The sequence below is a fragment of the Aphelocoma coerulescens genome, chromosome 27 (assembly GCF_041296385.1).
Source record: "Aphelocoma coerulescens isolate FSJ_1873_10779 chromosome 27, UR_Acoe_1.0, whole genome shotgun sequence".
In the NCBI taxonomy this organism is placed as follows: domain Eukaryota; kingdom Metazoa; phylum Chordata; class Aves; order Passeriformes; family Corvidae; genus Aphelocoma; species Aphelocoma coerulescens.
The window spans coordinates 6,500,001-6,776,400 of record NC_091040.1 but is presented as its reverse complement, the minus strand read 5'-3'; the positions used below and the strand labels follow the sequence as shown (position 1 = coordinate 6,776,400).

Here is a 276,400-nt window from a genome sequence, read left to right as displayed (position 1 = left end):
TTTCTCTCTTTCTCTCTTTCTCTCTTTCTCTCTCTCTCTCTTTCTTTCTCTCTTTCTCTCTTTCTCTCTTTCTTTCTCTCTTTCTCTCTTTCTCTCTCTCTTTCTCTCTTTCTCTCTTCTTTCTCTCTCTCTTTCTCTCTCTCTTTCTTTCTTTCTTTCTCTTTCTCTTTCTCTCTTTTTTTCTCTCTCTCTTTTCTCTCTTTCTCTCTTTCTTTGTCTCGTTCTCTCTTTCTCTCTTTCTTTCTCTCTCTCTTTCTCTCTTTCTTCTTTCCTTCTTTGCTTTCCTGCTTTCTTGCTTTCATTTTTATATCTTTTGCTTTCTGTTTCTATTTCTTGTTGCTTGCTTTTTCTTCCTTTTCTTTTTTCTTGTCCTTTTCCTTTTTCTTGTTGGTTTCACATTAATCTGTTAACTTCCCAATCATTTTGCTACCAAAAAGGAAACCACTCAGTCCATCCCTTAAACACAGCATAGGAATCGGTGTAGATACAGACAGGAGAAGTATTCTGTGCCTCACGTTGGAAAACACTCCAAACAGCTCTCAGCTCGCCAGCTTGGGCGCTGCCTTCCCCTCTGTGATAATTCCTTCACCTGAGGAGGTGTGCAGGGCTACAGCCTTGTATTTCCACACCTTTCCTTCTCGCTTGGCAGAAGCATCTGTAAACCAAGAATTTGCTGACTGTTCAGGGGGAAAAAGGAGGGGCTACTTTAATGGCTGAGGCAGGTTTGTCTTGGCTGCTACCCAAGTTTTCAGTCTGTTGGATTGCCAGATCTTTTACAGCTCCTTCAGTTACGGAGAAGACGCTACAATAATGTTCAATCTGAGCATACCACTCCCTTCCTGAGGCCCTCTGGGCCACCCCGTCAGGTGGGGGGGTCCCAGTAGAGACTGCCTTAATAACTTTGAAAGGGCCTCTCAAAACAATTGGTTGTTGTTGTGCAATCTTCTCCACTTCTAGGAGAGCTAAGCTAACCACAAGCAATCCTTTCTCCCCGTAGTGTCTCTTTTTTCAGCATCTTTGAAGCCACAGGAGTAAAAACCTACAGGCCTCGTCGGACCCTCAGGACCCCGCTGCCATATGTGTACTGACAGCCCTGAGGAGGCAAATCCCCATTCCACCTGGAAAGGATCTGTAGGGTGAATAGGGCCCAGGCCTTGGTGAGCTGTTGCTTCAAAAGCCAACAATTGCAATGCTTCTTCTTGAGAAGCACTCCATTCCCATTTTACCCTTTTCTCAACAAGTTATAAAGAGGTCTGGCAATTATGGAAAAATCTGGGATGTGTTTTCTCCAGAACACTAATAATCCTAAAGCGTGTTGGAGATCTTTTTTGGATTCAGGCATTTTAATCTGATCTAAAGAGGTTAGGGTATCGGGTGGGATACATGTCATACCTCCTTTCCACCAAATTCCCAAAAATTTCACTTCATGTGAAGGCTTTTAGATTTTTTCGGAGGGAATTTGCAAATCAAGGCTTTCTAAGTGGGAGATTATTTTCTGTTTGGTATCTCTCACTCCTTCTATTTCATCTCCCACAAGGATATCATCAATGTATTGATAAACAGCCACATTGTCAGCTTTGGGTATTTTTTCTGACTCTTGGGCTGAAGCGTGATGAGCCAGGGTGGGGGAATGTTTGTACCCTTGGGGAAGCCTAGTGAAAGTGTATTGCTGTCCTTCCCATGTGGAAGCAGAACGGTCCATATCTTCTGGCTGTAAAGGTATCATAAAAAACATGTCTTGGACATCTGTAGGTGCCATGATTGAATGAGCCTTTTCTTGAATCAATGTTATGATTTCTGCCAGATTTGGGATGGCTGCTGTAAGAGGGTCTGTGTTGGCATTTAGCCTGCGAAAATCTATTGTCAGCCTCCACTTCCCATTAGGCTTTCGTACTGGCCACACCGGAGAATTGAAAGGAGAATGAGTATGAACTATTCCTCCTTGTTCTCGCAGCTCCTGTATCACTGGCTTGATGCCCTCTTTGGCACCCAGGGGAGGGGGTATTGTTTCACATCAGTTACTTTGCTGAATGGTAGGGAGGGTGCGGCTTGGAGAAGTCTGACGTTAAAACGTGGTGTGCCAAAAGACCACAGGAGACCCTCTGAGTCCTCCCACTGCCTCCCAGCAAGGGCATTCATCCCTAATAAATTGGTTGGAATATCTCCAATCACCATATGAATAGAGAGTTGGTTTTCCTCTCCAGGCAAAGTGAGCTTGACTAAGGCCACATCCATAGATTCTGTCATTCCCAAGGCATTTAAAACACAATATGGGTTCTTTGTTGGGACAATTGCACACCTCTGGGCATCTTTCTTTGTCAGCGCAGAAATTTGTGCCCCAGTGTCAATCAGAAAAGTTACAGGTGCCCGTTTAGGGCCTGTAATAGCTGTGACCATTATATCACCTGTTTTATTTCTAGTCAGCATTCTCAGGTATACCCATGCTCTGTCTCTTCGCCCACTGACAGGAGATGGAGGGTCTGGTTTCCCTGGTTTTGATCACTGGTTAGAATCACTTTGTTGCTTTTGTACTTGAAGACAGAGGAACGCACTGCCTGAGGAGAAAAGGGCAGACAGCCCCGTTTCTTTAGATGTGAAATCACATCGTACATGAAATCATGAAATGTTCTCGGGTTTGGTTTTTTAACAAAGTGTCTTGTTTTAAAAGTCACCTGTCTGCTAAGGAAGGCGGGAACCTTCCTGGAATGGCAAGAAGACTGCTCTCTCCAAATCATGATAACTTCGAAAATTATGGGGCTGAAAAAATGCAGGCAAGGAGTAGCAGTTCTTTAGTACAGAACATGCCCGGAACAAAGCCCAGCACAAACCCAGGAGGTTCCCCCGCCGAGGGTCGTGGTTGCCCTTTGCTGTAGTTCCGGCCACGCCCGGCAGGGGCCGCTGGCGGCTGCGGCGGGCGCGGGGCGGGGCCGGGATCCCGCGCGGCCGGCGGGGGGCGGGGCTAAGGCCGCTGCGGCCGGCGGGGGGCGGGGCCAGGGGCACGCGCGGCCGGCAGGGGGCGCTCCGCTGCACGCTCGGACCCTCAGCGGGGCGGGGGCAGCGGCGGCTCGGACACAACGGAGCCGAGGGAGCGATTCCCCGGGCACCCAGGGGACGGCGGGCACAGCCCGGCTCCAGGCGGAACACCGTGCACCGTCTGTGCATTCCCGAGCGGCAGGGAGGCAGGGAAAGCAGGCACATTCGTTCACATTGCCGAATTGCAGCCTAGCAAAGTCCCGAAGCCGAATGCACAAAAGCTCCCGCAGCAACCACGCAAGCGACTGCCCCGATCGGCCGGCGGAAGGGAAGCAGGCAGTTTTACACCGCAGTCACTGAATTCCAGGATTGCCGTAAGTCTCACCCAGAGTGTACACCTTTTGCACGATGTGCGGCTGCCTGGGCAGCCTTTAAAAACACGTGCCCTAAAGCAAAGCCCTCCATCCTCCCCAAGGTTTCCCGGCTGCCAAACCTAAAGATACAGCGACAATCTTTTTGGTGCAAAAGATCATGGGATAGATACCTTATGGTTAGGAACCCCCCCAAGCCGGTGTCCTTCCAGGGAGTTGGAGAGAGAGGGAAGGCCCTCCCCGAGCCTCCTTTTCTCCAGGCTGAGCCCCCCCATCTCCCTCAGCCGCTTCTCCTCAGACTTGTGCTCCAGAGCCTGCCCCAGCTCAGTTCCCTTGTCTGGACACGCTCCAGCACCTCAAAGTCTTTCTTGCAGTGAGGGACCCAAAACTGACCCCACGATTCGAGTGGGGCCTCAGCGGTGCCCAAAACAGCGGGACAGTCACTGCCCTGGTCCTGCTGGCCCCACTGTTGCTGACCAAGGCCAGGATGCCAATGATAGAAGCGAAATGGCCAATCAAAATTTATAAAGAAATGACATTTATTATGCGACTGAAATATCGGTTTCAAAAGCCACGATCGAGAAAAGCAGCTCCGAGCCCGGCATCGGAGCTGGGTGAACACGCATAGATCTGATCTCTATCGCACCAGACATCCCAAGTTCACGCCTGCTGCTTTGGCTGGTCCCTTCTTATACAGTTTTTGGGTGAAGTCCGAATTAATTCTATTCTTCTCGTATTCATGAAGTTTTCCTGTCCTGGAGTTGGGCTGCACAAAGCCTTTCCTGGGTCTGATGAATCGTCCATCCTGGGTGATGAGTGGGTCATTTTTGCTGATGGATGGGCCATCTCTGGTTCCTGGAACAGTTATTTTTAGTTCCTGGAATGTCCAATTCCTTATCAGATGAGATGTAGATACCAGAAGGTGTTGATCAAATCGTCATAGTGCAAATGTCCCGGTGATAAGATCCAACCCCACCTAGGTCGAATCCTCACTTATTGTGAGAGAACTTCTTTTGGTGTTGTGAAATTTTTCTCTCAGCCAAGCTGGTGGGGGGGGGTTTGAAACTTTGTCTCTACATGGTCTGATTGCATTCTAGTTTTATATATAACAGCACGAATTACATACTTTATTTATAACACCAATGTCCTTCTTGGCCACCTGGGCACACCTGGGCTCGTGTTCAGCAGCTCTTGGCCAGCACCCCCAGGTCTTTTTCTGCGGGGCCATTGGAAATTGCACAGAACGGTCAGTGCAATGTGGGGAGTTTAGTAACAACTGCAGGCAGCCCAATTGGATTTAGGGACTCTGTGGCCGCTTTGCTAACAAGTCAAGGCGGCCCAGTTCCCCTGAAGGGCTCTGTGGCCGCCTAAAGTAACCAGCCCGTAGCGCTGCAGGGGGATGTTGTGAGCCAAGTGCAGGTGTAAAGGATGTCCTTGGACACCGATTCCCGCTCTTGCAGAACGTTTGGGTTTCTGCAGCGATCCCTCCTGCCCGGCCGTGCTGGCGGCGCAGCCCCGGAGGAGCGGCCGCTCCGCGCGGGCCCCGCGGCCGCCGCTCCCCAGGGCCCGGCCGAGCGCTCGGCGCGCGCAGAGGGACAGGGGGCGGAGCCTGCGCCGCTCGCGCCGCTCGGGCCGCGGGCGCAGCGCGCGCCACCAATGGGGAGCCGCGGGACGGGCGGGGCTCGGCGGGGATTGAGCGGGGCCGCGGGGCGGGGGCGGGGCCCGGAGGGGCCGGGGCCGCTGAGGGGCCGCGGGTGCGGCAGAGCGGGAGCGGCGGCGGCGGGGCGGGCGCGGGCAGCGGGCTGCGGTGGGGGAGTGACCCCCGGCGAGGGAGTGACCGAGCCCCGGCGGGGGACTGACAGAGCCCCGGTGAGGGAGTGACCGGCCCCCGGCGGGGGACTGACAGAGCCCCGGGGAGGAGCGGCCCCGGGCGTGTGGGTGGGTGCGTTCCTTCCTTGCCGGGGGTGGGATCGGGCCTGGAAGGAAGCCAGCCGCGTGGGCAAAGGGGAGCGGCGAGCCGCCTTCCCGTCACATGGCTTCTGCAAAGAAGCCTAGGGACTACTAGAGGGAGTGGCCTTCAAATGAGACAGTGGGGATTGGGATGACAGATTCAGGTTGTTTTTTCGCTGTTGGGGTGGTCAGGCGTTGGCACAGGTTGCCCAGGGAGGTGGTGGTTGCAGAGGGTACGGTCAGGCTCAGTCAATGTGCAGAGAATGGATCAGGGTGGCGGCCATGAGGGAAGTCAGTGCGTAGTTCAGACTATAGGATGGTGATCTTTACCGTAAGAAGTGTTTGATCAGAGCGAAAGAAAGCTGTAGTGCATGTTGCACAGAGAGAATCAGGTGTTGCCGAGTAAGTCACTCTCCATTCCCACTGATTTTTGCTGGGATGGGATTCTATCTTGTTTTCTGTGGTGTAAATGACATCTATGGAGCAAGGAGTCTGGGCAAAAGCATCCAATTGACAAGGTGCAGTAGAGGTGATGTTATAGCAGTAGTAATTTGTCAAATTAAGAAAGGCAGTTAAGTTTACAGGATTTTATTTCCAGAGGTTTATGAGAATGTGGTGAAACTTGTTTTTTCCTTTTGCCTGTATGTGTAAGTAATGAGCTGTATATTATCTATGCATCTTAAAAGAAATTTCCAGTTAGCAGGAAGTTTAAGGGATTATTTTGATATCATTGCAGTGCTCCAAGCAGTGTCCCACTAATGTCACCCTTGAAAACTGGAATGTGAAGGACCAACAGCTTGCTCATCTTCATGCCTGGGTCCCTTTGTTGCATGCATGGCAGTGCTGTTAAATTTGTTTCTTCCAGAATTAAAAAAAAAAAAAAAAATTGGAGGATTGTTGGGGGTGTGTATTGGATTAACTTTTGTCCTGATATTTCCTATTTATTGCTACTCTGTGGTCAATGTCACCTCTCAAGTTTGAAGATCCCCTCTCAAATCTCTGTAGTATGCTGGGAATTTCAAATATAGAAGTGTCAATATTTGCAAAAGATTGGGTTAACTAAAATCGAATGGGAAAACACAGCCAAAGCTTCCGGTAATTACTTGGAGCAGTAACCAAGTTGTTTGGTTGGATGATTGTAGGAAGAAAAGTTACAAATGCTCCCTTGAGGAGGGCACAAGAGGCTGAGCAACTCCCAGACTGCCTTAGATCTGCCTAAGGAAAAGAATCCATGCCAGTGCTGTGGTGTATAACCATTGTGGATTGTCAGCATTCCATTTCCGGATGGAATGGAGTGGGGAGAGGGGAACTTGCAATACCTCTGGGAAGGGAGGATGCCTTCCCACCTGGGAAAGCTCTGTCACAAATGGCATTTCTGAGCTCAGGGCTCCATCTCTGCAGCATAAGGGTGGTTGCAAAGGAATGGGATTGCTCGGTTCCAGTTTCACTCTGACCGTGAGAATGTCAACAGGAGAACGTGCTGTTGCCTTGTGGTGGCAGCCAAACTATTTGCTGCTCTTCCTTAGCAGTCTGAGGTTCTGATCATGTGTTAACCGAGAGCTGCACTGCCTCAATTGGTTCTATTCAATAATGCAGAGCCTTCACTCAAGGTTAGAAGTGATGTGCAGTTGAAGATCAAACTGTAAGAGCATCTTTTTTCTGCTTTATTTCCTACAGGATAAAGTCTCAATGTGTGTATCAAATCAAAAGCTGGCTTTACTTTTAGATGATGGATACAGATCTATGTTATGGCTAGTGGGCAGGTAATGAAACTATTTATTTTAAATGATGCTATCCAAACTTGAAAAATATATTTTTCCATTAAAAATGCAAAAAATTTTTGCCGTCCAAGGAAATGTAAAACGTGTGTTTTATCATCTTCCTGTAGTATCAATCAAACCAACAAAAACTATCTAGTGTCTGTTGCACCAGCTACATCTCTATAAAGTAGCCTGGAAAGATTGGAGAATCGGTACAAGAATAAACCAAAGGAAAGTTCTTCTGAGAAGACAGGAAACAGATGAGTTCCGAAGGGAAAAGTATAAAAGAGAGAAACAATTGCCAATGTTTTTGCAAAAATAAAAAAAGCACAAAGACGTGTGGTTACATCTTGTAGCTAGAGGATCTGGAGAATTGTATTGTATATTTTAAAATTCTAATCTGGACAGAGACAATGTGTAATCCAGGTTATGAACTAATAAGAGTTGTAAGAGTTATGAGGCATAGTCACGATAAAAGTTGTGAGAATGAGCTGAAACAAACTCTGTGTCCACTGTAAAAGAGTTCCAGAAGAGATGATGAACTCATGGCTGGCACAGAGCAGTCGAGTTACGAAGCCTTTCTTGTTTCAGCAGGATAGAGAAAAGAGGAGGCCTCCAGTAAGGCGCTCCCAGAAGCCAGAGGCAGAGCAGCGATTGTCCTGGAGCTGCCAGTTCCCTGACCAAGGTTCCAAGAAGGATGGGGCGGTACCAGAGGAGAAGACTTTGGGTGTGGTGCTGGACAAAAGCCTCCAGCAGCAAAGGCAGATGTACCCATCTGCAGGGCACTTAGAGCCATCAGCAATGGAGAAGAAGGATGAGGATGAATTGCACAGGTCGGATCCTCCTGGCAGGAGATTTGACCATAGCCAGTACCCTGTGGGAGCTGCAGGACTGGAGACAGAGGAAGCCCTTTGGACAGGACTGGCTGCTCCCTCAGAGCTGCAGCTCTCAGCAGAAGCGGCTCATTGCTGAGGATGCACCTGGCCAGGAAGAGGCTTGCAGAGGAGTAGGAGTCCAGCTCATTGCAGTCAGGGAATGGCTGAGGGATGTTTGCCAGCAGCAACTTTGCTGGAGGTGCCAGTTCCAGTCCGTGACTCGCAGGATGCTGTGGCGCTGCCATAGGAGAAGGCCTTTGGCCAACTCCATGGTGCTAGAGATGGTCCTGGCGCAGCAAAGGCAGGTGTTTGCAGCTGCAGGGAATTCCCTGATGTCAGCAGTGGAGGAGCAGAATGAGGAGGATCTCCACACTTAGGATACTTGTGGCAGGAGCCTCCATCCCTGCCAGAGGCCCGGTGAGAGCTGCCGGAGCACAGACGGAGGAAGGCCTTTGGACAGGTGCAAGGTAAGAATGATGCATGGTCCCCAGTTGTGGTGTGAGCAGGAACATTTCTTCCAAGCATCTCTGGCTTTTAGAATAGTTTCACTCTCAGGTTTGAATAGTGTGAGCCTGGAAAGCCAATAGTCTAAATGTTCAGATGTCTGCTACCCAATAGTAGACATGAACTCAAGTCTCTCCTAGCAACATCAGGCTTTTTCCCTAAGCCAAGTGCTGGGAGGGGAATTTCTTCTGCAAAACTCCTGTGCTTCTGCTGCTTGTTCCATTTTAGAAAGTTTCCTCCATCGGCCCTGCCTTGATTGAATAGTCCTTTCTCTTCTAACTAGAAGCTGCAGGTTCTCTTCTTACAAGTTGTCTTTGTTTTGTTTGCCCAGAGACAGGAGTCCCTGCTCCCCCAGAGGCACGGCGATGTAAAGAAGCGGCTCGTGGCTGAGGATGCAGATGGGCAGGAAAGGGCTGGAAGTAAAAATTGGAGCCAGGCCGTGTCCAAGAAGATTTCCCCAGAGAAAAGCATCCCAGCAGCAAGTGACCTGGAGCTGCCAGTTGCCAGTCCATGACTCCAAGGATGCTGTGGCGCTGCCAAAGGTGAAGAGCCTGAGAGAGCTGCCAGACAAGATCCTGCAGCAGGAAAGGCAGGTGTTGGCAGCTGCAGGGAATTCCCTGACATCAGCAGTGGAGGAGCAGGATGAGGAAGATCTCCACCCTTAACCCTCCTTCTCCTCGTCCTCCAGCACCTCGTCCACCGCCTCCTCCTCCTCATCCTGCTCCTCCTTGTCCTCCTCCTTGTCCTCCTCCTTGTCCTCCTCCTAATCCTCATCCACCTCCTCGTCCTCCTCCTCCTCCTCCACCTCCTCCTCCTCTGCAGAGGACGAGGGAAGATGCAGACAATCAATATGATTGGTAGGCAAGCTTCGTTTATTAGTGATTCTGCGGTTACATTTATAGCCGGCTTTATTAGCTAATCATAGTTGTCTTTAGTTGATTGGATAATTCTTAAAGGTTAAATTTTTGTAGCTCTGCCCAGCTGTGGTTAGGGCTGTAACTCACATCTGCGTTTTGCTAACTTCAAGAGCCTATCATTGTCTAGCAGGCAGGCTCATGGTCCTGCAGACCATGCTCATTCTTGTGGTTAGCTGCTGAGCTTGCAGCAGCTCTCGGCAGTTCTTAGGTTTCATGTCCTCTTTATTGCAGCCATCCTTCCACACGCTGTGTCACAATGGCCGCTGGCTTCCACGAGCCCCCGCAGTGTCCCAGTGGGCCCGTGGCTTTAGGAGTGGGTGGCTGGGAGTTGGTGCCAGCGGCTGGGGGAGAAGCAGCAGGGACTGTGTGCGGACAGTGCCATGGCCACTTGTGTGGCCACTGGTGTCTCTGTGCCAGGCACAGCCATGGTGTGTAACACCGGCTCCGGGTCCTTTGGCTGTGCAGGTGGCAGTCACGGCCTGGAGCAGGGCTGCTCCCGGGGGACAGCCTGGGGCAGGAGGCTGCTGGAGATTCATTCCCCACGCTGCAGCTCCTTGTCATGAGGTGCTCGGAGTGATTGGAAAGGCTGTTGGCAGCAGGCAGTTCTCTGGGTTTGAGCTGTGGAGCTGTCAGCGGGAATGCAAAGGCCAAGCTGGTGAGCCTTTTGTCCTGGTGCCTTTAGTGTGTGAGCAATCCCTGGTGCTGTTGTCTTTGGATCCTGAGTGTGGGAGAGGCAAGGCTTAGGATGGTGCGTAGAGCTGAGAAGGAAAGTGCCGAGAGCAGCGTGTGTGCTGCTGCTTTGAGGGGTGCAGTTGAAGTTGTAGGCAGCAAGAGCTTTCTCAGCTGGCCCTTTTGTGAGCTCTGCTTTTGCCAGATGACTTCCATCTTACCCTCTTACCATCTTACCCTCTCATTTTTGCATATCCCAAACCCCCTTCCAAACATCCAGCAGCTGCTTGTAAAGAAGAAGTCCTAGAACAAAAAGCCAGTGCTGCCTTTCATAGCCCCTTTGCTGTCTATGAAGTAGAGGAAAGAAGCTAGTGAGACGCACTTTCTTTCTCAACTCCATAGAGCGCATCCTTCTCTCAAGGTGGCAGAGTCCTTGGCGGAAGTGAAGCATCTGCAGCTGCAGTTCAGACTGAGAGATGTGCCAGGACAGGAAACATTTGCTGACCTTCCCTGTTCCCTGTGCAACATGATTCTCTCATCCCAGTCACTTTCACACACCTTCGGTATCCCTGAGTCCAAGCAGCTAAAGCTCACAGAGACAGAAGTGTCAGGAAGGAAAACGTTCCAAAAGCACCCCCTTCTCTTATCAGCATATAAATTGTGCACAACAGGCTGCGGCACCGAACCTTCCTTCTCAGATAGACATGCCATCACACTTTTCACTCTTGCAGCTCGGTTGAAAAGCTCCAGCAGCTGCTCCCGCAATAGCAAAAGGTTCTAGAAGTGAAAGCCAGTTTGGGGCTGCACCTTCTCCTTGCCGCATGTAAGCCACACCAAACTCCCTGATGCACTCTGTCCTCCCCTTCTCAAAGGAGTAGACGGTGGCATCAGGACACACCTGTGTCCCAGCAGCTGGGTGCCCAGCCGGGAGCAGGAGCAGGGCTGGGGCTGCTCCCAAAGTTGCCCCGCCCCAATGCCAGAGCCAGACATGGGCTGAGGGTGGGCTGGATCAGGCTTTATTGTCCAGCTGCATGCCAGGAGTGAGCACAAAATCTTCCTGCATTCTCTGTAGCATGCCATCCTGGAGCAGAGCCATTGCCAAAGGAAGCCGTGAGCCCGTGACAAGCCAGTGCCGGAGTGGGATCCTAGCAGCACCTGTGGAAGCCGGGAGAGAGGAGCCCACCTGGAGGAGGTTCATGCAGGATTAATCATCCCGTGGCTTCCCACCAGGGTCCTGTTGCTTCCAAAAGGCCCCACAGTGTCACTGTGGCCCCTCGGTTCCACCAGGTTCCATAGCGTCACTGTGGTGCCCAGGGTTCCGTCAGCTTCGCCAGCATCCCCACGGTCTCCAGGGCTCCCAGAGGTTCTGTGGTGTCACAGTGGAGGCAGGGTTGCATCAGGTTCCATAGCATCACCACGGTCTCCAGGGCTCCCCGAGCTTCTGTGGTGTCACAGTGGAGGCAGGGTTGCATCAGGTTCCATAGCATCAGCACGGTCTCCAGGGCTCCCAGAGGTTCTGTGGTGTCACAGTGGAGGCAGGGTTGCATCAGGCTCCATAGCATCAGCACGGTCTCCAGGGGTCCCCTGAGCTTCTGTGGTGGTGTCACAGAGGAGCCAGGCTTCCTTGTAGTTCCCCAGCATCACAAAGGCTCTCCTGGGAGCCACGGGTCACAAAGCACCGTGGGCTCTGTGCAGCCCCGCTGTGTCACAATGGCCGCTGGCTTCCACGAGCCCCCGCAGTGTCCCAGTGGGCCCGTGGCTTTAGGAGTGGGTGGCTGGGAGTTGGTGCCAGCGGCTGGGGGAGAAGCAGCAGGGACTGTGTGCGGACAGTGCCATGGCCACTTGTGTGGCCACTGGTGTCTCTGTGCCAGGCACAGCCATGGTGTGTAACACCGGCTCCGGGTCCTTTGGCTGTGCAGGTGGCAGTCACAGCCTGGAGCAGGGCTGCTCCCGGGGGACAGCCTGGGGCAGGAGGCTGCTGGAGATTCATTCCCCACACGCTGCAGCTCCTTGTCATGAGGTGCTCAGAGTGATTGGAAAGGCTGTTGGCAGCAGGCAGTTCTCTGGGTTCAAGCTGTGGAGCTGTCAGCGGGAATGCAAAGGCCAAGCTGGTGAGCCTTTTGTCCTGGTGCCTTTAGTGTGTGAGCAGTCCCTGGTGCCGTTGTCTTTGGATCCTGAGTGTGGGAGAGGCAAGGCTTAGGATGGTGCGTAGAGCTGAGAAGGAAAGTGCCGAGAGCAGCGTGTGTGCTGCTGCTTTGAGGGGTGCAGTTGAAGTTGTAGGCAGCAAGAGCTTTCTCAGCTGGCCCTTTGGTGAGCTCTGCTTTTGCCAGATGACTTCCATCTTACCCTCTTACCATCTTAGCCTCTCATTTTTGCATATCCCAAACCCCCTTCCAAACATCCAGCAGCTGCTTGTAAAGAAGAAGTCCTAGAACAAAAAGCCAGTGCTGCCTCTCATAGCCCCTTTGCTGTCTATGAAGTAGAGGAAAGAAGCTAGTGAGACGCACTTTCTTTCTCAACTCCATAGAGCGCATCCTTCTCCCAAGGTGGCAGAGTCCTTGGCGGAAGTGAAGCATCTGCAGCTGCAGTTCAGACTGAGAGATGTGCCAGGACAGGAAACATTTGCTGACCTTCCCTGTTCCCTGTGCAACATGATTCTCTCATCCCAGTCACTTTCACACACCTTCGGTATCCCTGAGTCCAAGCAGCTAAAGCTCACAGAGACAGAAGTGTCAGGAAGGAAAACGTTCCAAAAGCACCCCCTTCTCTTATCAGCATATAAATTGTGCACAACAGGCTGCGGCACCGAACCTTCCTTCTCAGATAGACATGCCATCACACTTTTCACTCTTGCAGCTCGGTTGAAAAGCTCCAGCAGCTGCTCCCGCAATAGCAAAAGGTTCTAGAAGTGAAAGCCAGTTTGGGGCTGCACCTTCTCCTTGCCGCATGTAAGCCACACCAAACTCCCTGATGCACTCTGTCCTCCCCTTCTCAAAGGAGTAGACGGTGGCATCAGGACACACCTGTGTCCCAGCAGCTGCGTTCCCAGCCGGGAGCAGGAGCAGGGCTGGGGCTGCTCCCAAAGTTGCCCCGCCCCAATGCCAGAGCCAGACATGGGCTGAGGGTGGGCTGGATCAGGCTTTATTGTCCAGCTGCATGCCAGGAGTGAGCACAAAATCTTCCTGCATTCTCTGTAGCATGCCATCCTGGAGCAGAGCCATTGCCAAAGGAAGCCGTGAGCCCGTGACAAGCCAGTGCCGGAGTGGGATCCTAGCAGCACCTGTGGAAGCCGGGAGAGAGGAGCCCACCTGGAGGAGGTTCATGCAGGATTAATCATCCCGTGGCTTCCCACCAGGGTCCTGTTGCTTCCAAAAGGCCCCACAGTGTAACTGTGGCCCCTCGGTTCCACCAGGTTCCATAGCGTCACTGTGGTGCCCAGGGTTCCGTCAGCTTCGCCAGCATCCCCACGGTCTGCAGAGCTCCCCGAGCTTCTGTGGTGTCACAGTGGAGGCAGGGTTGCATCAGGTTCCATAGCATCAGCACGGTCTCCAGGGCTCCCAGAGGTTCTGTGGTGTCACAGTGGAGGCAGGGTTGCATCAGGCTCCATAGCATCACCACGGTCTCCAGGGCTCCCCTGAGCTTCTGTGGTGGTGTCACAGAGGAGCCAGGCTTCCTTGTAGTTCCCCAGCATCACAAAGGCTCTCCTGGGAGCCACGGGTCACAAAGCACCGTGGGCTCTGTGCAGCCCCGCTGTGTCACAATGGCCGCTGGCTTCCACGAGCCCCCGCAGTGTCCCAGTGGGCCCGTGGCTTTAGGAGTGGGTGGCTGGGAGTTGGTGCCAGCGGCTGGGGGAGAAGCAGCAGGGACTGTGTGCGGACAGTGCCATGGCCACTTGTGTGGCCACTGGTGTCTCTGTGCCAGGCACAGCCATGGTGTGTAACACCGGCTCTGGGTCCTTTGGCTGTGCAGGTGGCAGTCACAGCCTGGAGCAGGGCTGCTCCCGGGGGACAGCCTGGGGCAGGAGGCTGCTGGAGATTCATTCCCCACGCTGCAGCTCCTTGTCATGAGGTGCTCGGAGTGATTGGAAAGGCTGTTGGCAGCAGGCAGTTCTCTGGGTTCAAGCTGTGGAGCTGTCAGCGGGAATGCAAAGGCCAAGCTGGTGAGCCTTTTGTCCTGGTGCCTTTAGTGTGTGAGCAATCCCTGGTGCTGTTGTCTTTGGATCCTGAGTGTGGGAGAGGCAAGGCTTAGGATGGTGCGTAGAGCTGAGAAGGAAAGTGCCGAGAGCAGCGTGTGTGCTGCTGCTTTGAGGGGTGCAGTTGAAGTTGTAGGCAGCAAGAGCTTTCTCAGCTGGCCCTTTGGTGAGCTCTGCTTTTGCCAGATGACTTCCATCTTACCCTCTTACCATCTTACCCTCTCACTTTTGCATATCCCAAACCCCCTTCCAAACATCCAGCAGCTGCTTGTAAAGAAGAAGTCCTAGAACAAAAAGCCAGTGCTGCCTTTCATAGCCCCTTTGCTGTCTATGAAGTAGAGGAAAGAAGCTAGTGAGACGCACTTTCTTTCTCAACTCCATAGAGCGCATCCTTCTCTCAAGGTGGCAGAGTCCTTGGCGGAAGTGAAGCATCTGCAGCTGCAGTTCAGACTGAGAGATGTGCCAGGACAGGAAACATTTGCTGACCTTCCCTGTTCCCTGTGCAACATGATTCTCTCATCCCAGTCACTTTCACACACCTTCGGTACCCCTGAGTCCAAGCAGCTAAAGCTCACAGAGACAGAAGTGTCAGGAAGGAAAACGTTCCAAAAGCACCCCCTTCTCTTATCAGCATATAAATTGTGCACAACAGGCTGCAGCACCGAACCTTCCTTCTCAGATAGACATGCCATCACACTTTTCACTCTTGCAGCTCGGTTGAAAAGCTCCAGCAGCTGCTCCCGCAATAGCAAAAGGTTCTAGAAGTGAAAGCCAGTTTGGGGCTGCACCTTCTCCTTGCCGCATGTAAGCCACACCAAACTCCCTGATGCACTCTGTCCTCCCCTTCTCAAAGGAGTAGACGGTGGCATCAGGACACACCTGTGTCCCAGCAGCTGGGTGCCCAGCCGGGAGCAGGAGCAGGGCTGGGGCTGCTCCCAAATTTTCCCCTCCACATATGTGGCTTGCTACATTTAGAAACACTTCAGCAAAGACCTTGGGAAAAGCAAAGGTGATGTATGATTACCTGGGGCCCCAGGAAACTGAGGTGAAGGTGGAGAACAAGCAGACAGTGAACAGCTTCCACTGCTTCTTGCTCCAGCCACTACTGCAAGTGCAGCTTCCCTGGAATTTCATGCCCAGTGTGTCTCTTCCTAGCTCAAGACGTGAACAAACAGGTACTCCAGGATTTATTGCTTTTGTACTTTGGGCACCACAGACCCACCATGAGGAACTGGAACCTAGGGTCAAATCTAAAAATGGTCCTTCCTGCTTCCTCCCACTTGCTGCTCTTATCTTTCGATTGTTCCTGGCTTTCCCAGTGCTATGCTTGCAATGATCCTTCGGACACCCTAAGTACACATCCAATTCAGGGAACACCAAGTTAGCCCTGGGCTGGGAAACAAAAGACAAGAAGTATTTAAAAATCATCCCTTTCCTTGAGGGTGTCCAGGCCTGGGAGTAAGCCCTTCCCACCATCCTCCTGGCCTTTTCCCAATCTGAGTAACTCTGAAAATGTGCATCCAAACCCATGTTAGACAGATTGGAGTGTGTTCTGCACACCAAACACCACAGCCCCAAGCATCCTGAGTCTGAAGATGCTCTGGATTGCAATTCACAACCTCAGTGTACTCTGCCTCCTCTGAGAGAAGAAAACCTTCACCACCTCCTCTGGTGAAGCCTCCTCTGAGAGAAGAAAACATGACAGCAAGAGCTGTCCTAGGTCCTAGCTGACCCAGCCCTTGTGGCAGCAGTGTCACTGAACGGGGTCTCTCTGCTATCGTAAGATACTACAAACCAAATAGTATTAGATGAGCTCCAAATAAAGGGGTTTAAAAGTTACTTTTAAGTCAGCAAAAAGGTCTCTGTCTGGTACAATTCACTGAATTCACTGCTAGATCCCAAAATCCGTTTCCAAGTGCATAAAAACCTACATGAAAAGAAAAACACAAAGCTTCCCACGTGTATTTTATACTCCATATTGTATTTCCAGCACACATTTCAAGACAGCTCACATCAGAATGAGGTCACTAAGTGCCAGCACAGTGTTAGAACAAGCACATCAGGAGACTCATTTGACAATATTCACTACAGACTCCCCTTTCCCGTCCCTTCATCTGCAGCATCCTCATTTCTCACAGACACTGAATTGACTCCCATTAGGAAATGGATTGCTGTTCCCAGAAGCAAATCTCCAGGGTGCTTTTTTACTCCCTGCAAACAGCAGGAATGATTGAGGACAGCTGCTGTCACAGGAAAAAAAATAGAAGATTGTGGTCAGACATCTTTAGCTGTGAGGGCTTTAGTTTCTACCTGCCATTCCTAAACAGCTCTGCCTTGGTACTGTCCATCTGCTTCGAAATGCCTCCATGGTGTTCAACTCCCTCTCTTTGCATCTGCCACCCCCCTGCTCTGACAGGAAGCATTGACACCACAGCAGATGAGCACCTGAACAGGTGCAGGCAGGAACACATGAAGGCCACCAGGGTTTGCAGCACAGCTTATTGTGATCCATGGCTTCAGGTTTTTGGTACAGATTCGCTGCAATTTAACCTAATCAAAAACATCTGGCAAGACTAAATAATAACCCAGAGAATCCAGTGAATCACCTGCGTGTTTTCTCAGTCAGTTCAGTTGAGTTTTGTGGGAGAAAAACTGTATGTTTGAACCCTTATACAACCCTGTTCCAGTGATTTTTGCTTTTGTTTTTGTCCATGACAATGTGGGGGCTTTTGGTTTCTGGCTGCATAAATCCCAGGTGATATCTGAAAGAAACTTCACAGTTTGGGGCTTCTGGGAAAGACAAATCTGCCTGGATTTATGTGGCCAGAAACCAAAACCTTTCCCCAAAACACTTAAATATATTCATATAATTATTTTATATAAATATAAACATGTAAATAAATGTAACATAAACAAGATCTTAAAAATAAATTAAATAATATACTATTTTTAAAATATACTATATACAAAATATATAAATGCATATATAATTCATGTATACACATCTATTTAGACTATGTCTATGTGCACTTACTATATAGAATGCCTATTTATACTGAAGAGATCTATTGGCATGTATCTGTTTAACTTATATTAACACTCATACAAAACATGTATTTAGACTGTTTAGACCTGTGTATTTTGACACTTCAATATCAGACTTCTCTATTCTGACTTAGGTATCTACTTACATCGCCCTGCTGACACTATGAAATGGATGATCTCCTCCAAGAACTCCCACAGCAGCTGGGACCTGCGCCTGGTGCTCCCAAGCTGCTCCTGGGCAGTGCACATGTGCCAGGGCCGTTGGGAGGCAGCGGCAGCCACGGAAAGCGCCACTGCAGTGCTCTGCCTCTCAGTACCAGATGTTTCCTACTGCGTGGCAGCACGAAGTTTAAAAAGCCATGGCAAATGCGTAGCCACTGCCAAGTCACTGCGCATCCACGCATTTCTTAGTTGCAGTACCGCTTTTAGTCTGCAGGTGACACTACTGAGTCATTAACAATAGCGTACATGCCTAATTCCTCGTGCTTATCACCAGGTGGCAGCAGCGATTTAAGTCCCAGGCAAGATCGCAGACGGTGTTTCAGTGACACAAAAAGGCTTTGAATACTCAGAGCTATTTCTATTGCCTTCACAGAGATCATATTATCTCCCATTTTCAAGCCCTTTATTATTTAATTTAGATATACAAAAGTTACATTTGCACTTTCAAACCCTATATATCTGTATTTAGAATGTATTATTCTCTAACATCCTGCATAGAAAGCAGTAGATATGGGGTTGCATTTGGAAATCAATTTTTATAAGTTTTTTCTCTATATATAAAAAGATAAGAAAAGTTACCATTTTAAACTGCCCTTACCACTACTGCTAATCATTACCCCTAGCCACTGACCTAACCACCGACCTTAGAACTACCCTAACCACCACTCTTAACCACTACCCCTGACCACTACCCTAGCCACCACCCTAACCATTACTCCCTACAACTACAGCCAACCCAGCAACCCAGTGTCTTGTGGGCAGTTCAGGTAGCACCCAGGAGTCGGAGGTCAGCCAGAGCCATAGCTCCTGGCAGCTTTCATCTGGGAGAAATCCTCATTCTTTCACAGTTCTAGGAGGCAGAATCCCACTTCCAGCCACAGGCACCTGGCCATTCAGTGCAGCTCTTTTCCCCAGCAAGGAAAGCCCGATGCCCGAGTGTCTTTGGGGCAGCTGAGATACAGCCCCTTAGAGGCCAAGACCAGTGAGACCTGTCAGTCCTGTCAGCTTCTATGGCGCCCATGACTGAAAGTGGGGTTCCATCTCCTAAAGCTGCAAACTTCTGGAGATTGCTTCCTGGAGGAAGCTCCACAACTGAAAAAGGACTCCTCGGTAAGATTGCAAAACACTATTCTTTAATTTTAATGCACAAATTCTGCTCTTTCGTTGTTACTTTCAAGTTTCCCTGACTCAAGGGAGTTCAAGTCATGGACAGGACTTCACTCTGCAAGCTAAACTAAGTAAGTTGTTAAAACTAGGCTTTTTAGCAACCTGCAAATAGGAATTGCCTTCTCCAGAGTACTTCCAATGTCTTGGCTTTTCTCTGAATGCCTGGTAGGAGTCTGAATCCCCACTTCTACACATTTCAGTTTTCTGGTACTGGCAGCCAAGTAACAAGGTTTGCATGTGAATCCCCTGCAGAGAGTTTGGTTTTGAAGCTTTGAATTTGAACTGATACCTGTATTCAAGTCTCATTTTGTAACTCACAGCATCCTGCTTACACATTCCACACAAGGAGAAGTTGCAAGGCTCCTTCCCTCCCCCACAACACTTTAAAAACAGGATGAATTCCAAGTGTGAATAATTGCTAGATTATTTAGAGTAATTAAGATTGTGTTTCTTTCTTGAGGTGTTTTATATCATATTATACTGCTGTAATTTTAGGGTATTATTTGTGATGCATTCCTAGTGATGCTAAAACATATGGTTAGGTGCCCTTTTCAGCATTTCTACTAATCTAAAGAAATAATTCAAGGTGCCAGAGTCCTTCCTATCAACTGGAGAAGATGCACAATCTTTCAGAAGTGACTTTCTCAAATTATTTGCAGTAAACAGTGTATATTCTGTATCTGGATGCCTTCTAGCCTTACTTATAAAAGAAAATTATTTCCCAGAATCCCCAACAGAAGCATTCAGCAGCAAACTATTTTCTAGATGGTTGATTTGCCACTATGTTGAAAAATACAGGTGAACAGAAAGCCTTTTACTTAGGCTGAGATTGGCCGACACTCACTGAAAGCCTGAAGAACATCATCATGGCTTGAGAAGAAAAGAATACAGAAATCTGGGGGGAAAGGGTGGAGAAAGAGACAACAGTTAAAAGAACAATTTGAGGATGTCCTGGGTTGCAGTGTATTCTATTACCATCCTCATGAGCTGTTGAAACCAGGTGGAGCAGTGTTTCCTTGCCTCCTCCCTCCGGACTATCTTCTGTTAATGAGCCTAATCAACACTTGGCCTCATGACTCGTTAATGAGCCTAATCAACACTTGGCCTCATGACTCGTCATCCCATTGTGAGATGCTCCACCCAGAGGGACGAACCAAGCATCCCATCGTGGATATAATCTGAGATTCCCAACACCACAGACCCCCTTTCCACTGGATTTCTAGAGGACAGGAGCTACACAGCCACCACTGGACCTTCTGAGGAAGAGCAGTCCCTTCTACAGGATCACTGCTTCAACAGAGCCACATCCAGCACTTCAGGAGGACTGCAGCCACCATCTTATCGGCCTGCTACCACCACCCTGACTAACAGGGTGTCAGGTTGTATCCTGACTCTGTCACTTTGAACCAGTGTTTTTTGCCTTTTTTTTAATTATTATTTCCCTATGAAGTTGTTATTCTGGCTTGGTGCCTCCCACTGGTTTGTGAAAAAAAATCAGAGGTGTTTTTCTCAAATTCCTGTGTCAGATAAATTCACAGTTAAAGGTGACACTGCTACCATTCACAGGCTGGCTGGTCCTGCCTCTTCCTAATTACAATTTTCAAAAGGAGTATGGTAGTTCTTAGAAACACCATTAGTAGTCTTAAAGTAGCTTTTATCAAGCTTGACTTTACATTCAACATCCAGCATGTGCATTCTGTAAGTGCACATTTACAAAAATCTCTCCAGTCAGCTGTTCTCCTTCTGCCCAACCCGTCCCCCCCTACCCCCCAATGTACACAGCATTTTTTGTCCCTAATCAGTGGAATAGAACCATCTCTGTCTTGGAATAAGGGCTACTCTTCCGTGACAGAAATACTGTACAGTGTATTTTCAGGGGAAAGAATTATTAATTTCTATAGATCATTTCACTATTGGCAGCTGGGACTTTAATTACAGAGGCAAATGCAAACAAAACACTTGTTTGTCAAGAGTGAGAAAAAATAAATGTTTTGCCCTGAGGGCTGATTAGATTCACTATTTTAAGAAGAAGTATTCAATTAGAACTGTAGAGTGGAAAATTGGGGAGGCAAAATCAATTACCCCTCATGGAACATTTCCAGGGTACTGCCTTTTATTTTGTGACAGTTAAAAGTACCATGAAATCTTCAGTACCTATAGGTGGTCAAGATCTCTTGCTGTATCATCCTGAGAACTGACACTTAAAGAAGCAGCTCACCCCTCTTTCATGATCTGTTTCAGGAAAGCTTAATACCATCTGATTCTGCGCCTGGCTTCCCACTGTGCCGGGATTTTCCTTAGAGATCTTCCATCTAGGAATGCAGGAAATTTAATTCCTTGTTTTTCATATTAGTGATTATTATCTACATTATAGTTGAATTAGATTTAAAAAGGAAGCAGCCACCTCCTTCCAAAAACCATACATGTACACCTCCTCCCAGTTCTAGATTGTACATCTGTGGTTTCAATTGCACCATCACTTTCCTTTTAATTGATGCTTGGTAGTTGCCATTGCTCTTGTCTGATCAGTATTTGCCATTTGCTTTCTTCCTGATCGTCACAAATATTCACTGGGCCAGACCCATTTCTTTGCTGCCTTTTAGTCATTTAATGTAAGAGAGGTCAATGCAATGCAGGGTTAAATAACTAAATAGCTTCAAGACAGGTTATCATTACTGCAGCATGGCCTGAGTGTAGTCAGTTCTACCATCCTCATGTAGGTCAGCGCAAAGCAATCACCAAGAAGGAAAACACAGATTTGGGATCTGTAAGTTTGTGGCACAGCACAAACTTACAGATTCAGGCCTCCCTCCTGGACTGCATCACCTTTATTTCTAAAGACTTACAGAGTTCTGAGACTGAGCTACATGCTGATTATCAGAAAAAGGGTAAGAAAAGTAGTAAAAATACAGAATTTCCAGTTACCTTGTAGTTAAAGGGTTACAGGGTTACATCCTCACTGCTTCCTTCTGGGTGTTACAGCACTTTAGCAGTTCTCTTTTGTTGTTGAGCTCTTTTCACCAGGAATGACTAAGGAAGGAAATCTATAGGGGCTTTTTTGACAGTGCTGATTTACACGAGTAGAGATACATCCCTTTCAGCTTCTCTGGCCAACTGGCTAACAAGTCACCAACTCTCTTCAGTAGTTTCGGCAGCAATGAATTAGGGAATCTTAATTAACTAAGGGTGAAAATGAGGGTTTTGATGAGGTCTTTTTCCAGCACTTGTTCTTATGATAGGCATCCCAAACCACGTGAAAGCTTTTCTGGGCTTGGTGAATACAATTTCCATCTTGAGAGATCCTTCATGATTCCACTCATTTCAGGCATGCACACAGGAAGAGTTAGGATCCATTTGTGGTGCTGTCATTTGTGACCAAGTCAGTGTGTCAACACCACAGACATGTCAAATTAAAACCCATTTCCCCTCTCTTCGCTTGTTACAAGCTGCAAAACAGTGGATGAAACTTTACAGTTAATTGGCAAACTCTGCATGGAACTGTATTGTAACCTTGCAGAGCTCTCTGGAATGATATTTTTGATGTTTTTAAATTCATAGAATATCTTTGCACTGGAGCATTAGGGCTGTAGTTGAGCTGCTCTAAAAAACGATCACATCAACTGATCCAGTGGCTGCTTGTGGTTTGTCTGAAGTCTTTAATCAGTCATCCTGAAACTACAGGGATAGTGACTTCCTGTCCTGACTGTCTTGAGGTTGGGAGGGATTTTAATTAGAATCCAGGCTATGAGATGTTGGATTTTTGTGATTCTTTTCTAATCTTGCCATTTTGAAATGTCCAGTTTAAAATAACACTGTGATAAGAATAATTATTTTCTTTTATTGTTATTGTTGTTATATGTGTACCCTTAAATTTAGTAGATATTTTGGGCTTAGTTATGGCTGAACATCATTAAAAACAAGACAAAACCTCTCAAAAAACCCCAAAGAATCAAGCAACCTCACAGTTTTCTCCTGAGAAACCATTGGCTCATATAAAAGTAAAGTAATACTTTGAGGTGAAGCACATAAGCCACCTCTCTGTGGTGTATTAGGACTTGGCAGTTCCACAAATTCTCACTTGAAATCTCATTTTGACTGTCTATTATAATAACCTTAAAACCCTTCCATTTGCCTTTCAGAAAGCTGAATGCAGTGCCAGTGCCAGCTGAACTCAGCAAAGAATTTAATGCTCCCAAAAATTGGGCAAAAGAAGGAAGATTAATTTGAGACATCCCCAGTACAAAGTCAATATCAGTTGGCCACAGTTTTTTTAAGGTCTGTGTAGAGAAAAAGATATAGAAATATTCTATTCTAGATGTGGTTCACCTTGCAAAAGATACCTTAAACTGGTCGCAGGAGCTTCACTGTGGAAATCTCATCTTTTTAACAGCATAACCAGGTAATCTAGAAATACCTTCTGAAATGCTGGGTTCAGCTGCAAGATACCAAGTAACAGGTGAGATGACTGGGTGTAGAACCTGCTCCAGTGGGTAGGACTCATACAGCAGCAGGACAGAATTACATCCAGAATGAGTCTGGTTTCTGAGCAACCTCAATTACGAGTTAATGACCCAGCATTACATGGTCAAATGTGCTCTAAATTAGTCCAACTCCCTCTCCTGTAACACAAGCCCAGTTCATACATGTGGTACATTTACTGTAAGCAGGAGAAATAGTACAAAATGCTAAACATTTTGATTTGTCATAATTTTCCTAAAAGAATCAGAAATTGAAGTGACAGTTTTAGTGTCAAATGATGCAGTGCTGCAGCCAGAGGTTACAGATGGCCTGGTTGAAAACTCTCCTGAGGAGGCTGTCGGCAACAGGCAGAATGGAAGAGAAACCACTTTCAAACAAGCACTTCAGAGATAATACTGAATTAAAACACAGAGCCATGGCAGGGGTTCAGAATGGCTTTTCACAATCTTTTATCAGTTAGTCATTCAAATATTTTGATACAGAATCATGTACATTCAGTTTTGAAGTACATGTGCTTGTTGATACCTGAGTCAGTCTGCTCCAAATAAATAGATCATCGCAGGAAAAATAAAGGAGCAGTGTCCCAAAGGTAGCACAGTGGTGGAACTGCTGTGTCCATGATGGACAATTAATGAGGGTTTGATCACATTTTAATAAAAGTTTACCATCAGTACTCTTCTGCTGCTGAGCTGTTTGCATCATTTCACCTTTCACTCATTCAGGTCCATGTTTCTACAGCTTGGATGGGGAACAGGGAGTGAAAACAGGAGCTTTCAGTTCTAGGAGACCTTTGAGTATTGAAAAAATCCCTGTCCACTCACTTCCCATCACTCAAAGCCCAAAGGGAGGATAGAGATTTCCTTGTGCTCCAGGTACCATCCTGTGAGGAAGAGGCAAAAGACGTTGAGCTGAAACAACCCCACAGGCTGTATCAGCAAATGCCATGTTCATGCATCTCTCTTCTTTCAGTCTCGGTTCAAATTGGACTTGGAAATGACAAATACCAAGTGCAGATGCCACAGTCTCTCCCACATGAATCTCAGAAGAACGTGTTCCATTCCATTCTTTACTCCTAGTTTAAGTTCAGTTGTACTCCAAAGTTTGAGTGTTATTAGCCCATTATTAAGTCATTATTAAATCCATAAAAATCTTTGAGGGTCTGGTAGTCTTTCCCCATGTATAAAGTTAATTCCAAAAGCCAACAACTTAAAAAAAAATAATAAAAATTTACAACCTTGGATCTGTCTTAATACCAGCTGCTTAAATGAAACAAGTCTTTTAAGTATAAAGTAATAGATGGGTACAATTTAATGGCAAACTACTCATGTCTGTTTACAAGTAATTTTGATATTGAAAGTAATCTAAAACTTTACTGTATCTTAAGTATTTCTGCACTTGTCCTGTTTTTTAAACATTCCCATACTTCATTTTCTTACAAATCATTCTCTTTGCTTTTTCTAGCTGTATTAAATTGTATGTCTAATCAGTATTAAAATGGGAAACCTTTATTAATCCTGGCTGCCTTTCTCTGAGTGCTCAAGACAGCCTAAAGCAGAGGAAAATGAAAGTCAGCTTTGGAGCTTAGAACGCCAAAAGACCTTAAATTTTTACAAAATTCTTGTTTAATTGTTCTCATTAAATATGAATAATCTCATGAATTGTCAAGAGGGTTGTTAGATATGAATGAAACAAATTAGACATCAAAAAGAAGGAGGAAAAAACTCAGGAAATGCAAGTTTCAAAAATTAGGAAGATTTACATGATATCAAGTGTGCAGTAAAGATACATAATTGAAGTTCTCCACAAAACCAATAAACAATGACAAGAAAAGAGATACAACATACAAGTTCTGGCTGTTAAGCTTTAGTCCTTTAATTCTTTAAAAGTTTGTTGCAGTAAAACTCAATTGGTTATGCATTTTGTGTGCTGGCCATCCCCTGATTATTCATTGCAGTAAGATGTGAAATTGCCTGCACCAGCACTTAGGAGTTTTTTGGGGACATCTAGAAAGAGGGCTGGCATCTCCTTAAAGGCTTTTTTCTCATCTAATTCTGACAAAGTCTCCGTGTTTCCTTTGAGCTGATCAGGAAATTCTACATACCCGTCCTGTTTACCAGAGCACTGCTAACAGTGAGGCATTGACATATGCAAACCGGGGCAAGGAGCTGGATTACTTTTTAAGGTGCAATGACAAACTGTAAGAAAATGCTCTGCTTTTATGTGCAAGATGATTTTGGATTCTGTGGGTTAGAGCATTGAGTGTTTACTCATACAGCTGTGATGTCGAAGAGCAGGGCTACATCAAACAGAGGAGGAGCCCCAAGCTGTTTTCCACACCAGGTTCAGTGTCTGAATAAAGACCAGCTGAAGCCTCCTCCTCTGAGGAAACTTCCTGGGTTGTTTCTTCTCTCAGGGTTCAAGACCTACAACCACATGAAGCCATTGGATTTTTAGGTGGCCACCCCTGCTGAGTTCAGAAGGATGTTGAGACTCCTACTAAACATAAACTCCTGCTAAAACATATCCACAATTTAAGGTTTTTTTTACCTTGCATTCCAGACAGGAATTTTAAAGAGGTGCTGGTATTACTGATTTAAAAAATACATTTTCAGCAGCCTGTAACAGTCTTTGTTGTTCAACAAACTATTTCAGTCTGTGCCCCTTTTCCCTTCAAACTCTGTTTTGCCTCACAGCTTTTCCTGAATGTGACCATTACTCAGGTAAAATAAAATCGTCTTCAATCCTGGAATACATCTAAGCCTCAGCAATACCTACCCTGGAACATCTTCTGTGAACAATGGGGTTTTTAATTGAATTAGTGAGAAGTAAATAAAAAAAATTTAAATGTAGATATGAAACTTGCTCAAACATTTTTTTATTGATACTTCTATCACCTGGTGAGTCAGGGATCACTCACTTCCCATGTCTGAGTGTAAGACAGTTTATGTTTGCTCTTTGCCTTATAATTGTAAATCTGCCACCTCCAAAGTTCTTACCCAAAACCTTCACTTTGATCTTGGAGTTAAACTATCAATTGCACAGGTATTTAATCTGTTTTCCATTACAGTGATATTTTTCTTTGTCCCAATTCTGATTTTTAATGGCTATTTAGGCAAAGTAAACTTCGTATTTAACTAAGTTTTCTAGACAATGATTATCGGATAAAAAGAGATTAACTCCCTGTTCCTGATGAATTGTGTTACGGAACACAATTCATTGCTGAATTGTATTACAGAACAGGGACTCCTGTTCCTCAACTGATGGAAGGGGTTGTATTTCTTTAAAAGGCTGAAATAAAATGCAAATACAAGGGTAAGAAAACTTTCTCTATAGTAAATCATTTATTAACCATAGCGTAATAATATTCTCCAGAGTGTGAATGTGCCTTCTTCGCCCAAACCAGATGCTTTTCCTTCGCCTTCCAGGTCCTATTACAATCCATTGTCCATGTCATGAAGAGAAAAATGAGAATGTGTATTTTAAATAGATATTTTCCCAGTGACTGACAGGTATTTGTTATCTTGCAGATCCATTTACTGAGGAGCTGATGATGAAGTTGCTGATTGTGATGCTGTTGTTGAAGTAAGGTTTCTCTTTCAAATGTGCCAGTTACAGACACATGTAAATAGGATTTAAAAGGCATGCAATGACTGGGAGCAATGGGAAATGCCAAGAGAGTGGAGCAAGGCTTCTCCTGTGTCTGTAACACAACTCGTGTTCTCAGCAAAGCCCGTTCAGCTGGAGCGAGTCTCGTTCCTTTGTTGGGTGTGCTTCCCCTTCCATGGGTTTTGGCCAAAGGAGAGCTCCTCCGGTTCTGTCGGCTGGGGCTGCAGTGACATCTAGTAACTGCCTGGCTAATTGCAGCCAAGACTTTCACAGGCACTATCCCATTAGCTCCAGCAGTGAGGAATTCCTACAGCAGGACTTGCCTTTTCCACTTCCAGATATTGCCTCCCATCAGAGCACGGGGAAGAATGTTCTCGAACACCAAGAGACAAAAAGTGACTTGCCCAAGCTCACACGCTCCTTAGAATATAAAATCATGCTTTGAATTAAATTTTAATTAATTAATAAACATGTCTCTTCTAAATAGACCTTCCTGCTTTTTTTAAACACCGTCCCCCATCTAGCTACTCTGCCAAAAGAACTACATCGAGTACTTACTGAATAGACTAAATTTACTTCTTATTTAATATTGAAGAGTTAACAATGCTATAGATTTGACAAACCCATCAAAAAGAAAACTGCTTTTTCATCTGGATTGTAAATAATAACTAATCTAAGCAAGCAGGACTCTGCAGGTTTTGCATGATTTGCTACCAGTGACTTGTAAAGGTTTTCCACGTCTTAAAACTTACCAACAGTACTGTAAGGATTACAAAATTCTCATTTTAAGCAAAAAGACACTGAGGCACTGGAGTTCTTAGAAGTTTATGTGTAATGAGAAAACCATACTTACACCTTGTATTCTCTCACAGTAATTCAAACTGTATAAATGAAGGCTACATCAATAAGTAAACAGTCTTTAAATGCCGAGGAAGCTGCTGTACCCTCAGATGGGCAGCAGAACCAAGTTCGGAAGGGGTTGTGCAGGTACCTTGGAGAGCAGAACAGCAGGATAACAGTGCAGATAATTGTCAATCAAAATAATTATTCAGTGATTTTTCTCTATCTCCAAGCTTAAGAGAAAGCAATGGCTTTTCATCTTGTTAACTCCGCTAGTTTTTTTTTTTCTTTTTGATGAAGAAAGGAATTCTGAACCACCCTTTGTTCTTCATTTACAGATCCTGACTCTGAGAAAAACAATTATAACTCTCATGACCTTGGAATTCCACCAAGAAGCCTTTGTATCAAGTACCCTTTTCACTGTTTTTTACTACTTCTACTTTTCTCCTACTTTAACTAAAGCCAAACCAAGTGTGTTTTATGTCACACAGTCCTTTTTGAACTTCTACTGTTGTCTTTTAAAGTCCAAACACTGATAGCTAATTACTTTCAAAGAGCATAGGTCAAAGTAACTAGTAGTGAAGTCAACGTGGCATTTCTGTTGATTATGTCTCAAAACTGCCTCACCTAATTGGAAACAGTTGGCTAGTAAGTTGGGTTTTTAACTAACCTTCTTTAACCTTTAAAATCACAAGTTGTGGAGAGGCCTGTGGTCCCCTGATGTGCGTCTGGAGTCACATTTAACACTGACATTCTTTGCTTCTGAGGTTTTTTCTGATTAGAGTTTGAGCTTATAAAGTGACGTGATCCTGTCCACAGCTTCCAGCCAAGGGGACCAGAGCACACTTTTACATCTGTGAACAACACATAGAGTGCTTTCCCTCAGCTGGCGTGGGATGAACTTTCAGGGAAGTTCTTGTATTTAACATTCTCTAACAACTACCATGGCCTCAACAAAGTAGGGTTTTTCCTTTGTTTTAAAAGGGAGAACGTCGGCAGAAGGAAAACAGTGCTCAGATCTTGACTTGAATGCTGACACACAGAGATGAATCCATGGAAAGCAACTAGAAAATACTGCTGTTGTTTGGAAGTAAAGCTAGGAAAGAGCCTGAAGGCTTCACTGCACTGTACAGTAAGAAACCTGGAACATTTGCATCTCAGCAAAATGTTGCCCACCGACCACAAACACAAACCAACAGAGAGTCAGTTTATGCGGTGCTTTATTCAGGGCCCGGGGACCTGGGGACTGGTGTCCCAAATCAGGCTTCCCCAAGGCCTATCGTTTCACTCAGCTCTTTATACAGTTTCAAACATTGGCACACATACAAAACATTAACAATTGATAATCATACCCCAAGCCGTATATCTTCATGGTTGTCTAGTCTTAGATAATGCTCAATCGAACTCCCACCACTGAAATCCCCCTTGCATGCAACATATATCGACCCAGAACTATTTACTTTTAGACATGTTCTCCATGCCCAGCTAATTCACTACTCCTAACTTCCCCACCCAGCACATTCCATTCCTGTTTCCCAAGAGAACTATTTCTACACCTGAGGCCTTACAGCCTAGCAGAGCCTTAGCCTTACTACTTCTAAAATCCAATATCCTATCCTTTTTGTAACAAAAAGATCAGTACAAATTTGCTGTATAAATTCTTTCAAGCTTCTTTTTAAGGCTCAGATTTGTACATGAACTTTTTGAATTCTTGCCTGATTTACAAGTTTCCTAACTTCTCAATTACATGAACTTGAAACATATTGCTTAATACATTATAATTCTTTTTATTCTGTGACAAGACAGTATAATTTATGAATTTTAAGGGACTTGATATCCCCTATGCTGCTGGTTAACACCGTACGGGTTATTGTCCATCACTGGAAACCTGATCCAGATGTGGCACTGCGCTCACTGGTGTTCACATTGGGCCTTACAAACTTACTGCATGAATTAGAAGGTAACTATTAAGCATGAACTCTACATGATAATTTGACTGATAACCATGTCAGATGAGGAGCACCCAGCATATTTGATTATTCCTGAACAAAATTACTTACTAAGCAGACACCGCATTCACAGAGCATTGGATTCTTCCTTCATCCCACACAGATTAATACCTTCTGGGTAAGGCTTATGCCTGGCTTCTGGGAATCAGGAAACAAAGATTTTGTGGTGACTTGTTTTGCACAAACTGTTTGTTTTCAGAGTAGCAGTTTTTACCATGGGGTGAAATGAAAACAGCTGCCAAGTGCAATTTGGTTCAAAGAGGCAGCGGCCACTGGTCGCAGCCCAGACACGTCCGTGGCTCTGCGAAGCCCTGACCTCTGTTGTGCTGCAGCCCCTCAGCATATTTGTGTTCCTGAACATTTAACACTGAATTGTCACCTTCACAAACACCAGTGTGTTGGATCTGAGTGGCAAAGAGCAGCTCAGCCCAGCAGGCTCCTCAGTCTCTCTACACCCTGCTAGCTACAGCTTGTAGACAAACCCGCCACATGCCTTTAGTAGAGCTGAGCGGGGCACGCTGGATTCTGCACTGTGCTTTAGGGTTCCCAAATATATTAGAGTGCTTCCCACACACTGTGGATATTGGGGCTATCTCCGTGCATGGCTACAGGTATTCAATGCAGATGAGTAAGTCCCAAGCAGCTTAGGTCTGTTTTTACCTATCAAATCGAGGGAATTAGCCTCTGAGGGCGGGATTCTGTTCACCTGCCATGAGGTGCGATGTAGACACTGCAGCTCATCAAGCTGTCCCAGTCTCCTGTTTTTATTCAGAACAGGGAACTTTAGGTCACTGTTCAGCTGACCCAGTTTAGATCTGCCAGTGCCCAGTGAATGCATCAGAGCTGACTCAATGGGAGCCTCGGGCTTCACCAACAGCCCGGGCTGACTCAGGTTTATCAGATGAAGCCCAGCCTGGGGTCTGGATGTGGTGTGCTGCACTTACATGTACTATAAACTGCTTCTGAAAATAAAAGGGACACTTCCCTTCCATACCCTCACACTAGCCCATGATCCAGGGCTGATCCGTGGGCTGACGGGCAGCTCACCTGCCAGGGACTAATTTTAGAATGTCCTAGTTGCCTGCCTTGGAGGTGCTGCCTTCCCTCTGTCTGATACCTTGGTATTCAGCAGGGAAATTAAAGGGGATTAAAATAACGAGGCCGTTTTGTATCCTTCTCCAGCTGATGCCTTTTCCTGGTCTTAAAATCAAGAGTCATACACGGTTAGAAGGGGAAAAGGGATTTTACCTTGGTATTTATTTTAAGGATCCTTAGGTGTACACGTCCAGGTCATATGCATTGAGATGCACCCCGCTGAGTCTCTGTCTGTCCCCTCCCCTCCCCAACATTGGGTATAACATTATAGGTTTTACTAATTAGTATATCTATCAAAGATTCCCCAATGAGAGACTCAAGTGAGCCCCCCTTCCCCAGGGAACCTTCCCCTGGATGGTTCTATCTTGGTTTACAGAATGTGTTCTGGAGAGGACCCTGGGGTCTGGGGCACACTGATCCCTAGCTACGAAGCTTCTAAAATGTTCAGTCTCTTAGCTTGACAAACAAGTCCAAGAATGTAGGCAAAAAGCACTAGGAATACAGAAGTTGTAAAAAGGTATAACAGGGGTATAAAAGAAAAGGCAAAAATCTTCATGGCATCACAGTTGAACCCATTCTGAACCCATTCTGATGTCGTGGAATTTTCTAATGAGTCTCTTAAAATGAGTGTGCTCAGTTCAAGTTTAGAGGAGTTGATAAAAGGCAGACATTCCTCATGCCTGTGGAGAAAACGCCTCTGGTTACTACAAACTGTGCTTTTTCCCAAAGGCCACATTTCTTTTGGATTAAAATATAAATAAATAAAGCACATTCTAATCTTCACTGTTTCACATCAGTAGTACAAGCTTTGATAGGCTTCATTTGAAGAGAAAACACACACCTGAATTCAGGTCAGGTCATCCTGAGAGGGTTTAAGCTCCAGAAGGAAGAGGACTCCAGTCTCATTTTCCCTGCTGCAGTGCAGTGTCGCTCCACGTTATTTCTGTTGCTGTTTGCAATTAAATGGAGCAGCCCTCCCTGAGATCCTCTCACCTCTTGGGTGAAAAACAAAAGAAGAGAAAAATAATTTCTTCCTTCAAAGCATCCTGAGAGTTTCTGCTCCAGGTGCCTGCCCTGTGCTCTTCACCCAGTCAAAGACAAACCTAAGCGAAACCTCATTGAAATTTAAAAGCCATGTGGATGAGGCAACTGGGGACATGGCTTAGTGGTGGGCTTGACAGTGCTGTGGGAATGGTTGAACTCAATGAGCTTAGAGGACTTTCCTAACCTAAACAATTCCATGATTATGTGATTCTATGATTATGAAATCTCATCTCTCCCCAGCACGGTGGGAGAGCGGGGACAGTGCTGGTTCTGACCCCAGGGAAGGGAGCAGTGGGTGTGGACAGCTCCAGGCTACTGAAGGGATGGGGAAACCCCAAAGAAGGGGGAGGTGAGGAAACAGCACGAGTGACCGAGTGACCGGTGCAAACAGGGGAAGCCTGATGTGTGGGAGCGCTGCCAGGCTCACTGCTCTTGTGCAGCAGTGCTGGTCCAGGTCAGCCCTGCAGCTTCCCTGCAGCCTGGCCAGTGTCTGTGGTTGTGTCCAGTGTTCACTGCTCTGATATGAGCCATGGGATGAAGCAGGCGCAGCTGGATTGCAGCCCCATCTCCCAACTCTTGGTGAGAAATTTCTTGAGGAGGAAATTCTTTCCTACAAGGGTGGTGAGGCCCTGGCACAGGTTGCCCAGAGAAGCTGTGTCTGCCCCATCCCTGGAAGTGTTCAAGGCCAGGCTGGATGGGGCTTGGACCACCCTGGGAAAGTGGAAGGTGTCTCTGTCCGTGGCAGGGGGATGGAACTTGATGAGCTTTAAGGTCCCTTTGAACCCAAACCATTCTAGGACTTTGTGAAATGGAATGCCCCGAATGCCTGTGCTTGCCTTCTCCCAAAGGGAAGGGGTCTTGGAACCTGTTCATGCCATTGGAAATCTCCTGAAGTGCTTTTCCAAGGACTCTGCTCCACCTGACATCTTCACTGAACTCTGGAGTCGTCCACAAATAAATGAATGTTGCCCATTCTCCTTCATCTTCTCCCTCCAGCCAACACTTCCGAACAACCAGTGGAGCAGAGACATCATATCCATGGGACACACAACCAAAAACCACAAGGAATCAATACAACATCCCCCTCACCTGGGCACCTTGGAACCTCCTCTGCTACAGGCACGTAGGTGTCGTTTCAGGCAGGTAAGTGTCATTTCATCTTTATATTCATTACTTGTTGGGGACATAGGGAAAGACAAGTTTTGCTTTTCCCAATTAAAAGGAAGGGAAAAAAAATAAAAGGAAGAAAATAAGTGGGAAAGGAAATTTTATTTCCAAGCTTCTAAAAGGATCTTACAAAACACAGAGAGTAATAAAAGCGCAAATATATATATATATATATATATGTATGTATATATATATATATAATTGACAGGGTCCTGTTAAGCAATTCTTCACATTATCTAATGGTGATAGGAGATACCACGTAACCATATATGCATTTCCCCGTAATCCTGATCACTGCTGACAGCTCAGAAAACTCTTCTCAGACATTTCTCCTAGACTGTACAGATTTATTTTCTCAAAAGCAAAGGAGGAGGACAAAAACCAAAGTAATCAAGAAGAAAGAAAAAAACTCTCTTAAGCAAGATCTTCCAGGTTGGGCTGGGTGAGAGCCAAGCTTAACACCTCCTGCATGGCTGTGGGACCTCCTTCCCAGGCTCTTCATGGCACAGAATTTCCTCCAGCACCTATTACTCCCCACCATCCCAGCCATATGCCCCGTGTTACCCTGCTCCCACCCTGCCCAGGGTCTCATCACTTCAAAGGAGCCCCAACCCTGTCCAGCTGCGTCCTCAGCGCTGCTCCTCCCTCACACCTGCCCATCAATCCTAACCTCAATCTTTATTTTTTAGGACTTCCTAACACATCTGCCCATCCAGAAGGAGTTAATCCCAGACCTCCATCCCCACCAGCAGCACAGGTTCCAGCTCAGCATGCCTGCTGCTATTTCAAGCACCCCTCTGCAGCAGGAATTCCAGCTGCTGGGGATGGGAAGGGACTCATGCTTGGCTTTTCAGGATCTAGCTCCCACACCAGGAAGGCACGGACCAGTGGACAGAACCAACTGCTCCAAATCAGAAAGGACCTCAGGAAATAAAGGCAGGGGAAGCTGAGAGAGAAAAATGGAGCTGGGACAGGTCCATGTGCTCCAGATTCTTCCTCACCCTGAAATGTCATGGCAGCTTTTGGAGGTTGCCAAAAAGTAAACCGAAACCCAGTGGTATCTGGTTCCCCCATCCCACCCCCCAACAGTTTCTTAAAACACTTAATGTCCAGCTTAAGTGAAATCAACAGATTTTAAAATCCACACAGGTGTTAAAAACGAGTTACAAAAATTTGCTTGTTCCCGTTCTTGCAGCAAAACCAACCCCAACTCGAGCCTCAGAGGAAGAGGGCTGAAGGCAACATGTCTTGTGTCACCCCCCTTCAGAGGTCCAAGGGGCTCTTTGGATCCCATTCCTAGCAGGGAACCTCCACTGAGGACCTAACAACTCTCACTCTCTCCAGGCATCCTTCATCCTAGGGATGCTGCTGCGCACAGCTGATGGAGGAGAGCTCAGCCCCAGGCACCCCCACTCCTTCCTGCACAGCTCAAAAGCCAGGCAGGGGATTAGTTACACACTGCCTTCCTCCTTCTCCTCCACTACACCCTACACAGGAAAACAGGCAACCACACACACCCCAGCCAGCTGTGTGAAAAAATGTATATATTCAGCACGCACTCAGTACAGTATAGCAACAAAAGCTACCATTGTTTCCTTAAAAACCAACAAACCACCAACTTCAAAAACAACAAAGATTCCAAATCCTCCCCAACCTACAGCACTGATCCTTGGCCTTCTGGCCCCAACAAGCCACCAGTGACAAGTGACTCCAGCTCCACACCATCCCTTCCTGGCAAGGCACAGAGGGTGGCCTTGGTTCTCTGGGAGCATCTCCTGCCTCGGCACCCAACTCCTGTGGGTCTGGGGTGCTGAGGGTGGTCCCACCAGAGGGGCTGGGCCAGCAGTTTGCTCTGGTGCTATCCCATGCAGTTATCTGGAGGACACACACACCAAAGAAAATGGGACAAGCTCTGTCTGCCAGAACAGGGAAGCCACCACAGCCTCACTGGGGCTCAACACACCCCTAGGAATGTGCCAGGGAGGAGAGGGGGATTCCGTCGCTGATCCTAGAGGCTCCATGCTTGGACAGTGTCTTTGCTGCTTTCTGCTGGAGGTGGGGGATGAGGCTGAAGAGAGGGAAGGAGCTGCACAGTGGTGGGGCTGGGAGCTGGCAGGGCCTGCGCTGCTGCACACAGAAGGGAGGTAGATCGGCTTTAGAGACCTCTTGCCTGGGATGATGTCTTCTCGGACACCAGCTCCGTTTCTGGGGGGGAAGAGCCTGTTGCAGGGCCCTGAATGCCTGCGCTTGCCTTCTCCCAAGGCAAAGGTGTCTTGGAGCCTGTTCATGCTGCTGGAAAGCTCTCAAACTTGTGCAGCAGTTTCCCTCAAAACTTTTTAGCCCTGAAACTGCCTCCACGGCTGCTGCAGGCAAATGCCCAGCAGCTGGGGAAAAGCCCAGAGGTGACGGCAGTGACATGCAGGGCAGGAGGGATCCGGCTCCCTCCTCTTGCCCACCTGGCTGGACCCCAACCCTGACCCAAGCCCCTCTCCCTGCCCTGCCACACCGGTCCCACTGCCACCCCTGCCCCACACGCTGTGGGGATAGCGTGTGTGATGCTCTCCATCCTCCCCCCTCCCCAGGTCCCCATCCCCAGCGTCCCCTCTGCCGTTAGTCTTGCTGCTCGTTCATCTCCATGTCCGACACCAGGATGTTCTTCTCGGCAGATTCACTGGGGTTGGAGGTGGTGCGACTGTAGCGAGCGCTCTCGAAGGCGCCGCGCTCCGCGCTCTGTCGGCGCTTGTACAGGAAGATGACAACTCCCAGCACGGCGCACAGCGCCAGTGTCGACAGCACGACCACTGCGATGGCTGTCGTGTTCTCCGGCAGAGCTGCAGGGAGGAAGGGCTGCTGAGAGGCAGACAGATGGCTCCTGTTCCTTCCTCAGCCTGCAGGAGAGGCTGGGGCTGGTGGGGCTCTAGCCAGACCCGGGTTTTTGGGCAGGATCATTTAATCATAGAATGTCCTGAGTTGGAAGGAACCCACAAAGACCACCGAGTCCAACTCCTGGACCTGCACAGGACACCCCAAGAATCCCACCCTGTGCCTGAGAGTGCTGACCAAACACTTCTCGAGCTCTGGCAGTCTTGGGGCCGTGACCACTGCCCTGGGGAGCCTGTTTCCGTGCTGTTTCCCCCGTGGTGGGTCAGAACAGGACAGGATGGAATGAGATTGGCTCAGCTGGTTGAGCATTATGCTAATAACACCAAGGTGGTGGATTTGATTCCCGTATGGTCATTCACTTAAGAGTTGGACTCAATGATCCCTGTGGGTCCCTTCCAACTCAGCGTATTCTGTGACTCTGTGAATCTGCTTTGGTGTTTTGGGCACATCCTGTGCCCTTGGCAGAGCTCCTGGGACTGGGTAGACTCCCTGGGTCTTTCCCATGTGTATGAATATTCATCAGCTGCCTGGGATGGATCTTTGGGATCCTACCAGCAAACATGGTGGCCATCCCCCAGACTGACCAAGAAGTGTGGGCACAGGAAGGACAGTGGCAAGCGGCTGGGAAGACACACACCTCCATGGAAGGATGGCTCCTGCTCCTGAGGAGTTCTAACTCAAGGCCAAAGTCACTTGGGAATGGCATTCCCCACCCGCATAACCCACTCCTTTGGTTATTTACACAAGCCGGGCTACGGCTACGGCACAGTCCTGGTTTCCAGTCCCAGTACTGTGCCCAAGCTGATGGTACCACTCACCTGCCCTGGAAAAGCTGCTTTCCTCCACTGCAAAGGTAACACAGACAGGTGAGTGCACGGCCACAACACCCTCCCATCTTCCCACCACCAGCACCACTGGACCCATACACTGCACTGCTCCCAGTGCTGCACCACATAGGCAATGGGCGATGCACAGCTAGGACAGTCCTCTGGCTCTGCTCCACCACTGCCCCGCTGGCCTCATCCTGCCCCAAGGAGCTGACCCAGCCATTGCGACATGCACAGCCCATCATGGAGCCCAATGGGGACCTGCAGACCCCAACACTAACCCATACCATCCCCTGCACTGGGATTACCCGAAACATGTGGTTGGTGCTGCCACTGTGACAGCTCTGCCGTGCAGCACCCTGCCCAGACCCCCAGCTCACCCTGCATCAGCCCAGGAGCCTTGGGCAGCAGAGGGAGCCCTACCTCGGGGGATCTTGCAAATGACCCCCATGGTTACGTTTGTGCAGGAGCCTAGGCGCCACACGCCGTTGCTGCTCTGGATCCAATAGCAGCTGTTCTGGCTAAGCATGCTGGGCCCCGTGTCGTGCTGGCCCCAGTTGGAGTAGTTCACGGCAGTGTTGTCATGCCAAACCAAGGTGCCACCTGGGAAATGGGAAAATTAGGCTTGAGGAGGCTGAAGGGGACACCCCACCTTTGTCCCAGTTCAGAAAGTACGAGGAGGTGTGATGAGGCTCTGGACAACCTGGTCTAGTGGAAGGTGGCCCTGCCCATGGCAGGGGGTGGGACAGGATGGCTTTAAGATCTTTTCCAACCCAAATGATCCCGTCGTTCTGTGATTCTATGGTGGGGAGGTGTGACGGGGAGGACCAGGGGCTACAGCACACCTTCCTGAATCAGAAGGCTCCAGTGTCTTGGAGAAGGCTTTGGGTTTCATACCCCACCAAGCCAGAGGAGGTCACAAATGGCATGTCCAGCATGGCCTGAGACACTAGTGAGCCTGGTCACACTATGGCATGAGCCCCCCTCACTGGTGCCACCACCAAGGGTTTCCTCTGCTCACTGCAGACTTGGTGGGAATTCATGGAGGTGCCTGGGGATGTATCTCAAACCTCATTCCTTCCTTTGTACCTTTGGGGTTGAAGGTCATGCCCAGCCAGGCCCCCTTGGAAAGGCCCTCGTATGCCTGGAGATGCTCCCACACAAAGACATTCTCCATTTCATCCTGGATGGACAACACTGTGCCGCCAACTGCAGAGGGAAGACTGTCATGGAGGAGCCCAGAACTGAGAGGACTGAGCTAGGGAGCAGCAGTGCCCAAGAGGACAGAGTTGAGGACCTACCTGTGAACCACATGATGATTGGGGAACCCTAACATGGAACAGCAAGGAGATGATGGCTGACCAAGGCTGGACACAGACACAGGGACAAAGGGATCTGCTGCACCCACAAACATCCTGGGGATCCCACTCTCTTCCATTTCCAAGAATGCATCTCCCTCCTTTACCACCCCAGGCCCCCCATACCTTTCTGGCACCTCCTCATGGCGTCCTTCTGCCTGAGGGTGATCTCCATGTGGAAGGTGTAGCAGTGGTCCCGGAAGGGAATCCAGGAGGAGTCCTCCAGCGATTTGGGACAGCTGCCACTGTAGCTCCACTTGTGCATGCGGGGATGACCTGAGGAGTACATGGTACATTAAAGGTGTGGTGGGGCACAGTATGTCAGGGTCCCACAGCACACTGGGGCACCCAGACCCACAGGAACATGCTCCAGAAGGTCCCTAGTGGGATGCTCCATCTCCAACCCTTGGTCACACCCCACCTGGACCACTGCAGGCCCCCTGACCAGCACCTGTTTGGAGCTGGCAGATGGCCCCCTGAAGCTTGGTGTCACAGCCAGCTGTGCGCCAGCTCCCGTCCGTGTCCATGTAGGAGCAGCCGGTGGCCTGCTGGGGCTCCCCGTCCTGCCAGTTGGTGTAAATGAGGTTCTCCTCCGTCAGCCACGAGTAGCTCCGGCCTCCCTGGAAGACCACAGCGAGGAGATTCTTGGGGACTGCTGTGATCCCCCTGGGGACCTGTGCCCCAGGTGCCTGCCCCCTTCCCTCACCTCATCATTGGCCAACCCAATCCAGAGCGGAGCCCGCAGGCTGCTGATAGCCTGCGTGAGGAAGGCCTGGCTGTAGGGGTTGGGAATGGTGGCCAGGGTGGCATTGAGGGTCTCGCAGAGCAGCAGTGCCTCATGCCACCTGAGGGGTTTCTGCAGGATGCGGTAAGTGCTGTTGTGGTAAAAGAGGGTGCCGGTAGGAGAAGGGGGGAATGGTGTCTGCGCAGGGCTCAGGGATGGGTCTGGAGGAGCAAAGAGACACAGTCAGAGGGCACAGAGGACACTCCTGCATCTACTCCTGCAGGTAGGTCACCCCCTTGTCCATCCCTACCCAGGCCAGGCTGTCCCTGGCAGTGTTGTGCTGATTGCACCTGGGGACATCCTGGTGCAACTGGGGAGGGAAGAGGGACATCCTCAGGGATGACAAGCAGTGATACCCTACAACCATCCCCACCTGGGAGCTGTCCACCAGGATGCATGTCCCTGCAGGACACACTGAGCCAGGCCGGTGTGCACAGGTTTGGGGCTGTCCCATAAATGGCTGAGATCAGGGACCCACCCACCCAAGTTAAGCCTATCTTCCCAGCTCTCCCCAAGCTAAACCCATCGCCCCAAGCTCCCCAGTCCCACCACAGCATGGGGCACAAGGGTGGCAGATCCCCAGCCAAAAGAGCAGGGGCTGTCCCCTCCTCCTCCTCCTACCTATGCTCCGCTGGCAGACAAAGCCATGCTTCTCCTCCAGGCAGCTCCGGTCATCCCAGCGTCCCGTGAAGACGGGGGGTGAGCCGTGCCACACCACGACACAGTTGGTCTGCACAGCCAAGCCACAATGTCAGCACTGCCCTTAGCACTGTCATCTTACACCATGGAGATCCCCATGCCAGGAACCCCCACCCTACAGCGCTTTATCCTGCACTGCCCTTGGAGAACCACCCCAGTCCGCTAAATCCTTCCTTTCCCAAGGCTGGGCCTGGGGCTGAGACCTTCCCAGGGGATGGGGGTGCTATGGGGAATCTCCCTTACCGGCTTGTCACGGGGGCTAGAGGAGCTGCAGCCCGAGGGCTCTCCGGGTGCCCAGCTCACGTGCCGCAGCGGCTCCCCCTCCACCCACTGGAACTCCCTCTGAGCATCGTGCAGGCCAATCCAAAGGTCAAAGGAGATGTTGGGCAGCATGGATGTGATGAAGGCTGCAAGCAACAGGTGAGGCACGGAGGACCACCCCTGGCAGGTAGAACTCGGGTGGGGTGGTTGGGCAGAGGAGACCTACCCTGCTCCAGGGGGCTGGCAATGGTGGCCAGGACGGCACCCTGACTCTCGCACACCTGCTTCGCCTCTGGCCACTTCACTATTTCGCCTTTGTTGTGGCCATTGAAGCTAAAACACTGCACAGCCAGGGGCACAGGATGGTCCAGGAGGTGCAGCTGCCCCCAACCCTGAGCCCTGCACCCTCCCCACCCAGGCACCCTCTGCATCCCCATTCTGCCCAATGGTCCTTTTTGCCTTCACACCCTCATGTCTGCCACTCCCCAACCCCTCTGGTCCTCCCACATCTCTCCTGGCAAACCTATGGACACACCTCACCTTCCCCACCCCACGCCACATCTCTCCCAGCATCCCTGTAAATGCATCCCCCAGCACTCCCCACAGAACATGTGCAGGCATCCCTCTCCATCCTGCCACTTTGCAGCCACCCCCTCAGTGCCTCCGCAGGGCTGGTGGAACACCAGGAAGTAGCCATCATCCTGCTGTCCCCTCTCCCTCCAGCGGTACCTTGCTGAGGAAGGGCAGCCAGCCTTGGGGACAGCCCCCACTCGTGGCAGCAGGTACTGGAGGGAGGGAAGGCTTCACAGCAGTCCCGTTGCTCCGCTTGCAGATGTAAGGCAGCGCCGTCACACACTTCTGGTCTCCCCAGTCCTCTATGGGGAGAGACAGGCTGGGCATGATGCCGCTCTGCACCGGTACCAGCGCCCCAGCCCCTCAGAGCCTCATGTGGAGTCCTGCCCTGCCCTGCCCTCACCTCGGCTGGCTGTCATGTACACACACTTCCTGTCCTTGCTGATGGGCCGAGGCTTGCCCGGTGCCCAAAAGACAAAATTGAGGAGGGACCCATCAGACCACCTGGAACGGCATCACGAGGAGCACAAAGCTGAGCAGTGACTTGGTGAATGGGACCACTTGAATGCCCTAACTGGGAGCGTGTCCCACCATGACCCTCTTGGGTGAGAAACCTCCAGCCCAGCAGCCCAGGATGAGACCCCCGAGATGCAGCTGCTGAGCCACAGGCACTCTGAGAGGTGGGGATGGTGGTGTAAGGACATGCAGGGACATAGTGGTGTGGGGATGTGATGGGGACGGTAGTGGGGGGACATCCAGGGACACGGTGGCTGTCTGTGACTTACTTGAACCTCCCGTCATTCTCGTAGGTGTGCAGCCCAATCCACCAGTGCTGCTCCTGGCCCCTGGAGAACTGCGTGCCCAGAGAGGACATATCAGTACCCTTCAGGGACTGGGGGGTCTTTGGGGGCAACTGAGGCTGCCATGGGGAACAGACACCCTTCCCCAGCTTGCAAAAGCAAGGCAAAAAGCATCACTTTGCTGAGCCCCAAACCCACCCCCAGGCATCAGGACCAGCCACCATACAAGCCCATCATGACCCCAAGCAAAGCCCAGCATCCCCAAATATTGTCCCTTCAGAAAAGGGTGAAAGAAGGAAGAGCAGCCCATAAGGCAGCAGAGCCCACTGGTGCCCTGGGAAGTTCCTGTCCCCTTGGTACCTTCTTCAGGTTCTGGCCCAGGAAGCGCAGCTCGGCCTCGCTGTGCACTGACGTCAGCTCGGCCTGGAACCAGCTGCAGATGCGCTGCGCCTGCAGCCACGTTGAGTGGTGCTCAAAGAACTTGTACTCAGCCTCCTGGTACTTCACCCACTCTTTGCTGCCTGTAGGCAGGGACTGGTGTCATGCTGAGGCTGTGACACTCCTGACATGGTCACCCTGACCCTTGGTCCCTGCCTCTTGGGCTGCTTTGCTTTTGTCCCTGTCCTGCAGTGGAGTGGCAGCAGGATACCTGGGTTCCCCTCCCTTCCACAACCCTGCCCAGGATCCATCCTCTGGATAAATTGTGGCAGATATCCATTGAGGACATCAAGCAGTCTATGCACAACCTGACATTGAGTCAGGAGAGGTTAAGGTTGGGTATCAGGAAAACGTTCTTCCCCCAGAGGGTGATCAGGCTCCCCAGCGCAGTAACTACAGGTCCAAGGCTGCCAGAGCTCACGGAGCAGTTGGACAACACTCTCAAGTGCAGGGTGGGATTTTTGGGGTGCAGGGCCAGGAGCTGGACTCAATGGTCCTTGTGGGTCCTGTCCAACTCAGAATATTCTGTGACTGTGACAAAAGGCTGTGGCCAATGCACCTTGGATTGCGATCTCCGGCTCCTTCACATCAGCACCTGGAGAAAGGGCAAGGAGAAGCTGTCAGAGCAGGCTGGGATGCTCCCATGGATGCTTCTCCGCAAACCCTCCGTGGGCTACAACGGCAGGATGCCTCTCCTGAATTCCCCCAGAAGGGACAGCACCTCTCCCAGTCCCTGAATTGGGAATCACTCTCCCTCCTCCCAGGGATTCCACCACCCCACAGCCCATGCTCCTCCAGGTCAGTCAAAGCTGATGGGTTTGGGGACCCCTTTCCCAGTACCTTTGGGCAGTTTGCAGATCCAGTCCAGCTGGGCTTCGCACTGCATTGGCATCCACTGCAGGGAGGCCAGATCCAGCACCGCGCAGCTCCGGATGTCATCGTCATCATAGTTACTGCGGTCAAAGTTGTGGTAGAAAAACTGGGGGTTGAGAGAGATGGGCAGTGTTGGGCATTTCCACCAGCACCAGATTTGTCCCTCCCACAACCCAAATACCCCCTGGACTCACCCCCAGCCCGTCGCTCCATCTCCAGCTCCGGTCCCCAGCGGGGTCCCGCCGGTTCAGGCCGATCCAGAACCAGTGCTGCTCATGGAGCTCTGGCTCCGACTCCCTGTGGAGAGCCAGGGGGACAGGTGAGTACACAACCCCCTTCAAACCAGAGGGGTTCATATTTATATACAAATATATATACAGGGCTTTTTCTGTTTGTTTTCAAAGCCTGCCATCCCCACACACCTGACATCAGGAACTGGGATAACAGGCATGCCATCTCAGGGCTGGAGCTGCTTTAAATCCAAGCTCCATCCCCAAATTACACTGAACTTCCTGCACATCTCCCACATCAGCCACACCAACTGATGCACCTTCTGTACATCAGTCTGTGCTCAGAGAGATTCATCAATCCATCCGTCCATCCATCCATCCATCCATCCATTCAAATGTGCCAGAGCACCAAGAGGGCTGTGTGCTCATGGCAAGTACACTCTGGCAGTGGGACACACATTGATGCCACCAGCCTCTCACCCAAAAATCTTGTTGAGGGTGTTGGCGACAAAGTGCTCCTCCTCGTAGCTGCCTAGGCTGAGCAGCTGGGCCCCCAGCTCCCGGCAGAATTCCTGTGCAGCAATCCACATCTTCTTCTCTTGCAGCTTTTCAAAGCTGAACACCTGGGAAAGGAAGAACCCACAGCATGGGGGGGCTCAGCAGCAGAACAGGAGCAGAGCACTGTTCCCACCCACAGACAGCCACATCCCAGGGCACAGTGCTGCCATCCAGCCCCAGCCAGGCTTGTGGGGTGCCTCTTGCAAGCATCAAAATGTGCCCCTTCACCCTGCTGCACTGGGGAGGCATGTGCATCCCCACACCGACCTGTCCAACCCCCCTTCACCTTGTAGCAGTGACGGAGTTTGGGGTCGGAGCTCCATCCTGGCGGGCAGGTGGCAGTGAGGCTGGGTGTGGGGAAAGGACCGGGCAGTTCAGGATTGACTGGGGTGCCCAGGTTCTGGCGACAGATGTACTTGGCCTTGAAGGTGCTGCAGTTCTTCACCTCCCACAGCCCCATGGAGCTGCCGGTGGCCAGGGCCACACAGCCACCCTTGTTGTAACCTGGAGCGCTCACGAGAGCAGGGAAGATGCCAGCCTTAGGGTTGGACCGTGCTGGGGGGCAGTGCCAGTCCTGCCTTGCATGAAGGGGGAGTCCCCATCCCACCCCCATCCCTTACCGGGCTGGTTGCGGTTCCAGTGAGTGTACATCACCTCATCACCGCTCAGCCAGCGGAATGCGCCTGTCTCATTGATGTCCTGCAGAGCTGTCCAAAAATACTCCCCATCCCAGCCATAGATGAGGCTGCTCACATATGCCTGTTCGAACCTGGAGGGACAGTGAGCGTGGGCAATGCAGCAAGCCGAGACACCAAGCCCTTGGAAAACACTCCCCACCTTGCAGGACTTGTTATGGGGTAAACCCACCACCACTGGCATGGCACTGACCTGTTGGTGATGGTGACCAGTGTGGAACTGTAGTCGGAGCACGTCTTGCGGGCGTCACTGTAGGGGACACGGTCCTCGCCCAGCCAGAAGCAGGAGGGGCTGTGCCACTTCCAGCCCTGCAGATGGGTGACAGGGAACATCCACCACCATCCACCTGGACCTCCCCAGAAGGATGGGAGCAATCCCAGGGCACGAGAGCAACATCCCAAGTTCCCCACCACCTCTGCCTTCTCCTGGGAGGTCTCCTGCCCCCAGCTGCCCCAGCTTGACCCCGCTCAGCTTCAATTTCTAACAAGCCCCTGGTCCCAGAGGACATGGCTTCAGGGAAAACAAACACACAGGCAGCTTCAAAGCTGGGGAAACGGCTCTCCCTGCCAGCGTCTGGCCCTGGCTGGGATGCAGGGAGGGGAACACAATCCTCCTCTTTACGCCGCAGGGCTGAGTCCAAAGTGAGTACCACTGCAGCCAGCTTTAATCCCCCGCCTTGTTGACATTGGAGTCTCTCAGGAGTTGGAGACACAATAGTGCCTGTTTTCTGCCAGAGCAGGGAGCAGGGTGGCCCTGGGGCTGGCAGCGGTGGTGGCAGAGTGGGAAGGGACATGGGGGCTCATCCGTGAGAGGGGACACACACCCTTCACAAGGGTGAAGTGGCTCAGCCAAGGAGCCAAGTGGCCCCAGGCTCAGGGACCCCCTGGAAGGGGAAGCATCACTACAGTTCTACTCCCGGGTCCCCCGAGCATCGGAAGGACACTGGGGGCACGTGCCATACACAGTGTCATCAGCACAGTGGGGAGGGAAGCAGGAGAGCAGCCTCAGGAAATGAAAACAACCAAATCCCAGTTTTCTCCCCAAGTTCCTGCTCCTACAGCCTTTCTCTGAAGCTGGCAAATCCAGGTACAGACCCATCAGCTGGGTCCCTCTGGAGCAGCATGGTTGCCGCTGAGCAGCCAAGAAAGGGGCCTGTCCTGGGACAGTGCAATGTCCCCAGACGGGTCCCCAGCCAGCCCCGGCCTCAGCACCCCTAACACCCCGAGGATGCACTCCCACACACTGAGCACCAGAGCAAGTCCCTGTGATCCGAAAGAGGGCCAGGAGAGGATCCCCACCCCCAACTGTTGCCCCCAGCTCCCAGTCCCAGTGCGCCCACACATCCCTCTCCTGCTCTGCCTTTTCCATTGCCCAAACCTCTATCCTTAATTGCTTCCTTTAAGGCTGTTCCTGAAATGAAGGAGACTTTTAAAGGGGGGGAAAAGCAGCAAAGCCACCATGAAAAACCAGTGGAGTGGCTGGAGTGGATAGGACCAAACCCCTGAGCAAGATGTGCCTCCTCTCCACCAGCTTCTGCCTCCGGGTGGCAAAAGTCCTCATTGAGAATGAGTAAAGTAGAGGAAGGATGCTTCTTGGTTCATTTGTCCCTTGCATTGGTGCATTGGTTCATTTGTCCCTCACAGTTTGTTTCCCAGTGCATCTCTGTTGGGCACCCAGGGTCAGGATAAGACTGGCTGGAGAGCCAGGAGGGAGTTAAATCAGCATAGGGAGTCCTCAGGACCGCTTTGGGGACACACAGATGCGTGGTAGCAGAACTTTGCCACCGAGTGTCTCATCCCCAGCACCTGCTGACACTGGGGCTCCTCCAGCTTCGCCTGGCAGCCTTCAAATCTGGCTCTGCATGGCAGCTCTCCTGCATGGCTCTCCTGCATTGGCTGCTGTGCTCCCCCGAGCTCTGGCAGAGCCAAGCAGCTGCTGGAAAAGGGGCAAGGACATGGGAAGAGTCCGGCAGCACCTCTGGGAGTTGGCCCAAAGCGGCTGCTTGCTAGTCAGGGCGCAAGCGCACTGGCCAGCTCTGAAAGGCTGGGAGAGGTTCAAGAGCCACAGTGCTGCCAGATTCAGTGCTTGGAGGCTTTGCAGAGAACCACAAAAACCGCTTCCCAGGAAGCGTGGGAACGGGGCAGCTTCAGCCCTATGCGACAGCTGGGGAAACTGAGGTAGAGCATGGACTGAGTGAGAATCTTCTGGTTTGGTGTCCCCAAAATGCCCACGCCCTGCCCGGAGGAGGCAACCCGCCATCCTGTCGAGGCATAGGGATGGAAGCCACCTCCATCCTGCCAGGCTCCCACATGCTCCTGTGTTCTGGCACAAAGAGAGGCAACGGAAGAAAAAGAACATCCCTGCTGCTGCCAGGCCACCTGATGGGTGCCTGGAGCGAGGAGCTCAGCAGCGCCAGAGTGCTCCAGCTCAGCAGCTCTCAGGCACAGACCAGCTGCTCCAGGTGCTGCTCATAGGGGTTCCCCAAAATGGTTTTAGGGAAAGGTCCCCCTGAAGCCTTGAGCACCAGGCAGAGCTGTAGAGCAGCCAGAGGCTCTGCCACTCCAGGTGCCCCTCACCTTTCGGCACCCATGGTCATCCTCCTCCTTCTCCTGGCTCACCCGACCGGGCTTTTTGCAGATGGATGGCAGGGTCTGGTTGCAGGGGCTGTCATTCCATCTCCCTTCCTGCAGGGCGGGAAGAGGAGTGGCAGTGAGCCTGTCTGACAGCCTGGGGGATGTCCCAGCCCCTTCACTTCCGTTCCTTACACCAAATCCCCACGGATGATGAGATGGATCCCTCCCATCCCAACAGCTCAGATGAGCCCAGTTGAACCCAGATGGAGACATTCCCTGAGGAATGCCTTCCTCAGCAATGAGGATGCTGCAGTGCTCCCTGCAGAGGTGCAGGATAACCCCCCATCCCCTTCAGGTTCTCACCGGTCCCCAGATGGTTACACAGTCCTCCAGGCTGTCACGGAAGTTGTTGGGCTCAAAGGGGTGCCAGTATGTGAACCTCACGGGCGTCCCGTCCGACCACTCAAAGTTCATCTGCAGCTTGAGGTCATTTAGGCCAATCCAGAGCTCCTCCACATCTGCCAGGACAGGAAGGGAGGGAGTGAAATTCCCTCCTCCTGGCTGACCCTGTGCAGAACCCCCTGGTGACCTCAGCCCCCACGATGGGACCGGTCTCTGCACAGCACCTGCTGAAACCCACTCAGGGCTCAGCTCTAACCCCCCAGTCCCAGTGAGCAGGAGAGGGCAGGGCAGGGTTGGGCAGCTCCTGCCTGCAAGGATGGACCCCCAGAGTGGGAAACACAGGGACATCTGCCTGCAGCTTTCAGAAAGGGGCTAGCAGTATGGGAGTAAAAGTCCAGATCTGCAGGCTCAGGTCCAGTGAGCTACTGGTTTTCAACCATTCCCTTCCAACACACCCCGGTCTGCTCCCAGCCTGGGTGCAGCAGTATTTCCTCTCCTTCCTCCACTCTCCTATGGCTCCTTGCTGGCCTCCTCCAGCAAGTCCAGCAGGAATTGTTTTCCCATCTTTTCCTACACTAACCAGCTGGGACTAGCACCATTCCCAGCTGCAGCTGTGTAGTTTTGACTCAGCACTGCAGGCTCTGGGAACAGCTTTTACATTTGCTGGATGGAGGATGCACCCGGATTATGGACTCCTCCAAGGAACACATCACCTCCCAGCCTGGGACCTCTGCTCCCTGCACAGCCACAAAGTCAACTCTGCAGCCTCCAGCACATCCAGAGACTTTTCCATGGACCCCACAAGACAGGAAAGGGGCTGCTGGCACAGCAAGGTCCTCCTTACCTTGCTTGATCTCCTTGGTGACAAATTCCAGTTCAGAGAGGGTGTGGATGCTGACCAGGTCACCCCCGCTCCGCAGGCAGGTCTTCTTCGCCTCCTGCCAGCTCTTCTTCTCTCCGACCAGCCGGTAGCAGTTGGACTGGAAGGGCTGCCAGCTGGGCTCACAGTCCACCCTCACCTCCGACCACGAGTCTGGCAGGACACAAGGCAGCCTGAGTGCTCCTGCCCAGCTTTCCAGCCCTCTCCTTGGCAGGGAATGGACTGCAGTCCCGTGGGTGCTCATCAGACCAAGCCAAAGCCGCAGTGGGAAACACGGCCAAAATATAACAGGCGGTGCAAGGTGTGGGAATGGCAGCTTCAGAGCTCCAGGGACAAAACAAAATCCCTTCTATCTGCAGAGGAGTGAGGGCAGAGCAGAGCAGAGAGCATCCCCTCCCCTGGGGACCACAGGGACCTGCTGCTCTCCATCCCTCCCTTACCACCTAGGGAGCTCAAGTCCTGCTCCGCACAGCTAGGACAGCAGCAAGCTGGGGACACCATGGGCACCTACATGGGCAGCATCCCCTGACCATGCTGGGGTAGGAGCACACCCCCATGGGATACAGAGCTGCGCATGCCTGATGCTGGTCCTCCCCTGATCACCTGTAAGGAAGGGATCAGCTGTGGCATTGGGCTTCTTCTTGCAGACGTAGGGGAGGGCGATGCCACAGTCACGGTTCTGCCATCCCCCGGATGACTCAGTGCGGATCACCCCGCAGTTCTCCTCGCTGGGGTTGTCAGGCTGGTCTGGGGAGTGGGATGAGAAGGGGACAGGCTACTGAAGAGCCAGGACAGAGCCACCAATGCAGCTCTCCCTGCTCCCAACACCAGTAAAACCTCTTTTATTTTGTTATTTTGCATGATGAAGATGTGACCCCAACATGCCCAGGATTCTTTATAGTACCTCAATGCACAAGAACCCAAAGGGTCACTGTTTTACCTGGAAAGGTCGACAGCAGTCAGGGGGTCAAAGTGCCACACCTGAACTGCTCCCACCTGTCCTCAAACCTCCTCCGAGGGTATCACTGTATTCCTCCAAGTGCCTTTGGGGGATGGCACCAGGCATGACCAATGGGCCCTCTTCCCTCTGAGCACCCCAGGGTTAGGGATGGGTGTCTGCAGCTGGGGACCACTTCTCAGCCACACTCCAGCACTAAGCAGGGATGCAGCAACCCGCCAAACAAGGAATGTCAGCCGAGGTTATCCACAGGTCAGTAAGTGCTTTCAGAGGGCTCATTCCCTCTCAGTACCCTGTGTCCCCGCTCCAGCTCCACAGATGTCCCAGGCTGTTACACAGGCCCCTGGGGCTCTCTGTCCTCATGCAGCAAGGGGATATCCTACAGCAGCCTGGGCCACCTCCCTTGCCATGGGGCCATCTCCGGTGGTCACAGGGTGTTCCTCAGGCCCCATCACCACCACAACCTCCCCTGTCTCACCACTCTCCCAGTTGAGGTACTTGAGGGGTGAGTTGTCTGACCACTGCCAGCCTCCATTGATGTCCAGGTCATTCAGTCCAATCCAGAGTGTGGAGCTGTACCCAGTCAGCAGCCCTGGAGGGGCAGAATCAGTCCCCCAAGCCCAGCTCAGTCCCCAGCTTGTCACCCTCCCAAACTTGGGACAGGCAGAGCAAACTGGCAGTGGCAATGCCCACAGTGCAGCCAGCTCTGCCCCAGATGAGGAGTGCACAGCCAGGCTGCCAGAATCTCACCATTGATGTAGGTCTGCTCATGGATCTCTGTGATGCTCAGCAGGTTGGCCCCTTGCTGCTCACAGCTATTCCAGGCCTCCCGCCACGACAGCGTTGACTGGAAGTTGAACTGGTAGCAGCTGTTGGTGAGGTGGTCCTTGTCCCAAAAGGTCTCACAGTCATTGCCTGTGGGGATGAGCAGGGTGAGCACCCAACACAGACACAAAGAAACCCCCAGTAACCCAGTAAACCCCAATAACTTGCTGCTCTGGCACTGCAGACTGCTCACAGGGGGAGAGGAGAAGCCCAAAAGTCCCCAAGAGGGATTGACATTGGGTTTTTGCTTTTCCCCACGAGATGTGTGCCCCTACTTACTCTTTATGGGGCAGAAGCCCCACCGCTCGTCCTTGCCATAGTCCTGGGTGGTGGCACACCAGAGGTGCCCGTCCTCTCGCCCTGTGCTGGTGCACTCGTGAAACCACTGGTTGTCATACTTGAAGGGGATGGTGCAGGGCTTCCCATGGGAGTTGCCCTGGATGGTGTAAATCTCTGAGGGAAAAGAGGAGCCCTTGCTTGAGGATGTGTCTATGGGAGCCAGAGGGAGATGTGGGGTGAGGGGTGTGGGTTGGCCCAGTGTGGGGGGTTATGGGGTGCCCAGAGGCTGCCCACGCCCCATCGCTCTGATCCTGCCTGGTTCTATAGCCCCAGCAAGCTGGGACTGAGCTTCCCAGGCAGGACCCGACTGCTGCAGCACCACAGCCTCAGCTCACGTTTTGGGGATGGTTTGGGTTACACTAATGCCCAAGGAGGTGTTACCAGAGTAGGGCATGGAACACAGATCCTCCTCAGTGCCATACGTCCTCCACTGTGAGCCATGCGCCTGGTCCCCCCTGTCCAGGGAGGAATTGCCCAGGCGGGCACCTAGATGCTGTGACAGCTGCTCCCCGAGCCCACGGCAGCTCCAGCGCATGTTGACTGACTCGCGGTCGCACTCGTAGGTGGCCAAGAGGTGCAGCCCCGCCGTGGCGTTGGCCCCATGCCATGACACCCCCAGGCACTGCATGGCCCCCACATTGAAGAGGCGATTTCGGGAGACCCATTTCCACTGCTGGGCTGGGGCACTGGCGTTGCAGCCCTTGGCCAGTCGCACCAATGAGTCCTTGGTCTCCAAGCAGCCCTGCGTGCCCGTATTGTAGATGAGGAAGACTTTGGAGTCTGGGGAGAGAAAAAAAGGAAAGGGTGAAAGCATTGCCGGGAATTCAGTATGTGCCATGCATGGCCCGGAGCCCTGACAGAACATCCTGGCTCTGTGCAAAGCAAGTTTTGGGATGCATCCCTGGGCACAGCACCCAGGATGCTGGGGACCACCACTTCCCTTCAGCATTGACTCAGGGTTTGCCCCAGTGCCCATCCCCCCAGTGATGGGCTCTGGGCAGAGTGACACCAGTGGGTGTCTGTATCCAGCATGGCATCACCAAGGGTGGCTGTTGGGCATCGGAGCCAGAGCAAAGTGCTCGCCCACTCTAATCACATCATTAGAACCGTTCAAAACTGAGCTCCCATGGGCAGCTCTTGGCTGCAGCATTTCCAGGTATTGCAACGATGCCAGTGCTGGAGAAGCCAATGGCTTTGGCACTGGCCATCTGCTCCGAGCGGAGAAAAACAGAGCAGGGAGATAGCGCATCCGTCACTGCTATGTGTGTTTGGGGACCTGCTAAAACTGTAGAGCAAAGAGGAACTGCTGAGGAAGGTCTCCCCTTGTGTGAAGGAAAATGCCTGCACAGCCCCAGCCTCAGCAAACACAAAATATCACGTCAGGACCCTTTGGAATCCCAGCCCAGGCATTGGGAGGTGGAAGCCAAGTGAGCAGAATTGCTGCCAGCAGATAGAAGTGCAGCCGACGAGGGAAGACAGGCCGAGCTCAACCCCAATTCCACACGTGTCCCACAGTCCTGCCTGCTGCCACAGGCCAACCATGCATCCCCAAGGAAATTCCCTAACCCCCAGCATCACTGGGGGCCACGCCACCATGTGACTGTATCCCAAAACCTGTACAAACCAGTAAATCCCAGACATTATGCTGGGACATGCTGCTCCTGCTGATGTGTCGTGTTTAAAAGACACTTTATTTCTTCAAATTAATGTTTCTAAGCTAAAAAGCCACCTCAGGGCTTCTGACTGCCTCTTCTTGCCCCAAGACCCCAGCAAGAAGCTTCCCAAAGCACCACATCAACACCACCACTTTTGTTGTTCTTTTTTTTTAATAAAACATCCCATTTTTTTCCACCACAAACATTCACCAGAAGTCTAAGCGAACTCATAGGCCCCACTATATTTAGCTTTGGTTTGCTTTGGTTTTTTGCCATTGTATGAACTTTTTGGGCTGAATAGGTTTTCATTTCCTATTTCCCCGCAACTTCAACCTGCCCCAGCTCTGTTGTTACAGGCGGCTCCAGCACATTCAAGCAACAAACATCTTGGCTCACAGAACTTCCCTGCCCTGTGTACGAAAGGGAAAAAGAAATGGAGGAAGACAGACATCCCCATTTTTTGGGGGAGTTCCAGCATCGACCCAGCTCCAAGACAGAAATTATGTCAGAGGCCCCTTCCCCAGACCATATGGCATCAGTGATAATGTCAAATAAACAAGAGTGAAGCTTGTTTGCAGGGCTTTACTTAATTTAAGGGAAACATTTAATTTCACTGAAAATACTGTAAAAATCATGGCAAGTGAGGAAATAAGCAAAAATTCAGACAGGGCTGATTCTGGCTAACTGAAGCTCAGATTCCTTAAGCTGCTGCCAGTGTTTCTCCAGCTGGAACTGGCCTGATCCCAACCTGGACAGTGGGAGACCAGCTCATCCCCCACCAAGCACCTTCTCCCCATGCCAGCACCACCCATGCCACACCCAGCCCATCGCTCTCCCCTTCCCACCTACAGTGAGGGCAGTGCAGCCCCTCCAGCACCCGGGACACAGTGGTCTTCAAGCAGTTTTGGATGATGCAGCATCAGTGTTGTGACCCACTGGAGCAGGATGAGGCCTCCCTGGGGCACAGCCTCATGCCACAGTGGCTCCTCTGCAAGGAGCCAAATACCAGTGCTTGCTTTGCTCCTTAGAACAGAAAAAGCTGCTCTACCATGAGCATCACCACAGGGAGCATCAGCAACAGGACACCCTCCTCTGTTACCTGTGAGCCCTGCCTTGCAAGAAAAAATTAGTATCGGGTTGGAATAGCCATGGAGCAGCTCAGGAATGGGTGTCAGGGTGCTCAGTGCCACGTTGAAGCTGGCAACACCATGCAAGGGCCACACTCACCAGTGGCCCTGCAGTGGCACCACGTTCAAGGAAGCCATCCAGACTGGAAGGGACAGGCCCGAGGCCAGAGAAGCACAAGATACCATTTTACTCTAAAAAGAGAAGAGACAGAGGTAGGAAATTATAGGCTACGGGATTTGGGCAGCCCCAGCACGCTGCAAGCAGCTCAGCCCCTTGGCTCAAAGAAGGCAGGAGAGGCCACGCAGTGTGTCCCCAGTGTCTGCTGGGCCATGGAGGAATGGGAAAGCTCCAGCAGCAGCAGCTCAGCCTTGGCAGCCCCTGAGCTCTTGCAGCTTCTCCCTGTGCAAAACCACTTGCTGTGCGCTGCTGGAGAGGAGCTGGGGGGACGATCCGCATGAGTTCAACACAAGGCAGCAAAGCTGTGCTTCACCAAAAATACACCTTTCTTTCCCTTATTTTTATGGAATTTGGGGTTGACTGGGTCCATGGTGTCTATGACATAGTGGTGCTTGGATAGGCTCCTGGGCACTGAAAGGAGCATTCAGCGTTCCTGACCCCAGGATAGATGTAGAGTTGGGTGAGAAAAGGCAAGTTTGGATCAATGAATCCCTTTTCCCAAGCTGGTATTCTGCAGAGCAAACCAATCCTTGCAGGAGGTGGCTCCAGAGGGACTGGGAATGTCCCCATCCCTTCCAGGGCCCGCTCTCCTGCACTGCCCTCAGTAGCCATGGCACAGCTATGGCTGACTCCTTTTAGAGATGTTCCTCAGGTTTTGGTACCCACCTGTGGACCTGAAATCACACAGGCAGAGCTTTCGAACTGCCCTCCAGTTATGGAAACATGGCAAAACCAGAAGACCCTTCTTAAAGAGGAGCTGCCCTCTGGTACAGGACAAAGAGCACTGGAAAATGCAATCCTGCTGGATGCTCTGCCTGGAATCACCAAAATCAAACCAGAGCTGGGATTGGCATGCTCTGTCTTTCCCTCCTGCATCCTCCCTCTATTGAGCAGGGCAGCATCTCTGATCCATCACATTGTGCTCCTCCTCTGAGGAGGAGCAGTTGTGAAAGCAAAGCAAAATTCCACACACTTCCATCAAGGATGGTGCCTTCCCCAGCCATGCAGCCACTGGGATGCTGCCTTCAGCGTACTGGTGGGACCATGGAAAGCAGCTGGTGCTACAAGGCAGTGTGATGGTGGGGATGGGGGGAGCTGGTACTGAAAGCAGGACACTGGCTCTGCCTGCAGAAACACTCTCCTCTCCCATGTGGGAAATACAGGGATGCTCGTGCCCCAGCACAGTGGGAGAAACTGGCCTTGGCACTGGTGGCTGAACACTGCAGGGATGGAGAAGCTGCCATCCTTTGGGGCAGCCCTTAAGGGAGCTTTTACATCCTGTGCTGGCTCCAGGTTCTTTTTCTTAATCAAAAAAGCAAGTTCTTGGCCAGCAGGAAGCCTGAACTGAAGGAACTCAGCTCAACCCTTCCCACAACAGCTTTACCACCCCCAAGCAAATATGGAAAGCTTCACAAACCAGCAATTTTGGGGACTGTGGGCAGCACCGGATGAGAGTCTCCAAGGACAGTAGACAGAGAAAGCCCTGCAGCACGACATGGATGGGCATCCTTGGCACTACCCAGCTCCAAACACATCCCAGCTCAGCCACCCACAACAGGACACCCAGAGCATCCCTGCTCCATAGCATATCACCCTCCCATCACCAGCAACAAATGCAGGGAGCAAATTCAATGAAGGACTGAAGCTACAGCTGAACCCTGGTCCCAGTTACCCTGGACTGGAGCAGCTCCAGGACTCTGGCTGCAATTACAACTGACAACAAATGATGTCCCCAACATGTCAGCGCTGTGAGGCTCGGTTATCACATCCCTGCCAGCCCCTGCCACCTCTTTGGCTCCACTGTGAGGGTGACCATGGCACCATGTGATGCCAGAACCCCTCATGAACCTCTGGAACTCAGCTCTGTCCTGTAGCCACCCTGGCAAAGGTGCTCCCTGCCCTTGTTCTCACTCAAGGTTCCCCTTTACGTGGGATGTCCCAAAAAACACAGCTCCAAGTCGCTTGTGCAGGAGGCTGAGCACACCTGGAGCCACAGGGACAATCCCTCTCAGAGGTTCCTGTGCTGCAGACACTCCGTGGATATGGTTTGCTCCAAACCACCCAGTAAAGGTGGTAAAGCCTTGAAGCCCACAAGGTGCCCCAGCCATGCCAGGCAACAGGGCTCCATTGGTGCTCTGAGACTCATGAGCTCCCTCAGGGGCTGCAGCCCCCTGTGCTAACACCGTCATTTGGATTTGGGAGCCCAGGAAAAAGTTTTACCTGTAACATCCTGCAGCAAGAAACCCACCCTTCCCTTACACGGTGCAGAAAGGAACCCCTGTTCAGCCTGAACCTCCTCATGACATGTGTCTCACCCACCAGCAAACAGGGCACAGCAGCCCCAAGCCACCTACTCCAAACTGCCACCTTTTCAGCCCATTTTTGCAGCCCAAGGGTGAGCAGTGGCTCCGAAACCCACACGGCACCGATGGGTGAAAAACTGTGGGAAGTGGGAACTCGTTCATGATAAACATGGTGGGGATGCACCAAGTATGGGGGAAAGATCAACAACAGAGAAGAAGAATTCCCCTGGAATAAAAAAAATACCCAGAAAAAGATGACGAGAAAGATGCAGTCAGGCTGGGAGAGCTGGGGATATTCAGCCTGGAGAAGAGAAGACTCCAGGGAGACCTTAGAGCCCCTTCCAGTGCCTAAAGGGCCTCCAAGAGAGCTGGAGAGGGACTTTGGACAAGGGACCGGAGTGACAGGACAGTGACTTTAAGCTGGAGCAGGGTTAAATGGCATATTGGGAAGAAATTCTTCCCTGTGAGGGTGGGGTGGCCCTGGCACAGGTTGTCCAGGGAAGCTGTGACTATCCCATCCCTGGAAGTTTCCAGGGCCAGGTTGGATGGCGCTTGGAGCAACCTGGGATAGTGGAAGGGGTCCCTGCCCATGGCAGGGTCTTTAAGGACCCTTCCAACCCAAGCCATTTTGGGACTCTACAAAGAACCAAAAATCGTTGCTCATGAACACAGGAGAGTTTCACCCGACAGAGCCTCAGCTGGGCCCAGCTTGCACAGCCCTGAGGAGGAGAGGGAACTGCTGGAATGGGGGGAGACCAGCCCAACGATTCACCTTCCAGTGACATTTGGGAGGGCAGGACCCCAGGACTGCACCCCTGACCAGGCCCAGCCAGCTCTGCTGAGGGATAGAGCAGGGTCACAGAAAAGCCCCAACTCCATCTTGAATTTCATATTACTGGACAAATTATTCCTCTGGAGGAAAATCCCCTTCATGGAGAGAAGTTCCCAGCAAAGCCCAGCTCAAGCAGTCAGTCCAGGCATGGCTCATGCCATCCTTACGGTCTTGGTGTGGAGAAGAGCAAAAAACAAAATCATTGCCATGAAGAGCATCAATTTTTGGCCCAAGGAAGGAGCCTGTACATCCTTCTGTGAGCTAGGAATGGGAAACAGTGCTAAAAGCATCAGCTGTGTCTATGGGAGCTCCCAACAGCAGAGTTAGAGCATCCCTGCTGCCAGTGATCACAGGACACGAGAGCATTCCCAGCCTGCGGGACAGACATCACGGCTCTACCTCCCCCACAGCTGCTTTTGGCATCGGTAACTGCGATGCAACTCCTTAGAGAGGAACTTCAGACTAAAAAAATAAAAGGGAAGGAAATGCAGCCATACTGGCAGCCCCAGGACACATCTGGCTCAGGAAGGGCACTGGTCCCGTCTGCTCCAGAGCTGAGAGGAGACACAACTCCCACCCCTGATGCTCCTAAATTAGAAGTTTGAAGCAAATGAGCAATGATGCCCAACATCCCAAAGACTCACCCAGCCCAGCACAACCCTGGGGCTCAGCTGGGGCCAGACTTGCCAGAAGCAGCTCTGGATGTTCCAAGCCAAGCTCCAGAATAAAAGAGGGTGGTTGTTGTTTTGTTTTTTAAAAACAGACCTCAGGGAGTTAAGGACCTCTTGCTACAAAGAAAGTGAAGCTTCGGATGGTCCGGTTGGGGGTATGGAGCAGCAGGATGTGCACTTGGAGCTGAGAAACTCCTCTTGGCTGGCACAGCAGCCAGAGAGAAGCTGCTGTTTATATGGTGGGAGCTGTATGAGATAAGCTCCTTACTTGGCTGTGAAGATGACGGCTACCTACCACCCTGCTCACTCCTGTTGCCTCACAAAGGTTTTGGAAAGGGGCCACATACTTCACTTCAGCCTCTCTGCAGACATTAAGAAGCCCATTCTCCCAGCATCCTGCTTGGGACATAGATGAATGAATGCATTCCAGAAGGGATGCTTGTCCCTGGGCAGCCCAAGGGACTCACCACAGCAGTGGCCACAAGGGAGATGAGAGTCCCAGAATCTGCCCTCTGGTACTCAGCAAAGGATAGAAGGATGGAAATTTTCCCCAATTTCCCCCCAGACTTGGCCCAGGCTCCAGCCCTGCAGCAGCTGCATTCACCCAAGAGGTTCTAACTCCCCAGGAATGTAGGGAGATGAAGGCAGCACCATCCATTGAACGGGCTCCATCCAGGATGGAGGAGTGCAATGGACCCACCAAGAGGCGAAGGCTCCCCCCCAGGACACACAGTGGCCAAACACTCACCCCTGAGCACTGCTCTGGCCCCAGCTCCTCTGATCGTCCCCACTCCCTCACCCACCAGCACCCCAGACTCCCTGGCCAGCAAACTGGCCAGTGGTGTGATGTGATGTGCAGGGCAGCCCTGACACATCCTTGTAGACAGGGTACTTCCAGCACAGTTGGCTGAAGACTTATCAAATTTTTCAAAACTACTAAAGAAACTCCCCCCAAAATGATGAAAGATCCATAGATTTCTCCTCCTTTGTTTCTCCAGCACCACTCCTAATGTTACTTCCCTGAGCAGTGGTATCACTGTCTCTGGACAGGGACCCACCCCCCTGTTCACCAAACCCAAGCACATTCGCAACACCAGGGGCAACTTCTGGTGTCCCACATTTTTTTCTCAATTAAAATGATATTTACCATGAAACTTCCCACTGGGTGCCCTTCGCCTTCCTCATGCCCAGCACTCCCAGGCCAGACATTACTGCATGGCATGGCCATTACAAATGGGGCCATTACTGCAGAGCCCCAAGATGCCGTGTCTGGATTCTGGTGGAGGAATGGGAAAAGCTCCATCTGTCCATTCCACCTCTGCACCATCCTGCAAACAAGGCTGTTTTACATGGAAAATCCCACATAAGTCCCTATTGCGACAGCACGAGGTGCAGTGCAGGACTGAGCAAAGGGATGGAGATGATACTGGAAAATACCCTGTGCCCTGTGCAACAGCCAAACCTTCGCTCCTACACCAAAGAGTGATCCCAGGAATTTGCAAGTCAATCCACTAATCACTTTCTAGTCCTTAGGAAATTAAAGATGGGTTCTTTAAAAACAACAGCATCTGTGTGGGTCTCTTTTGGGCTCCAAGCAATCTTAGGAATGAGAAAAATGTCGATGCTCTGCGAGCTGTGCACAGTTCAGATTAATTAAAATCCTGCTCCTCACTGCACGTGAAGAACCAAATTTTACAAATTGCTTAAAAAACCCTTCAGGAAATGCTGGCTTGGGATGGGCTGGAGTGGGGGGGAGGGCTGCCCCCACACCCACTCCCACCCAAGATCCAGCTGCATTCATGGACCTGAGCAGGGCATCATGATCCAGCGAGTAACACTGGGACCTCTGGCAGAACTGGACTAAAGCCTTCCCTTCCCTGCTCTGAGCACCCACCGAGGCCATGGGACCAGAGCCTCTTGTGATGGATTTATCATCTGGAAAAGATGATTTAGTACAGAGGGATTACACACCCTCAGCACACATTTGCTTTGATTTTGGGGCAAAATGTTTCTTTGGAAAATACTTAAAGAAGTAATACTTAAGGACAGTGCCTCTGCCTGCAGGGAAAGGTGCAAAATCCAGCCAGAGAGAAAATAAAGCCAGGGATAAAAATCTGCAACGTGGCTTTAACCATCACCAGGACCTCACGCCTGAAAACGCCTTCGCACGTGCCGGCAAGGAGCACCTCCCCATGGGAAACCTCCTGGGGTCCCCACACCAGCTGGGTAGCTTTAGGGGAAGGGGACAGTTTTGCAGGTTAAATGAAATCTCTTTTCACTCTTGTCATTCTTGCGCAAGCACCATCCCCAGCCCTGCTGCCACGTCCCAGCGGCTGCTGTGGCTGCAGACGCTGTGGAGGTGAGGTCTTCACTGTCTCTTGTGCCCTGCCCAGCTCCAGCAGGAAAGCTAACACTTCTGACCCCTTTTCCTGCTCCCAAACAGTCTGAAGAAGATCGAGATATAATTTTTGGGGCTGCATTTGCCATGCAACAAGTTACTTCCATTGGAAAGAGGAAAATGGGGGGGAAATTCATGCAAAGGCTGCTCTCTGTTTGCTCTACAGGCTGTAAATTCTTTCCAGGTCCCTTCTGCGTTCTCTCTTTCCCCACAGCTGACATGGCAGGACCTACACTGAGCACTGGAGAGATGGGAAGTTGATCCAGCACCAAGTCCCAGTACTGACACAAGGACCTTGTCCCGCCTGCAGCTGTGGCAGGATGGGAGCTGCTGCCTCAGTTTCCCTGGGAAGGCACGTGGGTGCCCACACGCTGCGCAGATGGGTCAGCTGGAGGAGATATCACAGCAAGGAGCCCCAAACCTCCTGCCAAGAGCTCTGCTCCATCTTTCTGACTGCCCCAGAGGTGAGGGTTTGGCACAAACCTCTCAAGGAAGCAAAAGCTCCCCAGGGGAAGAAATGCTGTCTGCTGGGCCAGCCCCCACTGAAAGTGTCCTTGCAAACAAGGGACTCTGGGACTACTCCATCCTGATCCCAAACTCCCAGCGAGGATCCTGTCTGAGCTGCAAACCAGCCTGGTGCTGGGGGATCCTGGATGTGGCACCTCCATTGGCACCATCCTCTGTCCCCTTCATCCATCAGGTCCGAACCAGGACTGATGCAGGGCAGGAGCAGCCGAAAGTGGGGATGGGGAGGAGAAAGAGCTGAGGGTGCTCAGCACCAGCGAGGCACGAGTGACACGGCCCTGCGGGCTGGCGGCCACTGAAAGCTGCCTTGTTCCTCACCCAGGCCCGGCATGGGGTCGGCTTCCACTGCACTCCCGCCTCACAGCCGGGACAGAGGCGCCTCTGTCCTCAGGACTGCCAGACCTGGATCCCACTGACATTTTTTGGGATGAAACAGCCAGAATCAGCCTGTAAAGGTAGCAAAACCTTGCTGAAATTAAATAACCCCCTTAAAACCCACAGAAGGAGGAATTCATGGCCCTCAAGTAAATTATGGGGAGGTCTAGCAGGAATTCAGCTGTGGAAAGTCCAGCTGAGATGTCTACAAACAGCAGCAAACCCTGACCACTCTTCCAAATGCCCCAGGCTACAGGGGTCTCCTTTTCCATCGCTTCCTACTTTCTCCATCTCCCAGCCAAGCAGTTTCTCCTCTCATCCCAGAACTGATCCCTTGCTTGGCATGGAATTGCTGCCCACTGTCATCGTGTCCACGACTCCATGTTTGCCACTTGAGCAAGGCGGCTCAGCCCCAGGCACTGCGAGACTGGGGGGAGAGGGGAAAGGAGGGGGCAAGGGGAGGTGGGGGCAGGGGATCAGGGTGTTCCTATGCTGCCACTTCCAAATCTGCTTTGGATTTGCTAAATGTGCTCTAATAAAATAGGCCAAGGGCTTACAGTTGTTATTTTCAGGGAAAAGTAGCCAATTCTGCTTTTCTTTAAATTTTTAAAGTTTTATCAATATGGCCAAAATAATTCAAGGAAGCCCGAAAAGCAGCTCCTTAGCTCTAGGCTAGACTATTCTGGGATAAAAAAGGTCTCAAACGGCAGTTTCAGGGGCCGTCCAGAGGAGCCTCCAGTGTCTGGCTCATGGTGCCTTCAGAAGGTTAGAAAAAGATAAAAAACAACCCGTTGACTTTATCGTGAGAAGTTACAAAAAAAAAAAAAAAAAAGTTTGCAAATACCCACTCGGGCCCCGATCCAGGGGGCCACTTCTTCATAAGATTAACACGTCGGGAGAGGGGAGGAGGGGTCAGGATGGGAGAGGGAGGAAAGCTCCAACAAACCCCTTCGGCCCCTTCCCGACCTCCGGCTCCACGAGCTGCCCACCCCGGAGAGACAAAGGGCCGGAGCGGGGCTGCGGAGCGCAGCAGGCTGGCGGCCGCCCCCCGGCCCAGGAGCCCCCCTGGCCCCCCGCGGCCGCGGAAGCGTTTCCGCCGGCCTCGGCCGGCGCTGCGTGGCCGCTCGGCGCGGGGGGTTAAACTCAAGAGTGATAAAAGGGAGTGAAAACGCGGCGGAACGGGAAGAAAACACGGCGCGACCAAACTGGACAAAACAAAACGCGGCGGAATGCACCGCGACCGGAGAGGGATGAAGTAAAACGAACCGTAGTAAAAGCAAATAAAACATTCCGCGATGAAATAAGCCACAGCGATGTGATCGGCGTTAGAACGAGACGCTCCCCCCTCCCCGCCCTGCGCGCCGCCGCCGGGGTCCCGCCGCCCCCTCCCCCGGGGGAGCCCGGCCGGGGGGCTCCTCGACGTGGTTTGGCTCCTCGCCCCCCCCCTTTTCCCTCCGACAATAAAAGTCGGGAAAGTGGAGGGAGGGAGAACGCGGTCCCACCTGGGTGCGCAGCGCCGAGCACCAGCTGGAGCCCGAGCAGGCAGCAGAGGGGGCCGCGGAGGGGGGGGCACAGCGGGGAGCAGTCGGGCCGCGGTCCCGCCGAGCCGCGCCCCATCCCCGGCGCTGCACGCTCCGCTCCGCTCCGCTCGGGCCGCTCCTGCCGCTCCTGCCGGGCCGGGGACGGGGAGGGCGGCGGGGGGAGGGGGAGGAGGAGGAGGAGGAGGAGGAGGGACGCGAGCGGGAGAGGGAGGGAAAGAAGGGGGAAAATAAAATGTTACAAAATAAAATAAGAAAAAAAACGAAGCGTGCGCGCCGGGCTCAGACACTGCGTCAGCGGACCGGGGCCCGGCCCAGCGGCGGCGAGAAAGCGGGGCGCGGCCCGAGCCCGGGGGGGCTCCGCCCGCTGCAGCGCATCGCTAGGGCGGGGGGTCCGGGGGTGAAGCGGGGGAGTGGTAGAAGCGAAGCCCAGCCCGGCCAGGGCATCCCTGCAGACGCCCGGGGATGGCTGGCTGCCCCAGCAGAGTGCCCCTGCCGCCGTCTCCGCACCCCGGGTGGTCCCGATGCTCCGGTGCGGGGCGCAGGGTGTAGGGGAGATGCCCACGGTGCCGCCAGCCCCGCGTCGTGTCCCGCTGCGGGTCCTCAGCGTGGGACCCCACCTCGCCGGGGAGAGCAGCCGAGGGCTGCCATGAGCTCCCACCACACATCGTTGCTTGCACCTCTGGGTGCCCGGTAGAGTTACCTCATCCCAAGCACAGCCAGGCCAGCTGGATCCTCCTCCATCCATCCCTGCGGCACAGAGCTGGGCAGCTCCCAGCCCAGCTGTGGATGCTGAAGTTGGACACAGCTCACGCACCTTCCATCACAAGCCCAGTCCCTCCCGCCATGCTTCTGGTGCTCTGCTGAGGGCATGGGACAAAGAACATCCACCATATCTGATGTAGGTATATCCCACATCCAGGAGGTGAATATAAAAGGCTTTCTAAAACTTTTAAAGAACTTTTAAACTTTTTTTTTCACACCTCCACTCCAGCAGGGCTGCCCATGGCCCCAAAAGCCACCCAAAGAAGTCAGCATACATGGAATACACTGGAAGTTGGCATATTCCTGGCTTTCTACATCAATTTGGTGCATTTGGGTGATGCTCATGGTGCCTGCCCATTCTTGTGGGAGCATCCCTGAGGGTGTGGAAGCCTCACCCCCTTGAGCTCTCCTGGGATTTGAGCAGTGCAGAGAGGGTCAGTCAGTCCTTCACACACGGACTCTGCCATACAAATTCAGGGGAGATGATACTTTTGATGAGACCAAGCTGATGGCAGAGCTTCCTGGAGCAGGGAGCAGGATCTGGCCCTGAGTTGGCACAAACCCCTGAGGGGATGAGGAATGGGTGTGAGCCAGCCACGATTTTGCTGTTCTTTGGAAAATAAAGGAATCCGTTGTTTCCCAGCGGGGCAGGAAGGACCTGCAGGTCGGTGCCACGATGGGCTTTGGGGATGCAAACCCTCTGGGGGGGGGGGGGGGGCTAATTAAGCACATCAGCATCTGGGCTGTTGGTTTTCTAAGGCAGGGATTATTTTTTAATTGCAGCAACACTGAGAGAAAGACCTCGCTGGCTTCCATGGCTGCCACAGGAAACAAGCATGACAGCCCAGAGGAGAGGAAGAAATCATCCAGATCCTCGCTCCTATCCCAAAAACTTGGAGACCATTCCAGGGGGATGCCACCCACTGAGACACCAGTGGCTGGACATGATGGGGCTGTGAAGTCCCATGAGTGGGACCCTCCACCCATCCCAGACAAACTTGACATCCCTTTCAAGGAAATTGAACCCATTCAAAGGAAGGGACACTGCAGAGTCAAAAGGCTTTGGATCCCACGGAGCATTGCCACTTCCTGGCCTTGTACGTCCTGTGTCTTGAAGGCCCCTAAGCTGTGTGTGATTAGCAGATAATTAGCACTTCTTAATTAATTTCTTCAACACAGGCCAACAGCTCTTTGCCTGCTCTCCTCCTGATCTGGTTTAGTACCAGTTGAGTCGCTACTCGACAGAGTGGATCGGGAGGAAACGTGTTTTCCCTTGGGACGTTTCCAGTTCTGTCTGACCCCTCTGGCCCTAATGAGTTTCTGCCAGATGAGGACAAGGGGACAATGCTGCATGCAAGGGACAGTCAACTGCGCCGCTGGCCACAATCTCAGGAGAGCTCCTTGCCTGGGGAGACTGATTCGGAGCAATGGGCTCATCCCAGGATTACCCAGAACATGGGATATTCAGTGTCAGTAGCCGATTCCCACAGTCAGAGCACCTGTATCTGTCATTTAACTGGAAAAAGAAATTCTGGTTTTTGGCCAAAGCAACATGCCATGTAGGGAGTGGTCACAGTGGAGGGGCTGCAGTGGGATGGCATGAAACAGCATTGGCTCCAGTGAAAGTCATCCTGCAGGAGCGTTTGGAAAACATTTCTGGAGACAGATCCAAGCCACTTGCCCGCCTTTGGCTGGAGGTCTGACCTGGTCAGCAGCACTTGGGAGAAAACAGGTCAGTCAGGATTGCTCAGCAAGTTGCAAAATGTGCTGTCAATGTGCAGTAGGACCCAACCACAGGGGTGGGGGAGAAACCCCAGATTTAGACCTGGGGCACTCATTTGCAGTGAGGCACCCCATGACTTACTGAGTTTGGGGCTATCATGGGGCACATTTGGTGTTTGCTTGTGCTAGAGGCATTAGAGGAAAGGATTCAAGGACCTGTGAACCATGAGAACAGCATCTGTAGCCTTCAGATTTTCTGGAGGAAGGGTCTGACCACCCCATCAGCCACCTCTGAGGACTGGCAGGTTCTAAGGGTCTATTTATTGTATGACCAGGGAGGCAGCATGTCCTGCTCTGTTGTGCTCTTCCAAGGGTGCTCCCCCCCAGCCCACGGCTCTCTGCGGGACTGAGGGCTCCAGGAGAGCAAAGCCCTACCTGTGGGCAGCAGCTGTTGGGGGACCCTGGTGTCAGGGACTTTGCTTTGCTGGGGACCAGCAGCACCTGCCAGGCTCTGCCAGGAGCTCAGCGCTGCCTTGGCCTCATCCTGGCCCCAAATAGGACTGGCTGGGCCAAGATCAACACCCACCTGGCAGGCGCTGTGCATTGAGGTCACTGCTTGGGGAAGAGGCCGTCTTGGCGTCTGCTGGCCCCTTCTCCCTCGCGCTGGCAGCAGCAGCAGCAGGGAATGGCCACGTCACTCTCTCTGTTTGAGACAGGCAGGAACAGCCAGACCAGCTCCCTCTCTAAGCTCCAGGCTTTGCATTGCAGGCAGCAAGGGTGACTGGTATCTCCTCGCTGGGATGTGGGGTTTGGTAGAGAACCCCATGAGGGTACAGCAAGGGACTCATCCCCAAACTTTGCATTTGCACCCTTCCCTTTGGAGACAAGCCTGGGGACACCACGTGGGGGCTCAGCTCCTCCACAGCCCCTGGGATGTTGGTTGTCATCGGGGCCCCATGCTCATGCTCCTGAGGGTTTGGTTTTCTCATTAGCGTTCAACACTGTGAGAGGGGTCTCCGTGCTCGTGGCTGAGGCTCCACCGAGCAGGGAGTGTCAGGGAGGCACCTCCTGTTTGCTTCCTGTGCTCCTCCCCCAGGAGCTGAAACATGATGTTTAGAATCAGCCCGGGCTCTGCTTGGTACTCAGCTGTGGGTAGAGGGATCCTGGCCAAAATGAAGGGCCTTTTCCCTGCCTCCAACCCAACCTTGCAACCATCTTGCAAGGAGCAGATGGAGCTTTGCCAGGGTCCCTTAATGTGCTTGGTCAGCCCCATTCCCCCTGACCTCCTTCCCAACTTTGCTGTCTCCCAGCACTGCAAAGGGGGTCCCTTTGTGGGTGCCCCACACGACAGCTTTCAGAGCTCTTTGCTGCTCTCTCTCCTGCAGTCCTGAAAAGTCAGGCAAGTTCAAGCTGCAAATATATTAAAACCAGATGTGCTCACTTGGAGCTGCCATGAGGAATTTCAGGGCGCTCCAGCCCTGTGAGGGCCAGTGCTGAGATCCTGGCCTTCCGCAGCGGGGGCGGGACAAGGCTGCGGGCTGCCCAGAGAGAAGTGCTGCCCTCTGAGCCTGTTGCCTCTCCTTCCTGCCTGGCTTCCCCTGGAGGGCTCCTGGAAAGGGGCAGAGAGAAATTCCAGGCATTTACAAGAAATTTGCCTTTTAGAAAAACACTTTTTCTGCATGAGTCAAGAGCAAATTGGCAGAACTGGGCTGCAGAGCGGGGAGGGAAAGCAGCTGGAGAGTAGTAGAGGACAGCACATCCTGAATGGCATCTTCCTCCTGCCAGAAGTGGGTATGGGACCACAGAGCAGAGATCTCACCCTGTTCCCTGGCCCTTTCCAGCAAGAGCAGCATGGTCCAGTTGGCCCCAGGTGCTTCATTCCACCTCTGCCACTGCCTTACCTCATTGGCATGGGCATGTCCCCTTCCACCTCCATCCCTCACCAGTTCCTTTAGCCTGGAGGGGTTTTGGCATCAATCCCAGCCACTCTCCTGGGTTTGGGTGTGAGTTCGTGGATTTTCAGGATTAATGGGAGCTGGGATGAGCCAATGCTGAACAAAGCAGGTTTGGAGTCCTGATCCCGATGTGGAGCTGAGCCAGGAGCAAGGCAGTTGCCGACACAGCAGCGCGTGCTCGTGGCTCCCACGCAGCTGGCGCCTTCGGTCGGGAGAGGACAGGGCTGAGCAGAGCTCTGGATTTTTTCTTCCTCTGAATGCAAAGCAGAGCCAATCACCTTATAACTCTGCTGCTGGTGCTCCCCAGGGCAGCACAGGTGGGAATGGGAGATCTGGCCTGAACATGAGGCTGAATCTCCCTGTCTTCATCCTGCTGCTGCCCACAGTATCCCTGCATTTTTAACTTAATTCCTGTGTTTTTATCTCCATCCCTGTGTTTTACCTCCATTTGGACCATGGCACTGCTCTGCACCATCCCTGCAGCCCAAGCAACAGAGGATGGGAAAGCAGCTCCTGGCCAGGGCTGCCTGGGGGCTGGTGGGGGTCATCCCACACTGGTGGGCAGATGGTGGATAACCTCTGTTTTCAGGCTTTCCTGAATCAGCTCGAAGCACTTGAGCCTCCCCTTCGCTGGTGCGTTTGGAAATGAATAGCACCAGAGTGAAACACAGTCTGCAGCTGAAGGATGGAGGGAGAAGAAGAAAGACTGCAGTAACCCATCCCAGGAGGAGATGCAGGCTGGGAGCACAGAGGAGCAGGGAAGCGCACACAGAGCTGGTGGAGGAGCACAGGCCAGCAGCTTCTCCTAGCCTTCAGACCCCCGCACAGCTAAAGCATGGAATGGGAGCGTGTCTCAGGCCCGCTCCCAGAACAGACAATAGTGTCCTTGTGGCCAAGAGCCTATTCCTGGGTGTGAATGTAGTGATGGGAGGCTGAGCTGCTCTGTGTTTGTTTGGCCTTTTGCCCCCACCCAGGGTGATGGCTGGGGGGGCACCCAGCTGCCCCCAAGGGCAGCGCTGGGGCCAGGGAGAAGCAGAGACCACAGGCAGAGCCATGTGCAGCCATGGAAAATCAGTCTCAGTGCAAAGATGCATCAGCATTTGGTAGCAAAGGTAGGTCCAGGCTGGGTGGGAGTCAGGGCTGTGCCCAATTCTGCTCCTGCACACTCCAAAGTTTCCTCTTCTCCTCCATACTGGGAGTGGGAAGGTTTAGGTTGAAGTTGCTTGAGCCAAACATGCGTAGCACCCAGAAAGCAACGTCCTCCAGCAGCAGACCCCAGGCAGACACTGGCAGCAGTTGCAAAGCTCACACTGAGGGTTTGCCAGGTCACAAAATAAACTGGGACTGGCCCATTTAGCAGAGGGAAGCTCATTTATAGCATAACTCCCAACTGCGAATGTAGGAGGCAAAGCATCCAGCAAGGCAGCCCCTTGGTGAATCTTGATCCTGCAGGTGTCACAGTGTGTCCCGCACATGCCCCTGCATGGGTGATGCAGGACAGTGATGATTCTGCTGATGCTACTGAAGCACCACTGCTGCCTCTCCTGGCCCAAATCTGTGTCACATCATCTGAACCGGACCAGGGGGCTGAAAAATGATAGACTGCAGCAGCAGGGAGGGAGCTGAGCTCACTCAGTGTTTGGTTTCACTTGCACTCACTGAGTTTGACTTTGGGCACAGTGAAGGTCGGGTCAGGTTTGCAGAATAACCTGGGGCCTGGTGACTGCTCACCTGAGGAAGCAGCGCTGGGGGCAGGTACGGCCCTGGCTCCTGGGGGATGCCCAGCACAGCAGCCCCGGCGTGCCTGTAGAGGAGCTTGATGCACCACGGGCCCCAGCACTCCCCAGTGATCAGTCCAGATATAAACAGACTCAACATCTTCAGCCACCAAGGTCCTTTTTCATTTTCTGTTGTGTATTTTTGTAAAGCTGACAAGGCCCAGCCCCAAGAAACTAAAGGAGCTGCGTTTCATCACTGCTCAGTGTGGCTGGTTATTGTGGGTGACTGAGAGGGGAGACTCGGGTGTCCATGGGCTGGGGAACGGAGGGGGGGTTGTGACCCACAGATTTGCATCAACAGAAAAGGTGGGGTTTTTTATGTCCTCAATATACAGGGATTCTAAAGGCAGCTGCTACTCTACAGGAAATGAGGGACAAACCCACCTCAGCTTTCTAATTTATGTTTCAGGACAAGATCAACACCAGTAATTAAGTGACTTGGTAATTTTCAGCAATTCCCCCTCTGATGCAGAGAGCTCACTGCTCTGAGCTATGGAATGCACCCTTCCTCCATCCTTCCTGATCCTGTCCTGTGCCATCTCTGTGCAGCCACTGCAAGAGAGCTTGTGCCAATGCCAAGAGCAGAAAAACAGTAAAAGCCAAGCAAATCAGTTTCTTAAAACTTATTTTAATATCCATGTCTCATCTGTTGGGTAGAGCCAAAACAGTCTGGCCTGGTTTAAGTTACAAATTCTTCATACACTTTAAGTAAATGAACAGTGTGGCAATAGGGTCTGTTACTGGAAGTGAAACCCATCTTAACAAGGGAAGTGTTGCAGCCAGAATTCTACCAGGGTTCTTCCCTGCTTTCAGCCCCAAAAGGCTGTCACTGTCCCCTGGCCCTGGATGGGTGTCGCACAGCAGGAATAAATGCTTCTGACACAAAACTAATCACACCCACAGAGATACACACACTGGATGGCCAAGAAACAATGGGAGCAGGATAGAAAAAACCCTTTTAGAATTCTCCCCGATGTGGACAGATACCAAATCACCAGTTTCGGCAAAGCGGATGAAGCACCAACCCTGATTTCTCCTGACAAAGGCTGAATAAACGTTGAAGCTGCTTGCTGGACAACTAACTTCTGGCTTAGAGCAAGAGGCATGGAAAGGGCTAAGAGAGGATGGCTGAGGATTTAAAGATGCAGTATTTCTATTCTTTGTCTAAAACACTGCAGGTTTAGACATCACCTTAAATGCAGCTGCAAGGGAGTAAATCCAAATAAAAGCCCAAGAGTCACTACAAAAATAGTAAGAAAAATCAAAGCAGCAGAGTTGTCCACTTCCCTGGCCTGTTGCTTAATTCCAACAGACTGCTCCATTTCTCAATTAACAAGTTCCTGATCAGGTTTAAGCACAGTGTTTGCAGATGATGGCGTACAATAAGGCAGACAAGTGGCAGTTCTGAGTGCATGATGGAGAACAGCACTTGCCAGGAGATGCCACTGGGGTAACAAAGCCACCCAAACAGCCCACAGGCTGCCACAGCTGTGGGTACAATCCTGGAGTTAACCCATGAAGGATCCCCCAGCCCACAGTGGTCCAGGGGTTGGGTTGGGAAGTGTGCACAGGGTAGTTTGGTTTTTAACCACCACCCTGAGTTGCAGTAGTGTAGCACTCATCTCCCTCCTGGAACAAACCCTGCTCCTAAACACTGCACTTTTAAATATCCTGGCTAAGAACTCCTGCCACGTTAGGAGCAGTCCAACCTGGCTGCCACATGTTCAAGGGCTGCATTTTTTGTTTTCAGTTTTCCTTCAATGTGGGAAGAAAAAGGAGTGGGAGGCTCCCATTTCACAGCAGGCAGATCCCACTGAAGGTACAAGACCCCACGAGGCAGATTATAGGAGGGAGACAATAATTCGGGTGTTTGCTCCTCTCAAGAACACTATCTCATTCCTTCCCATCTGAAATCGGATGCAGTGATGGCAGCAAGTTTCATGAGTCAGCAAGTTTGAAAAGTGTTAAGGGAGAGAGGAAGTTTTGCTGCCAAGTCACCCAAACAGAGAGGAGCAGACAAGCCTTCAGCTTTGGAAAGCTCTAACATGAACCGGGGTTAGTAGAGAGCTGTGTGGGCACAGAAGACACCTGTGACACCTGAGCTGTGCTCCAATCCCCGCCTGCTCTCTGCCTGCCAGCCACGATCAGGCTCACAAGTGTGGAGAGCTCGGTGTGAGCATGTTGGGCTGGGTCTGCAAAAACAACAGCACTTCAACACATTAAAAAGGTGCAACTGTTGTGAGAGTGATGATCAGCAGCTAAGACCTTATGGCAGCCTGAGCTGTGACCCACTCTGACCACAGAGTGATGCAGGCCTGTTCTCCCAGGGCTTCACTGCCCTCCTGAGAAGGTGAATCATTCCTAAAAGGCCACCCCAAAGGAGCAGAAAGCTGCACCAGCTGCAGAATGGACACTGCCACAAACCTGCTAATACGGGTTTCACTGAGACCAGAAAACTGTTTTCTTCCAAAAAATTGTTATTTTTAAAAAATTGAAATTAATTAGGGGTAAAACACTAACTCTAGTGCCATGAACAGGCAGGATCAACTTTTTTCCCCTCCAAAGGGCAAAGAGTCATAAACCATCCCCAGCTGAACCTTGGTGCTTCGAGCTTTTCAGGAGATGTTACCTAAACTTTATTAAAAGAAAAAGAACAATGTTTAAATATCAACACTGGACTAGCCCAGTCTTTTTTCCAAAGTCCACATTCTTCATATGAAGCACACACGGCGTCCTGGATTCCCCAAGGCTGCATGTTCAGAAGTTCACAGTACATGGAACCATGTCTTTCTGTATTTTTTCTTCAGTTTCCCCTCCTTGCTCAGAGCAGCCACCCTTTTGTGGTCACTGACTGGATAAACCTCAAGCCATCTCCTATCCACATGGCTTGGGCTAGATGCCGAAGGCTTTCTTGATGAGAGTTGATGTTGTCATGCTCTATGGATGGAAAAAAGCAAGAGAAAAAAGCACCTGGTACAGGTTTCTTGAGACCCTTGTGGATTCCTCTGTTCCAAAGGTGTTTCTGAAAGTCTTTTTGCCGGTTTCTCAAGCAGTTTTTGGCCTATTACTCTGTCTCAGTTTGAAGAGCTGTTATTGGATGATCCAGAGGTTGATGCAATTGCAGCTCCAGCTGGGCTGCTTGTGGATACAGATTTGCGGATGTGAGGCAGCAAGTAGGGGTCACAGGCCAGCTGCTGGACATCTATCCTGTCCTCCTTTCGATAGGCCAGACACCGCCTGATGAATGCCTGCAGTACCCCAAAGCCAAAGTAAGCATTAGTTTTTTATGACAGAAACAGGAAGCTTTTGACTCTTTGGGAGTGAGGCCAACGTGACAACAACCCCAGTGCTGTAATTCCTTCCCTAGACACAGCCCAGCTCTTGCACCAAAGCTCATCTTGCACCAGGAGAAGCACGGGCAGAGGCACCTGGTGTTCAGTGCTCAGCCTGACAGCTGCAGTAATCATGGAATCACAGAATGGTTTGGAAGGACCAATGGGTTGGAAGGACCTTAAAGCTCATGTCATTCCAACCTTCCTGCCATGAGCAAGGGACACCTTTCCCAGATCAGGCTGCTCAGAGCTCCATCCAGCCTGGCCTTGAACACCTCCAAGGATGGGACATGCAAAGCCACTGATCACTGTGTGATAGGTGAGCATCAAACACAGGATTCCTGCTGGTTTTATGGAAATTAGGAGGCTGGAACTGCCTGTGCTCACTGACCCTCAAGCAGATTTACCTTTGCTTCCGGTGTGACTACCGGCTTTGGAGGGAACTGCACCTCAGTAGCTTTCAGGATTGTGTTCTCCTGCAAAATATCCTGTTGTGACTGGTTATGACCGAAGGGCTACCAAAAGAAAGAAAAAAGTTGTTAAAGGTTGGTGACAGGCATAAAGAACCCGTAGCTCTACTGTTTATCATCACCTGACATCAGCATTTTTCCAGGCAAGCAGCCCACAACTGCTGGGACGGTACTGTGGATACCAGAAGACCAGGACGCATTGCTCCCACACTCAACTGAACAAAAGGGATCAAGCTGGAACACGTCTGGCTTGGCCAGCAGGGATCTCCAGCTGCTTCCAGACCTCATGGGTCTGTTACAGCATTTGTCATCCATCTGAGCCCGCAGAGATTCACCCACTCATCTCTGCTGGGCTGGTTCCACGTGTCTGACCGACAGCACTGAGCAGCACGTGTGTGTCAGCCCCAGCTTCCACAACACTTGGGTACCAGAGACTACTGAAAACAAGAGCCCATGGAATCCTTTCCCTTCTCCACCCTCTCTCTCCTGTTGTCATAAAAAAATCTACCTTTTCTCGTGACAAATCACCTTTTCCTGATCCACGCTCTTCCCTTTCAAAAGCCACCCTAAAAACTTCTAAAGTGGGTCTTTGTACCTACTTTTTTTTCGCCCTGAACACTTGCAGCCATCAAGAGCAACAAAGACTCAGAGCACTGAAAGTATCACAGCCAAGACCAGACCAAAAACCTCAGACTGTAAATGACACACCTGTCCTGCCCAAAAGGGCCTCAGTGGGAACATGCCCAGTGGAAAGAGATGTTCTACAGAATGTCTTTCCTGAAGGAAATGCCAAAAGTAAAGCACAACACAGCCTAGTCTATGCTCCCCACTTCCATTAGCATGGGCTCTGCCCTGGAACTGATGGCAAGGAGACAAGGGAGCACATTCTAAGTCTGTGGAGAAGGAAGCAGAAGCCTGGGCTGCCTCCAAAAAGGTTTGGAAAACACCACTAAGAAAAGGAATTAAGCACCTTCTTACCTTTCTGCCATAGAGACACTGATAGAAGATGACTCCCACCGACCAGACATCAACTTTATTTGAAATCTTTGGAGGCTCTTTCCCAACCACAAAACATTCTGGTGGCAAATACCTGATTAGAAGGAAACGATAAGAAGTTATGAACAGCAGTTTCAAGTATTTTCCATGATTTCCTTTAGAATAGAAGATTCTATGATGAAATACTGGCCTGGGACTCAAGGGTCCCATTTCACTCCTGTACATCTCTGGGCCAAGATCACCAATGGCTGGCTACTCCTTCTGGGAACAGTGATCCCAAGGACTCTCCAGACACTCATGTTCTGAGCTAGTCAGCACAGTCAGTTTCTTTTTACCAGAGTACGTAAAACAAGCCCATTCTCTTTTATCTTCAGAACTGCTATTTGCTGTTGAAAGGGCTTGGCCAACAATTTCACAATGAAAGCACACAGCCAAAATACATATTTTTAGAAATACAACCCCATATGCCATGTCCCAGTTAAAGACACTCAGCTTCACTCAGGGTACAGCTAGTTTCATTTTTAGGAACAGAACAAAGCTGTACAACACAGAATGCCCCAACAAATGTTCTGTTGCCCATGGTGACAGTCTGCAGCTTGGGTGACATCTGAGTCACACTTGGTGGCACTCACCAAGGGTCTGCTCTCAGCCAAGGGTGATACAGTGACACTTGGCACAGAAGATAAAAGAATTGCTGAAAACACGGCACTCAAGTGAAGCTCTGGCTATAGACAACACTGTGAAATTTACATCTTTTTTGAGAGCTAACTATGGATGTTCACCTCCTCATTTCAGAGGAATACTCTTTTCATCTCCCTGATGCACCTGAATTTCCAAATAGGCACAGTATTCCCCTTCTTCTTGTTTAAGATGCGAGACAGAGCCACTCTGGACTGTGAAAGAGCAGCCAAGCCCCACTCTGGAGCTCACTATCTCAGCAGCATATGCAGCTTTTCACCAACCCTTTGAATATGAGTGGGTTTTCAAACACTGACCTACTGAACAGTGAAATGCTTCCAGCCTCAAAAGGAGCTGTGTGACAACAAGAGCAGTTTCCAGGGTCTCAAACCTCCAGTGTGTCAAGCTGTCACAGACAATGGCAGCACACACAGAGCTGACACACATCCAAAGCTGTTTATAAACTGTTCTTGATCTTAACTTGCAAGTGTCCCAGGCATCGCTTACCAGTAAGTACCAGCCCCCTGCGATGTCAGCTCCATGCCATCAACTGAGTTGTAGCTGTCATCGTCCATGATTTTGGAAAGTCCAAAATCTGTGATTTTTATCTCTCCACATGCAGTACCATTGACTAGAAGAATGTTACCTAGACAAAGGAAGGAAACAGCCCTTAGGATACAATTTAGCAAGAATAAAATTGCATTGAGCCCTGCACTGCACAAGGACAAGGGACCTACAGTGAGGTGCACCAGATGTTTTAACTCTCAAACCCCTGAACTTCAGAGACAGCTGGAGATCGCCAAGTGCTAGAGCTGATCTGCTCATCTTGAATGACCCAGTGACCTCATATTGCTTGGAGCCTCCAGATCCTGAGCCCTGTTAGCCAAATGAGCTTCAAGCCCAGGCTGTTTTGACCCCTCCCAAAGGTCCCGTTGGACGGGCAGGTCAAAAAGGAGGATTAAGGAGAGAAGTACACATACACAGTTATGACTCATTCTGCCCAGAAGTTCTGACTTGCCCTGTCCTCTCAACATTCCAGAAACCCTCCTTCCTGGCAGTGCTCCCCAGTGACTTTCTAAGCTCAAAAAGGACAATTACTGCTTAGGCAAGAGACTTTCATAAACCCATCAAGAAGTCAGATCATCACTGTTTTTGTCCAAGCCTACAATAAAGTAGCAGAACCGTGTGTGATGGCAGTGGATGAATCACAGCTCTGGGCAGCTGCAGGCAGAGCTCAGACAACTTGGGAACAGCCAGGGAGGAAATGGGGTCACTACAACCAGTGCAACAGCACCATCTCCTGTACACATTCCTTGTGCTGATGCAACAAACCACATCACAAACCAGTTACACAATGATGATGAGGTGCCACCAGTACAGGGAGACAAGCCAGGGATAACTGCCCAAAGAGACGGATGAATTTACTGGACTAGAAAAAAAGCTATGTAGCCAATATGCATCATCCCGAAACAGAGCATTTCCATTTTCCCCCTTGTGGCTCTGCCCCAATGGTAGAAGGAAAATATACAACACCATTTGGGGAGGATCTTCTTCACAGCAGATGTAACTGAATTAACTCAAAGGCAGACCTGAGCAGTCTGACTGTGTGTCCTCAGCTTTGGGAGCTGTCACACAATATGAAAAAAAGAACATTTCAAAATTAGCATCTGCCATCAAATTTTCAGTCAGATGATTACAGAAAGAATAAGCCAGAAGAATGGGAACATGAAGCACACCAGTAATGGTAGGAACCTTTATGAAGCAATAACAGAAGCTTGCAACAGCAGAATACAAGCAAGACATTAAGAAAACGAACACAGCCACTTCAGGGTTCAAGGGCTCATTCTTAACAATGTTACACCTCCTTGTTTTATGTTGCAATTCCGGGAGACAACACCCTTTCCACATTTTCCAAATGTTCTGTGCATTTTGTGTTTTTTTCTTGTTGCAAGTTAGCTTTCCCAGGCAACCCTGTCTTCTTTTTGCTGTCTGACCAAAGGAAACTTCCTCATATTACTTGTAACCCATTACATTTCCTTAGCATCCTTAAGCATGTCAGCACAGCATACCTGGTTTAAGGTCATAGTGTATGATGGGAGGTTTGATTTCATTTAAGTATTTTAAAGCATTCACAATCTGCATGATAATGGATCGTGCCTCTTTCTCTGACATTAGCTTGTGCTGTTTCAGGTAGAAGTCCAGATCATTCCCCTCACAGTATTCTAACACTGTACAAAACCTGAAAGAAAAACATGAGTTATTGCAATTAAGGCACCTGATAGAAACCAGAACACTTTGTTACTGCTTGTCTGTAACTCACCTATTGGGCCAATATTTAAATTAAAAGTCCCTCAGCCTCTTAATCCCTTTCTAGAATTAAGCTACCAGGAGCACAGGCCTCAATGCTCAACAGTACAAAGGTCAGAGATCCCCCATTAAAGACCCAGAGGCAGAAAGCTGTATCAGCTGTGGCATTTGCCCAGGGCCAAGAGCAGGATTTACCAGTAAAGCACCACATCTGACAGAATACACCACACTGGTTTGTGAGCTAAAGGCTCTAGAAAACCAGCGTTTGCTGGAAGTACACCTCGGTTATCTCTGCAGTAAAGTCTAACATTGGTGTGGACACTTTCTGGACTCTCCTGGAAAGTTTTAAATACTTTGCCTTTAGTGAATAGGTCAAACCATGGGAAAGGACAGAGCAACACAACTTACGAGTCAGTATCCAGTGAGAAGTAGTCGTATAGTTTAACTATTCGAGGGTGATCCAGTTCTTTGTGAATTCTGTACTCTCTACACGCATGTCTGAAAACAGTGAAGTCTGAGCATTAGTCATACAAGTGACTTAAGTCTAATTTCTCCAGATACTGAATCCAGACATACCACACAGCATCCAGCTTCAATCAAGCCCATGCATGTTCCTCAGACAGCTTCAGAAAAAGCAAGTGAAGGAGGAACTGCACAGAACAGATCTTGCAAACCACAGAACCAGAGTGCAGCTCCAACCCTGGCAATGCTACAAAATAACTCATCTTGATTAATAGTACTGCTTGCCAAAATAGAATAATCGCATAAATCCTTACGAGATCCAAGATAGCTGAATGCAAAAATCAGCAAGTTCTAGAAGAATTCCATTATGCTTAGCAGCCTAATTTCCAGACTTCAAATTCAGCTTGGTTTGTCCCAGTGACTTGTTGAGGAATTAAGAACACAGCTTTATCTTGGAAGTTCTATGGAGAACGCTCGGCTGTCACTCTGCAGAGTTAGCTAACCCATGGCATTAGGGAGCAAGAGTTACCAACAGCAAAAGGCTTCCAGTAAAGAATTTCTTCCTAAAATTTAATTTAACCCTGCTTCTCTGTCAGGTTGAAGACATTCCCCCTTGTCCTGTCACTCCAGGCCCTTGTAAACAGTCTCTTTCCAGCTTTCTTGCAGGCTCCCTTCAGGTACTGGAAAGACACAATTAGGATCACTTATTCTAGGAAACAGGGAAGGGGATGACTTCCAGGGAGCACAATGCAGGTGTGTACCTGAAAGATGGGCAGGAAAAACCATTTCCCATGAAACTGCTTGAACATTTCAGAGGGAAGCCACTTCAGCACTTTCCCCACAGAGCACTGGTGCTTTAAAATGCAGAGCCACATGGCTTATACAAAACTCTCTGTGTGTATGCACACATTTAGAACATATCTAATCTGACCAAAACTTCTGCAAGTAGCTACTGGGACAGAAAGTAGCTTTTGAAATGTGGCAAACACAGGAAAAAATTGGCAGCCTGTTCACAGGCACTGGATAACCAAATGCAGGAGGAACTGGAAAACATGTCTGGCTGCTTTACAAACTCACTTACTTGTGATAGTTTTCTTTCTTCTCATCCCTCCAGTTTTTATTTAACTGGTGTATTTTCACAGCTACATATCTCTGTTCTGTTAAATCAAATGCCTGCAGAGAGAAGAGCTGAAAATCAGTAGGAATCATAGGCTCAAGTTAACACTGCAAAAGCAGACAAGCTCTAATAAACCAATATCCCCACCCAGGAAATCAGCATTACAACATAGGGAGGGAAAAGCAAACCCACATTTTGATGTAGTAAGTTTCACTAACGAATTTAAGCAACTCTGGAAACAACTGAATATTCTGTGCTTTGATCTGACTTCCCCACAGAATCTAACTCACGCTGCATTGATTTTGACATTTTACTACCAGAGCTACAAAGGGACCAGGAAGACCAAATGACCAAAATATAGACAGTTTTTATACTGGGAAAGACCCTGCCATTATTTCCCCAAGTCCAAAGTTCATTTTCTACACTTGTGTTAATAAAAAACAACAACCAAAATGCAGAAGATTTTTCAATGCTTTGTTTCACACATGTAGCTCAGCTTTCCAACTTGGAGCATAATGTTTCAGCACATAGAAAAGCTGGAGAATTAAATGGCAGAGCTGTGTGATCCTGTGCTTTATTCTTACCTCCACTTTTTTATTATTTAAACAGTCTTTAAAGAATGGACCTCTGAAATTGTACTCAAGGAGCAATGCAGAAATCTTCTACCTTGCCTGAGAGCAGCAATAGCTCATAATTTCCAGGACAGGACAAAATGCTGCGGTAAGCAAACAGGCATAATGTGTGTTCATCTCAAAAGTTGTCTACTTAATTCTTAATGCTTAATAGATTGGCCAAGACCCTGGAGAAGAAGGGCTAAGCATTTCTTTGTTTTAGTAACAGTTATAACTCTTAAGAGCAGGCAGGTAGGAAACATTCATACCCTCTTGCTTTCATCTGTGGAGCCAAAACTTTCTGCTTAGTCAGCAAAGGAGCTCAAAGTACTTGCACACAGCTCACACTCCTTTTTTCCCCCCCCATCTGAACAGTCTAGTCCCCTTAGTTTAGGTCCCCACCGTTGTGCTGCATCAAAATAATAAAGCACCACGAAGTTTCCAATATTTGCATTGGCACAATTATTTCCATTCTAGCCAAATTCAACATGAATTCAAAACTTCTGAGTACAGATAGGGAATATTGAGAACTGGAATGGCTCTAAGTGTTATAGTCAAACAGCAAGCACCAAAGCATCCCAGGTCTTGGCTGTCAAAAGTGCTGACATACCAGGAATCCTCAGCTCTAAGGAATTCCCAAAAGTACACACACACACTGCCCCCCCCCCCCCCCAGTCTGCTATTTCAGAGGGTAAAATGAAGACACAAGAAACAAAGCTTTACACCCCCAGGAAGTACAGGCTTTGCTCTTATTATTGGAGCTATTTTCTCTTGTTTACAGAGATGTTCAGACTTGCTGTGCCATCTCAGTAAGGCTTAGCCACTGCAGGTATTTGTACGTAGCATTTGAAGAAACAAGTGGTTTGCTTCTCTGTCCTAACAAAAATTGAAGACTTGGTGCAACATTTTTTGACACACATTTGAAGGAAATTTGACCTCTGAGGACAAGCCCAGCACCTGAAAATCTCAACTCTGATGTCTAATGCAAGCCAGATGCACCATGAGCTTTGTCCTCCCTTTTTCCCTCAATAACCCACACAGCACTGAGAAAACAAGTGTAAAAATTCTGCTTCCCACAGATCCAGATTATGCCAGATTGCCACTTCCAAGTTACCTTATATACTTCACTGAAGCCACCTCTACCCAGAAGATGTAGCAACAAATATCTATCATTTAGCGTTGGATGGTCTTTAAATCTGGTGAGAAAGACAGTTGAAGAAGACAGAAATAATGAAATCCTCTGCACATAGATCACAGCTACTTCACAGCTAAGAAACAATGCTTTCACTTTCAGACAGAGAAATATTACAATCATGTTAATGACCAACACATTTGATGCTATTTGATCACTCTGCATCAATGAAAGAGTATTTAATGGTACCTTGATGCACTTGGAAGCCTTTGTCTTACAGAACTTCAAACTATAACTGTACCACCCCACAATCAAGTGACTATTGAGTTTTAACATCAATTTTAAAAGGATTAAGTGTTTCCCATTATGAAAAGATTGTTTCTCATTACGAAGAGAACAAATAAAAAATAACTTTAAGTTCTCATCCCTGAATCCCATGTACTTACTGTGAATTATCTTCATTGTGTATCCTTTTCAATTCCCTGATGTGCAGATTTCTAACCCTCTCTAGCCGTTCCAGCTCTGCCTGGATCTCTGCTTCTTCCTGCACAAGGAAAAACCAAAAGGAAAACACAACACTCTGTAAGGTACTGCAGGTAGTGTTTCCACCTGATTTATGGAAACACAAATGCAAATCCACTTCTGAAGAGGTTATTGGAATAAAACTTGTCTGGGAGATCAGAGAGATGGTCAGGGTCAATTCGCAGTCAGGTGGCAAGTAACAGGAATGAAAACTGACTGGGTAATTCCGTTCACACCTACACAGACAGGAGGAGACACATCTTTACACCTCCTTGTTTCTAATGCTTTCTGTAATTAAGAAGCCTTGTTGCTGTGGTCTTGCTCCTTCCCTGAGTAAGTGGTACTGCAGTTGTTTTTTGAAGGAATTTCACTTTTGTGGGACAAGAGAAAGAAGACAGCCTCAGCAGTAAGAGCAGGGATGTCATGATGCCAATGTGAGATGGGGCAGCATCTGGACAGGATGGGAAGTGTGAGAGAATGACATTATGTTCTACTAGTGGTAACTGCTCAAACATGTCAGAGTGTTCCTCAATGCCATGTGGAAGTTCTGACATAGTGTTTGTCTAGCTGGAAGTTCTGGTGCCCTCAAAAACAACATGAGAATGAATTCATGTCACTGTGGCCAGGGCTGCAAACCTCAATTCAAACGTGCTCCCTGAGCAGTATAATTTGTGTATGTGACTCAGGGGACACCATTACCCATCTGTCTTGTGACTCTGCTCCTTCCCTTTCCAACTGGTTCTATTTTTAGACATAAAGAATGAGCCAGTTTCCAAAAGTGGAGAAGGATAAGCGCAGCTTCAGACAATGCCACGATCCCAACACATTACTTCATTTTCCATTAAGGTCCATTTCCAACTGGATTCCTCCATTCCAGGGTGGCAACGTTACATGCCAGCATACATGGACCTGCAGTTAATCCCCTACAGCCATGTGAGAGCTGTGCAGCCAGCACGCCTGCAGCATTCCCCTGCCCATATCACTTCCCTTTGTTCACAGGTCAATAAAGCATAATGGGCAGACTGCCAGCAGATTCCAGGTGTGCAGTAACTTTCCCTTCCACAGAAAATAACAAGGAGTATGGAGGCATTAATGAGGCCTTGCATTCTGCTTGCGTGTCAAGATTACAGGAGAAAAACTAAATGTAGAGCTGGAGCACCACCTGAGAAAAGAAGCAGCACTCCAGCAAGACATTTGCTTCCTCTTTGGTTCACTGCCAAAAAAAACCTCCTTGGCCTTAGCAGAGATCACACCTAACCAGGAAATGGCAAAAGATATCTACTTTTTGTCCCAGTATTTCATATGTTGAAGTGTCCCAGAAAACTTATTTATAGGTCACTGCAATCACTTGCAAGGTAACCAACAGCTTATCTAAATATAACCTCACTTGCAGGTACAGTTCCTACTGAGGCCAAGGTATTTGAGAACAAATGTGCATTGCAGCTGCCTGAACAGGACTGGCTTGCAACAGCCCGAGAGATTTTATTGGACTGATAATGTTGGTTACTCAATACTGCAAAGAACCGCAAGAGTCTTTTGACTGTTGCATTTTTTTGTTGTGTTCTTATAATTTTCTCCCCTTGGTCCATTCCTTGCTGTTCCCCCATGTTATGCACATTCAGAGTCCAGCACCAGGCAGGTCACAGTGACAGAAGATATATCAAAAGAGCAGAACTCTGCATGAAATCCTAACTGTAAGGACACAGAAATCTATTTATTGAAGCAAAGAACATCTTTCGTGAATATCACCACCCTGAAAAAATTATTACAAAATCCAGGCTATCCCTTCCAAGCACAAAACCCTCTTGATTATCAAACAAGTAGTGACCTCTACAGAGAAATGCTCTCATTCACAGAATACTGCACAAAAGGCCTTTGCTGCAACTAGTTCTTACCTTTTTAAGATGACCTAGTCGGAGTTTGAAGATTTCCTCCTGTTCATGGTATTCTGCTAATGTTAACCTGCATAAAAAAGAGAGACTCAACACATTAGGTTTCAAGATGTGATAAAGTGAACAATCTGCAAATACACATTGTCAGTGGAAGTAACAACTCCACAGAGTAAATCAACAGCATGAAATTTTTAGATAAACTCTGCAATCTATATTTTTTAATAATCAGTCTAAAGGAGAACAAAACCTTAAACCTCAACAACATACATTAATTTCAAATCCAAGTCCCTAATAACACCTATCTAGGCTACTGATTGACTTTTAACTATGACAGCTAAACCATAATCTAAATATAGAAAAGTGAACCCCAAATATTCCACATCTTATTTTTCAACGTAAAGTTTGCTTTACTGACTCATTTTCAAATTTTTCTATGTAATAAAAGCTGGATAATTTCAACACATATATTCACTCTGAGACTAGAAGCACACCTGGCCACACAGCCACTGAAAACAGAGCAATGACCTGGGATTCAGAACTTCTTCCTGTTTCAGGTTCTGCCAAGTGGCTTCCAGGGAAACCTTGGGAAATTTACTTTATTGTATTTTTGACTTCACATGTACTTAGAAGCAGCAATGGGATAAGGGGAATAATCCCTATTTTATTGATAGTAAATGATGTGCAAAGTCTCTGCTCTAGGTGGTTGGTCAAAAGAAGTTTCATAACATTTTCAATGTCTTTTCCACACCAAGCGTGCCATGTAGGACAGAGGCAAAGCACAGCCTTACACTAAAACAGTGACAGAGCCAATCACCTGTGAAATACAATGACACGCTGAGATCTTTAGGATTAGAAAAATGAATCACTATATTAATTGTCTCATTACTAACAACAAGGAATTTGGTAAAAGCATCGCATGTGAACATAAAACTATGAAGCCCTTATCAACTGCATCTGTTCACTCTGTAAACAAAATCTGCACATGACAGCATACAAATATCTTTTTTTAAACCTAAACTGAGTTCAAAGCATATCCCAGGAGGATTCCTGTAAGAGCAGTTATGTTCTTCACAGTACTTCACACAGGGTTAGTGCAGGAGGCCTCCAGAGCATCAACACCTCAACTTCTTTCAAGGGGGGACTGAGTCCTACATCCGTGCAGGGAGACCTTACTCAGTACATGGAGATGAAGGAGCATTCATCTCATCAAGTGCTCCCCTTGAAATGCCCCAGCTTCCCTCTGTTGATAATGCAGAGTCCATGTACTTGAAACAAGGCCTAAAGAAGTTGCCACCCGATAAATTTAACGGAAAACTCGTAAGCCAAGTTCCCTATGAAAGAATCTTGAGCAGAAGGAACTACTTATTACAAATTAAAGATACATATAAAACAAAGCCAGTACCAAAAATGGTCACATGTTGTCTCATTTCAAATAAAACTGCTGAGGGCCCTGAGCTGGACTTGATGGTCCTTGGGAGTCCCCTCCAACTCAGGATATTCTGTGATTCTATGACTCTAATTCACACCCGCAGCCTGAATTTTAATTAGATTCAGATAATCTAAAAGACCGTCCCAAGAGTTTAGGTCTTTGTGATTCTGTGATTCTTTGGTTGCTGTTGCTGTGTAAGGAATTAAGAGACAATTGAATAAACCAGTAACAAGGTTTGCACATATACTCGTGCACAAATAACAAACACCATCAATCAGTCCATTCATTAGGGCAGAGATGTAATGAGCACCACCAGGCTAACACTGCCCAAAACAGCCTGTCACAGCAACCGCCACAAAAATCAAGGGGGCTCTGAGACAAACACCATCCTGTTTCACAGAAACATGCTGGAAACCCCCTACCTACCCCTAGTGCTGCCCAAGCTGCCCTAATGAATCTCAACCAGCCCCAGCACATTAATCTTCCTGAATGAAAATTCTTTTCTCATTCACAGGCTAGAAACTCATTTTGGGAGAGCTTGTGTTTAAATTTGCATCACAGGACCTTCTTCTCCTTTTTAAGACACAGCAACAACCATGAACCAAAGAGGAACCAAAAATCAAAAAGGAATTTGGCTGTCTGCTTCTCATTCAACTTTTAGAAACGTTTATATTCAAATTGCCTAAAAGTCAGCCTCTGGAAGAGTTCCACAATGAAAAGCCTCCCTCCAGAAGTCAGAAAATTTTGTTCCTGATACACAATGGTCCAACAAATGCACTTACTGGATAACTAATGATTAAGCAAGTAGTCAGTCCAGTTGCTACAGCTGACTTGCAAAAACCCCAGTGTTTTCACATAAGCTACAACACTCCACATGAACCATATCCACACCCTGGCAAGCAGTTTTTATCAAGCACATGACAAGAAGCTTTTCTAAACCACAAAGATATCACCCTGAAATATATCAGTGAAGAATGATAAACCAGCAAGAAACAGAGAAATAGACCCGGGAGCCCAAGAGGTTTCCTAGCAGAGCATGGTAAAGCTGGATTATGCCAAGGAAGGCTCACAGCACAAGCAGAAGCATCACAGACATGACAAGGACTCCCAGGGCACATCAGGACCTGTGCTGCCATGTCTCCAGAATAAGCAACACTACAGCTGCACCAGACTGCTGGAGAGAAAGAATTCCACAAAAATGGGGAAAGCTCATCCTGCCTTTTGGAAGTGAAAGGTTACCACAACGAATAGCAACAATTCTAAATATCCATGTACAGACATTCCATTTGCTTCTCCCAGCTCAAACCTGGCAATACAAAAAGAGGACTTTAAAGTTTTATTTAGTTCTTTTCAGGTTCCTTTGGCCAGAAGGAGGGGGGAAAATATCTCCAACCAACTTAGTTATTTGCAGGAAGCACCCAGTGCTCTCCACCACAACTCACCTGATCTGCAGGTACCTGTATCCCATTTGGGGGCACAGCCCTGGAGCTGAGGGCACCCTGAATATCAGGATTCACCCAGACTTCTGCCATCTTTGCTGAGACTGTGAAGGCAGTGGGAGCTTTTGCTTCACATGCCCTTTTAAAGATCAAGACCAAGAATTCAAAGGGCTTCCAGAATTCTGAGGTCAAGTCAAGCCCAGGAGATTTAATAATGAAAAATGAAAAATGTCAATGAGAGTTATGGTATTAACCTTCAGCAATAAAATGAAGTCTATAAAGGGAACCAGGAGAAGGCACGGCTAAATCTACAACTAAATGTATTTCCAACCCAGAGAAACTCCTGAAAAAAAAATGTTCTAAATTTCTTTTGAGACCCAGCTTTACTCTAGAAGAATATCAAGTCTCTTAGAGCATCAGTAATTTCAAAAGAGGCAGGGGAAAAAAAATAAAATCCATGAGAAGAGTAGCACTTCCACCATTTCCCTGAGTCGTGTATGTGTGAAGAACCGTTTTGGAGAACAGGCCAATGCTCAATGCACTATCTCTATAACATAGAGAGCATCTTATTCCTTTAGCATCCCAAATGAATTATTTCAAAACTCTTAACTCTGAATTCTCCACAGTAAACACACAGATATCAAGGCTTCTAAATGTGTACAATTTTGTTTTCCTTAAAAAAAAGCACCATAGATACCCTGCTACCAATATAAATTCTGAACTTGCAACACTTAAGTCAGACCCTACTTTTCAAACCTGACACAACAGGAATACTAAAAACATTACTGGACTCATAAAAAAAATAAAGCTAATCTCATACAAAGTCTGGACTCAGCAATGATCCTTCTTTTACTTCAATGAAAACTATTTAGAACTGGAGCCAGATGTTGCTGAATGCCAGCCTAATTCCACAACATTCATTTGTGCATGGAGTGAAGCCTGGAGGCAAGGGCAAGATTCCATTTCCCAGGAGAGATTTTGTGCTCTAATCAAAGCATGTGGCTTTGCCATGCACCAAGAAGGCCACAGAACCTACGTTTCATTTTCTGCTCCGTTGGTCTTGTTCTTGCGCTGCTTCTGCTCGGTGCTTGCTGGAGGGGTCTGGCCCATCGCCGGGGGCTTCCGCTTTGCTAACATTTTTCGTTGTCTTTCTATTTCTTCCCGCTGTGAATTTATCCTTTCCTGTTGCCTGAAAAGCAGAGAGGAAAAAAAAAAACAACACGACACAGATAACTAAGGGTGTGCACTTGGTTGTCTTCAACATCTGTTCTTACCAGATTGGAGCCATGAATTTCAAATCAGTTGTACTTGTAAGATTTGTAACAAAATATTTTTGTACAGAAAAGTGGGATGTGCCAAACATGATGAGTCAGAATTTTAAAGGTATTTTTACACAAAATGGGATTTTTTTCTGGCTCACAGAAACCCTTTGGTAAGTAAAAGGTTTAATCCATGCAGAGGACATCCAAAGGAGTTAACCCCACAGAATCCCAGGATCCATGGCAAGTCACTAACTTTCCACACACTTTTTCCTAGAAGCCTCTGTTCTAAATCTCAGATTTTCCTGGTAAAACTATTCCTGAAGTCTGGCACTGTTTGAGAAAGTATCCTTACACTTCAAAAGTACAGTTAAGCTATCCTAAATTCTCTGGAATATAACCAGCACCATTCCTGATTTCACTAAGAAACTGTCTCTCTCCCAAGACAAAAAGACTATCTTGAAACATTTTACAGTGATAAAAGCACTCTTGAAATTTCAAGTCTGAATGACCTAAACATTTGCAGACCTAATTCCCCCTTAAAAAGGGACTGAGACTGCAGGTAAGTATTCCAGAAGTATTTTTTCCATGTCTTACAGCACAAACTAAGGAAGAATTATAAAGTCCTTAATCTGTACCTAACAAGAGCTGCACCTCCCTATCACTACAGAAAAGTGTTGTGATTTTAAAGGATCACACATAGCTCTCTAGTGCAATTAATTTGCCAAGTCCTACTTAAAGGTCTAGGCCAGGTGGGAATTGGCTGGGTATTTCCATTAACATCCTGCATAAAGGGTCTCTGATCTTCATTTCCAGGTTTCTGCAGCCCCTTTGATCACTGTTACCAGAAGGCAAAACAAGTTAAATAGTATGGATTTTCTCTTTCAAGCTTCTCCACTTTCTACTCTCAAAAAAAAAAAAAAAAAAAAAAAAAAAAGGCAAGCTAATTAGCCTTCTTTGACTAATATATGCAAGGATGCAAATCAAATTGATTCATTCAGGATGTATGTGAGATTTTGGTCCACCCCTCCACCCCAAGCACTACACAGCCAGGTGGGTGCACTGAGGATTCCCAACACGTAACAACAGTTGGCCCAAAGGCCAACTCAAACCATTTCATTCCAGTTCAAGTCTCTGGAAGTTTCAGTGGAAATGCATTTCTCACTTCAGTGTGAAAAAGTTCCCCATTGTCAGGAGCTCCTATCTGATCCTTCCATGCATCAGTCACACCATTCTCACATTCTGACGTGCAAGACATCACACACAACTGTTGGGGTTTTTTTCCATTTCTTCCTCTGAAGTTAAAGACAATCCTGTTTGTCCTCACTTGATGAGGTTCTGGAAGGCATAGCCATCTGTCCACTGCTCCGTGAAGGATGCGCCGTGCCGCACCGTGGTGAAGTGCCCCAGCCTCAATCGATCCTGCATGCTCTTATCTCGGCATGCCATCTTCTCCTGCTTTGACTGAAAGCAAAATAAAGCCACATAAAAATACAAGCCATAAATTACTAGCTAAGGGCTGTGCTGCGTTTTAAATCACCACCAATTCTTACCACTTTCTATTATTTCAGTTCTGCTTATCTGAAACCCAGCTGAATACCATTGATCAAGTTATTGCTGGTGCTTTGCACTGGTCTAACAGGCATTTGTTCACCTCTATCCTGACATTTCAGCCTCACTCTTCCCTCCTGATGACTGCCTGGGCAGCTCACCCATCCTATGATCAGCTGAAATCAGCCTGGCAGTAGGATTAGAACTATCCCTTTGTATCAGTAACTTAGCTAGACTGCAGGCCCAGCTCTGATCAGACCCTTATTCAGGAGATGAAGAAAGAAAACGCACCTTGGATCACTATTAAGACTAAGATACAGTGATCAGCCAGCTCAGTCCTAGCCTTGTACCATGTCCTGAAGTGACACGATCTCAGTTAGGTCACCACTCTGAAGAAGGCAGCCCTGCTCACCCAAGAACAATCAGCTCTGTGACAAAAATCAACTCAGACTGCATGTCTGCTACCAGCCAGCACCTGGGTAGCTTTGCCCATCCAGTACCCACAAACAATAGGTGTAACTGGCCAACAGGTGAAAGAGCAATCAAACCCCCACACTGTTTAACCATCAGGAAAGCTGGACATCTTTCAATACCAAAGCAGGCTGGATGCTGGTGAACAACAGCCTGGCACTGTCCCCAGTGTGTTGTTTTCAGTGTTACACAAAGCAACGATCTCCGACTTTGCTGTTTGAAAGAACAGAGCATATCTGCAATTTCACTGCACAATGGGACACTGCTCCTGCATCCCCAGAGCTGCAAGGAGTTGCTTTTCAGGTGTATGGGTTTCCAAATCAAGCAATGCCTGCTGCATTTAGAGCTCTTTCACTTAGGCAAGAGATCACTCTGCCACTGTGCAAAGTGACCAAATCTGAACCACTTCAGTCTTTGGATTACTTTCCTTTTTGCAGAGAAATAATTCAGGACAGAATTCCAGTTATCTTTTATCACTAAAGCAACAGGAACAGGTTTTTACTGTTAAGAAGATAGAGATGCTTTCAAGGACATGAACTGCAGAGATGTCCCCTACTCACCTTTTCTATAAGAAGCTTCTTGCTCATCGTTACACATCGATTCAACCGCTCCTTGTACTTCTCCAGCATCTTTTGCTGCTCATCTATCTGCCGTCTCAAATCACAGTTGGCCTAAAAGTGAACAGAGGACAAAGCCTGTGACTTTAAACCACTCAGAAGAGCCAAACTAAGCATCACTTAGGGAGAAGTTTCTCCAGCTAGCTGTGGGGATCAGATTAAAGTCAGCAAACCAGCAGGATAAAAGAACAGGTTTTGTTTAGCAAAACATCCAAGACAAACTCTTAAATTTTTAACTCACATCTTAACACCCCTCTAGAACAGGGAAGTTCTGTCATCCTGGTTTACGTGTAAGGAACTAAGGTACAAAGAGAATAAAGACAAGCAAAAGTATTTTAATTTTTTTTTGTTGTTATTAAACATTTAAGACCTTGCCACAGCTACCAAGCCTCAAAATAGCTTAGTCATTGCTGGACTATCCTCCGTCTTTAGCCACAATACTGGCAGAGGAAAAGGATGGGGGAGCTCCCTTTGTACTTTCAGACAAATTCTTGTTCGAGTCACTTTCCATCAGCCCCTCTACACAGACTGCTCCCAGTGGCAGCTGCTGCTTCACACCACCACAGCATGCAGCAGGACTGTATGTGCAGCCACTTTCATTAACAGAGTCAAATTTAACCACTTCCCTTCCAACTAGTAGTCTGGTAAAAACAAAATAATAATTAAAAAAAAAAACAACTATTTCCTGCTTCGTGGATTGTTTCCACAAACTCACATGTGCCCCGTGTCTCCGTAAGCTTGACTGAGCTCTTTCAGGTGCTGAGACCACACACACAAAGCCTTCCCTCTACTCCCTTTAATGTCCTTTCTAATGCTTTTCAACACTTCACAAGAGCTGCCTCTCCAGCTGATGAAAGCTAAGTCAATTAGAACTCTTCCATTAAGACAAGATCCTTGATTAGAAGGTATTTATCTTTTATTGACGAATACTAATGGGTTAAGAGCTTCATCCTTTTGGTTTGGCCAAAGCATGTTCTCATCTCTATACAGGTCTCTGACTCTCCTGAATGAGCATTTCAGAACATTACTTCCCAGGCTACTGAGAGGCTGCTGGGCATGCTACCAAACAAAAGGCAGAGTCAGCTCCTCAGAACTTAGAAGAGGGGAGAACTGGGTGGAGGGAAAAGTGGTGGAGTCACCATCCCTGAAGTGTTCAAAAAACGGATGTGGCACTTGAGGACATGGTTTAGTGAGAACGTGCTGATGGTGCTACACTGATGGTTGGACTTGGTGATCTTCAAGGTCTTTTCCAACCTTAAATGATTCCATGATTCTGTGAATTCTGCAGAGAAACCTGTTAGGTTAGCCAGCAAAATACACAAGTGTGCAACAGAGCAAAGGGAGGCCAGCACTGCTGAGGACACAAACAACTGAGCTACAACTCTGCGCTGTATATCCCCAGACACTGCCTAGATTCAAGCAGGCCCACAGTGTCTACAAGCCAGACAATTACCCTGCAAGCAAGGGACGACCAGAGTTACCACACTATCCACAGGCCAGACAATTATCCTCCTGGTAAGGGATCACTGGATTTGTTTTACCTTGCAATTGTTGGTTCTACAGCTGGTGTACAAGCCCCTGCTCTGCAGCCTGGCTGGCACAAGCATTTTAAGTACATTTAAATAGCAGCTTTTAGAAGAGTTGTCCCACTTTAAATACTTACTCTTAATAAGTCATCTATCCTCCCCTCCTTCTTCTCCAAGTCAGAGTTCTTACTGTTTTCTAGTGCAGATATTTTTTCCATTGTGAGGTCAGACTGTAGGGAAAAATCACCATAAACCACATTTAAGACAAATGGATAATGTTTCAAATAACCAGCACTAATGTCCCAGTGTAACCCGCTCTGATCTGAACTGCTGGGTCTTTTGAGAACTGATCCCCTGCATCCTGGCAGTCAGGGGAAGAATGTTCTCCATTATTCATTTTGTTGTTGCATGGTGGGCTCCTCCAGCACAGAAGGTGCACTCAGCCAGCACAGAGCTCTGAAGAGCATAAACTGGTAACTCTCAACAGCGTAAAATATCCTCTGTGTCCTGCGAATTTTACATTTATAGTTGAGTTTTGCACACTCTTTGGTGGTCTCTATGCAGGAGAGCTTGTAAAGAAAAAAGGCTTACAAAAAAAAACCCCACTACATCAAATCCCAGCCCTCAGCTGGAATATCAAATTTATGATCTTTCATGAGCACAGACAACTACCTGCAGACAAAGACAACACCTGTGGGGCTCTAAAGTGGTCCTGTGACAGATAACACAGGTCTTCATTTAAAAATATTATAACATAGTGACAGCAAGAGTATTGGGCACAAGCTTTTGTTTCTGATAAACTGATGTATTAGTACCCACTGGGGACAGGAGCTTTGTAGTTCTTGAGTGAAAACTATCTGGAAAGTTTTATGGGGTGTAGCACATCTCAAATACCTTCAGTGAAGCAGTGAATTGAAAGTTATACCCAGGAACAGAAGACACACACTATATTCTTCAAACATTTCAGATTCAGCACTCCAATTAAAGGGTGGGGAAGAAAAGGCGAAGGAGTCAGTATGTACATGAACACAGCATCTAAACCAGCCAAGTCAACACAGAGGAAACTCTCCAGAACTGCACACATAGATTTCACACTTGTGGCTAGCAGGCACCTATTCTGTTTCTGAGAAGAGATTGCAGAGACTTACCTGTGGAGTTAAGTAACTGTTCTCCAAATTTCAAGCTTGCCTGGAAGCCAACACCATGGAGTAAGAGACAAACTTGGCTGACTGTTGCTTCCCGACATATGCCCAGTATGGAAAAGCTCAAACAGAGCACCTGCCAGCATGGCACATCATGCAAGATGGGCCTAAATCCCAAGAGACAAAGAGGAGGCCTGGGCAGGTCTCCTCACCTCTGCCTCAACTTGGTTCATGCTTCCTGCCTGCAGGAAAAGCTTTGCCATGGGAGGCACCATGCAGGATGTCTGTGCAGAACCTGGTGCAGCTGGTGGCCAAACAGCAGAAAATGTCTTTAGTAAGTGACTGTTATTTCACTTAGACAAGTGCACAGACATGCTTGCCCTGTGTCAGAAAAAGTCAGGATACGTGCTCTTACATGTGACTTCACCCCAAGTCACCTCAGAGCACTCAGGCCCTAGCACTGACTGAAAACACTGAGGAAGTAACATCATGCTGACTTGCTCTTGGCACTGCCACAAGTGATTCAAGCTGGGGATCACTGAAGTTTATCTATTTTTTAACTCTATCAACTCCAGACAGGCTTGGAAGGGAAAAACCAAGAATGTGTACATATCATCATCATGCAACCAAACATATTCCTAGATTCTTTCCTGCACATGTATGCTCCACCTAGACCTCTGGGGAGTATCATGAAGCTGAACACTGGCAGATAGCTTGCTCAGATAACATCTTGCTAAGAATATGGACCTTGTGGGCATGTTAAGCACAGAAGAAAATAAAAACACCTTGTTCCCTCCAGGCAGGACCACTGTTTTAAGCACGGGTGTTGGGACAGCCAAGACTGACATAATCTCTGGCAGGTCCTTGAGTTGTGGCATCATTCTCACACACATACCTCTCCATGCACTGTCAGGAAACAGGCATCTTCCCAGACCAGCATTTTAACAACACAGACAACAAATGCAACCCTAGTGACACAACAGAGGCCAGACTTGAGCAAGTGAATACCCCCAGAGGGGGATTGCTGTTCTTGGTGAACAGAGAACTTGTACCACCTGCAGGGTTAATGGAGAATGGACCTTCCCAGCAACAAAATCACCTCTGACAGAGACTGGTGAGGAAATGATTGTTTAAAAATTGCTCAAGGGAAGACACAAGGAGATCTGAGATGAAAATCCAAAGAAGATTAAAAGCAGGCTTGGAGAAGAAATAAACCAGGTGCACTGCAGATAAAGCTGGCCACCCTGGTAAGCAACAGAAGATGACACAGCTAAAAGAATCTCAATAATTTAAAAGGTACCAAAAAGATAGCAGTACAGTCAGAAGAGCGACTCCTCTTCTTGACTCCAGGTCAGTGAAGTTGCTGGGAAGCACTTTCAGGAACACATCATGTTCCACCTTGACAGGACAAACTATTCCATGAGTGGACACTACAGAGGTCAAAGAGCTGCCAGCCAGACTGTGGCTATTGGTACTGTAAGCAATGTGATGCACCATGGCCCAGCGCTTGAACAGAGACACTCACAACTATCACTCAGGTTTCCTTCACACCTTCACTTCCAGAGAGAGGAAGAACACTGAGGATACAACAGAGCAGAAACAGAGCTGAGGTGTTCCTCTCCCAAGCACAGTCACACACAGCTGATGAACTGCCCACAGCACTGACACAGAAAAGCTTCAGTAGCAGATTGGACAAAGTCCAGCAGCAGCAATTGAAAACATTCTTTACAGGATGAGGAACAAAGCTCAGAGCAATTCACTTCACTCAGTAGTTACAGATGGAGCTGGGAATACTGGCTCTTCTCACTGGAAACATCATGTCCACTAGCAGTGGCACCCTCTAGCACAGCGGACAAGCTGCATTGAGCTTCAACCTCACATCCAAGAGCTATATTGTCTAGTGAGCTATACCTGTGACTGTTTGTGCTGGATGGAAATCTGTTTTTGGGAGGTGCAGGAATGCTCAGTGTTCCCTGATCCGGTAGAAGATGGGCTGCCTTGCTGGGCCTGTAAAAGAAAGTTGTGTATTGTTACATGTCCCCCAGCACGACCACCAGTGCTCGTGCAGATACATTCATCTCCACACCGGAGCTGCAGCCTGGCCTGCACCACACTTTCATGTTCAGGTTTAAGGATGCTCTAGAGATTCAGTTCAGGAAAACTAGAGCCAGTTTCTTCCAAGAAGACTGGCCCAACCTGCTGAAGACAAAGCTTTTAAAAGCCTGATATAATTCACGGCAGCTGAGATTAAGCAAGGCCAAACCAAACACTTCTCACAACAAGACTATACTTCTATCTTTTGCTTTTCTCCATCTATCAGATTATCCTCTCAGATGACATAATTTTGATCTATGTAAGATTTTGAGCTGCTAACTTAAAACTCACACCCATTTTATTAAACAAGCAAAGCCTGGGACCTAGAACTCTTCACAAGGAAGATGAACTTACCAGAAGGTGATAGACTGAGGTCAGCAAAAATGAGGCTGCACTTGGGCAGAAAACCTTCAAATTCCCCATCCCTTAACTAGACACATGCCTTAGGATTCAAATCTTTTCGGAGCTGCTCACCGAGACAAAAGTAAAACAGAGGCCACCTCCCCTCTGTGCCAGCTGCTCATTCTCTAGCCGCTGCTTCGCCAGCATCACCGACATCAGCGTTGGCAGAGCAGAGTGTTCCTCCTGCGGCTCCTTGGCTGCGCTGCCGTCTACCCCATACAGCGGCTGCTCCACTCGCCGCTGCAACACAGTCAAAAAACAGACAATGAACTACTTTTTTTTTTTTTTAATTAAAGAAAAAAGTGATTCTCTGACTCTGCCAAAACTGTTGTCAGTGAAGCAGCAGCTCAGGAATGAGCAGGCAGCATGGTGAGGATCTGATAACTCAAACAGGACTCCTGCAGTGATTATTCCAATGGCAGACAGCAACAAGGAAATGAAGCTAACAATTAAGAAAAACCCTAACAAATGAACACCCAGGACAGAATTCCTTGTCAGTTAACACATCCTCTTCCTTTGCAAATACATGTGCTTCAGAGTCAGTGGAGCAAAACAGATTGCAGGTCCAAAAATCTACGTTGGGATTTTGGTCAATGCATTCACAATTATATTTTTTTTATGCTTCTTAAGGACTCAAACAGCCAATTCCATGATACACTGCTATTCTGGTGAAGTAAACTGAGTCAGCACTGCTAAATGGCAGCAACCTAACCATGTCTAGGACCCAGACATCAGGATAAGCTCACTTCTGTCATTACAGCTGGGGCCCACCTCCTGCAATGTAAGCAAAGTACTACTTCATTCCCAAAATCCTTTAAAGGTCCATTACATCTCTTAAGGGCCAGCTCCTTTCTCCTGCAGTAGGTTAGTTTTCCAGCTGTGGTGGAGGAACTGGGTTTAGCAACAAGAATCATCTGAGCTACACTGATTACGGCACACAGCATCTCAATGCCTTGGCTTCCAAAGCCACACCATCACTGCTAAAACTTGGCAGTCTGGGTAATAATCAACCAAGTCCTTCCAAGCTCTAACTCTGGGCCAGGCAAATGCCTCAGAGAAAGCAAACAGTCACGTCAGGCTTCAGTTTTTCTCAAAAACCTTAATTGCAACCTGTTTTCTGGCTAACATTACCAATTTCAAGAGTATGCTTCCTTCCCCAAAAGAATGCTTGTGCCTGAGAGTGGCCTCGCAAGAGTCTCAAGACCTGCAGATCATTCTGATCAAATGAGGAGTGAGACAATTCAAATCAGCCAAGAGAATTGAAGAGAGGTAGTAACATCCTGAAGCTATTACAATTCCTCTGCAAGTTCTGATTGCAGAAATTTTCCAGTACAGTAGAGATTAATTCAGGTCTGGAGGAGGTTTGTATCACGTGAAAGACATTTTAACACTCTGCTTCCTTCCAAGATCACACTGACACCTGCAATGGCTAGGACACTCAGCGTTAATCTCCCCATTTTTTTGGGGGAATAGATCAAACCATTGACATTCAGTTTGTAAGAAGAGGAGGGATCTTGCAAGGGCCCAGAATAGTTTGTTATGAATAAGCAAATATCACAGGTTTAGCTGCAAGAGTAAAGAACAGAAGATAAACACAAGCACCTGTGTAAGGAGAGAGAGACAAACTGGCCTGGCTGAAACTAACTGTGACATCAATATTCACCAGAAATACTCTGTTCAACTCCTACCTACTCAACACATAGTGTAGAAGAAGAAAACCAAAGGAAGAATCCACTTGTCCCATTGTGGGTTATCTAATAGGCTGGAATAAAGAATTGTCCCTAATCCCTCATACATCTGCAACATTCAGAGATGATATTTCTTCATTAACTTCTCTTATAAGAGATGTATTAGTGAATTAATACATGATAGGATGAAAGTCCATTCAATTAATAGGATATATTTCAGTTTTTAGAAACATTAAAAAGTATCTAGAAGCATATGTGAAGTTCTCCCTTCAAGCAGCATTACAAAGCTTCTGAAATCCAGCAACACATGGAATTCTGAGCAGAGTGTTCAGTGTTGGGGTTTAGTTCAGTATATTCAGGAACTGTGCAAAGGTCTCTGCAGAATAACAGAATTACTGAAGACTTTGCATTTGGCTTTGGGAATACCAACCTTTCCCACAATGTCTCCAGACTTTTGTGACACTCAACAAATGCTGAAAATTTTTAAAGAGGCCCAGCCAAAGGTCAAAACTAAAGCTCAGGCAACCGAGCCTCTGAATACTGCTTTGTTAGTTGCAACAAATTTTTTTAGCTGCTCTGTCCTAAAATGGTTTAAAAATACTGGTCACTTCTTCACATACAGACCTCACAGAAATGCTGCAAGTGAAGTGGAATTACATGCCAAAAAACAGCACCAGCTGTGCACGTACACACATTTCTCTGCAAACTTTTGCTAATGTCTCTTGCAAGTCATGTGCACACGAACAGAAGTAAAATGCCTTCCCAAAATAACTGCGGTGTGAACACTGTTCAGGATACCCAAGGGGTCCAATCAAGATCAGAATATCCCTGACTAGTGCTGCACAAACACACAACATACTCCCAACTCCATGGAGAAGTTCATGTTCTACAGTAGAACACAGGGTAACTAATGGGTCAGATCTACCTTCATTAAGGACCATAATCCCTCTGTACCCACACAGTTTGTTAAAAACATTCATCCTGTACAATTTAAGCTCAGATATTCATGTCAGCTACAGCTGGACTAGCGACTGTCCCAGGGTCCTAGACATGGCTTTGCTTTTAGAATCCAGTTTCAGATTTAAAATGGAGAACAAGCCAAATCACTCACCAAGAGACACTTCCCTATCCAGAACCTTGTATTACCTGTCTGAAGCACGGCCACCAAGTTAATCAATGCGAGGCCACCAGCTGTGTCCCCAAGAACACTCACCGGCAAGGGGTTGGACAGGGAATGCTGCGGAGAGGATCTGGCGACGGGCGGCACGCTTCTGCCGGGACTGGTTCCTGGGCCACTGCCCCCAGCAAACTGGGCACACAAACAGATTTGATCATCATGAATTCCACAGAGATACTACTTTTAACCAAATTTAACACAGACAGAAGAAACACGTTTATCTTAAAAATGAAGCCTTATAGGCTTCAGGGAATCATTTAAATAAACTGAAAGTAAATTTTAAGAGGAAAACCTTAACAGTTCATGGAGTTTTCAAAATAACAGAAGTATGTCAGACAAACACTTGTATTTGCACCAAGTACATTTTCCTTTGTAACACAAAAATATATAAACCTGCACACTTGGCCATAGATCAGTTATTTACTCTATGGAATTAGGAAGCCTATTCCCTGTGAGGAGACATGTCTGATGTGCACCACAGGAGTGGTAAGGAACGTTCACCTCCACTGCAGCTGCGCCAGTCACTGTCAAAGAGGCAGGACAGGTAAGGAGCTGGGGAACTGCTCCAGCTGGTACAGAAACCCCTACAGTGTACTGCTCATAAAAAAATTTACCCAGCAAAGAAGTAAGCACTAATAAGCACGTAATTTCCGACTCCAAGTTACTCCATAAAATAAAGAACAAACTTAAGAGAAAAGCTACAGCTCTGGATTGTGCAGACCTAGAAAAACTTTAGATATTATGCAGTGCAAAAAGAATACTGATTTTTAGAATGTCCATCACTGTTTTGGGAAAGGGTTCCCATGCCCTCTATGGTGCCAGCCTCCCATGGGAAGTTTTTCTTAGGAGAGAACCCTATAAGCAACTTCCCACTCCAATCAGCAGGACTGTGCAGGTGGGCTCTTTTGCAACACTGGACCCCTAACAAAACTGTCTGCAAACCTAGAGATATCCTCAACTGAGACAGAGGTTCCAATGGAAATCAATCTCAAACCTATACTTAAGTGAAAAAAATGCCTTATCGACTGCTCAACTAAATGTTAATTAAAAATCAACTTCCTCATATCCTCTGCCTAATCAGGTATGAGCGTATCAGGTTGACATCATCAGTCCACGATCCCAATGAAAGATCAGTAACACGTCACATCACAAACTTCTATCTACAGATTTTGCAAAATGTGAATTCAGGCAGATTTGCCAATGAAAAGATTCTTACCTCAAAATAATCACTAATTTTATGTCCTCTAGGAGTGCCTTTCCCTAAAAAGGAAAGCAAAGGATTAAAACCAGAGTTGTACTTTTAAGAACAGAAGTTATCATGCCATTCTAAAAACCTCCTCCTACATTTTGACACTCCTTTTCCTGTTCAGTGCAACACCTATCACAACAAAGCTTCTGCACAACAAAAGCCCGCCCCAGGGTTACAGCCCTTGTGCTGTTTTTGGGAGGCTTTACAGTTGACAATTCAATTAACTCTCAATTCCAAACATGTCAGATCCAATCAAACAGCATTTGCACTTGCTGAAGTACTTAGAAAACACTAAAGGTCTTGACTGTTGCATAGGTTCTCCAAAATTTCCTTCAACATAAGGAGAGAGCAAAGGGTACTTTTACTCCTCCGCCTTCAGATAAATTACTGCATATTAGATATCTCACAAGCATTCCTGTAAGAGTTTGAGAGATAATTAGCAGTGGCTTAACATCAGCTCATTAAAACTTAGCCCTTTTCTTTTATTATCGTATTATCAAAGCAGTTCTGTCAACACAATTCTCATTACTTTCTTGTTGAAGAATGAAAGAAATCAAAATCTGCCCCTCAGCCCATTTGCTAGAAAATCTGAACTTGGATTTAACATGCCAGGTTTTCCACAGCACTCAGGACAGCAGTGCCTGCTTGGGCACAGCTTGTTCCTGATTTGTCATGGCGAGAACTTGCTCTAACAAGGCAGGCACACATCTTGGAAAGCAAGGAAGAGATTACAGGCTGGATTCTGAAGTCTGGCTGCCGTGTATGTAGCAACACAGGACCAAAACACCACTTCAGAGCAGCACACAAAGCCTCTGGGCAGCCTGTCCCATAAAAATGCAACAATTTGTGTGAATAAGCCAAGTATTTTCCTGCCAATAAGGATAACAAGGCTCCCAGAAGAGAATACACCATCATGGACTAGTTTATAACAAGCTGCCGAGAAGAGCCATTAGTTTCCTAGGACACTGCGTGTGCAAAACGTGCCCGAGTTACCAAGCATGTGGCAATCCTGAGGCAGTGTTGGAGCGTGGATTACCTTGACTGGTCTCATAGGTTTCTGCTTTCCTCTTCCTATTCCGCTGGTCATTCTGCTTTTTCTCAGGAGTCTGTTAAACAATACTTCAAAATTAACATTACTGCAGTTATTCCAAGATTTAAAAAAATGCCCAAACACAATGATCTGCTCCATATCCCCAGTGGCCATTTCTTTTCTCTGGTGCATTTGTTTCTATTGTTGGTACTTAAAGAAACAACTGCTCTCAAAGAGCTCCTACCTTCTCATAGATGTGCTGCAGGAGGGAGAGAATGTGGTTAACAAGGTAAATTTATTTTTTCTGTTTCAGCTACTGCAAGCCAGCCTCTACGTCCAGTCACCTCGCGGGGTTAGCAGAGCAAGCTCAAACACTTATAAAAACCTGTGTAAACTGCTTCAAGATGATCATAGTACTGGTACAAGGGGAATAATGATGAGAGGTTTAAGTACTGACATCCAAATCTGCAGTCCAATCACAGTCTCTTAAGCCAATTCACTTTGCCTGCAGGTAATGCTTCTTCTCAAAGCCCACTGCAGATGGCTAGAACTATCCCAGGACAGCATCCAGGACAAAGCTGTTACAGATTCTGTTTGCTCCTCACCTGCTCTCATTAAAGTCAAGGGTCAGTTGCATGTGCCATTTCTGTGAGCGCCCAAAGACCTGACAGGCAGCTGATCAAGTGGATTTATGCACAATCAATTTATTTATGCACAGGCACAATATAGAGCACACTTGACAGGCCTGAGGGCTCCAGAAGTGTCATGCCTATCTGTCTGTACAAGGCTAGCAAGCCTAAACATGTGAAAATGGAGGAGACCCTGGCATGATGCCTTCCCTATCACCAGGGTCACATCTGTGGCCAAACTTGCTGAAGACACTGGGAAGCAGACTGCTGGAAGCAGCTCACTGAGGTTGCTGAAAAGAGATGTCTTGTCATTCCCATCACCACTGTTATTTTACAAACATCTCTTAACCCAAATCATCCCAAATAACTCCCAAGCTGTATGTTCTCCAATCACTGCAGCCACCATTAAACTATAGCCTGGGGGCAGGGAGAAAAACACTGTGCAAAAAATAGGTCTGGGGGAAGAAAAGCCATGGCCAGAGAGTCTGTGGTAAACTTAAGTTTCATACTCTTTGGAAACCCAAATATCGAGTACCCTCTTTAAAGATCTCTACCAAAAGACTTACACATGCTAAGTGCAGAAATCAATCTCCCCCCTTTAGTAGGATAAAAAGGATAAAATTGAATCTAAACCTGGCTGTGTCCCCAGTGGGTGCTGGACATCTACAGACCCATGTTACCAGCTGGGCACTCGCAGACACAGTGTTGTTTTGGTAAGAGGATGGAGGAGATGTTAAGACAAAGGTGATTATTGTGTCCGCAAGGTACTTTTTTAGAATGAGGGGACTGAAAACTCCAAAACTACCTAGACTTGCTGCTCCAGCCCCTGTATGTGTAAAAGTCCGTGACATTGCCTCCTCACTGTGTAGTGAAGAGCAGCTCCTGAACAGCGTTGGCGTGACTGTAACACCACAGGCTCCATTACAGCCTCCATGGAGCTGTGAGCATATTAATGAGATTCAGTTTAAGTTGTTTTTCCATTCAAGTACTTACATAACAAAAATGACACACAACATTATCTGCTACAGACTGAAAAAGCAAGGAATGGGAGATTCAAGTATGTCAGCTTGGTCAATTTATATCTCTCCACAAAAGTTCATTAAAAAAGAACAATTAAAAGAATGAATACTCAAATTTTCACTATTAACTACACTTACTTTATGGAGTTTAAGATACTGCATTCTCAAAAGTCCCTCATACCAGTATGCCATATAAGAGAGGGAAATATGATCCAAAACGTACCTGGTAACTATGGGGGAAGTTCATAAAACATTCGTAAGAAAATGCACTTAAATTTGAGATTTTGGTTTACTAACATGAAATTTTAGAGTAAAAATCCATCTAGAATTCATTTTGCTGCTTTAGTGAGCATTTTGAAATAGTTAATCCTAAAGAAGTGAGATTAACCAGGGACAAAGCATCAATTTTCACCTCCTCACACTTCCACAGAGCAATCCACAAAATGCTCTGCCTTGTATTAGGCTCAGGCAAACTCACATATTTGATAGATATGGCAAACTTTTCCATTAACGCTCTCTGGCTTTTTATGCGTATCCAAAAACGTATCCCACAAATCCCAATGAACTGAAAACAGTTTCCTAAGATGAGCTTTATGAAGACTGTGTTTGGGATTGGGTAAAACCTACCTGGAATGGTGGGAAGCTCCGAGGAGGAGCTTCACAGAGAGGTCGAAAGCCTGCAGGGTCAAGCTAAATACTTCCCTGGTCCCTTTCACTCTCCAAACTAAGACAACCACCACTGACTCTCACACAATTTCTTCCATGTTTTAAGTTTGATCACGTTCACCTTAAACCCAACTACCCCGAGGAGTTGTGCCTGCTTACCTCCAACTCTTTATCGCTCAGAGAGCCCACGCTGCACAAGCTCTGGTTGGAAGACTCACTATTTAATGGACCCTAGTGAAAAGCAAGCAAAGACTGTTAGAAACAACTTCCCTACAAAGCAGACCCATCCTAACAAAGACTCAGTCTCTGGGCTAACTACAGTTACAGCACCATCACGGGTCAAACTCCCAGACACAGGATGGGGCATTAAGAGGCTTCAGAAGCCATTTGCAGCAGGACAGTTGGATTGTTCAACAATTTTTTCTCAGGATAGTGATCCAGCCTTTGGAATATTTCTGCATCAGTTCATATCCTAACTGGTCTGTTTACCCACATCCACGAAACAGCCAAGGTGGTATTTATAGAAGCCTAAGGTTTGAGGAAGCAAACCTGATTTGTTGAGTAGTAGGGGTTGCAAGCTCAGATCTCCTGGCAAGCATCTGCTTGACCCTGAGCTAAGCATTCAGACACATCTTCCATCTGGCAAGCCAGCTACTACTGTATCAGATGCTTATCTGATTTAAATGTGTAATTTTATGCTTTTTTCAACACTAAGAACGTGAACAAGTGAAAGTTGTGTTAAGAGCAGTACAACTGGTACCCATAATACAACCTTTCCCACTTGGCTATTTTATGGACCCATGTGTGACCTACCCACAGAGCAGCTGCTCCCACCAGGCCAAAGCAGAAACTCAAGAGGCTGGAATAGATTTACCAAAACAGTAACTGGGTACCTCAGGAGTCTGCTGCATCTTTGCAGGCTCTGCTGGATACACATCTGCATTTTTACATATCCAAGCAGTTTGAAAATTATTTAAGATCTCAAACAAAACTGGTTTTAAAAGGAAAAAGTGAATCATGCAAAGTCATTGTGTTTTATCCTGACACAAAAGTATCCTCCTACAGATCTAACTTAAGAAACAAAGACAAATTTGACAAAGATGTAAAAACAAGATTCACAATTAATGATGGAATGTATTAACAGGAAGAATGACATGATAAAGCCAGCTCTCCATTAATAACTTGTGAGCATCTTTTCCCCAAGATGCATTCTATTTTAACATTTTTAACTTTGCAGTAACCACTTCCCACCAATCAATCTTTCCTCAAAGCAAAGCCACTTCTCATTATACACTTGAGCAGAAGACTCAAGTGGTGGAGTGGGGGAGAAGCATTAACACCACAGAGAAACCCCACAGTAGGTAATTTCTGAACAGACCAGTTCTCCCTCTCCTGTTTAAGGGACAAACAACACCATCAATTTGTGACATAACCTAGCTATTACTAACCCCAATTCCCAAGCAGGCATGTGCTGAAAGTAAAAGTTCTGTTTACCTTCTGTGTTCACTGTGAGCGTTAAATATCAAATTTGTTTCTCCTAAAACTACATGCTCAGTTGGTTCAACCAAAAAAAAAAAAAAGAAAACCCAACACCTGAATAGCTCAAGAAGCTAAACATTCAGGATTCCCTTAGAGAAAAACTGCAGGTTTACATTCTTTACGCCATACCATTAACCCTTCAAGGGATCACACAAATAGCTCAGGACCAGAAAAATGATTCACCTCATCTCTTCAGCAATAGTTGCTTTTAAGCAAAGCAACAAGCTCCCAACCACCCAACAAGATGGCTCACAAATGTTATAGGTACAACTCTTGGTCATTCCAGGAATTTACTCCTTGGCCAACAGGATTTAAAAGAAGTGCCAGCACTAACATTAGCTACATCCACATGAAAGTCTCAGTGCTAAAAAAATTGTAAAATCTTATGGCAAGCGGCAACAGAAAGTGAATCCTTTCACCCATGAAAAAAGCTTGTTTATAAACTGCACAAATGCTGCCATCCAAAATATTTCCATTCTCTCAGAAACTCCAACCCCAACAGCACATCTGAGGCACCAACCAACCTCCTGTGCCAGGTGAGAACTTTGTAAGATACAGGAGCATCTCTCCAAATGAGCATTTGCTGGTCTCACACTGGGGTTCTGACATGATGAAGATGAAAGTGAAAGTTGTTTCCACGTTTGCTTAAATCTGCTGCCTCCATTTTGCAGATGGATAGCAAATGACAGGAGCAGCTGTCCAAAAAACACCATGTTTGAACTTTCCACAAACATTATGATTGAAGGGGAATGTCAGGGGCTTACACAAGACAATTCTTCTGCAAGGTCCCTGTATTCTGGCATCACGTGGAGATTAACTGATGGGGCCACGTATACCTAGAAATGATACTAAGATTCAAGTTTATCCTGTCCAATACAAGAAATCCACTCAGTTTGAACCTGAATGTAAAGTTCTGGGATGCAAGCAGCTGGAAATATGCCTAATACAAAATCCACAATGTTTTTCGTACTTCCAGTACTACAACCACCTGTACTGACTACCCTGTGTGGGAATTTTTTAGCTCTACCAGCCGGAATCAAAGCCATTTCTTGCATCACTAAAAGAGTAGTTTGATGCTGATCAGATTCTTGAACAGAAAAAAACCCTTTTTTTTCTTCATTTTAAACCTTCCCCTAGAACCTACGCTGATGATGTGGTAAAATTCAACTCAGTGCAGTAGTAGAAAGGGTGAGAAGGAACCAACTTCTTCATTATGGAACTGGAACAGAACAGCTTGTCATCGTCTACAGATATCCAGCAATTTCACTGTCATGTGTACTGATTTGTGAACAAATGCATAATTAAGTCTTTGTAGACATGTTTTGACCTGATGCAGTGGGTCAAATTCATGACCTTCCCTTACCCCTGATCACCTTTGAGAGGACCTTCCATTGACACTTTTCTTACTCTAAAGGATTAGACCTTTACAGACAAGAGCTGAACTTGGCAAAGTTGGCAAAAAGTCTTGTTGTGATGCATTCTGGCTATGGAAACTCAAATTGTTCACTAGAACATGCTGTACTCGAAGCAACAAAGATACAATACCTAGGACATTTCAGGAACGTGACCTGGTGCTCAGCTGCACCTCTTCTCATGTAGTGAGTCAAGAGAAAGGAAAAGCAAGTTTTCCTGATTATCCAGATAACATGAGGTTATGTGTGAAATTAGGTATCAACTGCTTATAGCAACAAGTTTAGGCATGGATGTGAGAAACCATATATCTGAGTATCTCCCCTCCGCTAACAGTCAGTGAGTGTGTATATAAAAAATGCTTCAAATCTGTATTTTATCATTCCTGACTGTTTATACTTAACTCAGCAACTGACTTGGGATAAATGTTCAGTACTTAATTTAGCATACCATTTTTAAGTGGACATGACACAAAAGGAATTAAAGGAATGAACCTGAATTTTGGAAAAAAACCCCAACTAAGCAAAGGCAAAGAACATTAACATGAGAATACTGCCAGGGAAGTAGCAGTGGGGAATAATAAACATGCAATAGTTTACACAGGAAGAGCTTATGAATTTTGTTCTAGAAGTTATCTGGCTTTTCTAGACCACTTTGGGATAATACTGCACTTCTCTGCTCTCACTTCCAGCCCACTCATCCACTGTGCCCTGTCAAGGCAATCGGTGATGGCGCTCAGCAAAAATTCAAAATACGTGGGTCATCTGAAACAAGCTAATAGTTCCTATAGTGTTTACCCAAATGACAAGCACAAGAACAGCACACACTTCCTCCTCCACAAGGAATTTCTTTCCAAGATAAGCCGGCATGCTCTTTTCCCTTGTGATTCACCTATCAACTGCTGCTTCAGTCTGTGACCTACCTATGCACAACAAAGCCTCCATGTTGAGAACTGGATGCAATAGCAGCAGGCACTTTCAAGACTCCTACTCAAGAGGCAAGAATTTAAAATCTGGCCACTCACAGGAGCTGGTTAGTCATTTCTCCCTTTGCCAGAGCCCCTGGAAAGCCCACAGTAAGGCTTCAATCGCTGAGACTTCAAAAGAGACAACTTATCCTGCTAATAGGTCCCACCAAATCATCTAGAACAACACCAAGCTGACTCAGCTCCCCTTACCATCTCCTGCCTCCCATGACTTGTGCATTTCCACAGCCTCTCCAAGTTCCCAGAAATGATCCATCACTCCACAACTCAAGTTGGGCAGTCTCCATTTTGTGCTCTCCAATTCCTTGTACTGAAAGGGAGCTCTAGGAATTCCAGCTGCCTAGCCAGAGTCTCCAACATAGGCTTACATCAACGTGCACTGCAAAATTCTCTTGCTGTCTAAAAGTGGAGGAGACATGGAGATAGACATGCTTCATTACCTCAAGCCAGGATAACCCGAGTTCCTCTGAATTCTGCAGCAAATCAAGAGATTTCAAAGGCAAAGAGTCAATCCTTAGTTCCACTAAAGGTTAGTGCTGAGTCCACACAGGTTTACACCAAAGTGAAATGGTCGAATGGTTTTAGTTACTCTGGTCCAGTGCTACTGTGTCAGGTTTAATTAACATATTCTTATCTTAATTCAAGCATCACATAAGTATGAGAACTACAACCTGCTTCTTAAATGAACTTTTAGAAAAGCTCAGTAATACTGCTGGATAATGAAATCCCTGAATCACTGAGGTCTTTTTGCCATGAGAAGTTAATCTACTCTCAGATGTTCACAGGTAACCCCCACTCTATCAGATGGGTAAGCAGATTTGCAGCAGGATTTGCTTGCCTTCCATTATGCCTCAAGAGTTCTCTCTGGTTGGAAATACTGTATTTTTATTTTACTGATGGCAAACTGGACAGAAAGGTAACACAACTCACTCTAACCCTCAGCTCAGGAGCAGAAATAGGACTGAGATCTGACAACTATTTCTGGGCTCTAGCAGCCAGACAACACATTTGAAGTAATGTTGCACACAGAAGCATCTGAACAATTTTCAAGTATCTGGCATAAAGTCCTGGCACATTCTGTGGCAGCTACTAAATTCAATTCTAAGTTTTAAAACTCTTATTAACTGGTTCTTCTCATGGCCTATGACACCTGTTAGGGACCACCACTGTGCAGCACCATATCCCTCCAAGGAAGATGTGATCATCCTCAAACACGAATTCTCAATGTGGTAACTTTGCTGCTAAAACTTCTTGTTGAGTACATCACAGAACTGGAGTTGCTGAAGTGATCAGGACTTCAAAAGTTACAGAGGAAGAATAAAAACTAAACTAATACAAGCAAACACTGTTCTTTATGAACAATTTTTGGTGGCATATATTCTACAGCATTACCTCAAAGCAGGAGGAAAAGGAGCACTAGCTACCACCAAGACCAACACTTTTTCAGTTCTGGCACAGTCAGATGGATCTACAAGATTCCTACAGCCCAGTTACCCTCCCTATAAGTACTTCAGCCTTTTTAGTTTAACTATAAAAGTGGCACACAGAGCTTGGTTTGGAGAACTTTTGAAGACCAAACTTGTAGAAGATACATGTGCTGCTGTGAGGACACACCCTGGTTAAGCCTGAGACAGGCTGTGTGCAAATACAGATTCACGTATCACAATTATTCAAATTCTTACCCAGGTAAAGTCTGTGGAAATGACACAAATCCCTTGGAGTTAACCCACCTGGTATCTTAAAGACAGCACCCAAACAGGGGGAAGGGAGGCAGAAGATGAGAACAGACTAAATTAAACAATATTATCCAGAGAAACAACTCCTGGGCCTCCTGACCCAAGGAAGATGTCTAGTCAGGATAACACCTCATGGGAAAACACTTAGGTTTTCCCAGTAAGTAAATATGAACAGGAGCTAAACAAGCAGGAACAGTCGGTGTCAGGGTGTCAGGTGTTAATTCAGGGACTTGCTCTGGGAATTTGGGGAAGAATGGCACTTCACCATATAGCAAGAATAGACATCTAAAGCATCACCAGCTTTTTCAAGCTATCTAGTGACCTGGATGAAACACAGGAGTATAACAGTTGCCTAGAAACATTTCTTGCTCATAAATTTGATTCAATGAATTAACTCCAAGCTTCTAGTGAAATACATTCTTCAGCTACCAAGTAAGAAACTTCATCACAGGCTTGCAACAGAATTTTGAGGCTTTTGGGGCTACAAATGACCTCAGTCATTGGGTTGTGCCTTCAGCTACCACAGGAGGTGACAAGCACACAGTTGTTTCCAAAACAGTTTAGTATTTCTGTCCTCTAATACTGTTACTGGAAAGCTCTTCCAGAATCCCATGACTCTGATGGCTAGAAGCTTTTTTCTAGTTTCCAGACTGAAAACTTATTCTAGATCAGCTTGCTCTCTTCGTATCTCAAAATACCTATAGTTGGTTCTTTAATAACACAAAGGAACTGTGGGCTTGAAGTTGTATTAAGGTATAAACTAACGCTTTCATTTTATATGAGTCCAAAATACACCCTGTGTTTTTAAACATTAAAGAAAGAAGCCATACACAGCGAGATACACCCAGTGGGAGGAAGGCAGGAAGCGCAGTACAACTGCCTGCTGCCTTCACCCAATCACATCTGAGCATCTGAGATGACATTTCTTCCTTTTATGCAATAAACAGCACCAGATACCTTCCATCCCAGGAGGATGGGCCAGGCCCTGTCCCACAAGATGGCACTCACTTACTCCATAATTCTTTCCTTAAACATTTCATTGGAGACAGCTAAAAATCTTAGCTGAATCACACAAAATTGTATCACAGCTTTCCCAATATATTCCCTTTAAGACAGTGACCTACCAATGCCAGTGCGGAGCATGACGGACGGAGGCTTGGGGGGGTAGGGAGGGAATTTGAAGCACCAACCTGGGAGGGAATGTAGTAGCTGAAATTAATACTGCAACCAAGATTTGCTGCAACATAGTAGAGTCATGCTAATTTATATCAACGGTTGGCTCATCTACTGCAAATTAGCAAGAATGCAAGTAAATAAATAAATATATTGTTTGCAATAAGTGTAATGCACTTTAACAGTTTACTGACTAATAAAAGGTAAAACTGCATAACAACAGGTAAAAATAAAACTCAGCAACAAAACAGCTTTGCTCAAAGTGAGGCCTCCAAGGAATGAGGCTTTTTTACTTGGATTGCTTTAGAAATGAGATTTCAATATTCACCCCTACAGAAAAGGGCATGTACTTTCTGCTCCAAACATATTGGAAACATAATTAAGATTTGCTTTCCTGTATCTCTTAAAGGTTATTCCTTTAAAAGGAAGAGTTCCTAACATTCTTTGTGAACACTGAGTACATTCGCACTGTTTAAAGGTATAACAATGTCTATGCTTTTAGCTGTTCTAGTAAGATGTTTGGGTTTATCTGTACTGGTACAGCTAAAGATTCTAAAGTGACAAAATGTGGGAAAAGAGGCTAGAAACAGGTGATAAAGTACATGAAAAGTTGTAATGTTGTATGAAACAAGATCACAGTACAGTAAATGCTATCAACTTTTATGCCAGAAAAAGAACTTAATATGTTAAAAGTCTTAAGAGTAGGGGAAGAGATTAAAAAAATCCCCACACTCTTACTTCAGAAACCCAAATTGTTAACCCTTAACATCTAGTGTTAATCTTCCTTACTACACTTTCTTACAGCTGAGCATTTGGCCTCCTCGTGCTCTCTTCCCAGACTCAACCTTGTCTGAGAGGCAGAGCAGAAAGAAAAGCGAAAACTCAAACAAAACTCTTTCAAGTTTTGAATCATTTTGCATTTTTCTGAGAAATGCAGCCTCTACAACGTTTCTTCTCAAAATAATTCTAAGTGGCTTCAGAAAATCATCTAACAATGTGTTGCTTTACCAATAAGGTAGACCTTGATGTTGTTCAAAACTCAGTATCTCCCTCAAAAATTAACTCACTATCTCTGCCCTAGTTTAAAATGAGTTCTGCCACCACTTCATTGCTCAGAAAGACTGACATTAACAGCACCAATGCCTGGAGAACTCACAGCTTAATGCCAGGACACCAAGCAACCACACAATGTTGTTACTCAGGTGCCTTGCTTTAGACAGCTCCTGATCAAGTGGAAGCTGTACATGAGGACAAAGATGGGATTTTATTGGCAGGTTCTGGATTAGACACAGGAGAGCTGCCCTGCAAACACTTTTTGTGTGTGTTCCATGTGATGAGGTAGACAGCTCCTGCACCCCGGAGAACAACTCAATGTTTCAGTCCGGTTATGTGTTGTATCCAACATGTTACACTTGAAACTGTATCTCACCACCAGCCAAATTCAGCTCTCAAAGGTATTCTTGGCGAAAGGAAGAGCCAGATGAGATTCCCACTTCTACAAAGTTGTCATGGAGTTTTTTGGGCGTACAAGCTGCCTTAAGATGGAACAACTCCTAAGAACTTAATTAGAGCCCAAAATCTTCTGTTTAGAAAAACATCTGCTCAGAGAGATCCCATTTTCATTCCTCTTGAACATACTTCACACAAATTAGAGGTCAAAACACAACAAGGGATACAGAATCTGTTTGCAAAGCAAAATTATTCATGTAGAAATTTAAAAACCGAACCGAAGTGCAAGGCAGGATGGCTAAGCAGTCATACCTGTCACCACAGGTATTCACACTCACCTTGGCAACCCCAACCCCAGTGAACCTGGCCTCCAGGAGCTCCTGCCTGCGTGGGTCCAGGCTATGCAATTCTTCCATCATTTCTGCTGCTATGGGAGAACAACACTCAGATTATGCAATGCAAGGAAAGGAAAGAGACATTTAATATTCCGTGCCACTGACGAGACTTAAAAGTGCCTGTTCTGCAGCACAACCGCGTAGAGAGCGTTTTCTTGCAAGAGAAATGCAAGATTACCATGTAGTAACAACATGACTTTGCCACCATATTATAGTATTTAAACCATAACCCTGCTGGAGTTTCCTCTCCTCTCCTCTGTTGTACCAGCCATTTCAAGATCTCTAAATCCAAGAAACCAATTATGTCACATTCTCCCACTGGATGCTTTATTAAAAGGAAAACATAGGACCAGAGTGTTATGACTAAAAGCTTCAGAGCTTTTCATCTGTGCTGCATGACTAGGAGAAAAAAAAGCAACATTCTTTACCCCATAATTTATTTTTGGCCAATCCTGGAAATACTCGATCTCCACGAACTCCAGATTTCACTGACAACAGCTTTGGTTCTTCCAAGCACAGAGTGGGATTATAAGAAGAAAATAATGCACGATTAAACCTTTTAATTAACAAGGTAAAGCATCAGATACTTCAAAAATAACAGCAGCTTCTATATCCTGGATGTACCTGGGGTACCGCTTGGCAATCCAACACTATGGATGCCTTATTTCAAGGGTTAAAAACCTACCTAGCATAACTGTGTAAACAGGTTAAAAATCAGGGAATACATAATTCAAAGCCTGAACTGAGAAAAAATGGGACAAAATTCACTGTTCATTATAACTGTGAATCACATCTTTCCAACTGCACCAATCAAGTTCATTTCCAGAAATGTCTGTTCCAGTTTCATTTTCTGGACTAAGGTAGAAAAAAAAAAGGCCAGAAACAGAAGATAAAGATTTGCTGTATAAAGAGCATATGCGATGAGGAAAGTTCTTGAAGGGCAGCAAGTGCCCTCTAGAACAGGCAGTGCACAATTGTTTCTTTTATGAACTGTCCATTTTGTCCCTGCCGCTTCCTCCAAATGCTGTGGCTCCAAGTCACAGGGGCAAAGTGAATCCATCCGGGGGCATTCTCAGCTGCTCTCCTAAATCAGTCCCAAGCCTCAAAAACTAATGGGATCCTAAATGTGGTTATTAAACAACCGTATTTCTGCCACGGGCTCTAAACGCCCAACAAAGCTCTCAGCCCAGTTTTCAAAACAGGAAATCTGAGCAGCGAGGAAAATGACAGACAAGCCGCAAACGCCAAAATGTTCAAGTGCTCCCAGGGCTCTCGCCCATCATGGGGCGACCATCTACGGGGAATCGCATCCCCACACCGGGATGCTGCTCTGGAGAAGGGGCTGACACAAGTTCCCCCCGCCGGGGGCTGCCCTGGGACCCGCTGCACCCCTCCAGGCAGGGCTGGCATTCCCTCCTGTTCTCCCGGGAGGGGATTACCAGCACCCCTCTCCTACCCACTCGGGACGCAGAGGCACCGGCCGCCGAGTGAGCAGCCTTGCCCCGCTGCCAGCTGCTGCACCGCCTCGGCCTCTTCCTCCTCCCCTCCAGCACCGCCTCAACCCACAGCCCGAGGCTCCGCAGGCCGTGCCCACCCTCCGCCGCCCCCGCGCTGCCCCCGCGCTTCCCCCGGCTCTCACCCCCGCCAGGCCGGGCCGGGCCGTGGGGCCTGCGCTGCTCCGTGCCCGGCGAGGGGCCCAGGCCGCGCTGCCGCCGCCCTGGGGCTCAGGCCGCGGCCCTCTCGCCGTGACCCGGCCCGGCCCGCGGTACCAGCCCCCGCCACCGCCTCCCCCGTGGCCGCCCCCACCCACTCTCGGGCCGGGCGGGGACGAGGCGAGAGGTGTCCCCGCGCTGCCCCCGCCGCCCCTGGGGGTCTCACCTGGCGCTGCCGCTCCTGCCGCCGCCGCCCGGCCCAGCGCTCCCCGGGCACCGCGCGGATCCCGCCGCCGCCGGGGGCAGGAGCAGCAGCAGCAGGAGGAGGAGGAGGAGGAGGGAGGGAGGGAACCTGCTGCGGCGGCGGCGGCGGCACGGGCGGGAGGAGGAGGCCGGGGGCGGCTCCGCGGCCTCCGCTGCGGGCACCGGGGCTGAGAAGGGCGGAGGGGAAGGGTGGCGGGGGGTAGAAAGGGAGGGCTCCGGGCTGAGGGTAGGCCGTGGATCCCCGGCCTCGCGTGAGGGGCCTGGCCGGGCCGGAGCGCGCGCGGGCCAGCGGCGGCAGGACAAAGGCCTCACGGGAGGACCCGGCGGCCAGGTGGGGTGGGTGGGGCGGGGGGTGCACGGGGCTGGCGGGCGCGGCGGGGCCGGGGCAGGTGCGGCCCCTCGTCCCTCCCGCCCCGCGGCGCTGGGCCCGGCCCGGCCGATGGGGGCACACGCGCTGGGGAAACCGCGCCGCGTCTCGCGAGACTTGCACGGCGGGGAGGGGGGGTCAGAGGGGGCGGGGCCTGGAGGGGGCGGGGCCGAAGGGGCGGAGGGAGGGGCGGAGGGAGGGGCGGGTGCCGGGGTCAGGGGGGCTCGGGGGTCAGGGCGGGTCGGAGCGAGCGGGGGGAATGGGGGGTCACACAGGGCGGGGGGGCAGCAGGAGGTCAGAGGCCTATGGGATCGGGGGGGGCGGCCTTGGCCGTCATTAGGACCTGGGGCTCAGGGCAAGACTGAGGGGCAGGGGACATGGTGGATGTCACACAGGTATGGGGGAGCAGCGAGGGCTCAGGATGGACCATGGGGTCATGGCAGTCGGGGGGGCTGAGGGGGCAGCAGGCTTAAGGGCAGGTCAGATCCGGCTCTGGGATGGGGACAGGTCTGGGGGGCATTGCAAGATCACACACGTGTGGGGAAGCAGCAGAGGGGCAGGGTCCTGTGGGGTCAGGGGGGCTGGGGGTGGTAGGCACAAGGCAGGGTCAGAAGGGCCTGCAGGTCAGGGCAGGTCTGGGGGGTGCAGGAGGTATAGAGGGTGGTCACACAGAGCTGGGTGGCAACAGAATGTCAAATTGGACTATGGGGTCATGGAGAGAATGAGGGGGCAAGCACGAGGGGGGTTCAGATCCAGCCTTGGGGTGAGGTCAGGGCTGAAGGTCAGCATAGGGGGGGCAGGGGGCAATCACACAGGTGGAAGGGCAGCAAGGGTCAGGGTCCTAAGGGGGCCAGAGGGTGCTGGGGAGTGACAGGCACAAGGAAGGGGTCAGATCCAGCCAGGGCTGGGGGGGCAGGGCAGGCCTAGGGACATGTCACCCCCAGGGGAGCAGAGGCTGACCTACCCCCTGCCCCAGGATGCCCCAGAGAGGGGGTGCAGCTATGACATCCATGCACCCCCCAGTTCTTCCCCTCCCCTCCAGTCTCCATCTTGCACACCCATGAGCAATCTCACTCCCCAAACCACCCCCATTCCCCCGAGAGAGGGTGCAAGGGCATCGCAGCACCCCCAGCTAATCCCCGCTCCATGCCTGCCCCCTGGGAACACCACCCGGAGCGGGCCGTGCCCCTGGTTCGGGGCTGATCCAACAGGGATATTGTGTGTGAGACACAACCCAGGCGCCCCAGCAGCCCCCACGACACACAGTCCACTCTCGCCTTTCCGAGGCCAAGCTGCTGCCACACTCAGGTAAACAGTCCCAAAATTCAAAATAATAAAGATAGGGCTTGTCCTGGCTGGAATGGAGCGATTCCATCGCAGTTCATTTGGCTCATTGCAGGCGGCGGGGCAGGACCCAGAGCGAGCGGCTGAATCAGCTTTCCGAAAAGCAAACAAGCAGGAGAGGATTGTTGGGAAAGGAAGTGGCCAGGCCTGTCCAAGGGGAGGCAGGCGCGGATTAGCAATGGGAGCGGAGGTTCCTGGAGCTCGATAAAGGATTCGCCAGGGCTGGGAACGCCGAGGGACGCCCGTCACCTCCGCTTCACTGCGTGACATCGATCGATTTATGACCGAACTGGAACTGACTAGTTTGGCAAAAGGGATGTGGAGAGGAGCCGGCAGCGCATCGAGGAAAAACTGCTCCTGCAAGGCGACGGGGGAAGTTGTGTTATTTTAAAATTGCTAATTTATCGTACTTTGTTAACTCGGCGCAGCAAATGGCTCTGGGAGCGCTGCCTGCTTGTACAAGCTGCTTTTCCTGTGCTTTAATATGTTTTTTTTTTTTTTCAGTATGAGAGTCACTCCAGTTTCAGCTCCTGCTCCGTAAGTCACATTTTCAGCATGACCGGTGGCAGGAATTTGTAAAATAAATAATTAAATAAATAGTGTTTTGTGTCTGCATTGTGTTGTGGTTGTTTTTTTTTTTTTTTTAAGAAAAAATCCTGGAGTAAATATTCCATCAGCTGGTAGCTAATCACAGCCACTTAGGGAATGTTAACAGGACCACTTGCAGTGAACATTGTTCAAGGAGGTATAAATTTCATTTGTGCATTTCAGTTTGATTTTGGGTGGAGAGAGGAGAAGTTGTGGGAGCTGTTACACCCAATACAGGGACTGACCTACTGAACCCCCCAGCTCTTCTGGCTTCCCCTTCACTGCCCTTAGAAAACCCTCCAACTCCAAAGGGAGCACCCCCTCAGAGTGCCAGGCAGGAACTGGACACCAGTAACACCCAGTCTATGGCACTGTCCCCCACCTTTGTGTTTTAGGGGTGATGGGGGTCACTTTGGTCTAATTTTTCCTGTGCTTTTTGGACAGCGCTTGATGGGGCACTTCTTCCTCCTTCTCCATGCATTGCCAAGGACTGCATTGCCAGGGATCACAATGCCATCAGTATTTCCATGTAGGCCACCGGAAGAACCTTTCGCTGTCACAGAATCACAGAATGGTTTGTGTTGGAAGGGACCCCAAAGCACATCCTGTCCCACCCTCTGCCATGGGCAGGGACATCTTCCACTAGACCAGGTTGCTCTAAGCCCCATCCAACTCGGCCTTGGACACTTCCAGTGATGGGGCAGCCACAACCTCTGTCATTTCCTGAGAGTTGTTTGCTCACTGTCATTTTCACTGAAATCACAGACCGACCAATGCCCCTCTTCTCCCTTCCTCTGGCAGGAGCAAATTCCCATGGAGAGCCTCCTGGAGAATCCACTGCAGCCAGGAGTATTTTCCAAGACATCCGTTGATGCACCGCTGAGTTCCAGGCCTGACAGAGGACCCGTGGCCACAGCCACGGTGATGATGTTTGATAAGGAACAGATAAACTGAGGTTGCACCATCCTCCTCCTGTGACTCCCCCTCTCCTGCCCTGCATTCCTCTGAAATGACTGGGGTTTCTTTTCTCACTTTCAAATTCAGGACTGGGGCACATGCCCTTCAGTACATTCTGGAAAGGCAGCCCTTGTGCTTTGTAGTCCAAGGGCTCTGCTAGCTCAGCTCTGCTCCTGGATGTCCAGCAGCTCCTCAGCTGTAGTCACATCCTTCCCTACTCTCCCCTGCTACACACTCAATTATGGTCCTCTCCACCTTCATCCTCCAAAGAGCAGCTCAGAGCAACACTTCCAGCTGCAATTTCCTTTCCAAGATGCCAAAATTGCACCTCACACCAGACATGGCAGCTGGTCCCTTTGTGGCACAAAGAGGGAAGGAATCAACAAATTATAACTGTATTTCTGGCTGTAAGCAAGAATTTCAGAGCAGCCTTTAAGGATTCCACTTGCTGTCAGGAGGGTACAGGTAGGTACAAGGGATTTTAGACAAGTTTGTCAGGTAACAGTAGGAAGGAAGTTACTGGATAAATTTCCCAGTGATCAGTGATCTCAGAACTATTTCCTCCTACACTCCATCAGGACACAGCTCTGAACAGGGATGCACCGCACCAGCCCAGCCTGGTGCAACGCTTCCAACTGTGCTGAGCCAGCACATCTGAGATTTGGCTCCCTGGAACAGCAAAGGTCTCTCAGGTAAAAATACCATTATCAGTGTTGACACATCACACTTGGACTACTTTGTATGACGTCTTCTCTCCTGGGACCTGATCCCCCAGGTTTGGACTCAGCAGAGAATTGGTGGACTGTTTGCTTTTTAGTTGTTTGGGTTTTTTTTGGTTTTTTTTTTAATAAGAAAAGGCAACTTATTGGAATGTGCTTCTGGCCAGAAAAGATCAGTTTGTTCCTGTTCTTACAGGGAAAGGTTTGCTGCTTCAAAGTGGCTAGAATACGTAAATAGTTCATCATTTTGTACAGGAAATTTTTTGATTCAATTAGAAATTCTAATTTAAGATACTACTTCTAAAATCTTATAAAGCCTCAAAACTAAACCAATGTAAGGTTAGAAATCAAGATTCTGTTGACCTCAACTTGATTTTCCCCATTGTATTACAGTTTGGGAGCAGTTTCTGTGTGTTTCATGTTCTGGCCCAGCAAGACAAGAGACTATGAGAAGAGACTATTTGGACCTCCAAGAAGTCTCACGCAGGAAAACTCACACCTGAGTGACACAGGAAACTCTTCTGTTTTCCCTTTTTTCATTAACTTTTTAAGAGCCCCTGAGCTCTGGTCCTTTCAGAGGAGCTGGTTATGAGCAACACAGTATGTACATGGCTGACTAAATATTATCTCATCCATGGGGACAAGCCAGCCCTCCTCCACCATCAGCTCTGCCAGATCATTCCTGTGCACATCCCGCTCTCCAGGTCTTGCCATCAACCAGTGTTAATGCCTCTGATTACATTCCTGTGGTAGCTTTCCTCTTCTTGTCTCAGCCTCCTTGGATGTCAGTGATATTCCTAGTACACAGCACTTGTATCATGTTTTGAAGAACGACTCAGCTGCTGCAGCCATTTTCTTTGTCACTGGATTCGACCGGAGCTTGGAGCTCCCCTCCACAGGCACAGCATGCTCAGCAAAACAGCAGCAAGCCCTGCCTTCCCACCACAGCCTCTCTGCTAACCCAGGTTAGATTAGACCAGAATTGGGTAAGATTTTATAGAGATTTTAACAGAGCACATAACAAGTTCCTTCTGCCTTGAATTTTGAAAAGATAAAATGACAGAAGTCAAGATTCTCATCTTTTTAATCATGTTTTTGGTGACTTTTCCTTGCCTCTGCTTTCCAGGCTTGTGGAATATTCTAACTGCATTTTCCTAAGCATTTCTGTACTGCCACAAGGTCTGGAAATCTACTGATATAAGACACACAAAAGAAGAGCTGAGATTCCTCAGTGATACCAGGACATGGGCAGCTGAGGACTAGAAAAAAAAACAACAAACAGCCTGAACCTTTAAAATGTAAAAGCTGGCATCAGTGATCTCAAATCCAAACATTTTATAGTACTGGGGGAAAAAAAAACCCCAACCAAAACCCACGAGAGTACAGACTTTTAAAGATTTTAGCACCAGGGGATGATGTCACCTCCAGGCATCATATCCTGAAGAGGCCAACCCTTGTCTGCACAGCAGAGTCTGTTAGACCTAATGAGGTATGAGCTGCCAGTGAAGATTTTTCTAGGCTTGGGGCATTCAAACCATGTCACCCTTGTGTGGATTCTTGTCTATTAAGGGTAGGGCTTCTGCCACACTAGGAACATTAAAAGTGTCTTTCCTCATTTTCCTTAGGGAGAAAACCGGTATTTGAGCTCCTCAAAGATAACATGCCATTGCCTGACTCCTTCCTGAGGCCATTCCGAGAGCCTCCACCCTCCCACACGATGAAGTTTATCTCTGAAGTTGTTCCTGCCCCTCCTCTGTCTACACCTTCAGGTATCCCATTAGGGAGGCTTTGATCCCAAACTCAGTAGGAAAGCATCCACACCACTCAGTCTCCACACAAGCAGCCAGCCATGTGCAGCCTCAGAGCCCCGATCCAAGGCAATGTGTGTCCTGCTGCTGGAGGAGGAAGGCAGCTGTGTGCAGGCACCTGGAACTGTGCAGCCGCCATGGCCCAGCCGAGGGGAGCCAGACCTCGCAGGTAGGAAAGGAACACTCTGTGATCCCAAAGCACACCTGAAACAATGGGATTCTCCTGAATGCCAGCAAGTCCTTCCCTGTCCTCACTCACTCTCGGCTTCCCAGAATACAAGAGGACTTTATTCTCAACAGGGTTTGCCCCTTGCTTCTCTTTCTCCTGCATAAAATGGGCATAACAACACCCTACTTTACACAGCTTTGGAAAGCCTTAATTAGACAAACTGCTCTGAGATTTGTGTAAGAGGAAAATTAAATCAACCTCCTATTGTAAAGCCGGAGTTACTGCACACACATTTCTCTAAGCATATTCAGCCTCTTTGTGAATGTCTGTAAATACATTTCAACCTTCCTAACGAGGCTCATCTCAGTTGGGAAGAAGTCACTTGAAGTTGTGGAAAAGCCAGAGTCAGTTTTCTGTGCAACCTCTTCACATCCACCAATGGCACTGAATGTGGAAAAAGCCGTGTGGCTGTGTAATTACAGACTGCAGTGAGGTGGCCCTGCCCAGGTACTGCTCCCCAGGTGAGGGGGATATGCAGCATGCCTTGAGCCTGGTCCCAGGGATGAAGAAAGAGTCTGAGGGGAGATCAGGCAATTTAATCTCCAAATGAGGAATTTGGAGCCACATCCAGTGACCCTGGGGAAGTGTGGTACCTCTCTCCTTACACCTGAGCAGATCCTCTTGTGTTCCACACACAGCACAGAGGTGTGACCCAGCCCCTGCGACCAGGGACTGCCAACAGTAGCTTCCCACTTCACAGGAGCTGAAAGTAAGTTTCATATTCCAAAGATCTGGCAACCTCCCGGAACTCCCTAACTTCCATATAACATGAAATTGCAAGAGCTACAAGGGTCCTTTGGACAGCAAAGACAACCTGAATACAGCAGCCACACTCCACCCCAAAATCAAGCTGCTGTTCCCACGCTATGCTGGTGCTTGCAGTGAGGGCTCTGGGGTTAACACCAGAGAGCAGAATTTAGAACAGCAGGGTCCAAACCTCACCAGGATTTTCTTCTTTCCTGGAAACCAAGCCATGGACCAACAGGCTGGGAGCTGCTGGCAGGTGCTGACATGTAAGACTTGCCAGTGAGCTCTGCCATCACTGCTTTCCAACTGCTGCCATTTCCTGCTCATCCCACTGTAGGTCAAAAACCAAGAATAAAAACCTTCACTGGCATGACAACTGCCATGCCATACAACCCCTGGGCAGGAGGGAAAAGCAGAGGCACACATGGCTCAGGTTGGCTTGCCTTTCCCTGCCTGTGTCCAGGCCTGGCTTGTGCTCTTCTGGCTCATGCTGTATCCTATTTAGTTCAGATTAGCACTCAGGGCTGCCTACAAAGGTAATTTCCTGCAATGTGTCCCACTTTTCAATCAACACAAGCTCCCATTCAGCTGGGCAGTTACATGCAGGAACTTACTGCCTTCAGCGAGACCTAAAAGCACAAACTCCAGAGCTCTGCTGATTAAGCACAGAGCTGACAACTCCTTTTCCTCCAGAGCACCTCACTTTGCAGGAAGGTCCTCCAAAAAATTTCTCCTGATACTTGTTTTTCTGGTAATTTCTGTCTTGCCCTGAAACACAAGTTAAAATCAGAGTTTCTGTTGAAGTCAGTGTCTAGGGACACTGTACACGAGGATGTGTGCCAGGCACCCCCGTCAAGGAAGAGGAACAGTTACAATAGCAAAAATTGTCCTGATTGTGGCATTCTCCCTCATGGATTTATATTCCCCAATATGGCACCAAACCAAAAATGGTGGCGCTTCTCTGACTGACAAATCAGATTCTGCTGACTGATCAGAACAAAGACTGCATGACTCAGTTTCACTCCATCTGTGTTTACAGAATGGAAGGATGGTCCCCAAATCCCATAATAATGTGATCCCTGCAGTCCCATCCTCACTTCTAGGCAGTAAAACCTGTGCATCTTTCAGTAGTGCTTAGGAAAAACAGTTCAGTTCAGTTTGGGTCTTCAATTCCTGTAAAGAATCCAGTGGGGACAAGCCAGGGCTCATCCCAATGCCAATGACAGAAAGCAGCTCTTCCAGCTTTCGTTATAATGCAGTGCCAAAAGCTGCTGGTGTGTGCACAAGGAGGTTCCCTCTGCTCATACCTCTCTTCTATTGAAAATAATCAGGTCTCATTTATCCCAGAGCTTGAGAACTCACTGCAGATTAGAAATGGTGGTGGCATACCCAGAGAAGGCAGAGCTGAATTATTTGGGAGAGAAGACAATTGTGTCTGATCTCACACACGCCCCTGGTCAGAAGAATTCGATGACCACTGTTGTAACAATCCAAATCACTGCTGTCCTCACTTTGCTGTGCTGTCAGGAAGATGCTGTGAAAATTTACTTATTTTTGAAGCGACAGCATCAGAAATATCCCCCCAGCCTCTTGTTCACATCACCTCCCCTGTTCCCTCCTGCCTCCCAATTCACAGCTTGTCTGTGAAACCACAATGCTCCGAGAAGAATGATGTACCTGGGGAGGCAAAAGCTTCTTTGTCCTTCACTGGAGCCCTCAGCACCATGGCTGGATCAAAACCCTTTCTGAAGGGCTAGTTCCAAGTCCAAATCCAAGTCACAGGCTTGCTGGCATTATCCCTACATGAAAGGATTATGTGAGGGGTCACAATAGGTGATGATAAAGTTCCCTTCCAGCCAAAACAATCAATGAATCTCCAAGGAAATCCACCACCTTCTGGCAAGAGCCAGGACCAGATTTTCCGAAGTGTAACAATGCCTGGCTCCAAGATCGCCGGGGCAATGCATGTGAAGAGCTATGAAATCATCTCTTCTGCTTGGGAGGTTCATCAGGCCACGCTGGCATTGCCTGTAAGCCACAGACCACAAGACTTGGAATGCTGGGAACAAAATCAGAGCAGAAACGCTCAAAAAGGCTTTAAAGGTAACATTACTCTGCTAAGAAGGAAGAGGGGAAAAAAACCCCCAAAACACTAATGGCACTTAACCTGGCTTTTCAGCATGGTAAAAGTCAATTTGGAGATTTCCTTTGAACATGCTGGAAAGCTTGAGCAACCCAGCCTGCCCAGCAGGCCAAGGTGGGAATGGCAGGAGCTGCTGCAAGTCAGGACTGAGGTACCTGAGCAGAGCTGTGTGGGAGGCAAGGCCTGGAGTGGCAGGAGAGGAGCACCTTCTGAGAGAACAGGAGGTGGCAGGGATTAGTGAAGGAAGCTCAAACAGTATCTGTCTGTAGGAGGCCTGGCTCAATTCAAGGCCATTAACTTGTTGCTTTCTGAACACTACCAAGAGAACTGGAAACAAAAGCACGTCTGCCCAGCATGGGCCCTGCTGAGTGACTGCTTAAATACTGCAGCAGAACTAAGAGCATTAAGAAAGGCAAAGAGCCACTTCACTGGCTCTAGGTTCACAGGGCTGCAGGTTTTTGCATGAAGCCCAAGTTAAAACCAGGCAACTGGGATACAGCCTTGAAAGCACAAACAAACAAATAAATAGCCTTCATTTTCTCCGTTCAGGAGTTTGAATTTAAAGGGGAGTCCATCAACTTTACATAAATCATGTTTATAATTAAAAACATATTTTCCTGCACTGCTTTCAAGCCTTTGGATGATTAAGAAGGCATTTTTCAAATTACTTTAATTCACACTAATTATGCTGATTGTTTACCCCAGTCAATAATTTTTCTTGCAGGGAGATAAAGCTGTCCCGGGAAGAGGCCTTCCTCCAGGGACCAAGAGGGAAAGGACCCCAAGGAACTGCCTGAGGCCCTGGTAACACACAGGAGGTCTGTCACTGAGGCGGTTACACGAGTCATGTCAGGTCCAACGCTCACAGGGCTCTTGCTAAGCCTGACTCTGTGCCTGGATAAGCTGAGGAGACTTCAGCTTGCTCACCTGCTGCCAGAGGCCTTGAGCTGTGTTTTGCCTAGACCTTGCCTGAGGCCTCAGCCTTGCCAGGGAACCAGACGTTGTAGGTTTAGCATGAAAACACAGCAGTGACTGTAGAGCTTCTGGGGTGGGTCAGGCTTGTGCTCAGCAGAAGCCAAATGTGCTTCAGAAGACAGAAGCTTTATCTCCTCCTGTTTCATTTGCAGATGATGGAAAGGTTCTTGGCCCTTTAGAAAACACACTACAACAAACTGAACAAGAATTCTCTTCGCAGATATTTGACTCCCATTCCCCTCCAAAAAAATAATTTGATTTCATTCAACATTATTTAAAAGAGACAGATATACAAAAAAGCAATGGTACATTTCCATTGTCCCAGCACTGCAGCCTGTGTGCTGTGAATGGATTCCCTGGGTAACCTTTCCCAGGGAGGGCTGAAATGTCCTGACCCAGAAGCCTTCAGGTAGCAGACAAAGCAATACCTGCAGGATGACACAGTGACGTGGAAGTTAGGAACTCATCATGCTGACACATGCCCAGCAGGAAGTATTGCCCAGTCCCTTCCCACACTTCCCAAATCAGGGTGTTCCTGGTCCATCTCTCCAGGGCTCCTGCAGGCTCTCCAAAAACAGCAATGACATTTCCTCAGCTTTTTACCCCCTGTCTTGGGTTACAGTGCAGCATGTAACCGGGGGTATGTACTCTATCACCATCTTCATAAGCTGTTAAAACCAGGTAGGGCAGTGTTCTTTATCTCTTCCATGACACATCCCTGATAACTCCCTCTGGAGGAGCATCTTTCTGTTAATGGGCCATCAAGGCCTCACTGCATGACTCATAAATTTACATCAGCCCATTCTGAGATGCTCCACCCAGAGGCAGAAACCAAGCATTCCTACCTGGATATAATCTGAGGTTTGGAACACCACAGTCAGCCCTTACCTATCGGATTTCCAGAGGACAGGAGCTACATAACCATCACTGGACCTTCAGAGGAAGAGCAGACCCTTCTACAGGATCACCGCTTCAATGGAACTGTATCTATCACTTCAAAGAGGACTGCAGCCACCACTTAATCAGTCTGCTACCACCACCCTGACCAACAGGGTGTCAGGTCGTATTCTTACTCTGTCAGGTTAAGACAGTGTTTCCTGCCTTTATTTTAATTTTCCTATCAAATTGTAGTTCTGACTTGGGATCTCCCATTGGTTTGTTTTCAAACTAGCACACCCCCTCTCCTCTGGTTCAAGATGGCAGTTATTTCATAACCTGTGTGGCTCTAGAGGTGACACTCTTGGGCAATGTCAAGCTCCAAACATGAGTGTCTGGCTAACAAAATACAGGGGAACTGCTCTTCAGCCAGCAGGACACACACAACACATCTTGATGCTTCATGAACTAAAACAAGGCAAGAGATACCAGCCAAAGCTTTCTCATCTTCAACTAAAGGGCAGGTACTAGCGCGACTTGTAACAGAAGAAAACTGTAGTTCCCTAATGGGGGCCCAGGCTCACACAAGCACATGAGGTTCTTGCAAGCCTGATTTATATGAATCGAACCACCATTGAAAAGCACGAGACTTATTCTAATACCTGTTGTACCACACCCTAAAAATAACAGAAGAAAACAAGCTGAGATAAATGGTGTCAAAGGTGGGGAAATACCTTCTGAAAGCCACAGTGTTGGCTTCCTCTAAGAAATTAAACAAGAATGCAAAAATTAGATATCCTGCAGATTTCAGATCAAAGAAAGCGTCTCATCAGCTTGGATTTAGCACATCACCATGACAGGGCAGATTGTGACCTGGGAGCTGCAGCCAGTAGAAAAAGCTGGTAATTATTTATAAACCTTGGTCCTGTTAGCTGCTTCTCATCTGCTGCACCCTGGAGGTGCCCCAAAACTGGCACCAAACATCAGCACCAAACTTTCGAAACCTGAACCCTGCCTGTGAGGAATTTATAGCACCTGAGCTATTGCGTGCTGGTTCCCTGGGTGGACATCCCTGTGGACAGTGAGGGCAGAGCAGCATCATTTGCTTTCTCCACAGGTTATTACCACACCTTGAGGCATCCAGGGAACGCTGGTACAGAGAGACTCACATGGTCTCAGTTCCTGCCCTCAGATCAATGTATTTAACTCATGGATTGGCACACACCTGAATGACTGGGAAATAGCTGTACAAGAGAAGCTGGCCAAGAGATTCATATCAGTGAGCAGTCGCTGAGAAGAGCGGATTCATCCTTTGTATGTTTGTTCCCAAGACAAGAGTACACAAGACAGAGATACGGTCAGATCTCTCCTGTTTCATGTAGAAATTCTGAGTATGAGCAAGTTGCTACTCAACTTGCTCAGCTGCTGTTAGACACCATGACCATTTCTTAAGTTAAAACCATAAATAATTTTTAAAACTCAGACCAGTAGCATGACATTTACAGGGCTCCCTTCTCAAACCTGTGCTCTTCAACATCCACATTAATGACCTGGATATAGGGCTTGAAGGAATACTAAGTAAGTTTGCTGTCTGCACTAAATTGGGAGGAATTGTTGAGTCTCTCAGGGGCAGAGAGGGCCTGCAGAGAGACCTTCAAAAATCAGAGAAATGGGCAATCACCAATCCTGTGAAGTTCAACAACGGAAAGTGCCAGATTCTGCACCTTCATGTGTGGATGGACTGGGTGGTCCATTGCAAGTTGAACATGAGTCAGCAGTGCCCTGGCAGCCAGGAGGGACATCCATGCTCTGGGAGCATTAGGTAAAGCATCCTTGGTCAGGGAGGGGATTGTCCTGCTCTGCTCTGGGGCAGCCTCACCTCAAGTGCTGGGAGCAGTTTTGGGCACCACAATGTGGATACAAATATCGCTGCTAGCAAGAATTTCTCTTGCTCTTTCCAGTCCCATGGGATACTTTTCTCTCTCACGGAAGATATCAGCAGAGTTCTATAAACCATGAACACCTGCAACCTTGCTGAGCTTTGTTTCTGGTACAGTAGGAAAATATTTTGACAATGGATGTTTTAGGATTTTAGCCAATCACCCCAGGGGGGCTGATCCTTTGACCAATTAGACTATGAAGAAAAAAGTCTATAAAAGAGTTGTAAAATAATTAAATAAATCAATCTTGCTGCACAATTCCTGCCTGCTGGATCTCTCTTCTCCTCCCTACCACTGCGGGACTCCGTGATACCACAATATAAAAAAGACATTAAGCCACTAGAGACCATCCAGAGAAGGGCCATGAGAATGGTGAAGGGCCTTGAGGGGAAGCTGTATGAGGAGTGGCTGAGGGCACGTGGTCTGTTCAGCTGGAGGAGACTGAGGTCAGACCTCACTGGGATCTTCAACATCCTCCTGAGGGACAGCAGAGGGGCAGGAACCAATCTCTTCACTCTCCTGAAGGGAGAGGAAATGGCTGGAGCTCTGTCTGGGGAGGGGTAGGCTGGATATCAGGAAAAGGTTCTTCCCACAAAGGATGGTTGGGCACTGAACAGGTTCCTCAGGGAATGGTAACGGCCCCGAGGCTTCCAGAACTCAAGGAGTGTTTGGACAATGCTCTCAGGCACGGGGTGGAATTGTTGGGGTGTCCTGTGCAGGGCCAGGAGTTGGACTTGATGATCCTGATGGGTCCTTCCCAACTTGGTATATTCTGTGATTCTATGACATCTAAAATACTGCCTGCTCTACTCTCAGGGCATTTGTCCCTAGCAAAACTCACTTGAAGTGATGCCAGGCATGGTACAAGGCACTGAGGTCCTGGCTGTGCAGAACTCCACCACACACATGTCACCAGGAGGAGATGAAGAGGCTCCAGCCCAAAGCCCACACGCCTCATGGCTGAAGGACGGTGGGTTTGCAGTACTTGCACTGGATCCACACCCGATACATCGTCATCTGTTTCCCACGGTTCACTTGCAATCGCCGATCAACCAGATTCTGGATTTTCTTCAGCCCAGCTGTGGTGAAGAGATGATCTAATTCATCTGGAAGCAGAGAGAAGGAGACTGAGGAGGCCATAGCTTTTCTTTAACTGATACCCTCTCACACTGAGGCTAAACTAAGCTGAAAGGTGGGCCAGAGGAAACCCATGGCCTCACCCTGGCAGTGAAATAATCAAACACGACTTAATTACTTTACTAGGGAAGTTTAATATCACAGTTTCTCAAGTTTCCCTTCTAGCAAAGAAGGAAAGAATTATTTGGAGTACATCTAGAACTACAGAGACTTGACAAAGAAAACAGCAGCAGTTTCAGATATGGGTACTACCTCTAGTAACCAATTAAGGAGCATCTTCTGGCGAGTTGGGACAGCCATTCCTTCTCCCCGCCCAGAGGAATTTCAGAGTCCACAAGAGCAAAGAACAGGATTAGACCTATGCTTTGAAATGGTGGCAGTAAGATCTGTGCTGCCTAGGCTGGAGGGGGAATGGGATTCATTAAGGTTAAATTTGGTAAAAAAAAAAAAAAATCCTTAAAATCCACACCCTGTTGAGGCCCAATTAATGCACTAAGAGCCCTCAAGGCTTCAACACTTCCATTCACAGGTATTTCTGACCAAGCAAATAAATCTCACAGTGCCCCAGTCCTGCTGAGCAGCAGAGCTTACTCCCAGAGCACGTGGTTTGTCTGGAGTTTCTGTAGGAAAAGCCTGACAGGCCCCAGCTTGTGCTCCTTTATCAGGTGCTTTCCATTGTGAGGTGTTTGCCAAACATGCATTAAACATTAATTTTGCTGTGCCAAACAAGACTCGTGCAGTGGGGAATAGTTCAGTTGTGCCACTGCTCTACAACTGGCTGTGCACATGGGCCTGCAGTGGAGGGACTGGAGGTGCAACTGGTGATAAACTGGGAGAATAACAACTGCTGCTAACACCAAGCAGCAGCAGAACTGGGGGGGCTGCCTAAGCTCCACGATGAACCACACCCTTCTGATTTCCTTATAGGAGCGCAAGAAAATTAAGGGAAGTTTCGCTAAGTGGTGTCCATTTCCCTCCATCATCTGCAGGCAAGATACAAGGAGAGCTCCTCCAATCCCATTCCTCCCAGGGTAGCAAACACACCAGTCTTCCTCTTAAAGGATTTTCCACTAAGGAATTCACCATGCCATGCTTGCACAAGAAGCTGACAAGCCTGGGTCACTGTTTAATCGGGAGCCATTTAACATTTCGCAGTGCTCCAAGAAAGAGGCTGGAAAGATCTAGTGGCCAAATGGGAGGGCACAGGGACAAGAAGCGGTGAGGAGAGTCAGAGGCATGTTTTTGGATGGTCAGAAACATGTTTCTGGCCTCCTACCTTGTGTGAAGAAGTAGACTCTGGTGCCATCACCTCTCACATAGAAGTTACCAGACAGACATTGACCTAAAGGCAAGACAGATATAAAGTTACCAGCGAGCATTTAAAAAAATCAACAACAGACCCTCCTCCAGCACACACGGTGCTTTGGGGAATTAATGAGCTGCCTCTAAACAGGGCAGACACAGCTCCAGAGAAGCAGAATCTACTAGTGATGGGGCAAGAGTTCCCAGGGGGAAAGGAAATACCTTTCTTAAACCGAAGCTGGGCAAGATCATAGCGGCCGTAATCTCGTAACAAGATCATTCCCCCCGGTTTCAGAAGGCGGCTCAGTCTGGTCACGATGCACTGCATCCTGAGGGAAGAACAAACCAGGAGTGCTCAACACGCTGCAAAATCATGCTTGTTTCCTTCCAAAAAGATGGAATAAAGTTCTACATGTTTCAACTTCATATAAAGAGCTACCCAAAGTCAGCAGCATTCTGAGCTCTCCCAGAGTCAGGTGGGTTGATTTTATTTGGCCTCTATTTTTTGACATTCCCTGATTTTGCTTTTTTTTCCTACAGGGATAACATCCTACCACAGCAGGGATTAACTGCTCTCTCTTACTGATTACAAAAGGATTTCCACTGGTTTCTGTAAAAAAGTAGTAAGTGAACTTGAAGAGAAGTGTTGTGAAGTAAAACTAAAGGATACAAAAAAAAAAAGAGACTAGTGTAGGTTGTAACAACTATCACACTAAGACCACAGCACTTTCCTTACCTTTTTTCTGAACCTGAACCCTCCCTTCTTCCCACCTCCTATGTGAGAAATTCATCTACCCTCTGAGCCTGAAAATCCAGCAGAATACTTTCCAAACCAAGTGCTCACTGTGGCTGGGGCTCAGAACAGTGACCCCAGCAATGATCACCTGCAGCCACTTAGCACTCCAAAATCATCCTGTTCTCTGCAAGAATTGGCTGCAACAGCAAAAACCTGCAAATTTCATTTTTGAAGCCTTCATGAAAAACTGGACCACAAACAGAACAAACTTTAATTTTCCTTGATAGGAGATTATTAAAGAACTCTGATTGTAGAAGAACTATCTTCTGCAATCAGAAGGAATTATTAAAACTTACTTCTCCGGGAGAATTGCTGAGAGGACAAAGATAAGAATAACAATGTCGAGACTCTCCTCTGGCATTGGGAAGGGACTTTGGTCATTGCACAGGTCATGGACAAATGCAAAGCAGCGAGAAGTATCATATTCTGCATTGTTCTGTGTTTGAGGGAGAGAAATTAAGAACATTAGTAGCAGATCCTAATCTCAGTATTAGCTGGACTATATGGATTATTAGTATTATACGGAGTATTTTAACTTCCACATAATCAAGTGGTGTGTCCAGAGATCTGTTTCAGCCTCATTGGACTTCTGTGTCAGGTATGTTCCTTGGTCAGGCAAGGAACTGGTGTGAAATGTGAAAAAATATTTACACACAGGAGATGTACCCATCTTGCTTTGGTCTTGTTACAATCAGACAATCAGCGCTGAAAAAAACCCCCAAACTGGACTCAGGGTTTATCCCAATTTTAAGGTCAGAGTTTCCACTAACAGCAGTAAGAAGTGAGAGATTTATACTGATAAATTGGAAACCTTTACGTAAGTGAGAGTGTCAGGGCACCTCTCTGCATCATTGATATCAGTATTCATTTCACCTTCAAGCAGATATTCCCTATACCCCAAAAATCAAACTTGGTTGCCTAAAGCTACACTCTTAAAAATCAGATTTAGACTTCTTTTAGAAGTTGTGTATTTTTCTAAAGCTGCTGCTACAGATTGCAGAAGCCTCTACAAACAGTGCTTGTGTCATATCCAGAGGAGGAAATGGATGCTGACTCTGGTGCTGTGCTCCCCTCTCAGGAAGTGACTGATTGCATTTGATACTTCATATATTCTCAGTTCTGCCTTGACCTGAAATTTATTAGTGGTATTTGTCTTTTGACTAAATCCCAGCCTCCTGCTCCACAGCATGATCCCTCCTCAGCTGCCTATGCAGAAGTAATCAGACCATGTTCCCAGAACTGTGGTGACAGCAACACACACACAAGCCAAAGCCAGGTTCAGTTCCTGTTAAAAAATAGCCTGAATGTTTGCAAGGCTCAAGTTTGTTTTCAAGTCACTCAGCTAAAAGAACACTGTATTAAGAAAAGTACTGACAACCACAGGGGAAGAAAACCTGGCTGACTTGTTTGCTGCCCATGTGACATTTTGAGAACTTTTACTTCTCTCATTTCTACAATCTTTGATGGCTCATTTTCCACAATTCCCAGTGTAAGGGTCAGCACCAGGGCTGGCTAAAACCAGAAAGCTGCCAGCACAGCCAGAGAGTCACCGGCAGCCAGGATAAATTTGTGTTAATAGGCAACTGGCCCCAGATACTTCCCACATTTTCCTAAGTCACCATTGAGATTACCTGGACAAGATCCACAGCTGTTGTAGAAAAGTCACAGCAATAAACAAACAGGCCTGGGTCACTGCAATAAATCAAAGAAACTCATCATTTATATCAAGGAATTAAGGAGTGTTTCAAGTGCACAAAGCCCAGAAATCCTGGGCTTTAGTTTCTGTGCAAAATCTGGTTGATTCCATTGCTCCTTTATGCCCATTATTCTCATATGGAACTGACTGCTTCCTTTTGCTTCTGGATCTAAAACCAAGGGCTTCCAAGCTCAAAACACAGTAACCTGAAGCTGCAGATGGCAAAGATACCATCTGCATTTGGTCTTTCTCTGAGATTATCTAAACTAGGAACACATGGAACATTCTTCCAATTGTTTTTCAGAGGCTGGTATCTCATGCAGGTAAAAGCCTACTGAGAATTACTTCACAGAACCCCAGGATGGTTTGGGTTGGGAGGAACATTAAAGATCATCCAGTCACACCCCTGCCATGGGCAGGGACACCTTCCACTGTCCCAGGCTGCTCCAAGCCCTGTCTAACCCAGCCTTGGACATTTCCAGGGATGGGGCAGCCACAGCTTCTCTGGGCATCCTGTGCCAGGGCCTCACCACCCTCACAGGGAACAATTCCTTCCCAATATCCCATTTATCCCTGCCCTCTGGCAGTGGGAAGCCATTTCCTCTTGTCTTGTCACTACTTACTTGTTAGTTTGCAAAATTGGGAAAACTGTATTCCCAGCCCCACAGCCAACCTGTATGAACAGAGTAGATGTACATAGTGAAAATAATTCCTTCAGCACATCCATGCAGATAATTTCCAATCATTTCTCTACAGCCATGGAACAAAGAGCAACTCACAAGTAAAGCTGAGCATGGCAGTGACCATTCTAAAGTGTCCCTGCAAGCTCTGAGCGTGTTAAGGTCTGAGGAAGAGGATTACATGTGTGGGAAACCACCAAGCAAGTTCTTATGGAAATCTTAATAATGAGCTATATATTGCTACTCTTTTGAAAGCTGTTTTTGCTGGAATCCCAAGCATAACAACCGGTATGAGTCACTGAAGCACTGGCAAAGGCCATGGATGAGTTACGTTCACTTCCACAGAAAATCAGAGCAACAGAGAAGTTAAGTTTGCTTTACTCTAATTGCCCCTTCTGCTTGTTCCCATTTGAAGAGATCATGGCTCACAAACTGGGTTTGGGGAATTTGCCTCTGAATGTTTAAGGAATCAGTAAAACTGAAACAGACTGAGCAGAAAACACCACAGAGGGTTTGCAGTGACAGATGTTACCAAAAGTGCTCAGGTGAGACAGGAAAGGCACATTGAGAACACCAAAGTCTGAGGAAATCTTAAAAGTGATTAAAGACTAAATTAAAAAATCAGGACAGTTCATACTAACTCTCCCTGGAAGGGCAGGACCTTCATAAAATACTAAGTATTTAAAAAATCCAGTAATTCCACAGTGAACAACTAGAGGTGGCAGAGCAAAAGGTTACAACCAGCTGTCAGGAGTCCAATATTTATAATTGCCACAGACTTCTCTGAGACAAAGCCTGTATCAGTCTGGGATTCCCTGTTATCACAAGGGCCCTAAGGAACAAACCCAAGAGCATCTTTACATTCTTGGCTTCATTACTTTGTTTTGCACCTCTCAAGGCAAACAGGAGTCAGCACAAACATGCAAAAGATAAATGACAAGGGAAAGCTTTATACAGAATAGAAGAATCAGCTTCTTCAAAAGATGATGTTTAAATGCTTGTTTGAACATCTGATAGCAATAGTTTAGCTTTTAAACTTGTAAACTTCTTACGGTCCATGTGCTCTGCCAATTCAGAGTCTGAACCAAAAGAATCCCAACAGATGTAGTTCAGTTCTAAACTGCCCTCTTATTTTTGCATTTTACTGACTGAAGGCAATCGTCTGGTCCCTTGCTGTTTGGCAGTGATACATATTTTTATGTCCCAGTCACACTGACACAAGAGAGGCTTTGATGTGTGACTTTGATGTACAGCTCTTACCTCTAGTATACGGTAAGATGCAGCTGATCCAGGGTAATCCCCATCACTCTGACTCAGCTCACTGTCCTTCTGTGCAGCCAACTCCTCTGTGCAGCCCCCAGCTGGGCTTTTTATCAGGTTTAACTGACTCTTTGTCCTGGTTTCCAATGAGCAATGGCCATTTTCACAGCTTCCCAGCCCTTCATTGTTGGATTCTTCTGTGTTACTAAATTCATGCACAGAATCTCCATTTTGGCTTGAGTTCCTGTTAGGTGCCAGCTCAGGAAATTCAGTGAACAGCCAGTGCCTGTCCTTGAAGAAGCCATTTTCGTGGATTTTATAGAAGTCATCCCAATATTTCTTAGCGTTCACCTCATATTCCTCTGTGAACAAAAGCAAAAACATCACCAGACACAAACCAGAAGGTCTCAGGGTTTAATCAGTTCAGAGAGTGAGGGATCACTGCAGATATCTATGCACCAACCTGCTTTACTAGGAGAGGCCACAACTTAAAAAGGGAAAAGAGAGAGAAGAGGAAACTCTGTCTCTTGGTAGGATTTAAAGGAAGCTGGCAACAGAAAAAGTCTCTTTGAAGGAGACTGGAATGAAGAAATCCAGGTTTTACTTCCATCTCTAACTTGCTCAGTTTGCTGAACAATTAATTTGGAGCCTGGTGACAATAAGTGTCAAGCACAACTCCAAAGGGATTTTGTGAGTGCTGCCTGGAGCTGAAAGCTCCTGTCCAACACACTGCTCTTATTTTCAGGTGGAGAAACAGAAAAATTAGTCAACTCTCCAGGCCTGGCAGGAAGCTCAGTTGGAATTTATGCAATCCTCCAGATTACAGGACAGCATGTTTTCCACGTTTTGCTGCAGTCCAGTCCAGACAACTTTGCTTTCTGTAGTTCTATGTGTGTCAGAGCATTTATGAACTAAAACAAAAGAGGGGAGTCAACAGTGACCACTGCATTAAAGTACCAACGGAGAGCTACAGTGGACAGGCTAAAGATGAACAGAATTAATATGAGCAGCAGCACTTTCACAAACGGCTCATTCCAGGAGCAAGGTGAGTATTACAGGGAGCTGGAATAGCTCTTACAAAGCCATGACCAAGTGAAATTCGAGTCATCTGCAAACTTATTTCCACACACTTTCACAAATTTCAGATCAAGTACAGTCTAGGGGAACTATTTCTTCCACGTGAAGCTACAAATCCAAGCGACTTTCTGTGACTTCATCAATGTGATGAGTTCTCTGTCCTGGGAATTCACACCTAATTATAGCATCCTATGCTTGGAATCACCTAGAGACATTAACAACCATGACCAGAAATCCCAATTGCATTCCAATAACAAGTAATTCCTCAACCATCTTTGCATGGCAACAAGTGCATTACTGAATAAAAACGATTGGAGGCCATTATTAGCTGAACTGCTCTTTATTTATTAGTCTTCCTGAAGAACATAAAACTGTTTCAAAGTGAGACAGTAAAGTGAACCCAGAACACCTGGAAAAATATGTAGCCTCAGCCAAATATAGACAAAAATGGCTTTAACAAAGAACCACTAATCAGTCATATGTCTATTTTTAGTAGGACCTGCAGCACAGGGAGCTATATATAAAAATAATCTCTTTACTTCAACTACAAGGATTTTCTCCTTTTAAGAAGCCTTGTCCTTAAACCCCAAGCTGAAGGAAACTTTAATGTCTGATATTAGACACGAGCAGTAACTTTGTACCATGATCTCGCTGTAGGTCACAGTGACCAGGGCCAGGTCAACTCACGGTTTGCATGGAAGAACTCAATGACTGCTGATGCTGGAAGAAGTGCTATTGATCCAAACCCTGGCATGCTCTGTCCTGAACTGACATTCTCCCGTGTCCTAGCAGGAATATGCAAGGCTTCTGGGGCTGAAACGCTCTTTCATCCAACAAAAATACCAAATCCTGATTCCCCCTCATCTCCAACAATCCCATGGCAGCCTGACTGCAGTGGAATGCTTACCTGAGATGCTGGGACAAAATTCCAGCTCAGCCATTTCGGATCACCCACATTTTTGCCACATTACACTGGTGAACAAGACATTGTGCTCTTCCTTTGTTAAATTAGTGTGAAATTCTGTTGGATGCTAATGAAGAGCTGTTATACTCCAAACCACATGCAGGGAAACTTTATTCAAAGCTAATTTACCTCAGAGCCTGGTGTTTTCAAAGCCCTGAATAAAGGATCAGTAACAATATAGATGCAAAAAATCAAGGACCAGCTGACAAAGATCATACAAGAAACACATTTAAAGTGAAAATATGACCATGTTGATTTTTCAGTACGACTTCCAGCCAGTAAAGTTCACATCATACTTGTTCCAGTCCCTTTTTGGGGTAGTAGCTCACAGTGCCATCGGTGCGCAAGCCAGATTCCTCCAGAGGCTTTCCTGATAAGGACTCCTGACTTTCTGCTCGCCTTTGTAAGCACACCCCCAAAGCCAAGCCCATACTCACCCCTTCACTCTGCAAAAGATGAGCAAACAAAAGGAACTATTCACAAAGACCGGAAGAGAAGCAGGGAAGAGCATTCAGACCTCCCGAATTGCAAGGAGGCTAATTACAGAGCCTCAAAAGGAAACCAAGAAACTTGGACTTCTTTCTCTTTCTTTCCCCAGCCATGAGACACATCCTCCACATACCCAGACAGCTTCCCTCCTTCTCCAGAACAAATCCTGACATCCCCAAGAAGTCCACAAAATAATACAGCTATAATGACCAATACTCTGCCTTTGTTCTCCTCCTTGGACATTCTGATTCTCAAACTACCAGACCCTTCAGGCACATTTGCCTGGGCTGCCTTCCCTACTTTTCAGCCATCCCATTGTCTCCACACGATTTCCAGTGAATAGCAACCATCAACATTTGACTGGCCTCCATTGTTCAGTCTGGGAAATACATCATGGAGCCCTGACAAACTGCTCCAACAGCAAATTGCTCCACAATTTCCTAGTTGTATATAGGTTCTCAAAGCATGACAGACAGCACCCTTTAATGCTAACCAGATTTTAAAATGAACTCAACACAATGGGCATCACAATGGAAAACTGCTGGATACTGCTAGAATTCCAAGAAATTAGGAGGGTTACTCTTTGGTGTAATTAATTTGCTATTGTGAACACAACTGGGAGCTATATGGAAGTGTCTCAATAGTTCCAGTAGTACTCAGCATCATCTTACGGGTGACACACTCAATTTAATTTGAACAAAAGGAGCAGATCCACCCTTGAGCTCGGCAGGGTATCAAGATATCATCATCAAACAAGTTTCTTATCACACCAAAGAAGCATTCCACCACCATTTGAGGGACTGGATGATCTTTACCAGGTGCAGAGGAAATGCATTATTGACCATCCAGAATGGCTTCAACCATGACTTAACCACAGAGCTGGGCACCTTGAGCTTGATTCAGAGACAGCTAAGCTCTGCACTTTGGATTGATAAATATCCTTTAAGCCAAATGAAATAAAAACTTTGGAATCCCTTTGCTGTCTATCTGAGGAGAAACAATCAAGATTATCATTTTTCTTTCTCTGATGAAATTCTTCTCATGAAATTTGTTCACTCTGTAGAGACAGATATGGACACCACTTTATCAGACTCTTCAAAGAGAAGATCAGCTTGGATCACGGCTCACTTCACAGCAAGCCAGCGAAAAGAGACTGGCTACCAGCAGTTAAGCTTTAAAGAGCAGTTAAGCTTTTAAGCTTTAAAATAAGCAAAGGCAACAACTCTACACTCAAAGAGGTTTGTTGACAATGAACACTAACAAGTACTTAAACATACACAACATGACAAAGCTCAACCCGATCTGACTCCTCCCAACCAGGAGTCGTCTCTGGAGAAGATGGAAGAGTCACAGAGAGGTAAATTAAGAACAGAAAGGTTCCTCTTCCTCCTCCATTTCCCATTATCAAACACGTGTTAAAGCCTTCTGAGTGACTGGGAGAGGGGAGGAATTAATGATGTTCTGATGTGGTTCTGGCCAGACTGTTCCACTCCTGGCACAAGCCAAGACTCGCATAAGGACACTCTCCAAAAGTACCTTGTTTATCTTGTGGCAATAGTTGTGAGCTGTTCTCTTCAACTTTACTCCTGGCACTGGCTTCCTGCTCTTCTGACCATTCCACATTGTCCCTGTTGTGAAAAATAAGATGAACTGGAGCTAAGCATGGTACAAAGACAGAGGGAAAGAGAAATGTCTGGAGAGCCCTCCAAATGGACAGGGGTGCAGGTGTGATCCCCAATTCCAGCCCAGCACCACCACAACAGCCTAGTCAGCACATGCAGGTCCTAGTCCTGAAGGAACTCATGGAATTGCAAACAGAAAGGATCCTAAATCTGTTCCATTTTGGATACTCAGTCAAATTTAGAGGGAATAGATCCTTGCTAAAACCGTGAGGGCACTCAGGACAAAACTACATCGTCTTTCTCAAGTTAAAACAAAAAAGGCAGTTGGGTTATTTGGAAGGTAAATGGTAAATTAAATCAAATTATGAGAAAAATATGCAGGAAGCTTTAAAGCAATAAGAATTATTAATAACTTCAATGCACACACACAGCTATTAAGTCATTAAAGTGATTCACTTGGCCTTTTTTCATTAAAACAAGTGAATGAAAAGCAGAATACAAGGCCCAAGAAGCAGTTATTGTCCCAGAAGGAATTAGTGGTTTGATTTCAACTCACAAAGGCTTAAATGTTAAGTCTGTGAAGAAACAGACTACTAAGACTTTCCACAGGAAAACTGGGGATATGCTTTTGTTACATACCTTTAATATAGAATAGTCCCAGAAGGAATGACAGGCTGACACATATAAATATCCCTTAATTACAAGTTAAACACACCCAATTTTTAACAAGGTATAGCAGCCAGAGACCAAAAGTGGATCTATTTACCTCAAAAATGCAAAATACCTTCAGTTCCCAGCAAATTAGAGAATTTAGATGTTTACCTGACTGAAAACAACTTCTGTATCCAAATAAAGAGCTCCTGTTCCAAGCACACACCCTGGCACAACCTCATGGAAGGAATGATAGGTTGTGGATTTCTGACAGCGGGTAATTTACCTTTATTAACCACAGTAATAAAACAATTGCTACAACCAGAGGAGCCTTAGGAATACTACTGCTTTGGGAGGGAATGGCAATGGCTCAGAATCCCCTGTCGATCGGTCCGGAAGGCTCAGGACACCGTGGGGATCAGCCCCCAAGGCTCAGAACCCTACAGGGATCAGACCCAAGTGCTCAGGACCCCCGCGGATCAGTCCCGAGCGCTCAGGACCCCCGGGACCAGCACTCCCGAGCCGCGGCCGCACAGGGCAGTGCCCTGCCCGGGGATGCCGGTCCCCGCCCTGCCTCCAGCCGCTGTCCGGCCGCCAGCCGCCGGCCCTGCGCCCGCCGCTCCCTCAGCCCGCTCCGCGCCCGGGAGGGGTCTCTCCAGGCGAGCCCAGAGCGGAGGGGGGCCACCGCGGTCAGGGCCCCGTGAGGCGGAGCGGGCAGGTTGGGGCTGGCTCATTACGCAGCGCTTGGCCACAGGCACCGCAAATCGGAGCGGCAGCGGCGAGCCCGCCCCGGCCACCCCCACCCCACCGCCGGGCGCGGGGCGGCACCACAGGGCAGCAGCTCCCCGGGAGGCTGCCGGGGGTCTGGAGCGGGCAGCGGCCGCAGCCCTCACGCACCAGGCATTGTGCTGGAAGAGCCGAGCGGGGTCGGTGAGGAAGCGCCTCCCGAAAGGCCGCCGCTCCCGCGCCTCGCTGGGCGCCGCCATGACGGGCCGGCCGTCACCGGAAGCGGAAGCGGCGCCGCGCGGTCCGACCAGAAGGAGGACTGCGGGCGGGGTCACGTGGGAGGGGTGTCCGCTGCGGTGGTGCCGCAGGAAAATGTCGGGAAAGGGTCCCGAAAAGATAACCTTTTCTGGAGGATATCCCGCACTCCAGGGAGCCCCAGCATGGGACAGGCTGGAAGGGACCATAGGGGTTCGTCTGGTCCAGCCTTCCTGCTCCAGGAGGGTCATTGCAGAGTACATGGCACAGAATCGGGAATGGTTTGGGTTGGAGGGACCTCAAAGCCCCTCCAGTGCCAGCCCTGCCCGGGCAGGGACACCTCCCACTGTCCCAGGCTGCTCCCAGCCCCAATGTCCAGCCTGGCCTGGGCACTGCCAGGGATCCAGGGGCAGCCCCAGCTGCTCTGGGCACCATGTGCCAGGGCCTGCCCATCCTCATGGGGAGAAATTTTTTCCCAGTATCTCGTCTAACCCTGCTCTTTCAAACTGAACCCGTTCCCCCTTGTCCTCTTACAACGAGGCGTAAAGGGTTCAAATTCAAAGGATTTGAATGGATTGTCCAGGACTGCCTCCAGACAGTTCTGGAGTATTTCCAGCAATAATAACTCCACACCTTCTCTGGGCAATCTGTTCCAGTGCTTGGTCACTGCACAATGAAGAAGTTCTTCCTCATGTTCAGGTGGAACTTCCTGGGCATCCGCTTGTGCCTGTCACCTCTTGTCCTATTGCTCAGCACCACCAAGCAGAGTCCAGCTCCATCTTCTCAGCATCCCATTAGATATTTATTTATTTGGCCTGGGAAGAGGGAGGGAGGATGAAGGAGGAAGGAGGGAAGCTGAGGAGGCCACCAGGGTGATCAGAAGGATAGAACACCTCTTGTACAATGACAGGCTGAGAGAATTGGGATTGTTCAGCCTGGAGATGAGGAGCTCTGGGGTGACCTAATTGTGGCCCTTTCCAGTACCTGAGGGAAGCCTACAAGGAAGATGGAGAGAGACTCTTTTACAAGGGTCTGGAGTGACAGGACACAGGGAATGGCTTCCCAGTGCCAGAGGGCAGGGCTGGATGGGATATTGGGAAGGAATTGTTCCCTGTGAGGGTGGTGAGGCCCTGGCACAGGGTGCCCAGAGCAGCTGTGGCTGCCCCTGGATCCCTGGCAGTGTCAAAGGCCAGATTGGATGGGGCTTGGAGCACCCTGGTCTAGTGAAGGTGTCCTTGCCCATGGCAAGGGTGGGACTGGATGGTCTTTAAGGTCCCCTACAAACCATTCTGGGATTCTGTAATTTTGTTCACAGCGTGCACAGGGTGACCCATCTGTTTGCAAATTTTGTGGAGCTTCTTTCTGCCACACTTGAGGGAGTGTCCATCCATCCACACTGGCTGGTGCGGTCCCTGAGCTCCTGCGGGTGGCAACCAGAGAACAAAAGAGGGCGACATTGGCTTGTGAAACAGCCCAGCCCTGCTCGGCACCAGCTGCTGCACCGATGGCTTTGGAGGGACCTGGTACCTGGGGAGTTTTAACTGCACAGGGGTGTGACATGCCTGTAGTGGCACTGCCAGCATTGCTTTTGCAGAGCAGATGGCAGCTGTGCAGATGCTTTTGGATGTGCAAGGATACAAAGCTTTTCTGGAAATCTCATCTTGGGGCCCCTGTGTTTTGTGTATGTTGTCATATAAGGCACAAATATCCCAGTAGAGAGGGGCACTTCCCTCCCTATACCACAGAGGCAACTCTCCTGATAATCTGAAACAATTCTCTAGGGCAGAGCTACCAACTGTGCCCATTTCCCAAATATTTTGAGGTGGTGGATTCCTCTGGTAATCGAAGCTGCCTGAGTAATCTTTCCTAAGGGCTGAAGAGGAGGAGAGTGGTCAGAGCTGTGACTGAGCCTTGTCCTGCTTTCACAGAGCTCAAAGGGAGCAGAGATCCCACAGCCTTGAGAAGATCTGGACAAGTTATGCCATGGGGATCCATCCCCATTTTTCGCAGTGCTGGTCAGGTATCTGGCAGAGAGAACAAGTCCCTGCAGTTTATCATCAGCCAGAAAAGGTAAGGTCAACTCCTTCTGTGTCCCATCTGGTAAGAGAAGAGCTTGGCCTCTGCTCTTGTAGCAAGGAACACCCGGAGCAAACTGGAAAAAGGGAAAAAGTGAGAATCTAGACTAAATTCATGGGCACAAATCCCCATTGTAGCATGATGCCTCTGGAGGTACAAAAATACGGTACTAGACCCTGCTGAGACAGGGGAGGATGATTTTACTGCTGGAGGAGCCATCAGTCCCTCACCACCAGACTTGCTTCCATGTTTGTCCCATGTGGGTGAGAACCACTGCAGGATTTTAAGGTAATCAGTTGCCTCGTGTCAACATCACATCCTTGTCATCTGACAAGCACCAGTGCAGGCATGCAGGAGGCTTTCAACTAATCTGTTGGTTTCTAGAGATTTTTAGGTCTCCTCCAAGGAGAAAGACCTTAGATACCTAGCCTTACCTTCCTCTGTCCTAAGGCTTCCTTGCTGCTCAGGTGAACCCTGCTGGCTGTGGAGCCCAGGGTGGAGTTGAAGTCCTGGGTGTCACCTTTGTGCCCTAGGGAAGGGCCCAGGCAGTGTTTGAATGGAGCAGGGAGTGTTGCCAGCAGCAGGGACAAGCTCTCCAGGGAGATTTCGGGCTTTGGGAGTAACGGCAAAAGGGCAGCTGGAGAGACTCCAGCTACAGAATCCAGACTTGACACCTCCCATGGCTCTGAGGTCAACGGAGTCTCCTCTGTGACCAGCTCAGAGCCCAGATTATCCACAATGGCTGTGCCCTCTGTAACAAGAAAGTGTCGGAAGCCTCCCCTGGCTGCTGGCAGTCAGCGCAGAGAGACTTGCCAAAAAGAGATTATTAATAATAATAATAGTGACTCCTTTGCCTTTTACCCACTCTTTCCATCTCAGGATCTGAAGAAATGTAGCCACAATAATGCAGTGAAAATCCCTCCCCCCAGCAGGGTTGGATGCTGAGGCCAAGGAGGATTAAATTACTTTTCCATAGCCACTCATCACCCATCATCTCCTTCAATGCTCCACCAAGTGTACAGACACAGCCCCTTCTCCTGTGCCCCGCTGAGGGATGGCACTGCTGAGACACGACAAGTTCACACTGTGCCTCTCTGCCATGTGATGCAAAGCAAAAATTCAACCCAAGATTAAGGGGAGTGTGGAAATAGAGAGAATTTAAGCTGTGCTGAGTGCATGGCGTGTCCCACGCCAGAGTGACCCAAACAGAGTTGCAGAGACCCAGCAGCCTCCCTGTGCTCCTGTTGCTGGGGTGCTGAAGGAGTGGCCAGGTAGGAGCAGAGAGCAAGGAGGGCAATGCCAGTCCCCTCCTGTGGTGTGTCCTGGGCTTCTTGCAGCTCCTCGCTGGCTAAGGGGATAGCTGGAATCTACAGTGTGGATGTCAACCACGTCCCCAGGGCTATGGGGGAAGGTGGAGTTAGTCAGTGGGGAGATAGCATAGAGTCATGGAATGGTTGGGGTTGGAAGGGACCTTAAAGACCATCTCATTCCACCCCTGGCCGTGGGCAGGGACACCTTCCACTGTCCCAGGTTGCTCCAAGCGCTGCCCAACCTGGCCTTGAACCCTTCCAGGGATGGGATAGCCTCAGCTTCTCTGGGCACCACCACCCTCACAGGGAAGAATTTCTCACAATATCCCATCTATCCCTGCCCTCTGGCAGTGGGAAGCCATTCCCTGTGTCCTGTCCCTCCAGGCTCTTGTAAAAGATTCTCTCTCCACCTTTCCTGTCAGTTCCTTCAGATACTGCAAGGCCACGATTAGGTCACTCTGAAGATTCTTTTCTCCAGGCTGAACAATGCCAATTCTCTCAGCAAATATGTTTGAGGAAGGGCAGCCCAAAATACAGCAACCTCAATTATTCTGTGATTTTGTGCTGAGGGAAATGCAGCATTTTGGCTTTTTGTTTTTAATTCCAGCTCTTTCTTCTCTTCTTCTCCAAATCTTAAGTTTTCTGCCCAGTAGATGCTCCAGATCCTGAACTATCCCTAAATGCCGATGTACTCACCATCCACAGCCATGTCCTTCAGTACCTCCTGGAGATTCTGTTCTGGAAAGTGGATTTCCCTTGAGAGTGTTGGGACTTCACCACTCCAACATTGACCTGCTTCCCTGAAATGAATGGGGAGATGTGCTTCATTGCAGAAAATTCCCTAGGGACCTAGAAAACCCAGTTCTGGGTTGTGAATCAGACGAAACACACCTTAAATCATCTTCTGGCTGCATCGGAAGTGCTTTGCTCATTGTTTGGGTTTATTAACAGAAAACAGTTTACAAAAGGAGTTGATGGCATCCAAGGAAAGAGAGCACTTCAGTGCTTCCAGGAATTAAAGTAGCAGTGAAAAGAATCCTGGACTCCAGTGTTGCTGTAGGAGCTGTGTTTGTGGGATGGGTTTCAGGATGTCCCCACTCCCTGGAAACCTCAGTGGGGCAAATGTCCCTGTCCGATGCGGGAGATGATCACTAAGGAGCCCAGAAGGTGGAAAGCTTGGGCCGAACACGTACAGACACCACCATCTAGTGGTGCCGGGCTCCAACAGCCTCCGTGCAGCACGGAATTGGCACGTTCCGCAGGGTTGGAGCTACTACCGTTCCCAAATGGCTTCTCCCAGGGAGCTGAGAGCAACCACGAAGTCCACGCCCTGCCCCAGGAGGGACCTCCGGCTGCTCACTCTCCTCTACTCCGGCCGGCACAGCGACACTGCCTTGATTTTGGGGAGAAGAAACTACTCCAGACTCCCAACAGCTGCTCCTTGTGGTCATGGGCTTGATCCTGCAAATAGCCGTGTCCCCTGGCACAAGGGGCAGTGAACTGGGATAAAGTGGGGTCTTGTCTCATCCCACAGCTCCCTGGGAAATGGAAGTCTCATGCCTAAAAGGTGTATGTGGAATCGTTGGGGTTTCTCCAGTAGAAGCAGCCCCAGGCAGCCTGGGGGGCTCATCCTGCTTCATGTTGCAGCCAGGCTCTGCCTTTGCCTTTCCCTTTCCCTCTCCCGCAGCTCACCAGCAGACAAAATGCTCCTCTGGGACCAAACCCAGCTGGGCCCACCTCAGCCCAAGCCCAGATCCTGCCTGGGTGCTGGAAGCACCCACTGAGCCCTGCCTAGCACAGCTGGGGACACTGAGCACTGCCCCAGGTGCCCGAATACAGTGTGGGCTGGGGGCACCTGGTACCCCGGGATGTGTAGGGGGTGTCAGAGACCCAAGAAAACAGGATGTGGGGTGCTGGGGTTCAGTCCACTTGCAAAGGAGTGAGATGCTGCCAGTACCATAGTCTGCAGTGGGCTTTGGCCCACCCTGTGCCCCCCCAACTTGTTATTGACCCTGAGGAGGGAACCAGAAGCAGAGCAGAGACCCCCATGGGGAGCCCACAGCCCTGCTTGCCCTGGTTCTGCCATCCCTCAACCCATCTCATCTCAAACCAGCTTCCCTAGTTGTGCTGGGGTGTCAGGGGCTGCCCTCAGGGCAGAAGCCTGGGCACAGGCTGTGGACACTCACACTGTTAGTAGTCTTGAGGTTTCTTTAATTATTACTATTTTTATTTTTGTGATGTGAATCACTGACACTCTGGTGCTACCCATCCATCCCTGGCCCCCCTCCGGGGCTCAGCCCCAGATCCCACCCAGCACCAACCCCTGCCCCTGCTCCCACTCTGCGGGGACAGGCCAGCCAGCGAACAGGGACAAAGGGCCACCACCAGCTCAGTCAACAGCTGCTGGGGCCGTTGGGGCCAACCCCACGCCGGGAACAAAGTCACTGTTGCTTTTTGGGGCAACTGAGGGGAATTGAGCCGTTGAGCTCTGGCAGGGCAGGGACCAAGCAGCAGCACTGTTACAGCCCAGTACTGCCGCTAGGACAGCTCTTTGTTTTCCTCCACGGGTGACACACAGCCCAGGCAGCAGGACATGGCCTGAGCCCTGCCTGCTCTTCAGGAACCCCAAGCTACACAGAAGTCCAGAGGTGGTGCAGTTACACAGTCCAAAAAACAGAGGAAGGGGAGAGGGGTGGCCAGGCTCAAGGGGTATCGGGTGTCATGACCCTCCCGAAGCAGCTGCTTGCACAACCATGTGTGCTGTGGCATGAGGACAGTGGAGGCGGACAGGAGGAGCTCAGCACCATGCCAGGGGCTGAGCCAGGCTGCAGCTGGGACATCATGTGGGGCACAGCTTTTTACCACCCCGGGTCACAGCATCACCAGTGACATGGCTGCAAGAAGAAAGGAGCTGCTGGGCTGCTCGAGCAGTGTCCTGAACCCCCAAAGCCAGTGATGGCTCCTGCCTGCTGGCAGCTGCCCTGTCCCCAAGGAGAAGGTCCCTGTGCCCAGAGGGACTGAGGCCAGTGCAGAAGGAGACTCCAAGTGGGCAGAGCTTCACCAGCACAAGCTGTGGAGGAGAGCACAGCTCAGCATGTGGTTCAAGCAGCTGCTACTGAAATGCCCTTGGCCTGATGAGCACCGAAGAGTTCGCAGACTGACAGAGATCATCCCATTTCTCTGTGTTCAGTGCATGGGGGGCCGCTGGCTCTGCGAGCGACCCGCTGAGGTAAGGACCGAGGTTTGCCATGGAAAGCACGTCCCTGCAGTTACAGTGGGGTGACAGACAACAGGGGTTGGAGGCAGTCAGGGACTTGTTAAATTACATGCAGTCATTCACACAGGCGGACACAAACAAGCTCTTCTGTAAACTGGGTTCCAGGAGATCCCATGGATCCTCAGCTGATCCCACGGCCAGTGCTGGATGTGGCATCCTTACATGTTCCCACGGTATGTGATGTTGGTGAAGGTAGATGTGGCCTCTTTATATAACGGGTTGTGGGTCTGGAGGAAGAAGGAGGGTGAAAAAGAGCATCATCACTTTGTGCTTGGCATCAGCATTTGTTCTACTTAACATCCAGGGTAACTGAGGCACTGTCTCAGCATGGAGTGGTGGATCCCTGTCTCCACCCAAGGCTTTGGATGAGCAGTTTAATGGCTCCCCATAAGGTTTCATGGGGGAGAATAGGGAAAAGCTGCTGTGGAGGAAAGGAGAAGCAGCAGGAACTCAGGAGGAGAGAGACCTCTTAGAAGAGCTCCCCATCCCATCCCACACCATCCCTTCACTTTGTAGGGGGTTGGGAGATGGAGGAGAGGTGGGGGAGAGGTACCAGTGCTGTCCCAGCCCCCTCCCTCGTGCTCGGGGCTCTTCAGTGCTTTCCAGCACCCTGTGGCAGGAGGGACCTTCTGCCTCACTCATGGGATGGAAACACTGATGTGAGCAGTGAGTAAGAGGGTCATGCTGCTGACAAGTGCTTGGGATATGCTGGAGGTGGGAAAATCATCTAGGACATCTCTTATCACCTGTGCACAGCCCCTGGGACCACAGCAGGCTCCAGGAAGGGGTGTCCTGGCTGGCAGTGTCACCTTGAGTCCTGCCTGGGACTCTGTCTCAGACTTTAGAGAGGAATGGGACAAGCTGGTCCTTAAGGACCATGTCATGGGAGCACAGACAGCAGCTGGGCTCTCATGCTGGGAACACTGGGACCTGGATCCCTCAAGCCAGGGGCTGTGGAGTTTTGGGGCTCCTGCCCAGCATACCCAACCCACTGCCCCTCACCGTGTCCCACTTGGCCCTGGCCTTCTCCTCCTCAAAACGGGCGAATTCACGGCGGTCGTGGATGGTGATGAGGAGCTTCCAGATGAGCAGGGCAGCGAGGCCGATGAGCAGGATGGCACCTGTCACTGAGAGCAGGACCACCAGGACGTCTGGCCCCTTTGGACAGTCTGGAGCAGAGAGGAGGGCAGGGCTGAGGGGGGATCAGCACCCCCAGGGCAACTAACAGCAGCTCTGGGGCTACCTGGCCATGGGTACATGGAGCTCCTTTGGTCTCAGGAGGGCATCATCCTCCTCTGCCAGCAAGCAGGAGCCTCCACCCTGAGCACAGCAGGCTCTTTGAAGGAGGATCCCATCCATGGGGCACCTGTGCCAAAATACTTGAGCATGTGTCTGTAGGGTGGGGGTCTGCACCCAAGCCTGGAGCCAGATCAGGGGCATCACAGGTCCCACCCACAGTGGGGGATGACAGCGGAGACCAAATCCTTGTGCTGGTGGAAGTTCGCCCCAAACCACCAGCCCGCTTGACACCCCACCCTGGCCTCGCCCTCTGGCCATGTGTCAACACCGAGTTGGCAAACGGGGGCAGCAAGATCTGCTATGAGCCTCCGCAGCTCCTGCTCCCCCTGCACACTGCCCAGGGCTGTGTGGCCACCGCAGCCCTTGCCTGCCTCTCCTCTCCGCTCTGGCTGTGGGGCTGGGGAGTGTGGGCTGTACCCTGCCCATGGCAGACAGCTGCAGTGAGAGCTGGTGAGAGCTGCCTTCATGGCCCTGCTTCCAAGGGATCTGCAGCCACACAGCCCCAGGCTCAGCTGAGGTCAATGGAGAACCCAGGGCTGCTGATGGGAGCCTCCTCCTATTTGCTTCCCAAGAAAAATCACCCCCACAAAGTCAGACGCAGGATCAGGGCAGTGGGAAGGTTGAACCCCCATCCTTGGCCTCAGTGAGGGGTGAAATAACTTTGGAAACGTGATACTTGAGAGGCAGGAAATCACAGCTGTGGTGGCACTGAGCAGGGAACAAAGAAGTTCTTTAATCCCTCTCAGTCCCCAGCCGTGGTGCCCTGTGAGCCTGGCTGGAGTGGGAGGTACAAAGAGCACTCAAAATTCCCCTGTTCCGCACAGAAATCCAGCACAGCGCATTCTGCAGCCCCCAGCCTGAGTGTGGCAGCTGGCTCTTACCAGGCTCCTCGATGATGTAGAGAATGGACTTGCCACTGGAGTCCTCGTAGTACTGGAACCTCATCACACAGTCATTCTCGTCCTTATAGGTGCAGTTCACGGCATCCTTGCCCCTGTCACCTGCCAGAGTGAGAGGCTCAGAGCCCCCCATGCCGAGGGGTGCACACACAGAGGGAAAGCATGTGGCATACACAACCCCCTGGATTTCCACGTGTTAGGGCAGGGGTTGGGTCTCCTCTTACTCAGCTCCTGCACCGTCTCAATCTCATCACGGCACACGCGGCTGCAGGACTGCTGCTCCACTAGCTTTCCCCGCTCAAACTTCTTGCACTCCACGCAATCCCTGTGGAAGAGGGGGGAGGTACCATGAGCTTCTCCATGCTCTCCTCGGGGAACTGTCACACCTTTCAGTCTCAGGTTGTGGAAATCACCAGAGTCCCAACCCTACCAGGCTGCAGATAGTGAGAGCTCCTGCCACCAGTGCTGCCAGCTCCACGATGGGATATGACCCTTCCAAGCTCTCTGCCAGCCCCCAGTGTGGTATATGACCTGTCCCAGCCCTCTGCTCTCTCTCACTTTTTGATGGTGCAGGCGTCCGGGCAGGTGGGGCACTTCTCACAGGTGTCTCCGTAGGAGCCGGGCTGGGTGCACTCGCAGCGGCCGCACACGCATGAGCCGTGGCCACTGCACACCAGCCCATTGCTGGACATGCAGGTGTCAGTGCGTGTGGTGCAGTTGCAGTAGTCGCCTGTCCAGTCTGAGTCGCACAGACAGTCCCCACAGCTGCACTGCCCGTGGCCTGGGGACAACCAGAAGGCATCTAAGTGTCTCCACAGATCCCGTCAGCAATTCCCCACATGGATGCCCATGACGCAGAGTGGCAGTTCACCCTCTGTGGGCACGGCAAGGCAGACCAGCCACCCAGGACAACTCCTTTGCACTGTCCTTGGGGCGGGACACAGAGCAGCTCACACCTTCACCATGTCCCCAACACTCCTCTTATCCCACTCAAGCAAGAACAAACTCCCACATTTCAGGATGAGCTGCCCCAGCTCCAGCAGCAGCAATGGGAGATGCTCCATCAGACCTGTCTCTGAGAAAGTCAAGTTCTGGCTGTGTCTTTGAATTTCAGATTAAGTCAGGACATCTGGTCAAAGCCCCCAAGTCTCACTCCTTTCTCAGCCCTGGACCAGGCGGGAAAAGCTGACTGCTGGGAAAAGCCCAATGCATGCTCACCGAGACTGGTTTAATCAGACAGACAGACAGGCATGCTCAAATCCTGCCAAAGCCTGGAGCTATTTGGATTGTGGTTTGATTCCAGCTCAAAGACGAGACACAGTAAGTGGTGGAAACACTGCGGAGCTGCACGCACTGACCCGTCCTAAGCCCTGAGCACAGCGGAACATGTTGGGAATGCTGCTCCCGGCAGGGGATCGGCTGGGCACCGTCCCAGCCATGGCCTTGGAGGCACCAGCATGTGAAATAAATGTGTAACCCCATTAATGAGGAACTAGGGCTGAGTCACAGGAAAATAGTGCCAGGCTGGGTGACAAGGCATGGAAACAGATGGATAGGCTGGGGAGGCTCAGTGGGATGGGATCGATGCCATGGGGGTCAGAAGTTCAGGTTAATTAACAGCCCACCCTGGCTGGGGGCAGCTCTTCATCATTGCCCTTCACCCATCCTGGGGACCTGCAGCCCTTGTTCAAACAGACAAAGGCTCCTTGAGGACACTGACTACTCAGGGTGGGGGGAAACCCAGCGTTTCCACCTCCATTATCAGTAGGCTGTTAAGACAAAGGATCAGTCTGAGCAGCACAGAGGCAGTGTGAGCCATGAAGTTGGCCTGAGGGGGAGGTGGGGCCCCAAAATCTCTATTTGGGGACACCAGGGAGCAAGAATAGAGAATCACCTGGCCCCAGGTTTCAGCTCACTCAGGCTGGGCTCCAGTGGAGTGGAATCAACTTTGGCCACGGATGTTTTCCTGGGGATTTTTTGGGATCTCAGCAGGAAAGTGGTGGCTTTTTTGGCACTCTGTTAGCAGCTACCTATCCTGGGCTTACAGAGGGAGGCTGGGGCTAGGAAAGGGAGTGGCTACTCCTCTCCCATTCCCCCCTTGAATCAGTTTTGGGGTGCTCTGATCCTGGAGAGGATGTGCCACAGTTTCATGTCACCTCTCTCACTTCCCTTAACTACAGGAGATGGGCAGAGCACTGCGATTCACTCAGACCTTCAGTGTTTACTGGAGATCTGGGTGGAAGGAACCTTAAATTAAGGTTCCTGGTGGGTAAGAGGCCCTGGCATATGAGGACATTTGGAACTGCTGTTGGGATGGGGGTTCTGCAAGAGGGCTCCTTCCCTGGAGGAAAACCGGAGAACCCAAGGACCTGGTCCTCTCTTCCCAGTATTGAGAGCAGCTGGACTGGAGAGGGGGCGTCTGGGAGCATGTGGAAGAGATGAATATTCAGGAGGGGAGATGCTGTAAGGCCAGCAAGGAGGGAGGATTTACTTCCCCAACACTTTTGCCAACAGGAAGTCTTCCAGAACTAGGTGGAGGATAAAACCCACCTCTCCCTACCCCTCCCCCTCCACCCTGGGGAGTACTGCAGAGCAGTATTCTGATGTATTTGAGCTGCGGTTCGAGCGAGGTCCCTGGCCTGTGCACCCCAGAGCTGCTTCGTTTGGTCCCCACAGCCCTACCAGGCCTTCTTTTTAACCTTCTAGCTTATCCCTACTCCCAGCTCTCAGGCACAGGAGGTGATACCAGCGCCCAAAAAGGGAGTAATTCCCCTGGTATCACTTCAGACCTGGGCTGGTCCGTGGAGATCCATGGCTGAACAAGCCAGAGGTGGGGACAACACACGGGAAAAGCCCCAAAATGACTGGTGTCTCCCTTACCCATGATCTCAGGCAGCCTAAACAGCCCCAAGCTGCCTCCCTGCCAAGTCCAGCACTCACCCGAGCACATCTGGCCCTTGAAGCGAACGCAGGAGAAGTCGTCGCACTCGCAGTACTTGCCCGTCACCTTCCCGAAGTCGCTGCTGTGGCACACACACTGCCCGCAGATGCACTCGCCACGCTGGCTGCACAGGGGCTGGCCCGGCCGGGGGGTGCAGTTGTCCTGCTGGGAGGGGTTGTACTCCTCCTCCGAGCACTCGCAGTGCGAGCCCAGGCGCCCGGGGTTACAGCGGCACACGCCGCACTCCAGTGTGCCGTTGCCGCGGCTGCAGGACGGGCTGTTGGCCTCGGCGTGGCTTTCACAGGAGCACTCGCAGTCGAAGTTCACCAGCACCATCAGGCTGTCCTTGAAGCCCACGGGTTTGATGGTGAAGGATTTCTGCTGCTCCTGGGGGCAGCCCCGCACTTTGGCCTCAATGCTGAAGCTCACCTAGAGGGCAAAGGTGTGTGTCTGGATGTCAGTACCTGCTCCAGTCCATGCCCCAGCTTAAGGAGCTCAGGTCTCTTTGGGCTCATCAAAGCTTATCAAAGCTGTCCCAGCACAATGTGGGCCAGAGAATGTGCCTGCCATAGCAACCAGGTAAATTTTAGATTCAATATTAGGAAAAATTTCTTCACTGAAAGGTTTGTCAGCCACTGGCACAGGCTGCCCAGGGAAGAAGTGGAACCACCGTCCCTGGAAGTATTCAAAAAACCTGTAGATATGGTGCTTAGGGACATGGTTTAGTGGTGGACCTGTCAGAGATCAGTTAGTAGTTGGACTTGATGGTCTTAGAGGGCTTTTCCAACCCAAATGATTCCAGGTTCCCATGCCCTGTGGGCAGCAGCCCAGGCTGAGCTAGAGAGATCGCAGAGTTTGCATGCAGCAGATTCAAAAAAGCATTTTCCTCCTTGCACCCACCCTGCTGGACCTCTCTCTCGTGCTGAGATTCCAGGGTCTGTGTCACCTGGGAGGTCATGGGACAAGCAGATGTGCAGAGCAACAGATGACCTGGCAGTGCTGCTACGTAGAGGGGAGAAAAGCCAAGCCCCTGAGCAGGATCCTCACCGTGTCCCCGATCTTGAGCCCCACGCAAGACTTGAGCCCAGGGATGACCTCGTTGTTGAGGCAGGTGGCATTGAAGGCCAGGGACAGCTCTTCAGGGAGGTCACGCACCTCCAGCTCCACTTTGGAGCGGATTTTCTAGGGGAGGAGAGAGGAGTGATGAAGACACAGCACAGGCTGGGCAGGGCTCAGCCCTGGGAGGGTCCTCCCCTGCCCCCAGCACCACAGTGATGCTCCCACGCACATGGGAAAGGAGCCAAGTGCCCCGAGTCTTTCTCAAGACTCAGCTGTGTCATTCTCTACAGGGAAAAGTCTTCAAGATGGTCAGAGAGAGGCGGTGAACACCCCCGGGGTGCCTGCACACATGGGTGGAGGCAGATGCTCACAGCTGGTCCAGGGAGGATGCTCAGGGCGGGGGGAGCTGACAAATCTGTGGGGATTGTTGGCAGTGGGAAGCAGTGGCTGTTTTGGGAGGGAGAGAGCTGTTGTGGGGCCATTACACTGCACACTCACCCCATAGGAGTCCACTATGAGCTGCAGGACATTGCTGGAGTCTCTGGACAAGGTGCCCACGGTTGTGCCTGGGATCAGCTCACTGTAGTTCTGGAAGAATATCATAAACAGGGTCTGTTTGTGGTGGGTAAATGTGCCATGGCTGGGCCAAACCCCGTCCAGGCACACGGGAGCTTTGATAGGACAGGAGTCCAACAAGCCATGTCCAGCCACTCATGGCCCACCAGCCTCTGAGGAAGGTGGCTCTGCACAGCAGCTGGTACCTGGTAGAGGCCAACAACTGTATCCGTCACAGCAAAGATCAAGTTGATGTTCTTCTGTGAGAGTTTCTCAGTCATCAGGCCCAGAGAGGGATAGTCCTGGGGAAGAGGAGAGGTATAGCCTAGGAACACGTACCCCCCCACCTTGGTCCCCATTGTGCTTTCCAACCATGGCTGGAACACCTGTCCCATCCCATGGGAGCCCAACAGGAGCTCTGAGCCCCACAGCCCCATGCCTGGGTCAGGCTTTACCAGCGTGGTGGTGGCAGAGTAGAAATTATCCTTGTCGATGTGGCACTGGGCGTCATTGGGCTGCACGATGCCAGCCAGCCGCCCGTCCAGCGCGATGTGGGTCTTGGCGTCTGTGGTGAAGACGAGCAGGTGGGAAGCATCGTTCCTCCAGCCAATTTTTTCCTGCAGTGAAAGGCAGCTCCCAGTCATGTGTCAGCACAGGCTGAGGGCAGCCCTGTGTGCCAGCACCCTACTGCTGCCTTTGTGCCGGGGGTCACGGCTTGGCCTTAGAGACCAACCTCTGCACAGGGAACCAAGACAATTGCTCTCCCAGGGAAGTGCTGTGGGAGTGGGCTCTGGAAGGTGGGCATAGGCTGTTTGTAGGTGGAAGATGAGTTTTAATTGGTTAGTGTTAATCAAGGGGCTAATGACTCAGGGATGCAACACCTCCAGCAAAAACAAGGTGCAGGCACAGGACAGTGTTGTCCCTTCTGGACTGGTCACTGCAGGGCTGACATGGGATTGTCCCCAAGCACCTGCTCCACTCTTCTCCCCTACCATGATCCCATGAGAGTCCTGCTCTTCCTCTTGGCTATTGGGCTAGAAATGTTTCACTTGAATGTTCACCCTCTCCAGAAATTAGTTACACAACAGCTCAACAAGGCTTGTGATCATGTCCTGGAGGGGTTGGTTGGTCCCTGCCAACCCACCTGGCCCAGCCTGATGACCCTGTCCTGACCCCAGCCAGGCCTTCCTGCCCCTTACATCACACACGGTGGCCTGGATGATGGCATCGAAGCCACCCTCAGGTGCGTCGCGGTTCCGGGAGACATTCTGCTTCCGCACCTCCTCGTTGAAGCGAGTCACCTCATCCGTGAGCGACAGGACATGTTTGTACCCAAACATGGGCAGGCAGGTTTCCCCAATCCTGCAGGAGGACAGCACTCAGGACACAGGGCTCTCTGGCTCTTCCAGCTCCCATCCCTGCCCTACAGCCATCCCATATCCCATGGTCTGCCCAGGATGTGCTGGAGGGACCCAATCCCCCCAAGAGCCTGAGGCTGGTGAAGGACCTTTTAAATACAATTCATGTTCTAGGGATGCTGGGCTCAGGTCAGCTCCCAGCCTCAGTCCTGCTGGGATTTTTAGGAGTAATTTTCTTCCAGCCTCAATATTTCTTTTGAAAAAATGATGCAAAATTTTTCCCTCAAGAGCTTTCAGTGATAACGATATTTCTGGTTTAGATCTGCTCCTCTTCCCTGTGCCAGCAGAACACAGATTGCAGCAAGGTTTAAATCCTGTCCAGAATCATGCACCCACTTTCTCCACTTCCCTCCTTTCTTCCCAGGCTCAACTTCACTCCTGAATTCTCTGCCTACCCCCCTCCTAGGAGCACAGGGGAACAGGGAATGGGGGATGAATTCAGTTCCAACAGCTCTGTCATTCCTTCCTCCTCACACTTTCCCTTCTCCAGCCTGTTGTCCTTCCCATGGGAGACAACCTTTCAAGAAGCTCTCAAACACAGGTCCTTTCTATGGGCTGCAGGTCTTCACCAACTGATGTGGATTTCTAGCCACATTCCGGTGGTGTCCCATCAACTTCTAGCCCTTACAGGACTCCCTCAACCTGGACTTACTCATAGCAAGGGTTCTTGACGGCTTCTGGAGGAGATATGTACATGTAGGGGGAAATGGGTTTGTCCACAAAGGCCCCGAAGCCGATGCGTAGGTTGCTGGTGAGCTTACGCATCTCACTGGCCAGCTTTGTGCCCAGGTTCTGGATGTTCCTCAGGTCGTCTTTCATTGAGTTGGACAGGTCCATCAGGTAGTAGATGTCCACAGGATAATCTTCCACTTGACGCACTTGGACATGAAAGACCTGTGAGTCATCTGCAAAGTGACAGGGCAGTAGAGTGAGAGCTCCTCTCCTGGAAGGGGAAGGGGGCCTCACCACAGGGTTAGGAAGAAGAGGTCAGCATCAGCCCAAAGGGATGGTTAAAGCTTCTAGGAGGAGAACATCACCCTTAGACAAAGGGGCAAAGCCCTTAGTCAGGTGCTTGCACAGGAGATGTGCTGTGCACCCCTTGGAAGTGTCCAAGGCCAGGTTGGATTGAACTTGGAGCAACCTGGGAAGTGGAAAGTGTCCCTGCCCATGGCAGGGGGTGGAACTTTATCATCTTCAAGGTCCCTTCCAACCCAAAAACCATTCTTGAATTCTCTGGCAGGTGGGGATTATGGCTCCTGTTCTCCTAACCTCTCAGTGCCAGGACATGAGCAGAGCTTCCTTTTCCAGGGCTGACCTCCCAAGATATCCTCCTACAGGAACAGCTGGATGGAGTGAGGGAAACTCTCAGCCCTCAAGCAGGTCTTACAGGGATCACCAGGCGGGCTGCAAGGCTGCTTTGGACTTCTCCGAGCTTCCAAGGACTCTGACCATTTTCTGTGCCCTCCCCCATCCCCATTACTTTCCTCTCTTCTTGGCTCTCCCAGCCCCTTCTGAGAAAATTTTGGTGAAACATTTTCCATTGAAACAAAAACCTCCTTAGAAAGAGCCTTCTGGGAAACAGCCCAGTTTGGATGACTTTTGCACTTAAAAAAAAAGTGCTGAAAACACTTTGAGTTGACCTTTTCTTTCCACCTTTTTAAGAGACACAGGTCCTTTTTTCTGATCTTTGAAATGGTTTCTTTGAAACATAAGCCAGGGCACAGCTGCAGCCTTGTCAGAACACCTCAAACGTTGAGAAAAAAAGCCTTAACTGAGCTTAAATTATTATTGTTTTCACATTTCCCTCTAAATCTGCATGCCACGTTATTTCAGGATGAAGAATGTTTTAAAATTTATGACAGCCCAAAAAGCTCCATCCCCTCTCCAGCTGTGCTGGGACCCCACCATGGAGCCAGGGGTCCCATCTTTGTGCTCAGAGAACAGCTGTTTGTTCTCATTGAGCTGAAACCATGAGGATTCTGAGCTTGTGGGACATGAGCTGTGACCTGTCCTGCTTATATCCTTTGTGATTTGGTCTTGGTTCCTGAGTCAAGGCAGATGGCTTATGCCAAACCTTCTTGGTTCGGCAGAGATGGTATCAAGCTGGGCATCTCTCCTCTTTATTCCAAAGAACAGGGATTTACAGCACTCAGAGCAGAACACTCACCTGCCTTCTGATAACTACTTTTAGACCTGAAGAGAACCTAAGGGCCACTTAGTGGCTCCATGTCCCCATTGCGTGAGGACACCTCTGCCTGCTGTCCTTCCAACGGGGCAGGACTCCTCCTGGCCATGCCCAGCCATGTGCACAGAGGCTGTGTGCCCGATAGTTTTGCCTCCTGCCTGGCATCCGTGAAACTCCTGGATGCTGGCAAAGGACCAGAGCAGTTAATTGGCTCCAGCCTGCCTGGCTGAGCAGAGCCTGGGAAATTACAGGGATCTGGGGGCAGCCCAACCCTGCCAGCTGCTCCGCAGCTTGTTAGATATGAGCTGACTTCCACCCAGGCATTCTGAGCACAGCAGCAGTACCTCAGGTGTGAATGGCTTTATAAATAACCCACGTGTTGTTGAAGTCCCATCCCGTCCTGCCCCTCAAATACCTAGCTCAGCTTCCCACCACAGATGTTCTGGAGGATTCTGTGCAGCCGCCAGCCTGGCCTTGCCCCCAAAGGACACGAGACCACCTCGGCCAGCAAGGCAGAGTGACGGCTCACTCAGTGCCTGAGCCCTTTGGGTTATTCCCACTGCATCCTCCCCTTCCTGCAGCAGTCTGGGGGCTCCTACCTGGCCGCAGGTTCAGCTGTATTCTCTGGGGGCTCATCTGGGTGGTGGTGGATCCCCCCGAGCCCTTGTTGCTGAGGGGCCGGTCCTCCAGGATGGTGACGCTGCTTCTGGGGGACTCGATGTGGTCCTGCCCACAGCCGCTGTGCAGGAGGTTGGCACGGAGGTCACAGCGAGGGGTCGACTGCACCCAGACCTGCAGGGGAGGGACGTGGTCAGGAGCCTCCCAGGACTATGCTGGAAGAAGGAGAAAGGCCCCTCCCTTTTCCCTGGAGAGCTCCTGCTTTGTCACACCTAACTCTGGACCAGGATCAGAGGCTTCTTGGGGCACATGGTCTCTGCCTGAGGAAGGCAGCAGACAGAGCGGATTCGGGATCAGCAAGTCCTGCTGGGGTTCAGACCAGGACCCCATCAGCCCTTGCCAAGGAACAATGGATAACACATCCCTGCAAACCTCCTCCTGACTCCTGGCAGCTGGAGCCTTAGGTTTGGGTTTTGGCAGAACTAAAAGGAAATCCTGTCTCTCTAGGATGGCTAGAGGAGGGTGCGGCAGGATGTGAACATGGCAAGCTGGGTAGAGGCAGTGTGGGACTTTTAAAATTATTTATTACTTTGACAAAAGACAAATCACCTTTCCCTCCCATTTTCCCAACACAGGCCCTTAGAAATCCCACCGTGAGCAAGGAGCATGTGCACTGTGGGTGAGCTCACTGCACAGAGCAGTGCTCAGTTCCTGTCAGGAAGTGGATCAGACCTATCTCCAGCTCTCCAGCTTCCTAACGGATGGAGCTGACCAGGGAAAGGAGCACCAAAAAAGGAGTGAAAGAGTGCAAAGGCAGTGGGGCTGTGGGAGAAGCCTTGAAGAGCCTGTCTGGGGCAGGAAGCACAAAGTGTAGAGTCATGGTGAGCTCCAGTCCTGTGCCTCCTTTCCTAGAAAGCTCCTGGCTCCTCATTCTTATCACAGAACATTCAGGAGGGTTCATATTCCTTTGGTTGCTTATGAAGACAAATATGGGAAGAATTTCTCTCCCAGCCCAACACTGCTGCAATCTGCTGCCACATGTTCCTGCTCAGGCAGCACCCACCCTCCCCTCCAAAAGGATTCTGCATCTCCCTCCCCCAGCCCAAATCTTTCTACATTGGAGTCCTCCAGCAGAGGACCAGCACAGCCTCTTCCTGCAGCAAAGGGAGGTGGCACAAGTCCTGGTGGGGCTGGTCCAGTGTCCTCCCTGCTCCTGGGATGCTGGAATCCAATGCTGAGCCTTCCAGCACTGGAGAGGTTCCCATGCAGGATATCAACTGCCCTGGGTTCAGGCTGGTTGAACCCAGGGATGAATTTGTATGTTTTATGCAAATGAGTAGAAAAACACAAGTGGTGTCAGGAGGCCCTGGCTGGCCCTCTGGAAACAGTGGCCAAGCAATAGCCAAAAAATACATCAGCAGGCCCTGCCCCTGCCTGGACAGTGTTCTGACAGAGAGGACGACGAGTCATCCCTCCAAATTAGCTCCCTCACACCCACCACCCACAAGCTCACTCCACGGGGCTCCCCGCTGTGGGAAGGGGTGACTGGTTCACTCCAGATCCCATCAATCATCACGTATATTCCTGTCCCAGTCAGGGAAATCACTGGAAAAATATGTGGGTGAAAAGCAAGCTGGGCAGGTGGGTTTTAACCATGGTGCTTGGTGACACCTGGAGATCCTAGGGAGCTCCCAGGACCTCAGAGGCCTGATGGCACCTTATGGGATTAGCAGCATCACTCCTGCTGTGAGATTTCCATGGAGGAGCTGTTTAACCCCAGGGCTGCATCCTTCCCCTTTCTCTGGAGCCCTAAATATAGTGACCGACTCAAGACTTACAGGAGCCTCCCCAACAACGAAAACTACCACAAAAGTGTGACATTTGGCTACAAGGCCCTGGCAGCCCCTAGTCTGTTTCTGAGCCCAGGCTCTGCCACTTTGCAGACTCAACACCTGGGGCACAGCCCTAGTTAGGAGTGACCCGGAGGCAGCCCAAGCTTGCTGGTGACAAACTCACAGCACAGGGATTTCATGCATGAGAAAACCATTCCCTGTCAGCACAGCCCTGATGGCATCAGCTCCCTACACGGAGGTGTGGGGAGACGTATGCCCCCTCTCTATCCCAGCCATCCCACAGCCCTTCCCAGAGATGCTCTCCCTGCCCTCTGTCCCACTGCAGAGTGGACATCTGCTCATGCTCCCTTCAGAATGGGAAACCTGATGATTTTATCCCAATTGCTGCCTCCAGAGCTGATTAGTGAGGGCAGGGTCAGGCAGGGCTCTGGCAGAGCCAGTTCCATCCCTGAGCTCCCAGGGTGGGAGCCCGAGGGAATTTGCATATTCCCCAGGGCACCTCTGTTTTCATCTCGGAGACAACCACATGCAGCATCAGCTTTTCTGGAGGAGAGCTCCTGGGAGTGCTCAGAGCACAGATACCTCCACAAATTAAGCTAAAACCTTCCATCAGCTTCTCTAAAATCCAAATCTGGTCCAGTCTGGCCTCCAAGAGTGGGTGGGTGACATTTTGGGTGGGTGAGACCCTGGAAGATCTGTCACAATGATTTCCAAAGGGAATTTAGAGATACATATCTGTGTTACAGCTTGGCTGGCTTTTTCCAAAAAAGCAGATGAGAACATCTGTTTGTTGCTAAGAGTGGTCAAGGTTTCTGAAAAATAAATACAACTCAACTCTCCTCTGCATCAGTGCTCCGGGGGGTCAGTGATCACAAGAAACCACAGTGAAATCCTTCTCCAATCCCAACCCAGGATGGAGCAGGAATAACTCATCACCCCAGGCTCCTTGGGAAGGCAGCATGAGCAGAAAAGGGCTGTAGTGGGAGCTGAAGGAGCACAAATATGGGCACTGTCCCTTTAAAAACGGGGGTGGGGGGGTGCAGTATCAGAGACCTCCCCCACTCCAGGGAAATTAAACAAACCCACAGAAAAAAACCTCATTTGCTAAATTGAGACAATGTGGTCCAGATGTTGGAGGCAGAGTTGCTGAGCAGAGCGCACAGCCTGGCTCTCCGGGGGCCGCCTCTGGCAGCAGGACGGCTCCCTCGCTCTTGTCGTGTCTGCCCGGGAGCACAGCTCAGAGCAGCACTGGAAAGATTTCCTTTTTTGGAAACCTTTGCTGATCTGGAGGAAAAAAAGCCCATCACGGCTTCCACTGCCGTGTCAAGCCACCAGCGCAGCCCAGGATCGGTGGCCGGGAAGAAGGAGCCCAGCCCAGCACCATCCCCCCGCCCCGAGAGGGGATGGAGAGGGAAGCCAGGCCCCTTATCAAGCTGCACGTTTCAGCCACTCCTTGCGGGAGATAAGACTGGCACAAACGTCTTTATTCACACCACAAGCCAAGAGTCAGATCTGACAGGCACAGCAAGCCAGAGGCCTCCCCTCCGGGTATGCATTGATCCCAAAGCATCAGACCATGCTGGCATGATCCAACAGCGTTTTCCAGCTTGGATCACTTTTCCCAGGTCATTTCGAAGTCCCAGTGGGCACTGTGGGCACAGCTGTAGCTGATAGAAGTGGGATTTCAAGGATAGAGAAGGAGAAAGCAAGGAAAGCCTTGAAGAAGGTTTTATCACCTCTCCCCATCCCAGCCTCACCTCCCCTGATTCTGCCCTGGGGCTCCTTTCTCATCCCCTTGGGAAACTCCCTCTTCTTACCCAATGGATTAACCCCCAGGGCAGCATTTTTGGAGGGGAACGTGGCAGATCTGCTTGGCTCTCACCTACCCAAACAGGGTGATTTGAGAGCCACAGCTCAGCACTCACATCCACTTCAGCTCAGTAACCAAAACCAGGCACCTTGCCTTCTTCTCCCCTTATTTCTAATGAAAAAAGGCTTTTAAACCCAGGCATTAACTTCTAATGAGTATTTTCAGTTCCTCCTTCCAGGCCCCCTACCCTTTTCAGCCCTTCCAGGAATTAGGCTCATTCAGCTAGAGCTTTACAACAGGTTTCCAAAAGGCAAACCAAAAGTAAACTAAGTTTTTAAATGTACATTATTTGAAAGATAAAGTGAATTCCTAGTGGAAACACTACCATTTCCCATCCAGCTTAATGTAGCTCCCACCAACACACCCAGATAAGGGGCATATTTCTGGAGCAGGGCAGCAGCAGTGCCCACTGACCAAGTGCCTTGAGCTGAGGTCTGAGCCAGGTGCCACCAAGGAATGTGTTTAGATACGGTGGGAACAGATGGAGACTGAGCTTGTGGCTGTGACCTGGACTCATCCCAAAGGTTCTTCCCTTCCTTTACATCCCCTGCCCTTCTCAGGGATGTGCTTCAGCCCTGCTTGGCCCCCAGCTCTTACCTCAGCAGAGCACCAGGCGCAGAGGGGACTGACAGCCAGGCACTGCTTGCAGGAGTTCACCCCACGGGTGGTGCAGATGTTGCCCCCTGAAACAGCAAAACAGAGCGATTACAGCCCACAGAACCCAAACTCACATGTGTGCTCAGCCATCAGCTTCTTGAGCAGCCAGGGCCCCACCAGGGCCCTTCTCTATCCCCTTTGCCACCTGCAAACCCTGGATGTTGCCTCCTTGCTCTCCCCAGCCTGGTATGGGCTGGGCTTCATCCTGCCCAAGGCTGAGCATCATTCCCTACCTGTCAGCTCCTCAAAGGGTCCTCTCACCCCTGCAGCATCACATGGGCGTTGGAGCGAAACCCCCACTGCTGGCAGAGGGTGCATCTACCCTTGTGCCTCCCTGCAGACACTTTGGGGCAGCAGGAGGGGAAGGGGTGAATTCCCAGGGGTGCAGGGTGGTACCCACAGCCCTGCTGGGGACCGGCTGCCTCTTCCCACCATCCCGACTCAGGGCGGTTGGTGTCACCTTGTGCAGACACTAAACTCAGTGGCTGGTCTTGGCTTGGCTTCAAACCCGGGGAAAGGAGGGGAGGGAAAGGGCACAAGTCCAGAAATGTGTTGGTGGTGGTTGGCACCAGTGTCCCAGGCAAAGGCTGGGCTCTGTCAGTGGCCGTGGGGACTCTGGGAGACACACTCTGGCACCAGTCCTGAAGGTCAGAGGCCGGTGAGTCCGTGGGAGGAATTAAAGGTTCAAAAAATGCCTGTGGGGTCCAGGGGCAGGAGGAGCTCCTCGGGCACAGACCAGACTGGGTGGCCCTGCGGTTCCTGCTGCCAACGGCCAATGTGACAAGTGGTTGGGACATGGCTGCTGTGGTGCCACCCTTGGCTCTTCCTCCCTCCTGGGCACAAGCATCTCAGCAGTTTTAGGATTCCCCAGGCAGAGCAAACTGCAGCCAAGTGCCCACGTGGCTGGGACACACTGTAGCCCGGGGAGCCTGGGGGATGCCGGCAGGGAGCAGGTGGCACTAGGGCCTCCCCTCTGCCCTGTGTGCCCCCATCCCTGCCCAGAGCTGTCCCAGCATGTCCCACAACCACAGGAAATGCAACACAAATGAGAAAGAGGAAATGGTGAAACAACATCATCAGACCTTTGAGCAGAACCACAGCCACAGCACTATGCACTCCTGCCTGGTGGCATGTAGCCAGGAAGTGAGTGAGCACACGTGTTAACACCTGTGTGAGTGTGTGTCTGTGTGTTTGTCTATTCAAGGGTGGTGTCACAGGCTGTGGGTGTCCCAAGGGCCAGTGGCTGCTTGGGGATGTGCCCCAGGGTGTCCCCATGGCACCTCTGACACCTGCAGTTCCCACTTGTCTGAAACTAAAAGCTGAGCCAGCTTAGCACCAGCTTTGGGGTGGCACCCACACCCAGAGCTCTCATCATACCCTGAAATACCTGGCTCCGTGTGAGGATGGGACAGATTTTAAATGTAACATTGCCCAAAAGAGTGACAGGTTGGTCTCCTGTGCTTCCTGCACCTCAGCAATGTGCCAGCAGCAATACTGATCTTGGGTGGACAGGGCTGGGAAGAGGGGCAGCAAAGGGCTCTCTGGAAACAGCTCTGCCAACAACCCCTCCCACGTCTCACACCGGCTCCTGCTGTGTCCTTCAGCCGGACCGCGGGAGTGAAATTCCTCCTGCCCTGCCAAATGCCAGTGGCCACAGCTGTGGCACGTGCCATGGATTTGTGCTGTGCTGTGCTGTGCTGTGCAGCTGGGAGCCAGCTCAGCCCTCCAGGAAGCAGGGAGGCACTGCCCAGACAGCCCTCAGGGACAGGGACAGTCCTGGCAGGTGCTCTGGATTAAATGCTCAGAGCTGCCAAACCCAGGGCCGCCTGCCTGAACATGGAAACAGCTTCCAAGCCTGCAGCTCCCTGGGGAGCCGTGGTGCTTTGATACCTGGACCAGGATGGTGGCCCCTCACTCAGGGATCGGGAGAGCTGCCACATGCCAGGGGTTTCCCTGCTTTCTACTCTCACGTCCCTCATGTAGTGGCCATGTCCAGCTGCTGGCTCACGGCTGTGGCGGCTCAGGCAGAGTTATAGCACCGAGTGCCACCAGCAACACTCCTGGTCCAGGCTCCTGTTCAATGCCAGGGTGGGGTTTGTCCCCTCATGGTGGGTTTTAGCTGGTTTAGTCACCTGGCTCTGCCCCAGCACCCACCTTGCTGGGGAAGGGCAGAGCTGACAAGGGTTCCACGAGGGCTCTGGGACATGAGACACACCAGTCCAAATCCTGCCTCAAACAGGTTTCCCTGTTTTGACCCAGTCCCTCAGCTACTCCCTGCCTCGGTTTCCCCTGTGCAGTGTTAAGCTGGTCTCAGTGACACGAGGTTCCACTGAAACTCCATGTAGAGGATTCCAGGGTCACGTCTGCTGGATGCCTCCTCATGCCATGAAATCTGAGCTTGGGCCTAAGGAGCCCCAGGACTGTCCCTCTGAGTTCATCGGCTCCTCACCGTTTGCTACAAATTACCTCCTGCCTGTGTGCAGCCCCTGGACCCTGGTGGTTTCCTTTCCTCTCCTTCTGCTGCCACCTGAAAGCCCAGGGATCATTTATCTGGTGTCCCCCCTCTTCGCTGGGGATGTAAATCCAGTTTTCTGGTGGATTTTGGAATGAAGGCCACAGACCCAGGCAGAGCAGTGTCATGGCTGGGGAGCTGCACATAGGCTCAGGTGGGGCTGCAGGTGGCGAGTCCCTGTGGGAGGGATGCTACCATTCCCAAGGCTGCTTTGGGGTCTGATGTCCCATCATGGCACCGTGCCATTGCTTGTGGCTTTGCCTGGGGAGTCCCTGGAGGTCTGTATCTGCCCCCAGACTCACACAGCCTGGTAGCCCTCGTGGTGTCCATCACTCCACGACAAAGACGCGTTTCTGGGGATGGAGGGCCTTTCCCTTCCCTGGAACCAGTCTCCAGCACTGTACTGGGCCATTCTTGGCTGCATTTCTATGGGGCTGGGCAGTTATGACCATCCAAACAGGCTGGTCCTGCTGTGAGCAGGCAACTGCACCCCCCACCATGGGGAAATGTCCCTTTTTTTGGCATTCCCAGCACTGATTGCATGGCTGGATGCAGGGATGCAGCGTTGGGAGGGTTTTGTGGGAGCAGGGACCTTGCGAGGATGTTGGAACAAAAGCACAGATGGGGAAAGTGGAGGATGTGGAGGAGGTGGAGGATGTGAAAGATAGGGAGGATGCTGCAGCTGGAATCCCCTCAGGTTTTGGCCCTGTGAGTGCTGGGCAGTCCTTCCCAGACTCTGGCACTGCCTGGCTGTGAGCAGGTTAACACAGTCCCAGTACAGCCTATACTAACAAATTCTGTATTTTTTAAGTGACTTTTTTTTTCATCTTTGGAGCTTATTTTCCCAGCCATAAAAACTAATAAACCCAAGTACAAAACCTGCATTTTTAAACTATGTTGGCAGCTGCTCTCACACAATGAGATGATCCTAAAGACTCCAGCTTTTGAAAAAAAGCAATCCTGAAATACAGGGAAATGGGAGACAAACTGTGCAGAATGATGGGAACCACCTAGCTGGGGCTGGGCAGTGCTGTGGCCCTGAGAGAGGTGAAAGCAGGGAATCCCAGCCTGGATTGGGTTGGAAGTGACATTAAAGCCCACCTGGTGCACCCCCTGCCATGGGCAGGGACATCTTCCACTATCCCAGGGTGCTCCAAGCCCCATCCAACCTGGGATTGAATTTAGGGAAGTGATGCACTTGAAATGCCCCAGACGTCTGTGGCTCAGCATCACCCTGTCCTGACTGGAGAAAATTACTCAGTCCCAGTCTGCACTCAGAGTAACCTCTGTGTAGTGCAGGAGCACCCACACACTTTGTTTTCCTCTCTGCCAATTTAAGCAAGAATGAGCACAGGGAAAACCTGATAAAAACATTTGAGGAAGCTTGATAAAGGTACAAACCACATCCTCTCTGGCCTTTCTGCTTGACTCAGTGAAAAGGATCTGGGCTTTCTTGGCTGATCCCCACCCTACCATTCTGGGGGCATTTCTTCTCTCGAGCCTCTCCCTTCCTGCCAGCATCTTCCTGGGAATGGGATGTCCCAAACTGAGCACAGGCACCAGAGATATCACCTGCACAGCCCCAAACTGCAGCTCTAGGAACTCAAACTCTTGCAGGGGTTATCCCATGTCCTGTACTGATGACAGCTCCATCCGGCAGCAGATCGGAGCCTCAGGCTGTTCCTGGGAATTCACCAAAGTCTGGAATTCTTTAGACAGAACAATGTTGCCCCAAACCCCCTGAGTCTGGCCTTGAAAACAATGTGATCAGTTTATAAATCACCATTGTGCAGTTTCAAGATTTACTTTGAGCCCTAGGAACACACCTGGGGAGGAGATAATGCTTTTCCAGGCTTTTCTGTACTTCTGATATTGGAAAACTTTTCAAAAATACAAGCTACATTTGTCCCAAGATCATCTGATGCCAGAAATCAGTTTTCTTAAAGAAAAGCATCAAAATAACATGAGAAAAATAACACAGGACAGCAATGCTGACATAAATGCCCCCCCCCCCCCCCCCCAAATGCATGGACACAGGGAGGGATTACCTGACCTGTGATTTCTCCCAGTGAATGTTCTGTTTCTAAAGGAAAAGGATGGAGCCTTTTTCCAAAGGATGGAGCCCAAGACACACCCCAGCCCTTCCATTACAAACCAGTACCCAGAGCCAAACACAGAGTAGGTAGAAATATAAACTCACCACACCCAGTAAGAATAACCCACCAAAGTATGTCTTGACCCTGTAACATCCTTGAGAACTTGCTGGCCCTGACCCAGCCAAAGCCCAGCCGGCCTAAGCTGTGCTTCGTATATGGGAACAAGCTGCAGTTCAGGCTGCCAGCTCCCCCTCCGAGTGATTTTCCCGTGAAATCACAGACTCTGGGAATGCAGAAAGTCCTGGGATTCGTAGAAATAACAGGCAACATCTTCACTAAATGGCTTTAAGCAGTGACAGAAGCGACCGAGTAAACCTACCCCGGCTGCCCGTAGCGCAGAGCAGGAGGATCCCGAGTGTCGCGGAGAGTTGTCCCATCTTCTCTGAGCCCCAGGCTGGGGGGACTGCCTGGACCAGCCCCAGCACGAGTGATGGGCAGCGGCTCTGGGATAGCTGGAGATTTTTAGCGGCCGAGGAGATGAATCATGGGGCTGGGTGAATGACACACATGGCGAGTGGGGCGGCCGGAGGAAACTCTGCTGCCTCGTCACTCCGCACTCCGGAGTGTCCCCGCCCGCTCTGCCGCCAGCTCCTTAGGAGGTTTTCACCCTCTTGGCTTAAACAAGGACCTAATAAACCCTGGCAGAGAGTCCTCAGCACTGGTGACCTGCAGCCCCGGGGCTTGTAACAGGCTCTTTCCCATAGGCTCTTCCGCCTGGCTTTAATTCCTTACAAAATCTGGCTCACTCCTTCCTTTTATTAACTCTTGAAAGGCAGCTGTTTTTAAACCCTGTCTGAGCTGCTGGAGTTCAAGGATTTAAGGAGAAATAGAGCAAATACACACTAACATGAAAGTGTGGGTTCTCAGCTCCCTCACCAGAGAGGGAATATCCCTGCTAAAACAGAGCTGGGGGGCTGAGGGAGACCCAGCTAGGAACTGGACCTGTTGGAATCAGCAGTTTGGGTATAAACCCGGACATCTCAAAGGGAGGGAAGCTCAGCTTGGGGTCACATAATTTGGACCTGATTTTCTTCTCACTTGTATTGTTTTTGCCCCTCTGTGTCCTCAGGAACTGATCCCTCAGGATTGGGATCTACATAGGGATTTTGCCCACTGAAACATGGGAACTGCCTGTGGGTGTCTCTTGAAGGGGTTTTAGAAACCTCTCGTCCCTCTGCAATATCAGGGTCCTAGTCAGAGCTGTGGAAACTGAGGCACTTGGAATACACCTTAGGAGCAAAAGGGAGAGAAGGGCTGGAGCCATTTCCCTGGGATGCTCTCTCCCACTGGGTGACAGGGGTTGGGGACAGTAATGACACAACCCTGGGTCAAGACAACCCAGCACTCAGTACAATACAAGACAACCCACAGAAATACCAAGCTGTGGAATACAAGTTTTGTGGGTGCCAAGAGCTGCAGCCACATCCTGGAGGTGATGGAGGCTACAGACTATGTGCACAGAGCTGTACAAGAGCCACAGCCCCATGGGGTTGGGAGATGGGGATAACAGCTTTTGTCCCAGAGCTGGCAGCTGTCCACAAAAGATGATGTTTTTGTGAGGATGAGATAGAGATACGGACTCTGTCTTGGGACCTGGGGACTTTCCTTGGCTTTAAAGGAAGTTTTGGTGCCTCTTTGCTTCCCCACATAGCCCCATCAACCCTGGGGATGCTGCTGTCCTCCTCAGTGAGGATCACTGTCTGCCTGGGATCCAATTCCCTCCCCAGGGGTTGTTAATGAGGATTTGGCAAAGGGGAGTAGGAGAAGCCCATCAACCCTCATGCAGTATCAAAAAGGGCCATACCTTGGCTGAGACATCAATACAAACCCCAAACCTGTTTTTGGGCAGCTCCAGTCTTGCCCTGTTTCAGATCCCAGAGCCATGTCTCCCTGCAGACCCCATCAGCCAGTTTTAGGGCATCCAAATTCCTTATTTTCCTGCCTGGACATGCTGCCTACATGGCCTTTCCCATCATGTGGGGCTTTCAGCCCACACAGTTGCCTGTCCCCATGTGCTGTGCTGTGTCATCCTATGGCTGTGTCTGAACGTTTCATGGAAAGGAAAATTAGTCTTAACTGTCTAGAGAGGACTATGGGACCCTGTTTGGCTCTGCACACCCCCAGACCCAATCTGCCACCCATCTCCCAGGCCCTCTTCGCCAGGGACTCATCCCACTCAGCTCCTGGCTCCCCAAACTGGCAAGTGCTGCTGCTCCCAAAGGACATGCAGCTGCGTGTGTCCTGGAAACCCCTGCCCAGTGTGGGCTGTGGTACTCCCAGCATGGTGCAAAAACTCTAAAGAAAAAGGAAAAAGTAGCAAAATGAAGTATTTGACCTGCCTTCACTTTCCTGGACTGGTCCTGCCTGAGGATAAAGATGGCATGAACTCCAACATGTTTGGGTGGAACTTCTCTGCAAACTGCAAGAAGGTGCTGCTTGTCCTGAAAACATTGGTGGGATGTGAATGTCCCATCCCTGGGAGTGTTCAAGGCCAGTCTGGACAGGTCTAGCAGAAGGTGTTCTTGCCCATGACAGGGGCTTAGAATGACATGAGGTCCCTTCCAACTAAAACCATTCCAAGATTCCATGATGTTACCTCCAGGCACTGCGCAACAGGCAGTGGGATGCTCCAGATCTTGGGTTCCCTGGTGGGGTGAAGGCAGGAGCTGGCAGGGGAGTGTTTGGGAACCCTGGCTGCCCCATCACCACAGGCTGTGGCCCAGGAGCGATGGGTGCAGTCCAAATCCATGCTGGGGTGTGCTGGGAGAAGAGCTGCTGGAGCTGGAGCCACCAGAGGGAGCAGAAACTCCTTCAGTCTGGGTGCATGAAGGGAGAGGATCTCCCACCCGGGCTGGGGCACTGGCGATGCTCTGATTTCCCGTGGGATTTTTCCTGGCCCTCAGGTTAAACACAAGCAGATGCTCGTTGGATGAGGGTTTTCCCCTCCTTCCTGCACAACTTCTGCTGCAACTGCCCTAGCAAAGTGGGCAGAAACTCAGAGAGAAATGCCAAGTGCAGAACAAGGAGGAAAATGCAACAAGTAAACCCTGAGCTGAACAGTTCCGCACCCCTAAAGTCACAGTAGCAGAGCAAGGGGACAGGTCCCAGCTGCCCAAAAGGAAGATCACTTGACACTGTCCCTACCAAGCTGCCCTCCACCCTCAGCCAGCCACACGCTCCTACCTTTGGCTACAAATCATCAATCCTCATTTTTGTTTTATTAAAATCCCCTTGAGGGCTGGGCAAAAGAAACAAGCCAGTATGTACATGGATAAACCAGGACAAAGTCCTCACACTGTACTTTGGGGGGATCTGCTGCTCTGGACCATCCAGGCAGCAACTGGTGATGGTGCAGACTGCATCCATTTCCAGGCAAATGCCAACAGGCAAAGCTAGGAAGCTGGGACATGGCAGTCCCATGAGCAGGAGTAAGCCTGATATGCTTGCTGGGCACCCTGACTCCTGCTGTCACTTTGGGAGCTTATTCAGACACAGAGAGGGGAGCGATGGTGAAAGTTCCCCTGGGATTGCCTTGGTGGGGCTGAGGGGCCTGTGATGCTCTGGGTCTGGATGCTGTGGTGATGCTGCTGTGGGACCCAGAGCTGGGGACAGGGCAGAGATCAGGGTACAGCACTACAGAGCTCCCCTCTGAAGTGGGAAGGGGAGGAGAGGGGAGGAGGAAGAAGCCCCCAGCCAGAGGAACAGGATGCAGTGAGGGGCTGGATCCAGCTTTTCTCTGGAGGCACAGGACAGGCATCACCAAGCAGAGCTGGGGGTGCACTGGCTGGATTGGGCCACGCTGCTCGGAGGAGTGGGTGGCACAGAGCAGCAAGCGGAGATTGGTGACAGCAGCACTGACCTGAGGCTTACAGGAGCCTTCGGGGGAACAGGGACCTGCCAGCAGCCCAGGATGAACACTGACCATGCAGGATGCTTTTGGGAGCAGGTGGGAGGGCTGGAGGGAGGGATGAGTTAGGTACTGCTCTGCAGGGCCTTAGGGGTCAGCCCCCACCTGGGGGTGGCACAGGGGTGGGTGCAGGCACCTGTGGCAGGGCAGAGAAGGGGTGCACAGCGTGGGGAAGGGGTGGGCAGCAGGGTGAACGTGGAGGAGGAGGAAGGCGGGCCTGGGGGGAGGCTGGAAGGGGGTGGAGTTGCTGTTTTTTCTTTGAACACGGTGAAGACTTTTAGCATGTAACTTGCATTTGTGGAGCTCCCAGCCGGCAGGCACCAGCTCTCCCTCCCACGGGAGAACTCCCGGGATCCGGCAGCACTGCTCCACTGCTTCGGGGGCAGGCTGGGAGGGCAGGGGGCATGGGGTGATCCCCAGCTGCCGTCCTCTCCCCCAAGTCCCTCTCTCTTTTTCTCTCTCTCTCCTTTTGCTTGTCTGGGGACTCGTGCTAACGATCTGCCAGGAGGGATCTGGGATCCAGCCATCCCTCAGCTGCCTGGACTGGCTTCCCACCTGCTCACAGCCTTGAGGAAGTTCTCTCTCCATCTTTCCTCTTCCAGAGGAAAGGCAGGAGGTGGCTTGGAGCTGCTGAGCCCTGGCCTGTGAAGGGCAGACAGGGGGACAACAAGCTTTCCTGTTACCTTTCCCGAAGATTTGGGGTCACACATAGACCATGAATGGATCCTTTTTCAACCAGACTCTCCTGGAGCAGGGAGATGACCCCAACAGGACCCAGGGCTTGGGGATGCTCATGGCCTGCTGCAATGGGACCAGCGCGGTGCTGGCGACCGATGGTGGCTCCTTGGTGCTGGCACCTGACGAGAGGAACCTTTTCATCACGAGGGTGGTGCAGATTGCTGTCCTGTGTGTCCTCTCCTTGACTGTGATGTTTGGCATCTTCTTTTTGGGCTGCAACTTGCTCATCAAATCAGAGAGCATGATTAACTTTCTGGTCAAGGACCGAAGACCTTCTAAGGACGTGGGCGCTGCAATCATGGGACTTTACTGAAGCCACCGGGCTCTTGTAGGCAAGTGAACTGTCTGGACCTGGTGTTGAGATGCACATTCCCATGTGTTTGGGGCAACTGGGGGAAGTGGGAAGGGGGGGAGGGGGGAGGGTCTTGTAGTCTGTCTGTGTCCATGGGAAAACAAACCTGTTCTTCCCAGTCAAGAAACTGTGGTGGTGAGTGGGGAAACCACCCCAGAGCTGTGTGAAGCACAATACATGACCAGCATCGTGTTGCATGCAGAAATGGCTTAAGTTTTGCATGAAACTTGCAGAAACAGTGATAATGTGGAGATCTGGATTCTTTACTGCTGTTACCTTGGATACCGCTACCTGGGATTTGGGGCTAAAAAAAAAAAAAAAGTCATCACAAAAAGAAAACAAAAGAACAAACTAAAGAGAGAGCAAAATGCAGGGCACAGACCTCATCTTTGAGAGGGGCAGGGGAAAGGAAGCACTGTGTGGGTCTTCATAAAACAAAGTCTGCATGCTACAAAATGTGTCAGTCTGTTGTGTTTTGGATGTCAAGCATGCATCTTCTGGTAGTTTTGTAACAGGGAAAGCATGTTCTTCCTTATTTTCCTGATCTATCCTGTTAAATAAACTGGCACTTTCTTCTTTCACACTATGCTGGAGGAAGAAAAGGACCCAGATAAATACAAATCCCTCCCCATCCCTAAAACAAAAGCATGCTTGTTTTTGTACACACGAGCCTCTTTTTTCCAAGTGCTACATTGTTACAGTCTTTGAGGTTTTTGTAATTTTTGAAACCCAGTGCACATTCAGGAAAAAAAACCAACCTGTTTCAACAGAATTTTGTGTTGTCTTTATTCTTTCTGTGTGTGTGTGTAGTTCAGGAATTTCAATCCTAGTTCTAGGTATAATCATCTCACCTTGAAGTGTAATTCGAGGTATTTCTTTAAAGCAGAAACCACCATCATTTTTCACAATCGAGTATCACTTTCCACTAGCAAATAAATTAATCAAGAACTGTGTGTTCCAGGCTTATGTTAAATACCTGCAAAGTGCTGAAACAGAGACTCATAAAGATGCTCTGAGTGCCTCTTGCAAAGCAAGATTTCAGCCTTTGAGTTAAAACCTCCAGCTCCTCTGATCCCGATGAGCTGTCAAAACCGAATTATGTGAGAGGAGGAAGACTCCTGACCTTTGTTCTGTGATGGAATTACAGCTCTGGCTGTGGGTGTGAGGTAGAAATAATTTGTGTTTTGTTGCACCAACAATATTCCTGCGGGGTTCACTTCTGTAGTTGGAAAGTAATCCTGGATACTGGAGGAGCTGATGAACTGAGCTACTTGGATGTAAATCTAGAGGAACAGATCTTTGCCTTTCCCAGAGGGAAAAATGGGATTAGAGAATGTTTTGTAATTAATCACTATGTGCTGAGCACCTTCTCCAGGTTGCCACATGATGCAGAGCAGGACCAGTGTAGTGCTGTCTCTGGTTGCTCCCACTGAGCTGTTGCCTGTGTCAGCCTTAGGAGCACGCTGACAACATGGCAGCAGGGCCAGAATTTGGAGTTCAAAACTCTGAAATGCCCTGTTGGTGCCAGTGGAACTGTTGAAGAGGCAGTTTTTAGGAGCAGGTGCAGGTCTGCAGACCTGAGCCACCTTCTCAGTGCAGAGGGTTTGCTGCCCTGCTGCCACATGTAAAGTGGCCTCACACAGCAGCCTGGATGGGGATTTTGGTCCCTGCTGCTGCGAGGGGTGTTGTGGCCATTGATCTCCTGGAACAGATCGCTCAGAGAACTGGCACAGGGTGCCCAGAGCAGCTGGGGCTGCCCCTGGATCCCTGGCAGTGCCCAAGGCCAGGCTGGATGGGGCTGGGAGCAGCCTGGGACAGTGGGAGGTGTCCCTGCCATGGCAGGGGGTGGCACTGGAGGGGCTTTAAGGTCTCTCCCAACCCAAACCATTCCAGGATTCCATGATTCCATGGTCTCTTTGCATATGAGTGAAAACCACCCCTACTACGGAAGCACAGCCTGGTCAGACGTGAGACATGAAAACCCCAAAGGAGACAATGACCCAGCTCTGCAAACACTTGGGCTGTACTTGTGTTTGTAACCTAAAGGTGTATCTGCATCTCCAGGCTGCTGTGCTGTCACACAGGATAACCCAGATGCACTCACTCAACTCCCAGCCCATCCTGCTTCCAGCTGCCATTTTGGTCCCTCTTGCCAGTCCATCCACCAGCTGTGACCCCAATGCAAAGGACAACTCAGAGGTGATGGAAGAAACCTTCCAATGTCAGCAAGGAGAGCAAGGCACAGGGAAAGCGGCTAATGCAGTTAAAGGATCAAATTTACATTTGCCCTGCAGCAATACCATGAGTGATGCAGCTGGTCACACATCTCAGCTGTCCCCACCTCTGCCAGGGCTGTGACAGCTGGTGTGCGTGTTGAGGGTCCTGCTATGTGTCCTTAAGAGGCCACATCCAGGAATGGGGCATGGGGCTTTTCATCCCTTTTGTGCTGTGGAGTGTTCCAGAGGTAAGGAGAAGCATCCTCCACAGAAGGCTCATGTAGGCATGAGCTGGAGGAGCAATGAAACGCCCCAGAAAGCAGAGCTGGGCAGCTGCTAAGGCAGGTGGAGCTTGCTCAGGACTCAGCTGGGAGAGGGAACATTTTCCACATGGGTCCTTGGGGCAAGAGCCCAACTTTACATTGGCTTGTCCATTCTCTGGTCATGCTGGGGCTCTTTCCTGGCATCAGGGATGTGTCTGCACTACCAGGTTGTAATGTCTGAGGATCCTCAGAGGAAGCAGTTGGCAGCACCATCCACATCTGCCATATTACAGCACGTGTCCCCGTATGCTTTTGCCTTCCTTGTGCTGGGGTTAAGATACTTAAGACACTTGCACACGTCCTCATACCATTAGATTCCTAATAAAAGGCTGATTACCCCAGGAGGAAGGGCTGATTATTCCCAGGAGGAATTATTTGTGGAAAAGAAGGCTAGCACCATGAAGGAACCCCCTGGATCAGAAATTATGGGTCTAAAGACCATCTTGAGATGAAGTCATGGTTGCTTAAGGGAAGGTACTGAGGGCACCACGATGCTCCCCAGATCTCAGGGAAGAGCTGTGATCTCAGATTCTGAAAACCCAGCTGTCCTGCTCCAGAGACATGAGTTCTGCAGCTGGAGGATGAGGTTGTTACTGAAGGGCTTGTTGAAGAAAGCAGACCATAATGGCTTTCTGCTGCCTTTCCCCACAGGCTGTGGTTTTTCATCTCACACCTACTCATTTAGCATAAGCTCACAAGTGGGTACCAGCTCCCAAGAAAATTTGAGCAATTTTTTTAAACTGTTATTTATTACTATGTTTTAAATTTTTTTTTTAATTGTTGCTTGTAGCACGATAACTTCCAGAGTGCCACTGGGGTGCCAGGAGCTGTTCAAGCATGACTGAGAGACACTGCTGGAGGGACAGGGAGGGAAGGGATGTGCTTAGATGGATCATCACATCAGTGGCAGACTGAGGACCAGCCATCGAGTCTTCTAAAATCCCCTCCTAGCGCTGGAACACAAGATACCAGTGGAATCCTGTGGGACTGGTTACACCGGTCTGAGTCACTGGTCCATCTAGTCTGCATCCCTTCTTTGAAAACAACTGTGATTTTAGGCAGTACGTGGTCTTGGAGGTCTTTCCCAACTGTAACAATTCTATGGCTCTATGACTCCATGGTCAGTCAAGTTGTCCTGCCCACCAAGAGCAACCTGCCCTGGGCTTTCACCATCCTCCTCCAGGCACAGCTCCCTGTCTCTGGGCTGGTCCCCACTTGCTGTGATTCTGCTGGAGCTGGAATTTCTTCTTTCTAGACAGGCAGCAGGGAAACAGCAGAGAAAGGCAAGTGAGAGCATTTCCCACTGCTGAACAGCCTGCAAAGGGAAATCCTTTGCTTATGGAATCACTGAAATATGACTGAAATAAAACAGAAAATAAAGAAGTGGCTTGACCCACCTGGAAAATGCTGGTCATACAGATGTCCCTTTGGTGGGGAAAACACCAACGTCCCAGATGATAGCCACTTCTTTCCCCTGCCTTGGCAGTCTGGACTGAGGGAATGGAAGAGTTAAACATGATGAGACAGACAGATTGTGGGGGGAAGAAGGATCCCAACCTGAGCTTGGCACCAGATGTACCGGAGCACCTGCACCAAACATACACAGTATTTAATAATTCCTGAGAATCGCCATGGTAATAAAGCACAGAGTCAGGTTGTTATGGCAACAGGTTTTTTTTAGGCAGGGAGGCATTACTCGGGTTGTAACCTCAATCCAGACTGAACACATTTCTGAGAGCCCAGAAAATAAAAAAGAAATAAAATGAAATCAAATTAGATAAGTAGCAGTTTCCTGTCTCTTGTCTGGCAATCCTGGGTTTTTTCTGTAGAGAGGTGGAGGGAACCAGGTTGTTCTGGACAAATGTTTCCCTGGAAAGCCTGAGGAATAGCTGGAGTGGATCTCTGCAGGTTTAAACCGGGTGCTAGGGGGGTGACGGGCTGAACTCCTCTCATGGGTGGGTCTGGGATGATGCTCTGCCACCACCTTGGTTCCTTGGCCACACCTCTGGCCTAGCTCCAGGTGTGTCCCCAGCTGGCTAAAGAGAAGGACACTCTTGTCTCTGCAGGTGTGCACACACGAGGGAGCAGTGATGGGCAACCCTTGATCCTAGCAGGGTGCTGTAGTCCCAGGTCACAGCCTGCCCATGTCCCAAGTGATGGATGTCCCAAAGTTGGTCTCCAAGACAAGACAGGAATTTAGGGGCTGGAAAGGGGTAACAGACCACTTTTCCTAAATCCCCATGACAGACCTAAGAAGAGAACACATGTTTCCTGAGCTCTGGCAAGGTCTCCAGACTGCTGTGCTCCCCAAAAGGGCATTCATCAAGCAAGATGGAAATTTCCTGTGTCTCTCTCCTGCCCTCCCAGCCATGGGCAAAAAGGCACTTCCACCTCCTCTCCCAAGCCATCCCCTCCAGCAAGTGTGTGAGGTCTGTTCAGCTGATACTCATACATAATTTTAATTCAATGCTGGCTAAAGCAGCAGCTTTGGGAGCCTGTTTTCTCTGGAGGAAGCTGAGGCAGTGTGTGTTGGGTTCACTTAGGAGAGACATGGCTTGAAATCTGCAGTGCCATTACTCAGGGACATTGCTCCATAAATCCACCACCCTCAGCGTGGGTGTCTTGTATCGGCTGTGCAGGAGCCATTAGCCTCCAGATAAAGCCTCTGTTGTCCATTAGCTCTGCCAGAGAGGGACAAGTTGATGCATCAGTCAGGGACTCAAGGGAGACCGAAGCCAAACAATGACAGAGTTCAGAGCCAGCTTTGCCCCGTTGGAGACTTTGCCTGCCAGTTTCTCTGTTTGAAAGGGAAATGTTTCCCTGTTTCTGGGTCTTCCAGCTGCTTTGCTGCTGAGGCTTCTAGTGGCATTTTGGTGTGTAGCTCCTCAGACTCCCTGCCCTGCCCTGTCCCCGTCCCTGAGCCTGACTGGAGCTGCCAGCCTTGCACTGGGCTTGCTCTCAACTCAGGTGTGCAGAGCACCTGGTACCCACCAAAATGGGTACCTGTGTAACAAATGGGTACCAAAAACCTGGGGCAAAGAAAGCTGGTCACTTCCAAAAAAAGTGATTTGTCCCTGTTTGCCAAACCAGAGCTGTTTTGGGATTGTGTGAGTATTTAAAGCCATCCTTGGAATAAAACGGATCTTACAGCCCCATCTGTGCCAGGGAGATGGAGAACACCAGGAACATTTGTGGGCACAGGAACTTAACCGATGATACTGTTAATGTGGGGGAATGGTTCTGGTGTGTTTCAAACCTGTGCTGACAACCTGACCTGAACAGTCCCTGGGCAGTGGCAAAATGACAGAGGTGAAAGACCACAGAGGACTCGGGAACGTTGCTCTGGGCTTTGCTGTCTGTGCACAGGGAGTGTCTCATTAGATTTTGCAAGTGTAGGTGCCTTTAAAGCAGTTGCTTGGCTTCCTGAATCCAACTTAGTGCTTTTAAGTATGAATGAGGGATTGGACACCTCATTTAATTTTAGTCTGGAGAATATGTCTTTGTAAAACAGTGAGCACAGGGAAGAACAAAACCTCAACAGCCTTGACAAGGCCTGATCCAGGGTGTTGGATACACCTGTGAAAAACGAGGTTCACTCTCCTGTGAGAATTTAAAGGGTTTAATATAAAGACAATAAGAGACACATCAAATAAAGCAACGGGGTAATGGCCGGGTGCCTTGGTGCTCTGCCAAGAGCACACCTGATGCCAGAGGTGAGTCCTTTTTATACCATTTTTTACTGTCTGTTCTTTATTCATATTAAAACTTTTCCTGGAGCTGTTGTGCATGGCCACTCCTTGGTTCCGCCTTTTTAGAGCGTGCCTAGTCTTCTGCCTTGCGGTTTTATTTCTCTTGATTCTTGGGGTTGGGTCTGCTGGGCAAGAGTCGATGGTGGGGGGGATCTCTTAATTCTCCAGACAGTCAGGGCTGATTGCAGCTTTGGGCCTCTTTGCCCCCCGGGCAGAGCGGCGATAGCGGCTCTTGGACTCTCCTGGCCGCCTGTTCTCCGGGCGGAGCAGCCTTTGGGCCCTTTTGTTCCCTGGACAAAGTGTTGATTAGCAGCTTTTCGGGCCTCATCCTCTGTTCGTTTGGAGGTTATCTTACGTGCTCACACTTGCTAACATTCTTGCTAAAAAGAGAGAAAACTACATCCACACAGCAAAAAGCATTTCTAACATTATATGATATCTACCTTTATACTTTGCGAGAAGCCAATATAATATATGTTTATAATAATCCCCCCTTTTTCTATTTTATAAATCATTTGGCTTGAGCAATAATTCGTTTTTCTTGGCTTCTAATGTCTGTTCGTTCTTTTCACAGATCAATTTGGCTTCTTCAAGAGGGTCTTTTATATCACTTTGTCTTTTTAATACCATAATTTTTTGTGCTGTTCCAGACATAGCCAACTTTGGGTCAGTAGGCATTGCCACAACTTGCATGCCTTGAACTACGCTGGTGATTAGCCGAATAAAGCAGGGGATCAAGCAAGGGAGAAATATTAGACCAGCTGTAGCACATAAGAGGAAGAAACCTAGCTTCTTCCACCATTCTTTCCCCAATATGCCATCCCACCAGTTAGCAGACATCATTGATTCCCATTTTTGGACTGGTACATGGGCTATTTTTCTGATATTGTTGGCCATATCTAGAACGGCATCCCCATTGTCATCAATTTTTAAACAACAATCTGAGGTATTAAACTTCTGCACACACCCCCTTCTTCAGCCAGTAAATAGTCTAAAGCCAGCCTATTTTGATGTATTGCAGCTCTGGTTTGGCGTTGCTGGCTGACTATTAATTCCATAGCCCCAGCTGTTTCATTGGTTATGATTTCTACAAGAGCTTGGAGTCTGATGATACGATTCAGCATGTAAATTGGGGTCCCATATCCCCAACTTCCATCTTGTGCCCAGGTAGCTGGCCCATATGTTTCCAATATTCGTTCAGGGGGCCATTTCTCATCTTTCCATTTTTGGAATCCTCCAATTAAATCTCTTTTCTTTCTTTTGAAGTCTTCATAGACAGGTATTCCTAATTGATCTCCCTCTGGTTCTGGGAAAAGGAAAAACCCTGGTTGAATGATTCTTAGTGTACAACTCCCTTTCAATGTGAAGGGAGTCTTGGGGATGCCCTTTTCCCACATATCCAAAATAAGCCATCTGGTGCTTTCCAATAATCACCTTCTTGTTGATTTACATTCTCCCAAAATTTGGATATTTCTGGGATTCCAAAATAAGGATTTTTTCCTTGTGTCCTTACACTGAAAGAGTCCAACTTCATTATCATAATTTGGACGAGCCATAACAGTGACTGTTGGTATGGGTATGAGTAATAAGAAAGAAGCCCCGGTGTCTTTCCATGTAGAGCTTTCGATAGCATTTGTAACATGGTCTTGCCGGTGTCCCGAAAGGGACCAGGAGAAGTGACAAAAGAAGGAATAACAGAGGTCCGGCATGGCTTATACTCCCACCTCCCTTGCCTATGAGGTTGCAACCCATAGCAGGTGTATTGGATCTTCTCGGTGGCGAGTACAGTGGCCGACCCGGTCTTGCCCTCTATTTCCTTGTCACTTCCTTTGTAGCTTTTAGGCAAATTTCTTTTGGCACCTTTTTAACTGTAGTATCTTATCGTATCTTAGGTGTTTCCCATTCAACAGGCACTAGTAATTCCCACCTGCAGAGCAAAGTTATTGCTTTTGTTGCTTATGATTTTGTCTGGATAGGGGGTCGATTTTGTGCTTGACACCCTTTACAACGAGGGTGTCGATGGTGTGAAATGCCAATTTCCCTCTAGATTAATTACTTATATTTGGCCTGGCTGGCATGCCCCGTGTTAGAATGATTCAAACAGGGTATATGATGTGGCACTGATGGAAGTTGTGATTCTCCCCCTTCTTAATACAAATCACAGGCTAGAATCAGAACATGAGAGTTCCCTGTTTGATCCAGTCCCAACTCTTCCTGTTTGAAGTGAGAATATTCTTCTCCAAGATGTCCCAGAATTTGTCCAGGGGCCACTGATATAAATTTGGCTTTTACTTCTCAGTTAGGTGTGATTCTTTGCATATCCCTTGGATTATTTAGATTGTTCTAGCTCATTGCCACCTGGTCTCCGTTTAAGAATCAATTTGGTATCACCTGGTTTGGATATTACAGTCCACTCTTCAGGTTCTTTTACAGGTCCTTTGATTCTGCTGGCATGGATCCACCCTCGTTCCCTGGTCCGGATTGCGGCCTCAGTCGCCAGCAGTACCTGAAAAGGACCCTCCCATTGTGGAGTCAAAGATTGTTCTTTCCGTGTTTGTACTAGTACCCATTCCCCTGGATGGATATTATGAATTTTGAACTCCAAAGTTGTGGTTTGAGGGATCATTCCTTTCAGCTGCAAATTTTCAAGTGTTCTGGCAATTGCGGTGACATATTTTTTGACACTTACTTCTCCTACTTCATAAGTGGCTGTTTCATGTTGAGCAGTAAGGAAGGGTAATCCGAACATCATCTCATAAGGAGACACTGCCAGGTTCGGCCTCTCAACAGAGCCAAAGGTAAGCATTTTACCCATGACATTTGAGTTTCAATCATTAATTTTGTTAAAGTTTTTTTTTTTTCAAAGTCTGGTTCATTCTTTCCACTTGGCCTGAACTTTGTGGGTGCCAGGGGGTATGTAATTCCCATTTTATTCTCAAGGCTTGAGTTATTTGTTGTAAGACTTTGGATGAAAAATGTGTTCTTCTATCTGAGTTTATTTTATTAACCATTCTATATCTGGGAATAATTTGTTCCAGAAGGGTTTTGCATACTATGTTAGCTGTAGCTCTAGTAGCAGGAACTGCTTCTACCCAACAAGTTAGGTGGTCTGCTATTACTAATAGGAACTTCCATCTCTGTACTTGGGGAAGTTCAGTGAAATCTACTTGGATACTTTGGAATGGTCGCAGAGCTAACTCACGGCCTCCTAATGTTGTTTTTCTCATTATTTTCCTATTCACTCTTTGGCAAGTTATACAGTTCCCAGTTATTTGTTTTGCTACCCCAAAGATTCCAATACACCCATAATTTTTTAGAAAATGATCACACAAGCTAGCTTGAGTACCCCAATGAGTTTTTTGATGCATATCTTCTAATATTCTCTTAGTGAGTGGCTTATTAAGTAACTGTCTCCTATCAGGGAGTTTCCATTTTCCAGATTGATCTTGTTCTCCCTCTATCTTAAATAATTCCTTTTCTTCTTCTTTACTAAATTTGGGGATTTCCAGTTCTACCCTTTCTGGGGTCAGGATTAACATAATTCGTTTAGTCCCATTTTCTGCTGCATCTTTGGCTTCTTGGTCTGCTAGATTATTCCCTCTTATTTCTGGGGTCATCCCTTTTTGGTGTCCTTTGATATGCACTACGGCTATTTCTTCAGGCAATTTTAATGCCTCCAACACTTCTGAAATCAGGCCTTCATGTATCAGTTCCTTCCCCTTTGAATTTAGTAGACCCCTTTCTTCCCTTATCTTTCCAAAGGTATGTATTACCCCAAAGGCATACTTTGAATCAGTCTAGACGGTCCCCTTTTTGTGTGCTAAAATGCTCCAGTGCTCTCTTTAGAGCGTATAATTCACAAGACTGCGCCGACCAATTTGAAGGTAGTTTTCCTTTTTCGATGGCCTGCATATTTATCCCATCGACTAAGGCATATCCTGACATTCTTTTTCCTTGCAAGCATCTGGATGAACCATCCACATATATTCTTTGCCCTTCTAAGAGGGCTTGCTCTGCTAGATCTTCCTGAACTTTTGTTTGCTATTGAATAATTTCCAAGCAATCATGTGCCAGGTCATCTTTTGGTTCTCCATACAGGAATTGGGCCGGATTGAGGCTTTTGCTTGTTTCTATAGTTAGATCATTACTGTCAATCAGAATTGCTTCATATTTTAATAGCCTGGAGTCTGTTAACCATTTTTCAGCTTTTTGATTTAGCACATTTCGGACCGCATGGGGTGTGTATACAATCAGTTTACTTCCAAAGGTGAGCTTACGGCTCTCCTCCACCAAAACAGCGGTAGCTGCTATGGCTTGAATGCATACTGGCCAGCCACGGCTTACTGGGTCCAATAGTTTAGCTAAATAAGCTATTGGTCTTCTCACCCCTCCCCATTCCTGGACTAATACACCATGAGCTACTCCATTTTCTGCATTCACATATAAATGAAAGGGTTTTTCTAGTGAGGGTAAGCTTAGGGCTGGTACCGAGGCTAGTTTCAACTTCAGGTTTTCTAATTTATTATCATCATCTTTGGTCCATTGTATATTGTCTCCCCCTGTTAATTTTTCATATAAAAATTTTACTGCTTGTGTATATCTTTCAATCCATAGTCTGCAATATCCCAGTAGCCCCAGCAGTCTCCTAACCTCCTTTTTTGAAGAGGGAGGAGGGAGGGATAAAATCCCTGTAATTCTTCCAGGACTTAGTTTTTGGCTAACTTTGCTTATCAGGTGGCTGAGATATTTTACTTCTGATTCCACAAACTGTAATTTCCTTTTTGATGCCTTTAGTCCCTTTTTCCCAAGAAAATTTAGAAGCTTTATGGTAGCTCCTTTAACTTTAATTTCATCTTCTCCTGATATTAGAAGGTCATCTACATATTGGATAAATTGTATTCCTGGGGGAGTGGGGAAGGTTTGTAATATTTCTCCCAAGGCTTGCCCAAATAAATTTGGGGCCTCACAATAGTCCTGTGGCAGTTTAGTCCACCTCAGTTGGTTCTTTTTCCCTGTGTTTGGATCTTCCCATTCAAAGGCAAAAATATTTCGGCTTTCCTCTGCCAGTGGGCAGGCCCAAAAGGCATCTTTAAGATCCACCACACTAAACCACTGATGTTGAGGTGGCATTTTGCTTAAAAGAGTGTAGGGACTAGGAACCATAGGGTAGCAGGCCCGTGTTCTTTTGTTTATTTCTCTTAAATCTTGCACTAATCTATACTTTCCATCAGATTTCTTTACTGGGAGAATAGGGGTATTATGAGGGGATTTACAAGGTTCTAGTGTCCCATCCTTTATTCATTCTTTTATCACTGGTTTTAAGCCTTTTCTCCCTTCTAAAGATATAGGGTACTGATGAACACGAATGGGACGTTCTTCTTTTTCAATTGTGACCCTTATGGGGTCAAGATCTAGTCCCCCCCTATTCCCTTCCCCGGCCCAAACCTGTTAATTTTGCTTTCATCTTCTTGGCTAAGTTTAAACACTTTGGCCGTCATTTTCCCTTCTTCTGGTATGACTCCAATCCCCAGTTGGATTTGTAAATCCCTTCCCAATAAATTGCTGCCAGCCCCAGGAACTAACAAAACATCCCCTATCCCTATTTTTGTTTCCCCTTCAATGACCACATCTTTAATGACAGGGACCTTAAATCCTTCCCCCTTTGCTCCCATTACTTTTACCATATCATTACTTACATCACACCCTTTTGGAATATTCATCACACAAGTCCTTTCTGCCCCAGTGTCAACTATAAATTCCAATACTTCCTCTTGGGGGCCTACTTTTAAAGTTATCAAAGGCTCCAGATGGTATTTATCCCCCAAAAAATAGAGCCCATGACCTCCCTATTTTTCTTCTGTGTGTGTCTCTTGAAATCTTTTCAGATCCCTCCTCAGGTGGGGGCATTCCCTTTGATAATGCCCTTCTTCCTTGCAATAGAAACAGGCATCCCTGGGTTGTTCTTGGAATCTTGATTGTGCTGAGGTTTTATTTTTCTCCTTTCCACCATTTCTGAATCTGGAATGTTTAGGAGTGTTACCTGAGGGCTTTAGATTTTTTTGGAAGGTACTCTCTCGCATAGTGGCTCTCATGATCTTTGCTTCCACTTTGGCTTTTTCTTCATCCCTCCGGACATATATCTTTTGAGCTTCCCTTACTAGGTCTTGTAATGGTTTCTCATACCAATCTTCTATTTTTTCCAATTTTTTTCTAATATCTGGCCAGGCATGAGTGACAAAGTTAACTCTTAGCAGGGCTTGCCCTGCTAGGGACTCCGGGTCTCTCCCAGAATATTGTTTCATATTCTTTCGGAGCCTCTCCAGCCACTCAGTTGGGGTTTCTTCCTTCCCTTGCTGCCCCTCAAAGGCCTTTCTGACATTTTGTCCTTGGGGTGCCCCCTCTTTTATTACCTTGATTATCAAATTACGATAGTCATTCATATGTCCCCTCCCATCTTCATCATTTTGGTTCCAGTTAGGAGGTGTAATGGGCATTTTCTGATCCCCGGGTGGACCTTGTTGGTTTTCTCTTTCCCAAATTTTTATTCCAGCAATTCTAATCATTTCTCTTTCTTCTTGGGAGAATATTATTTTCATTATTGATTGCATTTCTTCCCAAGTGAAAATGTTGGGACCTAAGAACTGGTCCAACTGTTCAGCTGTACCTATGGGGTCTTCTAATAATCCTTTAATTTCTTTTTTGAAATTCCTAACCTCTGTAGAGGTTAGAGGAGCATTCACAAAGCGGTTCCCCCTCCTCCCGTAGGTACTTCTCTTAACGGAAAGAAATGAATTTCTCGGCTTCCCTCTGTTTGTTTAGCAATGGAGGGCTTGTTGGGCTGCCTCGGAGCCTTAATGGCACCTCCTGTATTCTGGTATGGTGCTCCTTCGTTAAGAAGAGGGTTGATTTGGGAAGAAAGCACCGAACTGCCCTGGGGAGGAGGGGCAGATTCAAAGTCTGGCGCTGAAGCTGAATATTCTGTGGTGCAGAGGGTGGGGGTGGGGTATGGCAGTGAAGCCAGATATTCCGGAGCACAGGAGGCGGGCACCGGGGCTAAAGCCGGGTTTCTCAAAGCAGGAGAGGTGGGGGCTGAAGCCGGGACGTGTGACCTTTCCCTTGATGCAATTGAGGGTGCTGGGATTCCCGAGATATATGGGAAGGGTGGGATCCCCGGCATGGGCGGGGGCAGGGCTCCCCCCCAGCTCCATTGGGGCGGGAGGGCTGCCGGGGGAAAGGCCCCCGGTGCGGGCGGAGGGGGGGCTGGCGGGGGAAGCCCCGGAGCCAGGGGGAGGAGGGCAGCTTCTGGTGCTGGCGGCGGAGGCAATACTTCTAAAGGGTCTCAGCCTTTTTTCTCTTCTGTTTGCTTTTCCTCTGCGGTTTCTGATATTTTGAAGACTTTGGTTCCCAGAGGTTTTGTAAGTCCTGTCCAGCAAGAAGCATATTCTCTCTCCTCAGGGTGAGATGGCTCTTTTGAATTTACAAATACATTTAGAGCCTGGCAAATCCATGCCTCATCAGACCCATATTTTGGCCAGTACACATGATCAGATCTGATTTCCTTTTTTACCCACTCTTTCATGCAGAATTGAATCATTTTTACTTTATCTTTTCCTTTTGTAGAAGGATCAGTTTCCCAGTTCGCGAGTTTGACTCCAAGGGGACTGTCTTGAGGTATATCCTCTGGCACCCTTTTATAATTTGAACTTAATTTACTAGGTTGTTGTCCCATTTTTCCAGGAGTTCTCTATTCTAACTTACTCAGAATACCAATTTATCCCCGCCTTTGAAATACTAATTCATTCCTTTAAAACACCAATCTTCACTGCTGTAAAATACTACCCACCCTTTCACAGTACAAAAAACAAACAAAAAAATTATTATAGCCTACCTTCCCCAAAAACAAAGTTAACTTCGAATTACACAGTTTTTCATTCACACATTCACTCTTTTTTAATATTTGTTCACTCACTCATTCCTACTCACAACAGAATAATAAGGTACCTCTTTCAAGTCACTTGTTAGTATCCACCCATGGGTATGATATAATCCTTAGGATTCTGGGTGCTCTTGGATTTCCTTCAACCCAGCATTGCTAGCATGCAAACCCCAACCTCTCTTGGGGTACTTTTAGGCCCTGGGTGCTCTTGGAGTTTTCCTCAACCCAGCATATGGGGGGGTAGCTCCCACTTTGCAACCCCTTCTCTGGGACCCCGTCCCAGTCACCCCCGGAGATTCTTTCACTCCGCTTATCTCTCGCTTTGTCTCCTCGCTGGCCGCTGTTCTCGTGAACAAGACGGAACGGCAGCACTCAGAGACTGCCACACTCACTTCGCAGATCTGGGGGCAACCAGCCCACGTCTCATTCACACACGCTCATCTCCCGTAACCACCCCCTTTTTCTTTGGACAATACTTCCCAGTCCTGTTTCTTTTCCAGTGTCTGTGGGAATTTTGTCGAGAGCGCTCTCTTTCATTTGCTTTATTTTTGTGTCTTTCTTGTCCTCCGGGTGTTGCCCTGCTGCCACCAAATCACGCCAGAGGATGCTAAGCAAAGGTCCTGCCAGCTTGGGCGGGAGGCGCCTTACCCTTGCTTCTTGAATCCTCCCACGCTTTTCAGAGGCGAGGTGTAGCTCCGGGACGAGCCCTTAATTGTGAAAAACGAGGTTCACTCTCCTGTGAGAATTTAAAGGGTTTAATATAAAGACAATAAGAGACACATCAAATAAAGCAACGGGGTAATGGCCGGGTGCCTTGGTGCTCTGCCAAGAGCACACCTGATGCCAGAGGTGAGTCTTTTTATACCATTTTTACTGTCTGTTCTTTATTCATATTAAAACTTTTCCTGGAGCTGTTGTGCATGGCCACTCCTTGGTTCCGCCTTTTTAGAGCATGCGTAGTCTTCTGCCTTGTGGTTTTATTTCTCTTGATTCTTGGGGTTGGGCCCGCTAGGTAAGAGTCGATGGTGGGGGGGATCTCTTAATTCTCCAGACAGTCAGGGCTGATTGCAGCTTTGGCCTCTTTGCCCCCCGGGCAGAGTGGTGATAACGGCTCTTGGACTCTCCTGGCCGCCCGTTCTCCGGGCGGAGCAGCCTTTGGGCCCTTTTGCTCCCTAGACAAAGTGTTGATCAGCAGCTCCTTGGGCCTCATCCTCCGTTCGTTTGGAGGTTATCTTGCTCACACTTGCTAACATTCTTGCTAAAAAGAGAGAAAACTACATCCACACAGCAAAAAGCATTTCTAACATTATATGATATCTACCTTTATACTTTGCGAGAAGCCAATATAATATATGTTTATAATACACCTTTGGCTTCACACTAGCTCTCCCATTAAGATGACTTAGCCAAGCATTTCCCCATCAGTCTGGCCAAATTTGTGCTCCTCTGATTTTAGAGACAGACAGTTTCTTGGACTTGTTTGTTCCATGAGCACGTGGTTATGGAAACTTGAGTTAAGAGAAAATCAGAGCATTGCCAGCAATGAGTATGGTTTTGCACATCTCTGAAACTGTCACTGTCAACGTGCTGGGAAGTGGTGGAAGCACTGGCAACACTCAGAAACATAAACATGTATCTAAAGTGACTGTCTCCAATCTGAAAGATGCTGCTCATCTACATGTATTTCAGGTTGTAAGTGAAACACAAGTCTTGCTTCAGAGAGGCCTTTGCAGCTCTCTTCCCTGCCAGAAGCTCATTGGTGGGGATGACATTTTCATACCATTAATTTAAGGCAGATTAATCAACAACAAAGCAAAAATGTCTTTCTGACAGATGGATTTGCGTGGCAATCTTGGCTGTAGGTCACAGGTGCCTTCAAGGTGAAGGCAGCAGTTTTGTCACTCTTTGTCAGCCCACGGCATTCAGCTGGGACTGAGCATGGCAAAGTGCTCTCTGCTGGGGTGCAGTCAGCGACCAGCTATTAAATCAAATTAATATCCTGGTTTTGAATTAATAAGACCTGCCTGAACATGTCTTCTCAGAGGAATGGGGCTCTCCTGCCCCAGTGACAGCCTTTGAAGACACCACCTCTGTAGCTGGATTTACTCTCTTAGCAGGGAGCTGTGAGACCAGAGGACTCAGAACCAGCATCCCTGGTTGGATCTGCCTTTTCCTTCTATGTGGGCTCACTGCTGCTTATGAATTTCAGCAGTACCAGGTGTGCCAGCTGACATGTGCTTTCAGTGAACACCACTACTTCTGGTTTTTGGAGTGACTCTAGAGGGAAAGGAGACGAGATCCAGCCTTCCTGTGATGCCCCACTTCTTCTGACAGGATCCAATACTGCGAGGACATGAGTTACCCCCTCCATCTAACTGTGGGTGTGACACTGGCAATTATGGGCAAGACAATAATCAAGAAAAGGAGAAGAAAAATAAACGAGAAACATCTACCCCTGTGGCATGAATGGCCTTTCTGGAAAAGGGGTTGGAATTGCAGAGTCAAAAACCTCTGGTTCTCCATGAAAGAGGCAGTTTTGTTGCCTTGGTGTGTGTTGGCTTTGGAGGCTAGTACACGTGGGTGTGAGGGTGGATGCAGGTGATTGTGCATCTTCCAGGAAAACAAGGTGTGCATGAAGCAAGCCCAGGGCACTGTTCCCTTTCCATGGCAGCTGCCTGGCTGGTGCTGGATGCTGGCTCTCTGCCCTGGCATGGCTCGAGCTGTCACACACGTAGGGTTAAATCCAGAGTCATCCTTTCTGGCAAGCTCCACAAGTGTTCCCATCTTACAGGTTTCCAGGCAGCTGTGAGTGCTCCCCTCTTGCCTGCATCCCCAAATGCAGGTTTAATAGGACAAGACAGATGAAGAAGCAGTCAAAATGTAATTAGACTTTAATTAACTAAGTTCTTTCTCTCAGATAATTGAAAATCGGACTAATTGGTTGCAATGAATTCCCAGACCAGCCATCCATCCAGCTTGGTGTATGCTCTGCCAGCTGCCACGAGGACCAGCCTCGAAGTGGAGCGCTGCTCCCCACTGCTCTGCTGTGCTCTGCAGGGCCCAGCTCCTCAGCTCCAGAGAGGTGTTAAAGCCCCTAAACCCCACAGGCTGCAGCCAGGGAGGTTACTGACCCATGGACACAGCAAGGCTCATCCTGCCTCATCCCAGATTTCACAAACCAGGGAGCCAACGGGCCACTAAATCTCACACCCCTGGCAGGACATGCCAACAGTCCTGCCTGACAGGACATACCCTTGGACATCTGCAGCAAGCCTGAGGATCACAGCTGGAAAGGAGAAGGGGTTTAATCTCCCCTTGCCCCTATCATGATCACAGTGTGCAGACAGCTGGCTGAGCTCAAAGTCTGGCTGTGCACAGTCAGTGCTAAACCAGCTGCTCATCCCTTCTGCTTCCCGTGCTGCTCACTCTGCTCAGCTGGGGGGTGTTCCAGAAGCTCTGGTTCAAGGTCAGAGCTGCCCTGGACTGATGGAAACCTCTAGGCTGCAAGCTGGAGTTGGCAGTGACACTTCTAGATCAGCTTTGGCAATGATTTCTGGTAGAAACCCACAGATTTAGTATAGAATCACAGAATTGTTCAGACTGGAAAGAGCTCCAAGATCACCACGTTCAACCATCTACCAGCACCACCATCATGTTCACCACTAAACCATGTCCTCAAGTACATCATCCACATGTTTTTTGAACACTTGCAGGCATAGTGATTCCACCACTGCCTTGGGCAGCCTGTTCCAATGCTTGGCAACCCTTTCCATGGAGAAATTTTCCCTAATCTCCAATATTTTCCCTAATTTTCCCCAATCTCCCTGCCACAACCTGGCTCTGATGGACCTCCCTTTTACCTGAATGCAACTAGAGGTCTTCACCATAAATGTTGATTAGACAAAGTGAAGCACTTTCTAGCTGAGGAGCTTCAGGAAATAGGTTGCTTTGCCCAGGTGCACACAATTTTTCTAGCAAGTCCCTTTGCGACTTCACGTTGCTGTTTTGTGGAGCAAAGACTTGGTCTCTGGTACAGATGGCAATTCCCAGTGGCTGGGAATGGTTCAGGGAGGTTGCACAGGTAGGAAAAACATCATGATGTTCTTTTCATCGCAGTGCTTGCAAGATCATGCCTAGAAAAATGCTGGACTTGCTCTGCATCCTTGGCTCAAGTTTCCCTTCTCCCTTCCCTCTCAGCAGTGTGCTGTGTGCCAGGTGGCTGCATTTCATTACAGAGTTTATAAAGTTCCTGGGGAAACAAGGCATGGGGAGATGAAAAATCTGTACAGAAATGGGATGAACCCTGGGCTGGGCAAAGGTGTAGAAGGGAGGCACTGATCACATTTGCATTCCTGTAGCTCATGGCTTTTTTTTTTGCACACTTCCTTCTGTCTGGGCTGCATCACTAGGGATATTTCTTGTGATTTGGGGTTAAAACAGTTTCTAGTTTTATGTGCTTCCCAGATGACTGGGAAGGAAAAAGAAAGAAGGCAGCTCTGCCATGTCAGGGAGCTCTGGATATTTCTATTTTCAAGTCAAGACATGACACCTGATTTTTTCCTTGGGTTGCAAAGCAAGTTCAAAGCACTCCCCTGCACTGACCACATTTCACAGAGGTAGAGGTGGCTCTGCCCACTCCATCCTCATGTGTTTGAGGTGCTGATTTCAAAGCACTTTAGCTCTGGAGCTGGTCTCCAGCATGGCTGGATGAGCCGCAACAAAAATTGTTTGTATCAAAGATAATGTGGCAGCAGGACCAGGGCACTGATTGTTCCCCTGTTCTGGGCACTGCTGAGGTCATACCTCAAGTTCTGTGTCCAGTTCTGGGCCCCTCACGGTGACAGAGACATTGAGAGGCTGCAGTGTGTTCAGGGAAGGGAACAGAGCTGGGAAGGGACTGAAGCAGCTGAGGGAGCTGGAAAGGGGCTCAGCCTGGAGCAAAGGAGGCTCAGGGGGGATCTTGTGGCTCTGCACAAGTCCCTGACAGGAGGGGGCAGTGGGGCGCATCAGGCTCTGCTCCCAGGGAACATCAGAACAAGAGGAAATGGCCTCCAAAGGGGGGTTTAGGTTGGACATCTGCTGCGGTCTGGCTTGGCGGTGCTGGATGATGAGGTGCCGCGACCTTCCGAAAATGTCTCCAAGGCAAAGCCGCTCAGCAGAACCACCACACACTCACACACGTGTACACACACACACCACGGATAGCTCCTTAAAACGGGCTGATGACAAAGAGCTGAGAAGGGTCCTTGTATGGGGTTCCACGGGAGAGGTTTGTTGCGGCCACTCACACGAAGGGGTCCAGGGACGAAGACAAATAATATAGGAGGGTCCAGGGTTATATATGGGAGATGAGGGAGCATCAGAGACCAATGATCAGAGGGCATGAGGGTGGTACACAGGCAGGGCTAAGGTATGGGAGCCAGCAGGGAAACTCTGAGGGAGTGGTGATGGGGCAAGGGCCAACGGGGAAACAGGGAGTGGAGAACTTTCTAGGACATGGGACATACAAGGTACAAAGGGGCAGAGAGGCCAACGGGCCAACCAGGGAAGCAGAACCGGGGTACATTAACATAGTAGAACAGTACATCCTGGGGGAAAGCCTTTTTGTCTCCATAAGTTGAGGAGGATCTTTGGTAGTAGGGACTGTCCCACCAGTGGACTCTCTTTGTCCCTTGTACCACAGGCCCACCGGCCTCCACAGACATCAGGAAGAATTTTTTCACGGAAAGGGTGGTCAGGCCGTGGCAGGGGCTGCCCACGGAGGTTTGGAGTCCCCATCCCTGGAGGTGTCCCAGGAAGGTCTGGACATGGCATTCAGTGCTCTGGTCCAGGTAACAAGGTGGGGATTGGGCACAGGTTGGACTTGATGAGTCTGGAGGTCTCTTCCAACCTGCATGTTTCTGCGATTCTCTGAAAGCCAGCTCCTTCTCCTCGGCTCTCATGGGAGAGAGAAGTTAGTAAGAACCTCATCCGATTAGGAATTTCCACAGGCACACTTGCTTTAAGTGGCTCAGGCTCTGCCTGCAGGTGCCTTATTTCAGGGTTTTGGGATGACTAACAGCTCCAATTATTTCCTGCCAGGTATTTACTGGGTTACTCTTTAACAGACAGGAGGGAACAACGCCTGGCACCAAGACACAAAGAAACCCAGCTGGCCACTGCATGCAGTGGGCCAAAGGCCCTTTTATAGCTCCCTCCTCATGTGAGGAGGTTGTGAGATGAAGAAATAGAAGAGCAGCGATACCAAAGCTCAGCCACAGCACTGCCCTCCATGTTGTGATGGGAATGCCCAGCTGAGCCCTGCAGTTACGGACATTTCTAGAAGAGGGAATAGTTTAGGACTGGGCTTTCATCTGCTAAAGCTCATGGCATGAACAGCTTAGAGCATCCCCAGCTTCCTGCATCCTTGCTGCCATCCTGGCAATCCCACACAAAAGGGAGCAACGCTGTGATCCAGATTAGGGAACCTGGAAAAAAGCCCAACATAGTAAACTAACACTAAACACCATTTCCATGTTGGTCAGGTCATTCCCTAGTTCACCAAGCAGCCCACAGGCATCACTACTGGCACAAGGAACCTCTGGCTGCTTAGGAATTTGCCACAAGCACAGTTAATTTAAATGTCTCAGGCCTTCTGCCTGCTGTAGGGAAGAGGAAGGAAAGACTACAACCTTGTGAAAAGTATTTCTCAAGCTCCCCAAAAGACAGCTTTAGAAGAATTCTCCTTGAGGTTGGATCCACTAAAACCCCAGGGCCATTCCTGTGCCTAGCTCACTGTTCCCCACCCACACTTCATGGAGCTGATGACCACGGCAGGTTTGCACAGCTCTGCCTTTGCTCCCAGAGAACCCCATTCCAGGGCTAATTCAGGGCCATTTCTGGGCTATTTCTCTGTTTTTCTGGTCTCCTTTCAAACTCTCATCCTGTCTCTCATCTTGTCTTGCATTTCTCACACCTCTCCTCCCAGTGTGGGGGGGTGTGCAAACATATTACACATCCTGGAGCAGATTAACCCTCTGTGGTCCCTCCCAACCTTACAGTCTGTGATTTTGTGATTCTGCTCTCCTTTTCCCAAACCATCAAACTGTCCTTGTACAGGAGCCCCTTGAATTCTTGCAGCTTCTCCCTTGCTTTTCTTTTCTGGGTGCGATGAGGTGCTATTGGGAAGCACAGGCAGCATGGCACAAATCTGCCACCTTCAAGTCAAAAATACCTTGCCCAAAGTACCTTCCATGGGACCTGTTGCTCCCTTACTCGAAGCCCAGTCTTCAGTGTAGCTCACCTCACTGCACTGGATCTGGGAAGTCTCACTCCCACTTTGAATTTGGATGACAATGCAGAGATGGTGGAAGGATGTGGCATTGGTTTCCTGCTGATGGGTTATTTTGGAGCTTGGGAAATAAACAGAAAGAGACAAAACATTAAATTCTCGTGATAAAACTTGCCTTCCTTTGCCTTAGTCCAGCTGCCTACATGGTGTTGCCATTTCTGAGGATTTTTCTTCTTTCTTTTAGTCCCCATTTATTGCAATGTGACAAGAAAATAACTTTCTATTACAGAACTGGCCCTTGTCACTTTGTCTATGTCAAAATGCTCTTTTTCCCCTGACCTCACGTTTTTTTCCCCTGACCTCATGTTTTTTTCCCATTTTCCTTCAAATTTACTCCTTTTGTCGCTGGGACAGTCTTCCTGTGAATCCAGACAACTTCAAGGGAATGATTCCACTTTAAAATATCCTAGAGGAAGGAATTCTAAGCCTTTTTTGTCATAGATTGTTTTATGTGGGTCTTCTGCAAGTTATTCCAAACTCAACAGAAAAGAATTACCTGTCTCATTCCCTGAGGAATAATTTCAGCTGGGTAATGAATTGCTTGGGAAATGAATCTGGAAGGTGCCGAAGGCCTCCAACAGAACAGCCTCCAGCTCTGTGCTATTAATGCTCCTCCTGAAAAGTGTCAAAACTCTGCCAGCCCTCGCTGTGTCTGCTCCGGGGACACTGCCTTGTGACCAGGAAAATGTGAAGGCATTGTGGAAAGACTGCCCAGATCAGGGCTCAAGGAAAACATCTCCCAAAGGCCAGGGAGCTCTGGCAGAGCTGCTGGGCTCACACAGGGAGTCCTCTGTGCTGTGCTGGGGTGACAGTGGCCCTCAGCACCTCAGGCTGTGTCTGTGGAACCCACCAGGCTGTGTGCCATAGTCCCCGGGGCAAAGACCCACTCAACTGCATCAGCCCCTGTAGTGACTGTGGGCTCAGCCAGCTGGAATCCCAGTCATCCCCCTGGAGTGATCCCTCTCAATTGGGCACTGCTGAGGCAACCCAAATCCTGTGGTCAGTTCTGGGCGCCTTGTGACATTACACACATTGAGGGGCTGGAGTGTGTTTGGGGAAGGGAGCTGAGATGGAGAAGGGGCTGGACCCCCAGGAGCGGCTGAAGGAGCTGGGAAAGGGGCTCAGCCTGGAGCAAAGGAGGCTCAGGGGGAACCTTGTGGCTCTGCACAAGTCCCTGACAGGAGGGGGCAGCCGGGAGTGGGAATCAGGCTCTGCTCCCAGGGAACAAAGGATAGGAGAAGTGGAAACAGCTTCAAGTTGCACCAGGGAGGTTTAGGTTGGATATTAGGGAAAATTTCTTCACCCAAAGGGTTGTCCTGGCACAGGCTGCCCAAGGCAGTGGTGGAATCACTGTCCCTGAAGTGTTCACAAAATATGTGGATGTGGCACTTGGGAGTATGGTTCAGGGGTGGATCTGGCAGTGCTGGCTTAATGGTGGGACTCATTAGTCTTAGAGGACCTTTCCAACCTGAACAATTCTGTGATTCACTATCCCACACTGGTGCAGGCAGTGGGTTTCCTTCTCCCATCCCCTCTCCTGTGTCCATCAATGAGGCAGATCTGGCTGAATAGTGAGGGTTTTTTCTCTTCAGCTCTCTGGATCTGCTCCCTCCCTGACTCACAGAGAGGATCCACTTGCTGCCAGATCCATCACAGGGGAGACAAGTGGGAACATGGGATCCTCCTCTGGCAGTGCCCAGCATCTCCCTGCCCACAGCACCAAGATCATAGTCAAACCTTCAAAAACAAACCAACTTTCCACCATGAGGGTCAGTGAGGCAGAAGAGGAGCCCTGCAGCTGCAGGTGCTGAACATGGAGCAGCAGAGATCCCAGAATCACAGAATTAGCTGAGTTGGAAGGGACACACAAGGATCGTGTAGTCCAACTCCTGCTGGTGGGCACTGCAGCAGTGACTGAACCCCAGGGTGGCTTGAGGTGCATGGGGCACCTGCATCCTGTGTCCTGTCCCACTGATGAAGCTGGTGGTCCCAGTGCACTGAACAGCACCGTGCTCTGTGGGATCTGCTCCTGCTGGATGCTGCTGAACCAAAATAACTCCCTGTTTTTCCCAGCCAGTGCTGAGCTGGGATGTATTTGGGAAGGCGGCAGAGACACTGTGACAGATGGCCAAGAAAGCAAATGCTGTTTTTTATGTCACCTCCATGTTTCCTCCTCTGCTGTCTCCTGCGCTGGAGGCGGTGTTTGGGGATGGGATGTGCTGCCAGCACACGCCAGAGCTGAGGAGACAGCAGAAGGTGGAGCAAGGTGCTGGCCACCTCACATACATTTCTCCCCTAGGTTTCTGATGCTTTGTGACCTTCATCAAAGCCTTCACCTACAGAGATTCGTGCCAAAGAAGGGGCTCAGAAGTGGGCTGATGCTTGAGAGGAGTGTTTGCTCTTGCAGAGCTCCCTGGTTGTGAGCCCTGCTCAGAACCTCCTGCAGTGGCACTGGCCCAGGTTGTTTGTTCTGCTCCAAAGAGCTAGATAGGCCAGGAAAACTTGGCCCGTGGGTCCTCCTGCCAGCTGGTGACCAGTCCTGGGTCTTCTCCTATGGGCTCAATGCCAGCTGCATGTAGAGGACCCTGAGCAAGCCAGAGCTTTGATAAAAGTCTGTTTCTGAAACAAGGCTGGGTTGGACAGGGCCTAGAGCAACCTGGTCTAGTGGAAGGTGACCCTACCCATGGCAGGGGCTGGAACTGGATGGCATTTCAGGTCCCTTCCCACCCAAATCATCCCATGATTCCATGAAACTCTTTGATGTGCTGCAGCCTCTCCTCCCCCTTTGCACATGTCACTCAGGATCTTTGGGCAAGAGACCTCTCTCCTCCCCTCCTGGGGCACAAACATCATGGCAGTGTTATGGAGGGCTGGGCTAGTGAGAGATGAAGCCCCAGATCCCTGACATCCAGTGAGGATTCAGCAGGAAGAGCACACTCAGCAAGAGAAGAGGAGCACAGGGAAGCTGGTGACTGTGAACTGCTGTTCCTTGGGTTGTACCTTGGAGGAAGCAGGAGCAGCCTCGCACAGGGAAACAGGCATGAACCCACCAGCCTGTGTGGGTGGCTGCTGCCCCACCCTTGGGCTCTGTTGCCCCGCAGGAGGAGACGCTTCTGCCGCCATCTCAGCTGCCAGGATCCAGCTCCTTTCTCAACCTGCCTGGTGCAGAAGGAGTGACTGACACTGCTGTTGGCACGGCCTCTATCTGCCTCCTGTTCTGCCATGTTGCATTTGGCAGTTCTCCCCCTTCTCCCTCTGTTTTTCCATGAGGAGAGCTCACAGTCCTCTGCCTTGGCAGCAGGTAGACAGACAAGAAGGGCTGGACAGATACATGGTCTCGGAGGCTCTCCTGTCTCTCCCTGCCTGTGATGGACAGAGTCTCCCTGAGTTCAGGGATCCCTGAATTCAGATCCTGAATTCAAGGTCATGGCATTGAGCAGCGGGGATCACTGGTGTTTGAGGCACTTTTCCTAAGATAAGAGAAACCAAATTCTGAGAGGCTGGTGAAAAATCAACAAAAAAAATCATGAGGTGACAGTTATGAACTGGTCTCATTTCCATTGTGTGCTGGGAGCCCTCGTAGACTTAGGGAGCCCCAAAGGGCTCAGCACAGCAGCTTCCAGGTTCCCAGCCCTGAGGAGCAGGAGACCACAAGTGAAGGATGAGCAGCTCTGCTTTGGACTGGTGTGCTGGGCTCTGCTCGCTGCCTCCTCAAAGCCCTCCAGGAGTAACTCAAGCCCCATTTAGAGATAGTTCAGGAGAGTAAAGCAATAGAGACAGTTGTGGGCAGATAGGGAGGTGACACAGGACAGAAGTAATGACAGGAAAATTCTGTGGAGAAGCTGCCCAAAGCAGGGAGAGGAAGAGAGGAGCTGGTCTGCACCCACACACCCAGGCCCAGTCTGGAGCAGGAGCATTGAAATGGAAATTACTTTCTATTTACAGTTCCAACATCCTCCCTGCTCCCCCCAGGAGCAAGACTGGGGCCTTCCCTGCCTGTCTTGGGTGGCTCTGTGGAGGGAGCAGAAGGATGCTGGCACTCTGTGCCACAGACAGGTGTGTGGGGGAACAGGGATGCTTTGAGGCTTTTGGGAGCACGCTCAGCTCTCTCATCCTCTCTGGACAGAACAGACCTGTAACAGTGAGCAGCCTGCTCATAGTTAAACACACACTCTGCCCTTGCCACCTCCCTGGGTCACTCCACAGTCATCCAGGGGCTCAGGAACAAGGACACATAGGGGTGGGCAGATCCACAGCTTCCTCCAAGTGGCAGAAGAGGCCAGGGGGTATTTCAGACCTCCCTAGAAAAGCCTGGTCATTATTCTGCAGCATTGTTCTGCTGTGCAGGGAGACATATGTGGGAGTGCATAAAAGCAATGCCAACCCATGTCCAGGCTTCTTTTACCCACAGAGGCAGCACTGGCAGCAGAAAAGAAACTCGTTCCTGTGTTGTACCTGCCTGGCCCTAGGGGAATAACTCGGTGCTATAAGAGCCAGGCCCCAGCATCTGCAGCAGGTGCTAGGGAGCAGGAGCTGAGGCTGAGCTGTGCCAGGAGCCAAAACCCTCCCTTGAGCTGCTCAGTGGACCCTGGAGCTCAGCCTCCTAGACATAGAGCATGGAGCAATATCAGGGATCACAGGGATGTGCCCCCGGGTGATGGGTCCTTTGAGAGCAGGGCTGTGAGGACACAGAGCTTGGGGACAGCACCCAGATCTTCATCTTTCTCCATGCTGCCACACAGAAGGGACAACAGTCCCAGTCCTGGAAGAGGTACATACCACTTGTGCTTCACTCTTCAAGGATGTCATGGCTTCGCATAGTTTGGGTTTTTAGTTAAAGAGGGCTCCATCAGCCATGGAAGTGATTCTCTTGCAAAGAGGTGCTTACAGATTCCTCTAGACCCGACAGAACCAATCAAGTGGCTGGTTTGAATATTGGCAACTTTGTTAAGCCACTTAAGAAGCTTGACACGCCTCTGTGATCCACATTCAAGAATGAACAAAGCCTGGGAAAGCTTCTCTTGCTTCTGGCTTTCGGATAGATAACTGGGGGCCCGCAGCGTGGCCCAGAGGGCCGGGCTGGGCCCTGCTCGGCATGGCTTGGCTGAGATCTCAGCCGCTTCTGCTCGCTGGACACCTGGCACAGCCCCCTCAGTGCGGGCTGGGCTGGCCGGGAGACAGCCACCCTGGAGCCGTGCGACCCTGTTCCATCTGCGGCCCTGCTCCATGCAGGTGGCCCCTGCAGCCCTGCTCCATGCAGGTGGCCCCTGCAGCCCTGCTCCATGCAGGTGGCCCCTGCAGCCCTGCTCCATGCAGGCGGCTCCGCAGCACGGCTTGGCCCAGCTGGCCCTTGCCTAGTGCGGCTGAAATTCACCTGAGGCCGCTGCCTGGCAAAGATTATGTGACCAACAGCGATAAACGAATTCCAGCTGCAAGGCCTGGGTGAGATGTACCCTTTTAGTGCTGTAAGATTCCTCCAGAGCAGATGAAGCCTGCAGACATCAATCCTCTCCCAAGTCAGAGGAGGAGGAAAAGTGAGGGCACGTAAAGAAAACACCATAGGGACACCGAAGTCAGTGAAGAAGGAAAAGCCAAAGCCCAGAGAGAGGAGAAAGAGGAGATGCTTTGAACCTAGAAGCTGAAACTCTTTTGTAAGGCTATGGTGATGGACTATGATACATCAGAGTACCTGTTGTAATTTCATGAAGCATAGCGGGGTGGAGCGTTCAAATTGCAATTGTGAGCAAAAGTACCTGTGCTGAAATGAGCAAATGTTGAAGTAGCTGTAATTTGATGAGAAGCTTGAACAGAGAGAAATGAAAGTGATGAGGACCCTTGCTCCCGGGTAAGGAGAAAACCTCTGTTCCTAGAGATGAAGATGCTCCCAGAGATGGGTGAAGAGAACCTTTGCTTCTGAACAGCTCATCCTTAAAATGGTACCCCAGTAGCTCAAGATTGAACCCTCAAAAGCAGTTGTGGGGAAAGCTGTAAGTCGAGGGAAGTTGAAGTGCAAGCAGAGAACCAACCCGGGCGGCTGTCTTGCTGTGACATTGAAGCCATGAGAGAACTTTTTCTTGTGGAGATGCCTCCATAGCATGAGCAAGAGAGACTCCTCTCCCTAAGTGAGCTGAAGAAAGACTAGTATAGAGGTGGTAAACTGACTGGAAAAATCCTAAGTTTTGTCTCTTTACATTGTCAGTGGGAGAAGAGAAGAGAGGTGGGGGGAAGAGAAGTGTTCTGAAGGTTTAGTCTGATTTTTTTTCTTTTAGTTCTGCTAATAAACGTCTTTATATTCTTTAAAGTTTTGTGCCTGCTTTGCTTTATCTTAATTCTTATCTTACAGAAGGAAAATAAGTAAGTAATGGATTTTGAACCAAACCACTGCAAAGGACTAGAAAGGTGGAACTGAAAAGAGATGATGAATCAGCAGGTGTGACAGGATCAGTATTTTTGCACCCTTCAGTATCTATGCCTCTTTGTGGAACCAAAGCCATTGACAGGCTCCATGTAGGGTGAGAAGCCCTCACTAAGATCTCCTCATCAGCATTTTTCAGCTGCAGAACAATCCCTGATCTGCTTTTCCTGCTGAAGGAACTTGTATAAGCAGAGCTGGGCCATCCATCTGGGCCTGTTACTCATGTGCTTCAAGAAGCAGCAGTGCCACAGGCAGTGCCAAGCCCCAAACCCTTCAGTTGGACCCAGTGTGCCTGTTCTCACCCCTAGGTGCTCAGCCTTGTGGTGAGGAAGAAGATGCAAATTCCACACCTGTTTGCCCACCTTGGTTGGTGCAGGGCAGGCTCTGTTGTATTTCAGGGCAAGATTTCCCTGAATAACTCTCTTCGTCTGCCAAAATAGAATTAAAATTTGCTGCCAACCATCATGAGTCCTCTCCCCCTTCTTCCTCCCTCTCCTCTGTTTTCTTTTGACAATTTTCTGTATTAAGATAAATGAGTGATAATATCAAATTGTGCATTAAACACTGGTCCTTGCAGTCTGTGAAACAAAGAGCATGAGGGAATAGAGATTCCAGCTGTTGCTAGTTCATTCACATTTGGGTAGGTCAGCTTTTAAAGAATCTTCTCAGAACAATTCTTTCAGATATCCTAAGGAGCCTATAACATGGAATTTTGTGAGGAAGCACTATCACAGAATCACACTATCATAGGATGGTTTGGGTTGGAAGGGATCTTACAGATCATCCCATTTTACCCCCTGCCATGGGGCAGGGATACCTTCCACTATCCCAGGCTGCTCCAAGCCCCATCCAACTTGGCCTTGGACACTTCCAGGGATCCAGGGGCAGCCACAGCTGTTCTGGGCAACCTCTGCCAGGGCCTCACCACTCTTATGGTAAAGAATTTCTTCCACATATCAGTCTAAACCTACCCTCCTTCAGCTTAAGGCCATTTCCCTGTGTCCTGTGCCTCCAGGCCCTTGTCCAAAGTCCCTCTCCAGCTCTCCTGGGGGCCCTGTGCTGTGGAAGGGGCTGTAAGGCCTCTCCAGAGCAGGCTGAATTACCTGTGCCGGTGCGGTCAAATTTAGAAATAGATCCTCTGAGAGAAGGCAGGTCACAACCATCCCTCACCCACCAGGTTCGGGAAAAAATAAATTTTCCTCAAAAGAAAGTGAAAGAGATAAAAAATATTTATTTACCAAACACATGGGAAAAGGATAATAATGCTAAATAATAAAACCCCTCACCCTGCTGGGAGAAACCCGGGAAAATGTCAGAGTCCTTCTGTAGATCTCTCTCTCCCTCCTCAGAGCTGGGTCATGGTGGGCCCACCTCCAGGGCCAAGGCCTCAGTGGAAAGTCCTCCCTATGTATTCTGATATTGAAACCGTCCAGCAGAGAGAAAAGGGGAAAAAACGAAGTCCCAGGAAAACAAAAGTTCAACTCTCTGAAGGAAAAAGAGATGAGGAAAAAAAACCTGCCGAAAGCTGGCTGGAAAGAAGAAGCAAGCTGGGTGCCTCTCTTCCGTCCCGCTCTCCTGCCGCAGCTGAAAAAAAGTCGCTATATCTATGTGACCTTGTGTCTTGATTTGAAAGATAGGTGTCTGCTAAGGAAGGCAGGAGCCTCCCTTGGAATGGCAGATGCAACCCCCCTCCCCTCCGAGTTATTATAATTTTGAGATCAAGGGGCTTTCAGGCAAAGATGTGGGAAATAGGAATAACAGTTCTTTACTATTATATATCTGTATGTGTATAACCAGTCAAACAAACAGCAATAACTGTGGCAGTAACAGCAAACACAAACCCAGTCCCAGCCTTCTCGGCTGTCAGGCCCTTTCCCCTCGGGTGCAGTTCCGCTCGCAGCCGGCAGGGGTGCTGGCGGCTCCCGGTGAGCAGGGCAGGTGTGATGGTTCCCCCACGGCTGCAGGGGGCGCTCCGGAGCGAGCTCGGGGAGCACGCGGCACCGGTGCCCTGGGATCTGGGAAGGGATGGAACAAAGGGTTCACAAACCCCGGGCAGCTGATCCTGGTGTCCAGCCGGACCCTCAGGAACAACAGGCTGGAACGGCAGGGACGAGCACAAATCCCAGGTGGCAGACGAGATGTATCCAACCTCAGGAGCTGCGCTGGGAACCCCCTGGAGGTCTGGGCAGGCAGGGTGTGCGGGGCTACAGAGTAGCGAAGGCTCGAAGCAACGGCAGGGGCAGGGCAGCCGCAGCCCGGCTCCCAGCGGGCCAGGGAAGGCCGGCTTGGGATCCCGGGGTTTCTCTGGTAGGAGGAAAGCAGCTGAAGAAGCAGCGTCCCTCTCTGTCCAAACGCTGTGGACTGACTGTCCACACACCCAGGTGAAACAAAAGAGTAGCCAGATGCACCCCACCTGCAATGGCCAGGTCTTTTGTTTTTCTTAAGCACTCATCAATTTGTCCCCCTAGCAACATGTATTGGGAAAATTCCTTTAACATAAAAAAACCCCAGGAGAACTCCTAAAACCCCAACACCTTGAACAAGCTGCAAACTGCTTCAAAAAAGTTTTGCTCGGTTTTTCCTTCCTCCTCTCAGGCTCAGTTTAAAGGCATAGAAAGGTACAAAAATTAATTTCTGGGCATAGGGCAGTGATATGGGATACACATCTGAAAGTCACCCCGACATTCCACCTCTTATCCCATATTGTTGGCTCAATGCCCAAACTAATATATTCTAATTCTACATACACATTAATACATATATATATATATACAGCTATGTACAAACGGCGACAGTGACACGCAGCAAGCAGTGGTACACAGGCATTCCACATTACAGGTGGTTTTCACACAACAATCAGATCTCCCTGCGGTACACAACGTGTTGTTCCATCTTTCTGCATTACCCACCATGTGCAACCAGGTCCCTGAGCAAAGACAACCCCACGGGTGGGTTTGTCTGTACTTGAGACAGAATTTATCCACACGGTCTTTCCTAACAGACCTCTGACATGCACTACTGGGACCTTATCTCCATCTACTGTATGCAGGGATTCAGATTGGGCTGGACCAGCTCTATTGGTGGAACCTCGGGTGTTAACTAACCAGGTGGCCTTTGCCAGATGCTGCTCCCAATTTTTGAAAGTTCCCCTACCCAGTGCCTTCAGGGTGGCTTTCAGCAATCCATTGCACCGTTCCACTTTGCCTGCAGCTGGTGCATGGTAAGGGATGTGGTACACCCACTCAATGCCATGTTCCCTAGCCCAGGTATTTACAAGGCTGTTCTTGAAGTGAGTCCCATTGTCAGACTCAATTCTCTCAGGTGTACCATGCCTCCAAAGGACTTGCTTTTCCAGGCCCAGGATGGTGTTCTGGGCTGTAGCGTGAGGCACAGGGTAGGTCTCCAGCCATCCTGTGGTGGCTTCTACCATCATGAGCACATAGCGCTTGCCTTGGCGGGTTTGAGGCAGTGTAATGCAATCCATCTGCCAGGCCTCCCCAAACTGGTATTTGGACCACCGCCCACCACACCACAGGGGCTTCACCTGCTTGGCCTGTTTGATCGCAGTGCATGTCTCACAATCATGGATCACCTAGGAGATACTGTCCATGGTTAGATCCACCCCTCGGTCTCGTGCCCACTTATAGGTGGCATCTCTACCTTGATGACCTGAGGCATCATGGGCCCATTGAGCTAGGAATAACTCTCCCTTGTGTTTCCAGTCCAAGTCTATCTGTGACACTTCTATCTTTGCAGCCTGATTTACCTGCTTGTTGTTTTGGTGTTCCTCATTAGCCCTACTCTTGGGGACATGGGCATCTACATGGCGGACTTTCACAACCAGCTTTCTTACTTGGCAGTGATGTCTTTCCACTCTTCAGCAGCCCAGATTGGTTTTCCCCTACACTGCCAATTAGCTTTTTCCCACTTTTCCAGCCATCCCCACAGAGCATTGGCTACCATCCATGAATTAGTGTAGAGGTAGAGCTTTGGCCACTTCTCTCTTTCAGCAATGTCCAGGGCTAGTTGAACAGCTTTGAGTTCAGCAAGTTGGCTTGATCGACCTTCTCCTTCAGTAGCTTCTGCAACCCGTCATGGGGGACTCCATACGGCTGCTTTCCACTTTCGTTTCATCCCTACGATGCGACAAGAACCATCGGTGAAAAGAGCGTAGCGTGTGTCTTCTAATGGCAGTTGGTTGTATGGTGGAGCTTCTTCAGCACGTGTCACTTGTTCTTGTTCTTCTCATCAGTGAGGCCAAAGTTTTCACCTTCCGGCCAATTTGTGATTATTTCTAAAATCCCAGGGTGATTCAGGTTTCTGATACGGGCGCGCTGTGTGATGAGAGCGATCCATTTGCTCCATGTGGCATTGGTGGCATGATGGGTAGAGAGAACCTTTGCTTTGAACATCCACCCCAGGACCGGTAGTTGGGGTGCCAGGAGGAGTTGTGCTTCAGTGCCGATTACTTTTGAGGCAGCTTGGACTCCTTCATAGGCGGCCAAGATTTCCTTCTCTGTTGGAGTGTAGGTGGCTTCAGACCCTCTGTAGCTTCGACTCCAAAATCCTCGTGGTCAACCTTGAGTCTCACCAGACACCTTCTGCCAAAGCCTCCAGGACAGACCATGGCTCCCAGCTGCAGAGTAGAGCACATTCTTCACCTCAGGTCCTGTCCTGACTGGGCCAATTGCATGAGCAATTTCCTGCTTGATCTGGGCAAAAGCTTGTTGCTGTTCAGGACCCCAATGGAAACCGTTCTTCTTGCGGGTAACCAGGTAAAGAGGACTCACAATCTGGCTGTACTCAGGAATATGCATCCTCCAAAAGCCTATGGCACCTAGGAAAGCTTGTGTCTCCTTCTTGTTGCTTGGTGGAGACATTGCTGTGATCTTATTAACGACCTCAGTGGGAATCTGATGTCGTCCATCTTGCCACTTTACTCCCAGCAACTGGATCTCTCGGGCAGGTCCCTTGACTTTGCTCTTCTTGATGTCAAAACCGGCTTCCAGGAGAATCTGGATGATTTTCTCTCCCTTCTCAAACACTTCTGTTGCGGTGTTCCCCCATGTGAGGAATGAGACAACTCTTAGAAAAAAATTAAAATAATTTATTAAAACTGAAAAATTGAAAAATTACAGAAATTAGAAAAAAATATAAAAATTTGGGATCCTAGTGGCTCAGGAGGTATGCCCCAGGAGCGCAGGGATTAGAGATCTTCAGGCTTATACAGCACTGGACCTCTGATGGAAGAACTTGCAGTGCTGGGCTGACTTTTAGCTAATCCAAAAGTCAAAAAAAAATTATTAAAAGCTCCTTAAAAGGAGTAAGGCTTAAGTACCTAGCACTGGTGTCCACTACAGCTAATCTGCAGGGGTCTCTCCTCCGAGGGTTGCATCATTGTTTTATAGTGCCTTTGCTCCGCCCCAGTCCGCCCACAGCCCACCCACAGCCCGCCCACAGCACACCCCTTTGGTCCAAAGTGATTGGTGCTTTCCTTTTGACAGATCATCTCTGTCTACCAATAGTTTGTCGTTGTCAGGGGGGTGGTAACAGCTGAATTAAGGGTGGTAACATGCCCTCATTAAGATTCAGGTTGCTATGGAGCTTACTTGCAGAATAACGGCTATGGGGCTAAAAAAACAGCAATTGGCTGTTAGGACTGGGGTTTTGGAGTTAGTCTCGAGACTAAAGTGCAAAGCAAAAACTTAAAAACATACTAAAATACATCTAATACCTCCCAAAACATCCACAAAAGCAGACAATGAACATAGGAGAAACAACTCTTACAGTGTGCAAGTGGTTTGAAGTGTGAAAAAGTGATTTTTAACTAGGAAACTTTTAACTGGGAATTTTAACTGGGACTAGTGCAAATGCACTGTTTTGAACAAGTGAGAACACTAATAATGAAGCTTGATAGTGAAAACCATAATAATAAGGCTTGATTTTTGTACCTGGGTTGATGGGTTAACTTTATCATTCAATTAAAAGAGCTGCTTAACTCAAAATTAACTAATTGAGGCACTTAACATGCAAAGACCAAGCTAATAAGGGATTTCATGTATGACACCCCACACAATGATGTCATCAATGTACAGCAAATGTTCTGGAGCCTCACCCTTTTCTAGTGCAGTCTGGATAAGTCTGTGGCAGATGGTGGGACTGTGCTTCCACCCCTGGGGCAGTCGGTTCCAGGTGTACTGCACGCCCCTCCAGGTGAAGGCAAACTGAGGCCTGCACTCTGCTGCCAGAGGAATGGAGAAAAATGCATTGGCAATGTCAATAGTGGCATACCACTTCGCTGCTTTGGACTCCAGCTCATACTGGAGCTCCAACATGTCCGGCACAGCAGCGCTCAGCGGTGGAGTCACTTCATTCAAGGCACGATAGTCCACAGTCAATCTCCATTCTCCTTCCGATTTGCGCACAGGCCAAATGGGGCTGTTGAAGGGTGAGTGGGTCTTACTGACCACCCCTTGGCTCTCCAGCTCACGGATCATCTTGTGGATGGGGATCACAGCATCTCGAGTTGTCCGGTACTGTCGGCGATGCACTGTCGAGGTAGCAATTGGTACTCTTTGTTCTTCCACCTTCAGAAGGCCGACTGCAGATGGGTTCTCTGATAGCCCAGGCAAAGTGTTCAATTGCTTAATGCCCTCTGTCTCCACAGCAGCTATTCCAAAAGCCCACCTGAGTCCCTTTGGGTCTCTGAAATACCCGCTTCAGAGGAAGTCTATGCCCAAAATGCACGGGGCCTCTGGGCCAGTCACAATGAGATGTCTCCTCCACCCATTTCCAGTCAGGCTCACCTCAGCTTCCACCAAGGTCAAATCTTGTGATCCACCTGTTACACCAGCAATAGAAAGAGATTCTACCCCCGCATGCTGCGATGGGATTATTGCACACTGCGCACCAGTGTCAACCAAGGCATCATATTTTTGTGGTTCTGATGTACGAGGCCAACGAATCCACACAGTCCAAAAACCACGGTTTTCCCTGACCTCTACCTGGCTAGAGGCAGGGCCCCTCTATGCCTGGTTATCCTTCTTTCCCTGGGCCTGCATCTTAGAGGCTCCTTCATGGGAATCAGACATGTCATTGTCTTTTCCATCATTTCCAGCAGTTTGACTACAGGCAACTGGAGCTACTTCCTTTTTGGTAGAACTTCCTTTCTGAGACTTGCGCTCCTTCAATTCACGCACTCGTGCTGCCAGAGCATTCCCACCTCCACGTTTTCCCCACTATCACACAGGAAATCCCACAGCTCACTTCGTGGGATGTACTTTCTCTCTTGGGAATGTCCACGTTTGGTATCAGAATCTCTGATCTGTACTGCTGAGATTTGGAGAAGGCCCTCCTCGATCTCCTTCTTAATCTCCTGGAGACTCTTCTCCATCTTATCTTCCATTTTCTGCATACGTGTTTCCACAGCTGTGTGCATGTGTTGGGCCACGCACGGAATCTGCATATGCTCAGAGCTTCACTGCTATATCCTGCACAGTCTCATTCACACCGTAGTCTGGTTTCCTTATTGCTAAAGCAGAAGCGTATTCCTGTGGCCCAAGTTGTATGAGTTTTTGCCACATATATGGAATAACTCTGACCCGGTCTGGACTCCTCAATCCTGGGTCATCTGTGAAGACAATCTCTACCACCCCTAGTTCTCTCAGGCACTGGATCCCTTGTTCTATGGTCTTCCACTGGGTTTGCTGCATGTAGAGATCATCTGTGCACAGATATCTATCCCTTGCACCATCCAAGACCCGTCTCCAGAGACACAGAGTCAGCCCCCCTTATCATCGCTTGGTCAATCACTGGATCACATGACAGGGATCCCAAATGCCTCGCTTCAGCACCGTCCAGCATCACATCATCACCTGCAGCATCCCAAATACGGACCATCCAACTTACTATGGATTCATCTGAGTGTCGGGTGTAATCCTTTCTTAGGCTGTGAAGGTCCTTTATGGACATAGACTCAGTAATGGTTTATGTGCCTGAGTCAGTTGGTGGTTTTGAGGTTCCTTCCCCTGCATCTTTTGAGGTTCCTTTCCCTCCATTATCCTCATCTTTCACTGGGTGATCAGTTTTGATTGTGTGCTTTTTCCTCGTGACAGGAGCCACTGTCAGTGGCTTAGACTCTCCATCTGGTTTGGGCTTGCTGTCTGGTTTGGCTGCAGCCTGAGTGACTGGGGTGGCTGCAGGCTTTGCTGATTGATCTTCCTGCCTCTCTACCATTACCTGCTGCAGTGTGCGATAGGCATATGCCAAAGCCCAACATATTGCAAGGAGCTTGTTCTCATTGGAATTGTCATTATATTTCTCTTTCAGATCTTTCCCACCTCAGCTGGTTTCTGAATTTGTTCAGACAGGAAATCCCAAACTATTGGGTCAGAGAATTTCTTCAGGATTTGGCCCATATCCTCCCAGTCCCCACCCCACTCAGGATTTTCCACTTCTGGGTCAGGTGTCTTGGCAGTCACCCTGGAAATCTGAGCTCTCATTCTACACAAGCTGTGAATCACATGGAGGAAGATTACCAGATTAAATACCAGGAGGAGGGTAACTTTAACATCCAGGGGAAACTGAACATTCTCAAAAGATAACCTATCAAATTTAAAGGGAAGGGAAATCCCGTCTCCTCCTCCTCTAACAATCTGGTGGCAATTACTAATAAATTCCCAAAACAGGCTACTGAAGCTAGGACTGGGGTTAGGACGGAGAAACCACATATCATACACACTTCGAACAGCTGCCTGTACCTCTGTCAACTTCCTATAAATCATTATCACTGAGCACAGGAAGATAGAAATCCGAATTCATCTCACTCCTCTGTAAAATTTACGTATCAGGGACAAGATTGGAGCAAGTTGTGGATAGGCAAACAACCCTAGGGACCAAAAAAGCACCAGTACCTCAATGAAGCCTAAGGACCAGAAAGACATGAGTACATCGAGCCAGAGAGACATCATGAACTCAAACAACATGGTGACTATTTTACCCCAACACAGAATAAGTAAATTCAAACCAAAATGTAATTAGCACAGGATTTTTCACTTTCTTTTGAGCCATGCAGTTGGGCGCCACTAAATTTGTGCCGGTGTGGTCAAATTTAGAAATATATCCTCTGAGGGAAAGCACAACCACCCCTCCCCCACCAGGTTCGGGATAAAATAAATTTTCCTCAAAGGAAAGTGAAGGAGATAAAAACTATTTACCAAACACATGGGAAAAGGATAATAATGCTAAATAATAAAACCCCTCGCCCTGCTGAGAGAAACCTGGGAAAATTTCAGAGTCCTTCTGTAGATCTCTCTCCCCCTCCTCAGAGCTGGGTTGTGGTGGGCTCCCAATGTATTCTGATGTTGGAGCTGTCCAGTAGAGAGAAAAGGGGAAAAACACGAAGTCCCAGGAAAACAAAAGTTCAACTCTCTGAAGGAAAAAGAGCTAAGAAAAAAAAACTGCTGAAAGCTGTCTGGAAAGAAGAAGCAAGCTGGGTGCTTCCCTTCCCTCCCACTCTCCTGCCGCAGCTGAAAAAAAAGTCTCTATATCTATGTGACCTTGAACAAGCTGCAAACTGCTTTGAAAAAGTTTTACTCAGTTTTTCCTTCTCCCTCTCAGGCTCAGTTTAAAGGCATAGAAAGGTACAAAAATTAATTTCTGGGCATAGGGCAGCAATATGGGATACACATCATAAAGTCACCCCAAAACATTACCCCAACTCTCTCAAGCCTGCACACTGTGAGCCCCAGACCCAGAGAAGTCCTGGAGGGCTTGGTGTTGATGCCTTTTGTGTGCAGGGGAGCAGGCTGGTTCTGGACTGGAAAAAGCTATGTGGGTGAGAGACCCCGAGCTCTACATGATGCTGTTAGATTCCTGCAGTGGGATCACCAGTTTTAACCACCTTTAAGATGATCCCAGTCTGCTTTCCAGGGTAAAAGGTCCTACTTTTCTGTACCCATACCTGTCACTTCCTTCAGTGTGCTGGGCTGCCCAGGCAGAAAATTCCTGCAAAAAAAGTCTGGTGTTTTACCTGACAGATTTTCCTGTTGCCTGGAAATCTACAGGAGTCCTGGGTGCAGTGACACAAACCTATTTCTTCTGCAACTAAGGTGTTCTACAGTCTTGGAAAAGTGAAAGGAATGGCTCAATGGGTGGCTGCCACTGAGGAATTAGTGTGGGCTTTCATCCAGCAGCCATATGCTCACAAAGCCAACAGTTCCCTCTTTCCCTCATGGAAGCAGCCACAGAGCAGATCAGCAGAGTGTGAAACTTGCCAGCAGCCGGGTTTGCTGAAGCTCAGACAGCCCTTTGGTTCCCAGAGGCTCTGGGAGTAGCTGTGTGGATGAGTATCTGCAGAGCACAGGAGTGGTGGGAAGGGCCCCGATGAGGCACCAAGCAGGGGAAGAGACCCTGCTAAATGGCCCAGCCCCAGCACTTGTGTGCATCATGCACACCCAGCCCCAGTAGCCCTGCTGGGAGTGGCAGGCAGACCCATATCCATGGCTTTAATTTCCCATCACCTCCAGCTGGTCTATTCTAAGAAAGTCTGCCCAGGATTCATCCACCCAAAGCGTCACACTTCACAGCTCCCTTCCCACGCAGAGCTCGGTTCCTTGCTCTGAATAAACATCACTTCCCTGCCCGCCTCCCCACAGCCAGGCTGCTGCCTGCCTCCCCCTGTCCCCTAGGGAGGTGTGGCATGTCTAATCCACACCTTGGGAGCTGTGTCCTGCTTCCCTCAGTGCAGGAAAAAGGGATAGGGATAAAAACTACACCAGTCTTCCCTCCTCGGTTTCCAACTCCAGCCTGGGCAGGCAGAGGCAGGTACTCCCAGATGGCAACACCAAAAGTTTCAATGCTCAGAGATCTTACCCCAGGGAGGTTCCAATCCACTTCCCAGTGAGCAAATGCCAGTTTTGAGGACAGCAGAAGGTTTGTGGTTCCTGAAGAGTCCCCTCTCTTGACACAGAAAGAGCTGGCAGTACTCAAAAGCTCCTGAGTGATGTCCAGAGGATGGTTCCAGACTCCTTTTGGTGGTGCCCAGGGACAGGAAAAGGAGCAATAGCCATGAACTAAAACACAGGTTCCACCTCAACATGAGGAAGAACTTCTTTCCATGGGGGGTGGCAGAGCCCTGGAACAGCTGCCCAGGGAGGGCGTGGAGTCTCCCTCTCTGGAGACCTTCCAAACCCACCTGGACAAGCACCTGCTCCAGGTGACCCTGCCTGGGCAAGGGGTTGGACTGGGTGATCTTCAGAGGTCCCTTCCAGTCCTAATGATTCTGTGATTCTGTGATGTGGGTTTTGTCCCAATGATGTGCATTTTGTCCCAGTCCTTCCTACAACAGAAACAACTAATTTGTGTGAAAGCTCCCTGCCAGCTCCATCACAGCACCGGTGTAAGAGACTCAGAGAACCTCCTGAGGCATCTCAGAGGTTACCACAGCCAGAAGCTAAGGGCAGGTTCAGAATCCTGCTTTTAGGGCTCAGGGTAATGCTCAGTAATGAAGAAACTGTACTGATCCCAAACATGGAACACCATCCGACTCTGGAAGGACACTTGAGTAAGCAAAGACTGTGACCGTGGTTAATCTGTGACATATCTGTGACAAGTTTCCCAGGAAAGAGATCAAGAACTCTTTCTGTCGGGACTGATGGGATGTGAAAATCCAAGGAAAAACAAAGAGAGATTTGGCCACCTGGGGAATGTACTCATGGAGAGCCCAGCAAACCCAGATACAGGAGATGACAGACTGAGATGGATGAGAGGACTTAGTATTAAGCTACGCCAGGGAAGGTTCAGGCTGGACATCAGCAGGAATTTCTCCATGGAAAGGGTGGTCAGGCATTGGAAGGGGCTGCCCAGGGAGGTGGTGAAGTCCCCATCCCTGGAGGTGTCCAAGGAACAGCTGGACATGGCACTCAGTGCTCTGCTCCGGGTGACAAGGTAGAGATTGGGCACAGGTTGGACTCAGTGGGCTTGGAGGTCTTTTCCAACCTGGATGATTCTGTGATATCACCACAACCAGAACCATTAAATAGTGAGACTGACAATTTCTACCCTATTCCAATCTCTCACAGGGATAGTTGGCAGTACATGAAAGCTCCAACAAGCCCCACGTTGCAGCCTCACAACTGCAATCATCCAACACACTGCATTCTCCCAGGACTTCAGTGATGAAAAATTCAGAGATAACTAAATTCACCATTTTACCACTTGCAGCGATCAGCTCAATGTCAGGCCAACACAGGGCAGGCAGTGGCTCATATCTCTATAAATCTGTGATTTTTATGTCATTTAAGCCTTGAAATTTTACCCCACTTTGGTCTGAGCAGACTTCAGTGTCCTCAGGCTGATACCTGAATAATCAAGGGCAACTCCTTCTTCCTCTTGTCCCTCAGCTTTGGCTACAAAGGACACTCTGCATTAAAAAAAAACCCCAAAAAACAACCACCATAGTCTGGTAGATGGTCTGGCCCAGAGCTTTTGGCAGGTGCTCCTTGAGGCAGCCATAATCACTCATTTAAATCTCATTTATTTTTATTTTAGAAAGCTTCCTAACAACACAAAAGATTTCTTTCCTGCATCTCATTGGAATTGTGTGCACATTGCCATGGCAACCATGCCAGAGATTTTTTTGTGGTCCAGGACCCATTTTATTGGTTATTAAATATCTGTGCAATAAAAAAAAAATAAAATAAAATAAAAAAATATATATATAGCTTTGTTCTCCCATCTGTTTGTTCCATCTGCTTATTTCCCAGTGAAATACAACCATTTGGCTCAGCCACAGCTTTCTCCCTTTCCTCATGGGACTGGCTGAAGGAAAGAGAGAAGCATCTACTGGTGGTCATGGAAGTGGTGGAGGGGAGGAAGAGGAATGGAAGACATTGATGTGGACACCAACCTGACCATCACACACAAAGAAAGGCCTTTAACTGATGACGACACATTGCAGTCTGAATTCCTGCCCATTTGCAGTTATCTCCCAGGTGGGAAGGGGAAGAGAAGCTCAAGAAGATACTCTGGCCAACACATTCCCCATCTGTTGCTGGTGGAGCAGCAGTGTCCTGGCTGCAGCTCAACCACAGCAGGTTTGTTTCCTGACACAGGGTCACTGGGGAAGTGGAGTCAAATGTTGTGTCACTGGTCAGCAACAGGAAACTCATCACAACTCAGCTGCTTCCACTGAGAGTCCTTCTTACCTTCCCAAAAGGGAAGGACAAAAGTATCACTCCATCCCAGTACACACTGTTCTGTGGAACGGAAAAACACCAGTAACAAGATCTCTGTGCTGAACTGATTGTGTTCTTCCCAGAAGTCCCTCTGTGCCACACTGACCGTGTTCCTCCTGACAGCCCCCTCTGTGCTGAACTGACCTTGTTCCTCCAGCAGCCCCTGTCTGCCAAAGTGACGGTGTTGCTCCCAAGTTTCCTGCCCGGATCAGAACCTGTGCCAACAGCTGTTTGACATCCCCCCTCCCAGGCATGAATTCCTCCTGGCAGTGTTTGCCTTGCCTGCCCACCCCCACAGCTCTGCTGGGAGAGAGGATGTGTTCCCAGCCTCCCAGCTCCCTCTCATTATTTAAGCTGTCAGCTGTTAATTATAGTGCTGCATTTCAACTTGATGCTTCCCAGGGGGCCAAACCACGCTATCAGACCCAAATCGGTTCCCAGTGGAATATTTTTGGAGACTCTGCTAGAAGCGAGCCTTTGCCTCTATTAGCCATGGTGAGACATTCCTGACTGCTCTCAGGAGACTGGAACTGCACTTGCTGCTTTAAGACCCACACCTGCACTTCTTGCCCTTCAGAGCCAACATTCCCGCTCTCTAGATGGGAGTAATGGCTTTCTTAAGGATATGAATATAAGGATATATTGCTTTTAATGATATAAAGCTATTAGAAAGTGTCCAAAGGAGGACTATGAATATGGGGAAGGCCCTGGAGAGGCCACATGAGGAGCAGCTGAGGTCATTTGGCTTGTTCAGCTGGAGGAGACTGACTGAGACTCACTGGGGTCTGCAGCTCCTCCCCAGGGGCAGCTCCAACCTCTGCTCCCTGGGACCAGGGATGGGACCCAGGGAATGGCTGGAGCTGGGCCAGGGAGGTTTAGGTTGGATATCAGGGAAAGATTCTTCCCCCAGAGGGTGCTGGGCACTGCCCAGGCTCCCCAGGGAATGGTCCCGGCCCCGAGGCTGCCAGAGCTGCAGGAGCGCTGGGACAGCGCTGCCAGGGATGCCCAGGGTGGGGTTGTTGGGGTGTCTGGGCAGGGCCAGGAGCTGGACCTGATGATCCTGTGGGTCACTTCCAGCTCAGGATGTTCTGGGATTCTCTGAATCACACAACCATGACCACCAGGCTTCGAGGACCCACACATTCCTCTTGGTGAGGAGGGTGTTCCCATGCAGTTCCCCAGCGAGTGGTCAGGTCAAGTGAGAGCAAACATCTGAGAAATGGATATGATGCTGATATTCTCTAGCTTGTAGCAACATTACCCAGCCAAGTTGTCCCTTTGCCTCGTGTGACCACAGAAACATCTGCTTCAAATGCAGAAAAAAGTGAACAAGTGCAGTGATCAAACCATCAACCTGCTCAGGGCAAGAGCATGGGGGAAATAATGGAGTAGACTGTATCATGGGGAAAGGCTTGAGAATCTTGACAGAAAAGCACCCATCTCCCTTGACTGTGTTAAGTGAGACATTGCTTTGTGGGGATTTTTTTCCAGGAGAATCAGATGTGGCGGGTCAGATGTGCCAGAGGAAACTTAAGGGCTGGATGAAGAGTGCTGCAGAAAGGACCTGCTGCTGGCACCACCTGCCCATTGTGGTCACTCAAGGCCAGCTGAGCACCACAAAATACAGTCCAGCCCAGGGACAACAGCCAGGAGAGTCCAGCTGTGTCTCTGTCTCTCTCAGCTGGCTGGAAGCATTTTACTCAACATCTACAGAGAAATCACTGTAAGAGACTTCACAGCATTCTTAGCAGGATGTAACTCATCCTAAAAACAACAAAAAGCAGAAAAGAGGCAATAAATGAAAAAGAACTAAAATAGAAATGTGAAAATTGTATTGCATTGAGCCATAATTATAGTTGAGAACAGCCTTTGCACCAGGAGATTCAGGGTGGCTATTCAGCTTTGCCAAATTTGCATAAAAACACCTCAGCAATTATAATTTTATCTTGAATAGGTATTGTTTTAATTGTGACTGCTTTGCCTGCTCTGCACTAACTGCAGAAATTACAAAAGTGCAGCAGTAGGGCTGTGGATGACTTTGGCTTCTCCTTCCTCCAGCCACCTCAGTGCCCCATCAGATCCTCTGTCTGACCCCCCAAAGTCTGTGCAATGCAAAACAAACCCTGCAATGCTGAAATAATCACAGCCTCTAATTACATCCCAGAGGGAGTGTGCAAAGAAACCCCGTACCTTCCTGCCCAGGACAATAAAGCTCCAGCAAAGCTGCCTCAGAATGTGATGCCGAGCACAGACCCACTGGGGCACCTGGTGGTGAGGTCAGCAACTTGAGCTCCAAGTGGTTTCACTTAAAATCAACTCTTCTGACAAACACTGGTTCTCTGAGAACTTAAACCCTCAGCAAACCCTCAGAGAAACCCTTTTCAGGTAGCACCCACCATCATCTAATTACGTTCAGTAACTTAATTCTCACTGCATGATAGTCTAACATCCAGCCGAAAACCTTGGAGCAGCCTGGTCTAGTGGAAGGTGTCCTTGCCCAAGCAGGGGGTTGGAACTAGACGGTTTTTAAGTTCCAACCCAACCCATTAATCTATGATTCTATAAATTATGCTGATGTGCTCACTTGTCTTTCAGTGTATGTGAACAGTCATTTATCAAACACTTTTTCTGGGACTGGTAACCCCTGCCCCCTTAACCTTTTCTGACCTGACCCGAACACACTTGACCCGCAGTTCTGTGGAGGGAGTGGTTCAGGCAGGGACCTCTCTAATTTGTCATCTTTTAAGGCATGATACTCAAAAAAAGACACTGTCCAGCTGAGAACTCCTCAGCAGTGAGCAAAGTGCATTAATTATCTCCTGCATCTTGCATATGACAGCAAGTGCTGTATCCTTGGAGGAGGAAGAGCAGACCAAGTGTTCGTGGTCTTTTTGAGCTTGAAAGAAAAGATATGCAAAATTTACCAGAACACTTTTAATTAATTGCTGCCTACTGACAGCAGCTGGCAAGACAGCCCTTTGCCCATCAGCATTCAGACAATTAGCTCTGTCCTCCACTTGAGATGGTGGAGCAGCTCTGTATTTATTCATATTTTGGGTGAGTTCAAAGTGAATAGCTTCTGTGATTTATTGTCTGCACAGAAAAATCTCTACATCTCATTTCTTCGAGAAGTGCTGTCTCCAGCTCAGGGATCAAAGCACTGCCAAAGAGGCATTCTCCTCCGGGAAGGGTCAGGACTGAGTTTTTCACTTTGTTGGTACCTTTTGGCAGGAGCTGTCTGTGACACAGAACCTGTCCTTAGAGTCATAAAATGGTTTGGGTTGGAAAGGACCTTGAAGAGCCTCTCATTTCACCTCCTGCCACCTTCTACTAGACCAAATTGCTTCAATGCCTCACCCTCTGGAATGTCTGCCCATTGCCACTGATGCCAGAGTGCTGAAGGCACTAAGTAGATTTTCCTTTGGAGCACCCCACCTGTGTGCCACCCCCAGCTCATCCCACGTGTCTTCAGGACAGGAATGCAGCCCTTTGGCTCCCTCAGACCCCCAGCAAGGGGGGCAGTCCCAGCAAGGGGGGCTCTGGTGCAGGAGGAGAGTTTGAGCAGTTCCTGAGAGCACAGAAAGGAGCGGTTGTCATGGATACCAACACGCAACAGAGGGTCGATTCTGCTCTGCTCTGCCTGTCCTCCCTTGGCCCCATCGTGTGGATCCGTGGAGCACCCACTCCACAGCACGGAGGTAAAGAATATTGAAAACTAAAATCTGCATGGGAGCAAAAGTGCAGTATTTAAGGGCAGAGTCCCCAGCCTCTTCAAGCAGGACAGCTAATCCCAAATGCACAAAGCCAGGACACACTTCGGGTATACAGTTGCTGATGGTGGAAAAGGGCTTGGCAGCTTGGGGAGAAGATCTCAGTCCTGAACTTACTGAGGAGATAAACCTTTTCTGGGCTGGATTCAGGCCCCTGCAGAGCACTGGGCATCAGCTGTACTTGGCACTTTGCCCCTGGCTGTGTAGGACTGACTTTGTGACCTCCAGAGGTTTTAGAAATTTCACCGTGTTTTCATTTTCAAAGGAAAACCTCTCCCCAGCTATAAAGCTGACAGGTCTGATTATTTCATGCTGAAATGTTTTGTGTTTTCAATTTGAAACTAGTATTTCTATTTATCCAATACATTTTTGTTTGTTTTTCCTTCTGGCCAATCAAATTTTCCCATTGCCTTTTCCCCATAGAGTTCATCACAGTGTTCTGGTTGGATTTCAGGCATAAAATTCTGGACCAAACTACTTTTTTTTTTTTTTTTTTTTTTTTAATGGCATTTATTGTGAGACCTAGGAAAGATGAAACTTTGGTTCCTGAATTACTTCTGAAAAGGTTCTAGTATATGCACACGCATGCACAGAATTGCTCTAACAGAAGACCTTTTTGGATCCAGCAGGACTGAAATCTAGTAAAATTAGAATATTTTCAAGATGATTGCTTGCAAACATAAGCATCAATTACTTATCTCAGTCTGGTTAAGCAGCAGTGTGGGCAGATGACTACAAATAGTTGTGTTGCTGCCACTTACTGCCTTATCACTCCACACCAAAAATCCCTTTGGTTTTCCTAATGATCTTGGTCTTTTTCTTAGATCCCAGTGCAGGGAAGCATCTAAACTTACACTGACACAAACAACCCCAGATGCTGAAAATAACGTGGGTGCTTAAAATTAAATGTGGGCTTTTGAATTAAACCCAAGCAGGAGCAGCCTTTGTTTATCACGTTCATTAGGAACGGGAGCCCCGGGTAGGCAGGGGGGTTTAAACTCTCACACGGTGTAGGGAAGAACCAGGAACTCACAAAACATGACGAACTGAAAGAGGTTTTTAACGAACCCTGGGACAGAGCGTTCACAGACGTGTGTGCCAGACCCAGGCTTGTTTCAGCCCTGCTGGACAGCTGCCCATCTCCAGGCCACCAGTCCTGCTCTGCTCAAACCTCTTCCATGGCCCAGTTCTTTGAACCCTCCAGGAGGAGACTGACTTGGGGATTGGGAATTTTACTGCCAGGCTTTTACTCAGCCCTGGATTGCAGGGATGAACCAGCTTGTATTGAGAGCCACCCACTCCTTCCCCATCTACTTTGACTCAGTGATCCTTGTGGGTCCCTTCCAACTTGGAATATTTTATGATCTGTGAACTCCCAGTCCAGCCCACCCAGCCAGGGACAGGCGACAGCCACAGTCCTTGCCCCCAGTCCCCAGGCCCTGCCACAGCCCTGCTAATTACACTTGTCTCAAGACTAGTCAGAAGGAATCTGTTCCCTGCAAGCTGAGCTGAGTTGGGCAGCAGCTGCCACTGCCTCCTCATGCCAGGCTGTGCCAAGCCAGCGTTGTCACACTCTGCTGGGTCCCTGGCACTGGCTCAGCCTCCTCAAGGCAGCAGAGAGACATTAGCTGTGCCTCATTAGTGTGGTGGTGGTGGTCATTCCAAAGGGGGTTTCATAGAATCCCAGAATACTCTGAGTATGAAAGGACCCACAGGATCATCAAGTCCAACTCCTGGCCCTGCACAGACATCCCAACAATCCCACCCTGTGACTGAGAGCATTGTCCAAACGTTCCTGGAGCTCTGGCAGCCTCAGGGCCATTCCCTGGGGAGCCTGGGGCAGTGCCCGACACCCTCTGTATTTGCAGCCCCCTTTAGGATTTTGCTGAGGGGAGAAGCTGGGAGTGGGTGACAAGGTTGAGCACATCCAGACGCCACAGCAGAGAGGGAGCCTTAGTGCTTCTTGGTCCCTGTGTCTCAGGAAATGCACAAATTCCCTCTAGGGGCTTCAGCTCCAGCCCAATAGAGAAACTTTAAGGGGATAGACCCAGAACTGACTCACCTGTTCTCCCATCTCCTTTCCTCAAGGTCTCCACTCTCCCTGCTTCAGAGATCCTGGAAGCTGGCACTCCCTTTTTCTACACCTTCAGCTTGCTGATGCCAAAGTTGTTTTTAATCCCCTGCTGCAGCCCCATAGACTGGAGAAGAGCTGTGAAGAGCAGCAGAACCGTGGAGCTTCATAGGGAAGCACTGGCCCTCCTGCAACCTCCTTCCTGCAGCTCCCACCTGAAGGCTCACAGCCCCTGCTCTCACACACCATGCACTCGTGCGCTACTCCACCTCCACTCCACAGAATTGTTCAGGTTCAAAAGCCCTCCAAGATCACCGAGTCCAGCTGTTCCCCAGCACTGCCAAGCCCGCCAAAACCCATGTCCACAAGTGCCACATCTGCAGGTTGTTTGAACAAGTTCCAGGGATGTTGATTTCACCACTTCCCTGGGCAGCCTGTGGCAGGGCCTGCCTGCCCTCTCAGTGCAGGAAGGCTGGTCAAGCCTTGAAACACTTTGCTCCTCTCCCTCCTCTCAGCCCCAGGCAGTTCCTAGCATTCCTGCCCAGGAGGCTGTGGATGAATAGCACTGGTTCTTTCTTGAACCCCAGCAAACAGCTGCCAGCCCAGACTTCCTGTGAAATTTCTTGGGACAGCTTCGTGCCCTGAAACTACTGAGCACAAGCCTGCAGCTAGGCCAGTGCCCCTGCTCTGAATTTCGTTCTATGCTAAAAAGCAGAACAAGCCCCTCCTCCTCTTGCATTTTAAATCCAGAACTTCCTTTCTCTAAGAAGACCCAGTGTCTGTTAAATGTGCTAGCTTCCTGCACAGTATTGCTGCCCTCTTCTGGGCTCTCCGGCAGCCACCGAGCTCAGCAAAATCCCAGCAACAGATGCCAATCCTTGAGGTCAAGAAAGTGGGAATCCTTCCCAAAGCCCTGTGTCCCCACATGGCAAGGCCCGGCTCTGAAAATGAAGGTATTTTAGGTTGTGCTTTCTCTTGCCCTGTCCTATGAACCCTGACCCCACTAAATGCTCTGGCTTTAGCTCTTCCCTGGGGCTGCTTTTTCAGTGGTGTGTAAAAAGTGGTATGGGAAGGAAACTGAGTGCAAGACTGACTGGGAATGTTGCTTTCTCTCACTTGGTTTAACCCGTATGATGGGTCTCCCTGTAACTCCCAAATCCCACTGTGTCTGGAGCAGCCAGTGCTGCAGAGATCAATTAGAAGCCAATCTTTATTTGCAAAAAAAGTTGTTGTCAGAGCTATTTGGGAAGAATAATTCAGAGAGAAGGGTGTCCCTCTTTCCCCTTGCTGGATATTTCAGCCAGTGTGAGGTGGTTAGGGGCACAAACAAAATGGAGAATGGTGGCTGGAGGGATGCTGGGTCTCATGAGATCCGAGTCTTTATGTGCCACTCACCTGCTCCACAGACCTGCTCCTTCCTTGGGGGGCTCTTTCCCCTCCTGCCCCTCTTTTCCCTCATGGGAGCAGAGCCCATCACAGCCCCTGCCTTGCCCTGCCATGCCCAGCAGCAGGCAGGATCAGCCACCTCCATCCCAACAGGGCTTTGGCAGTGAGTCCAGGCTGCTCTCCCTGTGGATGAAGACATGGTCCAGGCCAGAGAGAGAGACAAATGCTGAGGACACATTTGAGGAATTTCAAGGCATTGCAAAGAGCAGGCCTGGAGCTGAGGGGAGAGGAGGGTTGGGAATTCACTGGGGCAAGCTGGGAACCTGTGTGGCATGTGGATGGACGAAGCCCCACCTGGGACCATCCTACAGGGAAACTTCAGGTTATGTGCTTAGAGGAGAGAAAATGCCAGGAGCTGTTGAAATAAGTGGCAGGAAGTGAGGCTGTGATGAGCAGAGCTGTGGAGACCAGAGTCAGACTGGGACTCGTCCACTCATGTTGGCTGTTGAGGGGTTTTGCAGCTTAGGGAAAGCTGAAGGGGGTTTTCCCCTCGCGTGCTGACAAAAGGAAGCCCAGAGGTCAGAGCTACAACCCCTCTGGAAGGCGGCAATCCCCGCTGAGACACACAAAAGGAAGGGGCAAAGCTCCTCACCCAAGGGAGCTTTCCTCCTGTTGCTGGAATGAAGGCAAAGCAGAAAGAGAGGGGACTCTCTGTATGTGTTCCACACAGGTTTATCCCACTGAAGACACAGGGACAAAGAGCCGACTTCTTGACAGGGTCCAGGGATTTTATACTGAGTATGGAATAGGTGGGGAAAGGGATCTCAGCCAATGGGGTAAAGGCAAGCAGGTGGGGTTGACAGCAAGGGAACCAATGGGGACAACACATAGGAGGGACTTAGGGAAGGATCCAATGGGGCGTCGAGGAACCAAGAACTTTCTAGAACTGATACATATTAAACAAGGGATATAAATATACATAACTTCATACATAAAAGAGGGAGGGGAAACATTAACCAATCATGGGAAAATGTGCAAACAGCAGGAGAAAGGAATTTATGTGTTCTTACCCTGACTGCAAAGTTGCATGCTGAACTTGAGTTGCTGACCACCACAGCTGGTTGTCTGAGTTCTCCTCAGGAGACAGAGTGGTGGGAGCCACCTGCACTGCCGCAGGCTGTGGCTGGGAAGCCACATCCTCTGCCCAGGTCACTGGCAGAGTGGGCAGCAGAGGGGAGGTGTCACCAGCAGCTGGACACAGGCTGTACGTGGAGAGCTCCAGGAAGGAGGAGCTGTGGGTAAGGGAGATCCAGCAGGAGAGCTCTGCAGGTCTCTCCTCTTGGTGTTCCCAGCTGGGGATGGGAAGGTGCTGGCTGGCACAGTGGCTGGGAGGTCCCGAGGAAAGGACAGTGGATCTCCAAGGGGGAAAGCAGAGGGTGGGTGCTCAGGCCCAGCTCAGGGGGTGCTCAGCTCACTCCAGTTCCTCTCCAAGGCACCAGTCAGTCTTCCAAGGAATCAGAGTAGATTATATCCACCTCTGCACTGATCTTTTACCTGAGCAATCCCAAAGCACCAGAGTCAGCATCCCCAGGGTCCCTAACACCTCGGGTCCCCTGGGGGCTGGGTAGACACGTAGAGCACAGGGCATCCTGCCCTGCTGGGCAGTGTGGAGCATGCTGTTACCATGGCAACAAGGAATCTGCTGCTTCTCCCTGTCACCGGAGTGATGCCTCAAAGGCTGGGCAGCCTCATCTTCCTGCCCACCTTGCTAGCACTCACCGGGTCTGGCCTTTGTGGGAAACATGGCCCTGGGAGGAATCTGGGAAGAAGAAATAACAGCTGGGGACCTCCTAGAAGGAGAGGATGTTAGGAGAGATGATCAGAGGGATAGAGGTGTATGAGAGTACTATTCAAGGCTTTTTTTTGGTAGCAATCGTAGCAGAGCAAGAGGCAGGGGAAACCCAGAAATCCAGATTGAAGGTGAATTTGCTTTGCACTTCAAGAGGGAAACTCCAGGGTCTCCACCTGTGGAGGGTACCTAGAATTGGCTCTGGGAACAGCTGAAAAAATAAGAATATGTTGAAGAAAATAGGGAATTGTGGTTTTGAGGGGAAATTATACTCACAAAAGTCTCAGGGTAAGAAAAGACAGAAGCTGCTAAACAAAGATCAAGGTGTGGCCACACGCTAGGGAGGACTTCCTGCCAGCTTGGGTCATCCTGAAAAGCACAGCACCAGCTTCCAACAGGAAGTTTGGATTCAAGCCTGGGATACTTTAGTCAGTCTCTTGCTTTGGAGTGGAATGTCTTTTAAGAAGGGTGTGTTTTCTTAATGTTGCTGTTTGTCCTGGAAATGAACTTTAGATTCCTATGATTGTCCATTCCTATGATTGAGAACTACAAGTGAGCAGTTTGAATATATGGACAGCGAGAAGCTTGGGAAGAGGAAAGCTAAAAACTCTTTCTCACTTGTACAGGGTTTCTGGAGGTGGGATGTAGGGGGAGGGACAAGTGCTTTTAGGGTAAACATGTTCAGATCATACTGCTGGCTTGTGAAAAAAATGTGTCTATAAGAAAACAGCACAAAGTAAGGAAAAAAAGAAGAGAAATATGAAAACACCCACCACTTCATTTAAGATCCAACAAAGTACATACAACAGCTCAGAGACAGCAGAAGGCACCAGCAATTATTCTTGGGGAAAATCTTGCCAAGCTAAGGCAGCTCTCCCTCCCTTCTTCCCTCCCTCTCTCTCCCTGTCCTCCCAAAATGGTGAAATAATGAGAAAATCCATGAAAAGCTTACACTTCCCAGCCCCGTGGCTGGGAGGGGTGGGGAGCAGACACGGCAAGGGCAGCCTCACCCCTCATCCTGGCTGGAGCCAAAGGAAGGGGCAGGGCTGGGTTTGTTTCCAGGCTGTGCCTATGGAGAAAACTTCACCCTGGTGAACAATGGGATGAGCAAATCCTTAATGTTTCTTTAAAGAGAAAAAAAAAAAAATCACACTACACTCCAGATCTCAGTTTTTTTCTGACATTTTTAGCATAAATAAACCAAGTCTGGTCTGAAATCACTTGGGATAAAACCAAGCAGCAGAAGGAATGAAGATTTCTTGTGGTTTGTGGTGTGGGGCTGTGCATCCCTCCTGCCTGGTGTGGGCTGAACCATGGATCTCCCTGATCACCTTTTTTACTGAACATGCTGGAACTTGATAGTACCTTTGAGATCTCCACTTCATCAAATCCGAGTGAAACTCATGTTAACAAGTTATTGCAAAGAAGGCAGGCGGCCAGGCCAGACTCTGAATGACTCCGTGGATCTCATTTCCTGAGGGAAGCAGGCTAAAAATAGAAACGATCTGAGGCAGGTGCAACATTTCTGAATTTCCCTGGTTTTGCATTTTAACTCATCAGCTCATTAAGGGATTTGTTTGTGAGTTCTCAGATGAGTTTAGCAGTCACTGAACATGTGCTGTGGTGGCAAGAGGAGGGATACCCTTCCTACATAGCAAAGAGATTCCTGCTTGAAATGCAGAATTCGGGCTCACACACGAAGCTGAACTTGGCTCATCCATAGGAAAATGCCCAGAACACAGATTCACTTTCTTACCATCTTAGAGTTCTTCTTAGTCCTGTGCTTGTCTTGGAAAGAGCACAACCAGTGCCTCAGTAAGTACATGGAAAAACCATCCTGTGTTGTCCTGAGTAGGAATTAACCTCCCTTTCCCCAGAGGAGCAAAGTGAGTTACCCCTACATGCTAACTCCATTTATAAATAAGAATTGACACAGGAGTAGTTTCTGCACCCTCCGTGGTTGGAAACGAGGCATCTGGGGTTGGTGGGCATTCTGCATCACTCCTGGGCTCGTTTTACCTTGTGAACAGCTAAGGGTTGTTAATAAAGGCAGGAGCTGCCCTGATACCACTCAGGGTTAACCCTGGTGGGGCCAGGCCCTTCTCTGAGACCTGAGAAGGGCTTTCAGCGCTCAGCAGAGTCCAGTTCTCCTGTGGGCTGTTCCATATCTGTGAGGAATGCAGAGGGAGAAGCAGCATACAAGCAGGGGCAGGAACAGGGGCATCAGCTGGGGAGCAGAAAGAACAGTGTGGAAGAGCAGGCTGGGGGTGGAGGGAAGCACAGCTCCTCTGTATTTTGGATATTATCATATCTGGGAGATGGGTATGGGTGGTCTGGGGGAGCAGAGGGCTGAGGGGGCAGTAGGTTCAGCCTGAAGGCGCCTGGAGAGGCTCAGGGCAGGATGTGCAGGATGATGATGCCCGTGTGGCAGGTGACACAGGGACATAAAGGAGGAAGGAAAATCGCGGTGGCCTCTGCCAGAGGGAGGTGAGATAGCGGGAAAAGGACAGCAGAGGGTAGCAAATGCCTGGATTCCTCTCCTGGGCTCTTGTGAAATGCAGGCTTGGCAGCGTGTGCAGCCTGGTGCAGATGCACAGTGCACATCTGGGCAGGTTTTGTTAAAAGATAAAAGGGGGAACAAGGCGTTTTGATGAGCTAGATATGGTCTCACCACAAAGGCTTGTTCTGAAAGACATTTACTTTAGAAATTCCCTGCCAAGATATCCCCAGTGACCCCACTACCGCCAGGGAGAAGGCGAGGCAGAATGTGAGGCTTTGATTAGAATCAGAGGAGAAGGTTTTGACCAAATGAAAAGAAACTTCTCTGCGTGGGGATTTCATTTCCCATGAACAGCAGCAACGTTGGTTGCTATTTGGGCAGCTTCTTCCTAACTTTTAGGGTCTGAGCTTTGTCCACCTGTGCTGGGATGTTGTGCCTGTGGACTGCAAACATGGAGATTCTCACCCCTGGGTCCCCTCCACATGCCACCCTGCTCTCACTTGTTCAGAGGGGGAGCAGGTTTCCTTACAGACATGCCCAGGTACAAACTGAGAGCCCGGTAAGGCTTTGCACTCGTATCTTAGGACCTGAAGCCGTCCGTGGGCCTAAATCCCTCTCATAACCCTGGGCCTGCACAGCAGCCCAGCTGGTCCTGCTGAGGTTTCACCCCTGTCCAAGTTTCCTGCTGCTCCTTGTGTGCTGCATGTTCCCTTTATAATACAGGGGATGGGGCAGGGGGATGGTTAAAAATGCTCTAAGTGTCATTAGCAGCCCAGGGTTGATCATTAGGCAGCCTCCTTTTCTCTCTCTCTGCAGATGTAGATTATCCATGTCAGGCTCAGTGCTTGTCTTTGACCCTAAAGCAGCTGGGAGATGGCCTCAGCTGCTGGCTCAGGTCATCACATCAAATAGGATCATTCATCTTCGTGAGAGAGCTGGCTGGGCAGGCCCGTGTGCCAGGCCATTCCCTGCTTCTGGCTGGGGGGGGATTAGGATTTTTAGGTGGTGGAGAAGGGTGCAGAGCCCTGGCAGGGAACAATTGCAGTGGTCAGTCCTGGGCTGGTGGCACCTGGGGTACCCCAGGGCAGAGTTAAGGCTGGTCCCTGCTCTTCACCAAAAATCTTTTCAATCCTCACTGAGTTATTTTTATGACTGTAGGTGCCTCTGCAAAGCATGAAGGAACGGAGCTTTCTCATTGAGGCATATTAAGTTTGATAAAATCAGTTTTCAGGATCATGCCATCTGCCAGAGAAGCTCTTGCAGAGACACAAGAGCAGCATCTTCTCTGCTGATAGGTGGCACTTCAAGTGATCCTAACTGCTCGTTTCTGTGATGAATCTTCAGTAAGTGGGTTACATATGGGACAGGAGCAGTTGGGAGGAAGTCTCTTACATGTATACAAGACTCTGCTTAAATTCACAGGGCCTGGCACATCAGGCACATAGAGCAGGGGAGAAATCACAAACTAGAGACCAAATGGGAGATGCATTTTTGGGCTTGTAGGGTCAATATTCCCTGTTTAGGCTTGAGTCTTACCATCCTGTCCTCCTGGCATGGAAATCCACAGCCAAACACAATCCCCTGGCCATGGGATACTGGAAAAGTGGCAACTTAAAACATCACTTGATGGAGGAAGATACCAATGTGCACGTGATTTTCAGAGCTGGTTTATCTGACTGTTTACTGATCAACACACCCCATTTTACACCCCTCTGTTGTAAACAACAGGACCAAGTATTAGCACTTAGAGACAATGATCGGGCTGAGACCAGGTACTCAGGAATATTTTCTCTGCAGTTTTTGCTCTGAATTCAACCTAATATTGCAGAGCTTTCAGTTCTGCTTTAAAGACAGATACATCTCTTTTTCCCTTTGAACAAAGGAAGAGATTTTCCCCTTGGTTTTGTATTTCTGAGTCATTCCACGTTATAGCAAATCTCTGGCAAAATTGCAGTTAAGGCTAAATGGTCACTTCAAATTTAAGTCTGCTTTCCAGCAGATTTATACCTTTTAAACACAAACAATTGCTCTTCTGGGATGAAAATTTCTCCTCATTTGGTCTCACTCTGATGTCAAAATACTCTGGAATATGGGAAGAAAAATCAGCCTGAATCCCTGACATGGCTGAGAGCACCTCTTCCTTTCCAGCTGGTTTCCCCTGTGCTGATGGCTGAAGAAGCCATAGTTCCTCTAATTTTAGCTGTAATTAGGGGTAATTTAGCCTCTCTCTGAAAGTGAGAGCAAACAAAAATGCAGTGCTTGGCAAACAGGGTGGGATGTTGGGTCTGTGGAATGGGTTATTAGCTCAGGGCTGATAAGTAGGATTTTCCATGTCTGCTCTGCTTGAGATGATCTGGACGAATACAGACGATCACTTTGCTGCATCTCACTGCCTCCTTCTATGGGAGAAAAAGACTCTGTCTTCTGCCAAAGCCAGATCCTAGCCCCGGTGCTGGTACTCCATGCAGCAGTCCCGAAGGAGCGTGGAGAGAGGAAAACCTTTGCCCCAGAAGACCAGACAGGTGCAGCTGTCTGTGGCATCGATGCCATCAGCTCTTAGATCTTCCTCTGTCCAAAAGAGGGCCATGAAGATGGGGAGGGGTCTGCAGGGGCCACACGAGGAGCAGCTGAGGGCACTCGGCCTGTCCAGCTGGAGCAGAGGAGGCTGAGGGCAGAGCTCAGCGGGGGCTGCAGCTCCTCCCCAGGGGCAGCTCCGATCTCTGCTCCCTGGGACAGGGACAGGACCCAGGGAGCGGCTGGAGCTGTTCCAGGGGGGTTTGGGATGGAGATCACGAAAGTTTCACCCAGAGGGTGCTGGGCACTGCCCAGGCTCCCCAGGGAATGGTCCTGGCCCCGAGGCTGCCAGGGATGCCCAGGGTGGGGTTGTTGGGTGTCTGGGAACGGCCAGGGTGGGACTGGGAGATTCTTTGGGTCGATTCTTCCAACTCAGGATCTTCCCACACTGTACCCAGAAAGCAGGTCCCAAAATCCTGTCTCCAGCCACAGCAGCGAGGTGACACAGCTGTCCCAGATACAAGAGAACAGCTGGAAGGTGCAGAGAACAGGGTGCAGCCCAGGACCATCAAGTTAGAGGTAGGAGGGAGTCACACCAAGGAGGCAGCAGGATGATACAGCACAGAAAGGGACAACAGCCTCTGCTTTTCACAGGAGAGTGGGTCTAGGAGCAGTCTGACCTCTGCCAAACTCAGCAGTGGCAGTGAAGCTTTCTTTGTTGCTTTTTCAGGAAAGAATCTGGGAGCCCAGCAAAGGGCACTTTCTCCTCTGCTGCTCACTGCAGACCCATCAGTCAGGAGCTAAGGCTCTCCTTTCCATCCCTTTGGAGGCCTTTCCTCTACAAAGATTTTCCACATCTGGCAATGTCCAACCTTCGCCAGCCTCTCTGCTGCCCACCCCAGAATATGTTTCAGTCCTTGAGCTACTCAGGAAAAACCTTTGGAATTATTTTCTGCCTCCTGACAGGCATCTCGCAAGCTCCTCTGGGAACCTCTGGCTCTCCCTTTCCTTTCTGGCTCTTTTTTATCCATTCCCCAATAACCCAGCGGTGCCAGGGCAAGGGTGGTGACAGACAGCTTCTCCTGTCCTCAGGCAGTCAGTGTTGGAGCTGGCTGCGGCAGTGGCAGTGCTGGGAGGGCTGTGCCCCAGGAACACGAGAGGAGAGAAGCAGAGGCTGTGCCTCCAATTGCTCTCTGTGCAGAGGTCACACATCCCCCGGGAATCAGCGCCCGCCTGCCTGGCAGGGCCTCCTGGCAGGGGGTTGTAGAAAGTGCAGTTCTGATTGAGGGCAGACATTGGGGGACTGCTGGGGACAGGGATCTGATAATTTCCTTACTGACACCTGCATTTACATGAGAAAATGCTGTGAAAAGCAGAGTGGGGGAGGCTGGAGCGCTCTGGATCCGCTGGTGCATGATTGCTCCCTGAGGGGAACTCACCCAGATGTTCTTTGGTGTAATTCTGAGCATCCCAAATGATGGAGTTTCTAACTCTTCCACTTTTACAGGCTGACACTTTTTCTGGCTGCTCAGCCTGGATCATCCTACCTCTGCTTTCACACAGGCAGCTCAGCCATACTCCCTTTGAACTCTCTTCCACCATAAAATACTTCCATTCCTTCCTTGGCAGCAACATCCCTTGATGCTTGGAGATTGCAATTATCTCCCTAAAGCTGAGTCATCACAACTCCAGCTGGATCTACCTCCCTGTGCCTCAACGTGGCTCCAGCACAGAGATTTTCCCTCCTCTCATTTTCAGCTCCATCCACTGTGTCAGTAACTGACAAACTCTCACAGTCCTGCAGCAGCACTGCTGGTTGTCCATCCATTGCCCTTAGGATGCAGGAAATTCATCACCTACAGTCAGTCATTCCTCCTCCACGTAACAATTGAGTAAGACACTGTAGGCGTAGTGGAAACTATTGTGCACTACAGCAATGGGATAATTCCAAGGCTGGATGGAAAATAGTCAGACAGTTTGGATGTTTAAAATGTTTTAATGCTTCAAATGGGAAGGGAAACATTTCTCAAACAGGGAAAAGACAAAACAATCAGGCCAAACTGTTCGGGGATTCATGATGTCGCATTTGCCTTGGACCATTTGCATCTAATTATTTATTTTACCAACATTAGTAATTAGAGCCAAAGTATGTTTGAACCAGAAAGCTGGCTTTTCACCTCAAAGCAGCCAAAATCAAAATCTAGGATGATTTTAAAGCTTTGCCAAACCTTTCCTTGAGGTGAGGAATACATGGAGGAGCCGTCAGCTGCTGAGGAAAGCTTCAGTTTATAGGAAGAAACATCACTCTTGGGAAGAACAGAAAAGAACAGACACTGGAGGCAGTGGCTGACATGGTTCACATCCCTCCTGGCAGGAGGGGCTGGGGCCACAAACTGCTGCTGCTGGGCCACTTGGGAAGGATTTTGCTGCAGCTCTGAGATTACACCAGAGACAGCCTTCAGCATCTCAGGAAGAAGAATACTCCAGGTAAAGAGAAGAAGATGGAGAAGGGAGACATGGGGATCCATCCCAGCAGGTTCTGAACCCTGTGTGGGTGCCATGGCATTTCTCTGGGATTTACTGGCTCTGAGCTCCTGGCAGAAGTGCTGCTAATTTTCCTTGCTCTTTCATTGTTGACCAAAGGTGTGCTTATTACGGACCCCCAGAAGGCATAAAGTGTGTGGCGAGCAAAGCTGCTGTTTGGAAAAGCCAGATGCTATTGTTCAGGGAGTCAAAGCTGAAAAGAGAAGAAAAACAAACCCAGACACACCTTCCTGGGAAGTGTCCCTGCCTATGGCAGGGCAGTGGAACAAGATGAGCTTACCAGATGTCCATCCACACATGCAGGGTTGCCCTGTGCCAGGTGCAGAATGGGCACTTTGCCTCATTGAACTTCACCCGATTGGTGATTGCCCATTTCTCTGATTTGTCAAGGTCTCTCTGCAGGCCCTCTCTGGCCTCGACAGAGTCGACAGCTCCTCCCAGTGTTGTTTCATCTGTGGACTTGTTTAGTATCCCTTCCAGTCCTGCATCCCAGTCATTTATGAAGGCGTTGAAGAGCACAGGGCTGAGGATGGAGCCCTGCTGGACCCCCCTAGTGACTGATGCCAGTCTGATGTGACCCCAGCCCCCTTTGGGCCTGACCTGTGAGGCCATTGCTCACCCACCACATGATGTGTTTTAGAGCCCAGCACCACACACACTCTTGGTGACAATTTTTCACTTGGCATCACCTTCACAGGTGCTTTAAAGCCCTTTCCTGCCACTGTGCAGCAGTTCCACAGCACAGCACAGCGAGACACCAGAAATCTCCCTCAGTTTTGTTTGTGGAGCCTTTATTTCAACCACTGCAGCTCGTGAGCACCTGTCAACCCCATCGCCAGGGGTGACAGGGAGCAGGTTAATTGTACACAGGGTATTTTTAGCTTGTACACACCCAAAGAGTAGCAAAACTGGCAGCTGAGATGCTTCCAGTGGGATAGAGAGGCAAACTCCCTCAGGGATGTTTTCTCTGTGGAGAACAGTGGCAGAAAAAAAAAAAAAATCCCCTCCTTGGAGGATTTGCTTGCTAAAAAAAAGTTTAAATAACATTCAGCTCAGAGTTTGCACTGGAAGTCATCCCTAAGCTGCAGTTGCTGGTGGTGGAGCAGCAGGACACCTGAGCTCTCTGCTGGGCTCCAATAACCAACTGGTCTCCAATGCCAGTAGTCAGTGAGGAAAAGAACACCTCTAATATCCTGCTTCTCATGTCTGTTGTTGGTGGGATGAGGTGGAGGAGCAACTCCACCCCCTCCATAACGGCTGCTCCAAGTCACTGTCCTGGTTTAGCCCAGCAGAGCAGTTGTTGCTTGCCAAGGATCCTCAGAGTACCACCTCCCGCATCCCTGGCTGTGGTTGAGAAGCTCCTGGAAAGACAAAGAGATGCTGTGTGGCTCCGTGGGACATCGTTACTCAGCTTTACCAGCCCCACACTCACAGCCATCAGCCCTCTTTGCTTCTCAAGCTGTGGCTCACATCCAGCCAAGAGCTGAAGTTTTTAGAAGCTTGAGGGAAAAAACAGCTGAAAACTTTCAATAAAGTTTGTACTTATGTTTTTCCTGCAGAATCAATAAAGGCAGAGAAAGAGAGTCCTGTTATTGAAGAAAGCCTCACCTAATCTCAGGTCATTTTTGGTATATTTTTGTAACCTTTTTCAGTAAAGAATTGAATCCTCTTCAGTTTGGGAGGTAAGGAAAGGTTATCCTCAGGCAACCTCCTTGTGCTGCTGAACATCTGGACACATCCAGGTGATCCTGACGGCGGTGTGGAGGGGAGAGGTGCATTCACACCACTCTGTTGCAAAAAGCATCAAATCCAGAACACAAATTTTGTAACATTACAACAGGAGCAGAGTCTGCCTTAAAATCCCTTTTGGGGGTGGGTGAAAGACGAGGACACCGGCAATGACAAAGGATGGATGGCTGAAATCAGCACCAGCTCATTGCCAGCTTCTGAGCCACCTCCAATAGGGACATGTGGTCTTTGGCTGCTTTACTGGGGGCAGTTTCTGTCTCTCAGTCCAAGCTAAGCCATGAGGAAGAGGGCGAGACCAGATTCAGCCCCATCTAGGCCAACAGCAACAGGAAGTTATTGCCACTGGCCAGTGCCTTCTAACTTGCTCAAAATGGGTTTGTTGGAGCTCAGTGCCCTTTTAAATGAGTTCCTGGCCAGCACACAAAGAGCCACTGCAGCATTTGGCCTTGGACAGCATGGGGTGACAGCCAGTGGGGGTGATCTGGGGGTACCAGGGTGTGCCCCATATATTGGGTACTCTGTGCTCAGACTTGCTCCACAACAGCTGGAAATCCATAGGCAACATCCCAGTCCCATTCCTGGCTCCATGGCTGAGCAGGGACCAGGTCTCAGCTGCCGCTCTCAGCCTTGCATCAGCTGCCCCCTCTCATGTTTGGTCTGTGATTCACGAACCCCTCCTGCTCTCCTCCTCCCTGCTGCTTTGTCACCACCACCAAACTATTTCCATGCATATTTGATTGATGTCAAAGGCAGGCTCAGGATCTTTCTGTTCTGCTTCTCACCATTTCCAGCAAGAGAAGAAAGATTGATCCTGTCTGTCTGAGTTATTACCTTGATGACTGAAGGCCTATTTACACCAGGACAAGGATGCTGCCCTCATCCCTGAATCCCTACATCGCTGTCAGAGATGCTCCTGCACCACCTCCCTCCAGCAAACACAGGCTGGGGACTCCTGCAGCAGCACAGCTCCAGCTTGGCCCTGCGATGGAGCTGAGCCACAAGCTCAGGTCCCCATGTTGCAGTCGTGGTCCTGCCCAGCATAGGAGCATCTTCATGGGTTACAGTGGAGCTTCCTCTCACACAGCACATCATCAGTGGCTGAAAACAAGTGCTGGGGTAAGAGCAGAAGCGCCCTGAGGTGTATTCCTTGCCTCCAGCTATTTGTGGGAATTGGTGAGGCTGAGGTGGTTTCTCTGTGCAGGGACTCTCTGAATTTCCCTCCCACGTGGTTATCTGGTCCCCCTCATACTCCTGCAGATGCAGCTGGGTCTCCTTGAACAACCTCCTGGGGACACCAAGCACCTTCCTGACCTCCCCCACACCAACAGACTGCATGGCACCGATTTTATTAGATAAGGCTGAGCTTAACTTCTGTGTGAGCTTTGGCTTTGGCCCCAGGGGCACCAGTTTCCTATTTGGGAATACTTGGATTTTCCATCAGAGCCGATGAGCAAAACCCTGGTCCCTCCTGGCCTCTCTGCACCTGCCCCTTGGCAGCAGCTGAGCCAGATCGCTTTGCTGAACAGACAGCAGCAGGCTCAGGTCAATTAGCCTGCAAGGCAATAACAGCAGGCAGGATCTGGGTTAGGTAGGGATTTAGTCAAGATTAGCTGTGTTAACAAAGTCTTTAATTCAGCCCTGCAGCAGATTCCCTGTGGCTGTGATGGCCAGCGGCAGCCAGCCCAACGTGGAGCGGGAGAGCAGCCAGCTGAGCCCCACGCTGTTTTCTGGACCTGCCTGGAACTTTGAGAGGCTTTTGAGCAAAGGTACCTCTCCCTTCAGTGCTGCTTCCTGCTGCTAATGCTGCTTTGGGAAGAGGAGAGCCGACCCACGGATCAAGCCTTAAGCAGGGTGACTCTGAGTTCCCATGCAGGGGAACGGGGGACTGGAAAGACCCGGGGGCACAGATAAGAGGTGACTGCCAGGGCTGGGAGGTGATCCAACCTCCAAACAGCACGTTCTTACTGCAGAGGGAAAGGCAGGTTTTCGGAAGCATTTGGTTGATTTTGGAGTTGAGCTCCGGGAACTGGAGCTCTTCTCAGAGGCAAGTCCCAAAGCTTTGAAATCAATTCCCACTGAAATTCACAGGATATTGGGAAATGAGCCAAGGAAGCTGTTTGGAGTCAAACACCTGCACATGTGACTCTTCTGTAGTAAGATATTTTGGTGCAATTATTTAAAAACAGCCCCTGCAAGCTCAGCCCTCTGTCCAGGTGTTGAGGGCCGATGCCTCATCCCACGGACCAGGGGAAGGCTCTGTGCCAGCGCCCAAGGGTCCAAATGCTGCCCTGTGGCAAAGGCATCCCCGTGTCCTTTCCACCACTGCTTCTGTATGGATTTCAAATTAATTTCTTCTGAAGTTACACCAGTCCCACTTAAGGGCACAGGTAGCATGACTGGAGCTCTGTCTTCAAGCAGCAGCTTCCTCTGGAAAATCCCCATGGAAAAATGGTGATTAAAGTGGGACAGCCCTGGACAACTTAACCTTGGAAGCCTTACACCTCTTACGGAGCATCAGCATGGATGTGTACCCACGTGCTGTGAACTACTGGGCATTTACTGCTGCAGGATTCCATGACAGAGAAATTCCTTGAGGAAAAGGGAAAAAGGGTAGTAAAGAAATGGAACATGAAGAAAAGAGGAGGAAGACAGGGAGAAGTTGTTGGATTTGACGATCTTACGGTTCTTTTCCAACCTAAGTAATTCTAAGATTCTGTGATTACACTTGTGGAATCAATTCTCGTTTAATCCAGTTTGTGAGCAGCTGGTGGACTCTTAGTGAAAAATAGGTAATAGGGCAAAAATTAGGTAGGAGAAGTTATTGTAATTAAACACATAAAGTACAGCCAGGGAAGCACTGTCCTGACAGCGAAGAGGATAAAGGTAAATTAAATCTCTGCAACCTGCTGCTACTGCTCACCTGTTGAAAAAGGCACTGCATTAAACACATTTGGTGGTTGTAGCCGATAAAGATTTTTTCTGGGTTTATAACTGTGAAAAAAGAATCAAAGGATAAAAAATTCTCATTGGAGCATGTGAGTCAAAAAATGTTCATGCTTGGGTCTAAATCCCATCCCTGGAAGTGTCCAAGGCCAGGCTGGATGGGGCTTGGAGCAACCTGGGATGATGGAAGGTGTCCCTGCCCATGGCAGGGGTGGCACTGGAGGGGCTTTAAGGTCCCTCCCAACCTAAAGCATTCTGTGAATCGATAATGGTAAATCATTTCCATCCCAGGCAGGACAGGGGCAGCAGCCTTGGGAAGAGCATTACTCTGGTCATGCTGGGATGGCCCAGTGCTCCTGCTTCTTCTCCTTCCTGCATTAACATCTGCCTGAACAGTCTGGTTCAGCATGTTTTAGAGATAAACTTCATCTGTAAGGAATGGAGAATGGGGAATTGGAAATGAGCAGGGGTAGGAAGTTAATAAATTCAGTAATTACTAGAGGAAGCTAAAGGTAGCAGTAAAATGTCCTTAGGATCATGCTATGCATGCTGAGTCTGGCTTTCTGCTCCAGCTCCTATTTATCACCCGACTAAGAGGTGTTTAAATGCTCTGTCACATTCACCCATATCTCTCTGCAGGCCAAGAAATCTTCCACCCATAAAACATAAATTCCCAAATGGCTTTAACAGGTTCTGCTTTCGAGCAATGGCATGGCTTGATTTGCAGATTCCTGCAATTTGTTGTGTTTAACCTGCTGTTAAAGACCCTGCAGCATCACTGGCCTTCTCCTGCCCCAAGGAAGGGAAAAGCCAACACAAACCACACTGACAGTAAACAATGTGCTGTCCCTGTGCAGACAAAGCCTCTGGCTGCAGCAGCAATTCCTCTCAGCTGTCAGCAAATTTGTCTCATTTGAGGGAGGGGATTGTCCTGCTCTGCCCTGGGTTGGGGCAGCCTTACCTCAAATCTGGAGGCAGTTTTGGGCACTGCAATATAAGAGATAAAAAGTTATTAGAGAATATCCAAGAGAGGGACATGAAGGGGTGAAGGGTCTGCAGGGGCCACACGAGGAGCAGCTGAGGGCACTCGGCCTGTCCAGCTGGAGCAGAGGAGGCTGAGGGCAGAGCTCAGCGGGGGCTGCAGCTCCTCCCCAGGGGCAGCTCCGATCTCTGCTCCCTGGGACAGTGACAGGACCCAGGGAGCGGCTGGAGCTGGGCCAGGGAGGTTTAGGTTGGATATCAGGGAAAGGCTCTTCCCCCAGAGGGTGCTGGGCACTGCCCAGGCTCCCCAGGGAATGGTCCCAGCCCCGAGGCTGCCAGAGCTGCAGGAGCGCTGGGACAGCGCTGCCAGGGATGCCCAGGGTGGGGTTGTTGGGGTGTCTGGGCAGGGCCGGGCTGGGACTGGCTGATCCCGGGGGTCCCTTCCAGCCCAGGATATTCCCTGATTCTGTTCTGTGGTTGCCTTGTTGAAGCTCATCTGGCAGAGCAACAAGGTAATGTCTCTCTACCTCTCCCTGCTGACAGCCTGCAGCCCAAGGCATCCCCAGCATCCTGGGAATGCAGGCTGGAGGATAAGGAAGGCTCCGTGTTTGGCACAGCCATGTTCACCAACAGCCTGGTTTGGACAGAGGGTTGAACACAGCACCTGTGGCTGCTCTGAGATGGGGGCATCACAGGGCTCTTCCCACAGCTTGCAGGGTTGTTGAGGCAGCTTCAGCCTGGAAGTACCAAACCTGGAAGTACCAAACCACCTGTCCAAGCCCTGCTTTTTTTGCAGGTGGAGATGCCCTCAAATAACCTTGGCTTTTCCAGCTGACACCATGCCATGTGGTTGGTGTGGTAATGCTCCAGCTGCACTGCCCAGCCCCACTCAAGGGAGCAGGCTGGGCTTCCTTGGAGCCACTACCCTCAGGGAGCCACCAGTGAGAGCAAACCAAGCAGCCTGAAGTGATGTGGAGCTCTTGCACTGAGCAGGGCTGGACATGGGTGTGAGCATCTGATCCCCTCCCCAGCAGCCAGGCTGCTGAATTAATGTGATGCCTTTAATTTCACAGGTGTGCAGGCAGGGCTCTCCCAGGAGCTTCCTGCCAAGCAGGTGACTTCATGGAGATTGTCTTTGCATCTTAATGAAGATAGAAAACCTGATTATTCCAGACAGAGTTAATGGGTTACCCAAGATGCAGCAGGAGCTGCGTGAAAGTGCAGCTGGTCGCAATCCTAGGGGGAATTCCCATCTGATCCCACTCCAGCTCTCCTCCTTTCTGACTCCTTTTCAGCCCCTATGAAATTTCTGTCATCTCCAAGGTCCCACTGGCTTTGCTGCTGCCCCTCCTAAGTTTCCATCCCATGCCAGGCCTCTCTCCTTTGCTCCATGAGTCAACCAGGCATTCCCAAACATGGCATTATGAGGAAGGATGCTCCACACAGAGCACAGCTGGCTCAGACAGCAATAAATACCCCAGACATTCACTTCCATCAATGCATGCTCATCCTGCCTGCGTGATGGAATTTCAGTGTGGGGAAAGCCTCCAGGACTGGTATTGTCCTTTATCTGTGCCCTTCTCTGCCCAAAACAGTGAGAGGAGCTGTCTGAGCTGCCTCAGCTCACCGAGACCTGTCAATGTATCCAGTGCTTTGAAAAGCGAGCAAGTCCCCAGCTCCTCTGGCAGGAGCCCAGCTGTTGGTGTTTGGCCGCTGTGGGTCAGCAGCCAGCCTGGCCTCTTGTTTCTCATTTTGAGCCAGACACCAGTTTTGTGTCTCTCAGAGGCAGCCCTGGGGATAAAGGTGTCACAGTGCTGTGGTTTTGCTGTGTATCCATCTCCCTGGAGCTGTCACAGCCAGGAGAGCCTGGCAACACAGGCACTTCCATCCACGATGAGCAGCTTTGGACTGGGAAGGTGTTTTCTCCTATTTATTCCTTTATCCTCGAGCAGTTGCCTTTACTGGTGCACATAATCCCTGTGTTTTCCTGGCTGCTGCTCTTTCAGTGCGAGCTTTGTCTTGGAGCTGGGCCAGGGCAGGGTCAGGCTGGAGATCAGGAAAGGCTCTTCCCCCAGAGGGTGCTGGGCACTGCCCAGGCTCCCCAGGGAATGGTCCCGGCCCCGAGGCTGCCAGAGCTGCAGGAGCGCTGGGACAGCGCTGCCAGGGATGCCCAGGGTGGGGTTGTTGGGGTGTCTGTGCAGGGCCAGGCTGGGATTGGGTGATCCTTGTGGGTTCCTTCCAACTCAGGATATTTCACGATTCTGTGGCTTCTAGTGATGCTTCAGAATCATCCAGAAGCTCCAGGCTCCAGCCACTGCAGGGTGGAGCCGCTGCAGAGTGACACAGGACACAGCAGAGCTGCCAGTCTCTCGGGAAGCCCTCTTTTCAACAAGAGGTGCACTGGTGTGGCATGAAAATGCCCCAGAGAAGAGCATGGCATGCCTTGGGTCTCCCTCCAGCTTTTCCTACATGGATTAAAGGCTTTGCCAGCAATTTTCCTTCAAGTGAGAGGAGCAGAAGGTAGTTTGCCACATGAATTAAACTCCCTAATTTTGTAAGAATTTTAGTGGGAGGTGAAAGCAATTTAATAGAGAAAAAGGGAGTGGGGTCACTCCTCCATGACTTTCCCAGCATTCAATATTTGCTGAGAAATTCCTTTCATGGAAAGCAACACAGTGAGAAGCCCCTTGCACACCTGTCTCCTCAAGGATCCATGTGAGCAAAGCTCACCTTGCCTCTCCTTTTTAGCTTTGAGTAAATGAGGAGAAAATCTCTCCAGCTCCAAAACACTGAGGTTCAGTCATTAATTTTCTGTTTGAAGGCAGTCAAGGTTCCCGGAGCTGCCATGGCCCATTCCTCCATGCCATGCTGTCCATGCTGTCCATGCCAAGCTTGGTGCCAACAGTGGTTTCTATCCTTTGCTTTCTTTTTGCAGGAGAATGATTGGAGGGATGGGGAGGAGCAAGAGATGAGGGTGCTTAAATCAAGTAATTCTTCACAGGGAAATCAGCAACTCCACAGGTTAAATCCACTCTTGGGCAGTGAAAAGCAAAGAAAGAGAGAAAGAGGATCCAGATGTGGCCAGGAGCATACAGGACTTCAAAACATCCTCAGGAGCCATGGGGGAAAGGCAGGTCCAGCTCTGCTGCAGGCAGAAGGCACTCGAGTCTCTGGATTTTTCTCTCCCCATTCAATTTTTTTTTTTATTGTTTTTCACTGCTGCTGTGGAGAGATGCCAAATTAGGAAGCTGCCGCCACTTGTACATTGCTGCTACCCAAAACAGATGCCTTGCCAATATGTCCCATCTTGGGATCCCTGCTTGGGCTTAGGGAATGTGAAACCAGCTCAGAGCTCCAAATTAACCCCTAAGTCACTGTGCAGGAGGAACTGGGACATGGAGGAACACGCCAGGGATCCTCAGCTCTCACCCTGCCACAGCCATGAGAACACATGACCTGTAGACAGAGGTGATGAATGCACAGCTCCTCCCAGACTACATCTGCTCCAGGACTTCTATAAAATAAATCTTAACTGAAAACCTAAAATACTAAGAAGAGTTTTGAGGTTTTAAAATGCTCCTTGGAAATACTTTCATGATTTTGGTTCCAGGCCAAAACATCTTAGATTTTCAACAACTGAAAGCTGAATGCTTTGCCAATAAAATATTGCTTGGGCTTTTGATCTTCCAGTGGGAAAAAAAAACAAGAAAGAAATACTGACTTTATTAAGGTGGAAAACAGTAGCCAATCCCAAAATGCAAAGAAATATATATTTGACCGGGAGTTTTTGATGAGCCCTGACTAATTTTTTTCCCTTTATTGTAGGAAAAAGATGATGGAGAAAAGAGAAGCACCATCAAGTTGGCCATGGCATCAAAGGATGTGATTGTATACTGTTATATTGTACATGAATATTATTGAACTGCTGAAAAAAGCCACTCCCTTGGGTAAAGGAAGCAGTGCAGGTACTTTCAAAGTGCACCTCTGTGGAAACAGGATTGGCTATTGAGTGGAGCAGGGAGATCCCGCGGAGCAGGGGGTATTAGGGACAGACACAGAGAACATCAGCTCAACTCCAAAGTCCACATTAATAAAAGCTCATACATAAATACAGATGACAGGTATTGATTTTCCTTCGCAAGCTGAGTGCTTTCTCCTGGCTAATGAAATGCAGCCCCTTCCTTAGAGAGAGGTCACAGTGTGGTGTAGCCACGAAGGTTGAATGGGGTGGGAAAATAATGCTTCTCTGAGGGAAACTGCAGCTGATCTGCCCAGGTTGTACCTGCTGGAAAGTATCTGTCCCAGCCTGGAAATATGAATTCAGACAAAAGCATTTTGTGTTAAGAGCAGTGCTGGCACACACTGAAGTGTGTAGGGTTTCTGCTGGAATTTCTCAGTCTTCCTTAAAATCCAGAATGACATTTTTTTTGTCTTTCAAGCTTGAAATATTTTGCTGTGATATTTCAAAATTGCATGATGTGGATCCCTCCCAGAAGACTGATTTGGGTGGAAATTTACTTTCAAAGCCTTTTTTTAGGTTATGTTTGTTTAGGGCTTTTTTGGACTCTCATCTACTCTCATCCACTGAGGAATTCCTAATCCAAGAACAGAGTCAGTGGTGGGGAAGGGGGTGAAGAAACACTTTTACTTGACTGAGAAATTTGGCCTAATGCAAGGTGTCCCTTCCCATGGCAGGGGTATGGAACTGGGTGGTCTTTGATGTCCCTTCCAACCCAGTACCATTCTGGTATTCTAGGATTCTATGACTTCCTCCGCCACCATCTGAATCCCAGGTATGTTTTTGACTTGTGTGGCTGGGCGACTCTAGACTGTGGCTTCTGTGGCCAAATTTGCCAGATCAACGTGACACTGCACCATCCTCTTGCAGCAAAAACTGGGGAAAGCGGTGTCATCTCTCTCGTTTTTGGGAGCCCATGACACCGAGCATCGCAATGAGGAAAGAGCCGCTGACTCTGCACCCTCCGTGCCCCGAGAGCGCTGCCCGCGCCCCCTCCTGCAGTGCCAGCCCTGTGCTGCCTGCGAGGGGCTGCTGAGCTGCCTCCTGTGCCATTAAGATTCCTCTCACGCCGAGCCATCGCTCTCTCCGAGCGCGGGAGAGCCCAGCCGGGCTTTACTCCGCCGCTGTTGTGCAGCTCTGCCCGCAGTGCTGCAGAGCTGCTGGCTCAGGCTCTGCCGGGGGAAGGTTGCAAAGAACAATGTGTGTCTCATTTCCAACGTGGTTTGTTATGATACATCCCAACCTTTACTGTGCCACATGCCCTGGGAAGAGTTTTGTCCAGTCCCTTCCTCAATGCACCTTTGCGTCCAGAAGATTTTAGCCTACCTGCTAAACAGCTCTCCAATTATCTGAAAAATGTTACCTCTAAATCCAGTTTTTCTCTCCTTCCCGGACACATTTTACTTTCTCAAACACTTTGGTCCTGAACTGCGTCAGGGTCAGCGTTTAGGGTATTTCCAGGACTGCTCTGCTTCGATGGGCTGTAACAAGAGACATCCCCTGAGTTACCTGTCCCTCGTTAGTGCAGTGCCGTGGCTGGGGAAACGGGGTTTAAACTCATTCCAAACCCTGCGATGGTGACTCAGCCGCCTGAGGCTGGATTTTGAAGCCGGGACACCTGGCTGCATCCGGCTCCTGCTCCGCTGCCCTCGCTGTGCCACTGCCGCTGTAGTTTGTCACACGAGCAAGTCAAGAGGCATTAATTACCTTCCAGCAAGGGGCAGAAGGCCACAGAGCCTGCGGGGAAGGCGCCTGCATGTCCTCCCTGCTTAGCACCGAGCTGTGATACTCCTTGGGAAGAGGAGCTGCGGCTGAGGGGCTGTTGAGGCTCAGTTTCCATGTGCCAGAGGCAGGGAGCTGGGGGAGCCTGAGGGAGGGGTGTTAGCGAGTGGTTGTGAAGCGCAGGGAGCGTGGGGCCGGCCATCAGAAATAGGAACGCGGTGCAAAACCAGCCCCTGAGCAGGGTCAGTGCCTTCCCCAGCTCCTGCTTGCTCCTTCCAGGCAGGAATAACCCATTTCTTGCCAGGCATACTGGGTGTCCCTAGGGTGGACCCACAGCCTCTGGTCATACCCAGGGTGGCTCAGGAGAAGAGCAAGACCCCCCTGATGGACACTGGCAGACCCCTTCACAATGGACGATCTGGATACGCAGTCAGACCTCCCCTGCCACCTGAACACACCTCCCCGCCATACCAGAGGCTTAATTTGCCTCGGAAAGAGTCAGATGAATCTTGAAGGGGCTATTCCTGCTGAGGGTTAGGAGCAGACATGGCCCAGTGCCACTCTCTCACGCGGGGCTGCGGCTCAGGCGCCCGGAGAGCCCCGGGGGCTGCCAAGGGGACGCTCCCGGGAGCAGCAGGATGCTCCCAGGAACAGCTGCTTTTCGCAAGGATGGACAGCTCTGCACGGAGCACGGTGTCACTGTAGAGCAATTAGCTCCCATTTATATCCGTTAGGTGTGTGATTAGTGTCCCATTAATGCAATTAGCGCGGTGGCATTAGCGAAAGTATGCAATTGGCACCGAGGCAGCTGCGGCTCAGCTGTTGAGCACCACACGGCGCCAATCTCAGGGTGTTGGGGTTTATCTGAGCTCGGTGAAAGGAGGTGGCTGGTGGTCCCCTCCCCAGGCACTGGACAGGCTGGTTTCTATGGGCAGCCCTGGCTGTGCACCCCCACCCGCTCCCTGCTTTCTTCAGCTGCAATAAAAAGCAATTTCCCACCCTCTGTCCTTGCTTCAAACTCCCAGAGCTGTTTCAGAGAGCTGTATCAGCTGTGACCCAGCTGCTTCCCAGAGCTGCAGGATAGGGAGCTGGGGTTTATCCTTTTAGGATGTCAGAGGACCAAATCTGACCTTGGCTGGACACTGGTCCTTTTCTAAGCCTTTTATTCTCCTTGTGATGGTCCATGTGGTCACTGCCAGGGGGGTGAGGGTGGACAGGGGGAGGAATCACACGTCTGCCCACCCCCAGCCATACCCTGGCCCCATCCCACCTTGGCAGGATATCAGCCCATGTCACAGCTTGGCTTTTGGAGTCTGACAAACTCTATTTGCCTCCTTCCTCCCCACAGCACCAACACTGCTGGCCTTTCAGGATGTCAGGGAAGGAGAAGGGCTGTGTGGGATGGGGACAGGCTGTGGAGGGTCCATTTCCATCCAGCTCCATCAGAGATGTCACCTTCTCAGCCACCAGTGTGAAATCCCTAGCTGTTTTCTGGAAAGCCCAAGAAGCTGCTGGCCTCCTCTGACCAGCATGTTTGTGGGTAAGTATTGTCTTTAGGGTCCGGTGGTGGACAACCCAGTGTGGTGTGACCTTCCTAGAGAAAGCGTCCCACCAGGGACAGGTAAGGGCTGAGCAGAGGAAGCTGTGGAACAGCAAAGTTCCCTGCCAGCCCTCACTCCAGTGAGGATGTCTGACTTTGGGAGAGCTTCTGACAATCTTGATTAACAACAGCCTCTTCATCTATTCACCCTGGTGATAAGCCATGGGAGCTCTGGGCCGTTGCGCCCTATAATAAAGATGGTTTGAAAGAAGCAATTTTCTCCTCCTGCAGCCCGGTTAATTCTCGTTTAATTGCTTCCCATTTTGCACAGATTTCCCTCGTTTGCCATGGCACTGGCTCCACACTTCCCCCTCTCCAGCGGTGCTTGACTTGTACCTTGTTTTGCCAGGTTGGGATTTGTCATGGTTTGGGCTATGCCAGGGGCTTCAAAGCTCCCCACGCAGTTTAGGTGTAACATGCCTGAGTTGCAACATTTATACGAGAAAATCTCCAGGGTCTGGGCTGGGCTTTGTTCCTTGCTATCACATGCTGTGTGGGGGTGTGGTGGCCGGTGAACACACATTACAAGGGGGAGAGAGCTCTCAGTAGGACGGGTCCCTAGTGCCACAGGAGCCGCTTTGTATTGGGGTGGCCAAGGGGGCTTCTCCCGAGATGCTCGTTCTGTTCTGTTAACCTGTCCCAGTTTGGCTTCCCCGGTTGCTGTTGGCCTCTACCCCTCGTACCTCCCCCAGAGCTCCCCACTGGTCCCCATTCCCTGGTCCCGCCTTTTCCCCGCCCCCGGACAAAACCGCGCACCTCGGGATCGTGTTTGCGTTTGCCTCCGCGCCCTTCGGCGGTGTGGGGGCAATAAATGCCCGTGTGGGGGCAATAAATGCCAGTGTGGGGGCAATAAATGCCCGTGCGGGAGCAATAAATGCCCCTCTCGCCTCTTTGCTACCGAGTGTGACGCTGAGCCCGCCCGCGCGTCTGTGGGGCCACGCGGGACCCACGGAGCCGGGCAGAGACAGAATTATGGGGGCATTGCTTTTGGGAAAAGAAATGGAAAAGCTTGGGAATTACACACAGGTAGGAGATTTAGTGGCAGGAAACTTACCTTCTCTGGAAAAAAGAAACCCTACCAAGCAGAATTAATTGTTTAAGACAAAACTTTTACTCTGGGGGTCAAAAGAGATGGATGAAGCCTTTGTAAGCTGATATGAATTAAAACACGTGGGGTTTATCCATTTTAGGGTTGGGTTTATATTCAAGGGCTAACAACAAGGAGAAAAGGAGTTAAAACTCTCCTGACCACAGAAACAGGGAAGCTGATGAAAAGTTTGATAAGGAGCTGGGGACCAGCATCCAGGTGGGCTCAGCTGTTTCTGGAGCACCTGATCCTGGGTGGAAGCAGTGGGGCTGCTCCAGAAGGGGTGAGATGCACTTAGATCCAGTTTGTGATTTATGTGTCAAACCCCAATTCTGGCAGTGGGAAGCCATTCCCCCTTTTCCTGGTGCTCCAGGCCCTTGCCCAAAGTCCCTCTCCAGCTCTCTTGGACCCCCTTTAGGCACCTGAAAGGGCTCTAAGGTCTCCCTGGAGCCTTCTCCAGGCTGAACACTTCCAGGCTTCCTCTGAAATCACTGGAGAAGGTCCATGTCCTTTTTTTTTGGGGTCTCCAGAGCTGGACACAGCACTCCCTGCATGGAAAGCTCTGTGGGACAGGACATTCCCCAGAGAAGAAAAAAGTCTACTTTATGTGCTTATTCAATGTGCAGCCTCTAAACACACCTTACCCACATTAATGCATTAAAATACAGCTCCCTTTAGCCACCCAAATAATTTTCATCAGAAACATGAGCATTTCTATTACTCTGGCTTTGGTTAGTGATGGAGTGTCAGTAAAACTCCAGTCAGGATGCAATCATTCTTGCCTATAATCCAAGGCTTTTCCTGAATATCTCATCCTATTTTCCTTTTGAGCTAGCTGGCACAGCCAGCTTTTTCCTGACTTATGCTAAGATCCTGCTTCTGTGCTTGCGTGTTTCATTTTCAGGCTGCAGTTTCCCCTGTTTGTGTTTCTCCAGGTCTCTGGCTCCTGCTGTGCCAACAATTGTTCCTCTGCTATTGGGATTGCTGGGAGTGCTTAACTCAGGGCTTCCCTTTTTGCCCCGTATTTCACATCCCCGCAGGCTTCTTCAGAGTCACCAGCTCCTTGGGACTCTCCAGCCACCCCATTGCAGGAGGAGCCTCATCCAGCCTCCAGGACCTCACCTGGCAGCCCCAGAGCTGCAAGCACAGGTCAGGAGACCCTACTGGCTGCAACATCACTGAATCATCTGCTCTTCCAAAGGCTGGCTTCATCCCAAACAAAGCTTCCTTCTGGAAGCAGGGAGATGTTAATAGTCCCTGGCAGTCAGAGAAGATCCTTTGGGACCGAGCCAGGGACTCTGACACCTCGTGTTTGGAGGTCAGCCACACTCAGCACACAAACCCCGAAGACAGAAGTGCTGGCTGGGCTTTGACAGCTGTGTCACCATCACCATGTGCTGGGAAGGGCAGGCGGGGACAGGTCCTTGGTGATTTGCCTCCATGAAAAATGGGGAGGCAGAAAATGAAGCAGCCAAGGACCAGCAGAAGACATGGGCTTCTGGACCTCAAGCATCTGCATTGGACCCACTGGGTACTGGCCCTGTGGGCACAGTGCTGAGTGAGGGAAGTTGTGACCCTTCTCCTGCTGCACCCAAAATTAGGGTCTGGCAGGGCAGCTGGATACATCAGCCAGCTGGCTGGACGTGGAAGCTGCTCAGAACAGACAGCAGTCGTGTTTGGTGGGGTTGGCTGGGTCAGGGTGGGGTGTAGGGGACATTTCTTTGGGGCAGAAGGAGGCTCTGGGCTGCTGAGGAGGGTCCCAAGCCCCCTTCACACCGATGTCTCCTGAAACAGGTCTCAGACCTGGATGGAGGATGCTCTGGGGCTGGAGGATGCTCTGCAGCAGAGGTGTCTGTCAGGATGGTGCTCAGCCGGCAGAGCCCAATATTTCCCAAAATCCATAGCAAATCTGTGCCTCAGTTTCCACACCAGCAGGAGGCTCAGCAACAGATTTCAGCAGCCTAAAAGCAAGTTTCCCCTGGAAAATTTTGCCTAACAGGGAGGAGGGCAGGGCCAGGGAGCTCGGCCGTGGTGCTTGCAGGGGCTCTCCTGGTGTTGTGATGGGAGCAGGTGGTTGGAGACTGCAGCTGTTTCTAAACAAACCTGGAAAACCTGGACAGTCCTTGGTGCACATCCCCATGGATGAGGGCGCCAGCTGGGAGGGTGGACTCGGTTGTGGGTGAGCACATGAATTCCTGGTTGTGGGATTAACCCATCCCTGCTCTGTACAAGTGCCAATTCCAGCAGGCTGTGTGATCACACACCTCTGCTGCCTTCAGCCCAGCTCAGGGGCTCCTTGAGGATCCTTTTCTCCATGGCTGAGCACACAAGCTCTCCCATGGAGTCACTTTGTCTCTGATCTTCAGTTTTCCTCCAAACTGGAAAAATATGTCCCTTTGAAATTTTAATGAGAGTGGCAGAGCTGCCTGTCTCCCACCCCCACGTGTGTCTGAGAGCCATTTAACTGTGACTATGGTGACAAATGCCAGTGCGAGCCTTGCGCTGGAGAGAGCAGTGAAGGGAGGGGCATTGGAATTAAAGGATGAAATATTTATTTGGGAGTTTTACAGTGCTGGAAGGACAACACATCACAAACGAGAGGACTCTTGGGGTGGACAGTGCTGAAAGCCACAACTGAATCCATTGGGCTGTAAAACTGCCACGAGATTTCCTCTCCCTCCCCACGTCCCACTCTTTCTAGAGTCCTTCCCTGCCTGGGAAGGTACAGCAGGGCTCAACATCCAGGAATGGCCCAAAGCTGTGGACCACCAGACAGATATTTGTTTTCTGAGGAAGGGGAATGACAGTCCCGCTTTGCTTTAAATACCAGCCATAAACCCTCTGATTGATGTGCCATGGAACTGGGAGGTCCTGGCTCTGGCACTGGGGATGCTTACACAGGGCAGCCTCGTTGGAAGGTGGAATGAAGGCACAGATGCTCCACAGGGAATCAGGATCATGAGCTCCCCTCTGCCTCCATTCAGGCTCTGGCTGGCAGGTTTTCTCCATTGCTGGCCCTTGGTTTGCTGGGGATGTATCTCAGGGCACCCATACTTTGATCCTAGGTGGTGGGGCTGAGGGTGGGAAGTGACTCTGGGGCTGGAGACAACCTCCATGGTGGGTTTAATGTGTCAACCAAATAAAGAAGCTAAATCAAAATCCATCTCTGTGTGGTGGAGAAGCTCCTGTGCCTCATTGCACTGGGATGTCCCATAGCACCACAAGATCCCATCCTTGGGGTCCCGTTTTGCTTTTCCCAACCCCAAGAGGTACCAGGATAACATAAAGGGTTTACACAGGATGATCTCAAGAGGCTTCAGCCTTGTCAAGAGGACTGGATTGGCAGGACATTAATCTCAGAATTACCTGATAACTTTAAATACAATCATGTAATCAGCAGGAACCTGTAATTATTATTTATGTGCATGGTGCTTACTAAATTACAGTGCTCTCCAAGGCTCTGTGTGATGAACAGATTAATTCTGTATCAGAAGAGCTTGACCAGAACTCTGTTTGTGTCTTAATTTCACTTGTAAACATTGATGTATGAAATGAAATTCAAGTTTAATTGGCCCTCCCTCCTGCTATGAAACACATTACATTTTTATTCTGTGTTAGCTCAGCTGGCAAGGGAGAAAACGTGGAGGACTTTCTCCATCTCTGATGGCTTGTCTGGAAAACCCATGTGGGATTCTCTTGGATGAAATGGTGTAGATACCTTCATGGAGAGCCACCTCCATGCTCTGGGCACGTGGATTTGAGGTAGAAAGGAGACCAAAAAGCCGTTGGACCAGTGGGATGCTGAGCCCAGCGCAGTGTGAGGATGCTCCCATGGAAACTGGGGAGGGGCCATGCCAGTGTTGTCTTTTCCAAAAGATAAACAGGCCCTGCAAGTCCTTGTGAGAAGAACTGAAGTAATTTTAATCAAACAGGATGGAGAATACACACACTTCTCCAGCTACGGAACACAGAGTCACGTCAGTTGGAGCAGACCACCAAGAGGAGAAGAGAAAAACAGTGATGTGAACACAGATGCTTCTGTTTGGGTTTCTTTCTTTGGTTTTCAATTTCCAGCTTCTTTCCACCAAAAGACCCTGCTTTAGAAAAATCCAAATTGAACACACAGCAAACAATTTTTTGGTAACATCACTAGCAGGGATGACGAAAAAAGCTCTTTGGGGCATTTCCCCTTCTCCATTGCCAACAGATCTTTATTAATTCCTGCCAAAGTACCCAACAGAGAAACCAAGACACAGGAGAAGACACAAGCCTACTCCTTGTAGGGCAGCAGCAGAAGGTATCCATAGAGCTGGGAGCTGCCACTTTTCCCATTGCATAACTCCAGGGCTCTTTTTCACTCCCGTATTTTGGAGAAGGGGCAGTTTCTGGGACTGTTGGCAGTGGCTGAACTTGAACAAAGACTGAAACATCAGTGCAGGGTATGGTCTGTGTTGTGGTCACTGCATCATACCGGGAGCTGTTGCTATTCCCAGCAGGTTATTGGAGTCAATGGGATATTTTCAGTTTGGCTGCACTGTAGCCATGCAGATAGAAAACCAAAATGGGAAGGAAGGGGGGGGGGAATTTGCTCCAAACTACTGAATTTCACAAATGTTTGAAGAAAGAACCAAGAGGTTTTTCCCTATGCCTCCTTTTAAATTAAAAAAATGCAAGATTTTATTCCTTTCTGTGGTATATCTGAAGAAATCACAGAGTACTGCAATGTCAAAGATGCTTAAATCTCCCCAGGGCAGGAAACACTTATGCCTATTCTTTATAGTGGGGAAACTGAGGCACAGAAGTGTGAAGGGGCTCACACTAGACCCTGTACGGCCCCAGTGGCAAAATCCCTGGGATGCAGAGGGCAGACAGCCCATAAACCTGCTGTGATCCAATCCCGGCCTGGGCATCCCCAGACCTTGAATGGGGCAAGGTAAAGGTGGCTCCAAAGAGGTCAAGGCAAACCCCTCTGCTTGCATGGACCTCTCTACTCAGCTGCTTTCAGTGACCACATGGAAGAGGGCAGTGGGAGAACTGGGGACAGAGATGGGAAGGGAGGAAAGGAGGCTGCTGCTCCTCCAAGGCACTTAACCCCAGTGTGGGGATGGTTTGGTCCCATCCCCTGCACAAGAGTAAGGAGCAGCTTTGGGCTGGGCCCACCTGCCCAGGTAAAAGCAGGGCAGGGAGGAGGGGGCAGAGCCAGGGCCTGTCCCTATGGTAGCTGCCTTTGGGGACCTCAGCCACTGCTCCACTGCAGGGCTCCCTCACCTTTCCACCCTCTGAGCAGGGACATGGAGTCAGCCTGAGGCCCAGGGCTTTACAGAGACCTGTGGATCCATCTGGGCTGGACCAGAGGATTTGACTAATTCCTGTGCTTCCCTCCAGATCAAGCCCATTCTCTGTGGCTGCTCAGAGCCCCTAGGACCCATCCCCATGGGAGGGGGGTTCCCTCCCCTAACCCACCCCATTGCTTTACCCCATCCTTGGTGTCAAGATGAGAAAGGACCTGGTCAGACCAAGAAGCAGTTACAGGACATCTGAAGACCCAGCAAGAGACACGGGAAGGACTCAGCCCCAGTGGTACAAAAAACACAGCCACATGAAGCAATGTCTACAATCACCCAAGGGCTCTCCATCCATCCTATTCCAACACAGAGGTCTTTGGCTTCTCTAGAGGGTTCCCCCCTGCCAGCAGCATTCCAGCATGTGCTCACTGAAAGGCTGACCCAGCTTCCCAGGGAATTAGCCCCATAAGCTGCCCCAGCAATGTCCTGTCACCTCAAAACAGACAAACTTGAAAACAGCAGTGACATGGGACATCATGCCCAGGATGGAGCCCGCAGAAGGCTGCTGCAACCTCTCCAGGCTCCTCTGGCTCCTTCTGCCACGCCAGAAGGTCATACAGCTGCCAGGGAGGTGACAAAGCAGCGTCGCAGCTGTCCTGTCCTCCAGGCCTGCCCAGCACGTGCAGCAGGAGCTGTGCAGGTGTCCCACGACCGACTGAGTTCGTGCTCTCCTTGCGGGGCTGGGGCCACAGGCAGGACCTGGCTCTGAGCCGTGCCCCCTTCCCAGGGGTCCCCCACAGCGGGGACGTCAGCTCCCGGTGCGGCCGCTCGCTCCCGGCTCAGACAGCCGTGGATTGCTTGATGCTGTGGAAGCTGACGCGGGTCGGGGAGGTGGGGATGGACATGGCCCTCGCCACGCGGGCACGGATGGAGTGCTTGTCCTGCCAGCGGTGCCAGCGCTTCCGTACGGCCGATCGCACCTGCGCGGGATGAATGAGGGACACCGAGTCATCACACACAGGCTGTTCAGGGCCACCAGCCGTCCTTCTCCTCGGTCCTCCAGCCAAAAAAGCACTAATAATGTCATTTGGTAACAAAACAGGTTAATGTGGGGTAAACTTTCCTGAGCCAGCAAAGGTGTGGGAGCATTTGGAGGAGGCAGAGGAAAAAGCTGCCCAAATATTTGGCCCCAGGATTCGCTTCTACTCTCAGCTCCTTTACTTTCTGCTGTTTGTGTTATGGGTAAGAGCCTGGGAAATGTTCTCATCCATGTGCAATCCACATGTGCATGGGGCTCACCCTGGGGAAGGATTTCCCTGGGATGGGGAGGACGCTGGTCTCTGCTGCACCAAATCACACAGGCACACCTTGAGAGCATATCTTCTCCGGGGTGGATCTTCCCCCTCCAGAGGAGGGGATGGACAGCAGCCATTCCTGTCTGGGCAAAATCTGGGGCTGCAGATGTACCTGGGGCTGGAGGTGAAGCAGCAACTCTGATCATCAAAGACCTTCAGATGGAGAATTAGGGACAAGGACCCTCCAAGCCCTGTGCAGCACTAGAGCCTCAGGCTGAACTTGTCTGCTTGCAAGGAAGGGTGTAGACCCCCACAAAAAACCCCAGCCCCTGTGCTCACCTCGCTGTTCAGGAAGCAGTAGAAGACAGAGACGAAGAAGCCCTGGAAGGAGACAAGCAGCAGAGTCATGGCCAACAGGTACCCCCAGGCCAGGAGCTTTGGAACAGCCCTGGGGTTTGGGGATGTCTGGTTTTGGGAGGACACAGAAGGGGATGAGGCATCAGCCAGGATGGGCTCCTCCACATGCCTTGGTGAGAGGACTGGGATAGAAGCCAGTGTGGAGGACCATTACCTGGAAGGACTCCAGAAAGGAGTTGAAGTAGATGAAGACTATCCTGGAGATCTCATCCTCCCCTGGATTGACAAAGAACAGCATGTAGGTGATTCCCAGCAAGGGCAGCAGCACCAGTGTGGCCTTGACTGCTTTCCTAGGGAGAAAACAGGGACCTGAGCTGCTACAGTGCAGCCCTGGGCACAAGGACTCTGCCCATCCCAGCACGGCTTGGACTGGTCTGCTGGGACTTGAAAGCCAGTGACTGGGGGAGGACGGAGCCAAGTTGGGCTATTTTCCAGTGCAATTCCCCCAGGGACTGGGCTGGTTTGAGCACTGGGCCCCTGCTCTGCTTCTCCACCCAGAAAAGGGCAGTGATGAGCAGAGGCCTGACCTTAAGCCGGCATGGAATGATTGCTTGGCTGATCTACAGCTCAATTAAAAAGGAATTAAGGAGGGTATAATAATTCACACCCTTCAACATGGGTTTATGAAAACCTTATCTCAGGTAATTAATTTGATATCTTGATGAGATTACAAGTGCAGTTTGGGAAAAATCATAGTGCTGAAAAAGAGAGTGTGGGAAGGATTGGGGCCTGGCACCTCATTCCTTTGGATCAGGGGACAAGAACAATGCTAAGTCATCGTTTTTTGCTTAAAGATCCTGTTCATAGACAGATTCCAACAGTAGATGAACACAGGGAAGGTCATCCCTGGAGGGTCTGAGCTGGGCAGGGAGGGGGTCTGGGACCTGTTTTGCATCTCTGACCTGGAGGAGAGAACAGTCCCTGACACAAATGACATGAAGGGCTGATGACATGAAGGAGCTGGAGGGAACTGAGGACAGGAGCTGGAAAGCTACAGTACAGCACATTCCCTGGTGTGGCTTCTGCAGGGGAGAGCCGTGGCAGCAGGGGACACATCAGCCTTTTACCATCTAAGGTGAGCAGGAACCCTCCAGGGCTCTCTCTTGCCTGGTTTAAGCAGGAATGCACAGTCTATAAGTACCAAGTTCTCCATGTCTTCCTGTCCCACAGAATACTTCTGGGAAATGAAAATGTTCTCCTGGCCAAAGGGGATAAACCCCCCCAAAACGAGGCAAATGCTGGAACCAAAGGTCTCTCAAAATTGCTGACTGGGGCCAACCAGCCTTTTCCTAGAACCTTTATCTTTGCTTACCTCAAGCTGAACCCCTCATCCCCATTCAATACTCTGTGATGAGGAAAGCTGGCATTTCCCAATCATAGAACCAGAACTTTTCCATTTTCAGCTGAAAAAGCCACCCTCTACCTCAAAACAGCTTCACTTGACCCAGCACACAGAGAGATTCCCCAGTTCCTGCCCACAAAATGATCCAGACAGAGGCAATGATGATGAAGCCCAAAGTGTCTTCTGTTCCAGGTACTTTGGGGAGCTGCTCTGACCGTGCACCTCTTACATTGTCTGCAAAATATTCCCCAGCAGGCAAGGAAGGGTTAAATCTTCCTGCCTTGTGCTGTGGGAGTACTGTCTTCCTCTTTACAAGGAGCTGTTGAGTTGGCATCGATTCATCACTCCTTCCTCAGCCTTTGCTTTTCTGTCAAGCAGTGATTTAATTCTCACCTCCATGCCAGGATTTGCAGCTCCCAGCCTGGAGAGCTCATCAGGTCCCACCACAACAGGCTTTTGCAAAGAGACTCAAATCCCAAGGGTTCACTTCAAAGGCAGAAACAGCCATCCACACTCTACATCACAAGGCTCTCCCTGGCCAGGAGAACAATCCCAGATTTAATGACTGTGTGCCTCCAAAGAGCATTTGAGGTGCTCTTACGTCTCTCCATGCTCCCATCCCCTTGCTGCCTGGCTAGTGGGGCTGTTCCCATCCCCACTAATCATGGGGGAACCCAGTTCCTAGGCTGGCTTCCTGCAGGGTTGCTCATGCTCTTACCTGTACTGGATTGTCTCTGACGTGGTTGAAGCTCGAAGCTTTGTCATGAGGATTCGGACAATGTTGAATAGAAAAATGAAGTTGATCTGGGAGGAACAGGGTCCCTGGTTAGTGTCTGCTCCCCCAGCATTTCCTCCCATTTCCTCAGCAATGGGGGGAGGAAATGGGGAAATGGGAATGTTTCCTCTTGAACCTGTTTTACTGCCCTCCATGCGCCGTGAGAGGACGTCTGCCTTGGTTGTTTTTAGAACACTTGAACAATAAGGTTTAGGAGTTTAGTCAAGAGATCAGGGCAGCAGGGCACACCAGGAGATTGCCAAGGAAGGACAAACACTAGAGAAAGGGCTGAAGGTGAAGAAGTTGGAGGGAGAGGAAGAATGTAAGGTGGAGAGTGGCTGTCATCACAGCCAGGATCTGCCTGGCTGCTCTCCCGGCTGCCTAATTGCTAGTGAGGGAATGGAAAGGCATCCCTGGAGCTGAGCACAATTGAGAGGAATTACCAGTGGCCAGGCTGCCTGATGGGCTGGGAAATGGGAAGCAGGATCAATTATTCTGTCATGCTGGTGATTTTTACTCCCTTGAGTTTTCTCAGGAGGGAGGGAGGAGGAAGGAACAGTTCTGGGGCTTTGTGCATGGCTTTCCCCCTGCAAACAGGGGCTGGAGCCCCAGCTTGTGACCCGCCACCTCTGCTCTTCTTTGTCCCTCCCCAAAGGACAAAGCCCCATCAAACTGTGCTCCATGTGACCCTTGGTTCAAGCACTGCTGCTCAGCTGGGGGCCAGGAACAGAGAGGTGGAATCGGGACAGGGGAATGGAGTCAAGGATCCCAGGCTTCTGCAAATGCTTGGCAAAGCATCCACCCACACCCAAACAATGCCTGGGCAGGGATGGAGGGACCTACTGATGCATGTGGGAGTCTGCTGATGGGACATCCCTGTCAGAATGAGGTCTCCGGGCTCCTTCTGCAGCCCATCCCAAGCCCAAAATTGCTTAAGGGGCAGTCTGAGTGAGGGGCAGTGCTGCTGTGGGGCAGCAGACTGAAGGTAAAGGAGGGGGCAAGACCCTGTGCAGGAGAAGCTGTGTCCCACCTGCACACAGAAGGACTCTGTATTCAGCACACAAGGTCACTTTGCTCTTACCAGAAGCACCAGGATCATGGGGCCTTGGTAAATGTAGTCAGTGTAAACTCCTGCTCGCTTCCCAAACCAGCACCTGCAAGGCAAGGACAAGGGAGGTCAGGGACAAGGGGGGTCAGGGACAAGCCTGCCATGGGAGTGACCTGGATTGATTCCTGTCCTTGCACAGTCTCTGTAAAGTCCCTGTCCGTGAGGTGAAAGCACTAAAACTCAAACTGCTGCAGCCATTGTGGAATAGCTTCCCTGGGAACTCAGGAGAAGGGGGTGCATGTGGGAGTGTTTTTGGACCCCATATGGATGTGGGAAGTGGTTATTGCAGGACAAGCAGGGACACCCTCCTCGCAGAGGAGGTGACTGTTCCGCTCTGCTCTGCATGGGGGCAGCCTCACCTCACATCCTGGGGGCTCTTCTGGGCACAAGAATATAAGACAGATCTAAAGCCATTAGAGACTATCCCCATGAAGATGGGGAAGGGTCTGGAGGGGCCATACGAGGAACAGCTGAGGTCATTTGGCTTGTTCAGCTGGAGCAGAGGACATTGAGATCAGACCTCACCAGGGTCTGCAGCTCCTCCCCAGGGGCAGCTCCAACCTCTGCTCCCTGGGACAGGGACAGGACCCAAGGAAATGGCCTGAAGTTGTGCCAAGGAGGTTTAGATTGGCTATCAGGAAAAGGCTCTTCCCCCAGAGGGTGCTGGGCACTGCCCAGGCTCCCCAGGGAATGGTCCCGGCCCCGAGGCTGCCAGAGCTGCAGGAGCGCTGGGACAGCGCTGCCAGGGATGCCCAGGGTGGGGTTGTTGGGGTGTCTGGGCAGGGCCAGGAATCAGACTCGATGATCCTTGTGGGTTCCTTCCAGCTCAGGATGTTCTGGGATCCTCCAATCTCACACACACAGGCCCAGGTCAGCCCTGTCCCCAGCAAACCCTGCGGGAGCTCACTCAGGTACATCCCTGTCCTGGGAGCACTGTGTCAGGGCTGTTCCATCAGTGCTTCTGAAGTCAGCAGGGAAAAACTATCTCTGGCACACAGAACGAGCTGCCCTTCATCTCAATGGGCTCCTTTCAACTTCCCACTCTGGGATGAACTCTCAGGTACGTGTTAAGACCTTCATTAGCAGGTGCCTGTGAAAATGGCTCAGGTGGGGGTAATTTAGACCTCTGCTGGTTAAATCTCAGCTCCCTTGAGCAAACATATTGTAGGAGATCTGGTGTAATCTCTTTTTCCCCTTAAAAATCGCATTTGCCTTTTGAGAAGAAGCAAGCAGGGGCAGGGCTGTAGGCAGGGCTCATGCTGCAGAGAGCTGAAAGGTGGGATAAAAGAAAGAATGGAAGAATATTATGCTTTTCTTCCTCCCTGACAGAGTCCCTGACACAACTGATCCCTGAGGATTTGGGATAGAAAAAAGGATGGGGGATAAGAGCAATCAGGCTCACTTCTCGTCATCATAGTAGAGCTTCCCGATGGCCCAGGCGATGATGATGGGAAAGGGGATACCTGCAGGGGAACACACAGGTGAGTCTCAGAGGTGCAAGGTTGCCACAAAACCACACCACAATGGGGTTTTCTCACACACAACCCCCCCAGTGAGGTGATGTGTCCATGCATATCCCATCCTCCTGCTCCTGGCACCCTTTTTGCAGCTCTTTGTGTGCAAGAAGAACTGGAGCAGGGGATGGAGGGGGCACCACTAAACCCTGGGTACTGCAGGGTGGGGGGAAGCCTGGCACTCACACCAGCCAATGCAGATGAACATCCACTTGCGGAGCTTGTCTGTGGAGTAGGTGAGCACGATGGCCGTGTGCAGGTAGCAGCCCTCACCAAACATCCAGAAAAAGTTGGTGACGTGGAAGTAATTGTAGGCAGCAGTAACCAAGCGGCACCAAACCTGCCAGGAGATGTGGAGCCTGTCAAGCTTTGTATCGCAGAGCAGTGATGCACAGAGCAGCACAGACCCTAGCAGAGCCATCAAACCCGTGTTTCTCATACACCTGGGTTGCCCACCAGCCAGCCTTATTTGCCCCCTGAAGTTGCTTTTGTAGCCACATCTTAGTGACTTCAAACTGAAAGAGAGTAGGTTTAAGGAAGAAATTTTCCCCTGTGAGGGTGGGGAGGCCCTGGCACAGGGTGCCCAGGGAAGCTGTGGCTGCCCCTGGATCCCTGGCAGTGTCCAAGGCCAGGCTGGACGGGGCTGGGAGCCACCTGGGATAGTGAAAGTGTCCCTGCCCATGGCAGGGGGGGTTGGAACTAAATAATCCTTAACGTCCTTTCAGACCCAAACCACTTTGTGGTTCTGTGATCTCCAGGGTACTCACACCCCCACCTGCTCAGGTCCTGACTCAGCCTGGCAGAGCTGCACCTACCACGTTGCTCTCGTGCACCTCTGGGTTCATGGTGAGCTGCACCACAAACCACGTGGCATTGCGTAGGATGAAGGCTGTGATCAGGTTCCAGTGGATGATGTTTCTCAGGCACCGGATGCTCCTGGAGAGGGGTGGAACAAGGCACCATCAGAGCAGGGGGACTGGGGACAGTGCTGTTTGTGGAGCTGAGTGTCTCTGTTGGGACCCCAAGGGTGACCTGCTGGGACTATGCCTTGGGTGAGGTGGACAGGAAGAAGACCAGGAGGTGGAAGGCACCAAGGAGGACCTTCTGCCTCCATAACCAGGTGCTTTAAAAAAGCAGCAGAAGAAAAACAACCCTGAGATAGGCAGGATCCCTCCAGCCTGGAGAGCAGTGGCTGTGGGGGAGGAGATGGCAAAGCACAGGGGCTGGGTCCACCCCTGCCTGGGGTGACCTCGCAGGAACAGGGCAGCAGGTTTGTCACTCACCGAAGGCGCATGAAGAGGACAAAGGCCACGAGGAGGGCCCCCAGTGAAACGCAGTGGCCCAGGTAGTTGATGATGATGGCGATGTGGTAGTGCAGCTTGCTCCTCCTCTGGCAGGGGGGACATAGGCACACGGTCAGCAGCAGCCCCAGTACCAGCACAAACCCACCTCTTCCACCACATCACCTCCGGCAGCTGCACCTCAAATTTTGGGCCCTTTTTCAGAAAACTGGAGCCTGCCCAGGAACAGGCCAGTGGGAATGGAAGGAGATGGGACTAACGTGGGAAGGAGAAGCACCAGCCTGGTTTCACATCCCACTCATACCAGGGCAGCTCAGTGCTAGGACATCCCAACCCATCCTCTGGGAAACCCTGCTACAGTTCAGCTGAGCTCACTGGAGTCTTACATCTCAGTTCATCCCCCATTGCCCGGGGGTCGGCTGAGAGGCTGGGATGAATTTGGGCGGAGGGAAGGTGTGAGTGATAATTGAATTAATTGATCTCTCCTGCTGTTAGGCACTCATCCAACCTGTGAATTAGCAATTAGGCGAGTGAGAAAACCATTCCTGGCAAGATATATCAGCATCTTAAATACCAGAGTTGATATCAACTGCAAATGAACAACTCATATGTCTTCTCCTCTGTTCGAGGAGTGGCTTGACCTACTCAGGAGCTTGTAATTCTTGTAAAAATCCCCATTTTTTTATCTCTTTCAGCTTCCTAAATATCTCCATTATTTCATTGCTGGCAGGGAAGGACGGGGTTTTAACTGAGTGCTGTGTGAGGAGGGAGCTGCAGGAGAGTGACAGGGCTGATCTGTACCCAGAGGCCCTGGGGACTCCCACTGCCAACCCTCTTGGATTTTTAATGGAAATGTAAACAGGTGTGGCTTTATTTCTGATGAGGAATAAAAATGCAAATCCAGAAGGGGGTCATAATTGCCACATGCAACTTTATCACTGGCACATGCTGCTGCATGCTCAGCTCTCATGGGCCATTCCTGGCCTGGATGCTGTTGCCTTTCCAAACTCCATCATCTGTCCCTCACTCTCCTGCCAAGAGCCCAGGGACTCCCCAGCTCCTACCTCTTCACTGAGGATCTCCTGGCACTGGGAGTAGTTGACACGAGCTGCCCAGCTCCCATTAGCGAGGCATTCTCTGTAGCCATTATCTGAAAGAGAGGATGCCCATCCAAGGGTTAAGACAGGATGGAGATGGGCACAGGCATGTGACCTGACTGTCACTAAAGCAGGGCACTGGCATCAGGCCAGTGGCATTTTCTGCTTTGAAGGCAGCTCAGCTACTGCCTTGGCCACAATCGCAGAACCAAAATCCTGGGAATATTTCAGACCCGCTCAAGAGCTTTGGGTCTGCACCAGCTCTGCCCTGGGCACTGGGGGACCCCAACACCTCCTCACCATGCACAGGGATGCAGCAGAAGCACCACTAATTAGACTCCTCTTTCTCTTCGATGTTTGCTTGGGTGATCATGTGCCATCCCAGGATCTCTGCTGAGATGGCAGCATGAAGTTTCACTTCTCTCCCTGAATTAGGAGCTTTCTTGCCTCCCAGCGAGGACAGGCAAGGCTAATTGGGAAGGAATGGCCACGGCGCCCCAGACACTCCGTGATTGGTGTCGGCAGCGGGGTGATGTCAGCACTGGGGTGAGACTGGGCTTCCATTAACAGGAGACTGTGAACCTCGTCAGGGTGATGGGGTGGGAAGGGCTCACAGACAGGCTCAAGTCACAATTAATGCAGAGAGGCTCCTACAGCCACACAGGAGGCACCACAAAGCAGGAGCTGTGTCCCTGCCATCCTCCACGGCTGCAAGAATGTGCAGGATGAAAACATTTATGTTTTTTGTGGGAAGCAAGGTGTTTCTTTCATCAAAACCAGCACTTGGGTGGTCAGAAACTCAACCTAATGCTATGAATGGCTTTGGGCATTTTTCATATGCTGTTGCTTCATCCTCTGCTCCCAGCATGTCACTGGCAGTGACAGTGCAGCCACCTGTGCTAGGAGGGGACGAGGTTCAAAGTCCCCCAGTCCTTGCTCAGCTGGGGGCTTCAGACCCCTGTGCCACCTCCAAGAGCAGGGCAAGATCACTCCTTTGCCTTTGTCCCCAAGATGGGGACATCAGCCCCCTCCTCCTCCCAGGAGGACCTGCTTATAAAGCTGCTTCTCTGAACCGACCCTCCCTGAAATCTGGAGTCTGAGGCACTGTTTTCTCTTCGGTTGATGAGCTTTGTTCCCAGAGGTCTGTTGTCACTTGTGTCCCAGAACCCTCGCCCGCCGTGTCCCCAGCAGTGCTGCCCCTCTTACTGGTGGTATTGTACCGGACACCATAGAAGTACTCGGGGCAGGGCCGAGCCACCAGCTGTCCCACCGCGCTCCGGGGCCAGCACGTGCCGATCAGGTCCACTGAGGCGTTGCACTGGGGACCTGCAGGGGTGAAGGGGACAGGGTTAGCAGAGGTCTGTGGATACCAAAATGCTGCTAGCGAGGATTTTCTTGTTATTTTCTAAGTCCGCGAGAGACTTTTCTCTCTCACAGAAGAGGTAGCAGGGAATGTAAACAACCAAACACCTGCAACCTTGAAAAGTCTTGTTTATAGTACAGTAGGAAAATATTTTGACAATGGATGTTTTAGGATTTTAGCCAATCACCCCCAAGGGGGGGCTGATCCTTGTCCAATTAGACTATGAAGAAAAAAAGTCTATAAAAGAGTTTGTAAAATAATTAAATAAATCCATCTTGCAGCACAATTCCTGCCTGCTGGATCTTCTCTCCTCCTCCTCCTCCCTATGGCTGCAGGACACGGTGATAGGGCCTAGGCCTGCGGTAATAGAGGTCTTTGGGCCACCATGGGCCACTTCCAGGCTGTTGAAAGGTCAGGATTTGCCTGGAGAGCTGGGGCTGCTGGATGAGCTGATGGGTCACCACAAGCTCAGCCCCCAGAAAACCCTCACGGCAGACACCACACGGGGGCTGTGCAAGACTCGCAAGGGCTGCTTGAGCCATCCTGCTGGTCCTGTCTAAACTACTGGGCTAAGCCCAGTTCTGGCACAAACCTGGTTTTAGACCTGGCTTCCAAGTCCACTTGGGGTTCCCTGGCTCTGGTCTCCCAGCCCTGCTCCTTCCTTCAGCCATTACTTTGGCATCCAGCCCCACAGCAGGTAATAAGCCAGACTTGCTCTTCCTCAGTGGTGTGTCCAGTCTGGTTCTAAGTTTCTCCAAACATCTCACACTCCTGGCTGCAAAATCTCCTTCCCAGCCATTCCCGTTGGTCTCTTCCAGTCTTTCCCGGGTAGAAAACTCCAAAGCTGCTGCTTCTATTTCAGATTTCAAGGATTTGTGTGCTTTTCCCAGCTACACAAGTGTGCTAATGTAGGCATTAGGTAGGCCAGATTGCAGGCTGTTTTATGTATAATTTGTGTATATTTAGAACAACATGTACCGTAGCTAAATATGTCCCTGCTCCATCTTGCAGTGAGGTCGGAAGCACAATGGCTGCAACATCCGTATCCTACAATCCAAGGCAAGCAGCAGATGGGTGAGCAGGAGATGCTGGAAGGGGCAGAGCTCAGTCCAAACCACTCCTGGGTACCAGAGATGTTTGTGCTGCTGGCACAGAGACAGAAATTGCCATTTCCTAAGACAAAACACCCCAATTCACAGCTCCTGGATGTGAGAACACAGTGTTTCCTCTGCCCCTGGATTCGTGGTTGGTATTTGAATGCCTTTCCCAAAAATTCTTGTGGATGGAGCTGACTAAAGAGTGGCCAAAGAAAAAAAGCAAAATACTATTGATGATGATGATGATGACGATGAACGTTTTTATGGAGGAATATTTTTTCATTGATTATCTAAAAATTTGGCTCCTTGTTATTTTGCAATGTTCTCAGAGAAAATTTTCAGGGCTTTCTGTGTCTTCTTCAAATATTTTAGCGAGGGACAACAACTTCCAAGCATGTGAGCTGGGAAAGCATCAGAGCATGGTGAGTGTTACCTTCTGCCTCCCGTAGCTTGTAGGGAGAAATTAATTTTAACAGTGACCTTTGCTTTTAGCTTTGCTAATGTGTAGGGTTGCTGTGGCAACCTTCCCTTTAAGTTAACTGTTTTAAGCCTGTATTTTGTAGGAAACGAGGTGCCTTTAATCACGTGTGTCTGTGTCTTTCTGCATCCATTTGAATTTATAGAGCTCCTTTGTTGTTTTGACCCAAGTTTGACAGAGAAATAGAGGGTCACAGTTAAAAATTTTATGATAACATTCATCCATGTAAAGAAAAAACAACCAGTAATTACTTGAACTAAGGACAAAGTTAAATTCCAAGTGCTCTCTCTGTTAGCCAGCCAGGTGAGAAGCTGCGTGAATGTCTGGAACAGGAAAAGCTTCACTTGGCACAACGCAGGACAGGAGAATGGGGCTTGCACAGTGCTAATGCCCACGGCAGCTCCTGCAGCTATTGCCACCCCTCCTGGGCACCCGTGGGGCTGAGCACAAACTCCATTTTCTCCACATCCTCTTGGGCTTCAGTTTCCCTCCTGCATTCCAGGGGCTGTTCTGGGGGACAGACAGAGATTGCTCAGGGAGGACAAACATGAAGAGTGAGGATGATGACTCTCCACCAGTAAAGCAAACCCACAGCAATGCCATTAATAACCAAACCCAAAAGAGACTTGTGGAAATAATGTGGCCAGACAGAGGTGCATCATTCTGTGATACGTCTGTTCAAGGCTGGATTTAATATCTCCACCTTTCTCCAAGGCACTTGGTGTGATGCTGCTTGGCACTCACTCCCAACAGACAGGATCCCACCAGACACCAAACCCAGTGGGTCCCACCAGTCCCACCACAGGGAAGGTGCAGCAGCATCGGCAGGAGCTCAGCCCTCCTCGTCCCATGGGTCAGGGTGGTGCTGTGGAGTGACATTTGGGTCTGGGGCTGCAGCCAGATGAGGAGAGGCTCAGCCAGGCTGTCGGATGCTCCTGGACCTCTGCCTGTGCTTCACCCCTGTGCCACCACTGGCAGCATTTGGAGCTCTGTCCCATCAGGTTTTAATCTAGTGGGGGGCTGTAATATTTTTCCTAGGCTCACACTGAGAAAGGCTTGATGAAGAAAAGCTGCAGAAAGCAGATGCTGCTCTTTCTACTCTCTCCAGCACACAGAAAACAGAAAAAACCCCCTCCTGATGGGGAAGGGATAAGTAAAGCAGTGAAGACAGAGTGTCATGAGGGCTGCAACATCCCCTTTGCCCAGCACAACCCTCTGCTGCAGCTCCTCCCCAGTGGCAGCTGGCATTTAGAGCAGTGTTTGGCATGGAAATGATATGTATCAGTGTTAAATGCTTCCCTGCTCGGCGGCCCATCCGTGTTTGCAGGGGGATTATTCTCCAGGTTCTGCACACGTGTGCTCCAGCTTCTCAGCTCCACTGGCTGCACAGGTTTGGTCTTTACAGATTTATAGCAAGAAAGGTCAATGAACTTTCTACCTGCACTCAATCCCCCTAATGTGGCATCTTCCCACACAGAAACATGGTGTTTGGAGGAGGAAGGAGCAGGCCCTACTTTGAGACAGTGAATGTGGCACAGGAGAAGTCAGTCCAATCCCTTCTCACCCTATTGCCTTTGGGTTGTGCTGCTCTGAAGCAATATAAAGCATTTACTTTCTTCTGAAGAAAAAACTGTCTGTCCAGGGACTTACACTGAGACAACTCTATCACATTAACTGTCTCAGGGTAACTGTAGCAATATCCCATCTGCTTCTATGAAGCATCCTTCTCCAGCCTGCTTTCACCACTCGCAGAGGCCTCCCAGATGGCTCTGTGCTAAAGCCACAGAACCGTGCGAAACCCAGCAGGGTAGAGCTCTCCACTCCCAGCTAATCTGCCAAAAGATTTTGAGCAAATTTAAAGAGGATGGAGCATGTTTCTTCTGGTCCAGCAGTACCAGATGTGTGGCCACAGTGCTCTTGAGCTGGTGCCAGGAGGTCTGAAGTATTATCATACCATCAAGCCATTGCTGGGATGCTCTGAAGAGAGGTAAAGCAAAGGCTGTGCTGATTAACTGTGCTGGTAAGCACATCCTGCAGCACACTGAGCAGAACTGTGCACCAGCACAATGTCCCAGTTTGCTGCTGTGCACAGACACAACTTTCACTGGGGGAAGAGTGAAGTCCGTCTCCCCTTCTGCAATGCAAAGGGGCCAGGAGAGATGATGGAAATCTGAATTACAGGCTCATTCCCATGTCTGGGAGTGATGGGGTTATTTATCTGAGGTGTCGCAAGAGGCTAACAGCTGAAAGTTGTTAACTCATATCTAATTCATTAACTCATAACATAGCTACCTGTCCTGAGCTCTCATTCAACCACAGTTATCTCTATCCAGCCCTGATGTCCTCTGTGACCGCATTACTGCTGCTGCCTCGAGCCTCTGGCTCCCTGAGAGCATCCCCTGTGTCTCTGCTGCAACATTTGCATTTGGCAATCAGAGCTTCATCTCCACATCTAATCAAAATACAACTCACTGTAATGCCTGATGCATCAACTGCAGCCAAAGCACAAAAAGCTCTTTGTCCCTCCCAGGCAGCTCCACCACAGTGGTGAAGCACAAGCAGCCATTTCACACCTTACTGCCCCAAAACAAGGGCCTTTGGGGGATGCTTGTACTTCCAGGTGCTGATGTGCCAGGGAGGGGTGGCTGGGTCCAGCTGTGGAGTCACTCGGATGTTAAATGCTTGAGTAGCACCTTGAGGCATTGAGGGAAATGGCACTGGGGGACAATTTATATTGAAGTGGGCTAGAAATTGGGATGGTGGAGCTGTTTGCCTTCTCTCTGGGCAGGGGTGGGTGCTCAGGATGGCTGGGAGCAGATGCAGCTACCTCAAAGTAGATCCTTGCTCACACCCTACCTCCAGCACTGCTTTCGGTGGCATTGGGGGCTTCTATTTACCTTTGTAAGACTCCAGTCCTCAAAAAATCCCCAGAAATCTTCCCAAGCATTCAAGTTCCACAATCCTTGGTGTAAAATAATTACCCAGGCTAATTAAGCATTATGATAGCTATGAGTCTTTGTAATGAATTTTTGGCTTGTTGATGTAAATAAAAGGCACCAAACCTGGCTTGTGCTGTTGGTATCTGATGCATCTGCTCAATGTTGTCACTTAAGATGGTCCAGGTACAGCTTTACAGCTTATATGTATATATGTATATATGTATATATGTATATAGGTATATAGGTATATATGTATATATGTATATATGTATATATGTATATGTATATAGAATGTAGAGGGTTGTGTTTGGGACTTACCTTGTTCTCCTGACATGAACCACGGAGTGTTTGGAGTTGTGTTATAACCAAGGGTGGCAGGAAGTGGTTTATTCCCTGGGGCTGGCTGGGATTTGGTGGTGGGTGAGTGAAGCATCACAACCCCTCCCTGGCAGAGTTTTCCCAGCAGAGCCTTCTAGTCTGGCTACACTTGAACAGAGCCTCTGGCAGCGACTTCACTGCATCCAGCCCAAAGTACAGTTTAACTGCTGTAGCTGCTGCTCACACTGGGATGTGCCAGGATGTGGTTTCCTACTGGAAACTCTCATCATCTTCCCTCCTCCACTACAATAAAATCTGTGAATATCAGTGAGGTGCTACTGACATCCCTGTTTCCCAGATGATGGAGCAGAATGGCTTTATCGACACCAGTATATATTTAAACCATTAGGATTTTCCATATAGATGAGAGTTTTGTTTCCCAAACCTTCCTAACACGGTGTATCTCCCTCAAGTCCCTGCCAAGACTCATTGCTGCATCTCTAACCCCTGCTCAGCTCCTCTATTAATATTTCTGCCTGGGTGGGAGAGATGCCAATGAGACTGAAGAGAAAAGAGTGGCTGATGTAAATTTGACCTTTATGAATTTAAATTCCAGGCTCACCCCAAGGGAGTCAGTGAGTGAATGAAAGAGCAGTGGCATGGGGGCTGCTGGAGCAGCATCAGCGCTTTGGGAGCTGAGCTGGAGTGGGTGGAAAGGCTCTTGGTCAAATTGTCACCCGCTGTGAAAGGTGTTACCAAACTTGTCTGATAGTGCTGGTGAAGGATATGTTCTCATCACTCACTGCTCCTCAGCCACAGGATTTTGCTGTATCTGGAACAATTAGATTTGCCTTATTCGATGCAAAGCTAAGCTCCCTTTCCCCCTTGAAAAAACCTTCAGTTAAAAACCCCCAGACATTTCTTTTTTTCTGCTTCGCTTTGGTGCCACTTTTCTTTGCTTTAGGTGAACTGGCACTGGCATGAAACATTTCTTTCCTGACAAGGAATTTTCTGTGCTCTCCTCTCTCCTGAGCACACACATGAGATTGAGGATAAGAATTCATTGTGATAACAAGCTTAAAGGAGTGGATCATGCGGCCAGGACCAGAGGGGGATGTGAGCAATTGGTTGGCAACTCCTTGGGCTGATCCAGGCTTGAGAGCTACAAATGGCAGAACAACCCCTTGACAGTGCTCCAAGCTTGCTCCGTTAGAGTGCTTTCTGCTGAGCTGCTTTGGAAAAGCCTCATTATTAATTAGGAAGAGCCTTTCCCATCTGCTCAGATTCCCCCTTCCTTCCCCAGGGAAACAGTCCTGCAGCTGCAGGGAATGCTTTGCCTGGTGGATTAAACGACCTTGTCCCTCCCTGATGAACTTTGTGGCAGGGAGAGAAGCAGCTGTACACAGATCCTGGGGAGTTGAAATCATCAGCCAGAGAAATCCATGGTCTGAGTCAATCCATGGGCTGGGAGCCCTTGGGACAGCACCTATCCACCCCAGACAAGGGATGCTGATCCTCATTGCATTCCATTTCAAGCCTGATCCGAGACTTGCTTGGCTTGCAGATGCTTGGGGGTGCAGCTGACCTGGCTTCCTGAATGCACCATGTTGACCTCAAGTCCAGCCTCATACTCCCTCCTCACTGGTACTGTGGGAAGAGCTTTCTGATGGAGCATCCAGCTGTGCCCCTGTGTCCCAGTCCCGCCCAAAATCAGGGGCTCACTGAGAGGAAGTTTTGATGGATACCCAAACTATCAAGTTGGAGCATCACACCTGTGCAAAGAGCCTGAATTCCTGGGGATATTACCCTGCACTGGGGACTTGAAGGAAGATGGGTAAATCCACGGTGATAAGAGGGCAAGACAGGAGAGCTCTGTGAGGCTCAGCTGCTCCATGTCCTGGGATGAGAGTTTGCACCACCTGCACCCCTGAGCCTGGAAAGCGTCACCCCAGTGTGCCTCCACCCCACTGCCGTGGCAGAGACTTTTCCAGCTCAGTGCACATGCCCAGAGAGCGCTGGCACGCTGGTGAGATCACTGTCCAGCCACACATCCTCCTTAAAACGGAGAGATTAAGGGACTGGTGACCAGGGAGAGCAGGAGAGCCCATGCTGGGCTGTGCTTCAGAGGAGGGATGCTGCACACAGGCACAAGGCAGTGCCTGTCCATGCATCCAGCAGATCCCCTGCCGAGCCACGCGCTGGGGGACTGCTGGGCTCGTGTTATCAGCATGTGTTATCAGCATGTGTCATTTCCCAAGGGTTGTGAAGGCATTAACAAATTAAGTCTCAGGGCCCTGCTGCAATTCTAATTAGCATCATCCTAACAGCTCTTCATGTTAAATAGCCTCAAATCAAAGTTTCCAGTTTAGTAAATATCCCTCCGAAGGAATCACTGACTCCATCAGGCAGGGCCTAAATGGACTCCAAGGACCAGGGCTGTCGCTGAATTCTGCTTCCCAAGCAGACATAAGACAATTAGTTTCACCTCTACCTTTTGTTCTAAGCCCCCTCCTCCAGCTGGAAGTGGCTCTCACGTGTGCCAGCCCCACCCAAATTAATGAGTTGCTCAGGAATTGCAGGTTGGATGTGTAGAGACAATGGACAATTTGCAAATCTGAAGCCTCATGTTCTCCCCTCTGCCGGGGACATCGACACTGAGGTGCACTAAATCCTGCTTGGATTCAGGCTGATAAATCCCCACCGAGCCAAGCCCAATCCTTGCAGAAAGCAGCGCTCGGTGCTTGAGGATGGTGGTGATTCTGGGGCAATGCATCAGCAAACCACAGCACAAATTCTCCCCCCTTTCTGACCTCTCCCGGGGGCTTGGGAGGTTCCAGCAGTGGGTGGAAAAGACCATGAGCTGGGCAGGAGGATTGTCTGGGACCTGCGTGCTGCCCTGGGTCAGCTTAACATGGCCAAGGACGGGCCCTCACTGAGCAGAATGAAGAAACCTTCAGCAAGCAAAGCACATGAGTGAGGACCAAGTTTCTTGTCCGACCAGACATGGAGGCATTGCCATTCTGCAGGCAGCTTTGCTGTCCCCCAGCTTTCTGCCTCCACCTCCTGGGCTTGGGATGCTTCTTGCAGGGCAATGGTAGCCTGGGTTTGGCCAGACACTGGATCAGCTGGTGCCAAGATGGGATTTGTTAAGAAAGAGCTGTTAATGCTGCTGTTAATGGGTGGTGGGCAGCCATCCCTCAGCTCTGGGTGCCCATGGCCATCCCTTAGTGCCCAGTCCCATGGCCATTCCTCAGTGCCCAGTCCCGTGGCCATCCATCACCCTGACAGAGAGTTCCTTGGTGCCCACTCTGATTCTCATTCAGTCATGGAAAATCAACACTGCAGCATCCCAGAGCTGGGGAGGACTTTTCTCCTTGTCCCTGTGAGCTCCACTCCCTCTCACACTTCTCCTCCCCCAAAACTTGTCACTGAACCAGACCTGTCACTGCTGAGGTGACATCCAAGTCATATTCTGAATATAGGCTAAAAGCCATTTTTGGCACAAGCCCTGACCTGATTGGATTGAACCCATGTACAATGTTGAGCAGGCATGGGCTGCCCGTGATCCTGCTGCTCCCACCCAGCAGGGCTGAGCCAGCCCTGGCCACAGCCACGTCCCCAGAAGCTCTTTGTGACTGGTGGCCTCCCAAAGTGCTCAATGGCACCTGGAGGCTGGCTGAGCCCTGAGCCATGGTGGCCACACTGCACTGGTGATGTGGTCTCCACAAAAAGTCAAAACCCCCAGTCATCATCCCTGGGCAAGGGGATGGTAGAGGGGTGGACATAGGGGCCAAGGTCCTGGTGTCCCTGGGCATGGCAGAGAATAGGCAGCCAGCCCTGATGTCTCTTTGTCCATCTCCCTTCTACCCAACAGACATTTATTTTCTTTGTTTTCATCTCTTCTGAGATCTGCACTTTCTACCTGCCTCCACTGTCACCCTGCAAAGAGGCTGCAGCAGCACCAGCAGAGGGCTGCGATGCAGCCTCTGCACATCCCACCTCCCCAAAAAGGATCCATGCAGCAGCAGATGAGCCCAGAGACACCCCTGACACCCTCTTCCACCCCAGGGGGTGGCTTGAGTGGGCTGGGGATGGGGGACACTCACCAGTGTGGTTGGTGATGGGCGGCAGGCTCTCGCAGTACTGCTCCTGGATGGAGGCTGCCACCGGGGTATCCCAGAGGAGAAACGCCTGGATGGGGAGAGAGCAGGCAGGGGCAGAGTTATATGTGCAATATGCTGCTTCCCCGTCCCCAAATGCCTCCTTGGGTCAGAGCTGAGCTTGCCCATGTTTTCATGGGTACTACCCCCAAAGCTACACAATGGACACGTACCCATTTTCAGGATGGTTTCCCAGGGAAACTGTGCTGAGGGACTGCTCAGCCACTGATCCTCCCCTGCCTCAAACACCTCCCTCAGCAAACCCTCCTGCAGCCCTTGCTGAATTGTGGAACCTCTGCTATTTAGCATTTTAATCAACACTTTTGGGTTTTGCATCTTTGAATCCTGAGAGCAGACAGGGGAAATGATGAGCCTGACACCACGCTCTGATTTTCAATCCCTTATTGAAATCACAGCCTTGTAAGCTGTCAGTGGGAAGATGTTCATACACATCCTTAAGGAGATCTGATCCACAGACAACCAGATCTGGCTCAAGCCTTTTTTTCAGGAGAATTGTCAGCCAACAGCAACATTCCCACTGAGTCAGAAAGCATTGACCAGGATCTACCCAGCTCTGCTAAAACTCGGCATGAGGAGCTATTTTGGAAAAAGGATTATTGAATTATTGTGCCTTTGCAGGAGTTTGGGGAAACTAAAAGTGAGAAAGGCAATTGCCATGATGAAGGCATTGCAAGGATGGCAGAGGGATAGTGCTGTTGGTCCCAGGTCACACCAGGGTGCCAGGTGAGGGAAGGAGGGGACCTGATATTTTGCAGAACACAGATTTTTGCACAAGCAGCTGCCCACTCTCTCCTCCAGCTCAGAGAAGGGTGACACAGGCTCATCCCCTCTGCTCCGGGCACTAGCACTAATGGTGGATAAGGCTCAACTCCACTTTTTTCACCTTCAACGACTGAGCAAACCCCCTGCAGACAAGTCACTGATTAAATGGCAGAGCTGCGTCCCAAAATACATCACATACAGACCCCTTGGGAAGAGGCCCTGAGCCTGAAGGCAGGAATGGCTGCACCTCCCCTGCTTGCAGGCAAGCTCCCAGCTCCTCAGGGAAACAAACTCTGCCTTCCCCATCAGCCACGCTGATTCCTAGTGCCTGAGCCCCCTTCCTGAGTGCCATTTACCTCCCAAACTGCTCTGAGCAGGCAGAAGATGTTCCTCCTCTTGCCCTTGAGCCATAGAAACACTGTCTGCTCTTTCTGGTACACCCAGCCATCCCCATGCCTTACCAAGGCATGAGCAGAATTTATTCACACACAGAGACAAGCTCAGCACCCACTTGCTCTTTTCCAAACAACTGTTTACTGCCTTGGGAAGCTGGTTTTGACAGCAAGAGAGATGTCAGGCAGACATATAAATGGAGCTGAGAATAGCTCCCTTGTTGTGACTGCTCCAGATGGCACAGGGGATCCGGCAGCTCAACCCTGCCCCGGCACGGGCGCTGCTCGGAGCTCCTGGGTGCTGGGAGCCCAGCACCTCCTGAGTCTCCTTTCAGAAAGCTGAGATCCCCCAACCTCCAGACAGGGAGGAATCAAGGTGTAGGGGGTCTGCTCCCCTCTGTGTTTATGCCTGCAGCTGGTGCCCACTGGACCTGGTGGCTCTTGGCATGGGCAGCTGGGACAGAAGGGTTCTGCTCAAAAGGGGCTGGGATGGTTCATCCACCTGAACAGGCTTTCAAGTGTTAATTGGATGTGTTTCTCCTAATCCCAGCCTGCTCCAGCCTGGCAGTGCCCATTCTCCTTCCAGACACAGGGTGAGGTCTTGGCACTGAGCAGCACACGGACCAAGCCACGGCCAGAGAGGGGTATGGATGGAGCAGTCACTGGCTCTTTGCAGGCTTTGTAAATGAGCTGAAACAGCTACAGGAAAGGAAAAAAAGGATCCCCAGAACAGAACTAATACTAAGAGCTTTTTTACCAGGCTCTGAGTCCTGTCTCACACTGCAGTGTGGCCAAAGCTCTTGACAGAGGCAGAGGTTTTGTCCCGCTCCTGTCAGCCTTTCGAGGGGAATAAACAGGGGGAGGGGGCAGCTGCAGGGGGATTTGTCCCAGTCAAAACCATTCTGATCTGGCACTTGCTGGTCACTGTCTCATCTGCTTTGCTCTTTGTGGGTTACTGCAACCCCTCCTCATGCTTTGCAGAGAGAACAGGTCAAAGCTCTGTCCTTGAAGAGCTTTGTGTGCCAGAGCATCGCTGCCGTAAGATGACACATGGTGCCCAGCAGGGCCTGGCCTGGCCGGGCTGGAGCCAAGCTCACCTCAAGAGCCCTGACATGGCAGTGGGTCGTGCTCGGGCCAGAGAGGGGCCGTGTCCCTCTGCCCTCCCAGCCCTGCCTTCACATGGGCCATGGCAGATCCCGCTCTGCAGGCAAGAACACCTCTATGACCTCCCTCAGCCTGCCAAAATCCTGGAGAGCCTCAGCTGAGCACTCAGCTGCCTGGGAAGGGAGGCAATCTGCTCCTCTGGAAGCAGCCACTTCACACAGTGCTCCCAGTCAGCCCGGGGAGCCGCTCCCACAGGGATGGAGGATGGTTCTGCTGGGAGCTGCACAGGCCCCATGAGGGCCCACACTCGCAGCAGCTTCTTCTCCATCAGGAGCCACCAGCGTCTCTGCTGCTGCTGCCTCAGCATCCACCCAGCTTCCTTCCAGGCCCTGTTTTATACACAGGGATGGTTCTGGTTTAACCTTGGACCTCACGGAGCACCGGCTCCTTCCTTTCATCCCCACATTTTCTGTAGCAGGACCAGCCCCCCACCCCAGCTCCAGTCCTCATTGCACAGCTCAGACACCAAAACCTGACACTGCTCCCATATTTCCTGCATCCCACACACAGCAAACATCTGCTGTGGTCAGTGTCCCACCACCCACCATGCCAGGGCTGTCCCAGAAGGGAAACTGAGGCATTGAGGACCACCTGCCTCAGGTCACTCAGGTTGTGGAGCACTGTGTAGGGCAGATCTCTGTGACCTGGACACACCAACCACATCCTGGTGCCACCAGGGCTCCAAGAAAAACACGGAGGTTTTTCGGAGCTGCACCTGTGCCTGTGAGGGGACAGGGTGGTAGGTGCCCTTGGCCAGGAGATGCAGCACAGTGACTGCGACAGCGCCAGCTCATCAGCACTGGGGTCTGGCTGCTGCTGGGGGGGTGAGCAGCACAGTCACACACACATGGCATCAGTCTTTGTGACCTGCCACTGACCTGGCAGAAAAATTCAATTAATAACAATTAGGAATTAATGTCCCCTTGCGGTGCTTTTGCTCTACAAAGCGATCCATGGATACTAATTAATACATTCACATCCAGCTGCAACATCACCCCCTGCACTGTGCTACCCAGAGACAGGCCTGTCACCCCCGCCTGCTGTCCTATTGCCTCAAACAAGAGGGGATCTGCATGGCAGGAAGGGCTGACAGCTCTGAGCAGGAGATAGATGGCTCGTAGCCTAATGAGCAATCTCGGAGGTCCAGTGCCGAGGGGCTGTAATTGGAGAGCGGAGTGATTAGTGGGATTGAAGCCTGGGACGAAGCCGTGGGGGACAGGGGCTTTGCATAGAGCTGGGGAGGGCAGTGGGAGCAGTGGACAGTGATGGCCATGGTGACCTTCCTGGGAGGGGGGACAACACCGGCCGCCCTGGAGTTTGACTTGCTGTAGGGACCTCTCTGACCCACCAGCGCTGCTCCCTGGCTTGGCTGGGCTTGCTGCCCACTACAACACTTGGTGTGGAAGAGGAAAGACCTCCTGGAACACATGGGCAGGGAAGGGCTGAGCAGCTGCTGCCCTGGACCTTTGCTGAGGTTCCCCGGGGCATTAGGCTAGGATGGAGCCTGTTCTTGGCTCTGAGCCTGCAGCAAAAGGTGCCAGACTTTGGGTGTTAAATACAGTGAGTGTTAAAAGAGCTGGATGCCAACCTCCGATGGCAGAGCAGCAACAGTGGAGTGGGAAGGGAGCAGCACATCCTGCCAGGACTGCAGCTGGTGGCTGGAGGCGGCCTGCAACAGCCTGACCGAAAGGGCTGCCCCTCAAATGTGCTCGGAGGTGCCTCCAACCCACCGTGTCCCCTGCCTTCCCTGCAGGGCATCTCTTTCCCTTTGTCTCCTCTGACTTCCAGGCACTGTTTTCTGCAGCTGGGCAGCTTCTTACCTGCTTCACCTTGAGGGCTTTCACTTGGAACAGTTTCATCCTCAGTTGAACCCACAAATGAAATCTCCAGGCAGCATCTGGTCCATGAAGGACCCTCTTTGCGCCCCTGTCTCAGACCTGGCAGGAACCTGCTTTGCTGCCCATGATCTCAGGGTTCCTCCAAGCCCCTCTGCTGCCCTACCAAGCCCCTGTTGCTCCTTCATTGCTTTTCTGAAGCCCCATCCCAAGCCCTGTCAGCATCAAGGCATCAAGGCAAAGCTCAGGCAACGGAACAAGGCTCAAAGCAAGAGCCACGGGGGCATTTTCTGTGGCTGATGTTACTCAGGGGGAGAGCAGGCAGTGAGAACATCTCCATCTGGCATTAAAATCTGCAAGTTTATTAATTTATCCATATTAGAGGGCCAGTCCCTGTGGTGTGTAGACAGGAGCTTTGGTGAGAGTGTTTATTCTGTTTGGAGTACCTCTCTGTGTATGCTGGATACAGATCCTAACAAAAGAATATCAATCAGGGCTAAATGAATGCCCTGTAAAACCTGATTTATGAGCAGTTAAAGGTTTTCCTGGATTAAGCTCTGGTCTCCCTCCCTTGCCATAAATAATTCTGACTTCATTTATCTGTGAAGAGAGACATGGATTTTTGGGGGCTAGTGAATTACTAGTGGCATTTGGGTATTGGAAGCTAAAGGCACAAACAAACTGGGGAAGGGGACACAATCCAGGCAGCTCCTATGGGATCTGTGACAGGCAAAGGCTGCTGAGGAAGATTGGAGTGATGGATGCAAGCCTGGGGGAGGGCTGTTTTTCTAAGGCAATTGTATTAAACTCTCCTGCAGATTGTACATGTGGAACTCCTGTGCATTGACAGGTATTTTCATTTTGGGATTGGACATTTTTCCCTCCAGCTCTGTCCCAAAACCCACATCTTGACTGCTCCAAACCCCCTCCTTCACCCATCACCTTTTTAGGGTTGCGCCCTGGGATGAACATCCACAGTTTAACTCCCCCATCTTTTTTTTCCAGTTTATTTGCATTCACAACTCAGGAAAGCTTGGCCACACCAAAGCCGCATCTGCCACCGCCTTTCCAGGGTGGATAGTGCAGATTTCGGGGTGGAAGAGGGGCTGTGACATGCAAAATGCCAACCCCCTTTGCCCTTGACCATCGGAATGGAGGCGACTGCTCCTGGGTGGGTGGCTGTGGATAAAGCAGGAGACCCTGCAGAGAAGGAGGATCTCTTCGACCAGCTCCAAACACAGTTAGGGAAAAAAGGAAAAACAACAGATGGGCCCCGGGTGTGTTATTCCATCTTCAGAAAGAGCCACCCTCTCCTGAGTGACAGCTCTGGAGTGTTGGACAGTGGCTCCTGGGCTCTGCTTGGTGAGGGAACCCCATGATTTGGGGGTTGATTTGTGCTTTCTTTGGGTTCAAAAATTGTTCTCACAGACAAAGCCATGGATGCCTCTCCAAACTGCAGACTCAATCACAGCTTGAGCTTGTCACTTGCAACGAACTTCTGGGCCAGCGTTGTGCAGGATTTTGGGTGAGCAGAGATGGATTTCAGGGCAGGGTGGTGCAGGATACTCTCATTGTATTCCTACATATTCATCCTATGGTGATGGAGCAGCTATTCTGGGAACAGGCTGTGCCTTTTCCATTCACTTCTTCGCTGAAGATGCAAAACTACAGGGATGATTTCACACCCACTGAATCAACTCCTTTTTTAAGGAAAGTGAGGACTGGAAGAGATCCCCAGGGTCAGCATGTCCTGCGACTACAGCTCTGCATCTTATGCAAGGATTGGAGCATGGAAGGGGCAAGGGCTGGGTTTTGGGCTTATTGCTGCTGGAGGTGGTCAAGTGAGAGGGGAAATTATCCCACACTTGGCATCAATCTCTGATTTTTCATAAAACGCTTTTGCAGTTTTATCAGCCCCAGAAAAATCACTGGTTCCTGACAGAGCTGCAGGTAAGCTGGTTTATTTTAATCACTTTTTTAGTTTGTTTAAATGACTTGCAGCATGCCAGGGAGCACTTGGCAGCAAGTTTGGCTGCCTGTCTCCTAGTCTGTCTATCCAACCCCCTGAGGGATGTCTATCCAGTAAAGCAACATGGGCAAACCGATGCTAAAGTGGAGGTGCTGGCCAGGTGCACGGGGAACACCTAAACTGTGCCAGCCCAGTATCTGCAGGGGAGGTTTGTCCCTGCTGAGCTCTGTGCTGGAGCTGGGCTGCTGCAGGTCTCTGCACTCACAGGCTGGATGCTGCTGCAGGTCCACCTGGATGCAGGGATGCACTTACTTACAGCCGGGTTTCATGGTCCTTTAGCCCATGCTGTCCCCAGGAGAGGGTTGGGATTGTTCTGGAAAAGGGTCTGAGTTTTGAATGCATGTATTTATACAGAAAAATAGACAGCTTGACTGCAAAGGGGGGGAGTGTTGTAGATTGACTGTTTCTTTTTGGAGCCAGCTGGGAGAGGCTTCTCTTTGCCTGGACTGGTTTTTGTGACCCCCTCCCAGTCCCAGCCCCAGCACAGGGGTGGTTTTGTCTCAAACTCTGGAAGATTTTTGAGGACTCATTGTTCCAGCTTCATGAGGAGAACATCCTTGGGGAACATCTGGGGATGGCGAGGGAACCCCTGAGCCTAAGGAGCTTTGACAGAGGATGGGAGCTGTGTCTCAGTCAGCACCTTTGGGCTTCTTTTGGACCACTTTTTGCTCACAGTGCTCAGGAGCTGTCACACTCACATGGTTATCCCCACCAGAACCTGACCTTACTGCACTGGGTCTGTGCTGTCCCCACAGACTGGCCAAGAAGGACCTGGGCTGGGGGAAAAGATCCTGCCCTGTCTCACCTTTGTTTCTTACATCAGAGCCAAACAAAATGTGAACCAGGGAATATAACAGCAAAAGAGTCCTATAAATCCTCTCAATCAGGCTCTGTGGGCTGCAGCCATAGGAGAGAGCAGCTGCTCAGAAGAGGAGCTTTTAGAGGCAACACCAACTTGGCAGGGAGGTCTCCTGCTGCACATCAGCTCTTCTCATCACTTAGGTGAGAACTTTCCTGGCACAGAGGTGCAGCTGATGGGCACAGTAAGGTGCACAGTGGGGTGAACTGTGGGAAGCACAGCCCATGGGGTACGAGCCACAGCGGTGCCAGTGGGGAGGGCTGTTTAAACTCTGCTGTCCCAGCTGGGCCACTGAGACACCATTCTGCAGCCAGCCAGGCAGATTTGCTCTTTTACCACTCCTTGACACAGAGGTTTTATCAAAAACCCGATCATTTTGTTTAGCTGCCACTATAGGCTTGTTCAAATAAAATTCAAGATTTCACTGGAAACCTCTTCGTCTCGTTTGTCCAGGGTTTGGGATTTAAACGTGCTTTGGGCTGTGAACTGCTCCCTCCTTGATGAGCCCTCAAGGAGGAGGAATATTGCTTCTGACAAAGCATTTGCATGTTTTGCAGAGCTGCAAAATTAGCAGTGGCTACAGTTCCACAGCGAGCAAATTAGAGAGGAAAAGTCTTGTGCTTTGCAGGTGCAGAGGGGAAAAGGAGAAGCTCCCTTAGAAAATTAATTATGGGGGTACAGTTGGGCTCCGCATTTGTGTTGTCCACATCCATCACACCCCCGGAGTGGCCACCCTCTCCCAGCAGCCTGGGAAACTGGTGGCAGCTGGTTTCACTGGGAGGTACAAGGCTGGGAATCCTGGGCTGAGCTCAGGAGGACCTGGCTGCAATTCTCCCCCACTTTAATGATCCTTTCACTCACTTCAGCCCCCCTCCCCGACAGTTTTTGAGCATCACGAGCTCTTGCCAAGCCCAGTGCCTTGACTGGAGGAATTCTCCCGAGGGCCCTTTGTATTGCGGTTTCTCTTTTTACTTTTCCCTTCAAAGAAATTGAAAAGTCACTGCGGAGAAGGCGGGCGGCGCAGGGCGCAGGGGTGATGGGGAGGAGGCAGAAGGGCCCTTGTGGGAGAAGAGGACTTAAAGCATCTTACCTGCAGGAGGAGGAGGAGGGCAGGACGTAGGCTGGGCACCATCCTCAGCTGCCCGTGCGCCCAGCTCCCCGGGGCATGGCTGGCAGCGTCCCCGCTCCTGCTGGGCTGCTTCTGCCGTCGGGGAGAAAATCCTCGGCTTCCAGCGGAGGAGCGTGGCGGGTCCCCGCGGGGCTGCGCGGAGACTGCGCGTCCTTCTGCGTCCCGGTCCTGCCTTTTATAACCTCCCTGGAGCCGGTCCTCCGGCTGCCCACCTTCCAGCTGGCCTGGCGACGGGCTACATCCTTCCTCACTAGCCTCCCACTCCCCCTTCTCTCCCTCCTCCTCTTCCTCCTCCCCTTTTCCTTCCTCCACCTCCCTGGAGCCTTCCAACTCTATCTGATTTTTTTTCCCCTTTCTCCTTCCCTCCCTCAGCATCAGCAGCAGAAACTTCCCACCGGCCCAGGGACCGCCCTCCCGGCTCTCCTTGGAGTGGGGTTTCTCCTCTCCACCCCTCGCACTGCCATGGTGCAGCCGCTGCGGGGTCTCTCCCGCGGAGCCTGGGGCTTGCCTTGTGTCCGCAGAGGGTTCGGGGCTGCAGTTTGCCGGGGATAAGGGGGTGAGTGGGTGTTACGCATTTGGGCATTTCACTCCAGGGCTCTGGCAGAGGAACTGGGACAAGGCGAGGCTTCCCCCACCAGCCTTTGCAGCCCCTTTGCAAAATGGATGGTGAACACGAAGGGAGGGCAGAGCCCCTTTTCTCGTCCACAGGGATGGGGGGAAGGTGTTTCAGCCCTGCCTTGTGAGGGAGATGCTCCTGAGAGAAGGAGGGGATGTGGGGCAGGTGGATGCAGGTCTCTCACACAGCGGGGCTGCGCGGCGCGGGTTCGATCAAAAGGGCGGTCTCGGAGGAGGTGGAGGAGCTGCTGGGACCGTGCTTGATGGGTGGTGGGAGGGGCAGAGGTGATGGGGCAGGAGCAGAGGGGCGCTTGAGCTGATAGAGAAGGGGGAGGACAAGTGTCCTGGGGAGGGTGGGGGACAGAGGTGTGGGAGAGCCTGGACGGTGCTCCTGAGGTCTTGGATAACGACATTTCCCTTCTCCCCCAGCATAACCCTCAGGCTGTAAAGGGTCTCCGGTCATACCTCTGTGTCTCAGCTCCTGCCGTCCCCTGGTCTCCTGGGGAGGGATCCCCACACCCCTGTCTCTTGGGGATGCCATGGTCAGGACTGGGTCCATCTCTGAGTTGGATGAATTTCTGGCTGGGTTAAACCTGCTCCCCCAAGCCAGGGCAGTTTCAGGGCATGCCTTCTGTACCCACTGAGCTGTGGGTGCTGCTCCTGCCCTGGAAGTGAGCCAGGCTCCATCAGCCCGAGGTGAGCTGGAGCAGACAGCCGGGCAGCACGCTGTGCTTCCTCCTTTCCTCGAGGAAATAAGGATCAATGAGGTGTGCTGCGGGGAGGGGGATGCTGGAAAACATTGCCATGGGGCCACCACCCAGGGGTGTGATATTTCCCTTGTCTGTTGTCTGATGCTGGTGTGTCCGTGTGTCTCACGGGGCGCTGGATCACGCTCCCTACTGCAGCCTCTGCCTCTGGGAATGGCTCAGACCACAGTGGGTTGCAGACGGATCAATAGGAGGGCAGTGTCCCTTGATGAATTCCCGGCCACAGCCTCCATCCATCTTCACTGAGCTGCTCTTTGTCTCTGGAGCACCGGACAGGGCAGGGGGGAATCAAGGTCCTCCCTGATCTGTGGGACCAAGGCACAAGGACTGGCCAGGGCCGTGTCCCAGCATGTGGGGGTACCCAGGGACCCATCCCAGCCCCCGAAGGGTAAATGCTCCTGGCCCAGTAATTAAGGGGAATAAACACAGACATAAATCTTGTGGAATTACCTGGGTTTAATCAATTGTGTCATTGCTTTGGCAAAGAAGTCTGAAAATATATAAAGCTCTGGTAAATTCAGGAAAGCTTTTGTTTCTTAGGTCTCCTAACATTCCACCCTTGACAAGGATGGGATGAGACAGACTCCTGAGCCACCCTTGTGTTACCTTGCACTTCAATAAGCCCATGGAAAATGCAAAATTTTCCAAGAATGGCTTGAGAAAGCTCCCAATGACTTTGAGCAGCCTGGATTCAGCTGAGTGCATTGTAGGATCATGGAATGGTTTGAGTTGGAAGATCGTGTAGTTCCAACCCCCTGCCATGGGCAGGAAAACCTTCCACCATTGCAGGTCTAGGGCACAGCTCCTGGTCACAAAACACACTCCGATTTTGGGGGCTGCTCAGGGCTTTGTGCACCCCGGGGACAGAAGGGACCTTGCAACGGGAAGTGCCGGAGATCCCATTCCCACACCAAGACCAAGGATTGTCTTTCACCATCTCAGCCTGCTCATGGCCACCAAGTGGGACATGTGGGATGGCCATGCTCTGCTCAGGTGCCCAAAGTGTGAGGTGATGCAGGGAAGGCAGAAGCCAACACTATTTTTAGTTAAGGAATTGGTTGCCAGGGACATGAAGATAATTTCTTCCCCATATATCAGGGAAAAGGCTGCAGTGCTGTTTGAAAGACCTAATTGAGGGGATTTATAGTAAAATGCAACTTGTCAGATGTGGCAAAGGAAATATAAAACAGTCCCTGAGACAGGGAGATCAGTCCATTCGTCATGGTTAATCTCAAACTCCACGGTGCAGCGCAGACACAAATGTGGGAGATGGGTATTAGGGATGGGGAGAATGAAGAGAAATATCAGATCTCCAGGAAGGAGGGAGAGAAGAGGTTTAGTCTGACTTATCTGCCTTTGGTATATTATAATTATTTTATGTAACTGCACGTGGTTTGACACTCCTGTGTCTGAGCAGCTCCACGACAGCTGCACTATGGGGCTGTTTGTGGGACCTACACCACTGCCCTGCTCCTCCCCTGTCCCTGCAGCCAACCCTCCCCTGGTCTGGGAAAACTCCATTGTCCCTCCTGCACTGTAAGGATGAGACTGGGACTGGTCTGTGCACTGAAAGGGTGCAGGGGAATGTGTCCCTGCTTCCCACATGGCACATCAGTAGCAGGGCTCTGCTTCCAGCTGGGACATCTGTAGGAAAAAATAATCCTTGGTGTCCTGGACATATAGGTCAGGTTGGTGGAAGGGTGGAGTTTGGCTTCTCAGCTGAAATCCCAGCTGAGATCAGCAGTGTGCCTCGGTTTCCCCACCTGTGTGTTGGGACTGTTTCTTTCCCAGGAGGTCAAGTGGAGCTGGGAATGCTCGGGGCACTGCTCAGGGCAGGACAGGCTGTCAGCACCTGGGGCTGTGTTAGCAACTGCAGACTGAAAAAAAATCCAACCCAGCACATTAAGTTTCTCCCAGGAGACTTGTTTTTTGCCCTGCTTTTAAAATTAGTTCCCAGGTTTTCTGTCCTGTGTCCTTTTCCCTCCTCCTAGACCTGCAGTGAAGGGAACACGCTCTCAAACTCTGCCTGGAGAAAGTGGCTGCTGGCACCAGGTTTCCCTCATTCCAGGTCACCACACAATAAAACCATGCCTCAAATGTGGGTATCCCTGTTGTATTTGACCACTCTGTATCACCTGCTTCACCCCTGCAAGTCTCACAGCTGCTCTGAGAGGAAGAGCAGGAAAGGTGAAGCCA

General features: G+C 49.7%; 6 protein-coding genes and 1 long non-coding RNA gene across 21 annotated transcripts; 2 read left to right on the top strand and 5 right to left on the bottom strand.

The window, feature by feature from the left end:
• Positions 1-7,844: 7,844 nt before the first annotated feature.
• Positions 7,845-17,526, top strand: LOC138099476 (uncharacterized). Its single transcript, XR_011146724.1, has 3 exons — positions 7,845-8,396; positions 8,765-8,975; positions 17,391-17,526. It is a non-coding gene; the product is annotated as an uncharacterized lncRNA (long non-coding RNA).
• Positions 17,527-35,422: 17,896 nt separating this feature from the next.
• Positions 35,423-61,574, bottom strand: MRC2 (mannose receptor C-type 2). The gene is made up of 30 exons (XM_068996379.1): positions 61,409-61,574; positions 50,224-50,622; positions 49,783-49,956; positions 49,429-49,593; positions 49,157-49,270; positions 48,324-48,467; positions 47,685-47,873; positions 46,802-46,956; positions 46,442-46,549; positions 44,058-44,173; positions 43,790-43,938; positions 43,456-43,673; positions 43,092-43,234; positions 42,576-42,678; positions 42,349-42,487; positions 42,068-42,103; positions 41,431-41,591; positions 41,056-41,123; positions 40,674-40,774; positions 40,427-40,572; positions 39,924-40,038; positions 39,680-39,843; positions 39,359-39,467; positions 38,660-38,898; positions 38,405-38,573; positions 38,080-38,229; positions 37,685-37,804; positions 37,019-37,198; positions 36,587-36,613; positions 35,423-35,716 (listed from the first exon to the last, which is right to left on the bottom strand). The coding sequence occupies exons 1-30, from the start codon at positions 61,521-61,523 to the stop codon at positions 35,496-35,498; spliced, it is 4,437 nt and encodes a 1,478-aa protein (XP_068852480.1). The 5' UTR covers positions 61,524-61,574; the 3' UTR covers positions 35,423-35,495.
• Positions 61,575-68,272: 6,698 nt separating this feature from the next.
• TLK2 (tousled like kinase 2) lies at positions 68,273-111,499 on the bottom strand. Of its 7 annotated transcripts, none has more exons than XM_068996369.1 (24): positions 111,137-111,499; positions 109,687-109,764; positions 109,202-109,290; positions 107,366-107,431; positions 100,731-100,802; positions 98,264-98,333; positions 97,195-97,238; positions 96,015-96,110; positions 93,186-93,353; positions 92,529-92,624; positions 89,613-89,705; positions 87,893-88,003; positions 86,638-86,774; positions 85,088-85,240; positions 81,187-81,253; positions 79,216-79,313; positions 78,752-78,833; positions 76,991-77,082; positions 75,856-75,945; positions 75,210-75,379; positions 73,648-73,786; positions 72,445-72,556; positions 71,404-71,511; positions 68,273-70,912 (listed from the first exon to the last, which is right to left on the bottom strand). In XM_068996369.1, exons 3-24 carry the CDS (start codon positions 109,280-109,282, stop codon positions 70,739-70,741), a joined length of 2,319 nt encoding a protein of 772 aa, XP_068852470.1. In that variant the 5' UTR covers positions 109,283-109,290; positions 109,687-109,764; positions 111,137-111,499; the 3' UTR covers positions 68,273-70,738. The 7 variants fall into 7 exon arrangements, with proteins under 7 accessions (XP_068852470.1, XP_068852472.1, XP_068852475.1 ...); XM_068996371.1 differs by having other exon boundaries at positions 109,202-109,287; XM_068996374.1 differs by lacking the exon at positions 93,186-93,353.
• A 4,637-nt stretch (positions 111,500-116,136) lies between these two features.
• LOC138099244 (tRNA N(3)-methylcytidine methyltransferase METTL2) lies at positions 116,137-136,534 on the bottom strand. 2 transcript variants are annotated; one of them, XR_011146691.1, is made up of 10 exons: positions 136,439-136,534; positions 134,805-134,896; positions 130,739-131,100; positions 129,422-129,471; positions 128,734-128,794; positions 127,399-127,538; positions 126,529-126,635; positions 126,281-126,346; positions 124,709-124,973; positions 116,137-121,479 (listed from the first exon to the last, which is right to left on the bottom strand). XR_011146691.1 is itself a non-coding variant. In XM_068996376.1 (9 exons), the coding sequence occupies exons 1-9, from the start codon at positions 136,525-136,527 to the stop codon at positions 124,822-124,824; spliced, it is 1,119 nt and encodes a 372-aa protein (XP_068852477.1). In that variant the 5' UTR covers positions 136,528-136,534; the 3' UTR covers positions 116,137-124,821. The 2 variants fall into 2 exon arrangements, 1 of the variants encoding a protein (XP_068852477.1); XM_068996376.1 differs by having other exon boundaries at positions 116,137-124,973.
• Positions 136,535-142,153: 5,619 nt separating this feature from the next.
• On the bottom strand, positions 142,154-163,793 carry ITGB3 (integrin subunit beta 3). Its single transcript, XM_068996543.1, has 15 exons — positions 163,527-163,793; positions 158,480-158,565; positions 154,141-154,333; positions 152,009-152,261; positions 151,138-151,300; positions 150,394-150,555; positions 150,145-150,240; positions 149,882-149,971; positions 149,372-149,506; positions 148,324-148,753; positions 145,942-146,164; positions 145,608-145,708; positions 145,366-145,485; positions 144,188-144,354; positions 142,154-143,412 (listed from the first exon to the last, which is right to left on the bottom strand). The coding sequence occupies exons 1-15, from the start codon at positions 163,582-163,584 to the stop codon at positions 143,344-143,346; spliced, it is 2,346 nt and encodes a 781-aa protein (XP_068852644.1). The 5' UTR covers positions 163,585-163,793; the 3' UTR covers positions 142,154-143,343.
• Positions 163,794-167,829: 4,036 nt separating this feature from the next.
• RPRML (reprimo like) lies at positions 167,830-168,165 on the top strand. The gene has a single exon (XM_068996751.1). It carries the CDS (start codon positions 167,830-167,832, stop codon positions 168,163-168,165), a length of 336 nt encoding a protein of 111 aa, XP_068852852.1.
• Positions 168,166-241,877: 73,712 nt separating this feature from the next.
• On the bottom strand, positions 241,878-273,049 carry LOC138099340 (corticotropin-releasing factor receptor 1). Of its 8 annotated transcripts, none has more exons than XM_068996510.1 (14): positions 272,784-273,049; positions 264,578-264,662; positions 255,483-255,602; positions 254,244-254,329; positions 253,162-253,268; positions 252,694-252,814; positions 252,065-252,218; positions 251,767-251,827; positions 250,338-250,410; positions 249,200-249,285; positions 247,294-247,429; positions 247,062-247,103; positions 246,795-246,900; positions 241,878-246,407 (listed from the first exon to the last, which is right to left on the bottom strand). In XM_068996510.1, the coding sequence occupies exons 1-14, from the start codon at positions 272,823-272,825 to the stop codon at positions 246,040-246,042; spliced, it is 1,587 nt and encodes a 528-aa protein (XP_068852611.1). In that variant the 5' UTR covers positions 272,826-273,049; the 3' UTR covers positions 241,878-246,039. The 8 variants fall into 8 exon arrangements, 7 of the variants coding, with proteins under 7 accessions (XP_068852611.1, XP_068852610.1, XP_068852612.1 ...); XM_068996509.1 differs by having other exon boundaries at positions 246,727-246,865; XM_068996513.1 differs by having other exon boundaries at positions 246,142-246,407; positions 246,795-246,865; positions 272,784-273,048.
• Positions 273,050-276,400: the final 3,351 nt, after the last annotated feature.

Bases quoted from the DNA above. Each gene is read 5' to 3' on its own strand.
- LOC138099340 (XM_068996509.1), bottom strand. From the start codon at position 272,825: ATGGTGCCCAGCCTACGTCCTGCCCTCCTCCTCCTCCTGCAG. The intron at 249,286-250,337 runs GTAAGAGCAAAG...TGTTCCTCCCAG, and splicing joins CCATGATCCTGGTGCTTCTG to ATCAACTTCATTTTTCTATT. The intron at 247,104-247,293 runs GTAATGGTCCTC...GTCTCCTTCCAG, and splicing joins CCTTTCTGGAGTCCTTCCAG to GGCTTCTTCGTCTCTGTCTT.
- LOC138099244 (XM_068996376.1), bottom strand. From the start codon at position 136,527: ATGGCGGCGCCCAGCGAGGCGCGGGAGCGGCGGCCTTTCGGGAGGCGC. The intron at 131,101-134,804 runs GTACTTTTGGAG...TTTTGTTCACAG, and splicing joins ATTGCCACAAGATAAACAAG to AGGAATATGAGGTGAACGCT. The intron at 127,539-128,733 runs GTAATCTCAATG...CCTCAAACACAG, and splicing joins CAGCTGTGGATCTTGTCCAG to AACAATGCAGAATATGATAC.
- ITGB3 (XM_068996543.1), bottom strand. From the start codon at position 163,584: ATGGGACAACTCTCCGCGACACTCGGGATCCTCCTGCTCTGCGCTACG. The intron at 149,507-149,881 runs GTGAGTGTGCAG...CTCCTCCCCTAG, and splicing joins TCATAGTGGACTCCTATGGG to AAAATCCGCTCCAAAGTGGA. The intron at 145,709-145,941 runs GTGAGAGAGAGC...CCTCTTCCACAG, and splicing joins GACGCCTGCACCATCAAAAA to GGATTGCGTGGAGTGCAAGA.
- RPRML (XM_068996751.1), top strand. From the start codon at position 167,830: ATGAATGGATCCTTTTTCAACCAGACTCTCCTGGAGCAGGGAGATGAC.
- TLK2 (XM_068996369.1), bottom strand. From the start codon at position 109,282: ATGATGGAAGAATTGCATAGCCTGGACCCACGCAGGCAGGAGCTCCTG. The intron at 86,775-87,892 runs GTGAGTAGGGGA...TTTTGCTTTCAG, and splicing joins AGAAGCTTCTTATAGAAAAG to TCAAAGCAGGAGAAGATGGC. The intron at 78,834-79,215 runs GTAAGTACATGG...CTTTCTCACCAG, and splicing joins CACAATGAAGATAATTCACA to ATTTAAAGACCATCCAACGC.
- MRC2 (XM_068996379.1), bottom strand. From the start codon at position 61,523: ATGGGGCGCGGCTCGGCGGGACCGCGGCCCGACTGCTCCCCGCTGTGC. The intron at 43,235-43,455 runs GTGAAGGGGGGT...TTCCTTTCCCAG, and splicing joins AACTCCGTCACTGCTACAAG to GTGTTCAGCTTTGAAAAGCT. The intron at 40,573-40,673 runs GTGAGGGCAGGG...CTCTCCCCATAG, and splicing joins GTACATGACAGCCAGCCGAG to AGGACTGGGGAGACCAGAAG.